Raw genomic sequence first — 288,358 nt, forward strand, 5'->3', positions numbered from 1 at the left:
CCCTTCTTTAGGATTGGAAAAGAAGTGGGGTGCCAGAATAAGAGGTTGGGGGAGGGGAAGGAGGATAGCCAGAAAAGTGATACGTGGACCCAGATGGGTTGGTAAGGTAAAGGGCTGGAAAAGAAGGAATCAGATAAGAGAGGGGAGTGGTCATGGAAGGAAGGGAAGGAGGAGGGGAGCTGGGGGAAGAGATAGGCAGGTGAGAAGATGTTAAAGATCAGAGTGGGGAATAGAAGAGGAAAGGAAGAGGGAGAGGAAAGCTTTTTTTTAAATCAGAAGGAGAAATCATTATTCAAACCATCAGGTTAAAGGCTACCAGACGGAATATAAGGTGCTGCTCCTCCAATCTGAGGGTAGCCTCATTTTGGCACAAGAGGAGGCTGTGGACCACCATGTCGGAACAGGAAATGGGAATTGGAATCAAAATACTTGGCCACTGGCAAGTTCCACTGTTGGTGGAAGGAGCGGAGGTGCTTGACGAAGCGGTCCCTCCGTTTACCGGCGGAGAGCAGGACACATGGGGAGCACCGGACACAGTCAATGACCTCAGCGGGTTCACAGGTGAGGTGTTGCAACACCTGGAAGGACTGTCTGGTGCCCTGAACAGAGGGGAGGGGGAAAGTGAATAGGCAGGTGTAGCACTTAGACTGCTCGAAGGGAGGGAGATTAGTGCAGAGGGATGATTGGACGAAGGAAACATCAAAGAGCGATCGATCCCTGCAGTAAGCAGAGCTGGGGGAGGTTCAAAGTTCAAAGCTCAGAAGTTCTGGGTAAACTTTTATATATCATCACATACAACCATGAGATTTTTTTTCTGTGGCCATACTTAGCAAATCTAGAGAACAAGAACTGTAAACATAAGAAACCTGTAAACAATCTGTGCAAATGCAGATATAAACAAATAGCAATAAATAATGAGCATGAAATAACAATATAACTTCCTTCAACGTGGGCAAACGTAAGCATATGTGGATCCCGAATCAGCCTCTACTGTCACCTGAGGACCCACCAATAGACATCCTCTTAAGGGATTATAATAATTAACTTGATTTTTTGCACTATAATTACTCAGGAACAACATGGATGTGTTTGGTTAGAGGAACTATTGGCATGACCTGTTGGGCATCTGAGAAAACATCACCTATCAAGGACACAAGGAAATAAATTTAGGTGGTGCTCTATTTTATCTGCGCTTGTCTTTGGTTTCACTGCAACACATCTTTGCATCTGTCTATCTGCCTTTCTATTTGTATTCCGTTGTTTCATAGGTTTTGCTAACGTACCCAGAACCAATGTCTCGCAAGAAACTGCCGGCATTCCACACCTAACAGGGCTCACACAAGCAGCATTTTAGGTTATCTTCCAATTCATGCTTTAAATGCATTTTCAGGAGAAGACGAGTAAATAACCATGGGGGGAGAATTTAGACTGAAGCCAGTAAAAATGCCTTCAAGTTTCTGGGAGTCAACAACTCAGGGGATCTGTCCAGGGCCCACCATACCAATGCAATCACAAAGAAGGCAGGCCAGCAGCTATACATCGTTCAGAGTTTGAGGAGATTTGGAATGTCACCACAGACTCTAGCAAATTTCTACAGATATCCCTACGCATATGTCAACAAGCTTGTCAACTTGAAAAGGGCTTGATGCTATTCCACTCCTGGCTTGAAACTATTCCAAATAAAACGTACTCAAACTGTTCAAAGCAGCAGCAGGAAGGAAGGACCAAGGAAAAAAAATAAATTCTCAGGGTCAGCATAAACTAATTATAAACCAAGTTCGTGGCTTCTATGTCTGCAAATGCACATGGAAGCCCTGATTATTGATGTTGTGTGGTAAATACTGCCGGTACCATTCTGAACCATCAGTATTAGTCTGCAGAATCTGGCCTGCCAATTCTGTTTCTTTAACATACCAGATACTTCTACCATTTTCTGAATTACTTCATGACTTACAGAATACACAGTATGTTTTTCTTGAGCTTACAACGGTGCCAATTGAGCAATGATGAGATAGGGATCTATGTAATAATAATATGTAATATTATTATTATAAGATTTATGTAATAATAATAGACAGGCCACTAAACTTAAATGAAAATACAATCCAGCAAAAGGAAGAAATTATCACTCCAGAAGAGAAAAATAACCAATAGAAGAGCATTACCCTCCATGGAAGACATCCCCACAATCAAAGAAGAATAGATGTTGACAAGGAAGTGAACAACTGGCTCAGTGTTGGAGACCTTATCCTCAGAAACAGAGGGCTTCCTTGTGGCAATACAGTACAAGGTGGTTATCACAACAAATTATTAAAAATGCATAATAAAAGGCCATGTCAGGAACAGGGGCAGGATTGGACCCAAATGCAGGACGCAGACACTGAAGTACTAGGGGTAGGACAGGATGGGGATGCCATGGCATGTGAGGGGTAAGGCAGGTGGGGCTGGATCCCAGAGGTGGACGAGGCAGGAGGGTCCCAGAGCTCCGACGAGGCGGGCGAGGAGGGAGAGTCCCACATGGCAGGCCACATGGATCCTGGGTAGGGCCGCCTCCCAGGCAGAAAACACGGAGGCCTGGGCCAGTTGCAGACACCTGGGCAGGTGCGGGGCACAACACTTAGGGAGCAATAGGTGGAAAGGGCAGAAACCTCCCATCGACCAGCGGCAATCCAGCCAGACCTGCCTGACGGAGGTAACAGATAGGAAGGGGCTGAACCCCCACCAGGCAGCAGCAGTCCGGCCGGACCTGCCCGACAGAGGCTTCGGGTAGGAAGGGGTAGAATCCCCATCGGGCAGCGGCAGTCTGGCCAGATCTGCCCAACATAGGTAAGGGATCAGAAGGAACCTGGGTCCAGGGTGAGCAGTAGGACTACCGTGATACTCCAGTAAATTGGGAAAGGCAACTGACAGCATGGCAGCGCGAGCAAGAAGAATAAGGCAGAACAGCAGGACCAGCACACAGGAGAGAAGCAGGGGAACAAGACCAACCAGACAGAGCATATACAGAACAGGCCAGCAACCGGGGCAGAGCAGGATACAGACAGGATTCAGAGACAGCAGTCCAGGTACAGAATGGGTTAAACCAGCTTCAGAGCAGGACAACCCCACAACCAGGCTCAGTCCCTGAGCCCCTTATAAACACCTGCCCCCTAATAGGCAACAGGTGTACCTCCTTAAGCCAAGATGATCCAATGGCGCCATGTGACAGGAGGGCTGGCTGCAAGGCCCGGAGTCCGGAGTCCACGGAACGGAGCAAGACCCAGAAAGTGGGCTCCAGACCAGACCCAGAAAGTGGGCTCCAGACCAGACCCTAACAAATTCAAGGCGATAAATGCAGAAAATGCCAAGAGAAACCAGAAGCAATTCAACACATTACAGGATCCTTCAACAGTTTAACTCGATCTGATTACTTACATAGGCACATTCAAGTGGCAAACACCGTTTACCAAAATCTTCCTTTAAAGTACAAACGCATAAAAACACCATACCTTGCTATAAATACAAGCCTGATCCAGTTTTAGAGTTAGAGTTCCACAAATCATATTGTGACTAATCCATTATTGCAGATAGGACAATCATAATAACCGTCCGGATATAATATTGCAGGATAAGCAAACAAGTGCAACTTACTTAATAACATTCCAGACACACATAAAATACAGGAATCAATAAGTGAAAAACACCAGAAATGTGCTGAATTAAAAGAGGAAATTGAAAGACTATGGAATATGATAGTGTCGACAACTAATAATATCGACAATGGGTATCATCATGAAGTCACTACACAATAGCATTAAACAACTGTAGTTGTAAAAGTAAAAAAGTAAAATTGGATAGGTATATGGACAGGAAAGGAATGGAGGGTTATGGGCTGGGTGCGGGCCAGTGGGACTAGGTGAGAGTAAGCGTTCAGCACGGACTAAAAGGGCCAAGATGGCCTGTTTCCGTGCTGTAATTGTTATATGGTTATAACTAGGCTCCTAACAATTGAGAAATGAGTGTGAGTAACAATGCCCGTAGCTCAAGTTTTACCGGCTGGAACTGAAAAAAAACCAACAATAATATTAGCTTTATTTGTCACATGTACATAGAGTGAAATGTGTCATTTGCATCAAATCAAATCAGCGAGGATTGTGCTTGGCAGCCCACCAGTGTTGTCATGCTTCTGGTACCAATATAGAATGCCCACAACTCACAAACCTTAAGTGCCTTTCTTTGGAATGTGGGAGGGAAGTGAAGCACCCAGAGGAAATCAACACAGGCACAAATAGAATGAGCAAACTTATAGGCAGTGGCAGGAGTTGAACCCGGATCGGTGATCACTGGCCATGTAAAATGATGTGCTAACCACTGCACTACTGTACCACTTACATGTGGAGTAACTAGAGGCTGTAGATACCCTAATGAGTTGGAGACAGTTCCTTGTGGACTTTACGTGTCATGTTTCAAAAGTGACTGGAGCCTGATAGAACTTGTCAACTGAGCGGAAGATAGTGGAGTGAGTTGAAAATGTACAATCAACATTTCGGGCAGAGATCCTTCAGCAGGACCCTTCTGTCGTACTTTTTTCCATAGACGCCGCCTGGCCTGCTGAGTAACTCCAGCATTTTGCGTTTTGCTCGGATTTCCAGCAACTGAAGATTTTCTCTTTTCTCTCCTTGTGACTTTTTTAGTCCTCAATCTCCCTTGATGGAATGGCAGAGCTGGACTGAACGACTTAATTCTGTTTTTATGTCTTATAGCCTTTTGGTTCAAGGTTCAAGGTAAAATATTTTTATCAGAGTGCATACATGTCACCACATACAACCCACAGATTCTTTTTTCTGTGGAAATACTTAGCAAATCTACAGAACAGTAACTGTAAACAGGATCAATGAACAGCAAACTGCACAAAAGCAAATACAAATAAATAGAAATAAATAACGAGAGCATGAAATAATGAGATAAAGAGTCCTTGAAGTGAAATGATCAGTTGTGGAACATCAGAAGTAGAATGAGAGTAGTTACCCCTTTCATTCAAAAGCCTGATGGCTGAGGGGTAATAACTGTTGAACCTGGTGGTGTGAGTCCTGAGGCACTTGTACCTTCTACCTGACGGCAGCAGTGAGAAAAGAGCATGACATGAGTACTGGAGATCTTTGATGATGGATGCTGCTTTTCTATGGCAATGTTTCATGTAGATGTGCTCAATGGTTTGGAGGGTTTTACCCATGACGCACTGGGCCGAATCCACTACCTTTTTTATGATTTTCTGCTTAAAGGATTTTCCCATACCAGGCCAAAGTGCAGTCAGTCAGTACGCTTTCCACCACACATCTGTTGAAGCTTGCCAAGGTTTTGATGACATGCCAAATCTCCACAAACTCCTGAGGATGTAGAGGTGCTGTCATACTTCCTTTACAATTATATTTATTTGATGGGTCCGGGACAGGTCCTCTGAGATAGTGACGCCCAGGAATTACTGACCCACTCCACCTCTGCTCCTCTGATGAGTACTGACTGGCTCATGGACCTGTGGTTTCTGAAGTTCCTTGGTCTTATTGACATTGAGTGAGAGGTTGTCATTGTTACATCACTCAGCCAAATTTTTTCAATCTCCCTCCTCACTGCTGATTCATCACCACTTTTAATATGGCCCATAACAGTGGTGTTATCAGCAAACTTGTATATAGTATTGTACACAGTTGCAGGTGTAAAGTGAGTAGAACAGGGGGCTAAGTACACATCTCTGTGGTGTTCCTGTGCTGATGTTGATTATGGAGGACGTCTGATCAAAAGCAAGATCTGTGGAAGCAGGAGGGGTGTATCAGCATTTTGGGTCAAGACTCTGTGTTAGGACTGAGGGGAAAGGGTGAAAAAAGATGAGACGGTGTATCCTTTGATCATTTCTGGCAGTTTCTTCTTACTGACTTGTTGGACCGGGCACAGAATTCTACAAGAGCAAAAGACTAAAAGCAGTTCTGAATGCCTCTTTTTCACTAGAGCGATGTCCCTAACCTATTTGAAGGCTCAGGGAGAAGAGAGAGAAGATTGCTGTAAAATCAGCAGAGCACTTCATCTGCCCCAGCTAACAATGCCCTGGAGGAATGCTGGAAACTCCAGCCAAGCAAAAATACTGTGAGGTAATAGAATTACACTTGAGGTGTGATAACATCTGTCTTTCTTGTTTCCTCATGAGTTTATCATTCTCTTGCAAATTCCAACACATTACAGAAACTCCCTAAAGAAATACCATCCTAAGAAAATGGATTGGGATTTTATACAGAGCAAGGCAATGCAATTTCACACCTTGTCGTGGTAAGTACACTGTGTAGATAAGACATGCTAATAGACTAGTTTTGTAAAAAGTAGCTGTCATTTTTATGCTAAGCTTTCTAACAAGTCTTTTATTACATGGGGCAATTTTTTGTATCTATGCTTATGTTCTCAGTTTGATTTTTATTTACACTGTTTTATCTTCTTTCGAACATTGTTTGTTCTTTGAGTGGTCATTGTTCATTGCACGATCAGTCCTTATGTATAGCTTTTCATAAAATCCTTAATTTCTTTTCTCCCTTCCAAGAAAACGAATCTCAAAGAAGCATGAGGTATCATACGTGTACTTTGATAATAAATTTCCTTTAAACGTTGGACTTAGTATGTCTCAGAGGATTGTCCCAGAGATGTGATAGTCTTATATTTACTTTTCAATTGGAAAAAAATGTACATCTAACTCCTCCTCACTGGCAACACACAAAATTTTCCAGTGGTTCCTTGCTGGTTGAGACCTGTATTAATCCGCTCAGCACTGAGCAGGCTGCATGTATTTCCAGAGGAGGAGAGAAAGTGAGTGTTTTAAGCCCAGCCTTTAGCACATTTTGGCAAAAATCTGGTTGGATTTATTATTTTTCCTCTAATTTTCCTGCAGTGCTCCTTTACAGTGAGTTAGTAAATCAAATTGAGTAATTTTCTTCAGGTCATCATACCTTTTACTTAACTTGGACTCTATCTAAATACCTACTATTTGTTTGGAAGTTTTGGAAAGAAACCAAGAGAATTCTTAGAAGCTTGGTTCTCAGTGGAAGACTGTTAACAAGTATATTGAACTGGATGCAGTTCATGAACCTGTGGATCTGTGCGACTGGGGTTGAGGGTGAGCAGCAGACCTTTGAGCAACCAACGCTCACAACAACCGATAACCAAGGATACGGGTCAAAGGTGATCACTCAGCTATTTGATTGGCTGGGCCCCAGTGGAGTCTAGTGGCCGGTCTATCAAGCAATATGTCAGACCAATAGAAATGCAAGCACTCGGCAGGAACAATACCTAATTGCTCACTGATGATGGCTCCTCAACTAGTGATAAAACTCCCCAAATTCTCCATTCTGAAGTTCACAATCAGTCCCTTCGTTGTACTGAATGTAAAATTGCTATTGTGACACCACTTAGCCAGCTGACCTATCTCGCTCCTGTACACCTTCTCATCACCATCTGAGATTCTACCAACAGCATTAGAGTTATTACTGAATTTATAGTTGGTGTTTGAATTGAATTGAATTGATTTTATTTCTTACATCCTTCACATACATGAGGAGTAAAAATCTTTACGTCTCCATCTAAATGTGCAATGTGCAATCATAGTAATCTATAATAAATAGAACAGTCAATGTAATGTAGAGTACACTCAAATCAGTGTGAGTTCATCCGTCTGATGGCCTGATGGAAGCAGCTGTCCCGGAGTCTGTTGGTCCTGGCTTTTATGCTGCGGTACTGTTTCCCGGAGGGTAGCAGCTGGAACGGTTTGTGGTTGGGGTGACTTGGGTCCCCAATGATCCTATGGGCACTTTTTACACATCTGTCCTTGTAAATGTCCTGAATCATGGGAAGTTCCCAACTACAGATGTGCTTGGCTGTCCACACTGCAGAGTCCTGCGATGGAGGGAAGTACAGTTCCCATACCAGGCAGTGATGCAGCCATTCAGGATGCTCTCAATTGTGCCCTTGTAGAAAGGATTTGGGTGCCCATACCAAACTTCCTCAACCATCTGAGGTGAAAGAGGCACTGTCTCCATTCCTCCTGTAATCCACAAACAGCTCCTTTATTTTTGCGACATTGAGGGAGAGGTTGTTTTCTTGACACCACTGTGTCAGAGAGATGACTTCTTCCCTGTAGGCCACCTCGGTATTGTTTCAGACAAGGCCAATCAATGTAGAGTTGTTGGCAAATTTAATTAGCAGATTGGAGCTGTAGGTGGTGACAGTCATGGGTAAACAGAGAGTAAAGGAGGGGGCTCAGTACATAGCCGTGAGGGGCTCCTGTATTGAGAGCCAGAGGGTTGAAGCTGAGGGAGCCCACTCTTACAACCTGCTGGTGATCTGACAGGAAGTCCAGGATCCAACTGCACAAGGCAGGGTCAAGGCCGAGGTCTCTGAAATTCTTGTTGAGCCTGGATGGAACTATGAGCTGTGGTTGACCATGTAGTCATGAGTGTAGAGAAGAGAAGTGGTCTAAGCTCACAGTCTTGAGGTGCACCTGTGCTGTTAGTCAGTGAGGAGGAGATGTATTCACCGATCTGTACTGACTGTGGACTTTAAGTGAGGAAGTGAAGATCCAGTAGTGGAGAGCAGAACAGGGGCCCAGGTTCTGAAGTTTAGTTACTGGCACTGAAAGAATGATAGTATTGAATGCCACAATGTAATCATTAAACAGCAGATTGATGTATATCTTGCGGTTGTCTAGGTGGTCCAAAGAGAGTGGCGAGCCAGTAAAATTGCCACTGGGATAGGCCTATTATGGTGGTGGACAACCTGCAGAACGACCTAGTCGTTGTTCAGGCAGGAACTAATTCTAGAAACAATCAACTTCTCAAAGCACTTCTTCATTTAAGTAGATGAAAGCCCTTCCAGGTGATAGTCTTTGAGGCAGCTCAGCCTGCTCTTCTTGGGCACTGGAATGCTTGCTGCCCTTTTTGAAGTCAGTGGGAACCTCAGAGTGCAATAGTGAGAGGGTGAAGATGTCCTTGAGCCTCTGGCAGGCCATCTCTTCCGAGACCTGGATGAAAATCTAGGAGCTAAAGCCAAATGATCACATGGACACGCCCTCTATTTTACTTTTAGTTTCTCCTTCTAGATTGAATAACTACTATTCTAGTAGGATAGAAGATGCCCTTATTTGTAATAGGTACATTTGAATCAGCTTCATGTATTTTCTGCAACTATTGGTTTCTCCTCTTTGAAGCAGAGCTGATAAACTCTGTAATAAATCTCAGCACCATGCAAAACCCTTGCTCTTCAACTTCCACTGCACTATCTTCTTTGTCCAAATGGTTACCTCTAGAGAGAATGTGGTGGTTCACTTATTTTCAAGAGCCTTAATCTGCCAAAAATCTCGATTCTTCAGTTAGCCTTTGCCTCCTTGATGGTTTTCTTATAACCAGAGCAGTCCAATTTTTTTTTGTATCTCTAAAGTTCAAAAGGTTCAAAATTCAAAGTAAATCTTATTATCAACATACATATATATCAACACGTTCAACCCTGAGATTCATTTTCCTGCGGGCATACTCAGCAAATCTATAGAACAGTAACTATAACGGGATCAAAGAAAGATCAAATTCAGCGCAGCAGACAACAAACTGTGTAAAATGCAAATATAAATAAATAGTAATAAATAACGAGAACCTTGGGACCAGTTTGAAGTGTCCCACGAAGAGAAACTGAGTTTTAAGACATAAAAAGAAAAACAAAATTACCCCCACGGTTTTATGGTTCTGAAGACAAAGACAAAACCTAATTTGCGTGAGAGTCAGTCACTAATTTCACTATAAAAGTACTATAAACTATACATGCAAGTCTTACAGCTGTGTTCAGCTGACAAAGAAACCATTCATACATTGTTTGTAATGACATCCAGGAGCAATAACAGAATGAAAACCATATAAGTTAGCTTCCATTTATCACCATAAACACAGGAGATTTATGCATTAATTCTATTTCTACAGAAGCATGGCTTCCTTGCGGAATCATTGATGAGTGCCATATTTGAATCTGTGGAAGTGAATTAATTTGGTCTCTGTTTTTCCTTCCATTTCATGCTCTTTGTCACCTAACAGAACATCTTTTCAAGGCTTCAAACACACCTATTAGAGCCACTACAACACAAAACCTGAGACTCAAGTTCAGCCTGACCTCAGGTCTATCTGTATAGAGTTTGCATGTCATCCCTGTGATGACATGGTCTCCTCTGGCTGGTCTGGCTTCCCACCACATCTCATTGACATTATTTCATTCTCCTTCACACATGTACCGGATCTTGAGTCATTGCAAATTAGTCGGTAAACTGGCCTCTAAGTTGTTGAGGAGTGTCAGGTTCTGTGGAAGTTGATTTAACGTGAGGAGAATTGTTTAAAATGGCATTAATGCGGATGACTATGAAGGGGTCAATAACACAGTTGGCTGGAAGAACTCAGCAGCTCAAGCAGCATCAGCAGGAGGGAAGAAGAAGTCCACATTTCGGGTAGAAAACAGATTGAGAGTAGAAAGAGGGTCGGGAGCGGTAAAAAAAGGATTGCAAAGTGATTGGTGTAAGCTGATGGGCAGGCAGTGCCAAGTAGATATAAATGGGTGATTGTTGGCCTGTGTAGATGTGGTAGTTCGAAGAGCTGTGTTCTTGCCGAACCTGTCCATGATTCTATGACTCCTACAAAATGGATTGAGAAAGCTTATATTCTGTTTGGGTCTTTTTAAAAATTTGAATAAATCAAGGAACAAAGGGGTACTTACGGCTACGTAGGGGTATGGAGGGATATGGTGCATGGGACAAGGCGGAATAACAGTTTGGCTCAGGCTAGAAGGGCTGAAGGGCTTATTCCTGTGCTGTAGTGCCCCATGATTCTATAACTCAATGACTCTAAGACACAATGGATCAGGAATTGTGTCAAAGAAATTCTACAAACATGGCATATACAATGATAAAATAATTTATATTTCTTTAGCACTTTAATGATCTGACATATCAAAACATCCAAGGTGCCCGTATACCTGATCATTAATGCAAATAATCAACAAAGAGACTATGGCAGATGGACAAATACCTCCTAAAGAGGTATACTTTAAGGGATATCTTAGAAGAAAAAGAAGTGGGTAGAGCAAAGGAATTCCAAAACAATGGGTCTTAGCAGGTAAAGACAGAAGTAAGATTGTTAAATTCAAGGATAATCAAGAGGCCATGACTGAGATCTCAGATAGAGGAGAATAGGGAAGGGAAAGACAAGGCCATTGAAGTTTATCAAGAAAGGCATGAGAAATTTTTAAAATGAGATGCTGCTCAACAAATTGCCAGTGCAAATGGGATCACAGATATAAGTTGAGGTTATAAACCAATCAGCCATAATCTTACTAAATGGTGAAGCAGGCATGAGGAATCGAGTGACCTGATCCTGCTCTTAAATCATTTCATTGTAAGCCAGAAAACCCAGGGTGAGTAAAGAATGACATGAAACAGGCAGCCGGATTCAGACAAACTGAAGTTTACCATCAATAGAATGAGGGAGTCCGGGCAAGAATGTTGTAGAACAGTCAAATCAAGATGGGGACTTTAGTGGAACAGTCGCTGTAGTCATGGCAGCAGTCAGTGGTGTTGTTCAGAGGTAGAAGGATTTGTTCCTTGATCCTGCCATGGATATATGGAACAAAGCCTACGGTATGCTCATAAGGCTATAAAACCATAAGATATAGGAGCAGAATTAGGCCATTTGGCCCATCGAATATGCTCCGCCATTTCATTATGGCTGACCAATTTTCCCTCTCAGCCCCAATCTCCTACCTTCTCCCTATATCCTTTTCTGCCCTGACTAATCAAGAAACAATCAGCCTGAGCCTTAAGTATATCAATGGCAACCTGTGGCAATGAATTCCACAGATTTACCACTCTTTGGCTAAAGAAATTCCTCCTCTTCACCGTTCTAAAAGGACTTCCATCTTTTCCGAGCCTGGGGCCTCTGGTCTTAGACTCCCCCACAACAGGAAACATCCTCTCCACATCCACTCTATTGAGATCTTTCAACATTCAATGGGTTTCAATGAAGTCACCCCTCATATTTTTGAATTCCAGTGAGTGCAGACCCAGAGCCATCCAACACTCTTCTTATGATAAGCCTTTCAATCTTGGAATCATTTTCATGAAGCTGATTTGAACCCTCTCCAATGTCAGCACAACTTTTCTTAGATAAGGGGCCCAAAACTGCTCACAGTACTCCAAGTCAAGCCTCAGCAGTGCTTTATAAATTCTCAACTTTACATCCTTGATTTTATATTCTAGTCCTCTTGAAATGAATGCTACCATTGGTTGCCTTAATCAACACAAACTCAACCTGCGTATGACATCAAGTTTGAGAACAAGCCATTCTGTTTCAGACAGTAGCCAGCAAAAGAGACAAAGTCAGTGACTAAAGACTGCCCGCGAATAAAGTCTTCTTTCATCCAAATGCTTTGCTGGAAGAAACTTTGGAGTATGTGATACTGGATTTCAGACAAGCAATCTGACAACATAGAAAGAGCGGAGGTGTTGAGAGAATTGCATGTCAACAGAGTACAGATGGAAATCAACAACTGTTCTGGATGCCACTGCACAGCACAGTATAAGGGAGTGTAGAGCCAATGAGAACCACTGGATGACATCATAGGAATCTAATGTGAATTTCTAAAACAACATGTTCTTCTTGCTGAACACATTGTTCAATTTAAACTAAAGTGAACTGTACCAAACTAAACATCGTACTTTCATCTAAAATAATATGGACATTTTCCACAGGCCTGGTGAACTGATCTTTCAGAGAAACAACAGAAAAGGTGTAATTTTTTTTTGCTTACACTCAGAATGGGGAGTTGAGGTCAATAGGTTTGAGTGTGGATATTCTCCATGCATGAAACTCAGTGGCCACTTTATTAGGGACTCCTTGATTGTCAATGCAAAAATCTAATCAGCCAATTATGTGGCAGCAAATCAATGCATCAAAGCATGCAGACATGGTCAAGAGTTTAGTTGTTGTTCAGACGAAATATCAGAATGGGGAAGAAATGTGACATTGGCTGTAGAATGATTGTTGGTTCCATACAGGGTGATTTGAATATCTCAGAAAATGCTGATCTCCTGGGATTTTCACACACAACAGTCCCTAGAGTTTACAGAAGATACTGCGAAAACCAAAACATCTCTAGCATTGCAGCTGTTCTGTGGGCAAAACCCCTTTTTAATGAGAGAAGTCATCCCTTTTAAATGAGATTCAGCTGACAGGAATGCGACCACTCAGGTTGAGGAGTAGGGTAATAACTGATGCTGAACCTGGTATTTGGGACCTAAAGCTCCTGTACCTCCTGCTCGATAGTAGGAGCCAGAAGAGGGCATGGACTTGATTGCAGGATCTTTGATGATGGCTGCCATTTTCTTTTGGCTCAAAATCAATGTGCTCATTGGTGGGGAGGACTTTGCCTGTGATGGACTAGGCTGCTTTCTGTAGTTTTTCCATTCTTGGGTATTCACGTTTCCATGATGCAACCAGTTAGGATACTCTACACAGTGCTTCTACAGCATGCCAAATTTATTTTATTTATTTAGAGATACAGTACGTAATAGGCCCTTGGAGTCCAATGAACCACTCCACCCAACAACACACCCAAATGTCTTTGGTTTTTAACCATAGCTCTTTGGTTTTGCTGACAGTGAGCAAGATTAATCACAGGACATTTACAAGAACCAATTAACCTACAACCCGGAGGAAACCCTTCGTGTGCATGGGGAGGTACGTTCAGACACCTGACAGATGGCATTGGAATTGAACTCCAAACTCCAACGCCACAAACTGCAACAGCATTGTGTAAACCGTTACAATACCATGGTGCCCTAGAATCTATATAAAGTTCGAAGCAGAGGCACTCTCATGTGATCTTTGTGATGATGCTTATGTGCTCTTCCCAGCGCATATCTTTTGTTATGTTAACGCCAAGGAATTGAAAGCTTCAGGGCCCTCTCCTCCCCCATTCCTCTAAAGACCTCCAGCTTCTTCCTCTTGTAGTCAATAATCAGCTCTTCGGTTTTGCTGACATTGAGCAAGAGGTTGTTGTGGCATCACTCAGCCAGATTGCAATATGTCAAAACTGCAATACTGATTAAAAAGAGATATTTATGGTCATCATCACCATTATGTGCCGTGTCATATGACATGGGTGATCATGGTCTTTCCATGATTATTTTTGGCAATTTTTTCTACAAAGCGATTTACCATTACCTTCTTCTGGGCAGTGTCCTTACAAGACGGGTGATCCCAGCCATTATCAATACTCTTCTGACATTGTCTGCCTGGCTTCAATGGTCGCATAACTAGAACATGTGAGATGCACCAGCTGCCCATGTGGCCCATATCGGGAAGTCAAGCAGGTGCTACACCTTGCCCAACGGTAACCTGAAGGCTAGCAGAGGGAAGGAGCACCTAACACCTCCTTTAGTAGAGACATATCTCTAACCCACCACCCTATATTTATGGTACTGGATTAAAAATAATGATAGATTTTTGCTTCTGTACCAGTTTGCTGGCTGGAAATCCTTAAAGCATATCTTTCATGTGATGTATAGTTGTGATGAACTCTGCAAATCCAACTCTACCTTACTTTCGATCGTCTTATCATTGAGGATGTTTCAGGTGTAAACCAACTTAAGCTGATGTACAAAATATCTTGATGCATTGTTACCAGCTAACTTCCATACTCATCATGTTCTAGGGAACTTCCCATAAATGCTAAAATTTCTCCTGGTATCAAATACAAAAGAGGTGAAGATTTAGTGTAACAGGTCTACTGTACAACTCATTCTGCCTGATGCTCTAGAAATAAGTTCCACTAACAAAGGAGGGAAAGCACGAACATCATGTTTTTGCCTATTTTCAATACCTCTTTGCAATTTCAGTATAATTTCTCACACTCAGATTTTATGCATGTTTTTCATGAGTAAGCATCTCTTTAGCATCTGATCAAAATTCAGAAAGCATGAAAATAAAATAAAACATTTTGTTTCAACCTCCCATGTTTATCTACCTCTGATAATCTACTTTTCCATAAAAAGGTACTGTAGCGGTGTGCTACAAACAGCGCTAAAATTACGACACGGAGTCGGTAACTGCAGTCGAAGGAAAAACTTTATTCGAAAACTTCAGCCTCACTTTTAAGCCTCTGTCAACCGGCCCCCCATGGCGAAGAGGCTCCAAAGCTCTGTGCTCGCAAACCCCCGTAGGCTATCTAATTGTGAGTCGGTTCGCATACGCTAGGAAATGAGCCGCCACATAACCCCCCCCCAGAACCGGCGATACACCCCCCAATGTCCACAGCCTGGGCCAGAACCTGCTTGGGAGGTCGGCCTCTGCGCCGAGGCGCCGGAAACTCGGCCGGTTGCGCCAGGTCCACATGGGCCGGCTTGAGGCGGTCCACCGTGAAAACCTCCTCCTTCCCCCCAACGTCCAGCACGAACGTGGACCCGTTGTTCCGGAGCACCGTAAACGGCCCCTCGTATGGCCGCTGCAGCGGTGGCCGATGCCCGCCCCTTCGTACAAACACAAACTTACAGTTCCGTAGGTCTTTGGGTACGCAGGTCGGGTGCCGCCCATGCTGTGAAGTGGGTATGGGGGCCAGGTTACCGAGCTTCTCGCGAAGTCTGCCCAGGACTGCAGCGGGTTCTTCCTCTTGCCCCCTCGGGGCTGGTAGGAACTCCCCGGGGACGGCCAGGGGCGCGCCGTATACCAACTCGGCCGACGAGGCGTGCAGGTCGTCCTTGGGCGCTGTGCGGATGCCGAGAAGGACCCAGGGAAGCTCGTCCGCCCAGTTGGCTCCTCGCAGGCGGGCCATGAGGGCCGACTTCAGGTGACGGTGGAAACGCTCCACTAGCCCGTTCGACTGTGGGTGGTAGGCAGTGGTGTGGTGCAGCTGAGTCCCCAAAAGGCTGGCCATAGCTGACCACAGGCTGGAGGTGAACTGGGCGCCTCTGTCGGAGGTAATGTGGGCTGGTACACCAAAGCGGGATATCCAGGTGGCGATCAGGGCTCGGGCGCAAGATTCGGAGGTGGTGTCGGTGAGCGGGACCGCCTCTGGCCATCTTGTGAACCGGTCCACGATAGTCAGGAGGTAACGCGCTCCGCGCGACACTGGCAGGGGGCCCACGATATCCACATGAATGTGGTCGAAACGCCGGTGGGTGGGATGGAACTGCTGCGGTGGGGCTTTGGTGTGCCGCTGAACCTTGGCCGTCTGGCAGTGCATGCACGTCCTGGCCCATTCACTGACCTGTTTGCGGAGTCCGTGCCAAACGAACCTGCTGGAAACCATCCGGACAGTTGTCCGGATGGAGGGATGCGCCAAGTTATGAATGGAGTCGAAAACACGTCGCCGCCAGGCTGCGGGGACGACCGGACGGGGCTGGTTGGTGGCGACGTCACAGAGTAGGGTCCTCTCACCTGGGCCCACGGGGAGGTCCTGGAGCTGCAAACCAGAGACTGCAGTCCTGTAACTCGGAATCTCCTCATCTACCTGCTGTGCCTCTGCCAGTGCCTCAAAGTCAACCCCTTGGGAAAGGGCATGAACGGTAGGGCGAGAGAGCGCATCCGCCACGACATTGTCCTTACCCGAGACGTGCCGGACATCCGTTGTGTATTCAGAGATGTAGGACAGGTGGCGTTGCTGGCGGGATGACCAGGGGTCGGATGCTTTCGTAAACGCAAAGGTAAGCGGTTTGTGGTCCGTGAACGCGGTGAAGGGCCGGCCTTCTAGGAAGTACCTGAAATGCCGGATTGCCAGGTAGAGCGCCAACAGTTCCCGGTCAAAAGCACTGTACTTGAGCTCGGGTGGCCGCAGGTGTTTGCTGAAAAACGCCAGGGGTTGCCAGCGACCTGCGATGAGCTGCTCCAGCACCCCACCGACTGCCGTGTTTGATGCGTCCACTGTGAGGGCGGTAGGGGTGTCCATTCTGGGATGTACTAGCATTGCGGCGTCAGCCAAAGCTTCCTTCGTTTGAACGAAAGCGGCGGCGGACTCCTCGTCCCAGGTAATGTCCTTGCTCGGACCCGACATCAGGGCGAACAGGGGGCGCATGATCCGGGCAGCTGAAGGGAGGAAGCGGCGGTAGAAATTGACCATACCTACGAATTCCTGAAGGCCTTTGACCGTGGTGGGTCGGGGGAAGTGGCGGACCGCATCTACCTTAGCGGGCAGAGGGGTTGCCCCGTCTTTAGTAATCCTGTGGCCCAGGAAGTCAATGGTATCAAGTCCGAACTGGCATTTGGCAGGGTTGATTGTAAGACCGTACTCACTCAGTCGGGCGCAGAGTTGACGGAGGTGGGACAGATGCGCCTGACGACTGCCGCTGGCTATGAGGATGTCATCCAAATAGATGAACGCGAAGTCCAGGTCCCGTCCCACCGCGTCCATTAACCGCTGGAACGTCTGTGCGGCATTCTTCAGGCCGAACGGCATGCGGAGGAACTCGAAGAGGCCAAACGGGGTGATGAGAGCCGTCTTGGGGACGTCGTCAGGATGCATCGGGATTTGATGGTACCCTCGGACAAGGTCGACCTTGGAGAAGATCCGGGCGCCGTGCAGGTTTGCCGCAAAGTCCTGAATGTGCGGCACAGGGTAGCGGTCCGGTGTGGTAGCCTCGTTCAGCCTGCGGTAGTCGCCGCACGGTCTCCAGCCCCCCGTCGCTTTGGGCACCATGTGCAGGGGGGAAGCCCAGGGGCTGTCGGACCGCCGGATGATCCCCAATTCCTCCATTCTCTGGAACTCCTCCTTCGCCAGTCGGAGCTTGTCCGGGGGAAGCCGCCGAGCACGGGCATGGAGGGGTGGTCCCTGTGTCGGGATGTGGTGCTGTACGCCGTGCCTGGGCATGGCTGCTGTGAACTGCGGTGCCAGAACCGATGGGAACTCCGCCAGGACCCTGGTGAAGTCGTTGTCGGACAGCGTGATGGAGCCGAGGTGAGGGGCTGGCAACTGGGCCGCGCCCAGGGAGAACGTCTGAAAGGTCTCGGCGTGTACCAGTCTCTTCCTGGGCAGGTCAACCAGCAGGCTGTGAGCTCGCAAAAAATCCGCACCCAGAAGCGGTTGGGCTACGGTGGCCAGTGTGAAGTCCCACGTGAACTGGCTGGGGCCGAACTGTAGCTGCACCTGACGGGTGCCATAGGTCCTTACTGTGCTGCCATTCACGGCCCTCAGGGGGGGACCCGGTGCCCTGCTGCGAGTGTCGTAACTTGTCGGAGGTAAAACGCTGACCTCAGCCCCAGTATCGACCAAAAAGCGGCGTCCCGACCTGCTATCCCACACATACAGGAGGCTATCCCGATGGCCAGCCGCCGTAGCCATCAGCGGCGGCTGGCCCTGGCGTTTCCCGGGAACTTGCAGGGCGGGCGACAACGGCGGGCTTCTGCGCCCCACCGCTGGTGGTAGAAGCACCAGTGGTCATTGGGCCGGGGGTTGGCGGGCTCTGCGGCCGGGCCTGGACTGGTTTGCTGCTGGGACCGTGGCTGGGAGATCTGTGCGATGGACGCCCCGCTCACCTTTTTGGCGTTCCACAGCAAGTCCGCCCGGGCTGCCACCTTCCGGGGGTCACTGAAATCCGCGTCGGACAGCAGCAGGCGTATGTCCTCGGGCAGCTGTGTCCTGGTCGAGGGAGCCCACCACGTAGTAGTAGCGGGTGTCTTCTGAGGTGATCCGGCGAACGTGGAATTGGGCTTCGGCTTGCTGGAACCATAGGTCCGGGCGCTGTGTCCAGAAACCCGGCAGTGTCAACGAAACCGCATGAACAGAGGCGGCGTCGGTCATTTCTGGTCCAAAAATCGTTTGGACCGTCGGGGTCACCAATTGTAGCGGTGTGCTACAAACAGCGCTAAAATTACGACACGGAGTCGGTAACTGCAGTCGAAGGAAAAACTTTATTCGAAAACTTCAGCCTCACTTTTAAGCCTCTGTCAACCGGCCCCCCATGGCGAAGAGGCTCCAAAGCTCTGTGCTCGCAAACCCCCGTAGGCTATCTAATTGTGAGTCGGTTCGCATACGCTAGGAAATGAGCCGCCACAGTACTACATATAATGAACATAGTGTACAAGATAATGAGAGGCATTGATTGATTGTGTGGATAGTCTGAGGCTTTTTCCCAGGGCTGAAATGGGTAGCATAAGAGGGCATAGTTTTAAGGTGTTTGGAACTAGGTAAAGAGGTGATGTCAGGGGTAAGTTTTTTACACAGAGAGTGGTGAGTGCGTGGAATGGGCTGCTGGCAATGGTGATGGAAACAATAGGATCTTTTAAGAGACTCCTGGATGGCTATGTGGAGCTTAGAAAAACAGAGTGCTGAGGGTAAAGCCTAGGTAGTTCTAAGTTAGGGACATGTTCGGTACAGCTTTGTGGGCCGAAGGGCCTGTATTGTGCTGTATGTTTTCTATGTTTTCTATGTTTCTATGAAAATTATAATTCAGTAACTGACATCACATGTTTTGTTTCAGTAAATGTTACACTTTTTTCTCCATCTCTATGATGATTTTGAGGCACTGGTTAGAAGAATTTTATTTTAATGATTGGAGTATAAAGATGTAGTAAAACACATAATGTTTATTACCAGAATCACAAAAGAAGTCTATTAAAGTAGATGAAATTTGTCAGTTAGCAATTCAGGCCAAAAGTGATGATATAATTTATTTAGGCTTATTATGCTGATAGCCACAGTCAGAATCAGAATCAGGTTTGTTATCACCGGCATGTGATGTGAAATTTATTCCCTATATTTTCTCTTGTTAATATTGAAGGGAGAAAGAATTAGGTAACAAAGTTACTACAATTTATTTTAGTCGACAAATAATGGAAATTGTTATATGTATGTTCAATGAATTAAGAAAGTAACATGAAAATTAATTACCTAATATTAATAGGAACTACAGACAAAATAAAATCTGCTAGATTGTGCTGCTCTACTGGGGTTGAGTAGCCAAGTATGCGCTTGGGTCCAATGCTAGCAACCTTTGCAGAAAATGAGTTATAGGCGTCTTCAAGGAGACAAGTCTGATTGTGAAACCTCCCTGTTTTCTTGCATGGAGAAAAGCATCATGATCCTCCTCTGTGTACTCGAATTATAATGTAGATCCCATCCATCTGGAGTTACGCTGTGAAATAAATCCTAGATAAATCAAAACCAGACCCAACCACTGTACATGACATTTTTCAACCTGCTTAAGAGAACTGGCATACTCTAAATCAATATGATTTAAAGGTTGAATCAGCAGTGCCCATCCCATTGCAGCCCAGTTAAATAGAACAACAAATATTAGGAATGAACTCTTCTCGGGCTTCCAGCCAGGTACAGGTATCAATTATAACCAATGTTTTGATGACAAACTCTGCCATCTTCATCAGGGATGATGCCTGGGAGTGTCTAGTTGGGTGGTATTTATACCCCCATAGTCCATCCTTCCCGATAAGTTTAATTCTTATCCAATTGGGTTTCCATTCTCCCATCTTCTTTATAATCGAAGTTCAGTTCTTACTTAAAATGAGACCTTCGTCTTTGTTAAAATTCTTTTCCCTAGTGTTATTTCAATGGCTTCCTTAACCAGGTAGCCCCAAAAGCCACTGGGGTGGCACAATATTTTTGTGCCATCTAAGTCAATCCTATGGACATTGAGAATGCAGTTTTCTGCTCCTGCTGATTTCTCCAGGTAACCCAAACAGGGACACCTCCTGTGTTCCTTGATGCAGGTCCCACCTGTCCAATATACACTGCCCCACATTCATCGGAAGTCCTGTAAACACCAGCTGACCTGAGTCCCAAGCCATCTTTGATATGAACTTCCTTAAAAGTTTGTGGATGGTTTCAATCCAGTGTTTCTTTAAGATCCTGTCAATCCTTCCAAAAATGGAGATATAGTGAAGACAGGCAGTTTGTGATGGGTTCCTCCTCATTGTTAGTTCCCTGGTTTTTCCGTCGGCCCTTTTAAGGCCCAATTGATTTCCTCCAACTTGTGTAGCCATGCTGTAGGAACATTGTGCATAATCATTTTATTTCCTCAGAAGGACTCTCCGGGTCCAAAATAGTTTTTCATGGTTAATCAAATTAGAAAGAACTGCTCTGCATTAGGAGATGGGATGGTGGCTGTTATTGTTGAGGTATAAGGCCATATGAGTGGGTTTCAGATAGAGGAATATTAGATTAAAATGCTCCCAAGACCTCAGGATTAAAAATGAACATCACAAACCCACTTTGCCTCGAGGTATGCCTTGACGATCTGAATTAGGGTTTTAATTCTTTTCCAACTTTATAAAATATATTCAAAAAGGAATCTACTCGAGCTAATGAAACAAAATATATGTGTATGAGTTCAGATCATAGATGACAAATAGTTTCCTGTTATAACCCATTTGGGATTCGTTCTGTTGCTGGCAGATGTCTTTCGAGCTGCAATGTTCATTTGAGGAAATGTAATTCCAACAACATAAATTTGTGAACTCAACACTGCCATGGGAGTAATCTTAGGGATTGTAGCTCATAAATTATTGACAAGGAATGGCCAACGTCAGGAAAAGCTGTTGCAAAAGTGAATATGTGTAAGGATGTGTAACGAAAGTAGTTCAATATAAAACAAGGAATTTAGAATTGATAAGGTGTCAATTTGGATTTCCTTATATTTTAAGTATTGCTGCTAAAAATTGAGACAAGCAATGTTCCCTCTAATGTGTGTGTGTGTGTGTGTGTGTGTGTGTGTGTGTGTGTAGCCGTGCACTCATCTTTTGCTACCAGCACACAAAGGAATTTAAACTGGCCTCAAAAGGTTGTCACCCTCTACCTCGTTGGCATGTTAAGTATATTTCACAATCGTACACAATCACATTTCCAGTCTCTGATGCAAACAGCATTGACAATGTGGAGTTTGCGATGATTTGTCCGCAGATTTTAGAACTGGCTTATTTACACTGTTCTTATTAAAGAAATTATTGATCCACTATGTCGAATTCCAAACAAGCAAAGGGTGGGACACACAAAAGAACTGCTTGTTCATTTAAAGTGCAATGGCTTATTATCCTTAGAATAGCTTCAGGTTTACTTCCACTTCAAAAAATCAGAGCACACATGATGTCACAGAGCAAATAAATTGCACAGCCTAAGATTTTTGTACAAATTAGAGGGAACATTGCAGACAAGGGCCACTCTTTAATACCAAGCTGGGACTTTGTCATTTGGAAGAGTGTGCAGTTTGAGAATCATAGGAATAGATTGTTTTCCCAAAGTCAAATATTCTAGGTACATAGATAACAGGAACACAAAAACGGAATTGGGAAATTGCTGTACAGTACCTCAGTACAAAATAACTCCAGACTTTCTGCAAAGTTGGTATTTTTCCCCGATGGCCTCAAACCAGTTTGTAAGAGGAAAGCAGTTCCCTTCTCATAATTAGACCCATGAGATTTCCTGCTCCCCAACTGAGGAAAAAACCTTCCATGCAGAAATTTCTTCCTGATCATTCCTCCCATTCTTACCTGCTACTTCCCACTTGTATTGTTCCTATATCTCACAAAGTATGACAAGCAGACTGTCTATCTTCACACTGATGTTCATCCTCATGAGAATTGCAGGTCTCTAGCTGTGCTCTATAGGTTACAGGTATAGACATGGATGCAAGCAAAAGAGAATGCAGGCAGGTACTCTGATATCACCAAGAATCCAATAAAGTGATGAATTATATTTAGAAAGCAGTTTCTGCTTTCAGGACACCCCTAAGCTTAAAACAGCCACTTTCACTTTCTTGAAAGTGTGAATATTATACAGGATGCAGTTTACACACAGTGCAGTCCCACAAACAGCAATGTCAGAATTACCAGGTAATCTGTTTTACTGATAGTGATTGAAGGAGAATGGATGCTGGGAATAACTTATTTGCTTTACTTGGAAATAGTGTTTTGTAACCTCTCACACCTCTTTTGAGAAGACTAAATGATCTCCCTTTCCTTTTGATCAAGGTCAATTCTATCTTTGTCATAGGCATCCATGCAAAGAGTGAAAAACCATACAGGGTGTAAGAGTCTCAGGACTTGCACGAAAAGATCAGTTATTACCCCTCAACCATCAGGGGAACCAAAGGGGACTCCTCCCCAGATAGGATGCCAGTTCAACCCTCAGCATTTTGCCCATACATTTTCAGATGGATGGACTGGAGCAGTGTGTGTTTAAGTGCCTTGCGCAAGGACACAACACACTGCCTTGGCTGGGGCTCGAACTCAGAACCTTCAGATCACTAGTCCAACACCTTAACCAATTGGCCACGTGTCACATGCGCCTCTGAACTTCACTCAACTTCATTCCCCTCATCTTTGAAATGTTCCTACAACCTGTAGACTGACTTTCCAGGACTCTTCATCTCATGTTCTTGATATTCGTTGCTTGTTTATTTATTATTAATATTTCTTCTTTGTCTACTTGCACAGTTTGCTATCTTCTACACTCTGGTGGAAAGCCCTAGTTAGGCAGTTTTTCACTGATTCTGTTAGCTTATTATTCTATAGATTTATTGAGTATGCCCAGAAGAAAATGAATCTCAGGGTTATGTTTGGTGACATACATGAATTTTGATAATAAAATTTACTTTGAACTTTAAATTTTGAAATTTAGATTTTGCTGCAGCAATACAGTATATAACAAGAGGAGGACCAAAATAGGTCAACATGGTATTTAAAATTATGAGGGGAATAGATAGAGTTGACGTGGATAGGCTTTTTCTGTTGAGAGTAGGGGAGATTCAAAGAAGAGGACGTGAGTTGAGAGTTAGGGGGCAAAAGTTTAGGGGTAACACAAGGGGGAACTTCTTTACTCAGAGAGTGGTAGCTGTGTGGAACAAGCTTCCAGTAGAAGTGGTAGAGGCAGGTTTGATATTGCCATTTAAAGTAAAGTTGGATAGGTATATGGACAGGAAAGGAATGGAGGGTTATGGGCTGAGTGCAGGTCGGTGAGACTAGGTGAGAGTAGGCATTCGACACAGACTAGAAGGGCCGAGATGGCCTGTTTCTGTGCTGTAATTGATATATGGTTATATTGAACTTAAACTAATGTAACTTATACATAACTTATATAATTTAACATAGTGTGTTTGCAAAAAAAGACAAAATAAGTCTAGTGCATTATTGAGAGGGAGAAAAATAATATAGTCTGAAGTTTCAAGAACCTGACTGTCTTGAGGATGCAGCTTGATGTGCATGAAGTCTGTTTGTTCATTGTGTTTTGATGCAGATGAGAATTACAAAGTTCAGTCGTTTAGTTAACAGGAAGTACATGTGAGTGGCTGCTTTGATAACTGAAAATGACCACAAATGATGCACTTAGAGTTGAGAAGTGGGGAGGCTCATCAAACAATGAAAGGGTTTATCATTCTGAGGAGCCACATGAATAGCAATGGTCGCATGGGGCTATGATGTTGTAGCTAAAAAAATCTGTTGGCCTTATTGATCAAGTGACACACAGAATCTAAAGAGCTTTGCACTGTATTTTTTCTTACATATTCTCTTATGAATTAAGTTTATTTTTGAAATAAAAATTAGGTGGAAAGCAGCAATAAAGTGGTATGAAGATGTGAAGATGCCAGACCTGTATGTTTGATGTGATGAGAACAAAGTGCTATGGGGTGTTACAGCAAGAGAGTGAAAGGCTGTGAAAAGAGAGTAGTGTTAATGTATGGTGTGATGAAACAAAAGAAGAGGCAAATGAAATGATAAAGGGAGGTGCTGCACATCAAAGGTGACAGAAGTGTTGTCAACAGCAATGGTAAAATGAAGAGATGAATTCATTCCTGCCATTTGAGGTGTTGAATCACTTTTGAATCTAAACTCAAGTCCTCATGATAATCTGGAGCCATCTCACTCCAGGCCTGTGTCGGTGATGTGAGGCTAGTCCTGTGGCTACTGGAGTACAGTACCTTCCTCCTTGGCTTGATCTTCTTGTTCAAGACTTCTGGGGAAACATCAGAAATAATAGGGAACTTCCCACCTTCCAGCAGGGTGAACAATGAATTCTGACCCCAGAGAATGTAACCTCATTATAAAACATGCCTCCTGCTTTAAATTGAACATAAAATACACAACAGAACGGGCCTTTTGGCCCACAATATCTTTGCCAGCCATGATTCCAATCTAAACTAATCTCATTTGCCTGCACACAGTCGATATCCCTTCATTTCCTACTTATTAATATGTCTGTTTAAATGCCTCTTAACCTCCACTGGCAGAATCTTCCAGGTACCTAGAAGGCTTGGTGTAAAAAAACCTCCACTCACAAATGTCATTAAAACTTTCCCCTTCTTACGTTAAAGCTATGCCCTCTACTATTTGACATCTTCACCCGGAGGAAAAAGACTCTGTGACTGTTTACTCTATCTTTGCCTTTCATAATTTCATGTACTTGGCAGATTGCTCCTCAGCCTCCAACCCTCAGCGAAAACAATTAAGTTTAACCAATCTCTATTTTTAGCTAATATACATTCCAATACAGGAAACATCCTCGTGAGACTCTTCTCCAAACCTTGCACATCCTTCTTATAATGTGGTAATCAGGTTGCTCATAATATCTCAAAAGCAATCTAACCAAAGTTTCATACAGTTTCAATAGGACCTTCCAACTTTTTGACGAAGCCAAGAGTACACCATCTTTACCATTCTATCTGCTTGCATTGCCACTTTCAGAGAGCTATGAACTTGCACCAGAAGATTCCTCTGAACAGCACTCTCCTAAGAGTTTTGCCATTTACTGTATACAGATATTTTCCTGTTGCATTTGACTGCGCAAAGTACATCACCTTGCTCTGATCTAGATTAACCACCATCCGCCGTTTCTCCACCCAAATTTCCAACTGATCTGAACCCTGCTGTATCCTTTGACATCCTTTCTCACTAGCTCTACCAATCATCTGGTGAAAGAGGGCAAGCAATTTATTTATTTAGCGATACAGCATGAAGTAGGACCTTACAGCTCTTCAATCCACTCCTTCCCAGAAAACCCCGACAAACCTGATTAACCTTAAATTGATCACGGTACAATTTACAAAGACCATCCCGGTACGTCTTTGGACTATGGACCCGGGAAAAACCCACGCATTCCATGGGGAGGACATACAGCAACTCCTTACAAAACAGCACTGGAATTGAACTACAAGCTCCGGGACACCCTGAGCTGTAATAATGTCGCACTACCCACTACACTACCGTGGTACACAATTTAGTGGATAGCTCAATTAAATTCAACGTTTATGAATATGCACTGGTTAAACAGGTGTGGGGATTGATATGATGTGGGAGGGGGGGGTAAGAGGTTGTAAATCCAAATTATCTTGACCTGTGACCAAAATCTAGGTGAAGGAAGGTAGAATTTTACAATAACAGTTGAGGACATGCACAACTACCTCCCCCACAACAACTTTCCTCAGAAGAATCTCTGAAATAGGCACATAAAAATAAATCAATAAAAGCTTATTGCAACCTAATATTCTAGTAATGTGAATAATTTCCTTTAACTTCCATTAAAGCTTCTTCAATTTTTTAAATAATATCTCCTTTCTCATGAGCCCAATAAAGAAAAAAATAAAGAAGTCAGTAGCAAATTGTTCAGAAATTATTATCATTTAACTCAAATCTCAAGAGGCCAGTGACAGAGGTAACGACTTCTGTATTCCAGACATGAGCTGAAAGATATCAGTGGCTCTTCAAAATTAATAGCAACACACACAAAATGCTGGAGGAACTCAACAGGCCAGGCAGCATCTAGGGAAAGAGTACAGTTGATGTTTTAGGCCAAAACCCTTCAGCAGGACTGGAGAAAAAAAGCAGAGGAGTAGAGTTAAAAGGAGAGGAAAGAGAAACACAAGGTGATGGGTGAAACCTGGAGGGGGAAGGATGAAGTGAAGAGCTGGTAAGTTGATTGGCAAAAGAGACAGAAGACCCATGGAAGAAAGAAAAGGGGGGGGGGGAGGAGCTCCAGAAGGAGGCAATGGGCGGGCAAGAAGATAAGGTGAGAGTGGGAAATGGTGAAGGGGAGGGGGCATTACCGAAAGCTCGAGAAATCGATGTTCATGCCATCAGGTTGGAGGCTACCCAAACAGAATATAAAGTGTTGCTCCTCCAACCTAAGAGCAGCTTCATCACGATAGTGGAAGAGAGCATGAATGGACATATCAGAATGGGAATGGGAAGTGGAATTAAAATGAGTGGCCACTGGGATATCCAGCTTTATCTGGCGGTGCTCGGCAAAGCGGTCTCCCAATCTACGTCGGGTCTCACCGATATACAGGAGGCCACATCCGGAGCACCGAACAGAGTATAAGACCCCCACAGAATAACAGGTGAAGTATCGACTCACCTAGAAGGACTGTTTAGGACCCTGAATGGTAGTGAGGGAGGAGGTGCAGGGGCATGTGTAGCACTTGTTCCACTTGTAAGGGTAAGTGCTAGGAGGGAGATCAGTAGGAAGGATTCGAATGGACAAAGGAGTCACATAAGGAGCAACCCCTACAGAAAACAGAAAGAGGGGGGAGGGAAAGAGGTGTTTGGTGGTGGAAGTTTTGGAGAATTATGTACTGGATGCGGAGCTTGGTAGGGTGGTAGGTGAGGACAAGGGGAACCCTATCTCTGGTAGTGTGGCGGGAGGATGGGGTAAGAGCAGATGTGTGTGAAATGGAAAAGATGCGGTTGAGGGCAGTGTTCATGGTGGAGAAAGGAAGCTCCTTTCATTGAAAAAGGAGGACATCTCCTTTGTTCTAAAATGAAAAGCCTCATCCTGAGGGCAGATGTGGCAGAGACGGAGGAATTGAGAGAAGGAGATGGCATTTTTACAAGTAACAGGCTGGGAGGATGTATAGTCCAGGTAGCTGTGAGAGTCTGTGGGTTTATAATAGACGTCGGTGGATAACCTGTCACTGGAGATGGAGACAGTGAGATCGAGAAAGGGGAGGGAGATGTCAGAAATAGTTGGCCTACCTTCAAAATTAATAGACTCCTTTCAAATGATTTCAATCAAATCATCAGGATATATTCCACCAAGAAAACCAAAACTGTTTTTCAAAGAAATGGAAACTAACCCCAAATAAAACTGTGTAGATTGGGAAATGAAAAGTAAATCTCATGGTGTTATTTTGTTCCTTGCCCTAGAATGTATATACATGTACCTAAGACAGTAATTGCTACAATTTGAAGAGACAAGTGCATCAGGTGGGACACCTCTGCAATATTATTGAAGGAGAAAGAAATATTACTAATATTGGAAAACTAACATCCTCTTCTCCCTACAACACTGGCAGCCTTGAGCCAGGTGAAAAATCGCCCAGGTAGGATTTTTTCAATGCAATCTTGCTAATTACTACCCTATCAGTCAGTCAACTATCAGCAAAGTGATGGAAGATGCCATGAACGATGCTATGAAGTGGGACCTACATGCCAAGAACCCTCTTAGTCATAGAGTAATACAGCATAGAAACAGGCCATTTTCAACCAAACTTCTCTTGTATTGCAAACAAACCTATATCCACCACTTCTGTTGAAAGCTTGTTCCATACCCACACCAGCTTCTGAGTGAAGAAGTTCCCCTCAGCTATCCCTTTTCAAACTTCACTTTTCACTCTTAACCTATCACCTCTATTTCCAGTCTCACCGAACCTCTAGAAAAAACCTGCTTGCACTTACCCTATCTATATCCCTCATAATTCCATATCTCTCTATCAAATCTCTCCTCATTCTCACATCCTGATGCTCTGTGGAGTTTTGCCCAAACCACCTAGACCCAACCCTCACCAAAGCATTGATCTAGAGAAGGACTAAAAACGATTTCCCTTGTCAAAAAGGCAACACTTGACTGCTTGTGGCATCATGGAGATTGGTAAAAATGATGTAAGTGGGCATTAAGCTGAAAGATCTGTGCTTGGAGTCTTACCTCACACAAAAGGAAGATAGCTATAACCATTGCAGATTTATTACCCAAGCCTTAACACATCACTGCAGGAGCTCCTCAGGGCAATGTCCTGGACCATTCTATCTACAGCTCCTTCCTCATTGCCCTTCCTACCATCACTGGGTCGGAAGTGGAAATGCTTGCTAATGATCGCATTATGTTCAATTTCACTCGAAGCTCCAAGTAAATTAAACAGTCCATGTCTGTGTGCAGCAAGATGTGAACACAATTGCTGGTTTATGACCAATTCCAACATTACAGAGTATGACTACCAACACTTGGCATTACATTTCATTTCAGGTAGAGTACCCCTTATCTGGAATGCTTGAAGCTGGAAGTGTTTTGGATTTCAGATTATTTTGGATTTTGGGGATAACTTGAGATTGCCATCATTTCTGGCTTTCCGATACCGGGAAGCAATCTTTGGCTCTTAGCTCTTCATTATAAGCATGTACTGATGTAGACATTGAATGTATTAGATTTTCATCAGTGATTATGTTGGCAAGCTCATCAATCAATTTCTCTGCTGCTTTGTGATCAGCAAATGCTTTATCACCACAAAGCGTGAAAAATTTAATGCCATGCCTTCTCTAAAATTTCTGCAACCAGGCTGCTGAATATTCCCAATTTCCTTCAATTTTCAATTTGTCGTGATAGATCTTTGTTTGTTTCATGATCAGCATACTGTTAAGTGGCGTATGTTTACTCCAACACTGACAAATCCACTCTTTCAATACATGATCAAGATCTTCATTTTTCACTTTATGCAGTGGTTTTCTATTTGTCATTAACTTCTGTTCATTACTTCTGTGAGGTCACTTCTCAGAACTATCTGTGGTGCACAGAGACCTGCCAAATTTTCCACTTGTGACGTCATGTCCACGCTCAAAAACATTTCAGAACTCTGAGGCTTCCAGATTTTGGAATTCCAGATAAGCGGTATTCAACCTGTACTATAACTGAATCCCTAATGGTCAGCACCTTTGTGATTATTATTGATCAGAAACTCAGTTGAATGAGGAACATTAATAATGCAACTCCAACAGCAGAGATTGGGTTTTCTTCGGCAAATGATGTAGCTACTGACACTCCTTTCTCCCATCTAAAAGGCACGTCAGGAATGTGAAGTATTCCCCACTTGCCTGGGTGAGTGCAGTTGCAACCAAGTTCAACACTATCTAGGACAAAGCAGTCCTTTTGATTGAAGCCCCATCCACCACCTTAAATAATTATTCCCTTCACTGCTGCCACACAGTGGCTGCCATGGGTAGCAACTGCAAAATTCAGCCTAGCCTCTGACATCTCCAAACCCATATTGTCCAACACCAAAAGGACAAGCACAGCAGGTGCTTGGGAACACCAGCACCTGCAGTACAAAGTGGAAAATGAGAGAAGCACTCAGTAAGTCACACAGCATGTGTGGAAAGGAACCAAAGTTAATTTTCAAGATGCTGGAGGCTCCGCAAGTTCTCTTCATCACACAGATTCCTGACTTGATAAAAATATGCCAATCCTAAGTTAATGCTGTACATCCCTGGATTTCAATGTCGCATGGTTCAAGCATTCCATTTAATATCACAGAATGTATACAGTACACAACCTGAGATTCTTACTCTTCACAGACATCTATGACACAGACAAAAACCCTAAGAATGAATGGTAGAAAGAACGTTAGAGCCCCAAATCCTCCCCCCCAACACACAAACAGCAGCAAAGCATCAACCCTCCCCCCCATTTGTTCCCGCAGGAAGCATCACCCACCAAGCATGCAACAGCAAAGCTCCCAAAGAGGCCAGGATCTGCAGTCCAACAATTCAACATGCTGCAGGTTCTCCCTCTCTCACTAACAAAGGACAGAAAGGTGTCCTTTCATATCAAGAGGGGGGACCAAGGAAACAACTCACTGTTTTGATGTTACAGTCTGTAACTTTGTTTTTTATTCTGAGTTTCTCAGACTCAAGAATCAGCAGCAACCTCCTGCTCACCATTGAGAGAGAGAGAGAGAGAGAAGTGATTGCCCAAGGGCAGAGGCCTCCAACAGCTTCACCCACTGTCTTGATGTTTCAGTCTCCCGCAACACCTCAGTTGCCAAAACCAGTGAGTAATCGAGTCCACAGGGCCATGCTAGGCCACACCCAAAGGCACTTGTCTTCCAAGCCGTTCCTGGAGATATTGAAAATGGCTAGTCAGCAGCTCCAGGAATGGGAACCTACCACTGTAAGAACTGCAATTTGAGCGCAGCGCAGATCACGGACACCAACAAAACCCCATGGTATTGTGGGAGTATCTGCACTGGAAGTCTGCTGTGGTTTAAGAAGGCAGCTCAGCAGCATCTTAGTAACACAAAGTGCAGGAGGAGCTCAGCCGGTCTGGCAGCATCTATGGAAAGGAATAAAGAGCTGACATTTCAGGCCAAGTTACTTCATCGGGACTCACTGTCAACAATACACAGATTCCAAAAACAAATATAAAAAAGGAATATGGCTTTGAGAAATGGGGAAATATAACAGTGAGCCCGACATCTTTTCTAGGGCAAAATACTGGAATCCATCATTAAGGATACAGAAACAGGGCGCTTAGAAAATCAAAATCATAATTAAGATTAGACAAAATTATTATTATTTCATAAAGTGAAATCTACATTTGCCCAGTTTAATTTTTTAAGGTGGTGACACAAATAAGGTAGAATCAGCAAATGTATTTCTAAGAGCAGAAATGAACTGTTTGTTTTTAGATTGGCAAGCAGTTTTTAGTGGAACTAATTTTGCAGATTTTGGCTTATCGCTATTTATCTTAAAGATTTACACACTTTATGACATATGTCTTGTTCATAGTCTTCTGCTGCTTGAGCCCATCCACCTCAAAATTCAACATGTATGTTGAAAGAGATTCTCTTCTGCACATCATTGTTGTAACAGGTTACTGTCATCTTCCTGTCAGCCTGACCCAGTCTCCTAGACCTCTCTTGTTAACAAGTTGCTTTCACCCACAGGACAGCCGCTCACTGATGTTTTATTTTGTTTTTCGCACCACTCCCCGTAAACTCTTGAGACTGCTGCTCATGAAAATCCCAGGAGATCTGCAGATTCGGTGATTCTCAAACAACACTGTCTGGCTTCAACAATCCTTTCACAATCAAAATCACTTAGACCACATTGCTTCCCTATTCTGATGTTTGGTCTGAACAAACCCCGAACCTCTTGGCCACGTCTGTGTGCTTTTATGCATTGAGCTGCTGCCACATGATTGGCAGATTAAATATTTCTATTAATGAGCAGGTGTACGAGTGTACCTAATAAAGTGGCCACTGAGTGTAGACAATAAAACAAATTGTAAAGTATTTGAATTTACTGATGGTACAAAGATGGAAGGGTGTAACTTTGGGAGCAGACAGACTTTCAAGACAAAATAATGGGTTAAGTCTGCAAGGCAGAAAATGGCAAATTGGGAGGTTAGCCATTTAATTGCAAAAACAGATTATTTTTAATGGTAAATGCTGCTGTACAGGAGAATGAGGTGTGCTGGCTAATGAGACACAGAAAACTAACATACTTCTACAGCAAGTAATTAGGGAAGAAATGACATGCTAGCATATTTTATAAGGCACAGAAGGAAATCTTCCTGTGATTGTACAGCATGGCGGTGATAGCTTAGTTGGAGATTTGCATGCAGTTTTGGTCTGTGTAATCCACGAAGTGTATATTAAGCAAATTAATTAATGAAATGAGGCATTCCCCTACAAGGAGGGTTTGAGTAAACTGCATCTAGAAGTGCAGGAATTCAGGAGAGTGAGATGTTATTGCTCCCTGTACAAGATCTAAAAAGGATCAAAAGGATAGATGCCAGGAGGGTGTTTCCATCATCTGGAGGGTCTACCATGAGGGGCAAAACCTCAAGATAAAAGCTATGTAATACAGAACTAAAATGCAGAAGTATCCTTCAAATGATCTACCCTGTGGCTTATCAGTGCTTCAGTACATTCAAGTCTACAGTTCACCATTGGACTCAATCAGAGGAGATGGGAAAGTGGACAAAGCACTGTTCACTCAGAAGCATTGAACATAGCAACTGTAAACTTATATGCTAGGGTGGTATATTTTTAAAATGTATTTTTAAAGCTGCAGGTACAGGAAATTTGAAATAAAGGAAGAAATACTAGTGCACTTAACAGATCAGACAGCACCCACACACAGAGAAGAATAGAAATACTCGCCCAGGGATATGTTCTAAACTACTGCTGCACAGGGGCAATTTGTTTTTATTTTTATGGGTTGAACCTAGCAAAGCTTCATGGATGTAAGAGTGCAATTCACCTTCTTATCTCCAGTTGTGCAGTTCATAACAAGACATGGTAGGTAACAAGTGCTTAGTTTACCAGACGAGCAGCTAGCAAGAGAGTTCATTTCCCACCATAGAGTAAGGGAACTTTAATTCAAACAACGAAATGAATCTGAGCTTTCTAAAAAAAACTTAGCCTCAGTAGCATTAACCATGAAATTACTGGAATGTCATTAAAAGCCTATCTAATTCACATGCATGTTTGAAGGTAAGAAATCTGCTGTTCATATCCTGTCTAGTTTATACATGGCTCCAAACCGATTAATGGGATTGACTTTTAATGGCCTCCACAGTTTAAGTGCAATTAGGGATGGACAATAAATTTCCAGTGTTTTCTATATCTGATGAATAAATAAATAAGCATATGCAGAGGAAGACATTCTGCTGAGATCTCCCTGAACCTACTAGTAGATATTCTTTATTCTCAAGGTTAGGCTAGAATGGTGACTCCTGCTCATGTGTCTCTGGAAATCAAGCTACACTAATAACTTCACTCACTACTGCAGTCCAGTGGGGCAACACAAATTTCTTCATATTTTCCAGATCTCATGGTGGGAAATCTGTACACTTAATTGTGGCAAGCTTGAAGCAGTGCACAAATGATAGAAGTTGGCCCGCAAGGAAAACATGGGTGGGACTTTTATTAAATTTATTTTTAAGTGTATATATGCTTTCAGCCATTTATTAACCTGTTAAATAATTTTAATTTCACGTTTGCTCCCAAACAGTTTCTGAGTAATTTTGAATGCTTAATTGAACATTCAATAACAGAGCTTTAGGTTGTCAGTGTGCAAAATGTGGATATTTTACCAGCTGCTAAAGCCATTATGTCAGTGCATTCAGTCTACTGCACTGGGACAGACCTTGAATTACTATAAGTTTTGCTGGCCTTACAATGCGCCAGTGACCCACACAAAGTGAAACACGCTGGGGCAAGGGCAGGTAGCCATTGATCGCAGGGTCAGTGGGAGGTCTGCTCTGTGATCTCCAGAGACATGCACAATATTCTAAACCACCACCATGGTGATGAGGCTAATGCTCTTAAAGTGGTAGTACTCAATTGTATCCCGTGCTGGAATTCATTGGATTATGTGAGATGAGTTAACTGGAATATGTTGAGATGGGTATGGGACCATAGGGATCATTGTGACAAAGGGATCTGGAACGTAGATCAGCAGGCACAGGGATGCCCCCAAATATAAGTGCTGCCTTGGAGAGACGCAACAGGCTGTAGATGCTGCAGTCTGGAGCAACACAGAATCTGCTGGAGAAACTCATGGGTTGAGTTGTTTCTGTAGGGGAGAGCTTGGGGTAGGAATTCAGGTTCTTCTCTCACCGCCTCTCTCTGCTTCACCATCCCATCACCTCCCTCTGGTTCCCTGCTCCTCCCCTTTCTCCTATTGTCCACTGTCTTCTCCTGTCGTTTCAGAGGTACGTGGAGCACAGAAAAATAGAGGGCTATGCAGCAGAGAAATTCCAGGCAATTTCTAGAGTAGGTGACATGGTTGGCACAACACTGTGGGCAGGTCTGTCATGTGCTCTGGATTTCTATCTTCTACATTCTAGCAGATTCTTTCTGCTTCTGCTCTTCCATCTATCCCAACTTCGAGTCCATCTCCTTTCCAGCACCCCACCCCTCACTTTCTACCTCACCTCATCTCACCTATCACCTGCCAGTTTGTTCTCCTTTCCCTACCCCATCTTCCTAATCCGGCTTCTTCCCCCTTCTATTCCAGTCCCGATGAAAGGTCCTGGCCTGAAACATCGACTGTTTAATCACATCCATTTTAACAAATGTCTCAACTAAGATCTAAATAATGGTTTATCACTTTACATCTCAAACAACCAGCACTACTGCCTACTGCTTGGACTTCATTTTTGTGCCCTTTGTCACAGTTGTCTGGGACAAAGTGGCAGTCGCAGTTTCCAATATGAACACCTCAGCCTAAAACATCAACTATCTGTTTGCCTCCAGAGATGCTGCTTGATCTACTGAGTTCTTCAGGCAGTTTGATTTTGGCACTGACCCTGCGATCAATGGCTACCTGCCCTTTAAAATGTTTGGCTTCTCAACCGAGGAGGAGACTGCAGCGCCAACTCCAAATACAGTCCTCCAGACTGAATGAGGTAAAGTTGGTAAAGTTCCTGCATCTGTGTTTCTTGAGTGTTCAAGTGTGATATGGGGATTGAGGTCAGCACTGTGATCCCCATTGGCTCTCGGGAAAGTCGTAACTGGTTGACTGCTGCGCCATCAATTCTGTTCTTCAGTTTCTCATAATGGAAGAGAGAAAAAAAAAGTCTTCCCTGTATGATCAAAGCATATTGTGCAGTCTTCATGACCTCACCTGAGATCATGTAACCTCAGAGTCGGCTAGCGCTCCCTGTAAAATTTATTACAGCTGCGCACACCAACCACTGCTCTGAGCGGGAAATTTTTACAGGGCCTGAAAACTGCGAGGCACTTTTTTTGGTAACATGCTTACTTTGAATATTTAGAATGAAAATTTGAAATTGAGTTTATTTATTAATTAAAGGGTATAATGGAATACAGTACAACAAAGAAAATCCTTCATGTTTCGTTAAATTTATCTCCTCTGTCTTTATTCCAGTTGTGTGGCAACAAAGTCTATGAGCGCGGTAGCATTTCAGCTACTCTGCAGTAGCCCAGAGGGAACAGTGGGTGCCATCATCAATTCCTCAATTTGATGAACAAAATGTGTTATACCATTTACTATTGTTTTGAATTCTAATGAAACATCATTTCCTTGAAACATTAGCATGATTTATCCCTCCCTCCAGATGTGACTGACCCGCTGTTATTTTTGTCAAACACGGGAGATTTTACAGAAGCTGGAAATCCAGAGCAGCACCACGAAATGCTGGAGGATCTCAGCAGATCTGGCAGCATCTACGGAAAAGAGTGGACAGTGGCATTTCAGGTCGCCACCGTTCTTCAGGACCAGGAAGCCTTGCCCCTTCCTTTCCGATGCTGGTGAACCGTCTCGGCCTGACCGCGTCAACTGTTTATTCCCCCTCCGCAGATGCTGCCTGACTTGGTGAGTTACTCCAGCATTTTTGTGTGCGCTGCTGTTTTTCATAATATTTCTATACCATATAAAATTGTCAGGTCCCAACAGAATCGTAATAGGTAGACTTGTGGCATTGTCACTTCCATTTCTTAAAATGAAGAGTAAAAACGTCTTCCTTGTACTCGGGAGGCAAAGGGCATCAAAGTCTATATTGCTCTTAATTTCATAACTCTACTAAAAATCAGCATATAGGACTCCAAGGCGACAATAGCTACACAGGCTTCATAAGCGTTCTGCAAGCCATATAAACCGTTCATTCATTACATGATTAACAGGCAATTTAAGTGATTGCGGACTGCTGGACAGTATTTGTTCAGCTGTTTGGTATTGTTTCGCTATTACTGCCAACAATTTCCTGTTTCACGAATCCCGATGCATCAAAAAGTTCTACCAGGTGCCCCATCAACAGGTCAATATTAAAATTTTGGAGAAAAAAAAGTACGCAACGAAAATATTTCCTCTAAAGTGCACTTTTAATGCTGGTGGGAAAATGTGTATTGAATGCACAGCCTCAATACTGACTGAATTGATAATATTTCTTCATTAATTCATTCTTGCTACTTTACTACAGATTCCTTTGCATGGGGCGAGGTTCCTCTTCCTTCTCAATCTGGTCCCCATCAATTGGAGAGAGAGCTGGTGAAGGTGGAATGTTCTGTTAGCTGTCTGACGCTCATGAAATACTAGCTAACACTCTCTTAAATGTATGAAACGACCACCATAAGGCAGGATTCCTATTAACAGACTACCAAGTATGAATGCGTGCGGTATTAGGAGAGTTAATGAAATCAGCGCAGAATTTAATCAGCAGAAGGGGCGAGGCCAGTCGATATTTACTGAAAAAAAGACAAATATAGTAGACAGAGCCTTATCCTGGCTAGTGGAGGTTCATTGCGCTAGCTCACGTCATATGATCTGCCGGCTCCTCTTCCCCTCAGTCATATCGCCCTCAAGAGTGCGAAGTACGACAGCGCTGTTCCGAGAGACATCTCAGCGCTCAACTGCAATACACGCTTCACACTCACTCTCACTGAACGAAAGCGGCAGCAACTCCGCAAATAACCCGCAGATGTCCAGCGATTTAGACGCGATGACTGGTGTGGATCCGGAGACGATTGGAGCGGCACCGTGAAGCATTATCGAGAACCTCTGGCACAGGAGGACTTCGCAATTCCCGTTTTACTGGAAAGGGCTTGGATTGGCTTATGCAGCGTGGGGAAAGTCTGAAGACATTTTCCATTGCTTATTTCTTTTAAAGTGTTAAGGGGAAATGGCACAAAACCAAATCTGATAAAAAAAACTGAAAGGCCTGTTTAGTTAAAAAATGGTTCTGTTCTTTCAGTTAGACTGCTGATCTAATATTTTTTTCTCTGATTTAAGGATCTGGATGAACTGCAATCAGATATCTAGAACATTATTCCAGAAAGGCTTACCCAAGTTTTGAAAAAAAAATTGGCATTTGTTCAGACTGCTGAAAACTGGATAGCTGTGAAGGTGTTAAATTTGACAGTTTTTAAGGGGTGTCGGCAGAGCAGATGTTGACGGGACCTGGTCTGGGGCTGTCCAAAGCGTTTCTTTTTAAAGAGGTGAGACCCCGGCACTCCGAGATCTATGAAGAGGGTTCCAAAACACTTGGCTGCAAGATGTTACATACAACTCGGGCCAGTGATTCCGGGGCCCTCCATCAGATCTGTCTACAAGTCATAGCATTATAGATTCGACTCTTTTTGCTCGCATCTGCATCAATAACTAGTGCCTGTCTGCGCGGCCGAAGATATCCTGGATTTTTTCCCTGCTAGTGTGCTCCGACTTACTGCAGTAGTTGCTTTCAGGAGCCATCACCCGCAGGTTACTATGCAATTTCAACTGATTTCTGTGGTTCTAATTTTATTAAACTGCATTGGCAGCCAAAACGCCTCCAGAGGAAGGCGCCACAGACGAAGTAAGTTTGATTTTTTTTTATTACTGCTACACCTGTTTGTTTCCTGATACGTTTATTTTCTTTATTCCCCCCAACCCTGTTCTGTATTCTGATTCTCTTTCAAATGTTGTATTAAAATTCTTCGAGGAACTTCAATTAACTTTTCTGTCGGTGGACACCTCAATACAATGGATGTAATAATCAATAAGCGGCGTGTAATATTTAAAAGATACCCTTTTCAAACAATCTGTGCGCAATTTGTGTCCATTTGCCGCTCTCCGATCTTCCATTACGTTGAAACGAAAAAAAAGTTAGTGCAAAAAGGGGTTTTAATAATTAAAACTTTCTGTACTAAGTTTGTACAATTTACCTTTCCTTCTAAAAGGCGGGATTCCTATCACAACGAGGTCCTTGTCAATTACAGATCAGTTTCAACGCAGCGAACCAATGAGTCTGGGTGGATGTGAAACCAGCAATTCGCTAATTAAATAACCATATATAAACAACAAATTTGCGATAAAAATTGGCAGATATGCATAACAATCAAGGGGACGATGGGCTGTTATTTTGTTAGAAATGTTTAATTAAATAAAAAGTAGCTGCGTGTTGCGAATCCCTGTGTTCTTCTCCGGAAGGTTTGATGGGGTGTGAATTGCCCCAACAATCGAGACCTTGAGTACCTGAGAAGGGGAAATGTTCCCAGTCCATAGGAAAACACACATTGCCACCATCCAAATGCTAAAAGCATCCTTTCTCGTCCGATAATAGTGCGCTTTTTTAAAACAAAACTTGCAGATCAAAGGTACGGGTAATCAGTTCACCAAATTCGGACCAATAAGCGTGTACTCCTTCATCAGATGGAGGTCTGCGGCTGAGAGAGTTCTGTACTTGACACTTCGCTTATCGCCATGAGATCGCGGAGCTAATGGGCTCCAGCCTGACTGCAGAGTATTTCTGTGGTCAACGACATGTAATCTGAGACTTAGTGACAGACACTCCTCGCAGCTGGACTTCTACTAGTGCAGTGTAGAAACTGAAATAGAACATGTCTCGAACACGTTTCCATAAGATTAACATTTTTAGTCGCGATGTCAGTTTTCTTTTAGATAAAAACTAATATCAATGTTAATATGCTAAAAGATTTGACTGGACGCAATTCATTGCATTGAGGAAGATTCACAAGAAACTATTTTACATGTTTAGCAGGGTATACAAAGCATGCAATATTAATTCTTTTTAAATAAAATGGCTATAGAGATGGACGATTTTAGCTCGTCTCCACGCATGGCCAACCGAGGAATGATTGTTGTTACAGAGTTTACTAACGCTAGGAAGAAAGGGATCCTTAATGATGAAATCAGTGATTAAAATTTTCCTCACTCTTTGAGCTTCCCAGTTTTGGGGTGCAATCTTTTACGATCACATGGCCCACTTGGACACATAAACTGAGCCCCTTTCTCGTGTTGCGAATATGACACGAGAAACACCATTGTAAAATGAGCAGGCTTTAAAATATGCGTCCACTCGCGTTCACCCTCCCCCAGAGCACATATTGTTTTGTAAAAGACAGCCCATTTGGTGTGTGCACGTTATCCTAGATGTTTTCATTTTCTTTTACGTATCTTTGATCCGAGTATCTCGGAATCACGTAACTTACTCGAACGTACCTAGTTCCACGAAAGAAACAGTCCAGCATGCAATTAACAGCAAACCAGTTCCACCAGGTAATGTTTTGGGACACCTCCATCGGGCTCAGATAAGCCTCTGTGTTTAACATCAGCTAATAAATACCCTTATGTTAAAGGCCAACACTGGCAACAGTGTTATTTCTGAGAACAACCGGGCGAAAGCATAGCCAAGAGAGGCGAAGAGCTAGACCACAGAGCGTTGAATACTCAGTCCAACACTGGCGTATATAAGTAGAGATAACAAGAGGAAAGCAGGTCAAAATACAACTTTACAATTGGTTACTCAAAGTGGGAGACGGTGAACGTTTGATTCTTGATTTCAGAGGGCAGTGAATGGGGAGCACCATGAACTGACCTTGATTTCAGCGGGCAGCTATCGGAGGAAGAGAAGTTCACTGACCAAGAGAACAATAGTGAATGAAGCGAAGAGATGACATTGGACTCAATCAGTCCATCCAGAAAGAACTAGTGGGCGATGAGACTATACGCTTAAATGTGACATATGGACCAATAATCCCAGCTACACTTCAGCTGCCGTGACTCTGGCAACGTCATTCGTATTTCTATGCCATATATCCCCCAAAATAAGGCTTAGTTATGAGCACTGATCTGGAAGGGCATTACCAATCCTGTTAAAACGTTACACAAGCGAAACTATAACTCATCCCTTTACTATTGTTGCATCAGTGAACGGGACCGGTCGCTGGGGTCCTGTTTCACATTCACCGCTCGGTGTCCTGCCCACGGGCTTAGCCCAGCAGCGGCGAGTCTCGGGGGAAATTCCCTCAGAGCGAGAGCGCCTGTTGCTGCGAGTCGTCCCCGCGTACTGGCTTCGCCGGCAAACGCTGCTGGAAGGCCTGTCCTCAGCTCGTTTTCAAACATGAAACCAACACCTACTGCGACATCTTGTGTTCTAAAATGTTATTTCTAAACGTGCTTCCGCGACTGCCGAGGGGAGAGCCCTCTGTCTGGAGCATGTACAATTACCACATTATTAGCCACTCCCTGAGAAAAAACTATCCGTTCATATGGAAACCCGAAATCCCTTTAAAGCTTGTAAGAGGCGTTTTTTTAAAAATCTACTGTATCTAATTTGTCAATATAATCACAGCTCTCAGACCATTGCGATTTCGGCGAGGAAAACTTTATTTTCTCACATCTAATAGAGATTTATCTGTTATAACGGAATTTGCAGGTAATTTTAACCTTTGTATAGATAGTAGTCATTATTTAGGATCATTTTCTTGCTAGACTAGCGGGATCAAGTGAAAGACGCAACCATCACTTAACAAATAAGAAAATAAATGCGTTAAAACAATAAAAAGTCAGACAATGGGTAAACTCCTCATTCTTGTTCTGAGTAGATTAATTCCTTCGAGGTTCGACCACATTGTATCTAATTTTAGCGGAGCAGAGTAAAACAAACGTTGTATTTTATAATTTAAAGTTCAGAACACACACACACACACAGATGCTAGTTTTAAAACCTGTCCTTTATCTGCGTAGGTCATCTCACTGAAGGAAAAACTCGTAGGCACTTCTTTTCCTTTACTTGAACTAATTTTCGAAACCAAATCAAAACAAGTTTTTGAAATGCAATAGATATTTTGACCGCAAGTAGCTTCGGGCACCTTTCCTCTTTGTTATACCTGCGATTGAAGCGGGCGAGGGATACCCTCCTTAGAAACCGCTCTCCCAATACAGCTCTCATCTAATCTTGTGGGAGTTTACTGGCGGGCGGTCGTTCAGCGGTCTTCTGGTGCTTCGATTGGAGAACGCTGCAGGTTTACTAGTTCCTTTGATTAAAAACACAATCTTTAAAAATTCAGCAAAACAAGCGGAAAGGACTGGGTATTTACCGAAGTTTAGATGTAAGCATTGCCGTTTAATGGTTTCAGCAGTGATTAATTGGACGAGGATACCCTCCAGTCCATTAAGTGTTTAGTGACTATATGGCGGTACTTGGTCGATGTAAATATAATGAGTCTGCGAGCGTTTGAACGTTGACACACAGCAGCAAGAGATTAGCTTGGGTTTAAAAAAAGTCATTCCCAAATGGCTGAAGTACTTGATGAGGAAATTGTCTCCAATCCCATTGGATGTGCCTGACACTGAGCCGACGGGAAGATACTTGAACATCACAGCTGAGATTCAATTGTCTTCAAAAAGCACCAGGAATTGCACTGGAAACCCAACGTGTTGAGGCGTGGGAAAACGGGAACTTGGTGCCCGTCTTCTGACGCTCAGAGGCCACTTTATTACCGAATAAAGTGGCCTGTGAGTGTGCGTTCGTGGTGTTCTGCCGCTGTAGCCCATCCACTTCAAGTTGGATGTGTGCGTTCAGAGATGATCTTCTGCACGCCGCTGTTGTAAAGCCTGGTACACCACCTCACTATGTTTTAAATTTAGTTCTGTTTTTGCACTACGTATTTTAACTTAAATATTTAATATACGTACACATACTTCCTGTAGTTCATTTCTTTCTATATTTATCACGTAGTGCATTGTACTGCTGCCGCAAGATTAGCAAATTTCACGACAAAATGCCGGTGATATTAAACCTGAGTTCTTTTGAGTTACTGTCGTCTTCCTGTCAGATTGTGCCAGTCTGGACATTTTCATCTGACCTCCCTCCACAAGGCTTCCTCGCCCACAGAACTACCGCTCACTGGACGTGTTCATGCTTCTCGCACCATTCTCTGTCGAGACCCAGGACATCCGCAGTTTCTGAGATTCTCCCCGTCCCGTGCGGCACCAACATTCAGTTCACGGTCAAAGCCACTTGGATCATATTTCTTCCCCCATTCTGATGTTTGGTCATTCTTTTATGCATTGAGTTGCCGTCACAAGATTGACTGATTGCTATCTGCATTAAAGAGTGTAGGTGTACCTAATCAAGTGACCACCATACATATCAGGGACGGTCAAAAATCGTGTTTCGACTGCATGGAAAGCTAGTCGTGTGAAGTAGGCGGTTTACCTAACCTGCCATTTAGGGAGCCAACACCTTGTCCCTCCATTCAAGCTTTTAATCTGTTTCTCTATTTGAAATAGTATATTTACATTGACGCCATGTTGAGGGTGGCTGAGTAAACTTTCTTGGCTAAGGACTTCCGCGTCTGAGTGAGTGGCGTTAGACCTGCGGGCGCTCTTCACTGTAGAGTGTCCATGAAGTTTTTCCTCTGCAAGGGATGCTGTGATGGTTAGCGCCTGACAAACCCAGCACTTAGGTGTTGTCGGTATCAGAGACGGGTGTTTGAAAAATATTCCAAGATAATGCCCATCTTCTTTCGGCAAGATAGCGCACATTTTCTGGTTATCTAAATAGGGCGCTTTGGCCTAATAACGTTTAGTATCATCGATATGACTGTATGTCGTGAATTTTTTTGCTTTGTGCAAAACACAAAAAAAATACATAAAAAATAAACAAGTAATGCAAAAAGAGCAAAAAAAAATAGCGAGGCAGTGTTCAGGCGTTGATTAATTGTCCGTTCAGAAATTTGATAGCTGGAGGGGGTCCTGAAACACTTGAGTGTGTGTTTTCTGGCTCCTGTACCTGCTCCTTGGTAGTAATCAGAACACGTCCTGGGAGATGGGGCCCTTAGTGATAGATGCCGCCTAGTTGAGGCATCGCCTTTTAAAACTGTTCTCATCTTCAAAGCAATGATGTAGAGATAAGCAGCCTCGGGGTGGCACCCCACCTGCACCAGCCCGGAATCTTACTTCAGCCTTCCATCCCCGTACATTTAGCAACAAGAAGCTCGTTTTTGGTTCGAGTGCGGGGCCTAATTCAGATGCGTTCATTTACAAACATGTGTAAACAGGAATGAAAGGCCGATTAATGAAAAGGCACATTCTCATGTCACAGGGGGAAAAAAAATCTAAGGAGCCGAACTCTATACCCACAGCTGGTTTGGTTGTTTAGAAGGAAACGTTTAACGCGTTTTGTTTTTATTTTCTTACAACTAACTTTCGGTGACATATTTGATAACTAACTTTCGGTGACATATTTGATAACTAACTTTCGGTGACATATTTGATAACTAACTTTGTTCAGATGCTATTAGTAATCCGCCCTGCAGAAGCACGGATTATTTAATGAGTGTAAAATTCCATATTGATCTACCCCCCCCCCCCCACTCACTATCCACAAGAACTTTCCCCGTGGGAAAGCCATTTTCAGCCTTTTCAAAACACAACAGTTGTAATACATTGTCGTATTTCTTCGTTATGTTGCGTTTTGATCCGCTTATTGCCTCCTCTGACATTTTGGACGATAAAAGTGATTCATAGCGTTCCTCCTCGAGCCCTGGGATGGTGGGGTCCAAACACAACAACAGTTCTTATTACAATAACAACATTGATTTTTTTTTACGCACAAGCTGGACAGACAATCTCTGTGGTCCTCTGGGCGACGTGCAGGATTTATATCGATAAACAAGCCTGCAATATTAACAACATGGTTTTATTCGCTCAAAAATGGGCTTTGGTTTAGATAAATTAATGTTGAAAGAGCGAGTAAAGCACACAACATCCTGAGCAGAACTAGTATGAAGGAGAACATGTCTATTCATTGGTAACACAAATAAATTTGGTGAATCCCACTGCGGCCTGCACCATCTAACGTCCTGGGCCGAAGAATGTGTGTTTCAATTTGAACCCTGCTTACAAGCTTTCTCTCACAGGCTTCTTCCAAAGGGATAGCCACATGGAGTTCCTATTGGGTTAGAAAAGGTGATCCTGACTCAGATGCCGTAACTTTGGCATTGTTACCACATTATCGATATCATTTTCGCCTATGAGGTAATTTTAGTGCCAATGTGCACTTCAACCAACAACGTAAAGGTATATAAACACAAGATGCTATAAATTCAGAGTAACGCACAGAAAAGTGCTGGAGGAACCAAGCAGGTCAGTCAGCATCCATGGCGGGGAATAAACAGGCGACGTTATGGGAAGAAAGGGGGAAGCAGCCAGAACCAGAAGGTGAGAGAGGGGTAAAGTATGTGTGTGGGGGACGGGGACGGGTTGTCAAGTGAGAAGCTCCGACGTGATGAGTGGCTGAGGAAGCAAGAATCTGATAGGAGGGAAGAGTGGACGATGGGAGAAAGCCAAGGCGGGAGGGATGATCAGTCTTCTCCTGTTAATGTAAATTTATCGACGGGTCAAAATTGAGACAGCAAGCACAGTGTTTAAACTGTTATTGTTGTGCTTACATTGCTCTCAGTAATAAATACACGTGAATCGCACCATTTTGCAAACAGTGTTGGTGCTTTAAACAACGTCTGCTCTCTGTTGGAACTCGGCAATATAAATATGATGGGTCCGCAGAGACCTGGACCCACAAACCGTTTGCTCACTCTGCGCGTTCACTTCCAGATATTCTCCGACGCGTCGCATGAAATACCCAGAACAATCGGCCTATTTAAGTATGTCTAAGGTTATCCTGAAAAAGGGATTTTGGCTGTATACGCCAAGTAACTCCTACCGCAGGGGAACGGGAGAGCCTCGCGACAGGGAAAATGATGGACATTTAATACCAATTTATCTCAAGAAATCGGTTGTCACTGTGCAATTAAGCGTGGGTAGAGATGGTCGCAAACGGCAGTGAATTTGAGACTGTGCATAAAGAACACCACCTAAATGCGCCTGATCAACTGCCTCCAGTTTAAACCTGAACGAAAATCAATACAAGCTTCCAGATTTGCTAAGATATAACTTGTCATTTTTTTTACGCCGAGACGAACTGGGAAATACGGGTCTGAAACCTTTTACAGAGTTCACTCAAGTGAGCGGCGTGAGACCCCTGCAGGAAGCCAGTGAAAGTTGCTTGAGGTTAGAGCCGAGGAACCCCGGTGTGTAGTAATAAGGTCCTGAAGACACGTTGGCTCTGGATTTGAGGCGTAATGAATTTACGCCTGGGTTTTTTCTGGTCAAGAATATTGTAACAAGTGCCGAATTCTCCGTGGAGCTTTCTCTGCCATTCAATAGGACCATCTCGGCTTCAGCTCCGATTTCTGGGCTGTTCCCCATAACCCTTGACCCCCAATAAACTATCCTTGAATACATTCAATGATTTGGCATCCATAACTCTGAGATAGAGAATTGCAAAGATTCAGGACACTGCAAGAAGTAGTTCCTCCTCATCTCCAGTTTAAATGGACCAACACCTTATTCTGCCCCTAGTTTTAAATTTTACCACTAGAGGAAACATCCTCCCAGCAGCCTTTCAAAGTCTGGGCAAACCCATATCTAAGCCTGTGGTATGTAAGCATAATGAAAGAATTTATTTCTCTATAAGCACTGTGTGAGATAGTTCCTACTGGCCTTGGGCAAAGTGAAAGTTTAATTTTCCTGGTGTTTTATCACATCCTCTGTTTCCTGAACTACAGATCTTGCATGACAGGACAAGAGGCTATTTACAAACTCCATAATTATTCCAGTGGAAATTTATGACCAGCCATTTAAAATGATATGGAGTGCCAGCTTTAAGATTCTCCTTCAGCAGGTTATCTTGGCCCCTCTCTTTGTAGACCACCAAAAGCTGTAAAATTATACTCAGTGGCCGCTTTATTATCAAATCTCAGGAGATCAGCAATTTCTGAGACACTCAAGCCACCCCATCTGCACCAACTATCAATGCAAGATCAAAGTCGCTGAGATCACATTTCTTCCCTGTTCTGATGTTTGGTCTGAACAGCAATTGAACTTCTTGAACATGTCTGCACGCTTTTATGCCTTGAGTTGATACCACCCAATTGGCTGATATTTTCATTAACCAGCAGTGTGCAAGTGTACTTAATAAAGTTGTATGTCATGAAATGTTGTTTTGTGATAGTGGTACCATTTAATACATAAAATATACTATGAATTATAATGAGAAATGAGCAGTGCAAAAAGAGCTGAAATAGTGTGGTAGTGTTCATGGCTTCATTGTCTGTTCAGAAATCTGATAGTGGAGGGGAAGAAGCTGTTCCTAAAATGTTGAGTGTGTGGCTTCAGCCTCCTGTACTCACTCTCTGATGGTAGTAATGAGAAGAGGCTATGTTCTGGATGATAGGGGTACTTAATGATGAGTGCTGCCCTTTTGAGGCAATGCCTTTTGAAGATGATTGGCTGAGCAGGCGCACAGCTGTACCCAATAAAGTGGCCACTTAGTCCGTGTGCCAAGGTCCAACAAGGCTGCATTACAAAAATGTTGAATATCCGTTTGTTATTCAATATTGAAAATTTGTCTCTTTGCATTGTATTTCCTGAGGTGCTACATTATATTTAACTGAATTTTTTATTTGGAAGTTGATGATCCCAGGAGCCAGTTCTAAAAAAACAAACTGAACCAACAGGCCAATGAGATTCATTGCATTGAGTTTCTGAACCAAAAGTTTTATTTTGGCTTTAATTTCCATTTCATTCTTGGGTCAATCTCTGAATTATCCAAAGGATTCAGGGTTCAAAGTACATTTACTATCAAGGTATGTATGCAGTGTACAACCCTACAAATAGTCACAAAACAAAGAAGAAACATGGAACCAACCTGTTCAAAGGAAAGCATCAAACATGAACCCCCCTGCCGCCACGCACAAAAGTAGTGCAAACAGCATCAAAAAATGAGCAAAAACGCAGAACATAAAACTCAAAATCAAAAGGCATATTTCAGTACAGTTCATGTAATTCAAAATAAATTTCAAATGAATAGACCAGATAATTATCTTGAAATAATTATAAATATAAAGGAAAACCAGAAAGATTGCAAACTTCAAAATATTTTACATCTTAAATTCTGCATGTATTTTCACTACAGAAAAATCTGATAACATCTTAAGATACGGTTTGGAGCTACTGGTGTGAAGAATGACTGTAACCATTGAAGTGTTTTCCTCTCGTTTTCTGTTCATTTCTATTTCATCAAAACCCCAAATGCCACACTCAGCCAATGGCTCCCTTGAGGTCAACAGCAGTCACAAATCACAATTCTGATGTGTTGATATCTGTAATTGACTGATCCTGCTGAAGCCCAATGTGCACCATGAGCAAATTACTGAAAAGTGAATTCATCTTGATAGCATTGCCAAAACACTCATTGGGGATAATTGTATGGTAATTATTTGGATTTGCCCAGTCCTTTGTGAAACTTCAGCAGTTTCCACATTACAGCAAGAAACAGATTCTTCAGGCCACGATGTTAGAAACATCAAAACATAGAAAACCTACAGTACAATACAGGCCCTTCGGCCCACAAAGCTGTGCCAAACTTTTCCCTACCCTAGAAATTACTAAAGTTACCCATAACCCTCTATTTTTATTGTGTTAAGCTACTCAAGCTCATAGTCATATGCCTAACTAAACTTATGCCCTTATATTCCCTTATGCCAACACAGGGTAAATATCCCCCCATTCTCTGCATATTCATGTGTCTTTCTATTCTTACAATACCTCTATTGTGTTTGCCTCCACTACCGCTCCTGACAGTGCATTCCAGGCGCCTACCACTCCTCCGCACATCTCCTTTAAGCTTACACTTTCTGTCCTTTAAATACATACATATAATGCATACATTTAAATGTATTAGACATTTTGATGCTGGGGAAAAATACCTATTTCATCTGTGCCTCTCCTTAATCTCAAATTTTATCAGGTCTCCACAGCCTCTGCCACTCAAATTTTCCAACCTCTCCTTACAGCATATGCCCTCTAATCCTGGTAGCATTCTGTAACCCTCTGCACCTGCTCCAAACCTTTCACATGCTTTCCAGGACTAAGTGCAATATTCTACGTGCAGCCTAATCAGAGTTTTGTAAGATGTGAAATAGATGCCAGCGTTGTGAATTGTGGACTGCAAGTCCCTTAAAAATTGCAGCCGAAATGCCTGATTTAAAGATTATTGAAAATGTTGCTCTATGGTCATTCAGTAAATATTTATGACAGAGATAAGACATTTTCATACACAGTTCTTGTTTTGTGTTAGAGTAACAACAGTAATTCTGTTGGATATTTTGAAGCCCATCTTGCCAAAGTGGGGGAATGATTAAATGGATGTATTAGAGGAAACATCAGCAGATAACTAACTATTGTTTGTTTTAATGATTTGTGTAACTTTTCTATGTAATCTAATTAGGATATTTGCAACCCCATCTCCTTTATGTCACCAAGATTACCTAGCTCTGTGTCCATAACTTCAACTGTCTCTACCCATCTTCCATTCATCTGCTGCTGACGACTCTAGTTTTAATTGCACCCAAGCTCAATGGGCTGTGATGTGAATTAACTATTTTTGAAAACATAAATAACCTCTAGACTCATAAGAACAACAAAGTTTGGGCTAGAAATGTCCTTATCACTTCACTAAGATCACGTAGAGTCATAGAGCCCTGCAGCACAGATACAGGCCCTTCAGCCCATGTAGTCCATTCTAAACTGTTATTCTGCCTCATCCCATTGACTTGCACCTGGACCATAGCCTTCCATACCCCCATGTACTTATTCAAACATCGAACCTGCATCCACCACTTCCTCCGATACCCACACCAGCTTTTATTTCACCTTTCACCCTTTTATGACTTATAGTTCTACTTTCATCCAGCCTCCATGGGGAAAAAACTGTTTACATTAGCCCTGTCTATACCCCTCACCCTTCAAAGATCACATCTAATCCTTGACTTTATATATGCTTCCACCCAGTTTTTAAACTCCACGCTTGCCTGTGCATCCTTTATTCAATCTCAACATTGAATGTACGCAAGCATTAAGGCCTCACAGGCAAAATACTCGAAGAATTCACAACCATCTGAGTGAATCCATTTCCTCCTCTGGTCTTTAATGGCTAACCACCGATCTTCAGACTTTGCCCCTGGTTCTAGACTTTCCAGCCAGGGGCGCCAACTTTGCAATGATGGCCATGCCAACTTTCTTGGGGATCTTCAGTTAAATTCTTTTCATCTCTAAAAGGGCCATAATAATACGTCCTCAAAAGCAACCCCATTCATTTCTGGAATGAAGCTTCATGGTATGAAGGCAAATGCATTTCTTTCAGTAGGTAGGGTGAACTGCAGTTGTTTACACCAAATGTGGTCTTACCAAAGATTATACAATTGCAGCAAAACGACCTTATTCATTAATCACACCTTTTGTAATAAAGACTAAAATAATATTTACATTCAAAATTGCTCATTGTATCTACATGTTAATTATGTTTGTGTACTAAATCCTTTTGAGAACCATATTTCGTTCTGTTTCTATTTAAATAAGAACCTCACATTTACACTGTGCTATAATTGCCTCCATTACTTAATATCTTACATTGGATCTCAGCCCAATATCAGGTTAGTTTTAGAACTCACACTCCTGCTTTCAGATTAAAGCATGGCCTAATTATTCCTAACCCTATCCAGCCTTATAAACTTGCAAGATCTTTGTAATCCCGCCATGGTAGTAGTTGGTAATTGGTTCATTACTGTCACATGAGGTACAGTGAAGAACTTTGTCTTGCATGCCTTCCATACAGATTATTTCATGAAATCAGTACATCAAGGCAGAATAAGGGAAAACGGTAATAGAAAGCAATTTGCTGTGTTACAGTTACAGAGGAAGTGCAGTGCAAAGAGACAATAAGCTACAAACTCATGTCAGAGTACATTGCAAGGCCAAGGGTCCAGTTGATCATACAAGAAGTCTGTTCAACAGTTTTATAACAGAAGGTTAGAAACTGTCCTGAGCCTGGTGGTACATGATTTCAGGCTTTTGTATCCTCTACCCAGTGGGAGGGAGGAGACAAGAGAATGTCTGGGGTTTTATGTTGGTTGCATTACCAAGGCAACAAGAAGTGAAGACAGAGTCCATGGAGGAGTGGCTAATTTTCTAGATGTATGGAGTTGTCTTCACCACTCTTTGCAGTTATGTTGATCTTGGGGCAGAGCAATTGCCATGCCAAGCAATGATGTATCTGGATAGGATGCTATATCTATGGTGCACCTATAAAAATTGGTCATTGGGGACATGCGAAATTTCTGTTAGCTTCCTAAGGAAGTAGAAACACAGGTGTGCTTTCTTGGCCCTATTTCCTCTATGGCACTTACCTTGTTACACTTGGGCATTGACATATCCTTAATTGTCATTAATCTAGAATTTCAGATAGTTCCTTTTATTCCTAAGCCCTAGCTCTGGAAGTCCTCTCAATATGATTCTCTTTTTAAAACATGCTAATTATAATCTCTCACGCAGTTTTTGATCATCATTGCTCAATGCCAATGTTTCTTTCTTGGTGATACTCTTGTTAAACACATTGACATGGTACTAACAAAGGTTCAATGTAGGTGTTTTCTTATTCATTCACTCATGCTGATAGACCAACAAATTCTTCCCCTATAATTAAATGCCCCTTAAGCTGAGTGGCTTTTGAGGACATGGGAACTTATTTGGTCTGGAATCACAAATAGTCCAGAATTGTAAAGTTGTTAGAGAATCTTCTCCAAATAACATAAGAAGTTTTTACAACAATGTGTTAGCTTCAAGGTCTCCAGTATTGATTTTAGTTATTAATTCAATATTTATTTAATTATTTGAACTTCAATTCTCCTTCTAACCACCCACCATTGTGGAAGTTGAACTCTTGCCTCAGAGTTAACAGTTATGCTTTTGGACATTAGTCTAGTAACTTATTTAGCATCTTACTATTCTGAAAATTGTATGGTTTGTCACTCAACGGCAATAATAGTTGAGTGCAATTGTATGCAGTGCTATATTGAATGTATTTTTGCACAGTGAAAGCAAAGCTTAGCAGCATTAGTACTCAGTGAAGAATATTTCAATAAAAAAAATAAAGGTGAAGGTGACCTACGACTTTTAAAGTTAATTAATGCTAAGCATAATTAACTAATGAAGAGCAAAAGCCAATTAAACCAACAGATAAGTTCCATAGCAAACTCATTAGAATGCAAGTCATGGTAATATTGTTCAATGCTCAGCTTGAGAATAATATTCATTTCTGGTTAGCAAGACAACGGGGAAATATTCCAGGAAAAATTAAAAATATCTGTCTCATCAGGATATTCACATGCTGGAGACAATCGTAGGAAGCGACATAAACAGATCCCTAGAGTTAAATAGCTGTTACGAAGATGAAAGGCCAGGATAGTCTGGACTTCCTAGCACAGTAAGGATAAAATGAAGAGCTAATCTTACAATATGATCATTCAAATGCAAAATATTCAAATAACTTGTAAGCACATATTCAAGACAGACATCAGATAATTTTTTTTCCATGAAGAATGATTAAGATATAGAATGACATAGTCCAAGTAGTGGAAGTGAGTACAGTGGAATAGTAACACAGACACCATGATGTAAAATATAAAGAACTTCAGACAGGTATATGACATTCTGTTGGTCTACTTCAGCCATAGTTGCAAACTAAACAGCAGAATAGACCAGTTCACAGGGGGTGTTTACAGGACTGGAGGGAATGAGATAACTTTCACACAGAAGATGGAGGGTATATGGAATGAACTACCAAAGGAAGGTGTAGAGGTGGGTACAGTTACAACGTTTAAAAGATATTTGAGCTGGTACGTGGATAGAAAAGCTCAAGTGGGGCATGCTCAAACACAGGCATATGGGATGAGCTCAGATAGATACATTGGTCAGCATACACATGCTGGGCTATTTCCACGTTGTATAACTTTATATATTAATGTTTTAGGACTACCAATCTACCACTACGTAGTTATTAATAGCTATTCATCACATTCGCAAAGAATGATAACTAATAAACTGATAAAGGTTGATTATAAATTATAATAAGTTAAACATTTTGACGGTGTTAGTAGCCAGTAAGATAATTATTGTTATTTCTTTCCAGTGAATACAGGTGTGAGCCAAAATTGCCCAAAAGGGTGCGACCAATGTTCTGATTTTAATGGATGTCTGTCATGTAAACCCAGACTTTTCTTTTCTCTGGAGAGAAATGGGATGAAGCAGACTGGAGTTTGTCTCTCTTCTTGTCCAAGTGGATATTATGGAGTCCGAACACCAGAAATGAACACATGTGCACGTAAGTGTAAAGAAAATGAATACCAGGAATGACCATTGTGTCATTTACCTCAACTGCTCTTTCCCCAGAACCAAAAAAATTATCCATGCAATGAGATGGCATTTGGATTACACTAACAGATGAGTTTTGAGAAAGTGGACTGCAGATGCTTTGTCTATCTATACAAGTGATAACTGTTATAGATGAAAAGATTTTAACTGCATTTCAGCTCCCTTCATGCATTGTTAAAGTGTCAGCAAAACACTTAATCCTGGATTAAGAGTTCAGAGGATTGACAGGGTGCAAAGGAGATGGCATTTACCCATACCTTCTACTTTCTGAGAATTTCTGCAAAGTAATTACTAAAAATGTAAACCTTTCAAATTCAGCAGCATCACTGCCCACTGTGACAATGCTGAAAAAAAACCTTCAGAAGAATAGAGTCTGCATTTCAAAGCACAGAGGGTTGATTTATCAGCACCCAGTTTAGAAATACTTCACTTACTTTTAACAAAGCCACTTTAGTTAAATTTTGTTTTTATTCTATTAGTCTGACCATTCTTGTTACAGAAACAGAAACTGGGAGATATTCAGCAGGTCGGACAGCATTTATGGAGATAGAAATGCGAACTGTTTCTCTATTCTCAACATCTAGCTTACCTGCTGAATATCTTTAGCATTTTCTCTTCCTTGGGTTTCAGATATATCAGCATTTGCAGCTTTTAGCATTTCAGTGGCCATTTTCTATGTCTAGAGCAGCACCATGAACGATGGAAGCAATGAAACCCAGCCCAGCACAGATATTCCCAATGGATCAAATTAAATCTCTGTAGACCTGATCATGAGTAATAATGGACAATTAAATAGTTAACAAGAGGTGGATACTCTGAGAAATCTTCAAACTCAACAACAGTGCGGCCCAGAATGTATGTGCAAAGGAAAATACTGAAGCATTTGCAACTATCCGGCCTATCAGGTGAATGACCCATCACAGCTACATCCTGAAATCCCTGTCACTAGAGAAACCATTCTCCAACCAAACTGATTCATTCTGTGCAGTGAGAGTGGGAGAACATTTAGGCATGGACTGATAAATGCCAATTAACATACTCCAACAGGAGATAACCCAACCACCTATCCTTGGATTTGGTGGTATGACAACTGTTGTGTCACCACTGGTGAGAAATTCAACTAGATATCTACATAAATACAAAGGATGCAAAAGCGCATTTGGTTTTCAGTTGATAAAGAGCTAGTTGGGGTTTTACTTCCCAACTTTCCACACCACACTCTAATGCAGTGTAAGGTGGTAATGCACCTTAAGTTGGACTGCCGGTTGCCACTAAAAGTCAGAAGAAGAAGAAGAAGAGGATGGGTATCTTGTTAATGAGCAACTCACCTCCTGACAGCCTCAGGTTTTCCACCGTCTACCAGGCACAAAATCAGAGATATGATAGAATATTCTCCACTTGTGAGTTGTATCTCTTGCCCTCAGAACTACCAGTAGTGGCATCTTAAACGAGAAATATGACTAAAAACATTTTATGAGCTAAGTTGTGGTATACTATTACCACAAACAATGAAGAAGCGAGCGGAGGCAAAGCTGATCTGAAGGATCGGCCAAGCCGGTGTTTTGCAAAGTCAGGGTGCAACGCGCTCGAGGCCATTTCAGGGACAGAGATGGAGTTGGAGCGAGCAATTTGAAGAAGAGTCAAGCCGCAGAAGTTTTGGTGCACCTAAACTGGGTGTGAGGTTGGATCACTGAAAGTGCCGAGCCAATTTGCAGAAGTCAAGATCAGCTTCAAGTTGGACGATGAGGTCTTAGGACATGGGGCACAACCCGCTGTTCAAACAATTTAAACGATAGATAGGCTGGATTCCACAGATAGGCTGGAAAGGCAGGGTGCCGGGACCGGAGACTGATTTTCCTCTCTCTCCCACAATGTTCACTCTTTCTGCGGTGCTAAGGCCGCGAGTCTGCTCCTGCTGCTGTGCGCTTCGCGGTGGCTTGCCCCGCTGTATGACGAACTGTATGACGCTGAGGCTTTGGGCCGACTCTGGCTGCTCCGGGGATGCGGGTGTCTGGACTCAACTTTGTTTGGAATGCTGTTGTTTGCGTGACTTGTGGGGTTTTTTCCTCTTTTGGTTGTGCATTGGGTGTTGGCCTTTCTTTTTTTCGTAATTGATTTCTTTCAGGTTTCTTGACTTTGTGGCTGTTTGAAAGCAGTCAAGAATTTCAAGGTTGCGTAATTTATACATGCTCTGTACCTTGAATCCTTTGACTGTGACTCCAAAAAGAACTCAAGCAGCTCAGTACAATCCAGAGCGAAGCAGCCCTCTTGATTGGTACACGTTGAATCCATCTAGACTAGTGGTCACCAATCTTTTTAAGCCCAAGATCCCCTACCTTGGCCTTAGTGAAAGGCAAGATCGACTCCAAATCGATTAGTTACACGCATGCGCACCGGGGCAGAAAAGACTGGAAGTAAAACCCCGCAACCCGGACGTAGAAGTAAGGTATGAACACCAGGGGTCACCACCCGTTTTTTTGCACCACGGACCGGTTTAATATTGACAATATTCTTATGGACCAGCCGATGGTGGGGGGTGTTAAATGCGACCAGAATACAGCGATACTTGAAGCAGGACCCTTATGTCCAGTCTATTCCGCAAATTAGTTTATGTTGCTCTCAGCTGCTGTCCAGCTTGCTCACGTTTTTTCTGCTGGAAAAATACTCAACGGGTTTGTCTTTAAGTGCAGGGTGCTTGGACTCAGGGTACTGAAGCAGTTTTGAGGGCTTCATTGCCTCATTAGACAGCCTCCGGGCCCAAGCTCCAGCCTTCCGCCCGCCCGCCGCCAGCCACCTTGGCCAGGTGCAGCTGTTCCAGTGCCGGGGCCACGGTGGTCACAGTCTGGAGAGAGCAACCGACTGAGCGAGGAGTGTGACAGGGCGCACGTCCGCTCCCCCTTGTTGGATTAATCGGCCGACAAAAGTTTGTTTCACTAGATCGCAGCGAGGTAGCTGCTCCGCTACTTATGAAACCCTGAGCCTGAATTAGGTCGACTGTGAATATTTTAGCACCGGGTTCCCCACGAACATTCGGTGTGCTAAACAGGTTCAGAGGCCGCGCCCATCTGTCCGTGCTCCAGGCCAGTAGTAATGGCACTTCTCACCGGCCACTTCGTGCGGCCAGTTACCCGAGACTAACCAGAGATCCCTGACGCGCTTGGGTAATGACCTCACGTGTATTCAAGTTCAACAGTGGCCGTGACAGGGAATGAGGAAAGGTGCAGCTGACTCATATCATTTCCTCGCAGCCTGGTGGCTGGGGACCACTGAAGTACACTGTGTAGTGCGGGGGGAGCTACACATGTGCGCACTGGGCAGAAAGAACGGAACTAAAATCCCACAACCCGGAAACAATCTGTCAACAGTTTTTTTTTGTATTTATTTTTCTTTCTTTTTCGGGATCTACTGGGAAAGTCTCATAGATTGACGGGTTGGCGACCACTAATCTAGACTTTCATAGGGGGTGGCACAGTAGCCTAGTAGTTAGTGCACCATCAACGATAGGGATTCAACTCTCTGCCCGCACTGTAAGAAGTTTGTATACACTCCAGTGACAGCGTGGGTGTGCCCCACCCATGAGCTGTCCATACCTGCAATGTCAAGGGTAGGGAGTTCCAGGATTTTGTCATAGCAGTGAAGGAGGAACACTAATATATTTCTATGTATTGTGTGTGAGCTGGAGATGAACTTGATATTCCCATGCTTACACACAACACTTAAAAGTGCATTGGTGTTCATCCATCATTGCTGTGGCTAAATCCTGGAGCTCCCTCCCCAAGAGCAATGTGGGAGATGCTTCATCAGAAGGGCTGCAGTGATTAAGAAGGTACCACCACCTTCTCAAGAATGTACAAGTGGGACAAGAAGTGCTGGTATTGCTGATGATGCCCTGATCCCCAAAATGAAGCAAAAAACACGACTTTTTCAATCAGTCTTCAATCATCACTTTCTCCGTTATAGTCCACCAGCTCTTTAGTTGGTGAGCCCATAATCCAGAGCACCTAGATGATTCAGCCTGTGGATGCAGAAACACCTCCATGGTTGTGTTCCTCCTGCTCTTGCAAGAGAGATGGAAGTGATCAAAGCAGGAAGACCCATGTGTATGATGTGCCTGCAATGATTGAATAGCTGGAAATGCGTTTAAAGAGTAATACGCGTGATCTGTATTGTGAATGTTGAAATAAGAGGATGAGTGTAGCAAAGTAGCTCTTAATGGAACTTCAGGGTTTGTTTCCACTGACATTTGACCAAGTCCTTGGAGCATTGGCAGGCATATTGGTCACCTCAACCTTTCATCGCATGGTGTCCTTCTGGACCCCAAACATGCAGCATATTTGTCAATGTGATGATCAGAAGATCTACGTACGACAATGTTATCGAGTGCTAGTTCCAGGGTCTGCACTTGTCAAAGCTTCTCCAAATCACCAATGCCTCTTAGTAGTCTTAGAATTCACCGCTCATCTTGCCTTTGAAAGGTATAGGCCTGACATACACAGATTAGTTTTAGATGTGTCACAAGTCAACTAAAATTAATTGTGCTTCATGGGAAAGTCTTTATACAAGCTGCGCACATGAAAATAACAGAATATCACTGCTGGAATAAGTTGGCTCAGATCTTTAATACAATGGATAAATCAAAGAATGCATAAGTTATGCAACCTCAAAATTTGTTTGCTTACAGGCAGTCACAAAGCAAGGACCCAATTAAAACATTATGTTCAACCCCCAGTGGCCACAGAGAAAGAAAAAAAAGCACAAAACAAATCATGCAAACAATAGAAGTGAGCAGCAACAGCAAAATTCCGAACCAAATTGAGTCCTTGGATCCAAGTCCCCGGAGTAGGCCCAAAGCCTCTGTATTCAATTCATCATATTAGCAGGGCAAATCACCGCAATGTTTGCAGTCACGAAGTACAGCAGCTGGGGGCAGTCTGACCGGCCTTAGTGTCATGAAGAGAGGAGCCCCCAGACTATCTGGGCCAGCGTCTAAATGGTCCGAACCTTGCACTAGGAACTGGGCCCCACAACAGCAAATTGCTCAAGGCCTAGATTTTGCTGCAGGAGAAGCCTTAAGTGTTAATACATTAGTATTATCCGGTAGGAATCTTAAATATTGTGCAATGCCACAGAATATTCTAGCCTGTATGTGATTTTTCAATGTTTTTAATACATAATTCAATGTACAGGAATGTGAATTCACACTGTAATGTGCTAGTAAAAATACAGATGGCCATTTCTATTATAAACAGTGACATACATTTTAACATACCTCTGCCAGCTTTGAAGTGCTGTTAATGTGCCCAGCACTTTTCTTTACAGATTTAAGTTGGCAGTTCTATTAAATAACTGGGGAATAACTGGGGACAATGGCAAGCAGTCATCTGAAGTTTAAGTGTGAGTTTCGGGAGTAGGCGATAAGTAAATAATTTATATTGCTAGATTAGATTACAACATTGAATTTAGATCTTGGTATATTTTAAACAAGAGATTAACGCTATGTGCCTATTGAGATCTCAAAGATATTAAAATGCGAACAACTGAGAAGTCTTTTCCTGATGGTTTCAATAGAGGTTTAAAGAAATTATCAACAAGATAAAACCTGCTTTTAGTGATCAGGACTTTCTTTCGACAGTGCAGTTAAACTGTAAACTTTTTTAAAACTTCACGTTATGTGATGATGTCGAAAAATGGAAGTTTTCTTATTATTCACCAAAGTAATCTTATCCCTTAAAATTCATTGTATTCTGTCTACTTGCATGTCATTTTTTGAAGCTCCTGAATTCACAGCAGTGAGTTGAGGCAGATGTTAAGTTATGAATTAATTATGCAATTTCAGAAAACTCACTCCAGTTTCTAGCCAGTGAAATCCTACAAAAATGCATTGGTATTAAATTCTCTTTGAATGTTTGTTTGAATCCAGATTCCTGGCAGCCAAAGAGAGCTATAAATAAGAAGCAAAAGGACTTAATCCCTTCCACAACCTCAGGGCATCCCAAGTACTTTACAGAAAATTATTTGTTTTTGTTTAGAGTGTGGTCAGGATTGTCATGTTGTAAAGTACAAATCGTATAATACAGTGATCTGAAATATAAACACAAAGTATTGGAAACACTGGGAAATATTGCAGCATCTGAGAAAAGAGAAGCAAAGGTTAAAAGTTTAGTGTTAATGACCTCTCACCAAACCTGAAAAAAGTTCAAATGAAAAGTCCTTAACTGGAAATACATTCAGTGGCCACTTTATAAGGTACACCTGTACAACTGCTCATTAGTGCAAATATCTAATCAGCCAATCATAAGGCATCAATTCAATGCATAAAAGTATGCAGACATGGCCAAGAGTTTCAGCTTAGACCAAACAACAGAATGGGGAAGAAATGTGATCAAAGTGACTTTGACCGTGTAATGATTGTTGTTGCCAAGCGGTGTGGTTTGAGTATCTCAGAAACTATTGATCTCCTGGGGTTTTCATGCACAACAGTCTCTAAATTTAAAAAAAAACATCCAGTTCTGGGGGTAAAAACATCTTGTTAATAAGAGAGGTCAGAAGAGAATGGCCAGACTGGTTCAAACTGACAGGAAAGTGTCATTGACTCTATTAACCACACATTACAACAACAGTGTGCAGAAGAGCATCCTTGAACGCACAACTTGTGAACTACAGAAGCAGAGGACCACAAACGTATCAGACATGCAATCAGGGGCCACTTTTATTAGACACGTCCTGTACCTGATTAAAGTGGACACTGCGTGTACAAGCTCTGTTCCAACATATATGCAGCATTTCCTTTTTGTTTTATTTCATAGTACAGCCACTTTAAAATAGAAAAATTAACCCAAGGAATTTCACAGAAACTACATAAAAATGACATCGGTCCTTTCAGAGACACCAGGACAAGGGACCAAAATATTGCTAGAAGAGGGAGTTTTTAAGGAAAATTGTAAAGCGCTGGGAGTGAAAATATTTAGGGATCCAATGTACAGTATTGAGAGTTGAAGGCATCCAGTGAAGACATCTGGAGATGTGCAGGAAGTCAGATTTGGAGGAGAGTTTAGATCTCAGGGGGATTTAGGAATGAGGGAGCCCATACAGATATAGATTGGAGAAGCCACAAAGGAATTTGAAAAAAATCAATTAGAATATTAAAATCATGCCTCAGTATGGTGTCCTCCTGTACCATGTCAGGCCCATGGGATTCTTCCTTTTTCCTTCCATAGTGAGCCCTGTTGTCTAGTTCCTTACACACATGATCACCACTTAACTGATGCATAATTTCCAGAGACAAAATTATCTCCAAATCTAATTCCTGTGGGAAAACTTATGACAGGGCTTTCCACTGTACCTGTCCCAGACATGCTTTGGCAACTTGTTGAAGAATTTGGATTATTTGTGAGTGTCCAAACCTGGAAGCAAATTCAAAAACTACTGATAAAGTAATCATACTTCTGTAATATTATCAGAAAAAATCAGTATTTTGAACATCATTGTTCTGCCAAAAATTAGATCATGAAGAACAATAAGAATTAAGTAGGTGGCTGTTTTCAGAGGAAGTCGAATCTCAGGGTTGTATACTGCATGCATACTTTAATAATAAATGTACTTTGAATCTTTGAATCTGAAAAGGCTGACAGGGCAGTAAAAATAAAAACAAATGCTGGAAAACTTACCAGATTAATTAGTATCCATGGAGATAGGAACAGAGCTTACATTTCAGGCAGGGTCCTCTGCATTACTTAGTTTATGTCTGAATTAACTTTCATCCATTCCCACATAATCCTGGCAAGATGTTACTCATATATCGCAGTAGATTCCTAACAGAGGAAAGTTTTATTCAATATCCAAAGCTATTTACATTGTGGGTCTTTCGGTTCATTTATGAAACTTCAATGTTTAAAGTGCTGTGTCAATTGTATATTTATGATCTGCAGGTTTTGTGAAACATTAGACCAAAATGGTCTCTTAAAATGTATTGCTATGAATATGCCTCATGCCATAAGAGAGATAATTCATGATAGCTTTTTCTTTATTTGTTCACCGAGTGTGGGCCTTATCAGCAAGGCCAAACCTTTCATTATTTCTGATTTTCCTGAATCAAGTAGTTTGGTGGACTGTTTTTGAGCTAATTACATTACTATGGTTGTGAGAGACCAGTCAAATATCTTTCCAGTTGCATTCATAATAAGTTTCATGGATACCAATACTGATGTTACTTTTTCTTATTCCAGAATACTTACTCCAGAAAATTGCCATTGTATAATTCTGGTATATTCCAGATCATTATTTAAATTTTCTGCAGTACTTCTAGCTACTGTAGACCAAGTACAGCATCTCTGTAAAAATATCTATTGTAAAATTCTGTCTTTATATTAATGCATGTCATGATGATTTTTCTAGGCCTACAGTTTATGTTAAATCGCCCAATCTAAAGTTATGCAGTAGTTAGTACTGCTGGCTTACAGCTCCAGGCACCGCTGTCTATGTGGAGTCTGCCCATTCTTCCCACAGCCATATAGATTTTCTCCAGTTTTCTCCCACATCTTAATATGTGCTAGTTGGTTAATTGGCCAGTGTAAATTGATTCAGCACAAGGACTGTAGATTAATTGGTTCATAAATTAATACATTTTGAATTGGTTACCATTTAAGCTGCTGAAGAATCAAAAGGGCAAAGAAGAAAGACTAAATGTTAGAGCCATGAGGAAATAGAGAAAGGGGAAGGAAATGAGACTGATGGGACTACTCCACCTAGACTGGCATGGACTCTGGGCCAAATGGCCTCAGCCTGCATTGTAATATATAGGTAAAGTTTATTAGACTTGCATGAGATCATAACTGAAAACCTAGTGCTGTCTCTCATGTTTAAATGGTTGTTTTTCAGAATGTACAGCTGACAACTGTGATACCTGCTTCAACAAAAATTTCTGCACAAAATGCAAACCAGCATTCTACTTGCATAAAGGAAAATGTTTTGATATCTGCCCTGAAGGGTTTGCCCCAAATAATCAGACAATGGAATGCACTACCACTGGTAAGCAAACAGCTACTTAATATACAAAGAAAAAGAATGACTGATGTTGTATATCAGACATAGAACAGTTACTTTCCCCAAGCAGTAAGGCTGATCAACAGCACCACCCACTACACCCCCACCACCACCACTTTATAATTTCCTGTCTGTCACCTTATATAGCCTAATATCACTTTATGGACATACAATCAATCTATGTATATAAGCTATCTTATGTATTTACATTTATTGTAGTTTTTTTTAATTATTGTCTTCTTTATCTTATCGGGTTTTTTTGTGCTGTGTCAGATCCGGAGTAGCAATTATTTTGTTTCCCTTTATACTGTGTACTGGAAGTGACATTAAGCAATCTTAAATCTTGAAAAGGTGGATGAAAAAAAATGCTCATTTGGTTTCCTGTTTTACCATCCAAGTGATAAAATGTAAAATGGCATTCATACAATCAAACGCTGTTTAACAGCTTACATCAGAGCAGAAAGAAAATATCATAGTTAATATATCATCAAACACTGAGGTCCCAAAATGAAGCTATTTGATCCTTTGTGTTTTCACTATCCAATTCATTCTATCTTTTAGCGCTAGTACTGTAGCCTTGCAGATTAATTGCCTTCAATTCCACATTCAATTTCTGTTTAAATGCAATATGTTCTGCAGCCAATGAGTTCCAGACCCCTTTAACCATTTAGCTGAAAACTATTTTCTCAGCTCCCCTTTAGTCCATAACACCAGAAGACAAGCAGAATTAGGCCATTCGGCCCTTTGAGTCTGCTCTGCCATTCCATCATGCCTGATTTATTATCCCTCACAACCCCATTCTCCTTCCTTCTCCTCATAACGTGTGACTCCCTGATTAATCAAGAAACTTTATAACCAACTTATATATACCAAACGACTCGGCCTGTACAGCCATCTGTGGCAATGAATTCCACAAATTCATCACCCTCTGGTTAAAGAATTTTTTCCTCATCTCTGTTCTAAATGGACATCCCTCAGTTCTGATACCGTGCCTTCTGGTCCTAGACTGCCCCACTATAGGGAACATCCTGTCCACCTCCACTTTATCCAGACCTTTCAATATAAGATTCACTCCTCATTGCGAGTACAGGCCCAGAGCTATCAAATGCTCCTCATATGTGAACCCTTTCAATCCTGAGATAGTTCTTGTGAACCCCCTCTGGACTCTATCCAATGCTAGCACATCTTTTCTTAGATAAAGGGCTCAGAACTACACACAGTACTCCAAGTGTGGTCTGACCAATGCCTTATAAAGCCTCAACATTACATCCTTGCTTTTATGTTCTAAAAATGAATGCTAGCACCACCAACTCAACCTGCAACTTACTTATATTAAGGGAATCTTCCACAAGGATTCCCAAGGCTCTCTGCACCTCTGATTTTTGAATTTTCTTCCCATTTAGAAAATAGTCCATGCCTTTATTCCTTCTGCCAAAGTGCACTTCCCTGAATTATATTCCATCTGCCACTTGTTTGCCCATCCCCCCATTCTGTCTAAGCTCTTCTGCGAACACTTCCTCAGCACTACCCTCTCCTCAACATTACTTTGGTGTCTTTGGCAAACCTGGCCACAAAGCTACCAATTCTTTCATTGTGAAAAGAAGCAATCCCAACACCAACCCGTGTGGTACTGGCAGCCAACCAGAAAAGTCAGATAATCCTATGCTTGCTAGCACCTTTTCTGTAATACCATGAGCTCTCAGCTGGTTGAGCAGCGTCATGTGTGACACCTTGTCAAGGGCCTTCTGAAAATATAAATTAACCACATCCACTGACTGTCTATCCTGCCTGATAGTTCCTCAAATAATTCCAATAGATTTATCAGGCAAGATTTTCCCTTAAGGAAAGTATGCTGACTTCGGCCTTCTAAGTACCCTAAAACCTCTTCCTTAATAATGGACTCCAACATCTACCCAACCACTGAAGTCAGGCTAACTGGTCTGTAATTTCCTTTCTTCTGCCTCCATTCCTTCTTAAAGAGTGGAGTGACTTTGCAATTTTCCAGTCCTCAGGAACCATTCCAGAATCTAATAATTCTTGAAAGATCCTTACTGATGCCTCTGCAATCTCTTCAGCTGCCTCTTAAGGATCCCTGGGGTGTACACCATCTGGTCCAGGAGATTTATCTGCCTTCATGCTTTGCAGCTTCCCAAGCACCTTCTCCTTAGCAATAACAATAACAGTCACTTCAGCTCCCTGGCACTCTCATATTTCTGGCATTCTGCTAGTGTCTTCCACAGTGAAAATAGATGCAAAATATTTATTAAGTTCATCCATTTCTTTGTCCCCCATTACAATCTATCTAGTGTTATTTTTCCGTGGTCCAGTATCCGCTCTCATCTCTCTTTTACTCTTTATATATCTGAAAAAAACTTTCTGTATACTCTTTTTATTTTATTGGCTAGCTTACCTTCAGATTTCATTTTTTTTCTCTTTATGGCTTTTTTTGTTAGTTGCCTTTTGTTGGTTTTAAAAAGCTTCCCAATCCTTCCTTCCCAATAATTTTTGCTATGGTATATGCCCTCTCTTTATCATTTATCCTATCTTTGACTTCCCATGTCAGGCAAGGTTGCACTTTGGTCAGCTTTTCTCACATACTTCTGTAATTCACTTTAATTCCATGTAATACTGATACATTTGATTTTATCTTCTTCTAAAACTGCAAGGTGAATTCTATCATATTATGATCTCTGGCTCCTACTGGTTCCTTTTCCTTATGCTTCCTGATCAAATCTGGGTCATTATACAACACCCAATCCAAAATTGCCCTTTCCCTACTGGGCTCAACCATAAGCTGCTCTAAAAAGGCACTCCACAAATTCCCTCTCTTTGGACAAGCACCATACCTTTCCCAATCTGTAATATATTGAAATCCCCCATGATTATCACAACATTGCCCTTTTTACATGCATTTTCTATCTCCTGTTGTGATTTGTAGCCTACATCCTTGCTACTCTTTGGAGGCTGATATATAACTCCCATCAGGGTCTTTTTACCCTTGCAGTTTCTTAACTCTACACATAAGAATTCTACACCTTCTAATCCTTTATCAGCTTTCCAAGAATTTGCTTTCATTTTTGCCAATAGAGCCACCCCACCCCCTCTGCCTACCGGTCTGTCCTTTCAATACAATAAGCTCCCAACTATGAACATCTTTCAGGCATGACTCAAAGATACCCACAATGTCATGCCTGCAAAACCCTAACTTGCACCACAAGATCATTACCTTATTCTGTACAGTGCGTGCATTAAACATAACACTTTTAGTCCCGTATTCATCAATCTTCTTGATTTTGACCCCTTGTTACACTTTAACTCATTCCACTGACTAAAATTTTGCCCTCTCATTTGTCAGTCCTTCCTCACTGCATATAGGATTGGAGGGTAGCTAATGTTATCCCACTTTTTAAGAAAGGAGGGAGAGAGAAAACAAGGGAATTATAGACCGGTTAGCCTGACGTCAGTGGTGGGGAAGATGCTAGAGTCAATTATAAAAGATGAAATAGTGGCACGTTGGATAGCAGTAACAGGATCAGTCTGAGTCAGCATGGATTTACGAGGGGGAAATCATGCTTGACTAATCTGGAATTTTTTGAGGATGTAACTATGAAAATGGACAAGGGAGAGCAAGTGGATGTAGTGTACCTGGACTTTCAGAAAGCCTTTGATAAGGTCCCACATAGGAGATTAGTGGGCAAAATTAGAGCACATGGTGTTGGGGGTACAGTACTAACATGGATAGAAAATTGGTTGGCAGACAGGAAACAAAGAGTAGGGATTAACAGGTCCTTTTCAGAATGGCAGGTAGTGACTAGTGGGGTACTGCAAGGCTCGGTGCTGGGACCGCAGCTATTTACAACATACATTAATGATTTAGATGAAGGGATTAAAAGTAACATTAGCAAATTTGCAGATGACACAAAGCTGGGTGGCAGTGTGAAATATCAGGAGGATGTTAGGAGAATGTATGGTGACTTGGATAAGTTGGGTGAGTGGGCAGATGCAGTTTAATGTGGGTAAATGTGAGGTGCCACTTTGGTGGCAAGAACAGGAAGGCAGATTACTATCTGAATGGTCTGAAGTTAGGAAAAGGGGAAGTACAATGAGATCTAGGTGTTCAGTCTTTCAGTCACTGAAAGTAAGCATGCAGGTACAGCAGGCAATGAAGAAAGCTAATGGCATGTTGACCTTCATAACAAGGGAAGTTGAGTATAGGAGCAAAGAGGTCCTTCTGCAGTTGTACAGGGCTCTGGTGAGACCACACCTGGTGTATTGTGTTCAGTTTTGTTCTCCAAATTTGAGGAAGGACATTCTTGCTATTGAGGGAGTGCAGGTTCATGAAGTTAACTCCCGGGATGGTGGGACTGTCATATGTTGAAAGATTGGAACAACTGGGCTTGTATACACTGGAATTTAGAAGGATGAGAAGGGATCTGATTGAACCATATAAGATTATTAAGGGATTGGACACGTTAGAGGCAGGAAACATGTTCCCGATGTTGGGAGTCCAGAACCAGAGGCCACAGTTTAAGAATAAGGGGTAGACCATTTAGAATGGAGTTCAGGAAAAACTTTTTCACCCAGCAAGTTGTGGATCTATGGAATGCTCAGCCTCAGAAGCCAGTGGAGGCCAATTCTCTGGATGCTTTCAAGATAGAGCTCTTAAAGATAGTGGAGTCAAGGGATATGGGGAGAAGGCAGGAACGGGGTACTGATTGTGTATGATCAGCCATGATCACATTGAATGGTGGTCCTGGCTCGAAGGGTCGAATGGCCTACTCCTGCACCTATTGTTTATTGTTCATTGTGTATAGCTGTACACCAACGGCCCCATCCTCAGCCCTATCACTCCAGCTCCCAACCCTCCCCAACAGCTCTAGAAAACCTGACCACAAGGATATTGGTCCCTCGTGGGTTCAGGTAAAACCCATCATTTTTGTACAGGTCATACCTTCCTCAGAAGCGATCCAGAATCCTCCAGAATTCTCCAGGAACCAGAGATTCTCTGCTTCCATTCCTCAGCCATGTATTCATCTGCCAAATTGTCCTATTCTTACCTCACTGGCAAATGGCACAGTTAGAAATCCAGAAGTTACTACCCTGAAGGTCCTGCTTTTCAGCTTGCTGCCTAATGTCCTATCTTCTCTTCTCAGGACCTCCTTCCTTCTCCTACTGTATATGTACCACGACTTATGACCATTCACCCTTCTCTTTTAAAATACAATGGACCTGATTCAAGACATCCACCCAGGTGTCAATTTCACATCCACAGAGTCTGCTTTCTACTCCTCTAATTATGTAATCCCCAATCACTACTGCACTCCCCTTCTCCCCACTTCCCTTCTGAGCCACATAGCCTGACCTCCTTGCTGCGGCTTTGGTAGGAACCCCCTCACCCCCACCCCGTCAACAAAGTGGCATATTTACTCAGGGGAACGGCCAAAGGGTATTCTGTACTGGCTGCCTATTGCCATTCCCTCTCTCTAGCAGTCACCTAGGTAGCTGTCTCCTGCAACTTAGGGGTGATTACCTCCTTGGAGCTCCTGTCTATCACCTCATTTTCCTGTATGAGCTAAAGGTCATCCATCTGCAGCTCCAGTTCCTTAAAATGTTCTCCTGAGGAGCTGCATATTAATGCACTTTGTGCAGATATACAGTAGTTACCAGGGAGATGGGAGGTCTCCCAGAGTTCTCACATCTCACACAAGGAACATACCACTAACTCTGGACCTTTCTTAGTGCACTATGTATTGATGGAGACAAAAACAAACTTAATAGCAAATTACTTAGAATCTCTGACTCTGCTTGCCCAAACCTATTGAGCCAGACCTCTTTAACAAAGTTCAGAGTTCAAAATTTTGAAGTAAATTTATCAAAAGTAATTGGAAGTCTCCCAGATTTCCAACATCTCACAAAAGAAACATACCACTACTTCTGGATCCATTCTCAGTGCACTAGCTATATACTAAAGAAAAGAAAAAACTAGAAACTTTCTAATTTACTATTCTTACTTAAAACCTCTGCCTGTGCTTGCCCAAACCTGTTGAACTAAAGCCGGACCACTCTAACACTGGCCCACTCATACAATGGCCATTCCAGCAATGGCCGCTCCACTTACACCTTTCCTTTTATTGGCCTTGCAATGATTTCAGCCTGTCTTCTAGTCCATTCCTTTAAATCCATGCCATCTGGCTTTTGACTCTCCTGGTGAGGGATTATATCAATCTAACTTATTCTTTCTTGAACACCCCATAGTTTTATGCACTACAATTGTGTCCCCTTGCCTGTCAATCATCTTTACTTTTTTCATGTTTCCTATATGGCCCTGCAAAGCCTTGCTGACATTTGTGTAAGCTACATCAAGTGTGCTGCCCTTATTAACCCTCCTTGTTACCTCACCAAATAACATAATATAGTTAGTTAGGCACAATCCCCTCTTAATGTTCTAAACAAAGGTTAATGCTGTCCTTCAAAATGGACTTAAATTAACTGGCCTATTTTAAAAAATATGACACTGTTACCTTTCCATTTCCTTGGCAGTACTCATATAGACAGGGGTAATTGAAAAATTGTAGCCAGATCCTTTGAGATTTCTTCCTTCGCTTCTGTTTACAGCCTGGGATGTACATTATCCGGTCCTGACAATTTATTCATTTTCCTCTTTTACTAAAGTAGGCAGTTTTAGCTGTTAACTTTGTACTGAACTGTGTGGTGAGGTGAGGGCCTCCGTTGGTCAGAGTTGACCATGGATATTGCATCCTAGCTGTCTAGATATGCAAGCCTGGGCAGTATGACGTGGACAGCAAGCTGTTGCCCAAGTAGCAAACTCCCCGTCTCCACGCAACTGATGAACCCAAAGGAACGGCAGAGACCGACACAGTTTGGTACCAGCAGCACCGCAGGAGTTGCCAGTCAGCATTGAACTCAATGTAGAACTGACTCAGGGACTCCAGCTCCGGATTTTTCCCTCGGGGTTTACTCCCGAAGCCTTCCGCCTGAGTAGGTATAGCCACAAGGCAGCAGAGGTTTGTGATCAGAGTTTTCCTTCTCTTTGATAGGCTGCCAACCACAGCCAATGAGCCCCATCTACCCAAAGCGACCGGTTTTAACCTGCCCCTGCACCTTCTCCTGTCAGTAGAAAATAGGAGCTGGACTTGGTTGTCAGAGGCTATTTGAGGCACACATCATTAGGAGCATTTAATAGGTAGTGGGAGCTTGTCCCCATTACCACCCCCGGCTATAACAACCTTAAGAAACCACAGAACTGTACAGACGGAAAATACATAATCCTTGGTTGGCTGCATTTATCTCATTGTGAATTGGTAACTGTGACATTATTATTAAAGTCAATGTAGTACTGCAGATTGTACTACATGTGTGAGATGTTGGAAATTGTCTCAGACTCTTCACTTGCAACCTTGTCTGGTGGGGCGACAGATGACTTGGCAGCTGTGTGGCCTTGATTGTGGCGAGGACGCGGCCTTAAGCCTACACATGGCGTCTGAGCTGGGTTGGGGTGTGGCCTCTCCCATAGGTGCTGCCCTCTCCTGTTTGCGTGTTGGAATGACAGGCTGGACTGCGTGCGTCTGGAGGACTGTACCATCAACTACCAGACATTGTTGCCCAGAGACTTGGACTATATATATGTTCTTTCTTCTGAGTGAATATGCTTCTTTCCTCACTATTTTGATTATGTTACTCGCTGTTTTTGAATGTTTGCTTGCTATTTTGAATGTTTTGCACCTTGGCCCCAGAGGAACACTGTCTCATTCATTAGTATCTATTTATGGCTTGAATGATAATTAAACTTGATTTCATTTGATTTGATTTGAATTTCTATTCCTTGTCATCATTCAATGACCCATTGTAAAAAAATAACTCTGATGTGAAATATCAGCAATAGATTTTAGTTGAACAATCTATTCAATGCCCTACCTTACATTCTGGTAGAGGCATTGTGTCCATACATTGAAACGACACAGAAAAGAGGCCATATCCATAGCATCATCAAATATCCATTTCCACTCATCCTACTGTCATCCCATTTTTATTCTCAGAACATTCCCATCCATTGTACATGAAGCTGCTAACCCAGTGATGATGAGCAGATTTAGCAATCCAAGGAAGTTGAGGGAGGGGAGGATGTTGGTGGTAAGGTAAATTTGACTGAGAATGAATAAATAAATAGGATATAGAACAACTGGGGTGGCACAGTAGCACAGTGGTTAGCACAATGCTTCACAGTATCAGCGACCCACGTTCAATTCCTCACCTTGCCTGTCAGGAGCTTACACATTATACATGACTGTGTGAGTTTCTTCTGGTTTCCTTTCCGGTAGGTAGGTTAATTGGTCATTGTAAATTGCCTAGGGTTAAGTCAGGGGTTGCTGGGCTGGAAGGACTGGAGGGGCCTATTTCACGCTGTATCTCAATAATGTTCACAGTGCATTGTGAAGTGAGTGAGTGGAACGCATGGGGTCCATGTACAAAGCGAGGGAAGACGTGTGGTTTTCGCAAGGGCACTGAGACGAGGAGTCGGGACATTCTGCAGAAACCATCAGCACATGGCAACCTCTGTCCAAAGACCACCGAGAGAAGGAAGTGCACAGTGCAGAAAAAGCGTTGCCCGCCAGGACAGAAAGGTAAGACGACTTCTGTGAGACCTAACCATGCATCATCTCTGTAACCAACTCCATCATTCTAAAATATTACAACCATATATGCCTCAAGTAACTGAATATCACTACCACTACCAGTGATTATTACCAGAATAATTATTATCAAGATTGCATGCCGTGTTAATTTTTAGTCAGTTAGGAAAGTAGCCATTTACTTTTTCATGTGAATATCTAGTAAACTATTACTCTTTCAATATTTAACTGTAATATTCTTTTACTGATGAAAGACCACATAATCTCAGGCTTATGGCAAACATATGTCAAGTGGTTATGCAAAGTAGGAATCCTGTTGAAGTGGCATCAGAAACATCTGAAGTGACTTAATAAACAAATTGCTGACTTTGAACAATCAATAACATATGGTATATTTATTCAGTATACAAGCCCTTTGTGGAAAGCAGACAATTAGCATCATGCTTCTCTGAATGATCATAAACACTTTACTGTCCGTGTTCAGAAAATCCAAAATTGTTCAGCTGCGTTACTGTGCTGTGAAAAAAAAGGCCAGGAATAGCTTTGAAAAGAATTGTGATCTTCCTGGCAATAGCAGCCAAGAAGCGTGTTTTGTGATCCGCCACACCAGAATACAGGAAAGCAGGATGCAATCAGGCCAACCTTGAATCTGAGGGACATTTTAAGAAGAGCACTGAAGCTTCCCTGTTACATGAAGTTTTAATTCAAATGAATTGTACCCAGGGCTCTGTTAACGGAATTGCACCTGGGATTCAGTTAATGGACTTGCAGCCAGGGTTCTGAAAACAGAATTGTACCCGGGGTTCGGTTAACAGAATTGCACCAGGGATTCTTTTATAGTACACCCGTGAATCTTCTGCAGAGTCACTCCCCCTAATTGTTCACTGGGCCTGCCATCGATGTTTGTGGCCAGCCCTATGGGTCCTGTGACAATCAAGTCACCGTTCACGTTGCTTTTGAACTTGAGCTACTCACATAGGACAGTCTGTCACTGATCCCAGATTTAGACTGTCTTCCTCTCTGAACTAACTGCTACATATCTCTGGAAATGTCATGGTTGACTCTGCAGGCTATCCCAGTAATCTCTCACATCATGAAAACCACTGGGGACTGAACTCCTGGAGTGCAGACTTGACTGGTAAAATAGTTCAAAATTAATATAGATTTTTTATTACTAACATTCATTTGTAAAAATCAACAAGCGTATTCACTTTTAGGGAGATAATAAACATAAGCTTTAGTTGTTAGAACATAATATACCTACTAAATAATGGCCATCTCCTGTTGAGAGGCAGATTTTGTCCTTCCTTGACTATCATTTATCATTCTTCAGTAGGGATTGAGGAAGGAAAGGGGACAACTGATGCTGAGAGCTTGAAAGGTGGGGAAGGAGAGTACTGTTTCATTCACTCTCAGACCACACTGACCCTGTTCACACAGCTGCCCTCTACCAATGGACTGAGCTAACTTCCCTGGACCTCTGCAGGCAATTCATTCATTGGTAAAGGGCAGTTGTGTGGCCTTCCCCATTTTCCCCATTCTCTGACTTCAGCACTATCCTCACAGTAGTTCCCCATGCTGTATATCTCTACCCCCCTCTCTCTCTCACACTCTCTTTCTCTCTCACACTCACTCTCTCCCTCTCCTTCTCCCTCTCCCCCTCTTTTTTCTTCCCCTCTCTCTCTCCACCAGCAAACAGTAAAAATGAATATTACTGTGTGAGAGAGAGTGTTTGTGTGTGTGTGTGTGTGTGTGTGTGTGTGTGTGTGTGTGTGTGTGTGTGTGTGTGTGTGTGTGTGAGAGAGAGAGAGAGAGAGAGACCCTGAGAGTCTGTGTGTCAGAGGGAGAGGAGAGAGTCTGAGTGTGACAAAAAGTCAATATCTTTGAAAAGAGAATTGGTGGATTTCTGTCTGTGTACTAATGTGTGCAAGGCAGTGAGTTAGTGTGAGAATCATGTGAAAGAAAATCAGAGAGAGACCACATCAATGTGAGAGAGAGAGGCATGCCAATGCTGGGGGTGGGGGAGGAGAGAGTGTGTGTCAGTGCATGGAAGTTGGTAGTGTGCATGAGTGCATGCAAGAGTGTCCATGTGTGTGCAATGAGTCAAGTATTTTGAGAAAGTCAAGAGAGTGTGCATAAGAGAGTAAGTCTGTGTACAAAGGAATCAGTGTGTGTGCAAGAGGGAGTCGGTGTTTGTGAGGGAGTCAATATAGTGAGGGAGAATGTGTGTGTGTGTGTGTGTGTGTGTGTGTGCGCAAGAGTCGGTGCTTATGGGTGTGTGTCAGGTTATTGAGACTCAACACCGACGGCCCAATACTATGCATTGCATCCTTCATACCAGGTCAGAATGCTGTTCCCAGCAAATCTGTAGAAATTTGCTGGAGTCTTGGGCAACACAGCAAATCTCGTCAAACTCCTAATGAATTAAAGACACTGCCACATCTGTGATTTACAACCCGCTCCACTCTCATGGCAGCTTCCCTTCAGGAGAGAGTGGCCTGTATCCTTTCCACTCTCAATACAAGTTACACTTCCATCTCATGGGTGGCAAGAATCAAATCCCTGTTTGTCCATACAGCCTTTTATCCTTGTGAGTCTGTCTGATAGCTGAAAGACTTCTCTATCCCTTCCAAGCCCATCTAACCATTGTTTATCAAGTGCAATAGAGTCCTGGACTAAAACATACTTAAAGTTGCTTCCTTCAGACCACAAAACATAGGAGCAGAATTAGGCCATTCAGCCCATTGGATCAACTCCACCATTCCATCATGGCTGATTTATTATCCCTCTCAACCCCATTCTCCTGCCTTGCTCCTGTAACCTTTAATGCCCTGTTTAATCACGAAAATATCAACCTCCCCCTTAAATATACCCAATGATCTGGCCTGCAAAGCAGTCTGTGGCAATGAATTCCACATACACACCACCCACTGGCTAAAGGAATTTTTCCGCATCTCTGTTCTAAATGTAGTGAGGTAGTGTTCATGGGTTCAGTGTCCATTTAGAAATCAGATGGCAGAGGGGAAGAAGCTGTTCCTGAATTGCTGAGTGTGTGTCTTTGGGCTTCAGTACCTTGTTCCTGATGGTAACAATGAGAAGAGGGTATGTCCTGGATAATGGGATCCTTAATGATGGACACTGCCTTCCAGAGGCACCACACCTTGAAGGTGTCTTGGATACTACAGAGCCTGGTACCCATGATGGAGCTGACTAAGTATACAACTTTCTGCAACTTACTTCCTGTGCAATACCCTCCCATACCAGCCGGTGATGCAGCCTGTCAGAATGCTCTCCACAGTATATCTCTAGAAGTTTTCGAGTGGTTTAGGTGACAAAGCAAATCTGCTCAAACTCCTAATGAAATATAGCCACTGTCTTGCCTTCTTTATAGCTGCATCAATATGTTGCGACCAGGTTAGCTCCTCAGAGATATTAACACACAGGCAGCTGAGATTGCTCACTCTCTCCACTCCTGATCCCTCTATGAGAACTGGTTTATGTTCCCTAGTCTTACCCTTTCTGAAGTTCACAATTAGCTCTTCGGTCTTACTAACGTTAAGTGCAAGGCTGTTGCTGTGACACCACTCAACTAGCTGGTATATCTTGCTCCTGTACACCCTCTTGTCACCATCTGAGATTCTGCCAACAATGGTTGTATCATCAGCAAATTTATAGATGGCATTTGAGCTATGCCTATCCACACAGTCATGGGTGTTGAGAGAGCAGAGCAGTGGGCTAAGCACACACCCCTGAGGTGCACCAGTGTTGACTGTCAGTGAGGTGGAGATGTTGTTACCAATCTGCACAGATTGTGGTCTTCCGGTTAGGAAGTCGAAGATCCAGTTGCAGAGGGAGGTACAGAGGCCCAGGTTCTGTAGCTCTTCACTCAGGACTGTGGGAATGATGGTGTTAAATGGTGAGCTATGTAGTCAATGAACACAATGAACACAAGCGTTTGTATAGTCCAGGTGTTCTAAGGCCATGCAGAGAGCCATTTGGATCATGTCTGCCATTGACCTATTGTCGCAATAGGCAAATTGCAGTGGGTCCGGGCCCTTACTGAGACAGTTGATTCATGCTATGACCAACCTCTCAAAGCACTTCATCACCATAGATACGAGTGCTAATGGATGATAGTCGTTAAGGCAGCTCACGCTACTCTCCTTGGGACATTGTGATGTGGTTGTTTCCCCTTTGAAGCAGGTGGGAACTTCCAACCATACCAATGAGAGATTGAAAATGTCTTTGAATGCCCCCACCAGTTGATTGGCACAAGTTTTCAGAGCCTTACCAGGTACTCCACCTGGCGAGGGTTCATCCTCCTGAAAGACAGCCTGGCGTCGGTGTCCGAGACAGAGATCACAAGGTCACCGGGTGCTGCAGGGACCTTTATAGCTGTAGTTTTATTCTCCCTTTCAAAGCGTGTATGAAAGGTGTTGAGCTCGTCTGGTAGTGAAGCATCGCTGCCATTCATAATGTTGGGTTTTGCTTTGTAGGAAGTAATGGCCTGCAAACCCTGCCAGGGCTGATGTGCATCTGACGTCACCTCTAACCTCTCGCAGAATTGATTCTTAGCTCTTGAAGTAGTCCTCTGCAACTCTACCTAGTTCTCTTGTACAGACCTGGGTCGCCAGACTTAAAGGCCGCAGATCTAGCCCTCAGCCCGACAAACCTCCTGGTTCATCCACGACTTTTGGTTGGGAGTGTACAGCAAGTTTTCATAGGTACTCACTTATCCACACACGTTTTAATGAAGTCAATGACAAATGCAACATATTCATTCAAACGAAGGTGAAACCCTGAATACGGTCCAATCCGCCAATTCAAAGCAGTTCTGTAGGTGCTCCTGTGCTTCCCTTGTCCATCCCTTCTTGTCCTCACTACTGTTGCTGCAGTCTTCAGTTTCTGCCTGTACAGCCAGGTGATCACAGGTGATCAGGCTTTCCAAAGTGAGGGCGTAGAATAGCACGGTAGGCATTCTTCATCTCAGTGTAACAGTAGTCCAGTGCGTTGTTTCCTCTGGTGCTACAAGTTATTTGTTGATAACTTAGTGACTTTATCAAGCTGGCCTAGTTAAAATCCCCCAAAATGATGGAGGGATTTAGGCAGTTACCCTGAACTAAACAGTCATGTCTGGTGTAATAACATATAAAAGTCATACCAGATGTACACACTCATACATTGCCCCATTCATTCAGCAAGCCAGTCACCATATTCCCAATGACCTTAGAGATTCTGTAAACAAAAGTCCATCCAAAGGCCACCATGTGCCTTTGAGAAAATTCTGAGAAATAAACAAAAACCAGTACAACTGTATTCTTTTTTTTTGGCAGTTCCACTGGTTCCTTCAATAGTTCACATAAAAAATCTTACAGCTTTCTAAGAAATTTAGCAATGTTCATTGGCATTCATTTTCTCCCATGGAGCACTGAAGAATTGTTGCATTGTTGGGAATATTACACATGCAATGCTAAAGCAGGGTCATGTCTACAGTCTCTACTTCAAATAAATCTCATCACAGTGTTTCAAAGCAGACAGGGGAGTTCAACTTGGTGAACATCTCTCAGTCAACAATGCCGTCACATATTTAAGCGACAGAGTGAACTAGAAGTCATGGTCCATAGAGGTGCCAACAACATGGGTAGGACAAGTGCTGAGCTTCTGCATGGGGAGTTCAGGGAGATGATGCTAAATTAAAGGGTTATGACCTCAAGATTGCTACCCATCCCACATGCTAGTAAGACTAGAACAAGGAAGATTATACTGTATAGTTTAATACATGCTGATGAGTTGGTGTAGGAGAAAGGGCATAAGATTTTTGGATCATTGGGCTCTCTTCTAGGGAAGGTGGGACCTGTACAGAGGGGACAGTTTGCACCTGAACTGGAGGGGGACTAATATCCTAGTGGGGAGGTTTGTTAATACTGCACAGTGGGGTTTAAACTAGAATTAAGGGGATAGGAAACAATGTCAGAACAGTTAGTCGAGAGGTTGTGGAGGCAGATGTTGATATGACCTTAAACAAAGTTAGGATTCAAAAGTTTGAGCAGGGTACGACAAACTTGAAAAGGATGAATACGGGTGTTGTATCTGAATGCGCACAGTATACAGAACACGGTAGATGAACCTGGAGCAGTGTTGCAGATTAGCAGGTATAACATAGGCAGGCATTCTGAATCATGGCTGAAAGGTTATAGCTGGGAGCTTCATGTCCAAGGATACACATTGTTTTGAAAGAATAGGCAGGAAGGCAGAGGGAGCAGCATTGATCTCTTGATAAAAAATGAAACCAAATCATTAGAAACAGATGTCATAGTGTTGGAAGGTGTTGAATCATTGTGGATAGAAAACTGCAAGGGCAAAAAGACCCTGATGGGAGTTGGATACAGACCCCCGAAGTAGTAAGGATGTGGCCAACAGATTACAATGAAAGATAGAAAACATATGCCAATGAGTTAATTCCTGTTTTACTCACCACACTAAACTGGGCTCTAAAAAAGGCACAAATGCCACCCAGTTGGAAGGAAGCAATAATCTCAGCTGTACCGAAAGAAGGCAAGGATAAAATGGAATGCGGGTCACTTAGACCAATATCCGTTCTTAATGTAGATTATAGATTATTTACCTCCATCATGACCAAATGATTAGAGGAGTTTCTACCCATACTGATACGTAATGATCAGACAGGTTTTATACGACAATGCCAGACACAAGACAATATATGAAGGACGCTTCACATTATGGATCATATACAAAAAAATAAAATCAAAGCAATAGTGATAAGCTGAAAAAACATTTGATTTGGTTAATTGGAATTTTCTTTACAGAGTTTTACATAGATTTGGTTTCCAAGACACAATTATTAAAACTGTACAGACACTATATGACAATCCTGTTAGGAATGAAATCAATGGATATTTATCAAATAGTCTTACCCTAGAAAGGGGCACAAGACAGGGTTGTGCATGATCACCACTACTCTTCGCGTTATATCTGGAACCATTAGCTCAATGCATCAGACAAAATGAAGATATCAGGGGAATTACTATTAAAGGGACAGAGCATAAATTGGCTTGTTATGTGGATGGCATTTTGATCTATCTAGGGCAACCAACATACTCTTTGCCTAAATTGATGCAATACTTTGAACAATATGGTCAATTATCAGGATACAAGATCAACATAGATAAAACCCAATTAGTTTCATATTACTATAGCCCACCAAGAGAAATTGAAAGTCGATACCCTTGGGCATGGCCAACAGAGTCTTTCAAATATTTGGGCATCATTATGCCAAAAGATTTGGCAAAATTATCAGCCTTTATATAAAAAAATTAAGGAAGATGTGGCAAGATAGAACCTGATTCCTTTTTTCAGTCTCAGTTCAAGGATTGAGTCTACAAAATGAATATCCTGCCCAGACTGTTATATCTCTTTCAGACCCTACCAATAGAGATGATTCAAAATCAATTCAATGAATGGAACAAGATGCTATCAAGGTATATTTGGCAGGGTAAAAGGCCTAGAGTTCGTCTCAAAACTTTGCAATTAGCAAAGGAAAAGGGGGGATGGGGCCTACCTTCTCTTAGAGATTATTATTTTGCAGCACAGTTGAGAGCTGTGATATGTTGGTGCAACCCATCATATGACGCTCAATGGAAAAACATTGAGGAGCGGGTACTTCCCATCCCCATACAAGCAATTTTGGCTGATAACAACCTACAAAGGTACATAAATACTATTGATAACCCATGGGTGAAATTGACTCTTAAAATATGGAAAACTACTATAAAAGAATATAATCTAGAGGGAGAAATTGCAATTCTTAAATGGTGTGCATATGACTTGGATTTTACACCAAATAAATTGGATGCTAGATTTAAGGACTGGACAGCTAAAGCAATAACAGTTCTTTGCAACATAATGAAAGAAGGAACACTGTTCAGTTTTGAAATGCTTAAAGGGAAACACTTATTAGAAAAACAAGATTTTTATTGGTATTTACAGACGCGACAATATGTTAATAAGACGCTTAAAAATGTAACCAAGGCAAATACATGCTTGATAGAGCTCTTTAGAAAAGCATATAATTCAGATAATGGTAGTAGAATCATTTTCAAGCATGTATAAGGGGTTGTCAAATCTTAAAACACATTCGACTTCATTCATTAAAACAAAATGGGAGAAGGAAGGAGGAATAATTATATCTGAGGAAGAATGGACAACAATATGGAGATATCAATGGAAGTGTACCAGTTCACAGAAATGGAGGGAGTTTGGATGGAAAAACTTGATAAAATATTTTATTACACCCTCTCAGAAATCCCATTGTTAGTAACCTCCCTGTTTTGCTGGAGAAATTGTGGAAATCAAAATGCAAATCATTATCATATTTTTTGGGACTGCCCTGTTATCAAAAACCATTGGAGGGGCATGCACAATGCCCTACAAGACATCTTTAAATGTGAAATACCCTTAGAGAATAAGACCATATATTTTGGATGTATACCTCAAGAATGGTGAAAGAGATAAATATTTAATGAATATACTGTTGGTGGCTGGTAAAAAGACTCTTACTAGGAAATGGTTATCACAGGAGAGCCCAACTTTAAGTACATGGATGGAAATTACAATGAACATTTACAAAATGGAGAAGATAACAGCATCTGTAAATCATAAGCTGGAACAATTTGATACATACTGGGAAAAATGGTTTAACTACATAATGTCTCATAGGCCTGATTTTATTCTCACAAATCAATGAACCTGTTGTAAAAAAAAAATCACTCCCTACTTGTACATAGTTCTTTCCTCTTGCTTGTTTTTTCTTTTCAACTTTTTTCTATAAGTGTATACCTCAGATAAATACTTTGTGGAGGTCTGTGATATATATGATATATATGTACAATTTCTGAAATACATCTTATGGAAATGTTTGTTCAATGAACTTCAATAAAAAATAAATTACAAAAAAAAGAAAACATACGCCAAAAGGGCAATGTTACAATAGTCATGGGGGACTTCAGTATGCAGGTAGATTGGGAAATCAGGTTGGTGCCGGACTACAGGAGGAGGAATTTCTATAGTGCCGATGAGATGGCTTTTTAGGGCAGCTTATGGTTGAGCCCACAAGAAGATCAGCTATTCTCAATTGGGTGTTGTGCGATGAACTGGAATTGATTAGAGAGCTTAAAGGAAAAGATCTCTTAGGGGTAAATAATCACAATGTGATCGAATTCACCCTGAAACTTGAGAAGGAAAAGCTAAAGTCAGATGTATCAGTATTACAGTGGAGTGAAGGAAATTACAAAAACATGAGAGAGGAGTTGGCCAGAATTGATTAGAAAAGAACACTGGCAGGGATGACGGCAGAGCAGCAATGGCTGGAATTCCTGGGAGCAATTTGGAAGGCCCAGGATATATATATATATATATATATATATATATGTATCCCAAAGAGGAAGAATATTCTAAATGAAAGATGACATAGCCGTAGCTAACGTCTCTTCAGTTCATTTCCCAAACCCCCAGCAATTCTAGTTTAAACTCTCCCCAATAGCCTTAGCAAACCTCCCTGCCAGGATATTGGTCCCCCTCAGATTCAAGTGCAACCCGTCCTTTTTGTACAGGTTACACCCACCCCAAAAGAGGTCTCAATGATCCAGAAATCTGAATCCCTGCCCCCTGCTCCAATCCCTCAGCCATGCATTTATCTTCCACCTCACTCTATCCCTATACTCACTGTCACATGGCATAAACAGTAATCCCAAGATTATTACCTTTGAGGTCCTGCCACAATCTCTGGGTGTTCTCCTTCCCACTTCAGGATATCGTGGACATGATCAGAAACATCCTGGCCCCTGGCAACTGGGAGGCAAACTACCATCCGTGTTTCTTTCTTGCATCCCCAGAATCGCCTGTCTGACCTTCTATCTATAGAGTCCCCTATCACTGCTGCCATCCTCTTCCTTTCCCTAACCTTCTGAGCCACAGGGCCAGATTCTATGCCAGAGGCACAACCACTGTTTCTGCCCCCAGGTAGGTCCCTCCCCCACAAAAGAACAGAAAGAACTCTGACAGAAGTACTAATTGTTAAGGGGGACAGCCACAGGGGTACTCTCTGTACCCTAAGGAGCTGCAGCTCAATGCACCTGGCGCAGATGTGGCCATCCAGGAGGCTGGGAGTCTCCCGGACATCCCACATCTGACACCCAGTACAGAACACTGGCCTCACAGACACACCTTCTGTCCCTATTCTTCACAAGTACCTTACCTTGCCTCAACCCATTATTGCCGAAGCCCTGCTGAGCCAAAGCCCTCCTACTCTGACTCCCTTCACTCCGTCACCCGCTTCTCTGTCGCCTGCTCCTTAAAGCTGTCTTCTTTTTAAATTCTTCCAGCCGGTCTAACTCACTGACGTCCACACACCTGCGCAGTCGTGCCTCAAAATGAAAACATAGACTCTTTTCTAATTGGAGAAAAAATACAAAAAACTGAGATGCAGAATTTGCAGGCTGAGACTGTGGTGAGGAAGGCAAATGCAATGCTGGCGTTCCTTTCAAAAGGACTAGAATATAAAAGCAAGGATGTAATGTTGAGACTTTATAAAACACTGGTGAGGCCTCACTTGGAGTATTGTGAGCAGGTTTGGGCCCCTTATCTTAGAAAGGATGTGGTGAAACTGGAGAGGATTCAAAGCAGATTCACGAAAATGATTCCAGGATTGAATGGTTTGTCTTATAAAGAGCGTCTGATGGCTCTGGGCCTGTTTTCACTAGATTTCAGAAGAACGAGGGCTGACCTCATTAAAAACCTTTCGAATGGTGAAAGTCCTTGATAGAGTGGAGGTGGAGAGGATGATTCCTATAGTAGGAGAGTCTAAGACCAGAGGACACAGCCTCAGAATCGAGGGGTGTCCTTTTAGAATGGAGATGAGGAGGAATCCTTCATCCAGACGGCGGAGAATCTGTCTAATTCCTTGCCACAGGCAACTGTGGAGGACATCTTTATGTATATTTAAGGCAGAGCTTGATATATTCTTGATTGGGGAGAAGTCAGGCGACTGGGGCTGAGAGGGAAAATGGATCAGCCATGATGAAATGGCGGAGCAGACTCGATGGGTCAATTGGCCTAATTCTGCTCCTATATCTTATGGTGTGTATAGGATTATGCTTTGTGCAATTCAGTTGTTGCTTTTCCTGAATTAAATTTCAATAATTGTTAAAAACACAAAATGCTGGCAGAACTCAGGAGGCCAGACAGCATCTATGGGAGAAGGTAGTGACGACGTTTCAGGAAGAAACACTTCATCAATAATTGTTAATTGGATATAAAGCTCTTTGCCACATCCTATTATTATTTATATTTGGAGTTAAGTAACGAGAGTCGACATAGTCCTGGTTTAGCACTGCATCTCTAACATTCCCAACAGTACAACCATTACTCAGTGCTCCAAGCAAGCACATGAACGTCAACAATCAATGTCTAAATTTCTTAGAAAACGCTAAGACTTTTCATATGAACTAGTGAGAGGACCAGTGAAAATGCTGAAAAAATAGAAGCATCTAGTTGTGCTGGTTCATGGAATTTCCACAATGCATTTTGATGAAAGCTATATGAATGTAAATCTTTTTCTTTTACCATACACCTTATCTTTTAGTTGCTTAGTTCTTATTGAAACTGGAATCAAATTTAATTAGGAAGAAGTGGGTGAAAAGTAAAGAACCTCTGTACTAACATCTCCTTTCTCTCAACAACTAGCCTGTGTATGCTAGATGTGATGATAAGATCTTAATTAGTGGGAAGGATTAGCATGGAGGAATGATCAGGTTGTTGCACAAATGGAAATAGACTGTGACAAAGCTACAACAGGATAGGATTTTTAGGTGTTTCATAACTATTCTGTAAGCAGAATAACTGTTTCAAAATGTCTTCACCTTATAGAAGCACAATTAATTGTATTGATTTAAAATTAATGACATTGCCTGAGAAGCTAATATTGCTCAACCCAGTTAACTCTTAACCATGAATGACAATGCATCATAAAACTTCACAAATGTAAACTCACAAACATCTTAAGTTTAGCCTAATTGAAAGAATATATTTGGCACTTGTGTAGAAAGTAAGTCTCAGAAATGTAAATCCCATTTACTGAATTCCCCGTTTGCCATTCAAAAGCTTTTTTTTAGAACAGCTCTGGGATGTTGTTATGTTCCCCTCTGGAAACTCAGTGCTACTAATCTGCAGCAACTCTAGTTCAGAGCAATCTCAGCATAATTTACTTTCTCCATTTGGGATTGTCTCTGAGGTTTCGAGCTGACATCCGCTGAAGTTATTTCAAATCCAGTACATGTAGGTCATTCAGGTAACAGTAATTTGCCCACGCAGCATTCAAAAAATCACTACTCCAAATTGTTAGAAATGGAACGAAATTCAATCTCACAGAGTTTATGTGAAAAAATGTAAATAAATATTTTTCAACTCCCATTTTTAAACAAGCACATATGTCACAGCACATTATGTAAAATCATAATATGAATCATTTTCTAGCAATGCAGCTGCCCCCCCCCCCAACTTATACAAGACAACAAACATACAATCTTATTGGAACTTTAGAGTTTTGACCAAATTATTTAGGCAATTAGCAAAAATGAAGAATTATGTTCTGAAGCCTTCTGGGGCAGTTTTAATTGAATTCATTAGCAAATTTAGAAATACACTAAATTCAAAAAGGCTTCATATAAATATGGCTGATGCAATTAATTTCTTCCTGCGCAATCCGTGTTCTAACTTACCAAAGAAATAAAAAGAACAGGAACTTGCCTGGTCGTCTTAGTAATCTAATACGTTTTGATAAAGAGTGTAGATTACTTTTTGCCTCAATAAGATTTGACAAATGGGTCCCTGGCTTATATTCCTAGTACTGTGTCAAATATTGCTGGATGAGCCAGGGAAGCTGGCCAAGAGCTCTCAAACCTCAGAAGTCATACATTAAGGTAGATCCTATTCAATCAAAAAAAAAGTGTGTAATATAAGGCTGCAGCCTACAAAATCATAACAGTAAGAAATTGCAGTTTGATTGTGCAAGTTTGAAATATAATGAATTAAATAAAAACAGCCACTGGCAGAGTTGAACTGAGTTATTTCCCAAAGGTGGAAAAGAAAGTTAATAAATCTTGCAGCTGCAATGCCCAGTGTTGAACTTTTTATGGTGTAATTGGCAATGAATTGTAAAAATACTAAAGGGTGTTTTATGTCTGTAATTTAACCTTATTGCAGAGCAGCTCTTGTCTTAAATTTCTCCTCAGCATAAAAGAAAAACATTTGAATTCCCAGCCGAGACCCTGGTCCAGTCAGATTATGATTAGGTCAGAGTGCTTACAGACTGGAACTGGGCTGTATTGGTAGCACAGATCAGTATGGCAGCTGTGGGCATAGGAAATGGACACCAATGTAGCTAATGACCTTTCTCTCATGATTATCCAGCAGGCTGCAGCCTTTTAAAATTAACTCAAAACTAATTACTGTATCCTTTGGGCTGTAGTGTTTATATTTCACATACGCGGAAGGGTCAAGGCTTGAACTCACCAAAAGTGAACTGCACACAATTTAAACTCAGCATGTCCTCAGGGTTCTGCTGTTTACCTCTTATTATTTTTGTCCCAAATATGCTTTATTAATTTTGGCCTGGTTTAAGTTTTGAATCTAATTATCTGAAAAGTCACTTACCCGGAACAGATCTCAGTGACGTCCTTCTGATGGGGCTAAAAAGGGGTCAGCGTGCTGATTCTTTTTCTCTTCAAATTGTCCTTGGAGTTATCCATTACATGGTGAGATGGATCTTGACAAACCATGTAAAATCAAAGTTAAGCATCCAAACTTTTAAAATTTCCTCTCCTGTCATTTAGACTATATGTCCAGGTATCCCAAAAAAAGAGATAAAATATACATAATTTTTTTTTGTCTTGAAAAGATTATTGCAAAAATTCATCCAAAAAAAATCCAAGGCAAAATATCATGGTTTGGAAAGCTGAAGGATCCATTCTTGGTAATTGGTGGGAGTGTGGAATGAGCTCCCAGTGGAAGTGATGGATGCAGGTTTGCTTTCAACATTTAAGAGAAGTTTAGATAACTACAGTACATAGATGGGAGGAGAATAGACAGCTATGGTCCAGGTGCCAGTCAATAGGAATAGATAGAATAATAGTTTGGCACAGACTAGATGGGCCAAAGGGCTTGTTTCTAGCTGTAGTGCTCTATGACTCTAATTATTTATACCAGGCATTGTTAACAGCCAGGTACGTCTACCCCAGAGCTTTCTGGATAACTGTGTTTAGGAACAGGAAATAAATGTTTATTTTTATTATTTTAAATAAAGAAGGAAAACACTTTGATCATGTCACTGGTTTCTGTAAGAATTACAAACAGAGAACACATTCAATGAATAGGAACTAGTATGGTTTGAGTTACAGCAACAAATAGACCACAAAGTGTTCACCAACCATGAAGCACACATTTACATCAATCCAATTTATTCATCCCACCCACTACGCCTCCCAGGCTTACCACTCATGCACACACTAGGGACAGTTTGTAGCAGCCAATTAACCCATCACCCAACATATCTTTGGAAAGGGGTAGGAAACCCATGAGGTCACAGGGGGATAGTGCACACCCTACTTTGTCAGTACCAATGGTCAGTATTGAACCCTGTCCACTGGACCTGTGAGGCAGCAACATTAACTGCTGTGCCACTGTGTCAAGCTTCAATGAGAAGATACTTCAAGTTATGGGTGAAGCTCTGTTGTATAATAGCAAAAAGTTCAGAGTCCAAAGTAAATTCATTATCAAATTACATACGTCACCTCATATTAACCTGAGATTTATTTCCTTGTCGGCATTAACAGTTAATACAAAGAAAAACTGAGGAAATAAATAAATATTGAGAACATGAGTTGTAGAGTCCTTGAAAGTGAGTCCAGAGGATGAGGAATCAGTTCAGTAAATATTGAGAACATGAGTTGTAGAGTCCTTGAAAGTGAGTCCAGAGGATGAGGAATCAGTTCAGTGTTGGGGTGAGTGAAGTTGTCCACTCTAGTTCAGGAGTCTGATAGTTGAGGGGTAATAACTGTTCCCGAACCTGGTGGTGTGTGACCTAAGGCTCATTTTGCACATGGCAGCAGTGAGAAGAGAGCATGGTAGGGGGTCCTTGATGATGGATGCCGCTTTATTGCACCAGCGCTCCTTAAAGATGTGCTCAGTGGTGGGGAGGGCTTTATCTGAGATAGACTGGGCTCTATTCAATACCTTTCGTAGGCCTTTCTGTTTGAGGGCATTGGTGTCTCCATACCAGACCATGATGTAGCTAGTCAGTCTACTCTCATCTATGCATCTACAGAAGTTTATCAAAGTTGTACATGGCATGCTAAATCTTTGCAAACTTCTAAGAAAGTGAAGGTGCTGCTGTGACTTCTTTGTAACATACTGGATACTGGACAGATCCTCTGAAATGATAACACCGAAAAATTTAAAACTTACTAACTTTACCCACTGTACAAAGAGAATCAAGCACGTAATGTAACCTGAGAATGCTGGAAACACTCAGCAGTGCAGGCAGCAGCCATGGAAAGGGACAGAGTTAATGAAAAAGGCTCTAGTTAATGTTTCACATCAAAGACACTTAATCAGAACCGTGTGAGTGGTTAATTGTTAGTTCATCCAATAAGCTATGAATTTGACCCCGATGCACTTTACATACTTACCATAATAAAACGTGTTCGACCTTGTGCATTATGAAAGAATGAAAAATATAATGTAATTGAACTATTTTATACTAATACTTTGCAAAACAAGTATATATGTGATGTTTTATGTGCTCAAATTCAACCTTTCTGCCCACTAACTCCTTAAGACCATAAGATATAGGAGCAGAAATGGGCCACTCAATCACGGCTGATTTATTTTCCCTCTCAACCCTATTTTCCTGCTTTCTCCCTGTACCTTTTGACACTTAACTAATCAAGAACCTATCAATCGCTGCTTTGAATATACGCAATGACTTGGCCTCCACAACCTCTTGTGACAATAAATTCCACAGATTCACCACCCTCTGGATAAAGAAATTCCTCCTCATCTCTATTCTAAAGGGATGTCCGTCTATTCCAAGGCTGAGCCCTCTGGTCCTAGACTCTCTCACTAGTTGAAACATCTTCTCCATGTCCACTTAACCCTTTCAAAATTTAGTTAGTTTCAGTGAGATCCACCCTTATTCTTCTGAACTCCAGCGAGGTACAAGTTACTAAATACTCCTCCCTTTCATTCCTGGGATCATTCTTATAAACCCCCTGTTGTTTAAACAACAAACAAGAGAAAATCTGCAGATGCTGGAAATCCAAGCAAAACAAACAAGATGCTGGAGGAACTCAGGCCAGGCAGCGTTTATGGAAAAGAGTACAGTCAACATTTCGGGCCAAGACCCTTCATCAGGACTGGAAAAAAAGATGAGGAGTCAGAATAAGAAGCTGATGAAAGGTCTCGGCCCGAAATGTCGACTACTCTTTTCCATAGGTGCTGCCTGGCCCGCTCAGTTCCTCCAGCATTCTGTATGTCTTTGTTGTTTAATCAAATATTATTTGTTGTTTACATAATACATTGTGTGTTTTATGTAAAAGTACATGAATGGCATACATTATCATGCTACCACATCACGGCATACATGTTTTCCCGGTCGACCGTGTTTTTCTTACGATTAGTTTTATGATTTGGAGTTACAAAACATAACACCCCCTCAGGATCTTCTCCATTGCCAGTTCATCCTTTCTTAGATATGTTCCTAAAATTGCTCACAACTACATTGTGTTGTCCGGCAACTATATCCTTCCTGATGTGACAGTGGAGAATGGATCCATTGCTAACTGAAAAGTAGAGAATGATATTAAAGATGAGTAAATGTAATAAATTAAGTTGGGCTTGTCACTCAAAGGCACTGGTGTTCCCATACCAGGCCTGTTTCTGGCCTTATAAATTGATTGGGTTGTTAAGAAGACATATGGTGTGTTGACCATCATAAGTTGGGGGATTCAGCTCAAGAGCTGCAAAATAATTTTATACAACCCTGGTTCAATCACACTTGCAACATAGTGTTCGGTTCTGGTCACCTCAATATCGGCAGGGTACGGAAGCCTTAGCGAGGGTGTAGAGGAGATTTACCAGGTGCTGCCTGGATTGGAGAGCATGTCTTACGAAGACAGGTTGAGTAAGCGAGGGCTTTTCTCTACGGAGCAAAGGAGACCGATAGAGGTGTGCAAAATGATAGGCCATTTTAGGCAACATCTAAATGTTCTTCAATAGAAATGCTAAAACCTCCCCTCATGATCTCATGTAACAATCTTTGAAAGGTTTCCAACCACCTGTGGCTGTTCATTTCACTTCCATTCCCTCCAGGAATATATTGTTTAAGACATATATGCCAATTTTAACAGATTTTCTTAAAAGCATTACACTGCAGTTAAATAATATACAAATACATTTCATACAAATACAAGATCCTGAAGGAATTCAGTAGGTCAGGGAGTATAAACAGTCAATGTTTCAGGCCAAGACGCTTCATCAGGACTGGAAAAGAAGGGGGAAGAAACCAGTATTCTGATGAAGGATCTCAGCCTGAAATGTCCAGAGATGCTGCCTGGCCTGCTGAGTTCCTCCAGCGTTTTGTGTCTGTTGCTCTGGATTTCCTGTATCTGCTGAATTCTCTTTTTGTGTTTATACATTTCATCAAAATTCTTTAAGCAACATAATATTATGGAATTTTAAGTGCTTGGAATTTGGACCTGAGAGACATTGCTAAGAATATTCATGAGAGGTGTCCCCAGTCTACTTTCTGAATGAGCCATTCAACCTTCAAAGCGGATGTCAAAGATTACACTACTACAGAGAAACAAAACAAGGACATTCCTCTAGTTTCCTGGCCTTGTATTTTAACCTAATTCATCTGTTCATTTATCACATTGTAACAGTGTGTAAATTGGGTGCTATGGTTCCAAGATCAGGGATATAAATATTCGTCAATAGTACATTATGGGCCGCAAAGAGCTTTGGAATGTTTTGAAACAAAAGGTTTATAAAATGCAAGCTTGTCTTTCCTTCTTGATTTGTTTAACTACGGTTTAAAAATCTCTTAGTGCATCATTCCAGGGATCCCTGCTGACCAATTTACTTAATTGATTACCTCACAATTGTAGGAATTATATTTTCATTTGTTCCAGTTAAGTTGGATGGCCTTTTGGCACAGGTGACAGAGTCACTCTCAGTTCCATCCCGACTTTGGGTGCTGTGTGCGGTCTGCACGTTCTCCCAGTGACCACGTGGTTTTCTTCTTGGTGCTCAGGTCTCCTCCCACCTCCCAAAGACATACAGGTCGGCAGGTTAACTGGTGTGAGTGGTAGAACTTTGGTTTAGTTGATGTGTGGAAAAGAAAACAGGATGAATGTAGGATGAGTGTGATTGACGATCAGCGCAGACTTGCTGTGCAGAATGGTCTGTTTCCATGCTGTTTCTCTATGAATCATATAAATAAGAAATAGGAGCAGATGGAGGCCACCTGGCCCATCGAGCTTGCTCTGTCATTCAATAAGATCATGGCTGGGAGGTGGCCATGGACTCCACCTACGTACTTTTTCCCCATAACCCTTAACCCTTCTAGTTAATTCTCCTAAATCATATAAATTTAGACTATAAGACCATCTTATATAGGAGCACCACAGCTGATTCAATTTCCCTCTCAACCCCAGTCTCCTGCCTTCTCCCTATATCCCTTCATGCCCTGACTAATCAAGAATCTGTCAACTTTTGCATTAAATAGATATAAATACTTGGGCCTCCACAGCCACCTGAGGCAACAGATCCACAGATTCACCACTCTAATGGAAATTCTTCCTCATTTCCATTCTAAAAGGACACCCTTCTATTCTGAGGCTGTGTCCTCTAGTCTTAGAACCATTGAACACTACAGCATAGTACAGACCTTTCAGCCCTCCATGTTGTGCTGACCCATATAATCCTTAAAAAAAGTACTAAACCCACACTACCCCATAACCCTCCATTTTTCTTTCATCCATGTGCCTGTCCAAGAGGCTCTTAAATACCCCTAATGTTTTAGCCTCAACCACCATCCCTGGCAAGTCATTCCAGGTACTCACAACCCTCTGTGTAGAAAAACTTACCCCTGATGTCTCCCCTAAACTTCCCTCCCTTAATTTTGTACATATGCCCTCTGGTGTTTGCTATTGGTACCCTGGGAAACAGGTACTGACTATCCACCCTATCTATGCCTCTCATAATCTTGTAGACCTCTATCAAGTCCCCTCTCATTCTTCTACACTCCAGAGAGAAAAATCCCAGCTCTGCTAACCTTGCTTCATATGACTTGTTCTCCAAACCAGGCAACATCCTGGTAAACCCTCTCCATTGCTTCCACATCCCTCCTATAATGAGGTGACCAGAACTGAACACAATACTCTAAGTGCGGTCTCACCAGAGATTTGTAGAGTTGCAACATGACCTCTCTACTCTTGAACTCAATCCCCCTGTTAATGAAGCCTAGCATCCCATAGGCCTTCTTAACTACCCCATCAACCCTATGACACCTGTTAGTCTCACTCATCAGAGGAAGCTTCCTCTCCACATCTTCTCTTTTGAGGCCTTTCACCATTTGATAGGTTTCAATGGGGTCCTTCCTCATTCTTCTGAATTCCAGCGAAGAGAGGTCCAGAGCCATCAAACACCCTTCATCTGACTAGCCGTTCAATCCTGGAATCAGTTTCGTGACCCTCCTTTGAATCCTCTCCAGTTTCAACACATCCTTACTAATGGCTCCACAATCTTTCCAGACACCTCTTTCAGAACCCTAGGGTATACACCATCCAGTCCAAGTGACTTATCTACCTTCAGACCTTTCAATTTCCCAAGAACCTTCTCCCTGGTAATGGCAACCTCACATACTTCTGACCCCTGACATTCTTGAACTTCCAGCATACTGCTAGTGGCTTCCACAGTGAAGACTAATGCAAAATATTTATTCAGTTCATCTATCATTTCCTTGTTTTCCATTACTACTTTTCCAGTAGCCTGATATCTACTCTTACCTCTCTGTTATACTTTATATATCTGAGGAAACTTTTGGTATCCTCTTTAATCGTATTGGCTAGCTTAATGTTATTGGCCTTTTTCTTCTTTGTGACTATGTCTTGCCGTGAAATGTCGACTATTTACTCTTTTCCATAGGTGCTGCCTGACCTGCTGAGTTCCTCCACATTTTGTGTGCGTTACATCTCTAGCATCTGCAGATTTTCTCATATTACTTGCTTCCTGTTGGTTTTTAAAAGTTTCCCAATATTAACTTCCGACTAAGTTTTGCTTTATTATATGCCCCTTCCTTTGACTTTTATGTTGGCTTTGACTTCTCGTCAGCCACAGTTGCATCCTCCTGCCTTTAGGACACTTCTTTTTGAGATTTGTATATCTTGTACCTTTTGAATTGTTCCCAGAAATTCCAGCTATTGGTTCTCTGCAATCATCCCTGCCAGTGTTCCTTTCTAATCGATTTTGTCAGCACCGTTCTCAAGCCTCTGTAATTCCCTGTACTCCACTTTAATACTGATCCAGCTGACTTTAGCTTCTCAAAATGCAGGGTGAATTCTATCATATTATGATCACTGGCCCCTTTGGCATCCTTTGCCTTAAGCAATCAATTCCAGTTCATTGCTCAATGCCCAGTCCTTTGATTCCTTTGTGGGCTCTACCATGAGGCTCTCAAAAAAACCATCTCAGAGGCATTCTAGAAATTCCACCTCCTGGGATCCAGCACCAGCCTGATTTCCCTAATGCTACCTGCATATTTATATCCCCCGTAACTATTATAACATTGCCCTTTTGAAATGTATTTTCTATCTCCCATTGTAATTTATAGACCACAACTTTAGTACTGTTTGAGGATCTGTATGTAACTCCCATCAAGGTCTTTTTACCCTAGCAGTTCCTTAGCTCCACCCACAATGATTCTACTGCTTCCAATTCTAGATCACTTTTCTAATGATTTGATTTCATTTTTACCAACAGAGCCATCTCATCCCTCTGTCTGTCTACCTGCCTGTCCTTTCAAAGCAAAGTGTTTCCTTGGATGTTAAGCTCCTAGCTACAATCTTCTTTCAGTGTCATACAGTATATGCCAATCTGTAACTGTGCCACAAGTTTATCTATCTTTTTCTGTATACTGTGTGCATTCAAGTATAACAGCTTCATTGCCCTTTTCAATTTTGTCCACCTTTTACATTGCAACTCATCCCTTTGACTGCAATTTTGCCCTATCATAAGCTTCTCCTTGCTAGCAGTCTCACTACACAGTTTCTGCTTGTAAACCTATTACCTCATCCTCAGCATTATCACTCCAGTTCTCATTCCCCTGCCAAAATTAGTCTAAAACCTGCACACACGAATATTGGTCCCCCTCAGGCTCAGGTGTAACTTGTCCTTTTTGTACAGGTCGTACCTTCCCCTGGAGAGATCCCAATGATCCATAAAACTGAAACCCTGCCTCCTGCACCAATTCCTCAGCCACAGACTCATCTGACTAATCATCCTATTCTTGCTCTCACTGGGCAGAGATCAATCCAGAGATTACTGTGCTGGAGGTCCTGTTTTTCAGCTTTCTACCTGGCTCCCTGAAACCTTCGTCAGGAACTCATCACCTTTCCTAACTATGTCATTGATGTCAATATGAGTCAAGACTTCTGCCTGCTCATCCTCCACTTTAGAATGCCATAGACTCGATCCAAAACATCACTGACCTTGGCACAAAGCTGCTCATCAGAAGTGCGGAAGCATGAAATGATCCCTTACAAGGGTATTTTCTCACAGAGATTGCAATTCTCATTTGCATTTATTTCCAAAGTTTTGTATGAGTTTATACTTGTCAGAAAAACTTGTCGATCAGTTTGTTTTTGCTTCAAGTGTAAGTTAGATTCCTTGTGATTTTCTTCCATGTGTAAATTAAAGTTTTCAATTTTGTGGTAACTAAAACCTGTGTCATTTCAAGCATGACCACAGGGAATTGAACTACCTCCATCCATCTGCTACAGTAAACAAATTAGGGAGCACCTATGGAAAGGGAAATAGAGTTAATGTTTCAGGTCTTCCACAGATGCTGCCTGACCTACTGTGTTTCCAGTATCTTCTGTTGTTATTAGTGAAGCATCTAGTTCTGTGCTGGATCTTTTAAATTTAATGGCTGAGATTATCTTGTTGGCAATGAGATGTTTCAGCTGATCTCTGCCACATCCCACACTTAAGTTGGGGCGATCAATGAAAATCACGCAGAAGAGATCCCATCTCGCTGCTTCTTCAGCTCACAGGAGCCACCAGAATGGGCACAGGCTTTATGGCCTTCCGTGTGGTGGAGATATTCATAAGCACTGCAAGTCAGGCAGCATCTGTGGAGGAAAACTGAGTGTTGACGTTTCAAATCAAGAGCCTTCATCCTGCCCTGCTCTCATTTGTTGTTCTGGATACCAGCATCTATAGTCTGTAGTGTCTCCACTTGTAATTATTCATGTCTTCTTTGAGATCTTTCTGGCAACCTGCTGCTGGGAAGACACTCCCTATAAGAAGTATTTACCCCCCTTGGAAGTTTTCATGTTTTATTGTTTTACAACATTGAATCACAATAATTCAACATTGATGCTGATCAACAGAAAAAGTTTCTTTCACGTCAAAGTGAAAACAGATCCCTACAAAGTCATCTAAATGAAATACAAATATACGAGGGGTGATTGATAAGTCCGTGGCCTAAGGTAGAAAGAGTCAATTTTAGGAAACCTAGCACATTTATTTTCCACCCTTCCCTAGTGTTGCCACCATGTTCTCATGGACCTCCTTGGGTGATAAGCCCTTGAAACCAAGGTAACAGATGACTGTACAAAGGCCGATGTCCATTTTCTCAGACAGTGCTTACTTGCAATTTTCAATTATCTGAAACAAATACTACAGAAGTTATTAAATTCAAACTTTCTGCATAATCACTCAAAGAGTTGAACTGCACGTGCATGTAACGAGAGCTATATAACTCATCTCCTTCTACAGGCCACAAACTTATCAATCATCCCTGCTGTGGACCACTTTCTGGCAATCCAAATGCAGAATACTACAAAGAAAGGATCCGTATGCTCCACGACCGCTGGACCAAGTGTGTAAATGTTGGAGGGGACTATGTTGAAAAATAAATGTGCTAGGTTTTCTAAAATTGACTCCTTCTACCCGAGGCCACGAAATTACCAATCACCCCTCATAAAACACAAAATAGTAAGTATTCACCCCCCTTTAATATAACACACCAAATCATCACTGGTGCAACTAATTGGTTCTAGATATCACATAATTAGTTAAATGGAGATCTGTTTTTGGAGACCGCTGAACAGTCAAGGCATTTCAAACTAATTGTAGTAAAAATACACCTGTATCCGGAAGGTCCAACTGCTGGTAAGTCAGTATCCTGGCATAAACTACACCGTGAAAACAAAAGAACACTCCAAGCAACTCTGCGAAAAGGTTATTGAAAAGCACAAGTCGGGAGATGGACACGAGAAAATTTCCAAGTCACAGAATATCTTTTGGAGTACAGTTAAGTCAATCATCAAGAAATGGAATGAATATGGCACAGCTGTAAATCTGCCTAGAGCAGGCCATCCTCAAAAACTGAGCGATCATGCATGAAGAGGATTAGTGAGGGAGGCCACTAAGAGACCTATGACAAATCTACAGGAGCTCCAATCTTCAGTGGCTGAAATGGGAGAGATTGCACATACAACTGTTGCCCTGGAGCTTAATGGGAGAGTGGCAAAGAGAAAGCCTCTGTTGAAAAATACTGCTAGAGTTTGCCAGAACGCATGTGGGAGACTCTGAAGACAGCTGGAAGAAGGTTTTATAATCTGATGAAACCAAAATTGAGCTTTTTGGCCATCAGACAAAATGCAATGTTTGATGCAAGCCAAACACCACACATCATCAAAAGCACACCATCCCTACCATGAAACATGGTGGTGGATGTATCATGCTGTGGGGAAGCTTTACAGTAGCAGGCCCTGGAAGGCTTGTGAAGGTAGAGGGTAAAATGAATGCAGCAAAATACAGGGAAATCCTGGAGGAAAACCTGATGCAGTCTGCAAAAGAACTGCCACTTGGGAGAAGATTTGTTTTCCAGCAAGACAATGACCCCCCCCCCCCCCCCCCACCCAAGCATAAAGCCAAAACTACACAGGAATGGCTTAAAAACAACAATGTTAATGTCCTGAAATGGTCAAGTCAGAGTCCAGCCCTCAATCCAATTGAAAATTTGTGGCTGGACTTGAAAAGGGCTGTTCACTCACAATCCCCATGCAATCTGATAGAGCTTGAGCAGTTTTGTAAAGAAGAATGGGGAAAAACTGTAGTGTCTGGATGTACAAAGTTGATAGAGACCTATCCACACCGACTCAATGCTGTAATTGCTGCCAAAGGTACATCTACTAAATACTGATTTGAAGGGGGTTGCTACCTATGCAATCAATTACTTTGTATTTAATACATGTAATTAATTTAGATCACTTTGTAGAGATCTGTTTTCACTTTGACAGGAAAGAGTATTTTTCTGTTGATCAGTGTCAAAAAAAGCCAAATTAAATCCACTGGGATTCAATGTTATAAAACAATAAAACATGAAAACTTCCAAGGGGAGTGAATACTTTCTATAGACACTGTACTTAAGTGTTGTTCTAGAATGTCTCTGTGGTCCCCCTTCACAAACATAGAGGTGGTTCTACACACACCTGTCCAGATGCCCTTGGAGGAGGCACAGTCCCACCTCTTCCCATCAATGCACATCCATTCATTCAGCAGCAACACTTTAGTTGAAGTTTGATGCTTGTATTGTTTCAGCTGGCTGTAAAGATTGCACCTGAGAAAGCACAGCATATTCATAGGGCATGCCATGCTGAAGCCAGAAAAATAACGTCTATTTCAGGAAAGCCTTCCAATTCTATTCTGTGATCCTTGCAAATGAAGTTCCCTCTTTCACAAACACTATTATGCCTACTTGAAATGCTGTTTTAACAAAGGATTTAACACAATTTACAAGGATGTTGCTGGGTCTGGAAGACCTGAGTTATAAGACTGAATAGTTTAGGACTGTGTTCCTTTGCATGTAGAAGATTGAGAGTAAAGGAATACAAAATCATGAGGGGTATAAATAGGGTTAATGCAAGCAAGCTTATTCCACTGAGGATGGGTGGTACTACAACCACAGCTCTTGGGTTAAGGGTGAAAGGTGAAAAGTTTAAGGGGAACACAAGAGAAACCTTTTTCACTCAGAGAATTGTGAAGTGTGGAATGAGCTGCCAGCACAGGTGGTGCATGTGAGCTCGATTTCAACATTTAAGAGAAGTTTGGATTGGTACATGGATGACAGGGGTATGGAGGGAAGTTTGATGGGAGTAGGCAGTTCAAACATTTTCAACATGGACTAGATGGGCCTGTTTGCACTGTACTTCTCGATGACTCTATAACACAAAACAGTGCCATTTTTAGGCTAACAATCCTGTGCCAAATAGAGCTGAGCAGGTATCCTGCAATTAAATGATGAGGAATTATTTTGGGTACCAGTGCTGGACTCTGTGCAGAAACCAAAGTTAGTTAGAATGCAATTAGACAAATGCTAGCAAATACATGCCAAAAAAGTTTGGGACTTCCTGGTTGAGTTCATTTTCATAGGAGTCCCAACCTATATTTCATCTCAAAAATTGGGCCAGTGTCACCTAAATGTGCCAGCAGGGACTATGTACCCAAAGTCTTTGCAGTGGGGCTTGAACCTTCAGCTCCCTTATTTAGAGGCAAGAATGCTATAACTGAGCCAATACATTTTGAACCTTAGCAAGTTAAATAATTTTGACTGGAATTTGTGATAAAATTCAGACACCCTAATCCTTATTATGCAAGAATACTGCTGGTATGATAAACAGGGTTGCAGAAATAAGTTAGCAAGTTAGCTGGTAAGTTATCAATCTATCTATCTAGTTATTTATTTATTTATTTATTTAAAGATACAGTCCCTACTGGACCCCCTGAGCCTTTGCCACCCAGTTATACCAATTTGAGAAACTGACCTACCAACCCATTCATCTTTGGAGTGTGGGAAAGAACCACAGCATTCACTGGAAATAATCTGAGATTCACTTGTATGTGGAGATTTAATACTGCAGCCAATTAAATATCCATACTTCTATACTCTTTATATTAAAAATATCAAATATTTGCTTGGGTAATCTACCTTTTTCACAATATAACCAGAAATACACATTTGTGGTGGAGATAGCCATGTGAGTACTGGATGCTTTAGTGACTTTCCTCATCCAGTGGAAGCTTTTTACCTCCACTGCCATCAGTAATTCTTACTGTGTGACAAGGTTAATTTAGCTATTTCTACTCGAAATGCCCACGGAAGAAATTATAATAGAAATAGAAAAATGAGGATGGAATGTATTTCTTTAAATTGATCTATATTCTTAGGACAATTATACTATTTCTACAATTTGGCTTTGTGCAAAGCCAGCACTAGGTCCAGACTCTCTTTGTTCAAAGAATTAAATTGGTCAGAATAAAAATATTCTCGATCAAAATGACTAGTTTGGAAAGCAGTATTCATATATTTCACCTTTGGGAATGTATTTTGCCTTGAAAGTTTAGTCTATTAAAGACTAATGGAGTATTTATAGAAACATAGAAAATAGGTGCAGGAGTAGGCCATTCGGCCCTTCAAACCTGCACCGCCATTCAGTATGATCATGGCTGATCATCCAACTCAAAACCCTGTACCTGCTTTCTCTCCATACCCCCGATCCCATTAGCCACAAGGGCCATATCTAACCTCCTCTTAAATATAGCCAATGAACCGGCCTCAACTGTTTCCTGTGGCAGAGAATTCCACAGATTCACCACTGTCTGTGTGAAGGAGTTTTTCCTCATCTCAGTCCTAAAAGGCTTCCCCTTTATCCTTAAACTGTGACCCCCCCCATTCTGGACTTCCCCAACATCGGAAACAATCTTCCTGCATCTAGCCTGTCCAATCCCTTTATATTTTTATACGTTTTTATACGATCCCCCCTCAATCTTCTAAATTCCACCGAGTATAAGCCTAGTCGATCCAATCTTTCTTCATAAGAAAGTCCTGCCATCCCAGAAATCAATCTGGTGAACCTTCTCTGTACTCCCTCTATGGCAAGAATGTCTTTCCTCAAATTAGGGGACCAAAACTGCACACAATATTCTAGGTGCGGTCTCACCAAGGCCTTGTACAACTGCAGTAGAACCTCCCTGCTCCTGTACTCAAATCCTTTAGCTATGAATGCCAACATACCATTTGCCTTTTTCACCACCTGCTGTACCTGCATGCCCACCTTCAATGACTGGTGTACAATGACACCCAGGTCTCATAGCATCTCCCCTTTTCCTAATCGGCCACCATTCAGATAATAATCTGTTTTCCCATTCTTGCAACCAAAGTGGATAATCTCACATTTATCCACATTAAGTTGCATCTGCCATGAATTTGCCCACTCGCCTAACCTATCCAAGTCACCCTGCATCCTCTTAGCATCCTCCTCACAGCTAACACTGCCGCCCAGCTTCGTGTCATCTGCAAACTTAGAGATGCTGCATTTAATTCCCTCTTCTAAATCATTAATATATATTGTAAACAACTGGGGTCCCAGCACTGAGCCTTGCGGTACCCCACTAGTCACTGCCTGCCATTCTGAAAAGGTCCTGTTTACTCCCACTCTTTGCTTCCTGTCTGCCAACCAATTCTCTATCCACATCAATACCATACCCCCAATACCATGTGCTTTAAGTTTATGACTCTATGACAATCATAGGTTGTCAGTCTGTGGTTAAGTTAATGTTGCAGTTATTCAGATTTTGGATTATGTCCCTGCAAAGCTAATTTTAGAGCCAAAAATTCCTAAAGCTAGACATAATCATGGGCTATAATCAATCTGATGTGGGCCATGTGCTTCACTGGATCTTTGAAACTAAACTGAGAATCCAATTGGGATTAAAAGGCAACGTGCCCAGATGTCATGATTAAAAGTGTGGCAAGATCACTTTGAACGATGGACAGGACGTTTCAACAGACTGTGAATCTGCACATGTTAACTTCTCTTCAAATTGTTCTACGGCTTATACTAACTGTCTTGGACTCTGTTCATATCCTTTAGTAGTACTTGTGTTGCAAGGAAGATGGATAGCAAATAAATCACAAGGTTATCCAAGCATTTCAATATTTTGTTCCAATTCCTAAAGGATTTTATATTATTTTTGCATTTGATATACTCCTGTACCCACAGAAAAACCTAGATTTCCCAATAGCTCATTTAATTTAAATAACTGTCATTAAAATAACACTGAGAGGAAAGTTGACCATAGATGTTGGTCTGTCTTTGTTCAGTCAGTATGCAAACTGGTACACAAACCAGGGCAGTATGATGTGAAAAGCAAGCTGTTGCCCTTGTAGCAGCCAACCCCTCACCATGCAGCTGATAAATACAAAGGAATGGCAGAGACTGATACAGTTTGGCACCAGCGGCTTCACAGGAGTCACCAGTCAGCATTGAATTCAATGTTGGACAGCCTTAGGGTTTCCAGCTCTGAATTTTTCCTTGGGGTTTATGCCTCCCCATGAGTGGGTATAGTTGTAAAGCAGCAGAGGTTTGAGTTCAGCTGCCAACCACGGCTGGAAAGTCCCATCTGCCCAAAGCAACTGGTTTTAAGGCACCAGTAAACTTCCTTTGCTCCTTCTCCTGCCAGTAGAAACCGTTTAAGCCACATGTGACTTGATTGTCAGATACTATTTGAGATTCAGACCATTGGGAGCATTTAATCTGTGGTGGGAGCCTATATCCACCCCCACCCCAGCTACAACAATCTTAAGGAACCAAAAATAACACAAATTTGAAGAAAAAAGACTATTTAAATTGTCCAATTTCTGTGCAGTAGTATAGCCTTGCTAAGTTGAGAACTCCACAGAAGGAACATTTTTCACTATTCAGGGTATTACACTGAAATCTGCTAAATCTACACTAATTTTCTTTTTGCTTCCCTGTTCTCTTTAATTTTGGTTTTGGATCATCAATGTAGCCAAAATATTAATAACATGTCATGGCCAGGATCAATCTTTGCTTGTAACACAGCAAAATATACTTTATAAAGGAAGTTCCACAGAGTGGTTTAAAGTGGAATTTATTTCCCTCAACAGACAAGAGACACTTATTACCTCCTGACTAAACAGAGATAAGCTAATTTGGTATCTATCAGGTTCTGTTCCTGAGCATTGCAGTCAACTAATTTCTCCATAATTCACAAATGCCACTTTCTCTGGCTGCCAATATCATATGTTCTACAAATCCCTGTTTTTATTCTCTCATTTCATCATAATCTTTTGAACATTATCTGTAATTAAATAGATGGAACATATACAGTATTCAGCCATTAATGAATACCATGATTATCATTATATAATATATAATTGTATTAAAATTATATATAATAATATATAATCATATTATATATTCTAATATATTAAAAATTATATAATATATAATGATAATAATAATTATTATTACAAGCTTAAAAATACTTTAAAATTGTTTGGGAGAAGTTAGGTCTGAGGAATCCCAGTACAGGCAAAGATACTTCCATGAAAATAGCTCTTCATGCATAATTGGATGCTTGTATTTTGATAAAGTGTCATCTGGAATATTATCTAAACCATTAGGGCACCTATCTCCTCACAAGAACTTTCTAGTGTTGACAAGTTAAGGAAATGCAAACTGTTTAAGGGTTTAAACTCTCCATTAAATTGGACATTGGTCAGCAAAGCAATGTCCTACAAATCATTGAGCATCTACCAAATCTTTGTTGTGTCTCCAACGGCAAGAGATAACCAAGGGCTGAAGACTTTTACACATTTCATCTCACATTCAGATTTTCACTAACATTTGGAAAGAAGTTGTTGACAATTCAAAATTAAAGATTGTTCTACGTACAGATGTATTGTAAGTAGAGTATATCAGAAGATTTTCCTGGGTGTTGCTGGAAAAGTTATCTTTGCAAGACTCTACATAAATGTAGAAAGCTCAGTCAGCAGTTTGCTGGCTGAGCACTTCCAATGCACTCTGCAGGGAGCCTAACAACATAGCAGCAGTTTGCTGAGATACCCCAGCATTTGTGAGTATTTGGTCCATTTGTATGATCCTCCAGGTTCAGTGTTTCAGCTCAGAGCCAACAACCATGACTGATCAAAAGACATTTGTTCTGGAAGCAGCAATGAAAAATGCTTCTATACAGACAGAGATGGAGGGCAGTGGCGTAATGGGCAGTATGTAAGGCTGTTTGTGGGGAGTTCTTACATTTGTGAAGAAGAAAGGTAAAAATAAGAATTTGTGTTTGCACCACACACAAAATGCTGGAGGAATTCAACAGGCCAGGCAGCATCTTGGAAAAGAGCACAGTCAACGTTTCGAGCCAAAACCCTGTCCACCCTGTCCTGCTGAAGGCTTGCGGCCTGAAATGTCCACTACTCTTTTTCTAGATGCTCTCTGGCCTGCTGAGTTCCTCCAGCATTTTGTGTGTGTTGCTCAGATTTTCTCTAATTTGTGTTTGCAGTAATTTTTAATCATTTAATCATATTTTTCACTTATTAGAATAATTTTCCAAATTACTTATTTCATTTTAATAGGTTTTAATTGTTTCTAAATGCCAGGAATATTTAAAGGCATTGGAAAAACCTTGATCAGTATGATAGCAAGTAGTGCTATGGGGTGGGGAGGGTGCCTCTGTGTTTCCAGCGGAGTTTCGAGTCTGGGTTATGTTCAGGCTCAACCACATTACTCGAGCCCAAATACTACGTAGTGCCTTGTCACCCACTTCCAGGAAAGTCTTGGTTGGTAAGGTTACCTTTCCAAGTAACAAGTAATCTGGACACAAAAGTCATACAATATTGAGATAATTCAGAAAAAAGTGCAGTGCTGGGCCTGACTCAGCCTGTTAATTCACACACCAAAAGCACATCTAATGAAATCTTGCCCAGACTGGCTTCTTCCAACATGAAGCCAGGAATATTTTAATTCAAATTAGTATCGGGAAATGCTCCCAGTGTATTAAACATTTTATGCTCATTCCTGATTATTTGTATTAGAGATTAAAAATATAGCCCTTTGAATATTTCATAAATAAAACCTCTGAATCTGCATTATACTCATAAATATATAAACACTTTAAATCCTGATGCATCCCAGCTGCCTGTTTGGAAATTATTATGCATAAACTTTATTTAAATTATGCCTCTTTATGTCATGTTACAGCTGTTCACTGCCCTACTGACATTTAATTTAAATAAATAATGACAGATATCAGGTTTTTCACCATAATGCTGTCTCCAATATAAGGCATTGTTTACGATGATCTTCTATTTAAAACATTGTAAAATATTTGCTTAGGCCAGTTGTATGAAAGTTAGTAAGAATTCTAGGTGGAAAAAATTATGTTTGTTTTCAATCAAGTTTTCATTGTAGCGGAATCATCCTAGTGTGAAGACCATTTTGCTTAGATGTCTTGTCACTAACACATTCAATTATTTTGTAGTGGTGTCTATGCTTTGGTGTACAAATCTGAAATAATTTACAAGTAACAAATCACAGACTACTTCACTTTCTCAATGATCAATTGCAGAAATGAAAAAATAAACAATTTCCATCAGTAGTTATAATCTGGTCTTTGACTTCAGGACTTTGCTCCAGTAATGGAAGTCTCCATCAGAACAGAGATGTCAAATATAAGGGGGCATTTTCTTTTGTTTCTTCTGTTAGACAGAAGTAAAATTGCATGGACTAAAATTTGTTTGTGGATATATTTGCAACAGCTTTGTCCAACCCTATAGAAAGAAAATTATCTTGATTCATGATGATTCCGCACGTGACCGCAAGAAATTGTGAAGAGTTGTGGACACCTGCTCATCACCTCACAAGAGATCAGTCTCATCTCTAGACACTGTCTATACTACTTGCTGCCTCAGTAAAATCAAAGACTCCACTCTAACTGAACATTCTTTCTTGATCCCTCTTCCATTGGGTAGGACACCAGGCTCAAGAACAGATTCTACCCACTATTATAAGACTATAAGATTATAAGACCTGTTGTAATATGACAGCTATAATATTAAATTAATAGAATGATATATGGACTTTAGACTTAACAACTTACCTCATTATGATCTTGCACTTCATTGTTTTAGCTGAACAGCATTTTCTAGCTGTTTTACCTTATTCTGCATTATTGTTTTGCCTTGTCCACCCCAGTGTGCTATGTAACCATATAACCGTATATGATTTGATATGTATGAACAATATGGAAGGCAAACTTTTCACAGTATCTTTGTACTTGTGTGAATAACAAACCACAATTCCAAGTTAGGCATTGGAGATATTTTTGGTCTTGTGGATAAAGCAGGATGGGACAGGGCAAATCTGACATCCGCCCTGAAGGCCAAGCCCACAAGATTTTCAAGATAAGTATTACAGTGGAGTAAAGGGAATTACAGAGGTATGAGAGAGGAGCTGGCCAAAGTTGATTGGAAAGGGAGACTAGTGGGGATGATACTAGAACAATGAGTTCCTGAGGACAATTCGAATTCGGAAGTTGCAGCATAGATGCCTCCCAAAGTTAAAGGAATATTCTAAAGGGAGGATGAGGTAACAGTGGCTGACAAGGGATGTCAAAGCCAACATAAAAGCAAAGGAAAGGGCATATATTGGAGCAAAAACTAGTGGAGATTGAGGATTGGGAAGCTTCAACAAACTGAAGGCAACTAAAAAAGCCATAATGAGAGGAAAGATGAAATATGCAGGGAAGCTAGCCAATAATATAAAAGAGGATACCAAAAGTTTTCAAATATATAAAAAGTAAAAGAAGGCAAAAGTGGACATTGGGCCGCTGGAAAATTATGCTGGGGAGGTTGTAATGGGGAACAGAGAAATGGCGGAGGAACCCAAGTATTTTGTATCCATCTTCACAATGACACAGAAGACACTACCAGTATGCTAGAAACTCTCGTGTCAGGGGGCTGAAGTGACTACTATTGCTATTACTAAGGAGAAGATGCTTAGGAAGATGAACAATCTGAAGGTAGATAAGTCACCTGGATCAGATGGACTACACCCCAAGGTTCTGAAAGAGGTGGCCGAAGAGATTGTCGGGGCATTAGTAATGATCTTTGAAGAACCACTAGATTTTGGAATGGTTCCAAAGGACTGGAAATCTACAAGTGTTACGAAACTCTTCAAGAAGGGAGGGGGGCAGAAGAAAGGAACTCATAGGACAGTTAGCCTGTCATCAGTGGTCGGGAAGATGCTGCAGTCCTTGGTTAAGGATGAGGTTTCAGTGCACTTGGAGACACATGATAAAATAGGCCAACAGGAAAATCTTGCCTGACAAATCTGTTGGAATTCTTTGAGGAAATAATGGGCAAGATAGAGAAAGAGAGCCAGTGATGTTGTTTACTTGACTTTTCAGAAGGCCTCTGACAAGGTGCCACCCATAAGGCTGCTCAACAAGATAGGAACCCATGGTATTACAGGAAAAGATACTGGCTTGAATAGAAGATTGGCTGACAGGCAGGAGTGGGAATAAACTGGGTGTTTTCTGGTTGGCTGTCAGTGACTCATGGTGTTTTGCAGGGGTTAGTATTGGGACTGCTTGTTTTCACGTTACATATGAATGATTTGAATGACAGAATTGATGGCTTTGAGGCCAAGTTTGTAAACGATACAAAAATAGGTAGAGGGGCAAGTATTGTTGAGGAAGTAGGGAGTCTATATTGGAGAACGGGCAAATAAATGACAGATGCAATATAGTGTAGGGAAGTGCATGGCCATGCATTTTGGTAGAAGGAATAATGGCATAGACTATTTACCAAATGGGGAGAAAGTTCAAAAATCAGAGGTGCAAAGAAACTTGGGAATCCTTGTGAAGGATTTCCTGAAGGGTAATTTGCATGTTGAGTGGTTGGTAAGGAAGGAAATACAAGGCTCGCGCTCATTTCAAGAGGACTAAAATACAAGAGCAAAGCTGTAATGCTGAGGCTTTATAAGACATCACAAACAAGAGAAAATCTGCATGTAACGTTCTCCTTAGCGTGTCACGAAACGCCGAATTTAACGTCGAGATAAACCACAGTTAATAAGAACCAGATCGCAGTAAGATTAACCATTTACTGTTCACTCTTCACATTAACATATGGTGAAAACTGTTGATAAAACAATACAAGATTGATACAGTATTTGTTCCTTCCTTAATATCACATTTCAAGTGTAAATACTTGCAAAGGTGACTATAACTACATTACACTAAGGTGCAGTATACAGGGAGAATTTACCTGCTCCATTGACTACTTTAAATACACTTCCATGCAAACTATCTGCGACTCTTTAACTAACGAAAGCATAAGCATTATCTACCGTCGTTACTTCTAACAGGATCGGCATTAACATCTTAGTTCAATATATCGATTATCTATTAACTTACAGCGTTGCTCTCACTGTGATTTCTCATGCCTGCAAAACAACTTCTGCTCAGGTGAGCCTCGTGGTAAGCCCCCACCCTCGCGCTAATTTCAAACCGGTATTTTCCCACAAGACGCGGCGAAACCGGATGTGACGTCATCGCATGCCAGTATATTTTACATGCAATGAATATACTTTAAACACTTCTAATTCTAACTAGAAAATACTATTGAATGAATTACTAAGCGAAAATATTATAAACTAAATAACTGTCGTAAAGACAGCACACTGCAGATGCTGGAAATCAAAGCAACACACACAAAATGCTAGAGGAACTCATCAGGCCAGGCGGCTTCTATGCAAAAAAAATACAGTTGACGTTTCGGGCCGAGACTCTTCAGCAGGACTGGAGAATAAAGATGAGGATTTAAAAGTGGGGGGGGTGGAGAAGAGAGAAACACAAGGTGATAGGTGAAGCCGGGAGGGGGAGGGGTGAAGTAAAGAGCTGCAAGTTGATTGGTGAAAGAGATACAGGACAGGAGAAGGGAGAATCTGATAGGAGAGAACAGAAGGCCGTGGAAGAAAGAAGGGGGGGGAGGGCACCAGAGGGAGACGATGGGCAGGCAAAGAGATAAGGAGAAAGAGGGAAAGGGGGATGGGGAATGGTGAAGGCGGAGAGCGGCATTAGTGGAAGTTTGAGAAATCAATGTTATTGCCTTCAGCTTGGAGGCTATCCAAATGGAATTTAAGGTGTTGTTCCTCCAACGTGAGTGTGGCTTCATCACGACAGTAGAGGAGGTGACAATTTACCTGCTGAAGTCTCATGAAGCAACACTTTGCCTGGGAGACTGTTGGGATCGTATATTGTGTCCGGTGCTCCCAGTGTGGCCTCCTGTATATCGATGAGACCCAACATAGAATGGGAGACCGCTGCACCGAGCACCTACACTCCAACCGCCAGAAAAAGCAGGATAGCCATCCATTTTAATTCTACTTCCCAATCCCATTCCAATATATCCATCCATGGCCTCCACTACTGTTGGAATGAGGCCACATTCAGGTTGGAGGAGCAACACCTTATATTCTATCTGGGTAGTCTTCAATCTGATGGCATGAACATTGATTTCTCAGACTTCCAGTGATGCCTCCACCCCGCCTTCACCATTCCCCATCCCCTTTTCCCTCTCTCACCTTATCTCCTTGCCTGCCCATCATCTCCCTCTGGTGCTCTTCCCCCCTTTTCTTTCTTCCATGGCTTTCTGTCCTCTCCTATCAGACTCTACTTTCTCCAGCCCTGTATCTCTTTCACAAGAATACAAGAGCAGGGATGTGATGCTGAGGTAAGACACTGGTGAGACCTCACCTTGATCATTGTGAACAGTTTTGGGCTCCTCATTTAAGAAAAGATGTGCTGGCATTGGAGAGAGTTCAGAAGAGGTTTACAAAGATGATTCTGGAATGTAAGGGTTATCATATGTTTAGTGGCTCTGGGTCTGTACTCAGTCGAATTTAGAAGCATGAAGGGGTCCTCACTGAAGCCTTTCAAATGTTGAAAAGCCTAGACAGAGTAGATATGGAAAGGATGTTTCCCCTGGTGGGGGAATCTAGGACAAGGGGGCACAGCCTCAGTTTAGAGGGGTGTCCATTTAAAACAGAGATGCAAAGTAATTTCTTTAACCAGAATGTAGTGAACTTATGGCATTTGTTACCACAGGCAGCTGTAGAGGCCAGGTCATAGGGTGTACTTAAGGCAGGGATTGATATATTCTTGATTGGACATGGCATCAAAGGTTACAGGGAGAAGGACAGGGAGTGGGGCTGAGGAGGGGGGAAGGTTCAGCCATGATTGAATGGCAGCACAGACTCGATGGGCCAATGGCCTAATTCTGCTACTATGTCTTATGGTCTTAGACAAAGTTAAGGTATCAAAAGGTTGAGCATGGTGCAAATAGAGTCCTGAGCTGCCTATATCTCAAAGCCAGAAGTATCGTAGGAAAGGGCTGAAGATGAGCTAATGTGTGGCGAGAAGAGGCTGTTGATAGGGCAAAATTGCAACATGAGTTGCATGAGGATGAGTTGCAACATGGAAGATGGACAAGATCGAAAAAGGAGAATACAGGACTGAAGGTGTTATATTTGAATGTGTGCAGTATATGGAATAAGGTTAATGAACTTGCAGCACAGTTGCAAACTGGCAGGTATGAAGTTATAGACATCACTAAATTGTGGCTAAAAAATTATAGTTGTGAGTTTAATGTCCAAGGATACACATTTTATTGAAAGGATAGGCAGGAAGGCAGAGGAGGCGGCATTGCTTTGCTGATAAAATATGAAATCAAATCATTAGAAAGAGGTGACATAGGGACAGAAGATGGAAAATGCATGCCAAATGGGCAATATTACAATAGTCATGGAGGACTTCAATATGCAGGTAGATTGGGAAAATCAGGTTGGTGCTGGATTACAGAAGGGGGAATTTCTAGACTGCCTATGAGATGGTTTTTTAGAGCATCTCATGGTTGAGCCCTCTAGAAGATCAGCTATTCTCAACTGGTGTTGTGCAATGAACCAAAATTGATTAGACAGCTTAAGATAAAAGAATCCTTTGGGGCAAGTGATCATAATATGATCCAATTCACCCTGAAATTTGAGAAGGAGAAGCTAAATTCAGATGTATGGATTACAGTGAAGTAAAGGGAATTACAGAGACATGAGAGATGAGTTGGTAGGAGTTGATTGGAAAAGAACACTGGCAGGGATGATGGTGGATAGCAATGGCTGGAATTTCTGGAAGCAATTCAGAAGGCACCGGATATATACATCCCAAAGAGGAAGAAATATTCTAAAGGAAAGATAACACAGCCGTGGCTGACGAGAGGTCAAAGCCATCATAAAAGCCAACATAAAAGCCAAAGACAGGGCATATAATAGAGCAAAAATTAGTGAGCATTAGAGGATTAGGAAACCTTTAAAAGCACAATGTGAAATTTGATCTTACAGTCTTTGATCTAGGTTCTTAAAATGTTGGCTATTCTTTTCACACCACAGATGCTGCTTCGACAGTCGAGTCCCTCCAGTGGCTTGCTTTTTGCTCAAAATAAACCTGTCATTCTTAAGTGTATAGAGTGTGCCAGGTGCATTCACCCATGCACAATTTGGTGAAATTCTGCTCCTATGTCTTATGACCTTAGAGTCTTACATGGCAATTTGCTGGCAACATTGGCAAAATAATTGGAGAGTCAGTTCTAACTAATGGCTAAGAATGGCTAAATATCTGAATCCCTTGATCCCTGAGATGGGTACAAGGACGCTTTATCCTTCAAGAATGATTGCCATAAAGGGAGATCTCCAAATCTGTGTCATGTTCACTTTTGACTGGCCTATGCTGTGGCAAATCCTCAGTCAACTTTGTTCTTTTATTGTTTATCAACATTGATGAGCTGTGGGAAAAGTCTCACGAATGAATATAGACTCCATATATTGCAGCTGAGGAAGGGGCAGAATGTCAGTGATGAGGTGGAGATCAAGATACTCCAAGTGACACAGATCTATGGCAAAGTTACCCAGTCCTATAGGTCTAACCAGCATTTCCACACACTACTCTCCACTGCATGTTATATTTCCAGTATTACCATACGAGAGGTGATTGATTAGTTCGTGGCCTAAGGTAGAAGGAGATGAGTTATACAGCTCTTGTTACATGCACATGCAGGTCAACTCTTGAGTGATTATGCAGAAAGTTTGAAGTTAATAACTCATCTCCTTCTACCTTAGGCCATGAACTTATCAATCACCCCGATGAGTTATTAACTGATGAGTGTTTAACTTCAAACTTTCTGCATAATCACTCAGTTGAACTGCACGTGCATGTAACGAGAGCTGTATAACTCATCTCCTTCTACCTTAGGCCACAAACTTATCAAACACCCCTGCTGCGGCACTTTCTGGAGGTCCAAGATCCGTATGCTCCACGACTGCTGGACTAAGTGTGTAAATGTAGGAGGGGACTATGTTGAAAAATAAATGTGCTAGGTTTTCTAAAATTGACTCCTTCTACCGTAGGCCACGAACTTATCAATCACCCCTCGTAAGCTTCATTTATCTCCTTCCATTTACACTGTCCCAGACACATCAGCAATGATTAATAAGCAGTGGTTAATAAGCTACAAACACAATCAAGGCACTTCCAATGCCTAATAGATACAATTACCTGTTGGATGATGCTTGTGACTGGTACAATAAACACAGTGAGAGGAAACTGAAAAGTGACCACGTCATGCAAGCTCTCCAACTCTCATCTAACATCTAGCCAAATAAAGTTTCTACTGCAAGTGGTGAAGGTGAGATGGATTGTTGTACTTGTAGATCAACGGATCGGCCGCCTTGGTCTTCAATAAGCATTCCTGGAGATACGAGCTAGATTCAAAACAGATGCAAGTTCAGCACATCAATAGAGTTTCATGTAAGGCTGTCACTCATAGGAGCAGAATTAGGCCATTTGGCCCATTCAATCATGGTTGATTTATTTTCCATCTCAACCCCATTCTCCTGCCTTCTCCCCATAACCTTTGACACCTTTGCTAATCAAGAACCTATCAACTTTCACTTTAAATATACCCAATGTCTTGGCCTCCACAGCCTTCTGTAGCAACGAACTCCACAGATTCATCAACCTCTAGCTAAAGAAATTCCTTATCTTCTTTTCTGAAATTGTGCCTCTGGTCCTATGTTCTGCTGTCATTGGAAACATACTCTCCAGATTCTCTCTTGTCTGAAACTTTCAATATTTGGTAGGTTTCAATGAGGTCCTCCTGTATAGGCAGCACTCAGAGAGGAGATCCTTTTGGACAAAAGACAATGAGCATTGATCTTCAGCAAACACCAAGCCGTAGACACCATGAACTTTGCTGTCACACCACTTGGAAAGCTGTCACAGAGCTAAATCTCAGCCCAGTAAAAACTCATTTGTGCCAGCAGGTCTCTGCTGCTACTGTCGTGGTTTCTCGTGCCCCACAAATGATTAGGAGACGCAGAAGATTCTTCAAGAAGGGTTAAACTTTAATTTGCAAAAGCTGAGACAGTCATTGAGCTAGTCGCTGATTGCCCACCGATCTTCGGACACAGCATTTTTTATAGCAATCTCCTGGTCCAGTTTCACACGTACCACACGTACATCTTGTCACTATTGTTTTTACCCATTGACTTAACCATGTTCTAATCTACATCTCTTTAGCTACCTTTTCTTCTACATTCTTAATATTTCATTCTCCTGCTAAATTAGGTACATGCAGAGCAAATAGCAAGCTCAGAACTGAGCAAAATTTATACTCCAATATATCCCCCTTTGAGACTCAGAGGGTCTTACATAGAGAAAGAAGACTAAGAGTCCGTGCACAAAAGCCCCAATAAACTCAAGCATTTATTCCCAAATCTCAGGTTAAACTATAATTTTCTGTGCCAAGACCTCAAAGTATTCTCTCCCTGTTACCCTGGGCCGCTGAGCCAAAAACCTGTCCCTCTGTACCTGAGACATGGAAAAAAACTCAGACGCCCTTACAATCTACTCCCACACTGTCGTTTTGCTCTTGTTCATCCTGCAGGTGTTGTAGGCTGTAACGATACATTTTCGGTGTTTCTTTCTCCACTAAGCTTGCTTCAGTAATTGCCACAAGCATCAGAAATTGTTTGGTTGCAGCACGCGCTACAAGAGATTTGAGACAAGGAAGAAAACAGCACAGCACAAGCACACAGCTCAACAATACAATACTGACAGTTACTGCTATTTTAGTCAGCCATGCTCCCCATCCTCTGAGTCTATTTTCCAACCGATCAAAGAACTGATGTTCAAATCCTGCATTCTGTTTGACCTCCGTCCGCAGATTCTTTAATTTATTCATTGCTCTGGTGAAAGACCCTTCTGGGCTAGTATTGTTCAGTTTGAAAGTGCAGCACTGTTCTCCAAACATTACACACACACCCCCTTTTTCTGCCAAAAGCCAATCCAGTACCTGTCTGTTTTGCCACGCCATCCTGCTAGTTGCATCCAGCTGTTGCCCTAAGGCCTCCAGCGCATCAACAGTGTAGTTGATGAATCTCTGTTGATTGTAGTATATATAGTTTATCCATTCAACATTTTTGCTTACCCTTATCACAGGTATGATAGCTTCCCAGTGAGCATCTCATGTGGTGTCAGGCATGTTATTCGATTAATTTGCATGCGGTAACTCATCAATGCTAACGGTAAAGCATGGACCCAATTAAGTTTAGTGTCTGCACAAATTTTGTTTAGTTTGGCTTTCAGGGTTCCAATAATTCTGTCTACCATGCCCTGCGACTGAGGGTGGTATACACATCCAAATCTTTGCTTTATCCTCAGCGCCTGTAGTACCAGTTTGACCACTTTCTGGATAAAAGCTGAACCATTGTCTGAACTAACTTCTGTAGGTATTCCAAATCTTGGGATCACTTCATTCGTCAGAAATTTTACCACTGTCTTTGCCCCTTGCTCTCTTGAAGGTACCGCCTCCACCCATCTGCTAAATCGATCAATTACTATCAGCATGTATCTTTTCCCTCTCACTGTCTTTATCATGCCTACGTAATCGATCACTAGATGTTTAAATGGTCCTTCAGGTACAGGAATGTGGCCTATTGGGGTTGTAATTCCCTTTCGAACATTATTCTGTGTGCATACCTCGCACTGTGACAAGACAAAGTCCACTGAAGCCTGTAAATAAGGTGACCAAAAACCATCCTTCTTTATTTTCTTTATCACTTCCCCCCTTGCACAATGGTCCATCCCATGCGCTTCTGAAATCAGAATCGTCAGTAGAGGGGTGGGCGCTACCAACAAACCATCTTCCGTGCTCCACAAGCCTTCCGGGTTCTGCTTGGCCCCCCTTTTTCTCCACAATGTCTGTTCTGCCAAAGTTGCCTTACCCTGTATTTCAATTAGGTCCTCTACCTCAGGTTCTGGAGTTAGGCTTACCTGGGGGGCAATGACAGCTGACATACACCCAGACGCTTTTCTGGCTGCCTCATCCGCAGCTTGATTTCCCTTTATTATTACATCATTTCCCTTTTTATGTGCCTGGCATTTTACTATAGCCAATGCTTTAGGTTTCATTATGGCTTTTATTAAGTCTAGAATTTGTTGACAATGTTGTATGGAATCTCCATTACTTTTTTAAAAACCTCTCTGCTTCCACACTCCCCCGAACAAATAGCATACTCCATGGGCATATGCCGAATCAGCATAGATGTCTACTTTCTCACCTTCCATCATTTCACACGCAGCTGTCAGGGCTTTGATTTCCGCTAGTTGGACGGAACACGGTTGGGGACAGGACTCCATCCTAATAATCTTATAGCTCAACTGATCCTGCTGCACTACTGAGAACCCTGCATGATTTCCATCATAGTCCCAATAACAAGAGCCATCTACGAACAGAACCTTTTTATCTGCATCCTCTAGTGATTCTGACCGTAAATCTGCTCTCAATTTGGCAAATGCCATCGTCTTCCCTACACGATCATGGGGTTCTCCTTCATAGTCCAAAGAGACAAAATCAGCTATATTACTGGTAGTGCATCTCTGTATAGTTATGTCAGGAAATGTCAATAGCATCTGATACGCTGCTATCCTGGCTGGCGTCAACACAAATTTCCCTCTTTCCAGCAATTCTGCTGCTTTGTGGTGTGTGTACAGAGTCACAGGATTACAGGGTTACAGATGATGCCTTTTCATATGCATAGTACAGCGCCGCCAATCACTGATAACAGGGTGGATACCCCTGAGCCACCTCATCTAGTTTCGTACTGTAGTATGCTATGGGCTGCTTTGCTTTTCCTGTGCCTGTCTCTTGTGTTAGAACCGCTGTGACATAACCCTCCTGTCGGTTAGATACATACAAATGAAAAACCTTCTCGTAGTCAGGCAAAGCTAATGCTGGTGCTGACTGCAATTCCTGCTTAATAGTATTGAAAGCTATCTCCGCCTCTCCATTCCACTGTAAGCCATTCTTCAAATTTGTATGTCCTGCTTCTTTCATTATCTTTCTCAAAGGTGCCACAATCTCAGCATATTCTCCTATCCAATCTGAGCTGTACCCTGCCATTCCCAAAAACATCATCATCTGCCCTACTGTCTGGGGTTTTGGGGCCTTAGTTATTGCCTCAATCTGATCTGGTGCTATCGCCTTCACTCCCTTGGATATTACCCTGCCCAAGTATTCCACTTGCTGCGTGCAAAATTGCAGTTTCTTTTTGGATACTTTATGTCCTCCGTGCACCAGATTCTCTAACAGAGTTATAGTGTCCTGCTCATACTGTTCCTTACTGTGGGAGCAAATGAACAGGTCATCCACATACAGTAACAATGTACTTTCCAATGGCATGCCCTCTAGGTCTGCCTTCAATACCTGATTAAAAACGTGTGCTGAATGTTTAAATCCTTGCGGCATTCTGGTATAGGTATACTGAGCACCTCTGTAAGTAAATGCAAACAAATACTGACACTGATCGGCTAGAGCAGGGGTCGGCAACGTTTACCACTGAAAGAGCCAATATGGACCCAATTCCCACAGAAAAGAAAACACTGGGAGCCACAAAACCTGTTTGACATTTAAAATGAAATAACACTGCATACAATGGTTTTTTTTTGCCTTTATGCTATGTATAAACAAACTATAATGTGTTGCATGTATGAAATTGATGAACTCCTGCAGAGAAAAAGAAATTACATTTCTGCATGCAACAAAAACATTTTGAACTCCGAAAAAAAGACGTTGGGTTGAAGGTTACTCCATAGTTATCCTACCTTGGATCGAAGAATTAAAAGAAAGCGCGCACTGGCGGGTGTCAGGCATTGGCAGTGGTGATGTATATTAATAGCGATAAAAAACACGTTGTAGCGGTGTAGCGCTACACGCAGCACTAAAATAAAGACACTGCAGTCAAAGGTAACTTTATTCGAACTAAACAGCCTTGATTTAAAGCCTCCCTCAACCCATCCCCGTGGGCGCGGATGCTCCAAAAGACACGTACTCACAAACCCCCGTATCCCCTTAGCCGGAACGGTGGCTAATTGTGAGCCGGTTCAGATGTGCCAGGAAATGGGGTCTCCACAACGTTTTTAGATTGTACAAGATCACCATAATCTTCAAATTTCGAATTACATTTCAAAAACTAACAAACCACGGGGAGCCGCAGCACAGAGATCAACGAGCCGCGGGTTGCCGACCCCTGGGCTAGAGGAATGCTGAAGAAAGCCGAACACAAATCAATCACTGAAAAGAAACTTGCTTCTGGTGGAACATTAGTCAAAAGCGTGTGTGGGTTGGGGACTACCGCTGGCCAGTCCTCTACCACATCATTTACCGTTCACAAATCATGCACCAATCTCCACTTAGATTTATCTGCTTTCAAGACCGGCAGCAACGTGGTATTGCATGGACTGTTTGTGCTTTTAAGCACTCCTATTTCAAGCAACCCCTGCACTGTCAATGCTATTCTCTCTTCTGCTTCTGGTCTTAGAGGGTATTGTGGTCTCTTGGGTGGAATTGCTCCCCTTTTCAGCCTTATTTCCACTGGACTAGCTGTTTTTATTTTCCCTACGTCCGTGTCATGCTGTGACCACAGAATAGACCGCAACTCATCTAACCTTCTATCTTTCTGATGGCCTCTTTCCTTTCCCAGCAAGGGCAGGTGTGGTTGGGGAGTTATTTCAACCTCTCTCACTGTCCCTACCATATCTACACTTACCATTATTTTAATGCAATTGTTATCTTCTGATATCCACACCTCTGGCGTGATTTTCCTCCACACTGTTACGGTTTCAACACTCTTAACTAAGGGTCCTAAGTCTTTAGACTGATATCCCTCATTTATCAACAATGTTACGTGGGGCGCAGCCTCCGGTATCCTGTACCATTTTTCTAAAAAGGTGTTCCACTTAACTTGTAAAGCTGCCCCTTGCTTTCCAATTATCACAGCCTCCCCTTCCAGGTGCTGTTGGGTACATACCTCCAGGAGCCATCTCTCCTCTAATTCCCTGTTCTGAGTCTCGTCAAAAATCACTGTTCAATGTAGCTCAGATTTGGGCATTACAGCCCTGGGTAATATAGCCTGCACGCCCTTTTTCCATTTTTCCCAGGTTCCCTGAATCTGATCTGTGATGTCTCCTATCCAAAAGACATTAGCCTTCTTGTCTTCTCGCTCTATCAATTGAGCCCCAGCTCTTTCCACACTCGGCCCATTTCTGGTGCATTCTAATTTTAATTCCAGTTTCATTAAGGCATCTCTGCCTAACAAATTAATCGGAGTTCCTTTAAATACTAGCACCAGCAAAACAATTCCTTTATTTCCCATTCTCAACTGCACTGGAGCCGTGCACTGTCAACTATGTTTTCTCCGAGAACCCTACCTTCTTAATAGACTTTCCTGACATGGGAAGGTGAAGGCATACTGTGGCTGAACACAAGTGTACATGGCTCCAGTATCTATCATCATTGGTGTCAGTTGCCCTTCTAACATAACCTGAACAATGGGTTTCTCGTCTGCCTCCCTTGTTATCATTGGGTAATGTCCCTTCCCACTCAAGTTCTCGAGGCACCCCTAATACCTCGCATAGGGGTTCACAGGTCTGCTTGGGCCTGTGGGGGCTGGTCCTTGGCTAAACTTTAGTTCCCTTCTTATCGGTTCCTGCTGGTGTGTGTCAGGCCATGGTGTAAACAGACAATCTTTTCTCATGTGACCTGGCTGATTACATCCCCAGCACAATCTCTCTACCTCTCTTTCCCCCTGTCTCCTCACTGGTCCCCTCTGTCCATAGCTCCACTGTCCCCCTCCTTGGGACTTCCAGTCCTGTCTGGGCTGTTTGAATTTAGTCTGTTCCTGATAGGGCATTTGTGGGATTGCTCCTCCATATAGCAGTGCTTTGTCCAGTTCGATGGCTGTACTCGGACCGGTGGTTGCTGGCAGCATCTTTTTGTTTTTCTCTTTTTCCTTCTTTTTGAGCTCTTCGAGCTGCATTTGTATTAACTTTCTTTGCACCTCTTCCTGCTGCTCAGCCAACCTTTGTTTGTCTTTCTGGTATTTCTCAACCGTATGGACTGCGTGGTCTCTATATTCTTGTGGGGTCATTGACGTCAGCCCAACCACTTCCTCCAGTTTGGATTTTATTTGCGGAGGCATTGCATCCAAAATGCTATGTCAGAACAATGTGGTGATAAATAAACTATTTTCCACCTCTTGCTCAGTCTCCAGTCTCCACCTTTTCAATTGGTTTTCTACGTAGGCTGCTGGGTTTTCAGTGTCTCCCAGTGGATCCCCTTTTAAGGCTTTGGGGTCCACTTTGGGTGGATAAAGCTTCCTGAGGGCCTGCCATACCCTCTGCCTCACTCTGTCAAACCCGTCTCCATCAGTTCTTGGGTCGTTCAAGTTTACTATGCCAGCCATTTCCATTAGTTTGTTAAATTTGGAGGTTCCCATCAACCTTATCAATAGTGCCTTCAAATCTCCCATAGCCAATAATCGTCCCGCCGTTTCTTCTTCAAAGGCTCTAATCCATTTCCCTGCTCCTTCATGTAGATTGGGCAGAGTGTTTTTCAGCCCTTCTAGGTCCTGGGATCCCCAAGGGATATACCGCACTTGTCCTGATCCTTTAACTAACAACGGCATCATTCTTCCTCCTTCTTCCCACCTGCCCTGGCTCTCCTCCTCACCTGACTCCCCATCTGTCTCAGGGTATGTCTTTACTGCCTCCCACACAAACGTCTCTGGGGTTCTCTTCTTCCCTCGGTCTCCTTGTGGAATCCTTCCTTTCTGTCTTGATTCAATACTTGGTTGCCCTCTGGAGTATTTTTCGCATCTCTTCTGGCAATCCCCTCTCAGTAACTTATCTGGCTCTCTCTCTACTTCTGCAAGTCACTCCCCTACTGCCTCCTTCTGCTCTTCTAGGCTTCTGCCTCCTACCTCTTCCCCACAAATTCTCACATCCGCTCTCTCTCTCCACTTAACTCTTGCTCCTCCAATGAGTCATCTTCTTTTCTAGTCTGTTTATTTCTATGGTATAACCGATACTCCTCATGCTCCTTTTCCTCTCTCAAGTATTTCATCCGTTCAATCCCTATTTGCATTTCTCTCTGTCTTTTTTTTCTTCATTATCCCAAACTTGTACTTCTCCCTGCATGTTTACTGTTCCTGTCAGCAGGGGCACTGCTTAGGGGTTCTTTCTTCATTATAGGGAGGGGGCTTTTCTGTTTCTTTCGCATCCGGGTACGGAGCTGAAGCCAGCTTCTCACAGTACCCTCCTCTCTCTCTAACAGGCTGTTTTTCCAGCACCTTAGTGTCTTCAATATTCTACCTGTCCTCCTCAGCCTTTCTCCCTCCGTTCTGAAGAGTTTTAGCACTTCCATTTTTCATTCTCTTTTTTGCCCTCTCTTAGATTTATCTTTTGGTTTGTAATTTTTAATCAGTCCCTCCATTTCTGCGCACAAACTTACATCAAACGTTCCTTCTCTTGGCCACTTTGTGACCAGGTTATTGGTTCTTTTTTCCCAATTTTTCTGAAGTTTTTGTGATCTCATATTTAATTAACGGGAGTTTTTTGCTCAGAATCTCTACTGCCATGTTATTCTCTCTTTTTAAGGTATTTCAGAGATTCGCAGTTTGTTTACTGGATAATATTTACTCTAATTCTATGCCTAGTCTATCGTCTATCTACCAGCGCTTTAAACTATATATTGGACTGTCCTTGTTTCCTATTCTGTTCTGCCCGTGCAGACCTCTATTCAGAGCGGTATCCACAGAACTTGCTCTTTGCACCTTGTCCGTTCAGACCCTTATCTCTCAAGGCGGTATCCACGAGGATTTTCTACTCTAATTCTATTCTATTTTCCTTTCCCTGCCCGTTCAGCCCTTCGTTTCATACGAAGCGGTACCCACAGGGATTTACCAACACCACATGGACTTTTTCTTAACTTAACTTCTTATTAATTTATTTGTACTTACCCTCACTGCAGTGTTCTTGATCAATCCTCAGCCTCCTCCTGTTAACCCCCAATTCTGCCAGATTCTTTGGACCAGAGAGACCCTTCGGCAGTGGTCCCACACTTCTGAGACTCCCAAGACCTCCCCAAAGCCAACAGAATTCTTAGTCCAAATTGTCGCAAAAAGCGCTTACCTTTTATTTGGGTGCACCCTTTATTCTGTTAGCCTTGTGGGGGACCCTAGAGGACTGGGAAGCATCCCCAATCTGCCGTTTCCTTTCCGTGGGTCTCTTTCCGGTCTTTCCACGGTCGCCAATTTTGTCGTGGTTTCTCATGCCCCACAAATGATTAGGAGAAGCAGAAGATTCTTCAAGAAGGGTTAAACTTTAATTTGCAAATCAAAGCTGAGACAGTCATTGAGCTCATTGCTGATTGCCCACCGATCCTTGGACACAGCATTTTTTATAGCAATCTCCTGGTCCAGTTTCACACGTTCCACACGTACATCTTGTCACTATTGTTTTTACCCATTGACTTAATCATGTCCTAATCTACATCTCTTTAGCTACCTTTTCTTCTACATTCTTAATATTTCATTCTCCTGCTAAATTGGGTACATGCATAGCAAATAGCAAACTCAGATTACATAATTTACACCATTGTCTTCTACATTCTTAGTATACATGCATAGCAAATAGCAAGCTCAGAACTGAGCAAAATTTATACTCCAATACTACCAGCTCTTTAACTGGAGCTGAACTTTTGATTCCCCTACCCTTTTCCTGCAACCATATCTGTTTTTATTAAATGTATGTTATAAATTTTAAATTATGTTATAGTTCCCATAACCATTTGCAAGGAATCAGTCCTCATTCTAATGATGTAAACAGTTCCAGTCATGATAATCCCATGTCTCTTGCCTTTGCTTTAAATAGGATAAAGTTTAAATGCAATTACTATAAGTTTAAAACTCCATAGTTTGTTGGTATCATATATAAATAACAATTTGAAATTATTCTCACTAATAGCAGAAACAAAGCAATCCAAGGGATACTTTATCAGGTAGAGGAGTGGAGCCTGGTGCAGTCTGCTGCTGTATCCCATCTGCTTCAAGGTTTGACATGTTGTGCATTCAGAGATGCTCTTCTGCACACTATTGTTCGAATGCATGGTTATTTAAGTTACTGTCACTTTCCTGCAGGCTTGAACCAGTCTGGTCATTCTCCTCTGACCTCTCTCATTAACACATTGTTTTCGCCTACAGAACTACCATACACTACACGCTACTTTTTATTTTCGCACTATTCTCTAGAGATTGCTGTGAGTGACGATCCCAGGAGATCAGCAGATTCTGAAATACAGGTGTGTCCCCCTTTACAAAGGTGGAGCGTTCCTATGAAACCCTTCTTAAGCCAAAATGGCGTAAAGCGAAGAATGATTAATTTGTATGAGAAAAATCCTCTTTGTAATGCGAAAACAGGTTACTAATGTAGGTCTTTTGTAAAAGCGAAGTAGCGTGAAGCAAACATTTGTAAAGCGGGGGACACCAGTACTCAAACCACCTGCAATCATTCTATGGTGAAAGTCATTTAGTCTGATGCTTGATCTGAACAACAACTGAACCTCTTGCCCATGTCTGCATGCTTTTATGCATTGATTTGCTGCTGCATGATTGGACAAGCACGTGTATGCATAGCTAATAAAGTGGCCTCTGAGTGTATATCGAATTAAGGCTTAGTGGAATTTCTTTCAAACTGATTTATATTCCATTTGCAAGAGATGTTCAATGTGATGTTCAGGAAATTTATATTAGTGATTATTAATACATGAAGTTACCAACTTCCTGTTGTAAAGTTTGAAACTGCAAAAGTTTTGCAGCTAATGCAATAGGCTGCCCAGAAATAGAGTGCATCAACACTACCAACAGAGTGCCTGGATCAAGCCAGTTTGGACAAAGAATGGTCCAATCCTCAATTGTTAATCCTTCTCAATTTACAGTTCAGTTTCTTGTGAGGTATTCCCTCCTGTTGTTTTAACCTGATTGTTTTGTTAATTCTTTACTACAACGCAAATAGTAAAGTTCAGCATAATTTGCTCTGATGTATGTTCAAATTCATCTTTCATTTCCATCGAAGAGTGAGCTCGCCACGGGAAAAATATGTTCATGAATAATTAAGTGGTTCAAGGCAACAAGTGCCCCTGAGAGTGGCTAGACATAGGCTGCTGGAGGGCTGAACTGGCAACCATCCAGTCAAAATATGTAACAACTTGATGGTTGTCCAAACAGAAATGTTTGATCATATTCTGACAATGGGCAAGGAGAAGCGGTTTCTTGTGTTACAAGTACGCTATCTAGTGGAGCAGCAAGAAATTGAGATAACAAATTAATATTCTATTGCAACCAAACGTTTTCTGAAATTTTGTAAATGCCATTGATTGTTAAAATACACAAATAAGACATTGTGGCAACCCACTTTCTGTGCAGGCGAACCGGCTCACAAATAGCCAGCGCGCGGGGAGAGACTTTGGTAATGCACCTCTGACGTCATTTCCGCCCGTAGACGGCGGGCGCTAGGGATTAAATGCCAGCGCCGCGAAGTTTGAATAAACTAGTCTCGAAACGACTTACCGACTGCGTGTCGTTATTTCAGCGCTGTGTGTAGCACATCGCTACAACATACAGGTAGATAACATTCTGAGTTTTTCCCCTTTCTTTCTAGTTCTGATGAAGAGAGTTGGCCTAAAACGTCAACTCTTTATTCCTCTCCATAGAATGCTGCCTGACCTGCTGAGTTCCTCCAGCATTTTGCATGTGTTACAGTAGATAGCATAACATGTGTTAGATAAAAGGACATCTTGGTGTTTGCTGCACAAAGAGGTGAAAAAGGATCAGAGTACAACACAGCAGGGAGATGGGCTGGTGTAGATGTGGGGATGTGTTGCAACTTCCTGGATGGAAGAACTCATGAGGGCTTGGATTGGTAGCAAAAGAAAATATCCAAAATCCTGTATTCAATATTCAAACGCCATGGACTCCAGATTTGATTTATATATACAGAACTGTGCAAAAGTCTTAGGCATATATATATATATATATATATATAGCTATGGTGCCCAGGACTTTACATAGTACTGTATTTGACAACATTGAGTGGAGTGAGTTTGTAAGTCTGGTGGAAGCAAAGGATGTTGGGAATGATGAGGGTGGAGTGCCATGAGAGGGGTATGGGCAGGTGGCAGGGAAGAACTGCCAGGAGTGGGATGTAGACCGGGTGTCAACACACCCAGCCTTGAGACATCAAGTAAGGCAATCTGATTCCAAACAATTGGTTTATTGATCATTACAGAATGTCTTTCTGCAGCTTCCCACTCCTCCATTCTGACTTCCCCTTTTTCCAGGCATAATTCCCCTTTCCCTGTCCCTTTCCCACTCTCAGTCCATAGACCCATATCAGAATCAGGTTTATCATCACTCACATATGTCATAAAATTTGCTCTTTTCGTAGCAACAGTACAGTGGAATATATAAAATTTCTACTGTACTGTGCAAAAGTCTTAAGCACTGTGGCTATATATATATATATATATGTGCCCAAGACTTTTGCACAGTGTTGTACATTTCTATTTAAATGAATTTTTCATTTCTATTTTGTGTCATATTCTGTGTATTGTAGCTAATACATATTTTTAAAGATAAAGGTTAAAAAGATTAGCTTTATTTGTCACATATACAATGAAACATCAAAACACACAGCGTCATTTGCGTGATGTTTGCGATATGCTAGGGGCAGCCCACAAGTGTTGCCATGCTTCCATGCCAGCATAGTTTGCCCACAACTTACTAACCCTAACCAGCACGCCTTTGCAATGTGAGTGGAAATTGGAGCACCCAGTGGAAACCCACGCAGCCATAGGGAGAACGTACAAACTCCTTACTGACTGCAGTGGGAATTTGAGCCCCAGACTTCCGCTGTAAAGCGCTACGCTATGTTATCATGTCACGGGTGAAGTACATTGTAAGGAATCTTCTGACTGATTGGCAGCTCAGAAGGAGTATGCACAAACTGAATATTGAGCAGGTTGCCCGAATCAAGCTGTCTGATTACAGAGCAGATTCATTGTCATCATTGAGTAAAGGGGGGAGGGGGAGGGGATAAGCATGAAAGAACTGTAGAGATAAAGAAGCAGGAAGTTGAAAGGGCAGAGAGGGACCTGGGATAGGGGAAGGGGAAGGGAATTACCAGAAATTGGAGAAGTCAGTGTTCATACCACCAGGCTGGAGGCTACCCAGACAGTAGATGAGGTGTTGCTCCGTAGTTTCATCCACCTATCACCGATGAGCAAATCCTTCTTCGGGTAACTAGCTCTACTCTGTTGCAATATCGAGCAACCGGCTGGAGAAACTGACCAGCTGGAAGCAGGGCTGGATGGGATCACAGAGAGTATGGCCTGGGTCCACAGTGGTCTAATTTGTTCATGTGCAGACAAGAGAAACAGCGAGTCAGTTTACAAACTCAGTGCACTTTGCACAAAGTCAGTTCAAGTTTAATTGTCATTCAACCACAAATATGAATGCAGCCAAACAAAACAGCATTCCTCCAAGGCCAAGCTGCAAGACATGGTACCCACAGTCACACAGAGCACATATAGTTAAGATAGCAGAAAGCAGACAGTCACAATATACTATATAAATTTAGCCCAAGCCTCTGAGTGTCCTGGCCTGTGACTGATGGTGCTGTAGTCCTCACTCTTCATCGTGCCTTAGTGCAGCCACAGATGAATGCGGAGGAAAAGAGGCCAACATCCAATCAGCTTAATGGCCTGAATAAAAATGACCGCAGGGATTGACCTAGTGCAAATACCACAGTGTGAACGCAAGGGACAGCAGATGCTGGACTGCAGAACAACAAATGAGATGCTGGAAGAACTCCACGTCACTTTAAAAACTGCAGCATTCTGCTCAGGGTAAGTGAGAACTAGAAGAGTTAGCACAGTGGCAAAAGAACCTGCTGGAGGAACTCAGCGGGTTAGGCAGCAACGAGGGAGGGAAATGGACAGCCGACAGTTCAGATCCAGATGAAGACCCGAAACAACGATGGTCGGTTTCCCTCCACAGATGCAGCTCAACCCTCCAGCATCTTATTTTAACCACAATGTTAACTCTTGTTGGCTCTGAGTAGAAATTTGTAGTTTTTAAAGTGATACAGGGAAAGACCATATACATTGATGAAGGTCCCATTGAAGATTAAGTGAGCACAGAAGTGTTAAAACAGAACACAGCCTGAGAAAGTGTGATGGAAGAGAAAGCAAAAAAGGACGTGGCAGGATAGTAAGTAGTGAAAAGGAGGGGAGAGAATGCAGCTTCAAAGTACATTTATTATCAAAGTTTGTATACAACCCCGTGGAAATTCATCTTCTGCACGGACAGCCACAAAACAAAGAAAACCATGGCACCCATTCAAATAAAACCTTCAACCCCCCCCCCCCCCCCACACTCCCCCGTGCAAAAAAACAATTGAACAAACGGCAACAAAAACATTAAGGGTTATGGTGAAAAGGCAGGTTGGTGGAGATGAGTCCATGGCCAGATCAGCCATGATCTTATTGAATGGCAGAGCAGGCTCGATGGGCCAGATGGCCTACTCCTGTTCCTATTTCTTATGTTCTTATGTTGTCCCTACGTGCAAAAAAACATATCGTATAAATGGCAATAAGAACATCAAAAATATAAATCACGCAAACAACAACAAGAACATCAAAACCCCCCATGCGCAAAAAAATCACGCAAAAGTCAAAACATCAAATTCACACCGTGCAAAAAACAAGTTGCACAAACAACAAAAAGAAAAGAAATGAGCAAAAATACGGAATAAAAAACATAAAATCAAAAGAGTCCATATTCTTTCCAGCTCAGTGTTCATCATCTGCAGCCTGCACAGACTCAAAGTCACCCAAAATAACAAAACAGCAACTGAGAAAGGAGCAATCAGGAACTACAGCCCATTTATGTCCTCTGATCTTTGTTAGTAAGATGATATTTAGATAATTTAATTTATTAGTCAAAGCATGGATTATTTGGAAGTCTTGCTAGAACGTGTTGGACCTCAGGTAGAGTGAATCATCACTATAGAAAGTACATGAAAGCACAAGTGGGAATACAGAGATTTACAAAGATGTTGTCAAGCAGAAAATTATAGTTAAGATCAAAGTCTATGTAGACTGGGATTGTTGTCTTTGGAACAGCAATGAAAATTAATTGAGATGTATAAAATTAGAAGAAGCATAGGGAGGGATAAAGGTCAATTTCCCTTAGCAGGGATGATAGATTTATTTAATTGGTAAGAGCTTCACAGGGTTTTGAAAAAGAAATATTTCATTCATTAAGTAACACAGAAAATTCTGCAGATGCTGGAAACACAAATCAACACACACAAAATGCTTGTTTGTAAGGCTGCTCACCGAGCCTGGAGACATTTCATCACCAGCCGAGGATACGTCATCAGTTCGCGATCGAGTGTTGTTTCTGCCATGTGTTCGCATTTATATTGATGCAACTTGGTGTCCTGATTGGTTGGCTTTTGAGCTGGCCACTAGTCTCTAATGGGTCCCGGTCAACTGGCTAGCTGAGTGATCTCCGCTGGCCCGTATCCCTGGTTATGAGTCATTGTGAGCGTTGGTTCCTCAGGTAACCGTGGCTATTGTGTATTTTGGGCGCATTTCATTCATTAAGTGTTGGGGGCCTGGAACTCACTGTCTGAAAAGAAAACATCATTACATTTAAAATAGTACCGAGATGAATAGTTGAAGAGCAATAATGTGCAGTTTCATGAACCAAGAGCATTCATTCTGTTCACTAATAGTCATGACGGATCGAATGGCTTCTTTTCATGCTATAAATTGTTACGCTTCAACAAATAAGATAAATAAATAGGTCAGCAGTTTAACGACATTGGTTGGCGGAACCTTGATAGGCCAAATGGCTTAATTCTGCTCCTCTATCTTCTCAGTCATAATCAAACATATTGTCACAGAGCTAAGCCTGGCTTTTATCTCTGGATGTCGGTTCTGATTTCTCTGAATTGCTTTCTCTTTCCATTATCATCCCCAGAACTGCAGCAAATTTCCTACAGCTATAATGTTCCTTCTTCTGTGTTCTCGATCTACAACTCTTCTTACGGTTAACGTACCACCTGACAGCGCCAGTGATCGGAAGATCCGGATTTAGTTGCTGCCACTGTCTGTAAGGAACTTGCACATTTTCCTGTGATTGCTTTGGGTTTCATCTGGGTCCTTCAGTTTCCTCCCACATTCCAGATTCATACAGGTTAGGGGCATGCTATGTGGTCACCAGAAGCATGGAGACACTTGCTGCTGCCCCAGCACATCCATGGACTGGACATAGATGTAAACAACACATTTCAATGTTTCAATGTACATGTGACAAATAAAGCTCATCTGTCATCTTTCATTTTTCTCTCTCTCTAACTGTTCTTATTAAACTTTCAACTGAGTGAGTTCATCTACAGCTTATCCCCATGGCAATCTTTACCTTGGCCTATCAGAGATATGCCTCCTCCAGCAACTTAAAACTTCATTTCACTCTTTTCCAATTCTAAAAAGTGTCCTCAACCTTAAGCCTTATCTCTGTTTCTTTTTACCGTGGATGTCACCTGACCTGCTGAGTGTTTCCAGCATTTTCTGTTTTAAACACACGAAATTCTGCGTGTACTGGAAATCCAGAGCAACATACACCAAATGTTGGAGGAACACAGCAGGCTAGGCAGCATCTGTGGAAAGGAATAAGACATCCATGTTTTCAGTCGAGACTCTTCATCGGAACTGGAAAAGAAGGGAGAAGAAGCCAGGAATAGGTGGTGGTGGGAGGGGAGGGGATGTAGCACAAGCTGGCCAGTGATAAGTGAAGGAGGGTGATGAAATGAGAAATTGGGCGGTGACAGGTAGAAGAGGTAAAGGGCCAAAGAAAGAATCAGATGGGGAAAAGAGGTAGGACGATGGGAGAGAGTGAAGGAAGAGGGACATCAAAGGGAGGCAGTGGGCAGGTGATAAGAGATTCTGTTTTGATTTCAGATTTTCAACAACTGCAGCTTTTCAAATTTATCTTCATGGTAAGAACAGGAGGGGCTGCGAATCCAGTATGTAAAAATAACCACAATGAAAGGAACAGGGTAAAAAGCCTCTCAATAGTCGAGAAAAACAGTTAGAAAGTGTTTCAAACTACAGACAAGATAAGATTGAAAGAGTACAGAGAAAATTTACAAGGATGTTGCCAGGAATTGAGGACCTGAGTTATAAGGAAAGTTTGAACAGGTTAGGACTTTATTCCCCCAAGTGTAGAAAATTGAGGGGAGATTTAATAGTGGTATACAAAATTATGAAGAGTATAGATAGGATAAATGCAAGCAGGCGTTTTCCACTGAGGTTCGGTGAGACCAGAACAAGTGGTCATGGGTTAAGGGTCAAAGGTGAAATGTTTAAGGAGAACATGAGGGGGAACTTATTCATTCAGGGAATAGTGAGAGGGCGGAACGAGCTGCCGGTGGAAGTGGTAGATATGGGTTTGACTGTAACACTTAGAAGAAATTTGGACAAGTACATGGATAGGAAGGAGGGGATGGAGGGATATGTTCCAGGTGCAGGTAGATGGGACCTGGCAGATAAACAGTTCAACATGGACTAGATAGGCTGAAAGTTCTGTTTCAGTGCTATATGACTATTATGATTCAATGACATTGCAAGTTTTGGAGATGGTCATTTAAAACTGAAATATGTGTAGTTATCTTCACAGAGATAGTGAAATTCTGGAATCCTAAAAGTTTACGGATGTGCCATCCTTGGGATATTTGATAACGTAGCAGTTATAATTTTGAAAGATTGGGTAATTGAGGGCTGTGGGGAATTTTCACAATGAGGATGATGTGTGGAGCAGATCAACCATGATCATATTGAATGGTAGGGCAGGTACGAGGGGCCGAGTGGCCTACTCCTTATCCTATTTTCTTACGTCCTTATGCTGCAATTGACTCGAGGCTAGGGCGTAGAAATCACTATTCTGAAAATCCATTGAAATTCAGAGCAGTAGCTGCTCTGGAGAAGGAAACTGGGAACTAGAAATTCTACCACATAGCTTAAAGATTTTATCTACCAAGTCATGGAATTTTATCTCAAGACTTATCTGTAAATGCGGTTCAATCACACATTTCCATGCATATGACCCACTGATGCTAAAAAAGCCATAGAGCGTGTTTTAAAATATCAATCAACACACATAATAAAGGTAAAGAGCAAAAAATCTACAGATGCTGAAAATCTGAAATAAACCAGAAAGTGCAAGAAACACTCTGCAGTTCAGGCAACACCTGCAGAAAAAGAAACAGAATTAAAGTGTCTTCATCAGAATTGATCAGTTGTGTTAAATTTTCCTCATGAGTATTTTCTGAACTGCTGAATATTTTGATTACTCCTACACTCTGCTTAATTAAAGTCAATACCATGAAATTCTACCAAATGTTACATGATGAAACCCCACCCAGAGTTGTTTCAATACTTCACATTTATCTGATGCAAAGGATCTTGAATTAGGCAGAGAATTGAGCCTTCAATCAGCAGCTCTTAGCAAGACTTTTAGCCATCCTATACGGGATTTACCTGGCACCATTTTCTTTCCACAGATGTCATCACCTCTGATGTCATCAAGAAGCACATGATGTCAATGAGATGCCATTTAAGGTCAAATATCATAGAGTCATAGGAGTACTACAGCCCAGAAACTGGCCCTTTGGCCCATCTAGTCCATGCCGGTTTGCTTTTCTAACTAGTCCCATCAACCTGCATCTGGACCATAGCCCTCCATAATCCTCCCATCCATGTACTTCTCCAAACTTCTCTTAAATGCTGCAGTCGAACCTGCATCCACCACTTGGCCGCTTGTTCCACACTTGCACCACTCACCTAGTAAAGAAGTTCCCCCTAAGGTTCTCCTTAAATATTTCACCTTTGAGTTTTAACCTATGATCACTAGTCCTAGTCTCACCTAACCTCTGTGGAAAAAGCCTATTTATATTTACCGTATCTACCGCACCACCCCGAAGAGGAATACCAGAAGAAATGATGGTTCATATCTTCCTTTTTAAAGGTCTTTACCATGATGGGAGATTAGGCAAAAAAGGTTGCTGTCAAAGCAGATAATGTGGAAGTTGACCTCTGAAGACCTGGGATTCATGTGCAAATTAGAATATCACTCCCCGTCTCGGCACATCAGACTGCAACCAGTCCACCTCATAACACAATGTTCACACATCGAAGAACTTCCCCCTCAAAGTGAGTGAGTTATTAAACTGGAGTCACTTGTGCCTGAAGGAAAAGGGAATGCTGCCAAGTTATTTTACATGCTAAAACTGGTGCGCACTTCATAACCTGGCAGAGCTGCTGACACGGATGAATGCATGGTCAGAAGCACAGACAGAAAGAAGATCTGAACACAGTGGAATGACCCAAACCCAGTAGGTGTGAAGTACTGGCATACACCAACTCCAGCTTGACACAAATAGGCCAAAGTTGATTTAGAAGCAAGTCTGCGTACAGCTGGGCTCAATTATCATAACATCAGGCAAACAGAAAAATTACAGCCATCAAAATTACAAACCTCTAGTGACAAAGAAAGTTAGAGCTATGATGCTCGCAGAACCAGTATTGATAAAGGTGGCTGTACACTATTTTATTCACTTTTTTATTTAAAGTGTAATAGCCATAGCTTCGTACAGACTTCCTACTCGAAGCTAGGAAAGCAGGAGGCTTGGGTCAAAGGAGTGAGTGTGCTCTGACTGCCTAATGATTAGGTGGGAGTCACTAAGGCACCAGGAAGTGCCAGAGTACTCTAATTTTGTCATGAACTTCCACTGTGTTATTTCTGGCGCCTGCCTGAAGTGGGCCCCAGTAATGTAAATCTGTGAAGAAGTATCTCAGAGACCTCTGCACCCACACTTCCCGCAACAACGTCAGCTAAAGAGGAAAGGCTTAGCATGCTGATTCCAGGGCAGCTGTTTCAATGCTATTAGCCTTAGAAGATGGGTTGTTTGCCAGGGAAGATCTATTTTTACAGTTTGGGATAAAAATCTGCTCCCTTTGCACAAACTGAAGGAGACTGTGTCTTGCACAGTGTCACGCTTCCTCTGGTTTTTGATTGCAGTGTATTTTGAGACTGATCAGGGGAAGTAACAGTCACCCCTTTCATGGATACCAGAAATATTGTTCCCAGTCAATTGAGAGACACATTTATCTATTTCTTTACCATGCAGTACAGTCTTTCTCACCATTATATCAAGGTCAGTCCAGTTATCCTCCTCCAGCAGCTCCTTCACACCTAAATCTGTTTTCCTTCTTCCTCTCTCAAATTCTTGGCACTATAGCATTAACGTCTTAAACCAACATCCTTCGAAGCAGATTACAGGTGATCTGGACCCCTGCTTGGGGGGTACTTGCCGCACTAACCACTGCACAGCAGCACTGACTGATACAAGGGAGGTGTGACAATGACACGCGCTTTGCACATCCATTCGGTGGAATCTCTAGAGGTTACAGAATGGTGTGGAAAACAAAAAAACAAATCCAGGTAGCAGCAGTTCTGGGGGTGAAAATATCTTGTTAATGAGAGAGGTCAGAGGAGAATGGTTAGACTGATTCAAGCTGAACAGGAAGGCGACAGTAACTCAACTAACCACATGTTACAACAGTGGTGTGCAGAAAAGTATCTCTTAATGCACAACACATCGAACCTTGAAGTGGATGGGCTACAGCAGCAGAGGAAGACGACACCAGGTTGAAAGGTGTTAAAGTGGCCATTGAGTGTATATTCATTTAAAGATTCATCATTCATCTTTCAGACTTGTGGTCCCACCACAATATATTGATATAAATCTTCTGGTATTTTCTAGGCCTTTAGTTATGGCTCCCACTCTAATGGCTTGAAAATTGTTAAAGACCTGGAAGGTGGCTTAGGAAAATCAGTTATTTTGTAACGGTGTGCTACATGCAGCGCTAAAGTTACGACACGGAGTCGGTAACTGCAGTCGAAGGAAAAACTTCATTCGAAATCCTCAGCCTCACTTTTAAGCCTCCCTCAACCTGCCTCAACGTGGCGCAGAGGCTCCAAAGCTCTGTGCTCGCAAACCCCCATAGGCTATCTAATTGTGAGCCGGTTCGGATGTGCCAGGAAATGGGTCGCCACATAACCCCTCCCCCCCCCCAAGAACCGGCAATACACCCCACAATGTCCACAGTCTGGGCCAGAACCTGCTTGGGAGGTCGGCCTCTGCGCCGAGGTGCCGGAAACTCAGCCGGTTGCGCCAGGTCCACATGGGCCGGTTTGAGGCGGTCCACCGTGAAAACCTCCTCTTTCCCCCCAACGTCCAGCACGAACGTGGACCCGTTGTTCCGGAGCACCATAAACGGCCCCTCATATGGCCGCTGCAGCGGTGGCCGATGCCCGCCCCTTCGTACAAACACAAACTTACAGTTCTGCAGGTCTTTGGGTACGCAGGTCGGGTTCCGCCCGTGCTGTGAAGTGGGTATGGGGGCCAGGTTACCGAGCTTCTCGCGTAGTCTGTCCAGGACTGCTGCGGGATCTTCCTCTTGCCCCCGTGGGGCAGGAAGGAACTCCCCGGGGACGACCAGGGGCGTGCCATATACCAACTTGGCCGACGAGGCGTGCAGGTCGTCCTTGGGTGCTGTGCGGATGCCGAGTAGGACCCAGGGAAGCTTGTCCGCCCAGTTGGCTCCTCGCAGGCGGGCCATGAGGGCCGACTTCAGGGGACGGTGGAAACGCTCCACTAGCCCGTTCGACTGTGGGTGGTAGGCAGTTGTGGGGTGCAGCTGAGTCCCCAAAAGGCTGGCCATAGCTGACCACAGGCTGGAGGTGAACTGGGCGCCTCTGTCGGAGGTAAGGTGGGCCGGTACACCAAAGCGAGATATCCAGGTGGTGATCAGGGCTCGGGCGCAAGATTCGGAGGTGGTGTCGGTGAGCAGGACCGCCTCTGGCCATCTTGTGAACCGGTCCACGATAGTCAGGAGGCCCATGATATCCACATGAATGTGGTCGAAACGCCAGTGGGCGGGATGGAACTGCTGCGGTGGGGCTTTGGTGTGCCGCTGCACCTTGGCCGTCTGGCAGTGCATGCATGTTTTGGCCCATTCACTGACCTGATGGCGGAGTCCGTGCCAAACGAACCTGCTGGAAACCATCCGGACAGTCGTCCAGATGGAGGGATGCGCCAAGTTATGAATGGAGTCGAAAACACGGCGCCGCCAGGCTGTCGGGACGACGGGATGGGGCTGGCCGGTGGCGACGTCACAGAGTATGGTCCTCTCACCCGGGCCTACGGGGAGGTCCTGGAGCTGCAAACCAGAGACTGCGGTTCTGTAACTCGGAATCTCCTCATCTGCCTGCTGTGCCTCTGCCAGTGCCTCAAAGTCTACCCCTTGGGAAAGGGCATGAACGGTAGGGCGAGAGAGTGCATCCGCCACGACATTGTCCTTACCCGAGACGTGCCGGACATCCGTCGTGTATTCAGAGATGTAGGACAGGTGGCGTTGCTGGCGGGACGACCAGGGGTCAGACGCTTTCGTAAACGCAAAGGTAAGCGGTTTGTGGTCCGTGAACGCGGTGAAGGGCCGACCTTCTAGGAAGTACCTGAAATGCCGGATTGCCAGGCAGAGCACCAACAGTTTCCTGTCGAAAGCTCTGTACTTGAGCTCGGGTGGCCTCAGGTGTTTGCTGAAAAACGCCAGGGGTTGCCAGCAACCTGCAATGAGTTGCTCCAGCACCCCACCGACTGCCGTGTTAGATTCGTCCACTGTGAGGGCGATAGGGGCGTCCATTCTGGGATGTACTAGCATTGCGGCGTTCGCCAAAGCTTCCTTCGTTTGAACGAAAGTGGCGGCGGACTCCTTGTCCCAGGTAATGTCCTTGCTCGGACCCGACATCAGGACGAACAGGGGGTGCATGATCCGGGCAGCTGAAGAGAGGAAGCGGTGGTAGAAATTGACCATACCTACGAATTCCTGAAGGCCTTTGATAGTGGTGGGTTGGGGGAAGTGGCAGACCGCATCTACCTTAGCGGGCAGAGGGGTTGCCCCGTCTTTAGTAATCCTGTGGCCCAGGAAGTCAATGGTATCGAGTCCGAACTGGCATTTGGCGGGGTTGATTGTAAGACCGTACTCACTCAGTCGGGTGCAGAGTTGATGGAGGTGGGACAGATGCTCCTGACGACTGCTGCTGGCTATGAGGATGTCGTCCAAATAGATGAACGCGGAGTCCAGGTCCCGTCCCACCGCGTCCATTAACCGCTGGAACGTCTGTGCGGCATTCTTCAGGCCGAACGGCATGCGGTGGAACTCGAAAAGGCCAAACCGGGTGATGAGAGCCGTTTTGGGGACGTCGTCAGGATGCATTGGGATTTGATGGTACCCTCGGACGAGGTCTACCTTGGAGAAGATCCGTGCGCCGTGCAGGTTTGCTGCAAAGTCCTGAATGTGCGGCACAGGGTAGCGGTCCGGTGTGGTAGCCTCGTTCAGCCTGCGGTAGTCGCCGCACGGTCTCCAGCCTCCCGTCGCTTTGGACACCATGTGCAGGGGGGAGGCCCATGGGCTGTTGGACCTCCGGATGATCCCCAATTCCTCCATCCTCTGGAACTCCTCCTTCGCCAGTCGGAGCTTGTCCGGGGGAAGCTGCCGAGCACGGGCGAGGAGGGGTGGTCTCTGGGTCGGGATGTGGTGCTGTACGCCGTGTCGGGGCATGGCCGCTGTGAACTGCAGTGCCAGAACCGATGGGAACTCCGCCAGGACCCTGGTGAAGTCGTTGTCGGACAGCGTGATGGAGCCGAGGTGAGGGGCTGGCAACTGGGCTGCACCCAGGGAGAACGTCTGAAAGGTCTCGGCGTGTACCAGTCTCTTCCTGGGCAGGTCGACCAGCAGGCTGTGAGCCCGCAAAAAATCCGCACCCTGAAGCGGTTGGGCTACGGCGGCCAGTGTAAAGTCCCACGTGAACTGGCTGGAGCCGAACTGTAGCTGCACCTGACGGTGCTGCCATTCACGGCCCTCAGGGGGGGCCCCGGTGCCCTGCTGCGGGTGTCGTAACTCGTCAGAGGTAAAACGTTGATCTCGGCACCAGTGTCGACCAAAAACCGGCGTCCCGACCTTCTGTCCCACACATACAGGAGGCTATCCCGATGGCCAGCTGCCGTAGCCATCAGCGGCGGTTGGCCCTGGCATTTCCCGGGAACTTGCAGGGTGGGCGACAAAGGCGGGCTTCTGTGCCCCACCACTGGTGGTCGAAGCACCAGTGTTCATTGGGCCAGGGGTTGGCGGGCTCTGCGGCCGGGCCCGGACTGGTTTGCTGCTGGGAGCGTGGCTGGGAGATCTGTGCGATGGACGCCCCGCTCACCTTTTTGGCGTTCCACAGCAAGTCCGCCCGGGCTGCCACCTTCCGGGGGTCACTGAAATCTGCGTCGGACAGCAGCAGGCGTATGTCCTCGGGCAGCTGCTCCAGGAATGCCTGCTCAAACATGAGGCAGGGTGTGTGTCCGTCGGCTAGAGACAACATCTCATTCATTAAAGCCGATGGAGGTCTGTCGCCCAAGCCATCCAGGTGCAGTAAACGGGCAGCCCGCTTGCGCCATGAGAGTCCGAAAGTCCTGAGGAGCAGGGCTTTGAATTCCGTGTACTTGCCGTCTGCCGGGGGCGACTGTACGAACTCCACAACCTGGGCCGCTGTGTCCTGGTCGAGGGAACTCACCACGTAGTAGTAGCGGGTGTCTTCTGAGGTGATCTGGCAAACGTGGAATTGGGCTTCGGCTTGCTGGAACCATAAGTTCGGGCGCTGTGTCCAGAAACCCGGCAGTTTCAATGAAACTGCATGAACAGAGGCGGCGTCGGTCATTTCTGGTCCAAAAATCGTTTGGACCTTCGGGGTCACCAATTGTAGCGGTGTGCTACATGCAGCGCTAAAATTACGACACGGAGTCGGTAACTGCAGTTGAAGGAAAAACTTTATTTGAAATTCTCAGCCTCACTTTTAAGCCTCCCTCAACCTGCCCCCCGTGGCGCAGAGGCTCCAAAGCTCTGTGCTCGCAAACCCCCGTAGGCTATCTCCCATAGCCGGAAAGCCGGCTAATTGTGAGCCGATTTGGATGTGCCAGGAAATGGGTCGCCACAATTTATTACTTGAGGCTTTATGACATGGAGATTAGGTCAGGGGACATAACATCTTGGCCTTGTGATATGGAGTATAGGCTTCTAATTATGCCTGGACAATATCAGGAAAAGGCCAGATCTGTATTGTGAAGAATTTGCATGAACTCCACTTTAAAATAATGCATTCCTTATTTGCGATAAAAAATATGAAAGGATAAGTAAGATACCGAGAAAGATAGTAAAGATAGATTAGAACAAATACGGCACAGATGAGGAAAAGGATTTTTCTTTAATTGCAGATTTTTAACTGTTTGCTAGATTATTAGAATCATTAAATCATAGATGCTATTAAGAAAATTTAGGAGCACTTTTTTGCTTGAATGTCAGAAATCCATGTGGTGAAAGTAGACATCCAGAATGTTGTCAGGGTATATTTAAGTGGGATTTTGATGTAATTGCATTCCCATGCACCTAGCCAGTCAGATGATTGGAGGAAAATTGTGTTGGAGCAATAGCAGGAAATTCTATGTGATGTATATTCACTGTCTTTGGCTCTGGGGGTGTAAGGGCTTATTGCCAAGCTCAGCTTTCTAACTCAGCAGCTAACTCTTCCTGGGGCCGAAGAGTTGTTTTGGAGTGAGTTAATGTTCTTTGCTCAGCCTCTTGTTGTAAACAAGTAAACTACAGGGCCCATTATTCAATAGAAAACAATGGGGTCCACCTTCAGCTGAATTAAACAATGCATTGACAAATATAACTGAAAAATACATCACATGTGTGTGATGTCACCAAATAGCAAAAAAACAGTACAAATATTAGAGAGCAGTGTTGTTAGGAATGGTCAAGAAATGACAAGAAGGCTGACAAAAAGACAGGATAACTAGAATCCATTCTTTTACCTTCAATTTGTGACGGACAACTCATTCATCTGCAACTCATTGGTATGTCTTTTTAGATTACAGGAATTGTACCTGTGGTTTGGAAATCCTTGTGTGACACGTGGCCAAGTGGTTAAGGCGTTGGACTAGTGATCTGAAGGTTGTGAGTTCAAGCCCCAGCCGAGGCAGTGTGTTGTGTCCTTGAGCAAGGCACCAGCTGAAAATGTGTACCGGCAAAATGCTGGGGAATAACCTCGCGATAGACTGGTGTCCTATCCGGGTGGGGGTAATCTCGTAGTCTCAGTCGCTCCACGCCATGGAAACCAGCATAAGTACTGGGCTGTGCCAGAGGGGATGGTCGGAGGCTCGATGGACTCAGTCGGGGCGCTTTCCGACAGAGCTTTTATTGTGTGCTGTGTCTGCGAGGTTGAGTCCGGCAGCGCCTTGGAAGTCCATAGCGGGGGTATTCCCTTCTGCCGTGGGATGACGAGTCTATCAGGACTCTGAGGACTTGTGGAAACTGTGTGGTGGTTTCTTTCGAACTTATAGTCTTTTAACATCTTTGGTCTATTTTTACTGTGCCCATGGTCTGTTTTTTTTTATCAATTATGGTATTGTCTGCAGTGTTGTAACTATATGTTAACTATAACTATATGTAACTATGTGGTTTTGTGTAGGTCTTGGAGCTTTAGTTTTTGGTTTGTTGGGTGGTAGAGTTTATCTGACTTGGTGTGTCCGGGTAGTCTTGTTTTGTCTGATGGGTTTGGAGCTCCTTTCTGGGGAATGCTCTAAGATGGTAGCGTGATATTAATACGCAGCAGCCTCTCTGGACTCTGGATTTGGGAATTGCCAAACATTATGTGAATTTTCTGGTGTATTCTGTTTTGTGGTGTGCTTTTGTGATATCATTCTGGAGGAATATTGTCTCTTTTTTTTAACTGCATTACATTTGTGGCTTCTAAATGACAATAAACTGAAACTGAACTGAACTGAACTGATGAGCCTATAAGGCTCAGGACAGTCTTTATCTTTTAGAGATCCTCTGTGAGCTTCAAGAGTGTTTTAAGAATTTTACCTAAATTTAAGCATGTCTCTACAAATAAATGAACTACGTTTAAGCTACTTTGTTAGCAAGAAGTATCACCTCCTTGATAGGAAGGGGGTGCCTAATGCTCAAACAGTGGGAATTAGCAGCTAAACTCACCATTGGGGATAAACAGGGAAGTGATCTAGCATTTGAAAAGTTGGTGGGTCTCTTGAGGGTATCCTTAGCTATCTATATTAGATAGTGCTTAAGACCTTCATCTGAGTTCTGAACTTCACCAAAAGCAAGCCCAATACCATCATAGCTGGGCATGGTAGTGCTTTCTAATGACTGCTGAAGAAGCCTCAGCAAATATTTGCAGTGTGCTCTGTAAAATGCAATCACTCCACAGTGAGTTTGCTGATAGGTGAAGGAGTCAATGACTACGAGGAGGATAGATGCCAGTCAAGCATATTACTTTAACTAGATGATATTGAACTTGTTGACTGTAGTTTAGAACTGGAGAGTGTTTTATTACAATCAGGGTAGATTTATTATCAAAATATGTATGTCACCACAGCAACATACACAAAATGTTGGAGGAACTCAGAAGGCCAGGCAGCATCTATAGAAAGGAATAAAGAGTCTCATTTCAGGCCAAGACCTTTCATCAGGTACATTTTCCTGCAAAGAGATACAACAGAATCAATGAAAAACTAACAAAGACTGACAACCAATGTGGACGGATGGGTTAGTAGGTTTGCTGATGACACAAAGGGAGGAGGTGTTGTGGATAGTGTGGAGGGCTGTCAAAGGTTACAGAGGGACATCAATAGGATGCAAAACTGGGCTGAGAAGTGGCAGATGGAGTTCAACCCAGATAAGTGTGAAGTGGTTCATTTTGGTAGGTCAAATATGATGGCAGAATATAGTATTAATAGTAAGACTCTTGGCAATGTGGAGGATCGGAGGGATCTTGGGGTCCGAGTCCATAGGACGTTCAAAGCTGCTGCGCAGGTTGACTCTGTGGTTAAGAAGGCATACGGTGTATTGGCCTTCATCAATCATGGAATTGAATTTAGGAGCTGAGAGGTAATGTTGCACCTCTCATTTCTCAGGACCCTGTTCAGACACCACTTGGATTACAGGTTTCCCCTGCTATTCGAAGGTAGAGCGTTCCTATGAAATGGTTCGTAAGCTGGAATGTCGTAAAATGAAGAAGCAATTACCATTTATTTATATGGGAAAAATTTGTTAAATGTTTGCAGACCCAAATAACCTACCAAATCATGCCAAATAACACATAAAGCCTAAAATAATAGTTATAGTAAAAGCAGGAATGATCTGATAAATACACAGCCTATATAAAGTAGGAATACTTCTCTGCAATGATTGCAGCACTGTCCACCGTAAAGAAAATCTCATACAAGCACTCTCGGCAGCACTCATGGCAAAAACACTCAGCGCAAGCACTCTTGGCAGAAACGCTCTTTCCAGTAACCTTTAAGCTATGAAGCTGCCAAATCATACCAAATAACACATAAAAATACACAGCCTATATAAAGTCTTGATTTGACCACAGCATCTGCAGTGTACTTTGTGTTTACTATATAAAGTAGTAATGTACGTCCAGCATAGTATCACTTACCGGAATTGGGAAGATAGCAAGCACACTGATGATGGTGTGATAGGCTGAGTTGGAGGTTGGGGTGGTGGGAGGTAGAGGAGACTCGGGTGTCATCTCATCATCGTCTGTTTCCATCAGGGTAGGCAGGTCACCTTCTTCTATGTCTGCCTGCCTCGATGTCAAAGGTCGAGGTTCATCGTCTGCTGTGGCTGATGTGGAAGGCTTGAAAAATGACAGTATGCTTGACCGCTTAGCCTCGTGCATTTTTCTACCATACAGCTCTTTGTAAGCACTCAAACCATCCTGCAAATAAGCCCTAAACCCATGTACCTTTTCAAAATTAAAGTCATACTTTTCTGCAATCATTGCAGTGCTGTCAATCGCAGCGAAAATCTCACGCAATTGCTACATGTTCAGTTCCTGGACCACTACTTTCAGTAGTGACTTCACGTTCACTACTGCATTCGGTTTCAATTGTTATCCTTTCCTTTTCATCAGCTGTTCATCCATCAGTTCTTGGTCATGGGATGCCAAAACCTCTTCAACATCATCTTCATCAGCTTCCACAAACCCTTAGCCAAACTCACTTTATCCTTACTTTGTTCACCACGATCGAAACTCTTAATTATGTCTAGTTTTACGCTAAGTGTAACACCCCTACACACACTTTTTGGCTTTTCTGATACCTTAGAACTCATCTTGCTAATGGATGCACAAAATAAATTGACATAAAGCACAGATGCTCAGAGGCACGTGTTTAAGCAATGCCAGCTAGAATGCAGTTCCGGGGCAGGAGCCTGGCCGCTCGGGGTGCGCGCTGCCTTTTTTTGCACGCTGTCTTTTCTCGTAACAGTGAAACCACCTTCTGTTAACGAAAACAGGTAACTAAGGTAACTAATGTAGGTCTTTCGTAACAGCGAGGTGTCGTAAAGCGAACGTTCAAAAAACAGGGGACAGCTGTACTGTGCTCAGTTCTGGTCGCCTCACTACAGGAAGGATGTGGAAGCCATAGAAAGGGTGCAGAGGAGATTTACAAGGATGTTGCCTGGATTGGGGAGCATGCCTTATGAGAACAGGTTGAGTTAACTTGGACTTTTCTCCTTGGAGCAAAGGAGGATAAGAGGTGACCTGATAGAGGTGTACAAGATGATGAGAAGCATTGATCGTGTGGATAGTCAGAGGCTTTTTCCCAGGGCTGAGATGGTTGCAACAAGATGACAAAGATTTAAGGTGCTGGGGAATAGGTACAGAGGAGATGTCAGGGTTAAGGATAAGTTTTTTACTCGGAGAGTAGTGTGTGTGTGTGTGTGTGTGGAATGGGCAGCTGGCAACAGTGATGGAGGTGGATACGATAGGGTCATTTAAGAGACTTTTGGATTGGTACATGGAGCTTAGTAAAATAGAGGGTATAGGTAAGCCTAATTTCTAAGGTAGGAACATGTTCGGCACAAATTTGTGGGCCAAAGGGCCTGTATTGCGCTGAAAGTTTTCTATGTTTTTATGTTTCTAAAACAAGACAAACTGTGCTAGATAGATAGGTGGAAAGGTAAAAAGATGGATGAATGAATGGAAAGTCAGGCAATAAGCCACACACTACTGGCCTATCCAGGTAGGTGGTGATATGAATTTATAATATGCTGCTCCAGCCGAGCTTTCGATCATATGGAAACCACCAGAATATTGAAGGTGATGAAGCTAGTAACAGCAGGCAATCAATTAGCAAAGAGAGAGGGTAAAATGCACATTGTTGAAGATGATTTGAATAACACTGACTCCATCACCTATGGACTCATTTTCAAGGAATCTACTAAGCATTTTTCTTAACATTATTCACTCAGTTTTTATATTATTTCCACAATTTGTTTTCTTTTGCATGTCGTTTGTTTGGCAATCTTCTGTTATGTATAGTTTTTCATAAATTCTATTTATCTTTATTTTCCTGTGGTGCCTGCAAGAAAATTGAATCTCAGGATAATATATGGTGACAAGCAGCTACTTTGATAATAAATTTACTTTGAACTTGCCATTTACCATCTGGGTGTTGTTCAAATCTTGTTGCTTATTACCTATGGAATTTTTAATGGAGCTCTATTATGTCGCCTTTAACCTTCTGATCTTATGATGGAGAGAAGAACTTGGATGAAAATTGTTGTCTTTTGAACAATGCCTTGAGAAATTCCTTCTGCAATGTCTTGGGCTGAGATGGTTGAGCCTCCATTCAATACAGCCATGATTTTCTGTGTACCCAGCCAATGATGCCTTGATATATCAAGGACAATTGCTTCTGGCTCATGTCTGGTGTGTAAAGGAAGGAAGATTAGAGGTATATTGAAGTTGGGTTGAAAGAGATGAGGCCAGGCATTGCAGAACAAATGAAGTAGGTGAGGAAATGCAAGGAGAAAGGGAAAAAAAGACAGGGATTGGAAACATGAGAAAATCAGCAGAAGCTGGAAATCCTGGCAACACACATAAAATACTGGAGGCAGCATCTATGTAAAAGAGTACAGTCAATGTTTCAGGCTGAAACCCTTCAGCAGAACTGGAGAAAAAAAGATGAAGAGCAGATTTTAAAGGTGGGGAGAAGGGAGGGAGAAACACAAGGTGTTAAGTGAAACTGGGAGGGGGAGAGGTGACATAAAGAGCTGGGAAGTTGATTGGTGAAAGAGATACAGGGCTCCTCCCCTTTTTCTTTCTTCCATGGCTCTCTGTCCTCTCCTATTAGATTCCCCCTTCTTCAGCCCTGTATCTCTTTCTCCAATCAACTTCCCAGCTCTTTACTTCACCCCTCCTGCCCCCCTATTTTCACTTATTACCTTGTGCTTCTCCATCCCCTCCTCCCACCTTTTAAATCTATTCCTCATCTTTTGTTTGGTCCAGCCCTGCTGAGGGGTTTTGGCCCAAATCATCGACTGTGCTCTTTTCCATAGGTGCTGCTTGGCCTGCTGAGATCCTCCAGCATGTTGTGTGTTACAGGGATTGCAGATAGGATATGGAAAAGGATAATCATACAAATCATAGAAAGGATGAACAATGAGGAAAGAGTGCAATAAACTGAAAATGACATTTAAATAAGTGAAAATGTTAATTACAATGTTGTAGAATTAATAGATACTATCAAACCAATCTCTGTACTCTGAGCATGGGAGGATTTCAGATGCCAATAAGCACCTGACCATTAATACGATGACTGAAGTTACTGGCGTCTGGCAACTTCTGATCATAATAGAGGGTTTTTGAAATAATTCAATGAAGACAAAGGAGGAGAGGGCAAATGTCCACCGAGTCTGCTCCAGTAAATTACAATAACTGAACAGACTGAAAAGAGAATTTAGACAAAGTGCTATCCTCTTGAGCAAGAAATTTGGCTGATTTCCCTCAACTCTAGCCCAGAAACATTGTGGCCAAGTCTAATGTCACTACATACATAATCAGAAATTCCCTCTTGCTATGACTAATGACAAAAAGTTGCAAGGATTACCAAACCAAAGTAAATCATGCTGTAATTAAATACCAGAATATTACTGAAGGTCAGAATGGCCGACTCCCATTTCTTCATTTCACATTTAAGATGAAATGAGATACTTTCATCAGCTCTCTGATTTCAGTAATACCAGCTTTCCTTCTGTGTGATCGAATAGACTCACACTTGAAAATTAGATCTCCATGAGAAATAACAGAGAGAGCACGTCATGAGGAACACATGATCTCATTGAAACCTATTGAATATTGAAAGGCCTGAAGAGAGTGGATGTGGAGAGGACGTTTTCCATAATGGACGAGCCTATGACCAGGCGACACTGCCTCAGAATAGAAGGATGTCCCCTTAGCATAGAAATGAGGAATTTCTTTAGGGTGGTGAATCTGTGGAATTCATTGCCACAGACAGCTGTGGTGGCCAAGTCATTGGGTATATTTACCCAACGAATTGGCCAATAAGTTCTTGACTAATAAAGGCATCAAGGTTACAGGGAGAAGGCAGGAGATTGGAGTTGAGAGGGATAATAAAACAGTCATGATGGAATGGCAGACCAGACTTGATGGGCTGAATGGCCTAATTTTGCTCCTATATCTCGTGGTCCTATGGAGAAGAACACTGAAATGGTGGGAGGCTGGTTATTGGGCATCTGACTCCAAACACACATGCGCTTTTCTTGTGCAAACTGCAGCCTTCAGTTGGTTATGCTCTTGGTGCTTCTTGGAGCATTTCCGAGACAGTTTATTCACCGGTACAGCTGTGCAAAAATAAGCTTTGAGCCATAGAATGGAAGCAGTATTGAAATGTTGCTGGAATTTGTAGCTGTTTCACAATAACTCCGATGGAGAAATAGTTTGAGGAGACAGAATGGAAATGGAATGGAAGAAAGGAAAAAGGAAGCTGCTGATAAGATTCAAATGGAGGACAAAGACATATCGGCTATGACTATAAACCTTCCCCTTTATCTTGACTGTTCTAAATAGTTTGCAGTATGCTAAAAGTCAGAAGTGCAATGATCTCCGGGTCCTTTTATCATTAATGACTAAGAAATGCCAAATCCCACCCGAGGGCCTCAGGATGCGCCACTCATTGTGTTTGGCATTTCTTCCCCTTTTTCTGTCGTGCAGCTGTGAAATGTAATATCATCATTATACAAAAATGTCAAACAATAACTAGCTATGTCTGAGTTTCCTTCATTGTTGAGTAATTATCAAGGTATATTGGTTTCTTTACCGTGGGACGTGGATTAAAATTCATATTTTTTTATTAAAAATGACCAGACAGCTGCTAATTTGCACAACATATGAATTACATTTGCAAACAATTGTCTTACAACACAAAAAAAAGTTTCATTTCAGCAGAAAGTGTGAATATTTATTGTTAATTATTCTCTTGCATATCTCCCATCCTTGAAGAAGCATAAGCATTAGCTTATTAGAAATGGACTAAAGCCATTTCTGTTGCAGTTCTTGATCCAACCACCAGAAGACTACAATCAATAATAATTGTAGACCAGGGAAAATGTAACATGTTACTTACTTAGGATGTTCAAAATAATGTTAAATTGCCCATTTGTTAATATACTTTCTAATTAGTTATGTTGTTCAGTGGCTGAGCCCATTCAATACTTGAATTGTGTGAAGGTGATTTCACTTCCCCCCCCACCCCCAAAAAGCCTCATTTAAATGGCATCTCCTTAATCCATTTGACTCAATAACTGTCTCTGAACCCAAACAAATACATTTATCACATTAAACCTGGTTAGTTTTGAGATGAAATAGTCTTCCTCCACTGAAAGGATTGTGAATCTTCAGCAACACACACAAAATGCTGGAGGAACTCAGCAGGTCAGGCAGCATCTATAGAGATGAATAAACAGCTGACAAAGAAGGAGAATCTTAGCCCGAAACATAGACTATCTATTCATTTCTATAGTTGCTGCCTGACCCGCTGAGTCCTCCAGCAGTTTGTGCATGTTACTGTGTGGATTTCCAGAACCTGCAGACATCTGCATTTGTGAATCTTTTGATGTCTCTTAAGTTTTCAAGCTAGAGAATTGATAAGACTTTTTATTTAATATGAATGGAATGAGAAGAGTTGGAGATAGTGTGGGAAGGTGAAACAGAGGTAGAATGTAAAGCCAGAATCTCTTTGACATCACAAAATTGTATAGAAGCCCTGTACCACTTCAATTTATTATGTGTTCATGTAAAATTTCATGCTCTCTAAATGCATTCTTTCTTCATGATGTTAATAGAGCAGTTTCTTAATGGTTTGATAACAGAATGTATGGATCATGAATCCCCTCTTTCAATACTAATCCATGCACTTTTATTTTAGGAAATAAGGGTAAAGAGCTAAAGAAACCAGAGAAAGAAATGACACAAGACAAACAAGGCAAAGGTAGCAGAAGAGGCAAAGAAAATAAAAGAAATAAAGAAGGACGAGTAAGGAAAGAAAGACCTGAAAACAAAAGGAGGAGGGGGCCGAATAAGAAACAGGTCCACACAACCATGAGCACTGTTCCATAAACCTCACCTGGTTACTGAGAGATTTCTGATGCTGCTATGTATTAACAAGCTAACCTATAGAGGTGCACTGTATTATGGATCCATCGCTGGACTCCTATTTCTAATCCATATTCCCGGTCTTTGTGGACATGGCTAATCATTTCAAGGACTACAGTTGAAGCTGAAAGTGTAGATATACTTAAGTTTATACAATATTATCCATAATTAACCTCTGCCCTGCGAAATAAATTAGAACTCCAGATGATTAGCACAACAAATATCATGACTAGCCCTTTAAGGGTTAAAAAAACAGCCAATTATGCTGAGAAAAACTATTACATTTAAAAGAGATAATCTTTAGCTTCTGCGCCGGAGGCTCCTCATCAAATGTGATATGCAGATGTGCATGTACTGGTTTCTGTATAAAATGACAACAGGATACTGGTTTTTTTTCTTTTAATTATTAACAGATTGCTGCCTTGTAATATAGAGGAATGTAATAAATGTCATTTGAAGCCCAGAAAACCAACTGTTACTTTTCTTTTAAAATATTGTTTTTAAGTTTCTGTTTATGACCTCTGTAAGAAACAGTGGACACACCTAAGCAAGTGTCATTGTTGTCAACAGATGCCACTAAACTGCTTAAAAGCACCTGTATTTCAAATAAAAAAATATATTTCCTGTACTGAGTCCTCAGAGTATATGTTCATTATGTGGAATACTTTCTATATGTAGCATTGCAGCATATATTTTGGGGATTTATTATTTATTTACTAGTTTATTGCATGTGCTTTGGGAACATGTAGATGAACAAGTGTTCATCATGCTGATCTAACTACAGTGGATTCCAGTTAATTGGGACACATCAGGACCAAATTTGGCCCAATTAAGCAGCTGCCCCAATTAGCCAAAGTTTCATGAAAAGACCTAATAAGGTATAAAAAGACAAATTACTGTTTAACTGAGTTAAAAAATGTCTAACTGAAATACAGAACAAATTAGAACACTACAAATACTACTGCAGTACTACAAAATTATGCATTAGTTTGTAATAGTTATCGACGGAGGAATTCAACTACTGTATGCTGCCAGGTTCTTTTGTTTGCTGTAAGTTAAAATAAATCATAGCAGGTAACTAGGGTAATTTTTTTTTGGCTAATGCCAAATCTTTTCAGAGTGACCTGGCAAGGATGTGAAGATTTTTTGAAGTCAAAAAGAAAATTTTTAAAATTCCCTGCTTCTCGAATGGGTGTTCATAAGCCCAAATAGATAACATAACCCAAGCACACACAATTAAGCTGTTTACAAACTGTTTACTCTAAGGACGGTGTAGCATCTAATGGCCAGCACAAGAACATGTGACTGACGTGCACTGTCTCCTGTCCCAATTAGGCAACATAGTACCCAAATAAACAAAGGGAATCCCAGCTAGTTTCTCAATTAGTTTTTGATCTAATTGTCCCAAGTAAGTGGCTGCCCCAATTAACCAATCATCTAATTAATCAGAATCCACTGTAACGATTCCCAGTGAGGATTTTTAAAAGCCAAGTAGAATGCACGTATATGCCAATATTGTTTTGTTTGTGTATTTCAGCCTTTTCCCAATTGGCATTTTGTTTTTAACTGAAAAAATAATAGAAAAACACAAATCAAAATTATAAAGGAAAATAATCAATGTTTTCAAATAATCCATGACAATTAACTGCAGATGTTTATTTCTCAGTTGAAAACGCATTGTATTAATATTGATAACATTGCTGTTTTAATATGAAATTTTGAGATGCTGCTTTAAATGAAAGCATTTTAAATATCAACAGAATCATTTTATATCAACTAATGAATCATTTATCACTAATACAGCAATGTACCATGTCATTCTCATGAATATATATCTCACTTTTACAGTTTCCATTGGAGTACGGGGAAAAGACAGCATTCTATGTACAGCTAAAACATTGATGGGGAACAAAATTACCAAACGATAATCAATGTGTTTTTTAAATTCTTGTTTTACAAAAAAAAGAGAACTAAGACTTGGAGATGCTGGTTGATCCCATCCACTGAATTTAATGGAAAAACTGCCAACACCTTAACATTGCTAAAAAGAAGCAAACCATAGACTTTCACCATGAAATAAGAGAGATGGCCAATTTTCTCCATTCATTCCTTCTATATATATTTTTATTACAAGAAATAAATACAGATTATTTTAATTCAATAAAATAGATGTTTCTTAATCCAGAAGTTATTTGCTGAAGTATACTGCACAGTGGTGAAGAAATTCTTTTGGATTTTAGTTTTTTCACTTCAAACACAAACATCAGTATGATTACATCAGCTCCCTAATATCTCATCTTCAAGGGACAAGTCTTCACTTATGCACGAGTGACTCTATCCGAAACAAAATCTAGTCCGACATCAATTTTGTTCAAAACATATATAGATCTCTGTCTCTCACATGTAAATCTCAAACAACCATATAGACAGGCAGGTGCACTCAGCCACAAACACATGTCCATACAAAGGAGCATTAACTGTCCTACTAAAGTTAAAGAATAAACGTACTATAAAGTATATGGTCACATATACCTGGGTCCCTAACCAGCTTTCAGCTAGATCAGATCAGAATTATTAGATTTTGAGAACTTAATTTACCAAGTATCACCACTGATTTAAACATTGAGTTTTCCACAAAATGTAGGATTACTGTCTCATTTAAACTTGTTTTATTTTTATCATTATCTCCCATGCTTCCTTTTTATCTAGAAAAAGTGTGCCTTTAATATTTTATTATTTTATTTTAAACATTTAAATCTACTTTTATCATTTACCTTAAATCTATTTTAGGACACTTATTTTGCGCCATTCACAATTCATATGTTTATATAACCGTGACTTCCATTAAAAGTTTCCATGAAGATTTCTTGTGGAGCAGGTCAGAAAAGAATGTTATTTTCATCCTTCTAGTATGTAGCTGAATTGATACATTTGTATGTTTGATGCAGATTTTGTTATTTACTGCAATCTGTGCTTAAGAATAAAGGAAGAAAGAAATCCAAACAATGTTTCAAGAAACCTCTATAAAATAAAATTTACAATTTGTTTCTTTCTTCTTACTTGGCAATTACCTCATTTTGTTACCAAACAAATAATAATGTGGCAGCCTACAGAGAAGAAGTCTTCACCCTGACACAGTGGTATCAAGGAAACAACCTCTCCCTCAAAGTGGCAAAAACAAAGGAGCTGGTTCTGGACTACAGGAGGAATGGAGACAGCCAACCCCAATTGACATCAATAGATTTGGGGTTGAGAGAGTAAACAACTTTAAGTTCCTCAGCACACGCATCACCAAGGATCCCACATGGTCTGTTGTGTGGTGAAAAAGCACAACAGTGCCTCTTTCACATCAGACAGTTGAAAAAGTTAGGTATGAGCTCCCAATTCCTAAAAATTTTCTACAGGGGCATGATTGAGAGCCTCCTGACTGGCTGCATCACTACCTGGTATGGGAACTGTACTTCCTTCAATCACAGGACTCTTCAGAGAGTGGTGCAAGCAGCCCAGCACATCTGTAGATGTGAACTTCCCACTATTCAGGACATTTACAAAGGTGTGTAAAAAGGACCCAGAGGATCATTGGAGACTCGAGTCACCCCAACCACAAACTGTTCCAGCTGCTACCATCCGGGAAACAGTACCGCAGCATAAAAGCCAGGACTAACAGGCTCTGGGACAGGTTCTTATTTCCATGTTATATTGACTGTCCTATTGTACATACTATTTACTGTGTTATAAATTACTATAATTGTACATTGCACATTTAGACAGAGACCTAACATAAAGCTTTTTACTCTCATGTATATGAAGGATGTAAGTAATAAAGTCAGTTCCATTCATATTGAAAAATCTCTCATTTTCTGATCTTTTACCTACAATAACTAATTTAATTTTATTTTGATTTAGTCAAATCTTGACATGCTTTTAATGTTTCTCCCCACCACCACCAAATTTGAGTAAAGTTTCTTATCTAACCTTTAATATAACATTCTAAATCCAATCCTAAATTAGTTCCACCATGTTATCTGCCTCTATAAAAAAAAATGCATTCTCCATTAATGCCCTTAGTGTTTGTTAAATTTTACTATTGAAGTTTCATACTTAATAATTTCAGAGTATACAATGGAGGCTAGCTAGCCCATGTTGTGCTCCTTCTACTGTTTCAGTGAATATAGTTCCATTTTCATCTGTTGCCCTTCCCCATATCATCTGCTCATTATTCATTTGCATTATAAATGGTGTTATAATCTCAGCTTCAATAACCCTATGTAAAAAAGTGACATATGCTTACAACACTTTAAAAAATTACTTCCATTTATTATTAATGAAAATTATTAACATGCAGCATGCATCTATCCTATAAAGTTTTTTAAAAATATTTTGCAGCATGGGATAACTCAGGTGTCACAGCAGACCTGAGCACAAATATTTGGTGTGAGTTTTGGCTGCATTGCTGAGGTAGTGCTGGATTAACATAGATACCATTTGATCTGTGACCTATGCTTTGTCTATTATGTGCATAAACACATAATACCTTGAACGTTATCTTGCTATCTTGGATGTTAGCATGGTAGCTATCCCCAATGTCCTGATTAGCATTGCAAAAACAGAATATCTTCACATTTTTGATTTGCTGCCCAAGGGAGCCTGATCATGTGAATTGACTGTTTCATTTCTTACATTACAATAGTAGTTAAAATTCTTTAGCACTTTATATGCTCTATAGTGTTTAAGCAAATATTTTAAAATACATTGAACATGTTGCTTTACATTGTCTTAAAATGGTGCTTTGCATTCAGAGCAGATCTCAAATAGTACCCAAGGCAATTCTCCTAATGATGCAATGGAAATAGAGTTATAATGCCCAAATATACAGTATGTGAATTCAAGACAGTTATCTAAAATTTAGCATAGAAATTTGGCACCAATCCTGGAAATTTGAAAAACCACAGAGGAAGGAAGGATTTTATGAAATTGATATCAACATCACCAACATTTAATGCCCACCATAATTTCCATTGAGAGTGTGGTAGTGAATACTGCAGTCTTTCAGGCAAAGACAATCCCAAAATGTTATCAGGAGGGTGTTCCAGGATTCAGAAACAGCACCAATAAAGGATCAGTGAAATAACTGCATTCAGATAAGATGGTGCCATTCGGATGGGAACCTGTAGGAGGCGATGTTACCTTGCACTTGTTGCCTTTGTATTTGTAATGGAAAAAATTGTGGATTTGGTACAGTATGTGCTTTCAGCATCGGCTGGTGGTGCAGTGGCAATTAATGAAAATTACTGGGGATATACCATATAAAGAAAGAACAAGAATCAGAATCATGTTTAATATCACCGACACACGTCATGAAATTTGTTAACTTAGTGGCAGCAGTACAATGGAATACATGATATAGAAAAAGCTGTGAATTAGTCAATGTACATTAAATTGTTAAATAAGTAGTGCAAAAGCAAATATTAAAAAGAGCAATGAGGTAGTGTTCATGGGTTCAATATCCATTTAGAAATCGGATGGCAGAGGGAAGAAGCTGGTCCTGAATCACTGAGTGGGCCTTCAGGCTTCTGTATCTCCTTCCTGACGGTAACAATGAGAAGACGACATGCCCTGGGTGGTGGGGGTCCTTAATGATGAACACATTTCTGAGGCACGGCTCCCTAAACAGGTCTTGGATATGGTGGCAGCTCATACCCATGATGGAGCTGACTAATTTTACAATGCAGCAGCTTACTTTGATCCCGTGCAGTAGTCCCCCTCACATCAGACAGCGATGCAGTCAGAATGCTCTCCACAGAACATCTGTAGAAAATTTCCAATGCAACCTAATCTTAAATTGCTAAATTCACACAAAAAAAGGCATTAGAGAACAGAATTAAATAATAACAACAAAATAGAGAGAGTACAGAGAAGATTTACCAGAATGTTACTTGGGTTTCAGCACCTAAGTTACAGGGAAAGGTCGAACAAGTTAGGTCTTTATTCTTTGGAGCGCAGAAGGTTGAGGGGGGACTTGATAGAGGTATTTAAAGTTATGAGGGGGATAGATAGAGTTGACGTGGATAGGCTTTTTCCATTGAGAGTAGGGGAGATTCAAACAAGAGGACATGAGTTGAGAGTTAGGGGGCAGAAGTTTAGGGGTAACACAAGGGGGAATTTCTTTACTCAGAGAGTGGTAACTGTGTGGAATGAGCTTCCAGTAAAAGTGGTAGAGGCAGGTTCGGTATTGTCATTTAAAGTAAAATTGGATAGGTATATGGACAGGAAAGGAATGGAGGGTTATGGGCTGAGTGTGGGCCAGTGGGACTAGGCGAGAGTAAGTGTTTGGCACAGACTAGAAGGGCCAAGGTGGCCTGTTTCTGTGCTGTTATTGTAATATGGTTAATACTGAAAAGGATCAATCTACTTTTCAAAATATTTTAGAATTAAATCCTTAACAAATCTACAAATATTAATTTCATTTTAGAAGGGCAGACACCATGAAATGCTTTGGGAAATGCATCTCAAATACTTACTGTAAGTGAATTGAGTCAAAGAAGTCATTCACATGTGACTAGAAAAGAATACCTGAAGTTTCTTCTACAGATTAGGAACTGGTTAATTTATAAGACTTGGTTCCATCTCCCTAACTTAATGCAACAAATCTGCAGTAAAAGATATTGCAAAAAAAACCCGAAAACTTGCTTTATGGTGGCACAACACTGTGTGGCTTTTTCAGACTCATGCTTGCAAATGCTAAGTCACCAACCTTCCTCTGCAACTGGATCCTTGACTTCCTCATCAGAAGACCACAGTCAGAGTGGAGTTCCCACCATCAAGGTCATCTTCAAAAGGTGATGTCTCCAAAAGGCACCAAGGACCCCTACCACAGCACCTCTTCTCATTACTACCGTCAGAGCGAAGGGACAGGGCTCTGAAGACACACACCCAACATTTTAGGAACAGCTTCTTCCTCTTTGCCTTCTAAACAATCAACCCATGAATGCTATTTTTGCTCTCTATTTAATTTCTTATTATATTTTATGTAAGAAACTGTACCACTGTCACAAAACAACATTTCATGACATACATCCAGTGACAACAGGCTCTAGAGTTTGCAGAGAATACTGTGGGGGGAAAAAAACACCTGGTGAGCTGCAGTTCTGTGAGCAAAAACACCTGGTTAATGAGAGAGGTCAGAGGAGAACAGCCAGGCTGGTTCAAGCTGACAGGAAGGCGACAGTAGGTAAAATAACCACGCAATACTAATGTGGTGTGCAGAAGAGCTTATCTGAAAGCACAGCACGTCAAACTTTGAAGTGGGTGGGCTCGGCTACAGCAGCAGCAGACCATGAGCATTAGGTACAGGAGGTGCCCAATAAAGTGGGCTTTGAATGCATGTCAGTGATAGTAAAACTGATTCCGATTCTTCCAGCGTTGTGTACGTATTCTTTGATCCACAGCATCTGCAGCTGTATTTTTATGTTTTAATTCCGATTCTGGTCTGTGCTCCAATGATGGTCATCCTCTTTAGGACTGAATACTGTAAGGCAGCACTGCCACCAGGTGTCAGCATTGCAACTTAAAGTGCATGATAAGCTGTAGGCTCATACCTGGTATTGCACATGTCCTAGCAGTACACTCAGCAATAACCATGGTTTCTTCAAAGAATCATCTTGTGATATTTTAGTGACTTTCCAGGCACAGCAGAATCAGATGGACTATGAATGCTGAAGGATTCAGCAGTAGCTATAAAGAAGGCTGTACTTTATTAGGAGATTGAAGAGATTTGACATGTCAACAAATACAATCAAAAACGTCTATAGTTGTACTGTGGAGAGCATTCTGACAGGCTGCATCATTGTCTAGTATGGAGGGGCTACTGCACAGGACTGAAAGAAACTGCAGAAGGTTGTGAATCTAGTCAGCTCAATCTTGGGTACTATCGTACAAAGTAAAGGTATTTATTCCTCATGTATGTGAAGGATGTCAGAAATAAAGTCAATTTAATTCAGAGTACCCAGGACATCTTTAGGGAGTGGTGTCTCAGAAAGGCAGCTTCCATTAAGGACCCCCAGCACCCAGGGCATGCCCTTTTCTCACTGTTACCATCAGGGAGGAGGTACAGAAGCCTGAAGGCACACACTCAGCAATACAGGAACAGCTTCTTCCCCTCTGCCATCTCATTCCTAAACAGACATTGAATCTTTGGACACTACTTCCTACATAAAGCCATCACAATTAAATAGGGCCAGACTCCTAGTCAGATGGTGAAATTTTATTATATAATCAGTTGTCTTGGTTTTTCCTCTGCTTACATGATAAATATGGCAGCAATGCAATATCTACATCAGGCTGCTGTTTACTGATTACAGCTCAGCATTCAACACCATCATAAGATCAGTAGTAATCAACAAGCTCCAATACCTGATCCTCTGTGCCTCCCTCTGCAACTGGATCTTTGACCTCATCAGGAGACCATATTCAGTGCAAATCAGAAATAACATCTCCTAGTTGACAATCAACACTGATGCACCTCAAGGATGTCTGCTTAGCCCACTGCGCTGCTCTCTCTACACCCATGGCAGTGTGTGGCTAGACACAGCTCAAACATCTATAAATTTGCTGATGACATACTTCTGTTGGCAGAGTTTCAGGTGGTGAAGTGGAGGCAGTGAGATAGATCAGCTGGGCAAGTGGTGTTGCAACAACAACCTTGCACTCAATGTAAGTAAGACCAAGGAATTGATTGTGGACTTCAGGACGGGGAAAAGACAGCACTCCTCATCGAGGGAACAGCAATAGAAAAGGTGAGCAGTTTTTAAGTTCCTGGATGTCAACATCTCTGAAGATCAATCCAACTTATTCGTTGCAATTACAAAGAAGCAGAAACTTTCATTGGGAGGTTGAGGAGACCTGGTATGTCACCAAATACTCTTACAAACTTCTACAAATGCATCGTAGAGCATTCCAACTGGTTGCATTGCTGTGTGGTATGGGGGGCCACCGCACAGGATCAGAGAAGCCTGCAGAAACATTGTAAACTCAGCCAGCTTCATCACTAGCACTAGCTTCCTCAGCAATGAGGACATCTTTAGAAGGTGATGCTTCAAAAAAAACAGTACAGAAGCCTGAAAGAACACACTCATTGATTCAGGAACAGCTTTTCCCTTCCATCAGATCTCTGAATGAATTGACCCATGTACACCACCTCACTAATTGTTTGCTCTCCTTTTACACTAATTATTAAAAAATATTTAAAATTTTTATTATGTATTGCAATGTACCTCTGCTGCACAACAACAAAACTACAGCTGCCAATGATATTAAATCTGTTTCTGACACTGAGGGCCAGTGCCTGATCTTGACTTGAAATGTCTTCTCGTTATAGATGCTGCCTGACGCAGTGAGTTCCTCCAGCATCTTGCGTGTTTTTTTCCAGATATGGATTAATGAGAGTTGAGAGTTACTGTAAATACTCCATGTTTTTCATGGAGCTGCAACTTCATTCCATCTAGCCAGCCATTTATTGTTGTGGGGTACTACATGAAAAAAAATTAACTAATTAAAAATAAAACAGAGGAGATGCTTCGTTTCAGTAGGTCGAAACAGGTTTCAGGTCTCAATTTTTTTTTTGATCAGAAGCAGAAAAGGTTTAGATATTTAACAGTTCAGAGGAAAATACAGAACACAGAAGGGACAAAAGGGGTAAGACACAATGCATGTCTTTGAAAGTCTGGACATCAGAAGTTAATTACCTATTTATTGAGTTACAAGGCCCCTTTCAGCCCTGAGCTGCACCTCCCAGCAACCCCCAATTTAATCCTCATCTAATCGCAGGACAACTTACAATGACATATTAACCTACCAACCAGTACATCTTTGGACTGACGGGGAAACCGGAACACCCAGAAGAAACGCGTGCAATTATACAGTCTCCTCACAGGCAGCAGTGGGTATTGAACCTGGTTCACCTGTACTGCAAAGTGTTGTGCTAACCACTACGCTACTGTGCTGCCCCCAAATAATCAAAACCAAATTTTAAAAAAGATCATGGACATGATTGATTAATTCCTGAGTTTATTAAGTCTGGCCAGCACATAGTAGCAGGTGACCAAGCTTGAAATCTCTCTAGTATTCTATAATACTTGCACTTCCAGTGGCCAGGTATGTCCTGGAAGATGTTGCTGATTACCTTTCACAGTCTCTCAGTACAGAAACAGAACCATCAGCCTACCAGGTCCGTGCTGTGGATAAAACAATGAATGGACACTTACTGATCTATAATTCCTCTTTCTGATCCAGTCTCATTGCAAAGCACATCAAACAACTGCCTCTATGCAATCATGATATAGTCTTTCTTTGTAATTAAATACATTTTCATCTTGAGTTTCATCTTCAGTAGTTCCCTTATTAGTACCATTTTAAACATATTACTTGATTCAGAAAAATATAATTAAAATACAGGAGTTGCTCAATGCATTCATGGCCATTTATTAAATTTAAAATTATCATTATAATAGCAGGGCACTGTCATCTACCTGACACTAAATGAGCTTATTTTATGAAACTGAAAGTAATGCACACACAAAATCAGTGATTATGTGTTTTACTTTTATGAGATCCTTGTTGAATTATGCAAGCTGCTTTTGTTAAAAGTGTGGATCAATTTTGGAGGGTATACAGTATATTATTATTATAGTAAATTGTATTATAAAACTTATCAATTCTCAATTGCTCTTTTTGTTTCAGAGATGAATCAAAAGCAATGTTACAAATTACTCTTAACTATCCAAGCAATAGAATTTAATCATGTATGAGAGCATAGTTCATGTAAAAACTGTAACGGTGCCTAAAATGAAATATTGTAAACAATATGGTGCATTCATTATGCTGTTTTAAAGTAGAAATGTCTCCTCTCTTAAACAAAATCCTGTCAATTCAAATAATAGGCACTACTACTTTCATCTTGTCTGAGTTAGATCAGTAATTGTTACAAGATTTTAACATTAAATAACTTGAAACATTTTTCACCTCAGAAGCTGTAGCCTTCAAAGCAGAGCTGTTTGCTTGTTTTGCAACAACTTTTCCTCATCCCACTTCTGAAAATGTGAGAACTTGCTACAATTGTGACCTGATAACATGTATAAGATGAGGGGTATTGACCCTCTGGACAGCCAGGGGCTTTTTTCCCGGGCTGAAATGGCTATCACGAGGGGGCTTAGTTTTAAGGTGCTTGGAAGTAGATACAAAGGGAATGTCAGGGGTAAGTTTTTCCACACAGAGAGTGGTGGGTGCATGGAATTCATTGCCAGCGATGTGGTAAAGGCAGTCTTTTAAGAGACTCCCAGATAGGTACACGGAGCATAGAAAAATATAGGGCTATGCAGTAGCGAAATTTTAGGTAGTTTCTAGATTAAGTTACATGGTCAGCACAAAATTGTGGGCCAAAGGGCCTGTAATGTGCTGTAGATTTCTATGTTCTAATGCATTGTACAAAGGCTCATACATAGGTCTTAGTTATGAGGCAAAATGCAATTTGAGTTACACAGGGATTCACAGGTGTAGAACAAAAACTGTACAGACTAGAAAATGAGACTAAAACCAGTCCTCTAGCTTTGTGCTCAATGTTTCTGTTATTTTTCCACTGACAAAACAACAGATTGTATTTTTCTTCTTTTGTGCTAATGGCAGCTGACATGCAGCAGAAAGGTGCATTACTGCCACCTGCTGTAATGGAGTATGAAGGAAGCCGTGATGGGGATCAGATCCTACCTCCCAAACTGTTTTAATCAAAGAGTTCACCGAGACCCTACACGACTTAACCACCCCTGCCTCAGGTGCCAGAATATCCTGCAAACTAGGCATCACAGATCTACCCAATAACATTCCCAAACATCTTCCCATGTTCCAACAAATATCTATAGCACACCATGATCCACCATCTCTGGGACCTTACAAAAATGACATCACCCATTCCCATTCGTACCAAGAAGTGCCAAAGTGGACTGCAAACCCCTACATCCAAACTTCAGTCTCACCAACCACAAAACTTCCCTCCTATTCTTTCCCAAGAGGCACCCCACTGGGTCAATGGAAATAAATTGTAATACCAACTCCCTGTCCGACAATTTCAGCCATTTCCCAGTTGCAGCCAACCTAATACAAGGTTTGGCTTCATACTTTCCTATACTGACTATAATATCTACTTCACTTAGATAGTGCCCGTGTTGCTATAGCATCTGCACGTTCATTATCTGATACTGTACACCCACATGTAGAGGTACCCAACAAAACTGTTCTACTATTCCCACCCTCTCCAGAACATACAGATTATAGCACACTTCCATCAACAGATCAGGTCTCCTCAAAGGCTTCAATTCCAACCTGTGCAGTACTGAGGCAAAGTCCAAGCAGATCACGACTCTGAATGACTTAACTTGTTCAATCCATCACAGGATGATGATAATGGCCATAAATTCTGCTGTACAGATGGACAACCCACTGGTCAGACTTTTCCCTTCCTCAACATTAAACCAGGGAATAAATATCCCTGAGGTCACCCGGTTCCCAACTGGGTCATTAGAACCATCTGTAAAGATAGGCAGAAAGGAAAACAATCCTGCTGTCATGAATGGCCAGACACCCTCACACCACCCACAAGACCCTGGACATCTTCCAATAACATTATACCTTTTCCTACAACTGGAGACTTTCACATTGGAACACCTGGACAGGTTACAGTTGGGCTAATTCACAAATTCCCAAGACCAGACTCACACACATACAGTATTCTCTAATTACTCCCCCATAACATTTACCAACACTGTTAAGCATATTCCCAACAGTCCATTAAAACAGAATATGTCAAATGGAACACCCCGCACCCTACTAAAAAAGTCTAGAATACAAGGCTCAATTTTTCTGTCCACGGGTTGAGAGGCATTTCAACTAGTTCAACCTCCAATGCATCTCTAGGTTTGGACTACAATACTCCACTACTGATTCTAAGTGCACTGGCCTGTAGAGCATCTAACCTACATAAAACTGAATGAGCTGCCTCTCCATAAATCATACAACCATAATCCAGACAAGAGCACATTAAAGCACAATAAATTGTCAATACAACATCCCTAGAAGTATCCCAGTCATACACAACTACACAGTGCAACAGATTGAATTTCTGCATACCTTTCCAATATCAAGGGAACACATCAGTAATTGTTCTTACAATCCACTGAGAGTTTAGCCCTTAAGCCCTTCCTGGGCCACAGAGTAACTGCTACAAGTGACAGCTGGCATAAATTTCACTAATAGCTCTAATTAGATCCCAGAACATTTACTAAAACTCATTAGGCAGCAGACTAGAGATAATTGTTTGAGCTGGTACATAGTCATTGGCCACTTTAATTGATACACCTGTACACCTGCTTTTTCATGCTAATCTAATTAGCCAATCATGTGGCAGCAACTCACTGCATAAAAGCATGCAGACAAGGTCAAGAGGAAGGGCCTAGTCTCTACTGTATCTCAAAAAAATTAATGGTAGATGTGGGTGGAAATAGGGAATAAAGGTCACATCACATGTGATTTCAATGCTTATAGTATGATGTGTATTTGCAACAACACAAATGTGAATGGGATGGTGGTAAAAAGCTTTCTGGAAGAAGTGTTTGGTGGGGTTGAATGATTGTTGGAGTACAAGGATAAATCTGTTCAACAACACTATTTCTGCTATAGACCTTACACTGGTATCTAAAGATATAGCAAGTGTGAGTGTAACTGGGAAATGTACAATGATATAACAGTGGGGAGTGATCATTTCTCCATCATCTGTACAATGAGGATAGATGTGTATCTGATTAAAAATATCTCCTATCCTCAAATGAAATTATCAAAAGGCAAATTGAAATGTATTTGAAGATTTATATGAAGATTTCCTGATCATTTGGTTTAGGAGGATATTGAGTTCAGTAATAATACCTTGTGCCAACAGCAAAGGAAATAATTCCCAGATTGTTGGGAGATAATAAAAAAAAGCTGTTCCCTGATGGATGGATGAATGTGAGAGAACTGTGGAGGAGTGGAATTCACCTTTCATGCAATATGAAAGAGCTCAAATATTGTTAGAAAAATGTTTGTAGACTGAAAGGTGACTTCTTACTTCCTTAATTAGCAAAATTAGTGATTGTTATCCCTATATTGAAACATGGTAAGGATCAATCCGATCCTTCCTGTCATAAACCTATTTTGTTAACTTGACATGTATGTTAGATAATGGAATGAACGGTTATAGCAAGGTTTCCTTGTTTTGTGGAAAGTAATGGAAAATTAGCTGTAAAGTCCAGTCTGTATTTCTTAAAGGGAGAATGACCATGGACTCGGTATTAAGTTTGCAGGGATAAATGCAGGAAGGGAGATCTGTGGGGAGGGACAAATGGATAGTTCCTATATGGACTGAATGAATACAATGGTTAGTTCATTAGTTGTCTGCAGGAATCAGTCTTGAGCCCTCAATATTTATTTTAAAGGGTCCTGATTGGTCCTGAAAAAGGGTCTTGGCCCGAACCATCGACTGTTTATTCATTCCCATAGATGCTACCTCACCTGCTGAGTTCCTCCAGCATTTGGTGTGTTTGGATTTCCAGCATCTGCAGATTCTCTCTGAGGTGAATATTTCTGCTATTAGTACATTGTTAAATATGTATTAGCACAAAGATGAGAAAATCTGCAGATACTGGAAATCCAAGCAAAAGTGTATACCTGCCACTTAGTGCCCAATTCAGGAGAGATGCTTTTTGTCACGAAACCTTCTGGTTATTTGTATATTCATAGAGCCATCCTTCAGCACTAATAAGAGAGGAACACCCCAAAATGGAAGTGTTTGACCAACCAAGGAGATTTATTTTGCATGTCAAAAACAAGAAAATCTGCAGACACTGGAAATCCAAGCAACACACACAAAATGCTACATACACAACGCTGGAAGAACTCAGCAGGTCAGGCAGCATCTGTGAGAAAAGAGTAGCCAACGTTTTGGGCCGAGACCCTTCATCAGGAATGTGGTGGGGGGGGGGGGAAGAGGGCTGAAGTCCAGTAATAGAGATAGGGGATGGGGTAGGGCCTAGAAGCACCAGGTGGAAAACCAATCAGAGGAAAGATAAAGTGGGGAGGGGATAAGCATGAAAGAACAAGAAAGAGATAAAGAAGCAGAAAGTTGAAAGGGGAGAGAGGCAGAGAGGGACCTGGGGAAGGGGGAGGGAATTAACAGAAATTGGAGAATTCAATGTTCATACCACCAGGCTAGAGGCTACCCAGACAGTAGATGGTGATGAAGAGACATATAGGAGCAAGGTAGATCAGCTGGTTGACCATAAGACCAAAAGATATAGGAGCAGAAGTACACCATTCAGCCCATCGAGTCTGCTCCCCCATTCAATCATGGGTGTTCAATTGCTCTGCCATTCAATCATGATTCTTCCAGTCATCCCCACTCCCCTGCCTTTTCCCCATACCCTTTGACACCCTGGCTAATCAAGAACCTATCTATCTCTGCTTTAAATACATGCAATGACATGGCCTCCAAAGCTGCTTGTGGCAACAAATTCCACAGATTTACCACCCTCTGACTAAAGTAATTTCTCCATATCTTTGTTCTAAATGGAAGTCCCTCAATGGTTGAGTGGTGACGTAGCAACAATCTTGTACTCTATGGCAGTAAGACCAAGGAATTGATTGCAAATTTCAGAAAGGGTAAGTTGAGGAAACACACACTAGTCCTCATTGAGTATTCAGAAGTGGAAAGAGTGAGCAGTTGCAAGTTCCTGAGTGTCAACATCTTTGAAGATCTATTCTGGGCCCAATATATTGATGTAATTACAAAGAAGGCACCACAGCAATTATACTTCATTAGGAGTTTGAGGAGAATTGATATGTCGCAAATTTCTAGAAATGGAGAGCATTCCAACTGGTTGCAAAACCGTCTGGTATGGAGGGACCTCCGCACAGGATCAGGAAAAAGTTGGTTTTTTTCCTTTCTGTTTACACTACTTATTTAATTTAGATATACATATTTATTGTAATTTACAGTTTTTATTATTATTACATATTGCAATGTACTGCGGCCACTAAACAACAAATTTCATGACATATGCCAGTGATTAAACCGGATTCTGTTTTTCATTCTGGTGACTCATTACTACCTTACTTTAAGGGCATAAATGTGCTGAAAGCAATTTAGAGATTTACTAGACTAATAACTAGAATAGAATGGTTGTCTCATGAAGGGAAATTAGATAAGTTAAGCTTGCACCTACAGGAGTTTCGAAAAGTGATATGTGACTTTGAATGAAATAAGATCCATGACAGGGTGAACATAGAGAATATATAGAGACATATCTTTACCTTCCCCCACCTCCAGCTTTCTGCAGGGATCGATCATTGTCCATTTGCCCCTCCCCACTACTCTCCCTCCTGGCACTTATCCCTGCAGGCAACCAAAGTACTACTCCTGCCTGTTCACCTGCAAATCTGCTGGGGTTTTCTACTGATTTCAGTGCTCTTGATGTGCAAACAAGCTGGATGAACTCAGCAGGTCGGGCAGCATCCGTTGAAAGGTGCAGTCAACATTTCAGGCCGAGACCGTCAGGACTCATTGGAGAGACCCATCATAGGCTGGAGGACTGTTTCGTTGAACACCTCTGCTCTATCCACCAAAAGCAAAACATCTCGGTGGTACAACGTTTTAGTTCCAATTCCCATTTCAACATGTCGGTCCATGGCCTCGGGCCAGAATGAGGCCACTCTCAGGATGGAGGAGAAACACCTTGTATTCCATCTGGGTAGCCTCCAACCTGATGTTATGAATATTGATTTCTCCTTCCAGTTAAAAAACATTTCCCTCCCTCTCCCATCTTCCTTATTCCCCATTCTGACCTCTTACCACCTCTCCCCTGCCTGTCCCCTCACCCACTGTCCCGCCCTTTTCCCTGTAGTCCACACCCTCCTCTCCGATCAGATTCCTTCCTCTCCAGCCCTTTATCTTTCCCACCTGGCTTCACCAATCACCTGCTAGTTAATTCCCCTTCCCATCCACCCACCTTTTTTATTCTGTGATCTTCCCCTTCTTTGCCAGTCCTGAAGAAGAGTCTTGGCCCAAAACGTCAATAGTTTATTCATTTCCATAGATGCTGCCTGACTTGCTGAGTTCCTCCAGCATTTTGTGTGTGTTGCTTCAGATTTCCAACATCAGCAGACTTTCTCATGTTTATGAATACAAAGGAGATGTTACCTCTTGCTGGACAATGGTCTTTGCTCCGGTAAGATGGCGGCGTGCTCGGATGCAGTGGTTTCTCTGGTGTTATTGTCTTTTTTTAACAATCACAAAACTCTGCTGGATATTAAGAACTTAAAGTACTTCAGGTCTACCCCATCAGCAAGTTGCTCATTGGCAGAGAAACTGAAGGATCTGGACTTGGTGTGGACCACGATGCTGCCTGTGACAGACGTACGTCAATGCACAAAGAAAGAGTTCAGTCCTAGTCGCTCTACTTGTAATTGCAAGACCCGGTTGAACATTGGTGTTGTGGAATGTTGCGGGACCAATTCACTGGTTTATTGACGAATGGTGGAGGCGGACAGTACCTTGTTCGTAGCAAGGACTAAGCCTCATGCCACGGTTTTGCCTAGGGAGAAGAGACAGAGTCAGACACTCCACTGGAATACCAGAGGCAGTGTTCTCACGGCAGAAAAACAAGATGCATTGTGTTCAACTGGAAACTGCTGCAAAATTGATGGAGACGAGACGGCATACAGGAGTGAGATGTACCAGCTAGTTGAGTAGTGTAGCAGCAACAATCTTGCACTCAACGTAAGACCAAAGAGCTGATTGTGTACTTCAGAGGGTAGAATGAGGGAACCCGAGCCAATCCTCATAGAGGGGTCAGAAGTGGGGAGTGAGCAGTTTCAAGTTCCTGGCTGTCAAGATCTTTGAGGACCGAACCTGATCCCAACCTTATCTCAAGTTGGATAAGTCACCGGGACCAGACCGCAGGTACCCCAGGCTACTGTGGGAAGCGAGGGAGGAGATTGCTGAGCCTCTGGCAATGATCTTTGCATCATTAATGAGGCCAGGAGATGTTCTGGAGGGTTGTGGATGTTGTTCCTTTATTCAAGAAAGGGAGTAGGGATAACCCAGGAAATTATAGAGAAGTGAGTCTTACCTCAGTGGTAAGTTGATGGAGATGATCCTGAGAGGCAGGATTTATGAACATTTGGAGAGGCATAGTATGATTAGGAATACGTAGTCAGCATGGCTTTGTCAAAGGCAGGTTGTGCCTTACGAGCCTGATTGAATTTTTTGAGGATGTGACTAAGCACATTGATGAAGGTAGAGCAGTAGATATACTGTATATGGATTTTAGTAAGGCATTTGATAAGGTACCCCATGCAAGGCTTATTGAGAAAGTTAGGAAGCATGGGGATCAAAGAGACCTTGCTTTGTGGATCCAGAACTGGCTTGCCCACAGAAGGCAAAGAGTGGTTGTAGACGGGTCATATTCTGCATAGAGGGCGGTGACCAGTGGTGTGCCTCAGTGATCTGTTCTGGGACTCCTACTCTTTGTGATTTTTATAAATGACCTGGATGAGGAACTGGAGGGATGGGTTAGTAAATCTGCTGATGACACAAAGATTGGGGGTGTTGTGAATAGTGTGGAGGGCTGTCAGAGGTTACAACGGGACATTGATAGTATGCAAAACTGGGCTGAGAAGTGGTAGATGGAGTTCAACCCAGATAAGTGTGGTTCATCTTAGTAGGTCAAATATGATGGCAGAATTTAGCATTAATGGTAAGATTCTTGGCAGCGTGGAGGATCAGAGTGATCTTGGGATCCGATTCCATAGCAGGTTGATTCTGTGGTTAAGAAGGCATATGGTGCATTGGCCTTCATCAATCGTGGGATTGAGTTTAAGAGCCGAGAAGTAATGTTGCAGCTATATAGGACCCTGGTCAGACTCCACTTGGAGTACTGTGCTCAGTTCTGGTCGCCTCACTACAGGAAGGAACGTGGAAACCATAGAAAGGGTGCAGAGGAGATTTACAAGGATGTTGCCTAGCTTGGGGAGCATGCCTTATGAAAATAGGTTGAGTGAACTCGGCCTTTTCTCCCTGGAGCGATGGAGGAAGAGTGGTGACCTGATAGAGGTATATAAGATGATGAGAGGCATTTATCATGTGGATAGTCAGAAGCTTTTTCCCAGGGCTGAAATGGTTGCCACAAGGGGTCACAGGTTTACAGTGCTGGGGAGTAGGTACAGAGGAGATGTCAGGGGTAAGTTTTTTTACTCAGTGGTGAGTGTATGGAAAGGGCTGCCAGCAACGGTGGTGGAGGCAGATATGATAGAGTCTTTCAGGAGACTCCTGGATGGCTACATGGAGCTTAGAAAAATAGAGGGATGTGGATATAGCCTAGGTAGTTCTAAGGTAGGCACATGTTCAGCACAGCTTTCTAGGTTTTCTATGTTTCTATGATTCTATATCAATGCAGCTATAAACAAGGCAAGACAGCAGCTGTATTTCATTAGGAGTGTGAGGAGATTTGATTTGTCACCCAAGACACTTGAAAGCTTCAACTGTGGAGATCATTCTGACAGGCTACATCTCTGTCTGGTATGGAGGGGGGGGGGGTTACTGCACAGGATTGAAAGAAGCTACAAAAAGCTGTAAAATTAGTCAATTCCATCATGGGCATCATGGGTACTAGCTTCCGTAGTATCCAAGACATCTTCAAGAAGCAGTGCCTCAGAAAGGCAGTGTCCATCATTAAGGACATCCGTCACCCACGCCATGCCTTGCTCTCATTGTTACTGCCAGGACGGAGGTACAGAAACCTGAAGGCATACACTCAGCGATTCAGAAACAGTTTCTTCCCCTCTGCCTTACGAGTCCAAAATGGACATTGAACACCTGTACACTACTTCACTTATTATTTCTGATTTTGCACTATTTTTAATTTAACTATTTAATATACAAATGTGTACATATGCTTACTATAGTTGATTTACTTATCTTCTTTCTATATTATCATGCATTGCATTGAACTGCTGCTGCTAAGTCAACAAATTTCACAACACATGCCAGTGATATTAAACCTGATTCTGATACCTTCATTAACTCAGGGAGTTGGACTATTTTTTTGTGTGTGACTACTTTACAGCTGCTGTATCTTGTACGTATGTGCTTGTATGCACCTTGTGCTGTGCATGACAGTTTTGCACCTTGGCCCCAGAGTAATACTGCTTCATTTGGCTGTATTCATGTACGGTTGAATGACATTTAAATTTGAACTTGGATTTAAAGGCCTTTTTAAAACAGCGATGAATCATTTCCCCTGAGAGTGCATCTTTGGAATCATCTTCCTCAAAAGACAGCAGTTGAAGAATAAATATTTCAAATGTAAAAATATTGAGATACTGAAAATCCCATTGACCATAAGATACCATTGAGCACATCTACAAAGAGAGCTGCCACAAGAAATGCCCACCAGCTAGGCTTTGCTCTCTTCTCCCTGCTACCACCAGGGAGGTACAGGAGCCGTTGGTGCAGGAATAGTTATCACCATTCAAATATCAGCTTCCTGAACCAGCCTGGACAACTTCACTCAATAACATTGAACTGACCACTGAACTCACTTTCAAGGACTCTACAACTCATGTTCTCAATATGATTTATTTATATTTGCACAGATTGTCTTTTGACACATTGCTTGCTTGTCAGTCCGTGTGTGGTTTTTCCACAAATTCTACTGTCAATACTTGCAAGAAAATGAATCTCAGGTTAGTATTTGGTGACATATACTTTAAGTACTTTGATAACAAATTTACTTTGACATCAGAGCAGAATTAGGCCATTCGGCCCATTAACTGTTTTGTCATCAAATTATGGCAGATATATTATTTCCTCTCACCCCCATCCTTTGACCAAGAATCAAGAACCTATGCCTTAAATACACCCAATGACTTGGACGCCACAACGCCGACCCCATCGATGCTGCCTGGCCTGTTGAGTTCCTCCAGCATTTTGTGTGTGCAGGCTAATGCAAAAGATGTTGAGCAACATACGCAAAATGCTAAACTCTGACGATCGTCTATTTCCCCCGACCTGGTGCGTTCCTCCCAGCGTTTCGTGGGCGTGTCGACGGTCGGGAACAGCTCCACTTACCGACCCGTGACGTGCGCCGAGACCCGGCCTCCACAGCCTATCGCGCCGCGACCTGGTGCCGCTCGGCCGCCGGAGTTCCCGCGGCGGGGCGCACGCTTTGCGGAGCTGACGTGCGGACATCGCGACAACGCCGCAAAGTGCGCGGCGGCGGCAGCGGAGTTAGGCCGGCGACAGGCGGGCGTTTAGTTTGGCTTGGTGTGATAGAGCGGGCACCGTGGCGGAGCGGCCCTGGGTAAGTGATCCATCGGCCAGCGGGTCCTCTCATTGTTTAGCTCATAAAGAAGCAACACTCCCCATCGCCCGCCTGCCGGCGACGACGGCGCACTGGGAGTCCGCGTTCCAGTGCAACACGCTGACACTGTCCGGGAGTTCCAGTGCAACACGCTGACACTGTCCGGGAGTTCCAGTGCAACACGCTGGCACTGTCCGGGAGTTCCAGTGCAACACGCTGACACTGGCCGGGAGTTCCAGTGCAACACGCTGACACTGTCCGGGAGTTCCAGTCGGACGCGGCCTGGAGTCTCTTCACCGCGTATCCGACAGGCGGCTGGATTCAGCAGCATTGCAGGAACTTCTTCCGTCTTTCTCTCCCTCCCTCTCTCTCTCGATTGTTTGGGAGTCTTTCCTAACCCAGGTTAGCGTCCACCTCCCGATATTTACGTTGCTCCAAACGGGGCTAACGGGTTCATTTGTCGCCGGAACCTTTCCCTTTAACAAATCTCCGACCGAAAACAACCAAACACGTTCGCCGGCCGCATAAACTGGGGGGCCTGGACCCACCGTTAAGTGCTGTAAATGTTCCGTCACTGTTTTCTTGTACTCCATTTCGATTATTGGTTATCAATTAAAAGTTCACGGATTCCCTTAAAAACCTTGTTTACACTATCTCCCATCTCGATTCCCGTAAGATATTTTCTCCGAGTGGCGCAGCCTCATCTGTTTTGGCGATATGAACTTCCGGGCAGGTGGTTTTGATATGTTTTCTTTTTCATCAATGTGAGGCCATGATTACAGTACATTTCTTATTGGCCTTTTCATGTACAGCGCTTCCGTTTTAAACTCTTACTCCTCTCCTCCCCGCCCCCAAAAAACTAGGAAACATACGCATTCCAGTCACCAGTTTTACGCATTTGATGGATCCTACTGTATATTATTTTTGCCACGGTGTATCAAACGATCTGCCCCTGCCCCTTTCAACAACGAAGTGAAGATTCTATGATATTCTAATTTGCCTCTCAGTCACCCCTGCTTTCTTGTGTTGTATTTCTAGTATGTTGCAGTTGCCACAATTCAGGATGTTGCAGACAAACAAAATTTTTTTTTCATAATTCTTTCGAGATGCAACATTATAACCGATGTTTTGAGTATTCTTTTGAAAATCAGCTAATTTTCATTATTCTGTCATCCCCTCGCCCAACGTTGTTCCTTTTACATTGTGATCCTTTGTGCATTGGTCTTTTGTTTTAAACTCTTGGAACTTGCATCCTATTGTAAGCCTTGCCTTTTGCTCTTTCCCTGTGTTACTCAACTTCCCTTCTTTCTCTGCCTATCAACTCAAATCTGTTGCATTTCTAACTTTTCTCACATTTTGATGAAAGACAGTACTGTGAAACAAATAACTGTTTCTCTGTAGATGCTGTGTGATCTGCTGAGTGTTTCCACCATTTCTGTTTCAGCTTCTTGTACACGTCAGCTGTTAAGCCTATTGGGTGCTGGAGGTGGGAAGATATTTAGATATTTTGTATTGTAATAATTTCAAACGAATCCTCAAAATCCTGTCTTAAAGCTGTACTTTCTTTGTAACACACAAAATTCTGGAAGAACTCAGCAAGCCAGGCAGCATCTATAGGGGGGAGAAAAAAGTAGTTGACATTTTGGGCATTGCTTTGTTTTTGTGTTTTTTATTTTGCCGCTGGGATGCAGGAGCCTGAGGTTTGGTAAATCTCGAATTTTAAAATTTGAGTTGCTTTCACTCCCAGTCAGAATAGAAAAATAAAAAGTACAATAAATATATATACAATTTGGTTTTTAGTGTATTGCACTGTACTGCTGAGGCAAAACAACAAACTTCACCACATATGCCAGTGATATTAAACCTGATTCTGAGTGGGAGTGATAGCAAGAGGTAGATAAAGTGGTAGAGGCACACAAGCAAAAGATTCAAAGTACATTTATTTTCAAAATATGTACACAATATACAACCATAAAATTTGTCTTCCCACAGACACCCACGAAACAAAGAAACACCATGGAACTGTTTAGAGAAAACATCAAACACCCAACGCGCAAAAAAAAAGAACTAATTGCGCAAATGGCAAAAAAAGAGCGAAAAACGCAGAATATAAAACATCAAAAAGGCAGATATCCAACTCAAATTTTAAAAATCTACGGATTCACCTAACCTCTGGCTCTTTGCTTAAGTTTGGACTTAAGTGTATCCACAGCCACTATTCTATGATAAGCCTTGTAATAGGTTTTGGAGGAAGAATTCGTGGGTGAATGTAAAATCAAGGTATTGTTTACACACTGCCTTTCATTTTCTTTAGAGGGTTTGGAATAAAAACAACCAGGGATCTATTCTGTGGACATGTATTAGAAAATAATTACTGTGAGGAATAGAATACTGTCTCTTAAAATTGGCATGTATGGGAGGTTTGATAGAGGTATACACAATTATGAGGGGTATAGATGGGTAAATGCAAGCAAGCTTTTTCCAGTAAGACTGGATGGGACTACAACTAGAGATCATGGGTTAAGGCTGAAATGTTTAAGGAGAACATGAGGGGAAACTTTTTCACTCAGGGTGGTGAGAGTGTGGAACGAGCTGCCAGCGCAAGTGGTGAGTGTGGGTTGGATTTCAACGTTTTAAGAGATGTTTGGATAGGCACATGATGGGAAGGCTATGTTATAGTGTAGGTCGAGGGACTAGGCAGTAAATGGTTCGCCATAGACTGGATAGGCCAAAGGGCCTCTTTCTATGCTGTTGTTTCCTGTGTCTATGAAGAAGCATCAGAATGCTTTGAAATTAAATATGAGATAAGGTCATTAGAATGCTTGATTGGTTTTGGTTGTTCATTTGTGGAATTAAATAGAACTTCTTAAAGTACTGATATTTAATGCTTAATCCAGCCCTATTTCTGCCTGTTCATATCATTCCCAGTTAAACAGCTCAATTTTTTAGAGGAGGTGCAGGCTTTTCTATTTATGTAAATACATCTGCAACCTGTCTTCCCCCTGACCCTATCCTCTTTTTTTTCTTTTCCCTTGTCGTTTTACATTCTTGCACCCCATGCTACCATAGTGATCCCAGGATGCCACAGTGTAGTTGGACCAAGGCCCTGTGGTGTGCCAGAGGTGAGATCCCAGCCAACACGGAAGCTGGTGTTAGTAAGCTTTTCTGAATTACCGAGTGAAATTTGTGCTAGGATCGTGGCTAAGGTATTAACACTAAATCTGTTCTCATATGAACAATATAGATCATTTTATACATTGCATTCCATACTCTTTGAATCACAAGACCCTATCAATGTTAATAAAAATTGCTGCTATATGTTACATTTTGCATAGCATAGCTGAAGCAATACTCCTACATATCAAAATAAAATAAGATCTTGTAGCTCTTCTAGGGTTTCTACATTTTTGTTTAGTTTAATGGTAGCTCTGAGAGACATATTTATTGCTTTTGTAGTGGAAGGAACCCGTAATTTGGACAGAGGGTAAGAGAAGCTGTTCAGTTTATTTTCTTTACAAGCTGACAGTGGTTTCCCAGCCACCTCATATGTTGACATTTGAAGTTGTCACTGCAAAGAGGTGTTTTACCCTATCTTCATAAAAATATTTTCATTGCTTCAACTCTGCCTCATTTGATCTTTCTGTCAGATTCCTATGTTCAATTATGCATGCAAACCACTCTTTTGTAAATTTGGTGTTCCATCTCTTTGCCTCTTCCTTTCCTTCTCATTCCTTGGAAAATGTTACATTCCAACTGATTTCCAGCATCAAAATCAGAAACAAATTTAGTTTCGCTGATAGGTCACAAAATTTGTTTTGTGTCAGCAGTATAGTGCAATACATGTACTTAATGTAAGTTGCAACAAGAAATTTAAAGATAAACAGAGCTAAATAGTGTTCATGGGTCATTTATAAATATATATGATGGCAGAGGGGAGACCTGTTCTTAAAATGTTGAATGTTTGTCTTCAGCCTCCTGTACTTTCTCCCTGATGGTAGTAATGAGACGAAGAAACCAATCACTTTCAGTTACATTTCCACCTTTTTCATGGTAGTGCAGTGATTACTTGCAACATTAATCTTTCCTCACCCATCTTGAGCTATCAGCAGTCTTTGACGTGACCCAGTTCCACTCCCGAGTAAGACTGCCACTCCAATTCGCCTACTGGCACAACAGATGCCACTTCATTGGCTCTTCACTCAACCCTGGAACATCTAGATTACAAGGATGCTCCTTATCGACGACAGCTCAGCATTCAACACTTTTCATCCCCTTGAAGCTAATCAATAAGCTTCAAGATCTTAGCCTCAATATCTCCTTATGCAGTTTGGATCCTTGATTTCTAGACTTACAAACCCCAGTCAAGTTGGAGCTGGTAACAGCATCTCACCTACTATCTCCATCAGCACAGGTGCACCACAAGGCTCTGTGCTTAGCCCCCTGCTCTATTCTCTTCATATTTATGACTTAAGCACAGCAGCAATGCCATATTTAAGTTTGCTGATGACGCCACTGTCGTTGGCCAAACCAAACTTGGTGACAAATCAGAAACAGTTACTACTCCTCAACCACCAAGCTCTTGAACCAGTGGGGATAACTTCACTCAACCTCACTCATCCCATCACTGAACTGTTCCCAAAACCTATGGACATACTTTCAAGGACTCTTCATCTCTTGTTCTTGATATTTATTGCTTAATTATTAATTATATCTTTTCTTTTGTATTTGCACTATTTGTTGTCCTTTGCACACTGGTTGCTTGTCTATCCTGTTGGGTGCGGTCTTTCATTAATTCTATTTTGTTTCTTGGGTTTGCCCGCAAGAAAACTAATCTGGCAGTTGTATATGATTCATATGTCTATTGTAATAATAAATTTACTTTTAACTTAGAGATTGAACAGGCCTAGTTCCCTGTTACCATCTAAAAAGCCACAGTTGGATAATCACCACCAGTAACTTGACTATTATCTCCATTATCTTCTTAGCTTCTCTTTGCTTGTTACCAAGAGAAACTGAAGTAATATCAATTTTCACAAGGACATTGTCATCTTTAGTAGAGCCAACAGCAGACATTAAAACCTGTTCTGTAGATAGTTCAAACTAAAATGCTAGAATGGAACAAGAAGTTACACGTTGGAACTGATAAAACTTGAAATTTAGAACTGACATCAAAATGCTCATTGAGTAATAAACTCATTGACTAAGTCTTCAAAATATTGATAAAGGTGAGAAGCACAGGAGGTGGGATGAAGGTAAATTGGTTTTAAATTTTATTCAATTTATCATGGATCTTTGAATTTAATATTTACTATTGAATGCATTCTGTTGATTAACATTTGGACTTAAGTTACTTGCTATATATTGGAAAGCAAACGACTTTTATTAAAAAGTGATGTAATAAGCGGTGAAATCCATGTGTCCTCACACATATGTTCTTTCAATTGAGAGCCGTGGTGTGAACTCCAATTGGAATTGGTATATCAATGTCACATGTGCTGAAATACAGTCCAGTACTCCTAATGTTGCCTGCTCTACGTTGGTGAGACTCGTCATAAATTGGGGGAACCACTTCAATGAGCACCTCCATTCCATCCACCAAAAGGCAGAACTTCCCAGTGATCAAATTTTAATTCTGATTCCTATTTCCGTTCTAATGTGTCAGTCCGTGGTCTCCTCTGTGGTCCGTGGCCACCCTCAGGATGGAGGAGCAATACCTTGTACTTCGTCTGGGTTGCTTCCAACCTGTTGGCATGAATATCAATTTCTCTTTCCAGTTTAAAAAAAAATTCCATCTCCCTCCCCTCTTCTATTCCCACTCAGGCCTCTTACCACTTCTCACCTGCCTATCACCAGCCCCTGGGGCCCGTCTTCCTTCCCTTTCTCCTATGGTCCACTGGGCTCTCCTACCAGATTCCTTCCTCTCCAGCTCTTTACCTTTCCCATTCACCTGGCTTCATCAATCACCTAGCTATCCTCCTTCCCCTCCCCATTTTATTCGGGCTTCCTTTCCAGTCATGAAGAAGGGTCGAAATGTCAACTGTTAATTGAATTCCATAGATGCTGCCTGACCTGCTGAGTTCCTCCAGTATTTTGTGTGTGTTATAGTAAAATGATTTTGTTTGCATGCCATCCAGTCAGGTCATGCCATAGATAAGTACAGGGTACCAACAAGTTAAATTTACCTTGCATTGTGTTGGAATTTAGAGCCAGAATTAACTTTGCCATTCAACAAATAACTTAAATCTTATCACAGCAGCTATTCTATTTTTGAAAAACCTGAAGTAATTTAATTACTGTGATATATCATTTTACATTCATCATAGCAGTATAGAAATGTAACCTTTTGCCAGCAATACTGCAGTGCGCAGCAAACTTGATGGGGCAAATGGCTTGTTTCTGTTCCTGTGTCCTTATGCCAGTGTCAATCTTTTGCCCATCGGTGTTCATTCCAGTTGCCCACACTTGATCCATATCCTTCTCTGCCCTATCTGTTTAAAGGCTTGTCTAAATATCTCCTAAACCTTGGGAATGTATCTGACTACACCACCACATCCTCTGATGGTGAGTTTCAGATATCAATTTCCCTCAAATCATCTTTAAAACTTCTTCCTCTCTTGTTTTTGCTATCACTACCATGTGGGGGGGGGGGTAGTGGGAATGATTCTGGCTACGATATACTTCTATCAGGTTTGCTCTCAGCCTCCTACACTCCAGGGAAAACTACTCAGTTTCTCCCTTAACTAAATTACTCCAGTCTGGGCAACAGACTGGTGAATCTCCTCTGCACCCTGTCCAGTACAAACACATGTATAGAATGGTGATTAGAACTGCCCATGGTTACATAAGTACAGTCAAATCACATTTTGTAAAGTGGCAACATAATGTCCCAACTTTCATATTCTAGCTCTGACCTCTGAAGACAAGCATGGCATATATGTGTTCTTCACTCTAGGACCAGAGAGCCCAGCCTCAGAGGGGCGTCCATTAGAACAGATGAGGAAAAATGTCTTCAACCTGAGGTTAGTGAATGTGTGGAATTAATTACCACAGACAGTTGTGGAGACCAAGTCATTGAGCATATCTAAAGCAGAGGTTAATGGTTCTTGATTAGTCTGGATGTCAAGGAGAAAGCATGAGAATGGGGTTCAGAGGGATAATAGATCAGCCATTACGGAATGGCTTAACTCTGCTCCTATGTGTTCCAGTCCTTGTGGAACTACAGACTTCCATGCAAGGCACCTTTGTTCATCAGCATTCTTTACTGTCCCACCATTTTAGTGTGCATGTCCTACTCTACCCCTTGTTTGACATCCCTATTTTATTGCATTGTTACCTACTTCTGGAACTCTCATTTCACATTGACATCTGTAAATGTTTTGAAAACTGACAGAAAACCAGATCCAGAGTCAAATGTGATATTAGAAAAATTCATCAACAACTTATTCAGAGATTGTGTTTTAACGAACTATTAGAGGAAATAGTTCAGACCATAAGTCAGAAGCAGAATTAGGCCATTTGGTCCAATGTCTGCTCTGCCATTCTATCATGGCTGATTTATTTTCCCACTCAACCCCATTCTCCTGCCTTTTCCTCATAACCTATCATGCCATTACTAATCAAAAATTTGTCTATCTCTATTTCAAATATACCCAAATCACTTGCCCATGCAACCGTCTGTGGCAATGAATTCCACAGATTCCGCACTGTGGCTAAAAAAAATCCTTTTCACCTCTGTTCAAAAAGGACGTGCTTCTATTCTGAGGCTGTGCTCTCTGGTCGTAGACTCTCCCACTATTCAAAACATCCTCTCTGTGTCCACTCTTGCTAGACATTTCAGTGTTCATTAAATTTTAATGAGGTTCTCTCACCCCCCCCCCCCCCCCACCCCATTCTTCTAAACTCCAGCAAGTATTGCTCCATATTTGATAGATTTTAATGAGATTCCCCTCATTCTTCTAAACTCCAGTGATTACAGACCCGGGGCCATCAAACACTCCTCTAATGTTAATCCTTTCATTCAATAGACAATAGGTGCAGGAGTAGGCCATTCGGCCGTTCTAGCCAGCACTGCCATTCACTGTGATCATGGCTGATCATACACAATCAGTACCTCGTTCCTGCCCTCTCCCCATATCCCTTGACCTCGCTATCTATAAGAGCTCTATCTAACTCTCTCTTGAATGCATCCAGAGACTTGGCCTCCACTGCCTTCTGGGGCAGAGCATTCCACATATCCACCACTCTCTGGATGAAAAAGTTTTTCCACATCTCAGTTCTAAATGGCCTACCCCTTATTCTTAAACTGTGGCCTCTAGTTCTGGACTCACCCATCAGCGGGAACATGCTTCCTGCCTCAAGCATGTCCAATCCCTTAATAATCATATGTCTCAATCAGATCCCCTCTCATCCTTCTAAATTCCAGCGTATACAAGCCCAGTCACTTCAATCTTTCAACATATGACAGTCCCGCCATTCCGGGAATTAACCTTGTGAACCTACGCTGCACTCCCTCAATAGCAAGAATGTCCTTCCTCAAATTTGAAGACCAAAACTGCACACAATATTCCAGGTGGGGTCTCACCAGGGCCCTGTACAGCTGCAGAAGGACCTCTTTACTCCTATACTCAATTCCTCTTGTTATAAAGGCCAGCATGCCATTAGCTTTCTTCACTGCCTGCTGTACCTGCATGCTTGCTTTCATTGACTGATGTACAAGAACACCTACAAGAATTCCTGTGATCATTTTTGAAAGCCACCTGCAGACCCTCTCCAATGCTAGCATATCTTTTAAATAAGGGGCCCAAAGCTGTTCACAAATGTAGCCTGACAAATACCTTATAAAGCCTCAACATTACATCCTTGCTCTTGTGTTTTAACCATTGCATTTGCCTTCCTTATTACAGACCAGGCCTGCGATTTAACCTATAGGGAATCCTGCACTGTGACTCCAAAGTCCCTTGCACCTGCAAACTCTGAATTCGCTCCTCATTTAGAAATAGCTTATACTTTTATTCCTTCTATGAAAGTGCAAGACCGTACACTGAGTTCCATCTGCTACTTCTTTGCTCAGTCTCCTGATTTGCCCAAGTCTTTTTGCAGACTCCCTGCTTCCTTGACACCTTCTGCCTTTATACCTATCTTTTTATCATCTCAAACTTGGCCACAAAGCCATCAATTCTGTTATTGAGATCATTAATGTATAACTTGAGAAGGAGCAGCTCTGACATTGACTCCTGTGGAACACCCATAGTCACTGGCAGCCAACCAGAAAATTCCCACTCTCTACCTTCTGCCAACAACACACACAAAATGCTGGTAGAACACAGCAGGCCAGGCAGCATGGATAGGGAGAAGTGCTGTCGACGTTTCGGGCCGAGACCCTTCGTCTCAAACCGTCTTTCCTTTCGGTTAGTCCTGACGAAGGGTCTCAGCCTGAAATGTCGACAGCGCTTCTCCCTATCGGTGCTGCCTGGCCTGCTGTGTTCTACCAGCATTTTGTGTGTGTCAATGTTTGAATTTCCAGCATCTGCAGATTTCCTCGTGTTTACTCTACCTTCTGCCAGTAGCCGTTCTTCTGTTCATTCTATTATGTTTCCTGTAATACCATGGGCTCTTGTTTAACAGCTGTACCTTGTCAAAGGTTTTCTGAAAATCCAAGTAAGCAACATCCAGTAACTCTCCTTTGTCTATTCTGCCTGTAATTTCGTCAAGAAATTTCAACAAGTTTGTCCGGCAAGACTTGCTCTCAAGGAAATCTGACTTCAGCCTGTTTTATCATGCGCCTCCAAGTATCCTGATAGCTCATTTTTAATAATGAACTGGATAAAGTTTTGCATGTTTACAGATGAAATTCCAGAGTGAGAGGGAAATAGCAAAGGTAGAATTGCAAGCAATGACAAAGGATAAGCAAGCAGATGAAATAGGTTGTCCACAGGTGGGCAAGTTTGGAGAGCTTGTTGCAGGTATGAAGGAGTTGATTGATATTGGCTAGATTTGAAGGAAGTTAAACAGTGATAACTTGAAATTTTATATGCTGGACTATTTCTCAGTTGTATTTGTAATCTTTCTGACCAGTTTCACTGGCTAGGTCAGATTGACTGGAGAGATTATTGATGGTGGAAGCCATTGTAGGTTGCCCAGGGCAGGGACAGCAGGTACCTGGAACATAGTGCAGTGCTGAACTTTAAACCTACTCCAAGATCAATCTAAGTACTATATGGAATACCACAGTAAAATTTCTAATAAAGTTAATCTTTATGGCTTGATTCTCTTACAGTTTAGTTTTTTTGAGTGAGTTCAAACATGACAGAGAACTACAAATATGTGTGACATCTGTAGGAAAAAAATCTCCATATAATGTCAAATCATTTTCTTGAAGCAAATCATTGACTTGCTCCTAATGAAAGCCTTACCCAGCAAGAATATCCTGGAAATTCAGGAGGTTTCAATTGACCATTTTAGTCTGTTTAGAAAGTGAGAAGAAGTTTAGAAGCTTAATTCTCTAAAAAGAGCAGGCTGGTATATTGTGGGCTTGCCTTTCATAAAACCTTTTGGGAGAGAAAGTAATGTGGATATACATGTGAGTTGGTAGTAGTACTTCATCTATGAAATAATCTAGAGCTTTACAACCTGACCCCTCAGTTAATGGTAAGGGACCATGGCATTAAAAAGGTTGGGAATCCCTGAAGTAACCCCTGCTTGACTTCCATGAAAAATAAATTTGATATTAAAGAATGTTCTGCAGTTTCTGTGCTTTGCTGTTCCAAGGAGTCTTGCATTCCTTCAAGGAGTAGTTCAGCATTTGAAACTTCTGGTCACTGTCCTCCAACAGCCCCACTATTTCATATCCCCTAAAATCTCAAATTGTAAGCATTAGTTGTTAAGTTTGGTTAAAAAATTTTCATAGTCCTCAAAGATCATGGCTTCACCTCATTGCCTCGGGACGGCCATTGGGAACCTTTATACTTCCATATGTCATGTTGGAAAGCAAATTACTGCTTTTGCCTGTGGAACTGCAGCCCAGTTGAGGGCCACAGTAAACAGTAAAGAAACCAAGCAATCAAAAGTTGTGCGTGATTTGAAAATTATATGGGACCAGCATAAAATCAAAAGTGCTATGATGTAGAAACAAAAATTCATAATTCCTGATGATACTGTTGGTGGGCAAGTGCTTAAACAGATAGTCTTTTGACATATATTTACATAAAATTTGTAATAATACATTTCCCCTTTCATAAAAATAAGTGTACATTCAAGATTACTTAATATCATTTCCAATATACAGGTCTAAAAGAGAAAAAAATAATTGTTATTCCAGATCTAATACAGTGCAGTCACAAGAAGATAAAGAACATAATTAAAAAACGCAATAAATATAAATACGTAAGATATACATTGGAATTACAGTACTGTACAAACAATTTACTGCTTGCAATTCATTTTACATTAAGAACTAAAGACTGGTTCTTGCTTGAAATAATGTCTACTATATTCACTTAATGGGGTGGAGGTAATCGACCAAAGGAGGTGTAAAGTATTTCTTCCCTTTGCTAGCTTGGAGGCCACCCTTGGGTAAGATGTAGCACTTGCTTAGCTCCCGGATCAGGGTCACGTGAAGTCACAGGAGCAGGTGGTGGATGGTCGTATGAGCAGCTGGTGCACATCATAAGTCCAGGTTAAGCAACCACTGACGCCAGGCAAACAATCTCTGAAGAGTACTGATAATGGCTGGGGTCACCTGTCTTGCAAAGACTGCCGAGAAGAAGGCAATGACAAACCATTTCTGTGGTTGCTCATACGACCATCCATCACCTGCTCCCATGGCTTCACATGACCCTGATCGTGACCTAATTGGGTGCTTCATTTTGCCCAAGGGTGATCTGCAGGCTAGCAGAGGGAAGGAGCACTCTGCACCTCCTTTGGTTGAGGTGTATCTCTATACTGCCACCCAAAAGCATAGCTCCTCTAAAATATAGCACCCAGATGCTTATTTTCTTCTGCAGCAGGGTCATCAGTTTATATGCAAGAATCCTATGTCTTTTAAATATTCCAGTCCAATGTCAAAGCAGAATAGAAGCTTCCTATTGATTTTTATAAGATTGATTGGGGGAAAAAAATGAAATATTATTTCAAATTGAGCCAGTATTTTTGCATGCTACTTTTGGCAATTGGAGTATGAGGCTGCATTTTTATATCTACATTGACATAAGCTATACGCGAGAAGTCACTGGGCATTAATGAATTTAGTTTCCCTTTAAAATCATGTACATCTCAAAACAGTCTTCTGAAAATGCTTTCCTGGGAGATGAGAGAAATCTTAGGAACTATGAAATATCATGAGGTGCAAAACACTGTTTTTACTTAATTACTTCCATCTAACTTAATTCTCTCCAGAAATTAGCCCACCAGAATTCATTTAATTCCTGATATTTCTTGCCCCCCCTGTGGGTGCCACGATGGCGTAGGGGTTATTGCAATGCTATTACAGCTCCGGGCATCAGAGTTTGGAATTCAATCCTGGCGTCCTCTGTAAGGAATTTGTACGTCCTCCCCATGGAGTGCGTGGGTTTTCCCTGGGTGCCTCACTTTCCTCCCACAGTCCAAAGGACCTACCGGGTAGGTTAATTGGTCATTGTAAATTGTCCCGTGATTAGATTAGGGTTAAATCGGGATTTTCGGGGGTTTCTCAAAGGGCCGGAAGAGGGCCAATTCCATGCTGTATCTCTAAATAAATAACAATATTTATCCTGCTGGTAGAAATGTGTAGCCAGCCATTATACTACTGATGTTCCAATTTCTAACTTGTGCCATTGAAGATTTTGCTGCAGTGGGTTATTTGATTATTTTTTAAAAAAAATTTATTTAGAGATACAACATGGTAACAGGCTCTTCTGGCCCAACAAGCGCTCACCACCTAATTACATCCATGTGACCAATTAACCTGCTAACCCATACATCTTTCAATTATGGGAGGAAACCCATGTGCACAGGGAAAATGTGCAAACTCCTTACTGCAGTGGGAATTGAACATGTGTCACTGGTATTGTACAGGGTTGAGCTTACCTTATCAAAAATGCTTGGGACCAGAAGTGTTCTGGATTTTGGAAATAACTTGGGAATGGGTCCCAAATCTAAACGCAAGATCCATTTACGTGACTTATCTAGCTGGTGTGAAGTTCACAAAGTGAATAGTTCACATTCTGATGTAATGGAGCTGAGTCCTCCTCAGACGGTTGGAGTTGAAGACTGCCCCCGACGGTGTCTATTTCCGGGTTCCAGCGCTGCAGTTGGCTTCATGTCCGCCAAAGGTTTCAAACAGCCACCCATTCCACAGCAACTATGACGGGGGGTATTTTGCTATAATATTTTTAATAATTTTGTGCATGAAATAATTACCTTCAATTTTCACTTCATCATGATAGATCTTTGCTTGTTTCATGATCAGCATATTGTTAAGCAGCAGATGTTTACTCCACTCTTTCAATACACGATTGCTATCTTCATTTTTCACTTTATGCGGTGTTTCTCTATTTTTCATTAACGTCTGTTCAGTTCACGTGCGAGGTCACTTCTCAGAACTGTCTGTGATGTGCATCACCTGGGAACCTTCCCAGTGCCTTGTGGAATTTTCCATCTGTGACGCCATGTCAGTGCTCAAAAAAAATTCAGACCAGAGGTTTTGGGATTTTGTATAAGGCGTACTGAACCTGTAATAGCGTTATGCTACTGTGCCGCCCCAGTACTTGTCTGAATTAGATGTGTATTGTCTTTATAACTTCAAATTGCATTTATTTTACTTTTGAAAAGACTGATCTCCCTCTAGGAAGAAAGCAGACCTGAATTTCATGTGATGTGTGCAATTTAATTGAGTGGTCATACAAAGAGAAAATAGTTCTCCTTTTTTCTTTTTAATCAAGTTAACATTTCTGATACAAAATCTCTGTTTTGATTTATTTTATTAGGATGGCTAGCTGCGGGAACATTGATCACGCATCAAACATGCTTCCAGGAGGACGGAAGTTAAGTGACTCCTGCACAAGCACAACACCAACCCTGACTGTACCAGAATGTGCTATTTGCCTGCAGACTTGTGTTCACCCTGTGAAACTGCCATGCAAACATATCTTCTGTTTCCTGTGTGTGAAAGGAGCATCGTGGCAGAGCAGGCGGTGTGCCCTTTGTCGGCAGGAAATCCCCGAAGACTTCCTAGACAAACCTGCTTTGCTGTCCCCTGAAGAGCTGAAGGCAGCGAGCCGGGGCAATGGCGAGTACGCCTGGTACTACGAAGGCACGAATGGCTGGTGGCAGTACGACGAACGCACAAGCACGGAGCTGGAGGATGCTCATATAAAAGGCAAGAAGACGATCGAGATGCTGATCGCTGGGTATTTGTATGTGGCAGACTTGGAGAACATGATTCAGTTCCGGCGTAATGAGCACGGCCGGCGCAGAAAGATGAAACGAGATGTCGCAGATATTCCCAAGAAGGGAGTAGCAGGTCTCCGGTTAGACTGTGATTCCAGTTCGCTGAGTTCAGAAAGGGAGAATTCTGCCGATGGAGCAGATAGTACCGCCGGTGTCGGTTCTGCGCCAGCGTCAACGCAGCCTTCAGCCAGACAGGCACCCTCCCTAGCTGACCAGCCAGAGAGCCCACTCACACCTTCCCCGGATGTCAATGTGCAGCTTGTGAACTCACTCGCTCAACTGCAGCTCAGTAGCCACAGGATGAGTCGGAATCACAGAGGTGAGGGGGAGGAGCACAGTGCGGCCAGGGTGTCGTATGATAACACAGAGTCGGCCACAAGCACTGACGCAGAGGACGAGAATGCCGGCCTGCTCCAGGAATCCACAGCCATTGCCCTCAGTGGGCAAATACTTGTTTCTCCAACCAATGAGCGGGAGAATGAGATACCAGGAGGTGAGCCATCCCCAGAAGGAGCAACAAGCAATGGTCTCAGAGCCAGGGAGCAGCACCCTGATGGACAGTGCACTGTGACAGAAGTCTAGACATTTTCAACTTCAATTCTTTAAAGAACTTAAGGGCAAATGAGGAATGTAGAATTTCTCAGCCAGAATTGCACTCGTTTAAAATCAGAACTAATTTTTAATTTCCATCATTTGGGCAAGATAGCCTTTTTCTTTTTTGCAATTTGTAGGTTTCTTTATGTAGAAGTTGCACGTGATTGTGGTAACATTAAATTTACTTTTATGTTTTAATATTTGTGTTGAATTTCAAAATGACTCACTCCCTTTGCATGTGGTGTGTTAAATGTGACATCTGAGCTCATCGCAAGCACCAGTTGTGCTGGAGGCCTTTCATTCTCCTTTGTAAAACGCCTCTTGTGAATAAAAGTCATTTTCCTGTGAGAATTAACTGGTTCTAATCAGACAAAGGAATTTGGGTTTTATCTCATTATGTAGCCAAAGCTAGAATCATTGTTTTCCCTCTTGTTTTGTTTAATTTAGTTAGAAGATACATGACTACAATTCCCTTAAAATATAATTGTAATTGAGGCTGGTAATAGATGTACAAATAATACTGTGTACATGGTTGATATTCAAGTGAAGTGTTAGACAAGTAGAAACAAGTAGTTGAATTCAAGTTTACATGATTCTGACTACAATAACAGTCAAATAAAGCTGAAGGTTTTTCTTAGTCATTGTCTTCACCCAGTGTTCTGCTTTCCTACACAGACTTAAGCCAAAAATGCGTTATAACCATGTCCTCTGCTCAAAACTCTGCTGTGACTTGTTTTGATTTCAGCTTTTCTCACTAAATACTCTTTGCTCTTTGGTTTTGATATGAAGGTTTTAAATGATTTATTGCAAGGTCGATAAACTAAAATTCATGGTTTTAACAAACATAAGAGATAGTGGATATCGAGAGCAGCACATACAAGATGCTGGAGGAACTCAACATATCAGACAGCATCTTTTGTAGAGGAATAAACAGTTGATGTTTATTCCTGGTGAAGGGTCTCAGCCCAAAGCGTTGACTGTTTTTCCTTGCCATAGATGCTGTCTGACCTGCCGAGTTCCTCCAGCATTTTTTGAGTTGTTAATGGTTTTAGTGGTATTTTTCCCATGTTGGTAATCTTGAGTAACAAAATGCTGGAGGAATGTAGCAAATCAGGCAGCATCTTGGAGGGAAATAAACAATTGATGTTTCTGGGTAAAACGTTTCTGTAGCTGGATAGGAAAGGTGCAGAAGCCAGAATAAGGAGTGGGGTGGAAGGGGAGGATTACTAGGTGGCAGGTTACTAGCTGTGAGACAAGGTGAGGGGGAAGGTGGTAGGTGGGGCAAGGGGAATGAAGAAGCTGGGAGGTGATTGGTGGAGGAGATAAAGGGCCAAAGAAGGAATATAACATGAAAGGACAGTGGGGGGGGGGGGGGAAACAGGAGGGAGGTAATGGGCAGAAAGGACAATGGAAGAAGAGACACTAACTAGGACAGGGAATGGAAAAAGGGAAGGTGGAGAAAGGGGGGAAGAAATTACCTCCAACCTGATGGCATGATAATTGACTTCTCCAACATTTGGTAATTATCCCCCTAACCCCTTCTGTCTCTTTCCATACCTCAGTCTGGTTATCCTCACACCCCATATCTTCTCATGAGCCTAACTCCTCCCTCTATTCCCCTTCTTCCATAATCAACTTCCATAATTCCTTCAGCCCTTTATTTCTTCCAGATGCTGCCAGGCTTGCTGAGTTCTTTCAGCATTTTGTATGTTTTTGCAGCATTTGTAGGTGACTTCAGCTCTAAATCAGTATCCAAGTATTAAAGTGAAGAGATTTCCTACCTTCTGACAATCTTAACAGAAACTAACTGGCATGGTTTTCTTGCTTCTTACTAAGAACTTCTTAGTCGCTAAACAATTAATATGCTGTTAGACTGCAGAATGTTGGATTTAGTGTCTGGTCTATCTTGATTTAGTAAGTCTTGGGAAGGTTGATAAAAGTTGAATGATTTTTGAAGAAAAAGAATTCAAATCAGCTGGACTTAAAGATTTAGAATTAATTTGGCTGTCTCAGAGATGGGGCATATCCCCTGTAGGTATAAAGTTACTGTGTCCAGCCCAGATGGACCAAATCGCGTAATTCTGCTTCTATGTCTTAATGGTTTTATCCATGGGCTGTCCCTGTCACCATAGAGGTAAGTATAGTTCCCAACTTTTAATGACCACAAGACAACTGAAATTACATTAGATTAGCATTGCAATTAAGAAAGCCGAGAGAATCATAAGAATGCAGTATGTATTAGGGAAAACTAACAGGGTAAAGCCCAACTGCGCTTTTTTTAGTTTGTTGCCTAGGGGAAACTCGATCAACATTATCATTGTTAACTTTGAAAAAGTTTCTGCTCAAGGTTCTTCTCAGCAAAAATGCAACTCTATATCATTGGGAGCATTTTGAGTTAGATTAACAAGTGACTGGAAAGAGACCAATCAGGGAATAGTTAGATATTTGGATAGGTTATCAGTTGTGTATGGGCAGGGATTGCTAGGAAGACCATTGCTCTTCACTATTCTTAATCTGGATATTGGTGGCAAATTTACAGAAATGCCAAGGTAATATTTAACTGCTTAGGCGACTTTAAAGTTGGAAGATTGCCCTGCTGAGTGGTAAGTGTAGTATTTTGGAAGTGGTCTGGACAATTAAATTGGTAGCATCACCGGTCACCATTTCAACTTCCCACTATGCCAGAGGTTATCTCTTACTCGTTGTCAGCAAGACCAAGGAACTCATTTGACTTCAGGAGGAGAAATCCATGAGCCAGCTTTATCAGAGGATCATAGGTGGAGAGGGTTACATTCCTCAGTGTTATTATTTCATTGGACCTCTCCTGGGTCCTACATGTAGGTGAAATTACGAATGAAGCATAGCAGCATCTCTGCTTCCTTAGGAGTTTGCGAATATTTGACATGATATCTAGAACTTTAACAAACTTCTACAGATGTATGGTGGAGAGTACAGTATATTGAAACCTACATTCCAGCCCGGTACAGAAACAGCAATGCCCTTGAATGGAAAATCCTGAAAAAAGTAGTGGATACAGCCCAGTTCATCATGGGTTAAGTCCTTCCCACCATTGAGCACATCCACACAGAGTGTTGTTGCTGTAAAGCAGCTTCCATCATTGAAGACCCCCACCACCCAGGCCGTGCTCTCTTCTCACTGCTGCCATGAGGAAGAAGGTGCAGAAGCCTCAAGGCCCACACCACCAGGTTCACTGCACTGTTCCTTCTAAGCTGTGTGCACACACCTTTTCAACCAGCGCGCTAAGGAAATTAATGTGCGCACAATAGGTTAGTTACCTAAATAATTATACTTACTGAAAAGAATCTTTTAGCTAAATGTTTCTGTTAACTAGTTAACAAGAGTATGTATGTTACTGTTATTCTGTGCAGTTTTATGTCAAATATTTTGTAAACCTATATAAACTACCATGTGCTCATTCAGTCCGCACATACTTTTGTCACAGGAAAAAAAATTGCACAGTATCAAGATTTTTGCGCACACTACTAAAAATTAGAGGGAACATTGAGGTTCAGGAACAGTTATTACCCCTCAACCATCAGGCTCTTGAACCAGAGGGTGAATGTCACTCAATTTCACTCAGCCTATCACTGAACTGTTGCCATAACCAATGATGGACTCCCTTTCGAAGACTCTTTATCTCATGTTCTTGATATTTATTGATGTCATTATTATACCTTTCTTTTTGTATTTCCAGTTAGTTGTCTTTTTCACACTGGTTCTCCGCCCTGTTGGTGCAGTCTTTCATTGATTCTATTATGGTTAGTAGATTTACTGAATAGACCAGCAATAAAATGAATTTCAGAGTTGTGTATGGTGACATATATGTACTTAGATAATAAATTTACTTCAAACTTTTATCTTTGAAGTAACTTTCCCAGACAGTAGGGGATCAGACCATCATCTTTTGCAGTAGATCCACACCTGCTGACTTTCTTCATGCAAGATTTAAACCTGTTTTCTAATAGTACCAGCTGTTACCTCTTCGAAAAATGGGGACGTCCAGTGTCAGGATGGCTTAACCACACATCTGAACTACCAGGTGATTGAAATTAGTTATTCACCAGTAACATTAACTTTTTTTTCTCTCCCTCAGTAGCCACTACCCAACTTGCTGAAAATCTTCAGCTATTACTGGTGTTCCTTTTCACCTTGATTTCTTCAGCTCACAGAGGTTTAAATTGAATGAAGAGTATCACAATTTACCTACCTGCCATTCTTTGTATAAAAATCATAGAAAAATTTAGCTTAATGTCTGTTCTCTTGACCAGTGTGCATTATCTATATTTATGTGATAACTGCATTTTGTTGATTTCTCAATGCTCTCTTCTAAATAGCTGCAATCATCCCCACTCCGATTTGGAAACATCCACAAATTTAGGAATTATGATTTTCCTTACAGTCTGAACAGCAGTGATTCCAGCATTGGTCTTGCAGAACCTCCATCGACTGTAAATAGTTGTTCATCATCATCGCTCTACTTTCCACAATGAAGTGAGCTCGTAATCAATCTGTTGATTATTCCCTGACTCCATGTTCTCCAACCTTTTTCTTTGGTCAATCATGAGGGTTTTATTTTTTGCCCTTTTTAAAATTTAGATAAATTATGTCTACGGCATTTCTGCTGACCAAGGCTTTATTGATGGCACTTCCCAAATGCATAACCTCTATCTAGGATAAGGGCAGCACGTTTATGCAACTGTCACTTTTAAAACTCCCTCCAAGTTTAACAGCTTTCCAAAAAGCTGTTGTGTTGATGTTCTTGAACCTGCTGATGCAGCAGTGGTGTCATTAACAAGACTGCATTAGTTGAAGTTGTGGTTTCTTAGTTTTTTTTAAAGATATGGAAGAAATGAGAATACATGCTAGCCTTATCTGTATTACCAATATATATCAAATTAAAGAATAAACAAATTAGCCAGGAAAAAAAACATGCTTATTGCTATGATGAAGCTGCTCTTAACTTGGAGGAGTAATATCTGACTGGGTAGCTTCCAATCTGATGACATAAACATTGATTTCTCCAACTATAATTAATTTCTCCCTCTGCTCCATTCTCTCTTTTTTTCCATTCCCCATTCTGGATCCCCTCTTACCCCTTTCCTTCTAATCTATGCACCATCTCCCTCTGGTGCCCCTCTCCTTTTTCTCCCAGTGTCCACTCTTCCCTCCCATCAGATCCTTTCTTCTTCAGCTCTTTACATTTTCCATCCATCAACTCCCAGTTTCTCCCTTCACCCCACCTTCCTTCTCACCTACTGGTTTGTACCCCTTCAACTCCCCCAACCTTCCTATTCTGGCTTCTTTTCCAGTCCTGATGAAGGATATATCAACCATTTTTTCCTCTCCATTGATTTGCTGTTTCCAGCCTATTTTATGCCATGTACCAATGCCATTAAGTAAGTGTTGGGAACCCCTGCTGTAGATGCTGCCTGATCTGCTGAGTTCTTCCAGTTTTTTTGTTGCTGTAGTAGGGTTGATGGTATTGGAAAAAGTGCAATCTCCTGATTTTAATTCACTTCCACTGCAAACATCAGATTGAAGCTTTGGCCTGGAAATGGCAAATCCCATTGTATTTCTTTATTTTCTCATGATAGCAGGGGCATTTGGCTTATTGCCTCTGTGCCAGATGCTGGCTGGTGGCGTAGTGACATCAGCGCCAGACTTAGGAGAGAAGGCTCCCAAGTTTGAATCCAGCCAGCTCCCTTGCACGCTTTCCATCTGCACTGGGTTGAGTTTCAGGCTAGCAATTCAGCCTCGTAAAAATAAGAAAGCCTGCTAAAACACCATCATGATGGCGTCCCGATGACTCCACTCAGAGTTAAGGGCCTTCTTCTTCTCTGTGCCAGATGCCAGCACTGAGAATGATCCTACCAATCCCATTCCCTGAGTTTTCCCCTCATTTTCCTATGACCTTTTACAGATGCCCATCAGCTCTTGAATTTCCCTACCACCCATCTACTCTATGGATTGTGGAGGCATTAGTAATGATCTTTCAAGAAACAAGATTTGGAATGGTTCCAGAAGACTGGAAAAGTGAAAATGTCACTCCCCTCCTCAAGAAGGGAGGGAGGCAGAGAAAAGGAAATTGTAGGCCAGTTAGCCTGACCTCAGTGGTTGAGAAGACATTGAAGTCCATTGTTAAGGATGAGGTTTTGGGTTATTTAGAGGCCCATGATAAAGTTGGCCAAAGACATTACTATTTTCTTAAAGGAACTTCTCGCCTGACAAATTTATGAGAATTCTTTGAGGAAATGTTAACAAGCAGGTTGGACAAAGGGGAGTCTGTGGATGTTGTTTACTTGGATTTTCAGAAGGCCTTTAACGAGGTGCCATACATGATGCTGTTTTACAAGGTAACCACCCCATGGTATTATAGGAAAGATACCAGCATGGATTGAAGATTGACTGACTGGCAGTAGCCAAGGAGAGGGAATAAAGGGGGCCTTTTCTGGTTGGCTGCCAGTGACTTGTGGTGTTCTACATGGGTCAATATTGGCACTGCTTCTTTTCATATTAGATGTCAATGATTTGGATGGCAGAATTTAAAGTTCAGAGTAAATTTATTACCAAAATATATATGTCACTGTATACAACTGAGATTTGTTTTCACACAGTAAATCCAAAAAACACAGAATCAGTGAAACACCACCCAGCAGGATGGACAATGTGCAAAAGACAAGAAGCTGTACAACTACAAAAAAAAACAAACATCAATAACATGAGATGAAGAATCCATGAAAGTGAGTCCATAGGTTATGGGAACAGTTTAGTGATGGGGTGAGTGAAATTGAGTGTTATTGTCCCCTCCAGTTCAAGAGTTGGTTGAGGGGTAATAACTGTTCCTGAACCTGGTGGTGAGAGACCTGAGGCTCTTGTACCTTCTTTCCAATGGCAGCAATGAGAAAAGGTGGTGGGGGTCCTAGATGATGGATGCTGCTTTCCTGCAACAGACCTCGATGTATATTTGCTCAATGATGGGAAAGGCTTTACCTGGGATGGACCGGGCCATATCCACTACTTCTTGTAGGGTTTTCCATTTAGAGCCATTGTTGTTTCCATACCAAGCTGTGGTGCAACTAGTCGATATACTTATCATACATCCATAGATGTTTGTCAAAGTTTTAGATGTCTTGCTGAATATTTGCAAACTTCAAATTAAAGGTGCTGCCATGCTTTTTTCGTTATGGCACTTAAAGTGTGGGCCAAGGACAGTTCTTGGGAATTGTGGCCACTTTTTCAGTTAATATGAAGATAGGTGGAGGGGCAGGTCACGTTAAGGAAGCAGAGAGTCTGCAGAAGGACTTAAGAAATATTGGGAGAATGAACAAAGAAGTGGCAGATGGAACATAGTGTATGGACGTGCATGGTCAAGCATTTTGGTGGAAGGAATAAAGGCGTGGATTATTTTCTAAACTGAGAGAAAATTCAAAAATCAGATGCAATGGAACTTGATTCCTCATGCAGGATTCCCTAAAGGTTAGCTTGTGGGTTGAGTCGGTGGTAAGGAAGGCATATGCAATGTTAACAATAAAGTGCTAAGTTCATCCAGAAGGCATCCGAAGGTCAAGATCAAACCTGGAGTTCCAGGAGCTGTGAATCTGCAGCGTTATGTAAACCAGAAATTGATATCTTACCATTCTTAGATGCCATCAAATAACATAAGCACACTGCATATGAAAAGGACTATCATTTTCACTGCAGAATCAGAATTAAAGATTTTTTTAAAACCTAATGCTAGAACATCAGTACCAATTTATTTTCTGTTGACTGTTGACCTGTTCAATTTAATCGGAGAGGTGTATGCTGAGGTCTTGCTGAATGCTTAACTTTCCAAATAAATCAGGAATGACAACTGCTGGTGTGGTAACCATTCATTTGACAGTCCATGGTTATCTAAGACTTTGCTTGCAATTCTAGTCAGTAGGACATTAAATTAGAAAAAAAAACAAATCAGGACTGTAATGCAAAATCCAGGAGACCACAGCTTTGAAATGTTAAATCTAGTTTAGCTGTGATTAAGGTTTAATTCCCTTCTGAAGATAATTGCTTTCCCATTGTAAAAGTATTCATTAATCAGTGCAGTGTGCTGATGATTTGGAATTGTTAGGGTACATAACTCTCAGCAGTCTATTATTCAACAAAAATGTTTACTACTCACTGTGAAGGTTACATCAGTAAGTGTGTAGACAACGGACACATACCTCAAGAATGGTCAGCACACGGCCCAACCAGAAACCCTGGCTGAATGCAGAGGTATACTCCCCATTGAGAGCCCGGGATGCTGCCTTCAAGTCTGGTGGCCTTCTCAGTGGCTTTCAGAACAGCCAACAGAAACCTCATCTTGGGCAAAGACAAAAAAAATCCAGCAACACCTGTCCAATGACAATCCCCAGCATATGTGGCTGGCTGTCAAGGACTCTGCTGACTATGCAAGGAAAAATAGTATTGACTGTACCAGAGACACCTCCTTCCCCTCTTCTGGGGCTACATTCATGCCAAGGTGTCCTTAGAGAGGGAGCATGTAACCATAATGGGTTTGGTGAGCCTCCCAGGGATTAAGTACATTATAGACGCTAAAATTTTGATTTGAATTCAGTAATCGTATTGTAACCCCTATCTTGTCTCTCTTTTGTATTTGAATAAAGTTTTGTACGTTTGTTTAAAAGAAAGAGACACCTCCCTCCCTGATCTCGAAACAATTTTTATGCACACTGGCCACGAAAGCTACCCCCTCCAAAGAGAGCAGCCACTGTCCACAACAACAACAACAGACATGAGAAGAAGCTGCAGAGTCAACCCCAGTCAGCTGGCTGGACCAGACATTATTTCAGGCCGAGTACACAGGGAGTGTGCACACCAGCTCACAGACATCTTCACAGGTATCTTCATCCAGGCTAATGGACCCACGTACTTCAAATCAGCCACCATCAAAGAATTCTACACCTTCAGAACTAAAAGACTACCATCCAGGGGCACTGACTATCATGGAATACTCTGAACAGCTGATAGTGGCATGCATCACAAACTCCATTCCTGCCACACTTACTCTACGACAGATGCCACAACATCTGTCATTCACAAGGCCCTAACATACCTAGAAGACAAAGACACTTCAGTCAGAATGCCATTTCTGGATTTTTGGTTTAAATACACAACTGTGAAATTAGGTGTTTGACTTCTTAACCAATAGAACTCAGATTATTAGGATGCATAACAGCTCCTTCCTCCTCATCATCCTCAACATGGGTGCCCTCCAGGGCTGAATGCTGAGCCCTCTGGTGTACACTCTACTCACACCTGACTGCCTGGCCAAACAACCGAGAAATCACATTGTCAAGTTCACTGATCGGCACCCAGTGACGGAGCTCATCACCAACAACACTGAGATGGCCTACAGGAAGAAGATGGAAGAGCTTGAGGCCTGGTGCCGGGCTAATAACCTCAAAGCCAACAAGACAAAGGAGATGGTTATTGACCTCAGGAAAACTCTCACCACTCACACGCCTCTTTACATTGGCAGCATAGCAGGGGAATATGCAAGCAGTTCCAAACTCCAGGGAGTCCACATCTTGCCCGATCTCTCATGGGTTCACATCACATTCTACACAATCAGGAAATCTCACCAACTTTCTGAGGAGGATGAAGAAAGCTGGATTATGCACAACCAGGCTCATGTCCTTCTACAGATGCACAATAGAGAGCATTCCAACAAAATGTAACACTACATGGTCTGGAAACTACACTGCGACAGACAGAAAGGCTCTACAATTGAGTAGTCAAAATTGCCCAACGCATCACCAACAACAGTCTACTTAAAATCAAGGATATTTATTTACAGAAATGTGTTGGAAAAGGGCCAGTAATATCTTGAAAGATCATTTCCACCCTGCTTATGGATGGTTTGTCCCACTCCCAACTGTGGCGAGACTGTGTAGCATCCACACCAGGTATACTAGACTCAAAATCGGTTACTTTCTGCAAGCAGTAAGGCTGATCAACACCTCCATTCACTAACACCCTCCTCCACACCCTTCCATCACCACTAACCTATCATTCAGTCACCTTATGTACAGATACTCCTATGCCTAGAACCACTTTATGGATACACCATCAGTCTATGGATATAAGCTATCTACTGTATTGCTATTTCATGTGTTTATAATTATTATTGTGCTCTTTATCCATTTTTTTTGTGCTGCATTGGAGCCAGATTAACAATTATTTTGTTCTACTTTACACTTCTTTACTGATGATGATATTAAACCATCTTGAATCTTGAAGAGATGCCAGCAACGTTCCTAATCAAAACATAACAATCCAAACAAGAGTTGGAAATGTAGAATGTTTGCATAAATTGTGTGAACAAAATCAGTCTTTTTCACTGCCATTAAACTTAGTCAGCAGAAATACTGTAGATATAATTTATCTAGATTTAAAAAAGACCAAAGATGTCCTCACAATTGGCCAGTGAAAAAGGTCAGAGAATGTCGAGTAAAGGAACAAGCAGCAGAATTGATTATAAGCTGACTTCATTCCGAAAAGCAGAGTGAAGATGAAGGACAGCCATTCTCAGCGGAAGCAATCGAGCAACATCAATCACTGTAGTTCAGCATTAATATTAACGATTCAGACGGGAAGGAAAAGCTCAATTTCTAAATGTGTGGATGGCTCCAAATTGGAGTAGACACGGCCATTATTAGAGATGATTGTAGGCATTTAGAGGAGAGCCTTGATAACTGGACAAAATGAAGTTAACACAGATAAATGAGATATACTTTTTGGCCAGATGAATGAAGAGAATGCATCCCTCTGCTAACAAGTGCGCAAGATGAGTTAATAAGATAGGGGGCGTAACATCAAATAAAGTCAATTTGTTCAGGAAACAGTTTAAAGAAAGCAACATTTCTAATAAAAAATATCATTGTGGCTATCCCTCGAGGTCGAGGATGATGGTCTTCATTCCATTGATCTATCACAGAGTGAAGACGCCTGTGCATATATTTGTTTAATGTATACTTGATGTTGCACTCCAAGAAGCACACGATACTTCACAAATCAACCAACTGATTCTGCTGGCATGGAAACCACAACGATTGGAACTGTTGGATTTGTTGCGGCCTTCATCCGCCTTCACAGCCGTTGAGTTAGAAGTAATTTAATTTGCCTGTTCCACTATTGAGGTCTTGGTTGAATTGTTCTTTTTCAAGGACCTCACCTTTGACCTTACCGCCGTGGGTGACCCTACCAGGAGCATAGCTCCAGATGGCATCGCTCTCGGGACCTCAGGACCACACAAGCTTCTCCATCACGACAAGGTGACAATCCACGGAGAAGAAAAAAATATAATACACATAATTGCATTGAAGGATAGCCACATAACTTAAAAAGTCAAAATTGTCTTTTCCATTATCACTGTCTGGAAGTGAGTTCTGAGAAAACAATTTAAAAAGGAAGTTATGCCAAACCTGTTTGAATTATATTTTATTTATTTATTGAGATACAATGTGGAATAGGCCCTTCCAGTCCTTTGAACTGTGCCACCCAGCAATCCCCCCATTTTATTCCGATCCTAATCGTGGGACAATTTACAATGACCAATTAACCTACCAACCAGCAGTCTTTGAAATGTAGGAGGAAAGCGGAGCACCTGGAGGAAACCCACAGTCAGAAGGAGAACATACAAACTCTTTGCAGACTGTGGCAGGAATTGAACTCGGGTTGCCTGTGCTTTTAAGCATTGTGCTAACCACTACATGACCAAGCTGCCATTCCTGTCACCAGATCTACTTGCTATTCTATAACAAGATTGAAAAGAGACTGCAGCACTGAAAAGGTTTAAAAGTGAAACCATAAATGCAGGAGTACCACAGTTTATTTGGGAAATGATAGCCCGAGGGTGACATAAAGGAGCTCTTTAGAATTTGTAAAGGATTTAAGAGATGGATATACTTGTAGGGAAGGGAACCGCTGCAAGAGAATCATCCAAGAAATTCATAGACAGAAGAGATTTTGCTGATGCCAGAATTCTTGAGCAACACACAGTATGCAGAAGGAACTCAGCAAGTCTGGCAGCATCTATGAAGGGGAATAAACAGTTGCCATTTCGGTCTGAGAACTTTTGTGTTCTTCATTAAGAAATCCAGTAAGGAATTTACTATTTTTTTTAAAAATTGAGAATGATAAGAATGTGGAAGCTGTGACAGAAGAGCATGGTTAAGGTTGAGTTAAGAGAAGGCTGGACAAACATTCAAAGATATGGGGAAAAGTTGGATATGACAAAACTGGGGTGGAACAAACACTGGCATGAATTAGATGGATCAGATAGACAGTTCCTATGCCATGTTTTATGTACTCAATGTTCACTGTACAGAGATCCTGCTTACCTGTTACACCATTATCACACATTCTGTTCTTAGTTAATAGTCAATTTCCATGCAAACTGATGTCAAATTTATTCATTATTGCATTACCTTTTAGCTCATTTTGCTAATTTCCTTAGATATTTATGCATAGATAATATATTAATTTTCTAACCATGTTGAGGATTTCTAACATTAATTTTTCTTGTGCTCCTCACATTCTTACCAGTCACAGTGAAGAGATATTCCTTTGTAACACTGACAGCTTTGTTCAATTACTTTTGTGGAAATCTTTGTTGCAACACTACAGTAGTTAAGTTGTTGAGTCACTGGAACCAACTCCCACATCTTACTCTGCCAACAGAACCTTTTACATTCCTCTGTCAGGCTAAATTTACTTCCCTTAATTTTTATTTTATGCCTTTTGCCTCAAGTAATACATATTCCACATACATGTAACAGTGCTGAAGATGGAGCAGAGGAGATTCACGAGCGTGTGGCCTGGGCGGGAACATTTTATTTTCTCTCCAATGGCTCCGAGCTGTGATGCCTGTCAATGCTCAGACAGTTTATTATCAAAGTACATATATGTCACCATATACAACCCTGAGATTCATTTTCTTGCAGACGTACACAATAAATCCAAAATACACAATAGAATCAATGAAAGACCACTCCAAACAGGATGAACAAACAACCAATGTCCAAATACAAGTGAAATAAAAATTAATAAAAAATAAGCAGTATATATCGAGAGCATGAGATGAAGAGACCTTGAAAGTGAGTCTGCAGGTTATGGGAACAGTCAGTGATGGGCCAAGTGAAGTTATCCTCATTGGTTGAGGAGCCTGGTGGTTGAGGGGTAATACCGATTCCTGAACCTTGTGTCATGGAATGACCATGATCCCTCACATGGTACATAATGAACAAATGAACAAACGTGGTGTCTGAGTCCTGAAGCTCCTGTACCTTCTTCCTGATGGCAGCAGTGAGAAGAGAGCATGACCTAGGTGGTGGGGGTCCCTGATGATGGATGCTGCTTTCCTGTGCCAGAGCTCTGTTTAGTTGCGCTCAATGCTCAGGAGGCTTTACCTGTAATGGACTGGGCAGTATCCACTACTTTATGTACGGTTTTCCATTCAAGGACATTGGTGGTTCCATACCAGGTTGTGACACACCAGTCAATATACTGCACCAGCCACCACACATCTACAGAAGTTTTCTAAGTTTTAGATGCCATGCCAAATCTTTGCAAACTTCTAAGGAAGTAGAGACACTGTCATGCTTTCCTCATAATTGCACTAACAAATCCTCTGAAATGGTAACATCAAGAAATTTTGAAGTTTTTGACCCACTCCAGCTTTGATCCTTCAATAATCAGCTCCTTGGGCTTGCTGATATTGAGTGAGTTGTTGTTGGTCATCCAGATTTTCAATCTCGCTCCTATATACTGATTCAATACCACCTTTGATTTGGCCTATGACAATCATGTCTTCATGTCTTCAGCAACTTTAAGCACGGCATTAGAGTTGTGTTTAGCCTCAGTCATAAGAGTAAAGCATGTAGAGCAGGGGGATAAGCACAATGACTTGTGGTGCACCTATGCTGAGGGAGATCATGGAGGAGATGTTGTTGCCACTCCAAACTGACCAGGTCTGCAAGCAAGGAAATCCAAGGATCCAATTGCACAAGGAGATATTATGGCCAAGGCCTTGAAGATTATCAATTAGTTTTTTTTTGGGTATGATAGTGTTGAATGCCAAGCAGTAGTTGATAAAGATTCATACATCAGGATGCTCTTTATTGTCCAGATGTTCCAGGGTTGAGTGACGAGTCTATGAAATGGCATCTGCTGTGGACCTGTTGTGCTGATAAGCAAATTGGAGTGGATCCAAGTTACTTCTCAGGAAGGAGTTAAGTGTTTCATCACCATCCTCTCAAAGCACTTCACAATGGATGCAAGTACTACTAGTCAACAGTCATTGAGGCAGATTAGTACATTAAGTGAAAAAGGTTAAGTCAGAATATGATTAATGTATACAAAATTACAAATGATATGAAGGGAGGCTTCCTGCAGTCCAACTGATCAGATAAAGATAAAATTAGACAGATTTAGGGCAAGGAGCAAGAGATTTAGAAGATATCTGAAGGAGAGCCGTTACCCCACCTTGATTGTGGTGAGTACCTGGAATGTACTGCCTCAGACGGTGATGGAAATATTCTTACTGACAGAATTTAAGAAGTGCTAGACGAGGACTTGTATCACCAAGGATACAGAAATTGTGTTAGAAGAAATAACTAAAATGACTAAGTTCCCAATATTCAGTATAGACATGATGAACCCTAAGGTTTGTTTCCATGTCGAATGGCTCCACAATTTTTGCGCCATTCTTGAGAAAATGCTGGAGGCACTCAGCATGACAGACAGCATCCACAGAAAAAGGAATAGTTAACATTTCAAATCAATAACCAATCTATTTTGAGGAAAGAATTTTAAAAGCAATGAAATTACACTAAACTTATACCGATAACTGGCTGCTACATTATAACAAATCTCTTGGACTCTATATTTGATTTCTATATTTACAGTCAACTTTGTTTAGTCTTCCCCGCGTGGAAACTATTTTCCTACATCTCCTGGCAAGACATTTTTTCCACAACCTCAAGTTATTGAGTCTTTCCTGATCAGCATATTGTAATCAAGGGGAAGGAAATGGTAAAATAGGCTATGTGCAAGAGGGGGATGACAGAAGGGGGAGAAGGAAGAACAAATACAGAACAGGAGCCAGCTGGAACACATCAGCATTTTTGCAACCATTTTAAATCAGGCATTAGTAGGTTGTGAATGAATAAAGCAGACAAACAAAGAACTTGCTGTCCTTTGAACAGGCACATAACAAGCTAGGGTCTGCAAGGACAATCAAGGCCAGCTTTGTACACTCTTGCAAATCACATTTTGCTTGTTTAAAGACTTAGTAGAAGCTCAATGTGGTTGGAGCACTTGCAGCAAGCAAAGCATCCATGCCAGTAAAGTAACTTAGAACTGTGGCTGGTAGGCTGATAATTTATATTGTTTTCGTGTGCAATGAACTTCTACCACCATGATGCTAGGGATCAATGAATCTTAATTCTATCCTGTTACAAAACATTCTTTTGGAGTACCTATTTCTATCCCCACATCACACAATTGCCTTTGCTCTCACCATGTGCCATTCTCCAAAATCTCTCCCTCTTCTGATTTACAACTCTCAGTGAAGTCCTTTACCTCAACTTCAGTCTAAAGTGGCCAAACCTTTATCCTATGACTTGACGATCAATACGATTGAAAGAGTGCAGAAAGAAATTTACAAGGATGCTGTCAAGACTTTAGGACTTGTAGTGAAAGGTTGAACAGATTAGAACTTTGCTTCTTGGAGCATATGAAAATGAGGGGAGACTTGATAGAGATATGTAAAATTATGAGGGGTATAGATAGGGAAAAAGTCTGCTTGCATTTACCACCAAGGCTGAGTGAGACTAGAACTAGAGGTCATGCAGACTTCTTCACTTCAGAGGGTAGTGAGAGTGTGGAATGAGCTGCCAGTGGAAGTGGAGGATGTGGGTTCAATTTCAACATTTTAGAGAGACTTGTATATGTACATACACGGTTCGAGAGCTATGAAGGGCTATGATCTGAGTGCAGGACAATGGGACTAGGCAAAATAGTACTTCAGCATGGACTATATGGGTGGAAGGGCCTGTTTCTGTGACTTTATTCTAAGTAGGGAAACAGACCATCAGAATCTAAAGTAGGAAGCACTTAAAAAAAACTTTAAAAAAGTCTCAGAGCTACCTGGACTATTCCTCATTCCACCCTGTCTCTTGCAAAAAGGCTATCCCCTTCTCACAATTCCTCTGTCTCTGCCGCATCTGCTCTCAGGATGAGGCTTTTCATTCCAGGATGAAGGAAAGGTCTTCCTTTTTTAAAATAAGGGGCTTCCCTTCTTCCACCATCAACTCTGCTCTCAAATGCATCTCTCCCATTTCCCGTACATCTGCCCTCACCCCATCCGCCCGCCACCCCACTCGGGATAGGGTTCCCCTTGTCCTCACCTATCATTCCACCAGCCTCCAGGTCCAACGTATAATTCTCTGTAACTTCTGCCACCTCCAATGGGATCCCACTACCAAACATATCTTTCCCTCCCCCTCTTTCTGCTTTCCACAGGGATCGCTCCCTATGCAACTCCCTTGTCCACTCATCCCCCCCATCCCTTCCCACCGATCTCCCTCCTGGCACTTATCCTTGTAAGCGGAACAAATGCTACACCTGCCCTTACACTTCCTCCCTCACCACCATTCAGGGCCACAGACAGTCCTTCCGGGTGAGGCTTCACTTCACATGTGAGTCGGCTGGTGTGGTATACTGCATCCAGTGCTCCTGGTGTGGCCTTTTATATATTGGTGAGACCTGATGCAGACTGGGAGACCGTTTCGCTAAACACCTACGCTCTGTCTGCCAGAGAAAGCAGGATCTCCCAGTGGCCACACATTTTAATTCCACGTCCCATTCCCATTCTGATATGTCTATCCATGGCCTGCTCTACAGTCAAGATGAAGCCACACTCAGGCTGGAGGAACAATACCTTATATACCAGCTGGGTAGCCTCCAACCTGATGGCATGGACATTGATTTCTCTAACTTCCGTTAATGCCCCTCCCCTTCTTACCCCATCCCTGATATACTTAGTTTTTTTTCTCTCTACCCATCACGTTGCCTGTTCTCCATCTCCCTCTGGTGCTCCCCTCCCCCGTTCTTTCTCCTTAGGCCTCCCGTCCTATGATCCTTTCCCTTCTCTAGCTCTGTATCCCTCTTGCCAATCACCTGTCTGGCTCCCAGCTTCACCCCACCTGCTCCGGTCTTCTATCATTTCGCATTTTCCCCTCCCCCTCCTACTTTCAAATCTCTTACTATCTGTCCTTTCAGTTAGTCTTGACGAAGGGTCTTGGCCCGAAACGTCGACTGTGCTTCTGCCTATAGACGCTGCCTGGCCTGCTGCGTTCCACCAGCATTTTGTGTGCGTTGCTTGAATTTCCAGCATCTGCAGATTTCCTCGTGTTTGCCTTAAAAAAAGCTTCAGACTTTAGTAATCTGAAATGAAATCAGAAGGTGTGGAAAATACTTCTCCAGAATAGAAAGAAAGAAACAAGTTATCATTTCAGCTTAATAATTTTTTTTGGTCAGTGGTGGCAATGCTTGCATTTTGCCATTCTCAAAGAAGCAAAACACTCTTTGCACTATTGCAAAGTATTTTCCTAGCATGTGTGTAATGGAATGCGGTATAGCTATGCATATCCTTTTTAAAATTCAAAACAGATGAGCTGTGCTTCAAGTTCAAGAGCAGTAAACAACATCACAAATGATACCAATATTGGTTTATTATTATCAAAACTGAGTAATAAAGGGACCAAGTTAACACTGTAGGACTATTCACCAACAAGAAATGTATTATGGAATTATTCTATGATTACTGTACATTTTAGATTGAGAGACAGAATAAATAACTTCCATTTGTACAGTGTCTTAGACATCTTCAGAAGACCCAAGAGCATTTTGTAAGCAATTGGTTGTTAAATTGCAGTTAGCTTTCATTGCAAATTGGATTATTGGTTGTACCAGATAGAGCAAGTAGTGTATTTAAAAACTAAAATGCTATTTACTATCCTAACCAGTACTAAGTTCCGTTCATGCGTCACCTACATTAGCTCCCAGTTAAATAACCAACCACTTCTTTGCACATTAATGATTCTGATAAAGTGGCATCAAGGACTGCCTAAGTATTCCTCTGGGAAGGTCATATGCCTTGACATCTATGCATGTGGCCGAGTTATATTTTCAGAACCAGAATCAAAATTAGGTTCATTATGATTGCATGTAGTGAAATTTGTTTTGTGGCAACAGTATGATGCAAGACATTAAAACATTTAATAACATTCTTGGATTGTTTCACAATGTTAAAGACACTATACAAACGGCAGTTGCTGAGAAAAATTGTAAACGTTGTACCATTCAGCACTTGATAATGCAACACAGCAATACACTGCAAACTAACTCTACTCGACAGATGGGCTGATGCATTCCGAACAGTTTAATTCATCTGCACTACTTATGTTTGATTCTTTCAGCCAAAGCTTTCAGATTTACAGGGGAGCCCCAGAGAGTACCAAATATAATCTTCTCATTTCTCAGTGATTCTTCTTGCGACAGTTCCCTCCCTGAAACTACAACATTTTTAATGGCTCTAACAACTTGTGAAGATCCCCTGACGTATTCATTCAGCCAATTGTGAGCCTCCTTAAAGGAACTCTCCTCATCCGGGGATTCTAAAATTTCATCAACCAACCCAATATTCTGTGCCGTTTCAGGATCCACATGCTGGGCACTGCTCAACAGTTTAAGAGCATTCCGATATCCAATCAGTTTAATCAGCCTAGTAGCTCCGCCCCATCCTGGCACCAATCCCATGAGCTTGTGAACAAAGCGAATCTCACTTCCTGGTGTCATGAGCCTGTTAAAACACAACAAGCAAATGTAAACATGAGTCAATCAGCTCCTAGCAGAGCACCTGCTGGTTACAAAGAGCATAAAGCATAAAAGAAACATTCAATCTAGTTTTAAATTTCAGAGCCATCTTCTCACTAAAGGGAATACAGGTGGCCCGTTTTTCGAACATTCACTTCACGACAGCTTGCTGTTACGAAAGACCTACATTAGTACCTGTTTTCGCTAACCGAAAGGATTTTTGCTTTTACCAAAAAAAGATGCCTGCTTTATCCGTGTGTTTACCCCGAAAAAGACTACCATGAGTGTGAAGCCTTGTGCCTGCAGTTGTGTGTGCATGCATGTACGTGCCTATACGTGTACGTGCATATGCATGCAAGTGCCAATTTTTTTCTCCAGATCTATTTTGGCTCACTATCTTCCCAATTTTGATAAGTGAAACTACACTGTACGTACAATATTTCTACTTTATATAGGCTGTATATTTATCATTTCATTCCTTTTACTATGTGTTATTTTAGGTTTTGTCTTACTTGGTATGATTTGGTAGGTTATTTTTTTGTGTCTGGGAATGCTCAAAAAATTTTCCCATATAAATAATGGTAATCGCTTCTTCGCTGTATGACATTGCGGCTTACAAACGGTTTCATAGGAATGCTCTACCTTTGGATAGCAGGGGAATCCTGTAACAAAATTTTTCTAAATGGAACAGAGCTGTAAGCCATACACCACTGATGAAAGAACAAATGTAATAAACTATTCATTTAGCAGAAGTATTACTTTTAAGAAAGCTAATCGACCCCTCATGACAGTGCTGGTAAATAATTCTGTGCATCAGTAATGTAGGATCATTATGTGCCGAGTCGTATGACATAGACGATCATGGCCCCATGACCATGACTGCACTTGGCAAATTTTTTTCTACCAAAGAGGTTTACCATTGCCTTCTTCTGGGAAGTGTCTTTACAAGACGGGTTACCCCAGGCATCATCAACTCTCTTCATAGAAACATAGAAAATAGGTGCAGGAGTAGGCCATTTGGCCCTTTAAGCCTGCACCGCCATTCAGTATGATCATGGCTGATCATCCAACTCAGAACCCTGTACCTGCTTTCTCTCCATACCCCCTGATCCCTTTAGCCACAAGGGCAATATCTAACTTTCTCTTAAATATAGCCAATGAACCGGCCTCAACTCTTTCCTGTGGCAGAGAATTCCACAGATTCACCACACTCTGTGTGAAGAAGTTTTTCCTCATCTCGGCCCTAAAAGGCTTCCCTTTTATCCTTAAACTGTGACCCCTCGTTCTGGACTTCCTCAACATCGGAAACAATCTTCCTGCATCTAGCCTGTCCAATCCCTTTAGAATTTTATACGTTTCAATAAGATCCCCCCTCAATCTTCTAAATTCCAGTGAGTATAAGCCTAGTCGATCCAGTCTTTCTTCATATGAAAGTCCTGCCATCCCAGGAATCAATCTGGTGAACCTTCTCTGTACTCCCTCTATGGCAAGAATGTCTTTCCTCAGATTAGGGGACCAAAACTGCACACAATATTCTAGGTGTGGTCTCATCAAGGCCTTGTACAACTGCAGTAGAACCTCCCTGCTCCTGTACTTAAATCCTTTAGCTATGAATGCCAACATACCATTTGCCTTTTTCACCACCTGCTGTACCTGCATGCCCACCTTCAATGACTGGTGTACAATGAGACCCAAGTCTCGTTGCATCTCCCCTTTACCTAATCGGCCACCATTCAGATAATAATCTGTTTTCCTGTTCTTGCAACCAAAGTGGATAACCTCACATTTATCCACATTAAATTGCATCTGCCATGAATTTGCCCACTCACCTAACCTATCCAAGTCACCCTGCATCCTCCTCACAGCTAACACCACCGCCCAGCTTCGTGTCATCCGCAAACTTGGAGATGCTGCATTTAATTCCCTCATCTAAATCATTAATATATATTGTAAACAACTGGGGTCCCAGCACTGAGCCTTGCGGTACCCCACTAGTCACTGCCTGCCATTCTGAAAAGGTCCCGTTTACTCCCACTCTTTGCTTCCTGTCTGCCAACCAATTCACTATCCACATCAATACCATACCCCCAATACCGTGTGTTTTAAGTTTGCACACTAATCTCCTGTGTGGGACCTTGTCAAAAGCCTTTTGAAAATCTCAATATACCACATCCACTGGCTCTCTCCTATCCACTCTACTAGTTACATCTTCAAAAAATTCTATAAGATTCGTCAGACATGATTTTCCTTTCCATGCTGACTTTGTCCGATGATTTCACCTCTTTTCAAATGTGCTGTTATCACATCTTTGATAACCGACTCTAGCATTTTCCCCACCACCAATGTCTGACTAACCAGTCTATAATTCCCTGGTTTCTCTCTCCCTCCTTTTTTAAAAAGTGGGGTTACATTAGCCACCCTCCAATCCTCAGGAACTAATCCAGAATCTAAGGAGTTTTGAAAAATTACCACTAATGCATCCACTATTTCTTGGGGTACTTCCTTAAGCACTCTGGGATGCAGACCATCTGGCCCTGGGGATTTATCTGCCTTTAATCCCTTCAATTTACCTAACACCACTTCCCTACTAACATGTATTTCCCTCAGTTCCTCCATCTCACTAGACCCTTGGTCCCTTACTATTTCCGAAAGATTATTTATGTCCTCCTTAGTGAAGACAGAACCAAAGTAGTTACTCAATTGGTCTGCCTTGTCTTTGTTCCCTATGATCAATTCACCTGTTTCTGACTGTAAAGGACCTACATTTGTCTTGACCAATCTTCTTCTTTACACATATCTATAAAAGCTTTTACAGTCAGTTTTTATGTTCCTTGCCAGCTTTCTCTCATAAATGAGATGGTCTGTCTGGCACAAGCCACTGCGTAACTAGGATTTGTGATATGCGCCACCTGCTCCAAAGTCTTCACGTGACCCTGATCAGGGGAACAAGCAGGTGCTACACCTTGTCCAAGGGTGACCTGCAGGCTAGCAGAGGGAAGAAACGCCTTCCGCCTCCTTTTGCAGAGATTTATCTCCACCCCACCACCCTGAGTAATACCGCAAGGAGCAGACAAGGATAACAACTTTCCTGTTCTTTGAAATAATGGATGAAAGTCAGGACCTAAGTCCTTTGTTTCAGGATGCATCTGAAAGACAGTGCAGCATTCCTCTCCTATCACATCAGAGTCCCAGCTTTTATACTACAGTCTTTGGCTTCATCCTGTGGCGGCTCATTTCCTAGCGTATGCGAACCGACTCACAATTAGATAGCCTACGGGGGTTTGCGAGCACAGAGCTTTGGAGCCTCTTCGCCATGGGGGGCCGGTTGACAGAGGCTTAAAAGTGAGGCTGAAGTTTTCGAATAAAGTTTTTCCTTCGACTGCAGTTACCGACTCCGTGTCGTAATTTTAGCGCTGTCTGTAGCACACCGCTACAATTGGTGACCCCGACGGTCCAAACGATTTTTGGACCAGAAATGACCGACGCCGCCTCTGTTCATGCGGTTTCGTTGACACTGCCGGGTTTCTGGACACAGCGCCCGGACCTATGGTTCCAGCAAGCCGAAGCCCAATTCCACGTTCGCCGGATCACCTCAGAAGACACCCGCTACTACTACGTGGTGGGCTCCCTCGACCAGGACACAGCTGCCCAGGTCGCGGAGTTCGTACAGTCGCCCCCGGCAGACGGCAAGTACACGGAATTCAAAGCCCTGCTCCTCAGGACTTTCGGACTCTCACGGCGCGAGCGGGCTGCCCGTTTACTGCACCTGGATGGCTTGGGCGACAGACCTCCATCGGCTTTAATGAACGAGATGTTGTCTCTGGCCGAGGGACACACAGGCCTCATGTTTGAGCAGGCATTCCTGGAGCAGCTGCCCGAGGACATACGCCTGCTGCTGTCCGACGCGGATTTCAGTGACCCCCGGAAGGTGGCAGCCCGGGCGGACTTGCTGTGGAACGCCAAAAAGGTGAGCGGGGCGTCCATCGCACAGATCTCCCAGCCACGCTCCCGGCAGCAAACCAGTCCAGGCCTGGCCGCAGAGCCCACTAACCCCCGGCCCAATGACCACTGGTGCTTCTACCACCAGCGGTGGGGCGCAGAAGCCCGCCGTTGCCGCCCGCCCTGCAAGTTCCCGGGAAACGCCAGGGCCAGCCGCCGCTGATGGCTACGGCGGCTGGCCATCGGGATAGCCTCCTGTATGTGTGGGATAGCAGGTCGGGACGCCGCTTTTTGGTCGATACTGGGGCTGAGGTCAGCGTTTTACCTCCGACAAGTTACGACACTCGCAGCAGGGCACCGGGTCCCCCCCTGAGGGCCGTGAATGGCAGCACAGTAAGGACCTATGGCACCCGTCAGGTGCAGCTACAGTTCGGCCCCAGCCAGTTCACGTGGGACTTCACACTGGCCGCCGTAGCCCAACCGCTTCTGGGTGCGGATTTTTTGCGGGCTCACAGCCTGCTGGTTGACCTGCCCAGGAAGAGACTGGTACACGCCGAGACCTTTCAGACGTTCTCCCTGGGCGCGGCCCAGTTGCCAGCCCCTCACCTCGGCTCCATCACGCTGTCCGACAACGACTTCACCAGGGTCCTGGCGGAGTTCCCATCGGTTCTGGCACCGCAGTTCACAGCAGCCATGCCCAGGCACGGCGTACAGCACCACATCCCGACACAGGGACCACCCCTCCATGCCCGTGCTCGGCGGCTTCCCCCGGACAAGCTCCGACTGGCGAAGGAGGAGTTCCAGAGAATGGAGGAATTGGGGATCATCCGGCGGTCCGACAGCCCCTGGGCTTCCCCCCTGCACATGGTGCCCAAAGCGACGGGGGGCTGGAGACCGTGCGGCGACTACCGCAGGCTGAACGAGGCTACCACACCGGACCGCTACCCTGTGCCGCACATTCAGGACTTTGCGGCAAACCTGCACGGCGCCCGGATCTTCTCCAAGGTCGACCTTGTCCGAGGGTACCATCAAATCCCGATGCATCCTGACGACGTCCCCAAGACGGCTCTCATCACCCCGTTTGGCCTCTTTGAGTTCCTCCGCATGCCGTTCGGCCTGAAGAATGCCGCACAGACGTTCCAGCGGTTAATGGATGCGGTGGGACGGGACCTGGACTTCGCGTTCATCTATTTGGATGACATCCTCATAGCCAGCGGCAGTCGTCAGGAGCATCTGTCCCACCTCCGTCAACTCTGCGCCCGACTGAGTGAGTACGGTCTTACAATCAACCCTGCCAAATGCCAGTTCGGACTTGATACCATTGACTTCCTGGGCCACAGGATTACTAAAGACGGGGCAACCCCTCTGCCCGCTAAGGTAGATGCGGTCCGCCACTTCCCCCGACCCACCACGGTCAAAGGCCTTCAGGAATTCGTAGGTATGGTCAATTTCTACCGCCGCTTCCTCCCTTCAGCTGCCCGGATCATGCGCCCCCTGTTCGCCCTGATGTCGGGTCCGAGCAAGGACATTACCTGGGACGAGGAGTCCGCCGCCGCTTTCGTTCAAACGAAAGAAGCTTTGGCTGACGCCGCAATGCTAGTACATCCCAGAATGGACACCCCTACCGCCCTCACAGTGGACGCATCAAACACGGCAGTCGGTGGGGTGCTGGAGCAGCTCATCGCAGGTCGCTGGCAACCCCTGGCGTTTTTCAGCAAACACCTGCGGCCACCCGAGCTCAAGTACAGTGCTTTTGACCGGGAACTGTTGGCGCTCTACCTGGCAATCCGGCATTTCAGGTACTTCCTAGAAGGTCGGCCCTTCACCGCGTTCACGGACCACAAACCGCTTACCTTTGCGTTTACGAAAGCATCCGACCCCTGGTCATCCCGCCAGCAACGCCACCTGTCCTACATCTCTGAATACACAACGGATGTCCGGCACGTCTCGGGTAAGGACAATGTCGTGGCGGATGCGCTCTCTCGCCCTACCGTTCATGCCCTTTCCCAAGGGGTAGACTTTGAGGCACTGGCAGAGGCACAGCAGGTAGATGAGGAGATTCCGAGTTACAGGACTGCAGTCTCTGGTTTGCAGCTCCAGGACCTCCCCGTGGGCCCAGGTGAGAGGACCCTGCTCTGTGACGTCGCCACCAACCAGCCCCGTCCGGTCGTCCCCGCAGCCTGGCGGCGACGTGTTTTCGACTCCATTCATAACTTGGCGCATCCCTCCATCCGGACAACTGTCCGGATGGTTTCCAGCAGGTTCGTTTGGCACGGACTCCGCAAACAGGTCAGTGAATGGGCCCGGACGTGCATGCACTGCCAGACGGCCAAGGTGCAGCGGCACACCAAAGCCCCACCGCAGCAGTTCCATCCCGCCCACCGGCGTTTCGACCACATTCATGTGGATATCGTGGGCCCCCTGCCAGTGTCGCGCGGAGCGCGTTACCTCCTGACTATCGTGGACCGGTTCACAAGATGGCCAGAGGCGGTCCCGCTCACCGACACCACCTCCGAATCTTGCGCCCGAGCCCTGATCGCCACCTGGATATCCCGCTTTGGTGTACCAGCCCACATTACCTCCGACAGAGGCGCCCAGTTCACCTCCAGCCTGTGGTCAGCTATGGCCAGCCTTTTGGGGACTCAGCTGCACCACACCACTGCCTACCACCCACAGTCGAACGGGCTAGTGGAGCGTTTCCACCGTCACCTGAAGTCGGCCCTCATGGCCCGCCTGCGAGGAGCCAACTGGGCGGACGAGCTTCCCTGGGTCCTTCTCGGCATCCGCACAGCGCCCAAGGACGACCTGCACGCCTCGTCGGCCGAGTTGGTATACGGCGCGCCCCTGGCCGTCCCCGGGGAGTTCCTACCAGCCCCGAGGGGGCAAGAGGAAGAACCCGCTGCAGTCCTGGGCAGACTTCGCGAGAAGCTCGGTAACCTGGCCCCCATACCCACTTCACAGCATGGGCGGCACCCGACCTGCGTACCCAAAGACCTACGGAACTGTAAGTTTGTGTTTGTACGAAGGGGCGGGCATCGGCCACCGCTGCAGCGGCCATACGAGGGGCCGTTTACGGTGCTCCGGAACAACGGGTCCACGTTCGTGCTGGACGTTGGGGGGAAGGAGGAGGTTTTCACGGTGGACCGCCTCAAGCCGGCCCATGTGGACCTGGCGCAACCGGCCGAGTTTCCGGCGCCTCGGCGCAGAGGCCGACCTCCCAAGCAGGTTCTGGCCCAGGCTGTGGACATTGGGGGGTGTATCGCCGGTTCTGGGGGGGGGTTATGTGGCGGCTCATTTCCTAGCGTATGCGAACCGACTCACAATTAGATAGCCTACGGGGGTTTGCGAGCACAGAGCTTTGGAGCCTCTTCGCCATGGGGGGCCGGTTGACAGAGGCTTAAAAGTGAGGCTGAAGTTTTCGAATAAAGTTTTTCCTTCGACTGCAGTTACCGACTCCGTGTCGTAATTTTAGCGCTGTCTGTAGCACACCGCTACAATCCCACAATTTTCTGACTGAAATCTGTAAATGCCATGTACTTAGCCACAGCTGTAAGCAGAGTTGAATCTGGGGCACCTTTTTAAAAAAAAATGCAATTGATTGCATTCTCTCTCTGAAATAGACACACACATACCCCCTTACAGAAATAGGCTCAGCCTATCAAGTCTGCTCTGCCATCAATCTGCCCTCAACCCCATTCTCCCGCCTTCTCCTTGTAACTTTTGATGCCTTTACTAATCAAGAACCTATCAACCTCCACTTTAAATATACCCAATAACTTGGCATCCAAATTCACCTGTAGCAATGAATTCCAGATTCACCACAATCTGGCTAAAGAAATCCACCAAATTTCTATTCTTTCTACTTGTGGCTGCACCCTCTGGCTCTAGGGTCTCCCACTAGTGGAAACATCCTCTTCCATATACTCTACCTAGGCCTTTCAATATTTGGTAGGTTTCAATGAGATCCCCTTTCATTCTTCTGAACTCCAGTGAGTACAGGCTGAGAGCCATCAAATGCTCCTCATACATTAATTCCCTGGATTGTTCTTGTAAACCTTGTTCTGGACCTTCTCCAATGTTAGCACATCATTTTTTCAATGCAAGATCCAAAAAGTTAGTTCTAATCATAAAAAATATCAAATTAAGTAACAATAATGCATCTGTTTTTCCAAACTGCTAGATAATCAACAATATACACATTCAACTCTCTCCTAAGTTTGGAAAGCTGGTCTCTATATCTGCACTGAGCTATTAAGATAGATCACAGAATTATTATTGTGCAGTATTTTTGTTTACAATAATGTTAGTCCCACACGTTTTATAATGTTATTGCAATTTTAGTGTCAAAACTCATGACATTCTTCTAAGCAGTCTTTTCCAGTGGCAATGACTTTAATGGAAGATCAATTTTGCTTTTTATTAACTGAATTTACTTAACCATGGTGCAAGTGTAACCAAATTCACTGCTACATTTACCTTGCTACAAATCAATAAGACTTTTATGTAATAAGCTACTCACTGTTTTGCATGCACAACTGTCCACCTTAATGGTGAACCTTTTTACTGACTGGTGATAAACACTGAAAATTTACAAACCAGTGAAATTTTCCACTGGTCAGTTTTTGTCTCCTCCTTAGAAACATAGAAAATCTACGGCACAATACGGGCTCTTTGGCCCACAAAGCTGTGCCAAACATCTACTTCCTTTAGAAACTACCTAGGGTTTCCTATAGCCCTCTATTTTTCTAAGCTCCATGCACCTATCCAGGAGACTCTTAAAAGACCCTATTGTTTCTGCCTCCACCACCACTGCCAGCAGCCCATTCCACACACTCACCACTCTCTGCGTAAAAAAACTTATCCCTGACATCTCCCCGTACCTACTTCCAAGCACCTTAAAACCATGCCCTCTCATGTTATTCTTGCCACCAAAAAACAACTATCTGGGTAACCCAAGACAAGAAAAAGAAAACATTTTAAATTCATATTTACATAAATTTTATTGTTATGCATTTCCCAACCAATTCTACCCAATATTCATCCTTTTTGTAAAACCATTAACAATTCCCATTAACTTAATAGCTGAACACGTTTATGATGAGTGGGGAATGTCTAAAGAGCTGAGAGGCAACTTTTCCCCCCTGCCTCCACAACACAGGGTAGTTAGTTAATGGTACAAGTAGTCAGAGGATGTGACCACAGTGTTTAAAAAGGTGAACAGGGAAAGAACATAGCCCGATTCTGTGCTGTATAACTTTATGGCCTTCTAAGATACAGTTATGTAACATCTTCCAGCAGGCCATTAAAACACATCACAATCAATGAAGGTCTTCTTTTTATCACTGTGATCTTTGATGTCGACCTTTAGAAAACAGTCTTGGTTTAATGTTTCATCCAGATACTGAGATCTGGGACACTGCAGCATATTCTCAGAACTGCAATGATGACTCAGCCCAAATTTACTTCTGCTCAAATTTCAGAAGCAGAACCTGAAATGCATCATTCAGAGTCAGGCAAAGGTTTAACTAACCAAATCAGTAACCTACACAAGAAACCGTTGTGCAGTCATCTGCATCCAGTTCACGTTGGGTATACAGAGAGAATAGGGATTTGCTCTATTTGTCCCATGTGCATTGGAACATCGAAACATACCGCAAAATGTGTCATTTCATCAATAACCAACAAGTATGAATATCCGCTGGGGGCAGCCTGCAAGAATTGCTGTGCTTGTGGCACCAACATAGTATGCCCAAAACTCACTAATCCTAATCTGTACGTCTTTGGAATGTGGGAAGGCAATACAATTCCCTTACAGGCAGTGCCCGGAATTGAACCCTAATCGCTGGCACCATAATAACGCTACACTAACCACTATGTTACCATCCTGCGCTAACCACTATGTTACTGTGCCACCCCTGACCTGATGTAGTTTAGGTCAAATAAATGAAAATTAAAAAAACATTGAATAGTTTGTGCCCAAAGTTAATACAAAAAACTATTTCAGCATGTTTTCCTCTTGACCTCATCACAAAATTTCTACCCGACTCTTCCCAAAGTAGCAACAAGGTAGCATGGCCAGAGGAGCACATACAGAAGTTGCTGACCAGGTAGATCACAACAGAAAAGACAAAAGCCATGATTTTATCCTTAAGCTAACTGCACTATATAACAATGATGGCGCATCGTATTCCATTTCCAAAATAAATACCAAATACAATGTTCAATAAACAGCCTCTATTTTGGTACACACTCATCAAGATCCAAAATCTACACAATAGTAAACCCAAGAGCTTCTGCAGATGCTGGAAATCCAGAGCAACAGACACAAAATGCTAAAACTCAGCAAGTCAGGCAGCATCTACAGAGATAACTAAACCTTCAATGTTTTGGGCAGAGATGCAAAGAAAAGGGGAAGAAGCCAGATTAAGGTGGGGAGAGGGGAAGGAGTGGAAGCTAGAAGGTGATAGGCAAAGCCAGGAGGGTGGAGGAAGGCAGATTAAATAAGAAGCTTGGTGATAGGTGGAAAAGTTAAAGAACTGGAGAGAAAGCAATGTGATAGGAGGGGAACATGGACCATAGGAGAAAGGAAAGGAGGACCACTGGGGGAGGTGATAGACAGGTGAGAAAAAGCAGCATGAGTGGGCAATTGAAGGATAGGGAAGGGGGGGGGGACATTGTATATTCATCCCTCCCCACTAATCTCACTCCTGGGACTTAACCCTGCAAGTAGAAGAAATGCTACATGTCCATTCAGAGCCCCAAACAGTCCTTCCAGGCAAGGCAACACTTCACCTATGAATCTGTTGGGGTTTTCTACTACATCCAGTGCTCCTAATGCAACCTTGAGACCCAGCATAGTGTAGTCTTTGTCAAGCACCTTTACTCCATCAACAAAAGCCGGATTTCCCAGTGGCCAACCATTTTAATACCAATCCCCATTCCATGGCTTCCTCTACTGCCATGAGGAGGCTACTCTCAGGTTGGAGGAGCAATGCATCATATTCCTTCCGAGTAGTTTCCAATCTGATGGCATGAACATCAACTTATCCATCTTATGATAATTTCTTCCCCTCCCTCTCCCTTAGACCACAAGATAAAGGAACAGAATTAGATCATTTAGCTCATCGAGTCTGCTCCACCATTTCATCATGGCTGATCCAATTTTCCACCCAGCCTCAATTTCCTGCCTTCTTCCCATAAACCTCTCTGCCCTGACCAATCAAGAATCTATCAACTTTTGCCTTAAATGGGTAATCAATAGACAATAGGTGCAGAAGTAGACCATTCGGCCCCTCGAGTCTGCACCGCCATTCTGAGATCATGGCTGATCATTCACTATCAATACCCAGTTCCTGCCTTGTCCCCATATCCCTTGATTCCCCTATCCATTAGATATCTATCCAGCTCCTTCTTGAAAGCATCCAGAGAATTGGCCTCCACCGTCTTCCGAGGCAGTGCATTCCACACCTCCACAACTCTCTGGGAGAAGAAGCTCTTCCTCAACTCTGTTTTAAATAACTGACCTCTTATTCTCAATCCATGCCCTCTGGTACTGGACTCTCCCAACATCTGGAACATATTTCCTGCCTCAATCCTATCAAATCCTTTAATTATCTTAAACGTTTCAATCAGATCCCCTCTCAATCTCCTCAATTCCAGCGTGTACAAGCCCAATCTCTCCAATCTCTCTGCGTAAGACAGCCCTGCCATCCCAGGAATCAACCTAGTGAACCTACGCTGCACTTCCTCAATTGCCAGAATGTCCTTCCTTAAACCTGAAGACCAAAACTGTACACAATATTCCAGGTGTGGTCTCACCAGGGCCCTGTACAAATGCAAAAGAACATCCTTGCTCTTGTATTCAATTCCCCTTGTAACAAAGGCCAACATTCCATTTGCCCTCTTCACTGCCTGTTGCACTTGCTCATTCACTTTCATTGACTGGTGAACTAGGACTCCTAGGTCTCTTTGCATTTCTCCCTTACCTAACTCGACACCGTTCAGACAATACTCTGCCCTCTTGTTCCAGCTTCCAAATTGGATAACTCCACATTTATTCACATTGAATGACATCTGCCAAGTATCTGCCCACTCACTCAGCCTATCCAAGTCTCCCTGTATTCTCCTAACGTCCTCTTCGCATGTCACACTGATGGGAAAAATCATGGGAGATTTTAACATGCAAGTCGAATGGGAAAATTCAGGTTATAAATGGATCTCAAGAGAGTGAGCCTGTTGAATGCCTAAGAGATAGCTTTTTAGAGCAGTTTGTTGTTGACCCTACTAGGGATCAGCAATACTGAGGTGATTAGGGAGCTTAAGGTAAAAGAACCCTTAGGAACCAGTGATCACAATATGATTGAGTTCAACTTGAAATTTGATAGGGAGAAAGTAAAGTCTGATGTAGCAGTATTTCAGTGGAGTAAGGGAAATAACAGTGGGATGACAGAGGAGTTGGCCAAAGTAAATTGGAAGGAGCTGCTGGCAGGGATGTCAGCAGAGCAGCAATGGCATGCATTTCTGGGAAAAATGAGGAAGGTGCAGGACATTTGTATTCGAAAAATGAAGAAATATTCAAATGGTAAATTAGTACAACCATGGCTGACAAGGAAAGTCAAAGCCATTGAAAAAGCAAAAGAAATGTCATACAACAAAGCAAAAATTAGTGGGAAGATAGAGCATTGGGAAGTTTTTAAAACCTACAGAGAGCAACTAAATAAAAATCATTAGAAGGAAAAAGATTAAATATGAAAGCAAACTAGCAAATAATATCAAAGTGGATAGTACAAGTTTTTTTCTATTAAGTTAATAATGAAGGAAAAATGAGAGTGGATATAGGACTGCTAGAAAATGAGGCAGGAGAAATAATAACTGGGGACAAGGAGATGGCTAATGAATTAACTAAGTATTTTGCATCAGTCTTCACTGTGGAAGACACTAGCAGTATGTCTGATGTTGTAATGTGTGAAGGCAGAGAAGTGGTTGCAGTTACATTAGAAGAGAGAAGGTGCTCAAAAAGCTGAAAGATCTAAAGGTACATAAGTCACCCAGACCAGAGGAACTGCATCCTAGGATTCTGAAAGAGGTAGTGTTAGAGATTGTGGTGGCATTCGAAACAACCTTTCAAAAATCACTGGACTCTGGCATGATGCCAGAGAATTGGAAAATTGTAAATGTTACTCCACTATTTTGAGGAAGACAGCAGAAAGGAAATTATAGACCAGTTAGCCTGACCTCAGTGGTTGGGAAGATGTTAGAGTCAATTGCTAAGAATGAAGTGATGGAGTACTTGGTGAAACAGGACAAGATAGGACAAAGTCAGCATGGTTTTCTTAAGGAAAAATCCTGCCTGACGAATCTATTGGAATTCTGAGGAGATTACAAGTAGGATAGATAAAGGGGATGCAGTGGATGTTGTAAATTTGGACTTTCAGAAGACCTTTGACAAGGTGCCACACGAGGCTGCTTACAAAGTTAAGAGCCCATGGTATTACAGGAAAATTACTAACATGGTTAGAGCATTGGCTGATTGGTAGGAGGCAGCAAGTGGGAATGAAAGGATTATTTTCTGGTTGGCTGTCAGTGACTAGTGGTATTCCACAGGGATTGGTGTTGGGACCACTTCTTTTTATGCTGTATATAAATGATCTAGATGATGGAATAGATGGTTTTATTGCCAAGTTTGCAGATGATATGAAGATGGGTGGAAGGACAGGTAGTGTTGAGGAAACAGGTAGGATGTAGAAGGACTTAGACAAATTATGAAAATGGGCAAGAAAGTGGCAAATGAAATACAATGTTGGAAAATGCACAGTCATGCACTTCGTTAGTACAAACAAATGTATGGACTATTTTCTTAATGGGGAGAAAATCCAGGAATCTGAGATGCAGAGGACTTGTGAGTCCTTGTGCAGAACATCCTGAAGGTTGAGTCGGTGGGGAGGAAGGCAAATGCCATGTTAACCATTTCAAGAGGTCTAGAATACAAGATTAAGGATGTGAAGCAGAGGCTTTATAAGGCACTGGTGAGACCTCACCTTGAGAATTGTGAACAGTTTTGGGCTCCTCATCTTAGAAAAGATGTGCTGGCATTGGTGAGGTCCAGAGGTTCACAAGGATGATTCCAGGAATGAAAGGGGTATCATATGAGGAACATTTGATGGATCTGGGTCCGTACTTGCTGGAATTCAGAAGGATGAGGGGAAGATCTCATTGAAACCTTTTGAATGTTCCAAGTCCCAGACAGAGTAGAGATGGAAAGGATGTTTCCCATGATGGAGAGTCTAGGACAAGAGGGCACAGCCTCACTGTAGAGGGGCACCCTTTCAAAATAGAGATGTGGAAAAATTTCTTTAGCCGAAGTGTGGTGAATTCGTGGAATACGTTGCCACATGCAGCTGTGGAGGCCAGGTCGTTGGGTGTACTTAAAGCAGAGATTGATAGGTTCTTGAATGGACATAGCATCAAAGGTTATGGGGAGAAGGCTGGGAATTGGGGTCAAGGAGGAGTTAAAAAAAAGTATCAGCCATGATTGAATGGTAGAGCAGACTCGATGGGCCAGATGGCCTAATTCTGCTCCTATGTGTTATGATCTTATCATCTAAATATACATAAATACTTGGCCTCCACGGCTGCCTGTGGCAGAGATTTCCATAGATTCACCACTCTCTAGCTAAAAAAATTCCTCATCTCAGTTCTGAAAGGACCGCTCTATTCTGAGGGTGTGTCTTCTGGTCTTCAGACTCTTCCACCATAAGAAACATCCTTTCCACTTCCACTCTATCAAGACCTTTCATCACTCAATAGGGTTTCAATGAGAGCACCCCTTAGTCTTCTGACATCTAGTGAATACATGCCTAGAGCCATCAAAACCCTCTTCATATGTCAAGCCATTCAAGCCTGGAATGTTTTTCACAAACCTCCTTTGACCCTTTCCAGTTTTGCCACATCCTTTCTAAGATAAGCAGTCCGAAACGGCTCATAATACAGAGGCCTCACCAATGTTTCTCCAATTTCCTAGCCTGGCTATCCTCTTTTTGCTATTTTCTATCTTTTTCTATTTACCTCACCTGCCTATCACACCCATAACAAGAAGGTGCCCTTTCTCTTTGTTCTCCCACAGACATTCTCCTCTCCAATCAGATTCTTTCTCCTTCAGCCCTTTAACTTTTCCACCTTCTCACTTCATTCCCCTCCGCCCCCCATGCACCTGGCTTCACCTTATCTTCCCACCACCTTCTTATTCTGGTATCTTTCCCCTTCCTTTCTAGTCCTGGTGAAGGGTTTCAGCCCGAAAACATCAATGGTTTATACAGTTCCATAGATGTTGCCTGACCTGCTGAGTTCCTCTTGCATTTTATGTATCTCTGGATTTCTAGAATCTGCATAATCTCTTCTGTCTACCCACTAGTAGTCTTTTTGACCAATATCCCTCATTTAATGTTCCTATTAAAACCTCTATGTTGTTACTCTTTATGATGCTATTCTTTCTGTTGTTTAATTTTCTTCCACTCCTACAGTCCTTAGAACCCTATACTTCAAGGGATTTGAGCGCATGCGCACACTCATTCCCTGCACCACATAATGGACCCCAAACTCTGAAGTGTCACCTTCCACAATACCTGTCATTTTGATCTACACAAAAAGTTTGCACAATTGGTAAACAGGACGGCAAAACTTTTTACAGTAGATCTCCATATTTTAATTTCAAAGTATTCTGTCAACGCAGCTTCTTTTACAAGATCTCTGCATAAAATAAGCTCACCTAAATTGTCTAGCTGCTGGATCTCAAAAATATATTTTACTTTTTTGAAAATAATTGCTATAGGCCGTCAGCAATTGACAATATGACATCGCCTTCCACTTGCTTCAATTACAAAACCAGCAAAGTTATAAAAACAAACACAGAAATCTTATGGCATAGGAGCCTTTCAGCTTCTTGTGCTAGCTTCCTATCAGCTTTCTCTCACAACTGCCAAAATAGGCAATATAATAGAAAAATATCTCCAAGATGAACAATTCCAGCTTGTCAATTTAAACTGGAATCTGGGGAATCATGAAAGAATTCATCAAACATTTCTACAAAATAGTATGGTATTAGTATCTTAGTTCAAGAGTAAAAAGCCCAAAAGGATTTTTGAAATTTGCTTTTACAATTAAAAGTATTGGAGCAGTAATTCAGTTAGCCAATGTAGTTGATGCTTCATACTACCAAGTTAGAAAATGTACAAGTTGCTTTTCACTTTTACTTCCTGAGGGCACTATTGAATACCCCTTCCCCCCCCCCTCCACTTACCTGAAATCACAGGCTGTAGCTACTTCTGCTCCTCCTCCTAGTGCCTTCCCTTGAACTAAAGCGACACTGATCAGAGGTAGTCTGCACTGGGAATGTTAGAAAGGTTAATAGACTTCTGAGCCATCAGCGTCCAAAATCAACTGAGCATAAAAATATAACTTTCCAGAGTGCAATAATTTTGTTTTATACCCTGTTTAAGACTAGCAGGATAAAGAATTACTGAAATACAAGGCCACAAAAATTAAATTTAAAGTTTATTCACAATTAAAGTAAGTTTTTAGTAAACACAAAGTACACTGCAGATGCTGTGGTCAAATAAACACGTACAAAAGCTGGATGAACTCAGCAGGTTGGGCCAGTGTCCAGGTCCCTCCACCCTCACACCCCCACCTTCTTTATGGGGCCCCTGCCCCCTCTTTCTTCAGTCCTGACGAAGGGTCTCAGCCCGAAACGTTGACTGCTCATTTCAACAGATGCTGCCCGACCTGCTGAGTTCATCCAGCTTGCTTGTATGGGTTAAAGCAAGCTTTTGTTGTACACAATTTTACATATCAGAGTCCTTGCTCTCATCTAAAAAGAAAAAAATTAGGAAGTCAAGAGAATAGTTACTGTATTACATATGGATAACTGGGGAGACAGGCAATTAAATTAGGTGAGAAGCCGATGAGACAGGGAGTCAAGGAATCCGAAAACCAAGGGATTTCACATTTGAGTTCTACATGCACATACAGAAAACCTAGTTACAGAAACAGAAGAAAATTTGACATTTGAAAAATGCACTCTTTAGAACTTCCAATGAACTTGTTCAAGAACCTTTGGCTCAAGTTGTCTGTCTATCTGGAGATATAGTGCAAGAGAGACTGTACTAGCAGTGCTGACCTGTAATCCAACTGTTTAACTCTAATCACAGGACAATTTACAATGACCGATTAACAAAACAACCAGTACACCTTTGGACTGTGGGAAGAAATCAGCGTGTCCAGTGGAAACCCACATGCACACAGGAATAAAGTACCAATATTTTTTTTTAAACAAAAGATGGGGAAATTGAACTCCGAACTCCAAACCTTGAGCTGTAAAAGTATCATGCTAACTGCTACGCTACTCCAGCAACAGAATAAACTAAACCAAGTGGAGTTCCAAGACTGGCTGGTTTAATTAAAAAGCTTCAAGATTTCAATTTCATACAACTTCAAATAAAACCTATAACTCAGAATTGCAAAAGTCAACAAAACTATCAACTGTGTTATTTTTAATAATTTCAGTACCTCAGAAGTCTTGTCAAAGTGTTCTGCATGAACATGCACATTTTCAACCCGTCCTGGAAGAAAATAGCAAATGCTTTCATTTCTGACTAATACGAGTCAGAATTTGGTAAATTTTATTGCCACTTACTTTGTACCGTTCATTTATAAACTCACTAAACTACTCACAAAATTAGTATGACTGAAGTATGCAAGGCAATATCCATCACTGATTTTTCTAAAGTAAATGTTGACCAGAAATAGCAGAACCATATGTTTTAAATATTTTAACCCAAATTTTCCATTCATTGCATTAAGCATTATCAAAAATTACGTAAGTGATGGGCGAGCATTTTTGTCTACAAATATCAAGACTGTTCAAAAAGCAATTATTTTTGAAAATACTTATCCAATACTTGTAATAAAATAAAATCAATACTTAATAAAAATGTTAACTAGTTCTTATATTACACCATATTTTTGTATTAGCGACTTTCAGCAGAATAATGACACATACAGGCAGCCCCCGGGTTACGAACAAGTTCCATTCCTGAGTCCATCTAAGTCAGATTTGTACGCAAGTCGAAACATCTGGTATTATTTAGCGTCAGTTAGTCAAATGTTTATATTTTACCTTTCTATGCATATAAAACACTTAAGAAACATATGTATTCCAATAATTAAACCACTGCATTGCTTAGTAATAACTGTAGCTTTCATCGGGGGAGGGCGTTTCATGTGCTCCATTATTCTCACTTTATCCTTTAAAATTGTTCCGATCGTTGACGGACTGTAGCCTAACGCTTTGCCAATGACGTTTCACCTCTTTCCAAACGCTTTATGTCCACTTTATTTTCAATTGCAAACACTTCCCATCAATGGAACAGAAACACTGTGGGCGGCAGGTCCCAACCTCCGCCGGCTCCTTAGGACCACAGCACTGAATTCCCTAGGTCCTAAAGTCCACCGCACTGAGACAGGTTAAATGGGACAAGTGGGGGTTGTGCTGCATTTGGGTACCGTATTTGATCCTCCACAATATTCCTTGAGGGAATTTAAACTAAAGGTGGCAGTGTTTTTGTTTTATGAAGTCGAGTTGTGAGCTCGACATCAACCCAACACGGATGGTACAGGAGTCACTGGATCGACATCAACACAGCACAGGAGCTGTCTGTCACTGGATCAAACTCCGGAACCTCTGTTCTTGAGCCCGGTGCTAAACTCACTGTGCCACCGGCTGACCGGAACAGGGTAGAGGGGGGCCAGGGTCAGGGTGAATCTTGCTAAGAAAAATTTAAGCCAAATACAAAGTTACACACTCAACACAGTGTCAACGGCAATGACTTAAAATGGCGGACGGCATTCTCCTTCCTTGGTTCGTAAGTACGAGTTGTCTGTCAGTCGAATGTTTGTAACTCAGGGACTACCTGTAATTCAGAGGGTAACTATTCTTCATGGTGTTATACTTAGAAATATCAAATTTAAACATAGTAAGGTAATAAGCAAATACACTGAATATAGCAAATGCAGTTTTAACATAAGCAGATGTTATGTCACACATTTTGAAAAAAAGGGTTTGAAACATATCCTGAAGCTTTAAATTCTCCAGACAGCCAAGAATGAGGCAATTCTGGATGCAAGGATGGGAAAAACACTCTTTACAATCTCTTTCTTCTCACTCCCACACAAGTAATTGGAAGCAAACAAATAATGAATCTTTAAATGGCCATTCACTTACCTCAGGGTTTAATATTGATTTTACTGCTCTCAAATCAGAGCCAGAGCAAAATGTATTATTTGCACCTCGTAAAATAAGACCTTTCCCGTTAGTCCAATGCTCCAATTCTTCTACTCTATCTCGGAATTCCAACATCATTGTCCCTAATAAAAGAAAACAACTTTCTCAGAACATTAAAATTATGTCAAAAATATGACTGAGGATTATAAGACTGTTAGAGCAATGAATGCTTTCAAACTTCCCTGCCAATTCTACCACTTTGTAATTAACTTTACAACAAGACAATCCAAGCTACTAGGATGGTGGGATTTATCAGGTATCAACCGTACCAACTTCTCTGGTATTGTTTTGACTAATCTTTAGTTCTTCATTTCCCCATTCTCACCATTGCCTCGATTCCCTAATATACTTGGCAGCTATTGTGCGTCTTTTTCAATGAAGATAAATGCAAAATATTGCACCTTTATTCCCAACAGGGTGGACAAACAGTGTGCAAAACCTAACAAACTGGAAATAAAAGAATTAATAATCATAATAATATGAACAGCCTATCCATTTCCCCCAGTATTATCTACAACCGGTATCACCCCAAAATCGATACACAACAGCATTAAACAATTACCTACACAGCAATATATATGTAAATCTTCATAAAGCCACAGTATTAAACACAAACAGTCTAGATGTTCCTAGCAATTGGGAGATATGCCTGTACTTCAGGTTTTACCAGCTAGAGCCGAGAAAAAAAATAAAAAAAATAAAAATAAACAATAAAAATCAAGAACATTAGATGAAGAGTCCTTGAAAGTGAGTTCACAGGTTGTGGGAAGAGTTCAGTGGTGGGGCAAGTGAAATTATTAATTTCTAACAAAATTGAGCTTACATTTTTTGATTCAACTTACAGGCTTACATGGGTTTGTAGGCTTATACGGCTAAGGTTAGTATTTTGTAAAAGCATGGTAACACTGTCAAACCAACTGCTTTCCCCTCTATCTAAATGAAAATATCATCAACCTGAAATGTAAATTGTTTCTCTCTTCACAAAACTGAGTACTCACAGAAGTTTCTGTATTGTGTTATGAAAAATCTAATTGGCATGCATGATTAAAAAAGACAGCTGCATCAAATTAGATATGAATATTGCAAATTATAATTAAGTCAATTGCCTTCAGCATTATACTGACAATTTGCAAATATGCAACACAATTTTGCATATCACATTAATATGTGTCCATGCGAGCTACTTACACAAATCAGCATTTTCAAAGTTTTTAGTTAACTTTGTGGCATGAAGCACAAATGCTGGAAATAAATCAGTAATATTTCTTGAGAGATACAGAGCTCTCTTTTACTCCACTTTCCAAAATCTATGCTGTTTATACTAATTGGCTTGAGTTTTCAAATTGTTGCCAAATTTAATTCTAAAAGAGATTATTCTGAACCTCTGACACTGCTCTCACTGCAGTGACATCAATAACTTTTCTGACAATGATCTTAAAAGCTCATTAATGAATTAAGTGGAGAATGCCACAGTGTGCAGACTGCTCCAAGAGTCTGGGGTTGTACATTTACCTATGCAGAGTCAGAAAATTAAAAGGAAGTATGTAGCGAATTTACCTGTCAGTTGGCTTATACACTACCCACACTCATCCAAAATCTGCATCACACGATGAAACACTTCCTCCTCACTTCCCTTTCCCCAAGGGTATACCAACATTTTATGGCTCAGCTGGACTGAACGATCAAAGGCCACAAGGCAGAACAGACCAGATCACAAGAGACACACAGGCTGTTAAGTTATTTTTAATTCACTCTTCTGATCTAAAACAATTCACATAGATTTAACTAAAATAAATTTAAACACTTTAGATTACTTGAAATAAAATAAACAAAGCTCTAACCTTTGAAAACAACTGGAAATCCCATTCAAGTGAATGGGATTCTGCTACAGTGCCTTGAAAAAGTATTCATGGGGTGATTGATAAGTTCATGGCCTAAAGGAGGAGGCGTCAATTTCAGAAAACCTAGCTATTAAAAATAACCTAGTTATTTTTCAACATAGTCCCCTCCTACATTTACACACTTAGTCCAGCAGTCTTGGACTATTGGAGTATAAAAAGTTGCATTGTTTGCTGTGTAACCAAAACTATGTAGTCAGCTTTGAACTTGCTATTTGCTATGCATGTGTCCAATTTAGTAGGAGAATGAAATCTTAAGAATGTAGAAGATAATGGGGTGTTAATGAGAGGTAGCTAAGAGATGTAGACTAGAACATGATTAAGGCAATGGGTAAAAACAATAATGGCAGATGTACCTGTGATACGCAACTGTAGATATGCTAATGCAACTAAACCAGGAGATTGTAGCGGTGTGCTACACGCAGCTCTAAAATTACGACACGGAGTCGGTAACTGCAGTCGAAGGAAAAAACTTTATTCGAAATTCTCAGCCTCACTTTTAAGCCTCCCTCAACCTGCCCCCCGTGGCAAAGCTCTGTGCTCGCAAACCCTCGTAGGCTATCTAATTGTGAGCCGGTTCGGATGTGCCAGGAAATGGGTCGCCACAAGATTGCAATAAAAAATACTGTGTACAAGGACTGGGGGGGGGGGGGGCAATCAGCGACTAGCTCAATGACTGTCTCAGCTTTGATTTGCAAATTAAAGTTTAACCCTTCTTGAAGAATCTTCTGCATCTCCTGGTCGTTTGTGGGGCACGAGAAACCACAACAAAATTGGCGACCGCGGCAGGACCGGAAAGAGACCCGCGGAAAGGAAACAGCAGATTGGGGACACTTCCCAGTCCTCTAGGGACACCCACAAGGCTAACAGAATTAAGGGTGCACCCAAACAAAAGGTAAGCGCTTTTTGCGACAATTTGGGCTAAGAATTCTGTTGGTTTTGGGGAGGTCTTGGAGTATCAGAAGTGTAGAACCACTGCCGAAGGGTCTCTCCAGTCCAAAGAATCTGGCAGAATTGGGGGTTAACAGGAGGCTCAGAGGATTGATCAGGAACACTGCAGTGAGGGAGTTAAGTGAAGAAAAATTCCACGTGGTGTTGGTAAGTCCCTGTGGATACCGCTTCGTATGAAACGAAGGTCTGAACGGGCAGGGAAAGAAAATAGAGAAAATCCCTGTGGATACCACTTTCTATGAAATGAAGGTCTGAACGGGCAGGGAAAGGGAAAATAGAGAAAATCCTCATGCATACCGCCTTAAGAGATAAGGGTCTGAAAAGACGAGGTGCAAAGAGAAAGTTCTGTGGATACCTCTCTAAATAGAGGTCTGTACGGGCAGAACAGAATAGGAAACAAGGACAGTCCAATATATAGTTTAAAGCGCTGGTAGATAGACGATAGACTAGGCATAGAATTAGAGTAAATAATATTATCCAGTAAACAAACTGTGAATCTCTGAAATACCTTAAAAAGAGAGAACAACATGACAGGTAAAGGAACGGCAGTAGAGATTCTGAGCAAAAAAATCCCGGTAAATAAATATGAGATCACAAAAACTTCAGAAAAATGGGAAAAGAGAACCAAAAACCTGGTCACAAAATGGCCAAGAGAAGGAACGTTTGATGTAAGCTTGTGTGAAGAATTGGAGGCACTAATTAATGTAACTCCCTGGGTCGCCTCAGGCTCGCTCAGCTCGTTCTTGTCTAGGGGGAGCAGCCTTCAGCCCTGCCAAACTGGGTAATCAGCTGGTGTGGATGCTGTGTGATGTCCCCGCCTCGCCCAAAAACAGACAGTACACCATATGCGATTAAATGAGTACAATTTATAAAGGTTACTATAACTAAGTGATTAATAACGATACAGTATATATGAAGAGAAAACTAAAGAAAAGGCGCCAAACTTATCAAAGTCCAAACCACTTCGTGCACAACCGTTGGAGCTCAATTTCTGAAGTCTTCTGGCCACCATTCGATCCCCTCCGAACTCCTCGACTCTCCAAACAGCTCAGGACCCTCCGAGTGGTCAACCAAGCACATCTAGCTTCATCCCCCCCCCCCCAGAGAATCTCCCGGCCTCGGAACCCCCTTTGGGGTCCGATCCTCGCCCAGCTTAGAGCATTGCGACCTCTCTCTCGACCCCCTCGCACCGATCTGCCCAGATCTGCCCAAAAGCCCGTCAACAAAAGCTTACAGACTCAGAAGAAAGAACATTAATCCCCATTTGGTTTACAAAGGAATACCATTCTCATTATCAGTAAATTAGCATTCCTGCTAGTTAACAAAAGGAAACCCTTTCCCAAGTAACAAAGAGAAAAAAGAAACCCCCTTTACATTAAAAATTACAAACCAAAAACGTAAGAAAAGAGGGCAAAAAAGAGAACGAGAAATGGAAGTGCTAAACGGAGGGAGAAAGGCTGAGGAGGACAGGTAGAATATTGATTACAAGCGAGGAAGACACTAAGGTGCTGGAGAAACAGCCTGTCAGAGGGAGGTACAGTGAGAAGCTGGCCTCAGCTCCGTACCTGGATGCGAAAGAAACAGAAAAGCCTCCTCCCTATAATGAGGAAGGAACCCCTAAGCAGTGCCCCCTGCTGACGGGAACAGTAAACATGCGGGGAGATGTACAAGTTTGGGATAATGAGGAGGAAAAATGACAATACGAGAAGGAAAAAGGGCCGATATGGAAGGAGATACAGGCAGAAAGGATAAAGGTGGAACAGGCAAAGAGAGAAATGAAAGAAGAGATTGAACGGATGAAATACTTGAGAGAGGAAAAGGAGTTTAAGGAGTATCGGTTATACCATAGTAATAAACAGACTAGAAAAGAAAGTGGCTCATCAGGGCAGGAAGAGATGAGGCATTCAAGAGGAAGTGGAAAAAGATAGATGAGAGTCTTGGAGAAACACAAGAGAGAAGGGAATCAAGCTCAAGCAAGGATCATGAGGAGTCCTTGCCACAGGTATACAGACACGGACAGGAAGAAAGAGAAGGTGACTCATTGGAGGAGCAAGAGTTAAGTGGAGAGAGAGAGGATGTGAGAATTTGTGGGGAAGAGGTAGGAGGCAGAAGCCTAGAAGAGCAGAAGGCGGCGAAAGGGGAGCGACTTGCGGAAGTAGAGAGAGAGCCAGATAAGTTACTGAGAGGGGATTGCCAGAAGAGATGCGAAAAATACTCCAGGGGGCAACCAAGTATTGAATCAAGACCGAAAGGAAGGACTCCACAGGGAGACCGAGGGAAGAAGAGGACCCCGGAGAAATTTGTGTGGGAGGCAGTAAAGACATACCCTGAGACAGATGGGGAGTCAGGCGAGGAGGAGAGCCAGGGCAGGTGGGAAGAAGGAGGAAGAATGATGCCGTTGTTAATTAAAGGATCAGGACAAGTGCAGTACATTCCTTGGGGATCCCAGGACCTAGAAGGGCTGAAAAACACTCTGCCTAATCTACATGAAGGAGCAGGGAAATGGATTAAAGCCTTTGAAGAAGACATGGCATGATGATTATTGGCTATGGGAGATTTGAAGGCACTATTGATATGGTTGATGGGAAGCTCCAAATTTAACGAACTAATGGAAATGGCTGGCATAGTAAACTTGAACGACCCAAGAACTGATGGAGACGGGTTTGACAGAGTGAGGCAGAGGGTATGGCAGGCCCTCAGGAAGCTTTATCCACCCAAAGTGGACCCCAAAGCCTTAAAGGAGGATCCACTGGGAGACACTGAAAACCCAGCAGCCTACGTAGAAAACCAGTTGAAAAGGTGGAGACTGGAGACTGAGCAAGAGGTGGAAAATAGTTTATTTATCACCACATTGTTCCGACATAGCATTTTGGATGCAATCCCTCCGCAAATAAAATCCAAACTGGAGGAAGTGGTTGGGCTGACGTCAATGACCCCACAAGAATTTAGAGATGACGTAGTCCATGCAGTTAAGAAATACCGGAAAGACAAACGAAGGTTGGCTGAGCAGCAGGAAGAGGTGCAAAGAAAGTTAATACAAATGCAGCTCAAAGAACTCAAAAAGAAGGAAAAAGAGAAAAGCAAAAAAGATGCTTCCAGCAACCACCGGTCCGAGTACAGCCATCGAACTGGATGAAGCACCACTATATGGAGGAACCGATCATACTGTAAGACAAGGGCCGGAAAACCCCATGCCAATAATCAACATCTTTGGAGGAGCATTCCCACAAATGCCCTATCAGGAACAGACGAAATTCAAACAGCCCAAACAGGACTGGAAGTCCCAAGGAGGGGGACAGAGGAGCTATGGGCAGAGGGGATCAGTGAGGAAACAAGGAGAAAGAGGTAGGTAGAGAGATTGTGCTGGGGATGTAATCAGCCAGGTCACATGAGAAGAGATTGTCCGTTTACACCATGGCCTGACACACACCAGCAGGAACCGATAAGAAGGGAACTAAAGTTTAACCAAGGACCAGCCCCCACAGGCCCAAGCGGACCTGTGAACCCCTATGCGAGGTATTAGGGGTGCCCCGAGAACTTGAGTGGGAAGGGACATTACCCAATGATAACAAGGGAGGCAGACGAGGAACCCATTGTTCAGGTTATGTTAGAAGGGCAACTGACACCAATGATGATAGATACTGGAGCCACGTACACTTGGATACAGCCACAGTATGCCCTTCATCTTCCCATGTCACAAAAGTTTATTAAGACGGTAGGGCTCTCGGGGAAAACATAGTTGACACAGTGCACGGCTCCAGTGCAGTTGAGAATGGGAAATAAAGGAATTATTTTGCCGGTGCTAGTATTTAAAGGAACTCCGATTAATTTGTTAGGCAGAGATGCCTTATTGAAACTGGAATTAAAATTAGAATGCACCAGAAATGGGCTGAGTGTGGAAAGAGCAGGGGCTCGATTGATAGTGCGAGAAGACAAGAAGGCTAATGTCTTTTGGATAGGAGACATCGCAGATCAGATTCAGGGAACCTGGGAAAAATGGAAAAGGGGCGTGCAGGCTATATTACCCAGGGGTGTAATGCCCAAATCTGAGCTACATTGTACAGTGATTTTTGACGAGACTCAGAACAGGGAATTAGAGGAGAGATGGCACCTGAGATGGCACCTGGAGGTATGTACCCAACAGCATCTGGAAGGGGAGGCTGTGATAATTGGAAAGCAAGGGGCAGCTTTACAAGTTAAGTAGAACACCTTCTTAGAAAAATGGTACAGGATACCGGAGGCTGCGCCCCACGTAACGTTGTTGGTAAATAAGGGATATCAGTCTAAAGACTTAGGACCCTTAGTTAAGAGTGCTGAAACCGTAACAGTCTGGAGGAAAATCATGCCAGAGGTGTGGATATCAGAAGACAACAGTTGGATTAAAATAATGGTCAGTGTAGATATGGTAGGGACAGTGAGAGAGGTCAAAATAACTCCCCAACCACACATGCCATTGCTGGGAAAGGAAAGAGGCCATCAGAAAGATAGAAGGTTAGATGAGTTGTGGTCTATTTTGTGGTCACAGCATCACAGGGACGTAGGGAAAATAAAAACAGCTAGTCGGGTGGAAATAAGGCTGAAAAAAGGAGCAATTCCACCCAGGAGACCACAATACCCTCTAAGACCAGAAACAGAAGAGGGAATAGCATCGGCAGTGCAGGGGTTGCTTGAAATAGGAGTGCTTAAAAGAACGAACAGTCCATGCAATACCACGTTGCTACCGGTTTTAAAAGCAGATAAATCTAAGTGGAGATTGGTGCATGATTTGCAAGCGGTAAATGATGTGGTAGAGGACTGGCCAGCGGTAGTCCCCAACCCACACACGCTTTTGACTAATGTTCCACCAGAAGCAAGTTACTTTTCAGTGATTGATTTGTGTTCGGCTTTCTTCAGCATTCCTCTAGCCCGGGGGTCGGCAACCTGCGGCTCCCGAGCCATTTGTGGCTCTTTCACCTCTGTGCTGCGGCTCCCTGTGGCTTTGGGAAATAATTGGTCAGTATTTAATTAAAATGTATTTTATGTTAGTTTGTTAGCTTTTGAAATGTAATTCTAAATTTGAAGATTATGGTGATCTTGTACAATCTAAGTGTGGCGACATCCGAAACGGCTCACAATTAGCCAGCATTCCGGCTAAGGGAGATAGCCTACGGGGGTTTGTGAGTACGCGTCTTTTGCAGCATCTGCGTCCATGGGGGCTGGGTTGAGAGAGGCTTAAAAGCAAGGCTGTTTAGCTCGAATAAAGCTATCTTTGACTGCAGTTTACTGACACCGCTACAACGTGTTTTTATCGCTGGCTGTCCAGACGGAAGGTGCTGAAACGCTTTGTCGCGTGTCTGGAAGAAGTGAAAACTTTCCTGGGCAGCAAAGGGCTCACCTTTCCTGAGCTGGAACAGCCAGAGTGGCTGGAAAAGCTACACTTCATGGTAGACATGACAGCGCACCTGAACACGCTGAACACAGCTCTTCAGGGGTAAGGACGTACAGCCCTGCACATGTTGGAGGATGTTTTGGCATTCGAGCGCAAGTTGACAGTGCTTGCCAGAGATTTACAGAAAGGCACTTTGTCTCACTTCCCCAATTTGAGAGAGTTCAAACAAGGTCACGACATGATAATTTCGGAGTATTTACATTCTGCAATCATCGCAATGCAAACATCGTTTGGGAAACGCTTCTGTGAGTTCAGAGAGGAAAAAAAACACATTATCCTTCCCGGTCACTCCCTTAAGCATCGATCCTTCCCTACTGAATACGACTGCATTGGCAGGTGTGAGTCAACCTGATCTTGAGATGGAACTGGCCGACATAGCCGACAAAGACATATGGGTGTCCAAGTTTAGACGCTTGACAGCAGACCTTGAAGATGTTGCCCGTTCTTGCTCAGAAACACAAATGGAGTGATATTGAAAACCTTCCAAAACCGGACAAACTTGTGTTCGAAACATTTATGTAAACATTAAAAAGTATGCGCTTTGAGTCCTGTCGATCTTTGGATCCACATATGTAAGTGAGCAGGTGTTCTCCAACATGAACTTTATTAAAAACAAACATCGCGCATGCCTCACAGATGACAGCTTGCGATCCTGTGTAAAGATGAAGGTGACGTCATACAGCCCTGATGTGCAGACGCTGTGCGCTGAGGTCCAGGAGCAGAAATCCCATTAACCAAGTATGATAAATATTTTAATTGCCTATTATTTTATGTGTATTCATATTTTTTCATTGTTCAGTGAAATAGTCCTTTTATTTTTCAGGCTGACAGCTGGCTGATGTTATTTTTGGTTTGCTGCTGGCGGAAAATTTAAGTTCGGCGTTTTTCATAAATACAAGAAGGACTCAAATAGACATTGAGTATTTTACTTTAAAGTAACTTTCAACCCAACGTCTTTTTTTCGGAGTTCAAAATGTTTTTGTTGCATGCAGAAATGTAATTTCGTTTTCTCTGCAGGAGTTCATCAATTTCATAAATGCAACACATTATAGTTTGTTTATACATAGCATAAAGGCAAAAAAAATGTTGTATGCAGTGTTATTTCATTTTAAATGTCAAACGGGTTTTGCGGCTCCCAGTGTTTTCTTTTCTGTGGGAAACGGGTCCAAGTGGCTCTTTCAGTGGTAAAGGTTGCTGACCCCTGCTCTAGCCGACCAGTGTCAGTATCTGTTTGCATTTACTTACAGAGGTGCTCAGTACACCTATACCAGAATGCCGCAAGGATTTAAACATTCACCACACGTTTTTAATCAGGTGTTGAAGGCAGACCTAGAGGGCATGCCATTGGAAAGTACATTGTTACAGTATGTGGATGACCTGTTGATTTGCTCCCACAATAAGGAACAGTGTGAGCAGGACACTATAACTCTGTTAGAGAAGCTGGCGCACGGAGGACATAAAGTATCCAAAAAGAAACTGCAATTTTGCACACAACAAGTGGAATACTTAAGCAGGGTAATATCCAAGGGAGTAAAGGCGATAGCACCAGATGATGACGTTTTTGGGAATGGCAGGGTACAGCTCAGGTTGGATAGGAGAATATGCTGAGATTGTGGCACCTTTGAGAAAGATAATGAAAGCAGGACATACAAATTTGAAGAACAGCTTACAGTGGAATGGAGAGGCGGTGATAGCTTTCAATACTATTAAGCAGGAATTGCAGTCAGCACCAGCATTAGCTTTGCCTGACTACGAGAAGGTTTTTCATTTGTATGTATCCAACCGACAGGAGGGTTATGTCACAGCGGTTCTAACACAAAAGACAGGCACAGGAAAAGCAAAGCAGCCAATAGCATACTACAGTACGAGACTAGATGAGGTAACTCAGGGGTATCCACCCTGTTATCAGGGATTGGCGGCGCTGTACTATGCATATGAAAAGGCATCATCTGTAACCCTGGGCTATCCTGTGACTCTGTACACACACCACAAAGTAGCAGAATTGCTGGAAAGAGGGAAATTTGTGCTGACGCCAGCCAGGATAGCAGTATCAGATGCTATTGACATTTCCTGACATAACTATACAGAGATGCACTACCAGTAACATAGACGATTTTGTCCCTTTGGGCTATGAAGGAGAACCCCATGATTGTGTAGGGAAGACGATGGCATTTGCCAAATTAAGAGCAGATTTGCGGTCGGAACCGCTAGAGGATGCAGATAAAAAGGTTCTGTTCATAGGTGGCTCTTTTTATAGGGATTGTGATGGAAATCATGCAGGGTTCTCAGTAGTGCAGCAGTATCAGTCAAGCTATAAGATTATTAGGACGGAGTCCTGTCCCCAATCGTGTTCCGCCCAACTAGCGGAAATCAAAGTCCTGACAGCTGTGTATGAAATGATGGAAGGTGAGAAAGTAGACATCTATACTGATTCGGCATATGCTCATGGAGAATGCCATTTGTTCGGGGCAGTGTGGAAACAGAGGTTTTTAAAAAAGCAGTGGAGATCCCATACAACATTGTCAGCAAATTCTAGACTTAATAAAAGCCATGATGAAACTTAAAGCATTGCCTATAGTAAAACGCCAGGCACATAAAAAGGGAAATGATGTAATAACAAAGGGAAATCAAGCTGCGGATGAGGCAGCCAGAAAAGCGTCTGGGTGTACATCAGCTGTCATTGCCCCCCAGGTAAGCCTAGTTCCGGAACCTGTGGTAGAGGACCTAATTGAAATACAAGGTAAGGCAACTTTGGCAGAACAGACAATGTGGAGAGGAAGGGGGGCCAAGCAGAACCTGGAAGGCTTGTGGAGCATGGAAGACGGTTTGTTTTTAGCGCCCACCCCTCTACTGACGATTCTGATTTCAGAAGCGCATGGGATTGACCATTGTGCAAGGGAAGTGATAAAGGAAATGAAGAAGGATGGTTTTTGGTCACCTTGTTTACAGGCTTCAGTGGACTTTGTCTTGTCACAGTGCGAGGTATGCGCACAGAATAATGTTCAGAAAATAGTGCTGTACTTTTATACCAAATAACAGTAGTCCAGAAGGATCGTTTACTAAGGCAATGTATAAGTTGAAAAATATAAGAAAGGAAGTTAAACAGAATGCAGGGTCCAGACATCAGTTATTTGACTGGTTAGAAAGTAGACTCGGAGGATGGGGAGCATGGCTTACTAAAATGGCAATAACTGTCAGCATTGTATTGCTGAGCTGTGCACTTGTGCTGTGCTGTTTTCTTCCTTGTCTCAAGTCTCTTGTAGCGCGTGCTGCAACCAAACAATTTCTGATGCTTGTGGCAATTACTGAAGCAAGCTTAGTGGAGAAAGAAACACCGAAAATGTATCGTTACAGCCTACAACACCTGCAGGATGAACAAGAGCAAAACGACAGTGTGGGAGTAGATTGTAAGGGCTTCTGAGTTTTTTTCCCTGTCTCAGGTACAGAGGGACAGGTTTTTGGCTCAGCAGCCCAGGGTAACAGGGAGAAAATACTTTGAGGTCTTGGCACAGGAAATTATAGTTTAACCCGAGATTGGGCATAAGTGCTTGAGTTTATATTGGGGCTTCTGTGCGTGGACTCTTAGTCTTCTTTCTCTGTGTGAGAAAGGGGGGTTATATTGGAGTATAAAAGCTGCATTGTTTGCTGTGTAACCAAAACTATGTAGTCAGCTTTGAACTTGCTATTTGCTATGCATGTATCCAATTTAGTAGAATGAAATCTTAAGAATGTAGAAGACAATGGAGTGTTAATGAGAGGCTAGCTAAGAGATGTAGATTATGTAGTCACCTTTGAGTTTGCTATTTGCTACGCATGTATCCAATTTAGTAGGAGAATGAAATCTTAAGAATGTAGAAGATAATGGAGTGTTAATGAGAGGTAGCTAAGAGATGTAGACTAGATCATGATTAATTCAATGGGTAGAAACAATAGTGGCAGATGTACTTGTGATATGCAACTGTAGACTGATTGGATATGCTAATGCAACTAAACCAGGAGATTGCAATAAAAAATACTGTGTACAAGGACTGGGGGGGGGGGGTGCGGTCAGCGACTAGCTCAATGACTGTCTCAGCTTTGATTTGCAAATTAAAGTTTAACCCTTCTTGAAGAATCTTCTGCGTCTCCTGGTCGTTTGTGGGGCACGAGAAACCACAAAAGGACCTCCAGAAATTGTCCATAGCAGGAGTGATTGATAAGCTTGTGGCATAAGGTAGATGGAGATGGGTTATACAGCTTACATTACATGCACATGCAGTTCAACTCTGAGTGAAAGTCTGAAGTTAATAGCTCATCGGGGTGATTGATAAATTCGTGGCCTAAGGTAGACAGAGACAAGAGCAGTATAATGGAGATAGCGTCATGCTATGGAGATGCTTTTCAGCAGCAGATACTGGAAATCTGGTCAGGAATGATGAGAAGATGAACTCTGCTAAATACAGAAAGATCCTGGGTAAAAACCTGCCAGAAAGCTTAAACTGGGGAGGAAGCCAGTCTTTCAGCTCGACAAGAACCCGAAGCAGACTGCCAGGGCAACCATGGAGTGGCTTCAAATGAAGAAAAGTGAATGGTCCAGTCAGTCATGACCTTAACCTCATCAAACATCTCTGGCAAGACCTCCCTGAACTACCAACCAGTGGTACGTTTTGGTCCATTAATATTCAAGGCAAACAATTCTATAAACAGACATGTAGACCTTCATCCTATTTAAGAGCCAATGCCACGATACCAATCAACAATAAGATTTCTTCCCTATATCACAATTGAGTTTCCATGATGACCAATCAGCTGATTGATACGTATATAAGAGCCTAGCATTGGAGAACATACCACAATTAACAACGCACTGATGATGTCTCCTCAAATGGCGAGGAAACAACTCAACCCAACCAATATCTACCTCATTAAGCTACAGAACTTGCATTTCCCATTGTATTTAATTCTATTCAATAGAACACTGGACTGTTTTTTTACATGTTGATATAATACTTCACTTGGAAGAACTGAGGTGCTAACCTACCTTATTTATCTAAAAAAACAATATTCTGATAAATAGCCTGTGCTCATCACCTGAAAATAAAAATAGCATACCTGAAAATGCATTCATTCGATCAGGGTGATTTATGATCATGGTGGCAATCCCATTTTGATCTTTCTGCAGATCAACAGATCCACCACGGAGCTGCTCGAGTTTTCCCTTGATATCATCTTCATTTACTCTGTAGACAGAGGTATATGTGGACAAGCTCCTCTGTAGCAGTATTTGGTTCCTCAGGCTGCACAATGCACACTTATAGATGCACAGCAAAGCCATTTCACCTCAATGCTGAAATAAGTAAATAACAAATATCAGTTCCTTTCACAAGATTGTTCACGTATTCCCCCTCCATTTTACAGTCCCCAAACAACAAATTACAGCTTTAAAAAAAAATCACTTTATTTGGGGCAACATACAAGATGTTTCAATGTTCCAGCCCAAGACCCTTCTTCAGGACTGGACTATTTCCTTGGGACAAGCATTTGTATCTAATTCTACATGGAATACTTGGGTCATATATATTTTCAACCAAATATTCAGGAATAATTGGCATATAGGATTTTCTGCAGAATATTACCTGATGGATATTAAATATATATTAAAATTGCAGTGCCTATTCCCTGAATAACTTGGAACAAGTTAAACTATACAGATCATACACCCTTTTGTATCTGTAATGCAAAGCATTGAACCTTAAAAGAAATGAGTTGGGGGGTGGGGGAGAAGAGAGAGAGAGAAATAAATAAAATCACAACATTGAGTGATATTCGACCCAACTCTGATATTCAAACTAAACACAGAAAATCTTAGTTGAAGAGTACCACTCAATTTAGCATGTAATGGATTACAAAAACATTGCACCAACACGCTGTACAGCAGACTATCTATAACCAGCATCACATGCAGAAATGCTGCCATGAGCCATTTTAAACTCCAGGTCAAAGGACACCTGACTACTGAATGCCTGTCAGTTTCATGCTGCCCAAAATAGGATTAGCAGAAAGCCTCTGCAATCTGAACAGGAATGAAGCTAGCTGCAATAGTCTGAAAAATGTTCACCAACCAGGATTCAATCTTTTTTTGCTGTACTTCACTAAGCAAAAATCATAGAATTCCATAAAACCTTATCAAATGACAATACATATGCATTGTGGAACTGAAACATTCCTCCCATTCATTTCTTTTCAGGTTAAAGGTTTTGCAATACAGATACAAAAAGGTGTATGATCTGTATAATCTAATCTGTTCCGAGTTATTCAGGGAATAGGCACTGCAATTTCTCTGGAATCCCCAAAAGAGAATTCTTACTGTTGCTTGCTTTTAAGAATCTCCATTTTAAAAAAAACAAGGTTCCACATCAAGTAAGGATATTTTTCAAAAAGCCAAATAAAATGTATCAGCTGAAAAATTGAAAAACAAGAAGTTAGAAGTACTCAGAAGGGTGGCTTCTGTGAAGAGAAATAAAAAGGGTTAATATCATCAGTGAAAGTGAAAGAACAAGACACTGAGAATCTGCAACAGAGCATACCAGAAGTACACAGTAGGTCAGTCAGCATTAATTAATGTCACACTTTGAGGAGTGTTTGATGGTCCTGAGCCTCTACTCCCAGGAATTTAGAAGGAAAGGGGACCTCACTGAAGCCCATCGAATATTGAAGAGCCTAGATAGAGTGGATGTGGAGAGAATGTTTCCTATCGTGGGTGGAATTTAGGACCAGGCAGCCCAACTTCAGAATAGTGGGCCGTCCATTTAGAACAGATGAGGAGAAATTTCTTTAGAGTGATGAATCTGCAGAATTTGTTACACCCAGGTCATTGGGTGTATTTAAGATGGAGGTTGATAGGTTCTTGATTAGTCAGGGCATGAAAGGTTAAATAGAGAAGGCAGGGGAATGTATTTGAGTGGGAAATTGAATCAGCCGGATCAATCAGCGTGTGATTGTCAAGCTGAGATCAGACTGTGAGTTGGATGGAGCATTAAAGTGTCAGGTGAGGAGAAGCTCAGAGTTACTCTTGGGGACTGAACAGGGATGTTCTGCAAAGCAGTTAACAAATCAGCATTTGTGTTCCCTGTTTTAGTCCACGTTGAATACTGAATGCAAATCAGTAAACTGGGGGAAAAGAAACTGCAAGTGAATTGCTACTTCAGCAGAAAGAACCATGCGGGACCCATGCAGGAAGGGAAAAGGTAAAAGGGCAGGTGGTTCAAGTAAAGAGGGAAGAGGTTGGTGGAGATGTAAGAGCAATTCAGGGGGAGCTTTGAAATGCTGGAAGGGAAGAGAGGGGAAGATGTAACAGGTAACTAAATCGTGGAAGAGTGCAGAAATCACAGGAAAATGATCCACTGAATGTGGAGGCTGCAGTGAGGGTAAAGGAAATCCTAACTGCTCCAACTGGGGTATAAAAGCTCAAGTGAGAACATAAGTGCCAGAAATACATAAGGGGTTCAAAAGAGGTGAGAGTGGTTATTGGACCACTGGAAAATGATGCTGGAGAGGTAGTAATGGTGGAGAATGAAATAACAGACCAACTGAATAAGTATTTTGCAACATTCTTCTCTGTGGAAGACACTAGCAGTATTGTGGAAGTTCCAGGTTTCGGGGGTATTGAAGTGTGTGAAGTTACCATAACTAGTGAGAAGGCTCTAGGGAAACAGAAAGGTCTGAAGGTAGATAATTCAGCTGGAACACATGGTGTGCACCCCAGAGTTCTGAAAGAGGTGGCTAAAAAGATTGTGGAGGCATTAGTAAATGATCCTTCAAGAATCACTAGGTTCTAGAATGGTTCCAGAAGACTGGAAAATTGCAAATATCAATCCACTCTTCAAGAAGGGAGAGAGGCAGAAGAAAGAAAACCACAGAAATAGAAATCTACAGCACATTACAGGCTCTTCGGCCCACAAAGTTGTGCCGATCATGTAACCTACTCTAGAAACTACCTAAAATTTCCCTAGCATATAGCCCTCTATTTTTCTAAGCTCTGTGTACCTATCTAAGAGGCCCTTAAAGGACCCTATTGTATCTGCTTCCACCATCGCCGGCAAAATATTCCACTCACCCACCACTGTGTGAAAAACTTACCAGACGTTCCCTCGGTATCCGTTTCCAAGCACCTTAAAACTATGTGCCCTCGTGTTAGCCATTTGAGCTGTGGGGAAAAAACCTCTGGCTATCCAAATGACTGATGTCACTCATCATCTTATACACCTCTATTAGGTCACTTCTCATTCTCCGTCACACCAAGGAGAAAACGCCAAGTTCACTCAATCTATTCTCATAAGGTACACCCTCCAATCCAGGCAACATCCTTGTAAATCTCCTCTGCACTCTCTCTATATATTATCTGCATCCTTCCTGTAGTGAAGTGACCAGAACTGAACACAGTACTCCAAGTGGGGTCTGACCAAGGTCTTGTATAACTCTAACATTACCTCTCAGCTCTTGAGCTCAATCCCATGGTTGATGAATGCCAACACACCATACGCCTTCTTAACAACACTGTCAACCTGTACAGCAGCTTTGAGAGTCCTATGTACACAGACCCCAAGATCTCTCTGATCCTCCACACTGCCAAGAGTCTTACCATTAATATTATATTCTGTCTTCAAATTTGACCTACCAAAATGAACCACCTCACACTTACCTGGGTTGAACGCCATCTCCCACTTCTCAACCAAGTTCTGCATCCTATCAATGTCCCCGATAACCCTCCAGACTATACACAACACCCCCAACCCTTTGTGTCACCAACACTTACTAACCCATCCCTCCACTTCCTCATTCAGGTCATTTTTTTAAATATATATAAAAATTCACAAAGAGAAGGGGTCCCAGAGCAGATCCCTGCGGAACACCACTGGTCACTGACCTCTATGCAGAATACAAACCATTTACAACCACCCTTTGCCTTCGTGGGCAAGTCAATTCCGGATCCACAAAGCAAGGTCTCTTTGGACTCCATGTCTCCTTGCTTTCTGAAGGAGCTTTGCTTAGGCCTCAGTGGTTGGGAAGATGGTGAAGTCCATGATTAAGGATAAGGCACATGATGAAGTAGATCAAAGATAGTACTGTTTCCTTAAAGGAAAATCTTGCCTGACAAATTTGTTAGCATTTTTTTGGGCAAATAGCAGGCAGGTTAGACAAAGGGGAGTCAGTAGTTGTTTACTTGGATTTTCACAAGGCCTTTGGCAAGGTGCTGTACATGAGGCTGCTTAACAAGTTACGAGCACATGCTATTACAGGAAAGATACTGGCATTGATAAAGCAGTGGCTGATTTGCAGGAGGCAAAGAGCATGAATAAAAGAACCTTTACTGGTTGGCTGCTGGTAACTAGTGGTGTTCCACAGAGGTCTGTGTTGGGACCAATTCTTTTTATGTTATACGTCAAAGATTTGGAAGATGGAATTGATGGCTTTGTTGCAAAGTTTGCAGATGAGATGAAAATAGGGACAGGTAGCTTTGAGGAAGTAGAGAGTCTACAGAAAGATTTAGACACATTAGGAGAATGGGCAAAGAAATGGCAGATGGAATATATTGTCAGCAAGGGTATGGTCATGCATTTTGGTAGAAGAAATGAAAGGGATGACTATTTTCTAAATAGAGAGAAAATTCAAAAATCTGAATTGCAAAGTGACTTGGGAGACCTCATGCAGGAGTACCTAGAGGTTAATTTGCAGGTTGAGTCTGTGGTGAGGAACGCAAATGCGATGTTAGCATTCACTTCAAGAGGACTAGAATATAAAAGCAAGGATGTGATGATAAAGCACTGGTGAGTACTGTGAGCAGGTTTGGGCTCCTCATCTTAGAAAGGATATGCTGACACTGGAGAGGGTTCAAAGGAGGTTCACAAAAATGAAACCAGGATTGAATGGCTTGTCATATGAATAGCATCTTATGCCTTTGAGCCTGCATTCACTAGAATTCATAAGAATGAGGGTGACCTCATTGAAACCTATCGAATGTTGAAAGCCCTTGATAGAGTGGATGTGGAAAGGATGTTTCCTAAAGTGGGAGAGTCTTAAGACCAGAGCCCCAGCCCCAGAATACAAGGACATCTTTTTAGAATGGAGATGAGGAGAAATTTCTTTAGCCAGAGAGTGGTGAACCTGTGGAATTTTTTGCCACAGGCAATTGTGAAGGCCAATTCTTTATGTATATTTAAGGCAGAGGTTGACAGATTCTTGATTAGTCAGGGCATGAAGAGATACGGGGAGAAGGCAGAAGACTGGGTCTGAGAGGAACATTGAATAAACCATGATGAAATGGTGGAGCAAACTCAATGGGCCAAATGGCTGAGTTCTGAGATATAGATCTTATGGTCTCAAATAGAGATGTTCTTGAGAATCCTGTCAACTATAGCAGTAGGGATGGCACCATTCATTAGCATAGCAGACAGGACAGAGGAAAAGGATGGCAGAGGATGAGGGCTTAAAAAGGATGACAGCAGAGGATGAGGGCTTAAAAAGGATTGAAATGAGTATTAGTAACACACACAAAATGCTGAAGAAACTCAGCAGGCCAGGCAGCATTATGGAAAAAGAATAAACAGTTGACATTTCAGACCAGGGCCCTTTATCAGAACTGGAAAGGAAGGGGGGAAAAAAATATCAGATCACGAAGGTGGGGGTGGGGCAGGAAGAAATACAATGTCGTAGGTGATAGGTCTGAAACATCAATGGTTTACTCTTTTCCATAAATGCTGCCTGACCTGCTGAGTTCCTCCAGCATTTTGTGTGTTTTACCTTGATTTCTGCAGATTTTTTCTTGCAAGTATTTGTGAATTAAGTTCACATATCTCACAAAAATGCATGCTGGCTTTAACCCTCCATGGTCTGCATCACTATACCAATAATTCTGTAACTATGCCCAACATTTAGAGCAGAGGTTCCCAACCTGGGGTCCATGGCTCAGAAAAGTTTGGAATGCCTGGATTTTGAGGAAATTAGTGGTTTCTGTGTGTGTCTGTGTGCCTCTTTCAATGTTTAATGTTTAAACCCTGCATCAAGACCCAGAATAGTGGGGAACATAGTTAACCACTTCATGCTGGCCATGTTCCCTCTCCAACCTTAATCATGATGCAAGGTTTCAAGCCAAAACAAGAAACATTCCTCACCAGCCCCACCCACAACAGATGCTACTCAACCCACTGAGTGAGTTATTGCCTAAAGTAGCAATTCCATCAACACCAGAGCAAAGATGCAAAAGTCCTTCACACCATCCAAATGTGGACGGAGATTATTTGAGGTCGCTACAATTCCCTCAAACTAATTCAAAATTAGAAAGTGCAGAAAATACTAAAATAATATAAGAATTAGGAGCAGGAGTAGGCTATCCGGCCCATCGAGCCTGCCCTGCCATTCAATAAGATCATGGCTGATCTGTCCATAAACTCAGTTCCATCTACCTGCCTTTTCCCCATAACCCTTAATTCCCTTACTATGTAAAAACCAATCTAACTGTTTCTTAAATATATTTAGTGAAGAAGCCTCAACTGCTTCCCTGGGCAGAGAATTCCACAGATTCCCCACTCTCTGGGAAAAAAGTTTCTCCTCATCTCCGTCCTAAATCTTCTCCCCTAAATCTTGAGGCAATGTCCCCTAGTTCTAGTCTCACATACCAATGGAAACAACTTTCCTACTTCCACCTTAAAACATAGAAAATCTACAGCACAATACAGGCCATTCGGCCCACAAAGTTGTGCTGAACATGTCCCTACCTTAGAAATTACTAGGCTTACCTATAGCCTTCTATTTTATTAAGCTCCATGTACCTATCCAAAAGTCTCTTAAAAGACCCTATCGCATCCGCCTCCACCACTATCGCTGGCAGCCCATTCCAGGCACTCACCGAGTAAAAAACTAACCCCTGACATCTCTGTACCTACTCCCCAGCACCTTAAACTATTTTCTCTTGTGGCAACCATTTCAGCCCTGGGAAAAGGCCTCTGACTATCCACAGAATCAATGCCTCTCATCATCTTATACATCTTTATCAGGTCACCTCTCATCCCCCTTCACTCCAAGGAGAAAAGGACCAAGTTCAGTCAACCTATTCTCATAAGGCATGCTTCCCAACCCAGGCAACATCCTTGTAAATCTCTTCTGCACTCCTTCTATAGCTTCCACATCCTTCCTGTAATGAGGTGACCAGAACTGAGCACAGTACTCTGTGGGGTCTGACCAGTGTCCTATATAGCTACAACATTACCTCTCGGCTCCTAAATTCAATTCCACGATTGATGAAGGCCAAAACACCGTACGCCTTCTTAACAGGGTCAACCTGCGCAGCTGCTTTGAGAGTCCTATGGACTCGGACCCCAAGATCCCTCTGATCCTCCACACTGCCAAGAGTCTTACCATTAATACTATATTCTGCCATCACGTTTGACCCACCAAAATGAACTACTTCACACTTATCAGGGTTGAACTCCATCTGCCACTTCTCAGCCCAGTTTTGCATCCTATCAATGTCCCGCTGTAACCTCCGACAGCCTTCTCCACAATACCTCCAACTTTTGTGTCATCAGCAAACTTACTAACCCATCCCTCCACTTCCTCATCCAGGTCATTTATAAAAACCACAAAGAGTAAGGGTCCCAGAACAGATCCCTGAGGCACTCCATTGGTGACCGACCTTCATGCAACCACTCTTTGCCTTCTGTGGGCAAGCCAATTCCGGATGCACAAAGCAATGTACCCTTGGATCCCATGCCTCCTTACTTTCTCAATAAGCCTTACTTGGGGTACCTTATCAAATGCCTTATCTATCCCTTTCAAAATTTGTATGTTCCTATAAGATCCCCTCTCATTCTTCTGAACTCCAGAGAGTATAGTTCCCGGCAACTCAATCTCTCCTCAAAGGTTAACCCCTCCATCCCTGGAATCAACCTGGTGAACCTCCTCTCTACTGCCTCCAAAGCCAGTATATCCTTCCTCAAGTATGGAGACCAGAACTGCGCACAGTACTCTAGGTACTCCAGTACCCTGTATAGTTGCAGCATGAGCTCCCTGCTCTTGAATTCAATCCCTCTAGCAATGAAGGCCAACATTCTGTTTGCCTTCTTAATAACCTGTTGTACCTGCAAGCCAGCTTTTTGCGATTCACGAACAAGCACTCCCAAGACCCTCTGCACAACAGCATGTTGCAATCTTTCATCATTTAAATGATCATCTGCTTTTCTATTATTCCTTCCAAAGTGGATGATCTCACATTTACCAGCATTGTATTCCATCTGCCAGACCTTAACCCACTCATTTAACCTATCTATATCCCTCTGCAGACTCTCCACATCCTCTGTACAATTTGCTTTTCCACTCAGTTTAGTGTCATCAGCTAATTTTGCTACACTAGACTCAGACCCCTCTTCGAAATCATCAATGTAAATGGTAAACAGCTGTGGGCCCAGCACCAACCCCTGTGGCACCCCACTCACCACTGACTGCCAACTGGAGAAACACCCATTTATACCAACTCTCTGCCCTCTATTGGTTAACCAATCCACTATCCATGCCAATACACTTCCTCCGACTCCATGCATCCGTATCTTATTTATAAGTCTCTTATTGAACACCTTCTGGAAATTAAAGTATACGACATCCACCCGTTCCCCTCTATCCACTGCACTCATTATGTCCTCAAAGAACTCCAGTAAAATAAGTACTAAGTTATTCAATTTCTTTAATCTCTTATTAAATAACAATTTCTTTAAAGGTTGCATTTAAACAACTTTAGCATGATTATAATTTCGGATAAAGTGCTAGAACACAACGCTGGTTGATTTCCAGTATTGTGCAGAGAGGCCGTGCATTAAATATTCTCTGGTGATATTTATTATATAATACCAACTGAATACCCAATGTCGAACGGAGTGCTTTCCTTGTCATATGCATTCTTAAAAATATTCAAAATGTAATCATTGGGCGAGAAGCTACACACTCGAACAGTTACAGAACTCGTTCTTGGCTACAGTAATGCAAGCAAACAAAACAGAATGATCGGAAGCGAAGCTGTACCAAATCCAATTAGGCCTTGAATCCGCGTTTTTTCAACCTCCACATATATATATATAAAATCAATGAAGTGTTTTACGAACTCTTACCGGGTCGTTTTTTTTACCAATTACACCAGACACAAAGGCATGCAAGGTGATCGCTCTCCACAGGCACCCGGATCCGGTGTACGAAATGCCGGAGTACAGCTAAGGATTTAAACTCTTCCTTCAAACACAGCGAAGTTTAAATGCCGCCTTCTTGGACGGAACGCCGGATTTCACGCAAGCCCCAGTGGCTGACACGACAACGCCGCTCTGGTGCGCCCTGCCTGCGGACGGTCAGTGAAGGCCGTCCGGAGCCAGCGGGGAATTCGGAAATTCTCCGGACCCGGCGGACTCTTTACGTGACCCCGCCTCCGTGTCTGCATGTGATTCCCCTCCAGCCGGCTGCTCGACCCGGAGACGAGGCAAAGATAATTTAAGCACTTTAATTGTCTTCTTTTTGCTGCCCCCGATGACTGTTTTCAGAGGGCGGGTAAGCGTATGATTCTGACATTATAAGTTAGTATTAGACACAGGAGATTCTGTAGGTGCTGGAAATATGAGCAACACACGCAAAATGTGGAGGAACTGAGCAGGTCAGGTAACATCTTTGGAGTGGAATAAACAATCAACGTTTTAGGCCAGGACTGGAAAGGGGAGGGGCAGAAGCCAGAGGAGTACAAGCTGGCAGTTGATAGGTGAGGGCAACACGGGGGGAACTCAGCAGGTCGGGCGGCATCCATGGAAACGAGCAGTCAACGTTTCGGGCCTTCGTCAGGTGTTAGGTGAGTCCGGGTGGGTGAGGGAATGGTGAGACTTTAGGAGGTGGTAGGTAAAAGAGGAGAAGGACTTAAGAAAAAAGGCAAACATAAAAAGGAATCTGATAAGAGAGGACAATGGACCATGGAATAAAGGGAAGAAGGTGAAGAACCAGAGGGAGGTGATAGGCAGGTGATGAGGTTGGGGGAGAGCAAGAGAATGAATAGAGTACCACCAAAATGGGTGAATAAAAGGCAGTGGTGGGGGGAGGTGGGAACAGAGGGAAATGATAAGCAGACGTGAGAGAAATTGATGTTCATGCCATCAGGTTGGTATGCAAATTTCTTTCCCCAATAAGCATCAGCAAACTAGGCTTTTCATGAAATGAATGGCGGGTGGCTGCCTGTTGATGCTTTTCTGGGAAGGGGAAAATTGAGAAGAAAATCCATGGATTGTGAGAAAGGCTCAGTGATGCTATCCACTCTGGTTCAGTATATTAATATCCTGATATTTATTTCTGATCCATATCTCTTCAATCAATTGAGTATTTAGTAGATATCAATGATGCCTTCTCCTTTTTGGTGTGATATAAGAATACAGAACACTACAGTCCAGTATAGACCCTTCGACCTACAATACTGTGCAGATCTTTTAACCAACTTTAAGATCAGTCTAACCTTTTACACCACAGGGTCCTCCAGAATCAGGTTTAATATCACCTGCAAATGTTGTGAAATTTGTTGTCTTTGCGGTAGCGGTATAATGCAATACATGAAAAATATAGAGAAAAAACTAATTGCAGTAAGTATATATTCAAATTCTCCTTCGTGTATAAAATTGCTAAGTAGTGCAAAAGCAGAATTTTTTTTTTAAAAGTAGTGAGTTAGTGTTCAAGGGTTCAATGTCCATTTAGAAATTGTATGGTGGTGGGAAGAAGCTGTTTCTGATTCATTGAGTATGTGCCTTCAGGCTCTGTACCTCCTTCCTGATGGTAACGATAAGAAGAGAGCATGTCCTGGGTTGTGGGGATCCCTAATGATGGAAGCCCCTTTGCTGAGGTCCTTGAAGATGTCTTGGAGACTACGAAGGTTAGTCATGATGGAACTGACTAATTTGACAACTCTCAGCCAGCTTACTGCGATCTTCTGCAGTAGCCTCCCCATACTAGACGGTGATTCAGACGGTCGGAATGCTCTCCAAAGTTCATCTGTAGAAGTTTTTGATGACAAAACAAATTTCCTCAAGCTCCTAATGAAACACAGCCACTGTCTTGCCTTATTTGTAGCCATTTTCTATTTATTCATGTGCCTATTTAAGAAACTCTTAAATATCCCTAATGTATCTACCACCACACCTGGCAGCGTATTCCATGTGCCCACTACTCTATGTGTAACAAACATATCTCTTAACATCCCCACTACACTTTCTTCCAATCATTTTAATATTAGAAACTAGGATGTTTGTTTCACTAAAGCAAGGTGAAATGCAGGCCAAAGTCAGTGACTCCTGTTCTATAATCCAAGCTCTATTATCTCTGATACGATGCTTTGTAAGACCGCTAATCCAGTTTAATATTAATACTTTCGGCTCTTCATTATGACCACCTTACCCTCAGTCTTCTCTAGAACGTGTTATTGCCTTTCAGATCTATCCCTATCTTCCCCTCAATTCTACGTTTTGATCTGCGCAGTACCGTACTGGCTAAGTTGGAAATAAAAACCTGTCTCCATAATTATCGTGTCATGTGTCCTCTCATTCTTCTCAACCATTCGGTATCTTTTAATATTCATAAGAAGGTGCTGATATTGTGATCAGCAGTGTCAGGTTCCACAAGCGTGCTGAGAACAGCAAGTAAACACTGTTGTGAACACCAGTGTGTTAAGGAAAACTGAAACCAAAGTCAGCTCCTACTGGAACCTCCTTTCTCAAGTCACCAAGTCTTTTTCTTTTGTGGGCTACTCTTTCTACCTGTATTCTCAACTCCAACTTAACTTTACATCTCATGTTTACATACCAATTCCCATACCCAGCACACTGCCTGCTGTGGGTATTTTCATCTTGAATTGCCAACAAGACATTAACTGTCTTGACTTCAGTATTCCTCTCTCCTCCCCCATTGCCACTCTCCTCCGTCTATCAGAACTAGTCCTTACCCTGAACAATTTTTCCATCGGCACCTCTCACTTTACTGCCTTACTGCACCTTACACCCTACACCTTACTGCCCTATTGTCTTGTTTATTATTTATTGTAATGCCTGCACTGTTTTGTGCACTTTATGCAGTCCTGGGTAGGTCTGTAGTCTAGTTTTTTTTCTGTGTTGTTTTTTACGTAGTTCAGTCTAATTTTTGTACTGTGTCATGTAACACCATGGTCCTGAAAAAACATTGTCTCATTTTTACTATGTACTGTACCAGCAGTTATGGTTGAAATAACAATGAAAGTGACTTGACTTTCTCCAAACTCAAGGGGTAGCCATGGGCACTCGTATGGGCCCCAGCTATGGCTGCCTTCTTCATTAGCTACGTAGGACAGGCAACATTCAAAGCCTTCCCCAGTTATATTCTCCAATGGTCCTCTGCTACATTGATGACTGTTTTGGAACTGCTGAGCTCCTCAATCTTATTGGCCTCTATATACCACCGTGCCCTTAAATTCACTTGGTCCAGCTCTGACACCTCCCTCCCCTTTCTCGATCTCTCTGTCCCCATCTCTGGAAACAAGCTGTCAACCAACTTCTTTTATAAACTGACTGATTCCCATGGATTTCTTGACTTGGTCTCTTCCCACTCTGCCTCCTGTAAAAATGCTGTTCCCTTTTCTCAGTTTCTTTGCCTCTGCCAAATCAGTTCCCAGGACGTGGCTTTCTGTCCCCTCCTCCTTTACAGAGCAGGGTTTCTCATCCCCCACTATTGAAGCTGCTATTACCCGCATCTCCTCCATTTTCCAAACAATTGCACTCACCCCATCTCCCCGCTGTCATAGAAGTGATGGAGTTCCTCTTGTCCTTACCTACCACCCCATCAGCCTCTGCATCCAACACATTATCCTCTGCAACTTCTGCCATCTCCAGAGGGATCCTACCACTAAGCATATCTTTAAATCCTTGCCCCAACCTCCTAGTCCCTCCTCACTAATCCCCCTCCCAGCACTTACCCCTGCAAGCAGCCTAAGTACTTCACCTGTCCCTACACCTCCTCCCTCACCTCCATTCAGGGCTCAAACAGTCCTTCCAGGTGAGGGTATACTTGACCCGCAAATCTGCTGTGGTTGTGTCTGGTGCTCCCAATGTGGCCTCCTCTACATTGGTGAGACCCATTGTAAATTGGGGAACCTCTTCATTGAATGGCTTGGCATACAAAGAGCATTGATGGCTGTGGGATAGAGGGGCATCCTTTTAGAACAGAGATGAGGAGGAATTTCCTCAGCCAGAGAGCGGCAAATCTGTGGAACTCTTTGCCACAGGCAGCTGCTGAGGCCAAGTCATTATGTATATCTAAGGCAGAGATTAATAGATTCTTAATTGGTCAGGGCATGAAGGGATATGGGGAGAAGGCATGACAATGGGTCTGAGAGGAATATTGGATCAGTCATGATGAAATGGTGGAGCAGACTCGATTGGCCAAATGGCCTAATTCTGCTCATATATCTTATGTTGGTCTATGGCCTCCTTTTGCTCCAAGATGATGACACCCGCAGGGTGGAGGAGCAACACCTTATGTTCCGTCTGGGTAGCCTCCAAATTGATGGCATGAATATCGATTACTCCTTCCAGTGAACAAATTTACCCCCTTCCTCTATTCCACACTCTGACCTTTTACCTCTTTTCACTTGCCTATTACTTCCCCCTAGGCCCATTCCCATTTTCCTATGGTCCACTCTACTCTCCTGTCAGATTCCTTTTTCTCCATCCCTTGACCTCCTCTATCCACCTGGCTTCACCTGTCACCTTCCAGCTAGCCTCTTTCCCCTCCGCCCACCTTTTTACTCTGGCATCTTCCCCCTTCATTCTCAGTCCTGAAGAACTGTCTCAGCCCAAAACATCGTCTATTTATTCATTTCCATAGGTGCTGTCTGACCTACTGAGATCCTCCAGCATTTTGTGTGTTTTGCTAGCAATTTCTCCCTATCTCCACTTTGGAAGCTAAGAACCTTGTTCATTCACTGCTAATTTCAGGCAATTACTCTACTGGTTTTCTAACCATTCTATCATCATCTTTTACCATAAACTTCAGCTACAGTGAGACACTTCCATCCAATCCTAACTCATATTAAGAGCTATTCATAGAGCCTGGTGCCTCCTGCTCTATGTTCACTTTGCTCTACCTATACCTTAAAATTGAAGTTATGATTCTTATATTGAAACATATCCCTAAACCATAGAGTCATAGTTATAGAAAAGTACAGTGCAGAAGTAGGCCTTTAAGCCCAACTAGTCTGTGCCAAACTATTTAAACTGCCTACTCCATCAACCTGTATCGGGACCTTAGCCCTCTGTACCCCTACCATCCATGAACCCATACGAGCTTCATTTGTATCGACGGCTCATTCCACACTCTCTTGACCTTTTGAATAAAGAAGTTTCCCCGTGTGTTCCCTTAAACTTTACAGCTTTCACCCTTAATCCATGACTTCCAGTTGAAGTCCCACCCAAGCTCGGTGGAAAAAGCCTGCTTGCATTGATCCTATTTATTCCTTCGTAATTTTGTATAGACCTCACCAATATCTTGTGCAATTTCAACATAACATCCCATCTGTACTCAATAGTTTGATTTATGAATGTCAATGTGCCAAAAGCTTTCTTTAGAACCCTATCGACATGTGACACCACATAGAATGAATTATGGTCCTGTATTTCTATGTTCCATGTACCCCAGATCCCTTTGTTCTACCACACTCTAACGTTCACTGTGTAAGACCTAACCTGATTGGTCCTACCAAAGTGCAACACCTCACACTTGCCTGCATTAAATTCCATCTGCCATTTTTCAGCCCATTTTTCCAGCTGGTCCAAATCCCATTGCAAGCCATGTTAGTCTTCCTCGCTGTCCACCGATCTTGGTGACATCTATACATTTTCTGATCCAGTTAACCAAATTATCATCCAAATCATCGATATAGATGACAAACAACAATGGAAACAGACACAGCACAGATCCCTGTGGATCCCATTAGTCACAGGCCTCTAGTCAAAGAGGCAACCATCCACTATCACTCTCATGCTTCTCCCACAAAGCCAATGTCGAATCCAATTTACTGGTACTACCTCATCCTGAATGCCAAGCAACTAAACCTTCTTGACCAGCCTTCTCTGTGGGACGTTGTCAAATGCCTTGCTAAAGTCCATGTAGACAACATCCAGTGCCTTGCCTCAACTGTTTTCCTGGTAACTTCCTCAAAAGACTATTATTAAAAGCTACCTATGTTACCAATTTTCCAAATTTATTTTCCTGTAAAATACCTAAAAATAATTAAATTTATTGTTCTAGACTGTTTTTAGGGATGCAAGAGTAAAAAGGAAATACTAAATTTATGTTTCAATCCACACGTTAGTATGATTAGAATACTTATTTGCATAGGAGAGAGATGAAGATCTTATATGCACAAAATTTGAAACCTTGCAGGATTATAATTGCAGGTTGCATAAATCTCTGAGTTGGACTCACCAGAACCCCTTTTATTTTCAGACTTTTCATGGGATATGGGTATTAGTGGAAGGCCAACATTTAATTCCCAAATCTAGTTACCCCTGAACTCAATGACCATTATTTCTTTATACTGTGTCTGACAAATGACCATTATTTGTCGGTTTTGTACCCTGAATGTTATTTGTCACTTAACAACCTGAATTATACTTTTGCTTTCAGCCACACACACAGTACTAGAGGAACTCATCAAGTCAGGCATCATCTATGGAGAGGAATATACAGTCGATGCTTTAGGCCACGACTCAGTCCTGATGAATGGTCTCAGCCCAAGTTAAGGTTGACTGATTGTTTCCTTCCATAGATGCTACCTGACCTGCTGAGTTACTCCAGCATTTTGTGTGTGCTGCTGAAGGAGATGGGCCTAGTACCCTTGGGACGTTCAGCAGTGATGTTCTAAGGCTTGAATAAGTGATCACCAGCAATCACAACCATCTTCCTTTGTGCACGCTAGGGCTCCAACTATCGAAATATTTCGCCCTTGATGCCCATTAACTTCAGTTTTACCAGCTGCACTTGATCGATTGATAACGGCACCAAATGGTCATGGACTCGCACAGCCCTGCCAATGGCAGGTCCTACTTGATAAATTCTTAATTCTTCCCATCACTTTGTTGATGATTGAGAGTAAACTAGTTGGGTAGTTTTTAAAAATAGTTTAGTGTTGGTTTACTTTGAACATGGCATCCCTGGGCAATTTTCCACATTGTCAAATACATGTCAAAGTTGTGACTATGCTGGAACATCTTGGCTAAAGTCCTGATGAAGGGTCTCAGCCCAAACACTGAATGACCTGACCTGCTGAGTTCCTGCAGCATTTTTGTGTATTGTTCTGGTTTTCCTGCATCTGCAGAATCTCTTGCGTTTTTGATTGGCTAAAGGCACAGCTTGTCCTGCCGCACAAGTCTACAGTACTGCAGCTTGAAATGTTGAATATAAGATTATGAGGGACATAGATAACGTGAATGGTCACAGTCTTTTTTCCAGAGCGGGGAGTCAAAAACTAGAGAGGAAAATTTAAAAGGGGCCTGCAGGTCAACTTTTTCCCACAGAGAAGTGGCTATGTGGAAGGAACTGCTAGGAGAAGTAATAAAGGCAGGTACGGTTATAAACAGGAGAAAGTCCACACATGCTGGAAACCCAAAGCAACGCGCACAAAATGCTGGAGAAACTCAGTAGGTCAGGCATGAAAATGAAAAGATAATCGACGTGTCGGGCCAAAAGCCTTCTTCAGGACTGAGAAGGAAGGGGAAAGGTGTCTGTGGTAAAGACCGGTACGGTTATATTGCCTGAAAGATGTTTAGATAGGTACATGGATTGAAACGGTTTGGAGGGATACAGTAGGGACAAGCTGAGGTTGGCAACTTCATCGGTGTGGATGAACTGCTCTGAAGGACCTGTTTCCATGCTGGGTAGCTCTGTAACCAGATGTAACGTGACTCAGTCTGGTGCTCGTGTCATTACTTACTTTGCTCGGTTTACTCTTTGCTGTTTTATTTTGACTTAATAGGTATGAAGTCATCCTTTGCAGCTTCATTAGTTTGGCTCCTCAGTTTTATGTGCACTGGACTGAAGCAGGCCTGACCTTCACTGCAAGGTTTGTTGCAGTCAGTGTGGTCTGTGCTATATTTAGATTGTGTGTGGTGTGTGGCCTCCGTCGGTTGCGGTCGACCATGGGTACTGCAACTCTGGTAGTCACTGGTTTATCGAGCAGCGTCGACTGTGGCTGTTGGGGCCAATCCTGGAACAGTAGGCTCTGCCACAGTTGCAGCATGTGTAGGGCATCGTGGAATTGTCCGCTGTTCACCGTGCTCTCCGTTTAGCTCTCTGCTCCTCAAACTGACTCAGGATCACTCTTTCACCTTTCTCCAGGTGTTGCTGAAGAGTACCTCGCCATTTGTTGTGGTCGTCTGCCGTATCCTCCCAGCACTCTGTGTTGATTTTTAAGGGTTTCATGTCGCGTTTGCAGAGGTCCTTGAAGCGAAGCTGGGGTCTACCAACATTCCTCTTGCCTGTTGCTAGTTCTCTGTAGAGGATGTCCTTTGGCAGTCTACTATCCTTCATGTGACAGACGTGGCCCAGCCAGCGCAGTCTGCATTGTCTTGGCGAGTAGGGTAAAGGAAAACCCCAAGGCATTCTTCAATTATGTGAAGAACAAAAGGATGACAGGAGTGAAGGTAGGACCGATTAGAGATAAAAATGGAAAGATGTGCCTGGAGGCTGTGGAAGTGAGCAAGGTCCTCAATGAATACTTCTCTTCGATATTCACCACTGAGAGGGAACTTCATGATGGTGAGGACAATATGAGTGAGGTTGATGTTCTGGAGCATGTTGATATAAGGGAGAGGAGGAGTTGGAGTTGTTAAAATACATTAGGATGGATAAGTCCCTGGGGCCTGACAGAATATTCACCAGGCTACTCCACGAGGCAAGGGAAGAAATTGCTGAACCTCTGGCTAGGATCTTTATGTCCTCGTTGTCCATGGGAATGGTACCGGAGGGAGACGAATGTTATCCCCTTGTTCAAAAAAGGTAGTAGGGATAGTCCAGGTAGTTATAGACCAGTGAGCCTTGCGTCTGTGGTGGGAAAGCTGTTGGAAAAGATTCTTAGAGATAGGATCTATGGGCATTTACAGAATCATGGTCTGATCAGGGACAGTCAGCATGGCTTTGTGAAGGGCAGATCGTGCCTACAAGCCTGATAGAGTTCTTTGAGGAGGTGACCAGGCATATAGATGAAGCTAGTGCAGTAGATGGGATCTACATGGATTTTAGTAAGGCATTTGACAAGGTTCCACACGGTAGGCTTATTCAGGAAGTCAGAAGGCATGGGATCCAGGGAAGTTTGGCCAGGTGGATTCAGAATTGGCTTGCCTGCAGAAGACAGTGGATCGTGGTGGAGGGAGTACATTCAGTTTGGAGGGTTGTGACTAGTGGTGTCCCACGAGGATCTGTTCTCGGACCTCTACTTTTTGTGATTTTTATTAACAACCTGGATGTGGGGGTAGAAGGGTGGGCTGGCAAGTTTGCAGACGACACAAAGGTTGGTGGTGTTGTAGATAATGTAGAGGATTGTTGAAGATTGCAGAGAGACATTGATAGGATGCAGAGGTGGGCTGAGAAGTGGCAGATAGAGTTCAACCCAGAGAAGTGTGAGGTGGTACACTTTGGAAAGACAAACTCCAAGGCAGAATATAAAGTAAATAGCAGGATACTTGGTAGTGTGGAGGAGCAGAGGGATCTGGGGGTACATGTCCACATATCCCTGAAAGTTGCCTCACAGGTAGATAGGGCAGTTAAGAAAGCTTATGGGGTTTTAGCTTTCAGAGGGATAGAGCTTAAGAGACACAATGTAATGATGCAGCTCAATAAAACTCTAGTTAGGCCAGACTTGGAGTACTGTGTCCAGTTCTGGTTGCCTCAGTATAGGAAGGATGTGGAAGCATTGGAAAGGGTACAGAGGAGATTTACCAGGATGCTGCCTGGTTTAGAGAGTATGGATTATGATCAGAGATTAAGGGAGCTAGGGCTTTACTCTTTGGAGAGAAGGAGGATGAGAGGAGACATGGTAGAAGTGTACAAGATATTAAGAGGAATGGACAGAGTGGACAGCCAGCGCCTCTTCCCCAGGGCACCACTGCTCAGTACAAGAGGACATGGCTTTAAGGTAAGGGGTGGAAAGTTCAAGGGGAATATTAGAGGAAGGTTTTTCACTCAGAGAGTGGTTGGTGTGTGGAATGCACTGCCTGAGTCAGTGATGGAGGCAGATATACTAGTGAAGTTTAAGAGACTACCAGACAGGTACATGGAGGAATTTAAGGTGGGGGGTTATATGGGAGGCAGGGTTTGAGTGTCGCCACAACATTGTGGGAAGTCCAGCACGGGAGAGGACCTCAGAGTTTGGGACTTTGTCTGTCTGGGTGATGCCGAGGATGCGCGGAAGGCTGTGCAAGTGAAAACTATTGAGCTCCCTCTCCTGCTTGGAGTAGATGGTCCAAACAGGAGAGTTTTTAGTACAGTATTTCGATTACAAGCACATTAAATGCTTTGAGAACTCAGAGCTGTTATATGTTGATCAGCAAAGATTCTGTAATGCTTTCAGTGATCTTCCTGCCTATCAAATTCTACTACGTTGTTCACAAGTTGTACAACCCCACATTCTCACCCACAGCCTCTAAGTTCCATGTGATTTTTGTGATTAATTTCATATCTGTTTCATATTTCTGCATAGCTTCTACCTGAGTAACTGTCTGTAATCTTCTCCTTCTACAGTATCCTTGTTCACCATTACTAACTGCTTATTCTGTTGTTAAATTTATTGTCCTCTTCCTAGTTTGTTTTGCCTTATTGTTTGCCTCCTCCTCCTCAAGGGCATTAAAATCTTCTGTGTGTGTCTTTGGCTGCAATTTCAATGCCCATTTTTAGTTTTCTCTATTTCCTTCATTTTCTTCTCAGGGTCCGTAGCTCACAGTGGAGGGTAGGCCAGTGACGACTTCCCATCTCCATCATCTTCTGTTCTGAGCCAGTTTCTCAATGGTAATGTTTGGAGTTAATCAATGTTTCTGTAATCCACAGTACAGGGGATTGGCCTATACAGTGACACCAGAGCCCTGTTGGCTGACCTTATTTATTTCCACCTCTCATGACAGGTTGGACTTTGAGATGCCTGTTTTCCTTGCTGCTTAAATCCTACCCTGCAATTTTAATGCACGATTCTTTGAGGTGAATCATATTTCCTTTAATCCATATCTGTGTTTGCTCTACATATCCTGGAAATATAAAAATAAGGCATTTTGAGTTTGTATGTAATCTTTGTATGTCTTTGCACGTTTGTTGGTTTATTGGTGTGAAACATTGTTATCTGAGGACATTACCAGTATCTTTCTTTTGCTGAACTTTGAAACACCGTGCTATACATTTAAAAAAAAGTTTTTCACTCCCTCTGGGATACAAAATGAAGACCAAGTCATGTTCAACTGATTTTGAATATAAACGAAGGAACTTGTATTTTAGTAGAATTAAGTATGAACACTAGAGGGAGTAATTCACAAACACAACTCTGTTCCCGAGCGTATTTTTTTCAAAATGGCCTATTAAGAGATATTTGCATTCCCATTTGCTCAAAGTTTGGCAAAATCAGTATCAGCAAACGTACAGGGGGACGGATTCCCCAGTTCACAGCTGCGCACTCAGAATACTTTGTAAGGAACATGATACCAAAACGAGTACAAATTCTTTCAGATAACAAATTTACATTAAAATGTGTTTGTCTCTTCAGTTGTTATCTTTATGCTCGCTAGATTTTACCCCCATGGATTCCTCTCCAGTCAGCTTCAGCACATTGATTTCTGTCCATCACTGAAGATCAGTTCTGTTGATATTTCCTCCTCCCATAAATACATTAAATTAAAAGTTCCTGCCTCAAGCATGCATGGCAGCTTGTAATACCATTTTTGCAAATAACTGGGGACTGTTGGATGAAGCGCAAAGTGATCCATTAGCAAAACTGTAAGAGTAACCCTACAGAATCCACCTAACAACAAACTAGGTATAATTGACCTAACCTTTCTTTCCTTTCTCCATAGATACTGGCTAAACTATAAAGCATCTCGATACCTTCAACCTTAATTTGATTTAGCTGCCTGGCCTCTCTAGATGTGTGCCACATCTGTCATGTTTTCCCAGCTAGTCTCAAGTACTTTGCCTCTGGGGAAAATGAACATTGTTTATCTTCTTACCCATCTTCTCTCTTGTTTCACTGTCGCCGCTCTCACATCTATCTGAGAATGAATGAAGATGAGGAAAATCTGATGCTCAGTGGGAAGATTTTCACACTCTGCCTGCCTGAGCCAGCTGCCATACTGTTGCTACTACGGTCTTGAGAATTGTCATTAGTTTCCAGCTCTATGGGCAATTTACACTCTGGATACCAGCTCAGTTCCTTTCCATCACTGCCGCTTAGCTACCTGAAAATCCTTCAGCTCAGTCTTGCTCCTGAGTCAGAAAGTTTGTGTTCTAATATTCATCCCAAAGCTTTAAGCACAATATTCTTGGCTGACACTCCATTGCCAAATTGGATGGAAGTGGGGTCTTGTCTTCTCTCCCTGGTAAACACGATAGGTTCTATGGGACTACACCAAAGAAAAGAGTTGGCATTCTTCTTTGATTCCTGGCCAGAATTTCCTGTCACCTAGCATCACTGAAACATATTTGTTTTTTTAACTCATTGTAATCTGTCAGAGCTCGTTCACAAACTGATTGCTGCATTGTTGGAATGGGAAGCTTTAAAATGTATTTAAATGGTGGTGAATGAATGTGGCAATATGGTTCTGGGATAAGTATCCCCCTTTCTCTGGTGAACTGCACTTCCTATCCCCGTGGACACAATCTAGTTTGGAACTCCAGAAGAAGTGGAAGATGGCTTGGGTGGCAGTCATGGTGCATGACCGTAGGACCAAGTGTACTTTGTCAAATTTCCTTTGGAGCTCCCCTGATGCAATGCTTAACTAGTAATTGTTGTGACTGGCTGAAACTGAGCCACACAAGCTGTAAAAGGGAACTATAAAAGTCTTTATTCACACAGTAAACCTCCTGGAGAGAGAGTCAAGGAGAATTCAAAAGATTCTTGCAATCCTGTCATGATCTATTCAACACATAAAAACAACTAACTACATTTTCAATTGCTATAATTACCTACTTTAACACTTTGAATATAGTCAGGTAAATTTGTGGAATTACATGTTTATAATGGTAGAATATCCCAACTGACAGAACCCCTTTGAATGTCCAATGCTGGTGTCCTTTTGTTAGTGCGCTCCATGAATATACAACTAAACAGAAGGGTACACAACAAAAACAGATCTGTCCTGCACTGTGCATTAAATGGCAGGGATACATCTTTAACAATGTGCTAATAGCATTAACATAATCTTTCCCTTGTACAGTAGTTTCAATGGGACATCATCCCAATGATACTTTGTGGCTTCACTAGCCACAAAGTATCTGTTGGAAGTTAAATTGTGTACAGATTTTATTTCTTGAAGACTGGAACTCTTTTTAGTTGATCCATAATTTTATGAACCCAGAATGATCCCAAACTGTAATCATAACAGAAAATGTAGGAAATTCTCATCAGGATAATCATCATCTTTGGAAAGACAAACACAGTTAACATTTAAGTATTTTTAAACTTGTTTTCCCACTTTCCCAATTCTGGTGGAAGGCCTTATGCCTGAAACTGTTCAGTCTGTTGATGCCTCAATAGATGCTCTCTGAACTGTGCTTTACAAATTGTTCTGTTTTTATTTCAGTTTATAGTTTTTGTTTACAATAGCTGCAAAAGTGTTTTAAATATTCAACAGTTTTCCTATTTTTGAACTTTTTGTTTACACGTATAAACCATTGGAGTTTTCCACTAAAATCACTGGAAAATAAAGTCAAGTGAAATATATCTATTTATCTATCTGTCTAAATATATGTATGTGTGTATGAAGTCTCCCTTATTAGGGAGAAAGAGAACCTGTGGTATGTAGAATACTGGATGAAACGTGAAGTCTTTGGGGTAGCTGCAGTCTGGGACTTTGCTGTTGCTTTGCTCTCGCTTGAGTGCTCGGTGGTGGCATCAGTGTTTTTTTTTGCCGGTAGGGGGAGTGGGATTGTTGCTTGTTGCTGCTTGCGTGTGGGAGGGAAAGGAGCTGGGGGGGCTGCTTTGGGGTTCTAACATTTAACTGCCATTCATTCTTTGGGGCACTCCTCTGTTTTCGTAGATGGTTGCGAAGAAAAAGCATTTCAGGGTGTATATTGTATGCATTTCACTGACATTAGATGTACCTTTGAAACCTTTGAATTCTGGATCATTCGGGAGGCAGATAGAGGAGGTAGTTACACCCGAGGTGCAGGACACAGGAGACTGGGTGGCAGTCAGGAAGGGGAAAGGAGTTAAAGAGCCAGTGCAGAGTACCCCTGTGACCATCACCCTCAACAACACTTTGGATAATGTTGGGGGGTGGGTGGGTTGATCTTGCAGAGGAAAGTCAGAGTGGGCAAGTCTGTGGCTTTGCGACTCAGAAGAGGCACATTGTGGTGATAGAGGATTCATTAGATAGGGAAGTGGACAGAAGTTTCTGTGGGTGAGAACTAGATTCCGGGATGGTATGTTGCCTCCCGGGTGCTAGGGTCCTCACCATCTCAGATCCTCAGCATTCTTAATGGGGAGAGTGAACAGCCAGCAGTCGTGGTCCATGTAAGTACCAGTGACATAGGTAGGATGATTGACGAGGTTCTACAAAGGGGGTTCAGGATGTTTGGTGCTAAGTCAAAGGGAAGGACCTCCAGGGCTGTGATCTCAGGATTGCTACCCGTGCCACATGCTAGTGAGAGCAGAACAAGGAAGATTATTCAGTTTAATACATGGCTAAGGCATTAGTGTAAGAGGGAGGGCATAAGACTTTTTGATCATTAGGCTCTCTTCCAGGAAAGGTGGGACCTGTACAGAAGGGACAGTTTGCACCTGAACTGGAGGTGGACTAATATGCTAGTGGGAAGATTTATTAAATCTGCACAGTGGGGTTAAAACTAGAATTGCAAGGAGATGGGAACCAGAGTGCCAGAACAGCAGAGAGGTTGTGGAGATATGTGTTGGTAAAACCTCAGACAAAGTTAAGAATTAAAAGGTTGAGCATGGTGTGACTAGTGTCCTGAGCTGCGTATATTTCAATACAAACAGTATTGTAAGAAAGGCAGATGGTAGTGCTGAAGATGAGGTAGCTGGTTTATAAGCAGAGGCAATATGTAGCGAGGAGAGGCTGCTGATAGGGTACAATTGCAGTCAATGGGATGAATTGCAACATGAAAGGCAGGCAAAATCGAAAAGAGGGAATACAGGGCTGAAGGTGTTATATTTGAATGTGTGCATTATGTGGAATAAGGTAGATGAACTTATAGCACATTTGCAGACTGTCACATATGATGTAGGCATCACTGAATTGTGGCTGAAAGATTATAACTGGGAGCTTAATGTCCAAGGATACATGTATTGAAAGGACAGGCAGGAAAACAGAGGGGGCAGCAATGCTCTGTTAGTAAAAAAAATGAAATCAAATCATTAGAGAAAGGTGACATAGGGCTGGAAGGTGTTGAATCACTGTGGATAGAGCTAAGCAATTGCAAGGGTTAAAAAGCACCTTATAGGAGTTGTATACAGACCCCCAAACAGTAGCAAGTATGTGGTCTACAAATTATAATGGGAGATAGAAAATGCATGCTAAAAGGGCAATCTTACAATAGTCATAGGGGATTTAAATATGCAGGTAGATTGGGAAAATCAGGTTGGTGTTGGATTACAGGAGGGGGAATTTCTAGAGTGCCCATGAAATGGCTTTGCAGAGCAGCTCATGGTTGAGCCCACTAGGGGATCAGCTATTCTGGATTTGTGTTGTGCAATGTACTGGAATTGGATTACAGAGCTTAAGATAAAATAACCCTTGGGAAAGTGATCATAAGATGATTGAATTCACCCTGAAATTTGAGAAGGAGAAGCTAAAGTCAGATGTATTAGTATTACAGTGGAGTAAAGGAAAGTACAGAGGCATGAGAGAGGAGTTGGCCAGAACTGCTAGGAAAAGAACACTGGGATGACGGCAGAGCAGCAATGGCTGGAGTTTCTGGAAGCAATTTGGAAGGCACAGGATTTATACATCCCAAAGAGGAAGAAGTTTCCTAAAGGAAATATGACACAATTGTGGCTAACAAGAGAAGTCAAAACCAACATAAAAGCCAAAGAGAGGGCATATAATACACAAAAATTAGTGGGAAGTTAGAGGATTTGGAAGCTTTTAAGAATCAACAGAAGGCAACAAAAAACTCATTAAGAATATAAACATGGAATATGAAAATAAGCCAGCCAATAATAATAGGGGGCAATACCAAAAGTTTCTTCAGATTAATGAAGTATAAATGAGAGGCAAGAGTGGATATTGGACTGCTGGAAAACAATGCAGGAGGGGTAGTAATGGGGAACAAGGAAATGTCAGACAAGCTGAAGTATTTTGCATCAGTCTTCACTGTGAAAGACACTAGCAGTATGGTGGAAGTTCAGGGTGTCAGGGGTCATGAAGTGTGTGAAGTTACCACAACTAGAGAGAAGGTTCTTGGGAAATTGAAAGGTCTGAAGGTAGATGAGTCACCTGGACCAGGGTTCTCAGAGAGGTGGCTGAAGAGACTGTGGAGGCAGGAGTAAAGCGCTTTCAAGAATCACTAGATTCTGGAATGGTTCTGGAAGACTGGAGAATTGCAGATGTCAGTCCACTCTTCAAGAAGTGAGAGAGGCAGAAGAAAGGAAACTATAGGCCAGTTAGTCTGACCCCAGTGTTGGGAAGATGTTGGATTCAATAATTAAGAATGAGGTCTCAGGGCACTTAGAGGCATGTGATAAAATAGGCCATAGTCAGCATGGTTTCCTCAAGGGTAAATTGTGCATGACAAATCTGTTGAAATTCTTTAAAGAAATAACAAGCAGGATAGACAAAGTAGAATCAGTTGATGTTGTGTACTTGGATTTTCAGAAGAATTTTGACAAGCTGCCACTCATGAGGCTGCTTAACAAGCTATGAGCTCATGGTATTATGGCAAGATTCTAGCATGGATAAAGCAGTGTCTGATTAGCGGGAGGCAAGAGTGGGAATAAAGGGAGCCTTTTCTGGTTGGCTGCCAGTGATGTTCCACATGGGTCTGTGTTGGAAACGTTCTTTTTACATTATATGTCAATGATTACGATGATGGAATTCATGGTTTTGTTGCAAGCTTTGCAGATGATATGAAAATGGATGGAGGGGTAAGTAGTTTTGAGAAAGTAGAAGGTCTTAGACAGATTAGAAGAATGGGCAAAGAAGTGACAAATAGAATACAGTAGGGAAGTGTATGGTCACGCACTTTGATAGAAGAAATGAAAAAGTAGACTATTTTCTAAATGGACAGAAAATACCAAAAAATGAGATGCAAGGGGACTTCAGAGTCCTTGTGCAGGATTCTCCGAAGGTTAATTTGCAGTTTGAGTCTCTGGTGAGGAAGGCAAATGTGATGTTAGCATTCATTTCAAGAAGACTAGAATATGAAAACAAGGGATGTAATGTTGAAACTCTTAAAGTACTAGTGAATCCTCATTTGGAATATTATGAGCAGTTTTGGGCCCCTTATTTTTAAAAAGATGTGCTGAAACTAGAGGAGGTTAAAGGAGGTTCATGAAAAATGATTCCAGGATTGAATGGCTTGACATATGAGGAGTGTTTGATGGCTGTGGGCAAGTATTCACTAGACGTCAGAAGAATGAGGGGTAACCTCTTTGAATCCTATTGAATGGTGAAAGCCCTGATAGAGTGGACGTGGAGAGGATGCTTCCTATGGAGGGAAAGTCTAAGACCAGAGGACACAGCCTCAGAATAGAGGGCGTTCTTTTAGAATGGAGATGAGGAGGAATTTCTTTAGCCAGACTGTGGTGAATCTGTGGAATTCTTTGCCACAGGTAGCTGTGGAGGCTAAGTCTTTATGTATATTTAAGGCAGAGATTGATAAATTCCTGATTGGTCAGGACATGAAGGGATATGGGGAGAAGGAGAAGATTGGGGCTGAGAAGGAAAATGGATCCGCCATGATGAAACGGCAGAGTAGATACAATGGGCCTAATGGCCTAACTCTGCTCCCATATCTTATGGCCTAATGGTCTTGTATCGGCCAGGCAATCAGTCCTGTACCTTCAGGTTACTGGTTTCAGTGATAGTTTCCCTAGTTATTGTCCTACAGTGAGGTTAAAATATCACTCTGTTCCAGGAGTTCCCAAACTTTTTAATGCCCTAGACCAGGGGTCAGCAACCTTTACCACTGAAAGAGCCACTTGGACCCGTTTCCCACAGAAAAGAAAACACTGGGAGCCGCAAAACCTGTTTGACATTTAAAATGAAATAACACTGCATACAACTTTTTGTTTTGCCTTTATGCTATGTATAAACAAACTATAATGTGTTGCATTTATGAAATTGATGAACTCCTGCAGAGAAAACGAAATTACATTTCTGCATGCAACAAAAACATTTTGAACTCCGAAAAAAAGACGTTGGGTTGAAGGTTACTTTTAAGTAAAATACTCAACGTCTATTTGAGTCCTTCTTGTATTTATGAAAAACGCCAAACTTAAATTTGCCGCCAGCAGCAAACCAAAAATAACGTCAGCCAGCTGTCAACCTGAAAAATAAAAGGACTATTTCACTGAACAATGAAAACATATGAATATACATAAAATAATAGGCAATTAAAATATTTATCATACTTGGTCAGGTTGACTCACACCTGACAATGCAGTCGTATTCAGTAGGGATGGATCGATGCTTAAGGGGAGTGACCGGGAAGGATAATGTGTTTTTTTCCTCTCTGAACTCACAGAAGCGTTTCCCAAATGATGTTTGCCTTGCGATGATTGCAGAATGTAAATATTCCGAATTTATCATGTCGTGACCTTGTTTGAACTCTCTCAAATTGGGGAAGTGAGACAATGTGCCTTTCTGTAAATCTCTGGCAAGCAACGTCAACTTGCGCTCGAATGCCAAAACATCCTCCAACATGTGCAGGGCTGTACGTCCTTACCCCTGAAGAGCTGTGTTCAGCGTGTTCAGGTGCGCTGTCATGTCTACCATGAAGTGTAGCTTTTCCAGCCACTCTGGCTGTTCTAGCTCAGGAAAGGTGGGCCCTTTGCTGCCCAGGAAAGTTTTCACTTCTTCCAGACATGCAACAAAGCGTTTCAGCACCTTCCCTCTGGACAGCCAGCAATAAAAACACGTTGTAGCGGTGTGCTACACGCAGTCAGTAAACTGCAGTCAAAGATAGCTTTATTCGAACTAAACAGCCTTGCTTTTAAGCCTCCCTCAACCCGCCCCCCATGGGCGCGGATGCTGCAAAAGACACGTACTCACAAACCCCCGTAGGCTATCTCCCTTATTCTGAACGCTGGCTAATTGTGAGCCGGTTCGGATGTGTCAGGAAATGGGTCGCCACAACGTCTTAATTAGATTGTACAAGATCACCATAATCTTCAAATTTAGAATTACATTTCAAAAACTAACAAACTAACATAAAATACATTTTAATTAAATACTGACCAATTATTTCCCAAAGCAACAGGGAGCCGCAGCACAGACGTAAAAGAGCCACATGTGGCTCCGGAGCCGCGGGTTGCCGACCCCCGCCCTACACCAATACCATTAAGGAAGGGGTTCTTGGACCCCAGGTTTGGAATCCCTGCTGTCAGTTACAATTCTTCAGTTCTTCTTGTATTCATTTTCTGTTGTTTTTGTCTTTATTGCACATCCCAAATTGCCTTTGAATAGGTGATGGCAGGTCACCTCCCTGAACTCGATGAAAGTATTCCCAGCATGCTGGCTGGGAGGGTGCTCCAGGATTTAAATCCTGCAAGCTTGAAGGATGTAATATTTCCAAGCTAGGGTGGTGTGTGACTTGGAGAGAAACCTGCAGCTAGCGATCTTCCTGTACACCTTCAGTCCCTCTTCTTAGTGGTGGAATTTTCAAGTTTGGAAGTTGTTGACAAAGTAGTGTAGTCGAGTAATTGGTAGTGTGTCTTGTAGACAGTACACATGACAGTTACAGTGAGCTGGTGAGAGAGGTAGTGAATATCCTGTAGTTAATTAGATGCTGATCGAACGGGCTCTTTTGCCCTGGATGATGGTGAGCTTCTTTAAAGCTGTTGAGTTATATTCCCCTATTACCTACAACTTTGTACCTCTTCCTCCCCTCCCATCACGTTCTTACTCTGACCTCATCTTTTCTCTCCAGTCCTGATGAAGGGGCTCCGCCCAAAGCATTGACTGTTTACTCTTTTCCATAGACGCAGCCTAGCCTGCTGAGTTCTCCCCGCATTTTGTGGGTGTTGCTTGAGTTATATTGCTGTGTGGTACTTGGGATGTTCTAGAATTGTAGGTACTCAATAATTAATGTTGCTGTTGCAATTTATTTTATGTTGTTAACATAGAAATTAATAGATAGATGAGGTGATAATGTGATGAGGTTAAGTTCAGTGCATGTGTAATTTAATTTTACAGAACAGTCCCCCACACCTTTTTATTTTGACGTCTTCCCTCTTCCTTTTCAGTTCTGTAGGAGCATCTCGGCCCGAAACATAGGCTGTTTATTTATTTCCATAGGTGCTGTCTGGTCTGTTGAGTTCCTTCACCATTTTGTGTATGTCGCTTTTGGGAAAATGGGACAATATGTAAACAGTAGTCAGCTTTCCCTTGGTTAATGAAGGAGAATCTAAAGCTGAAGAGATAACCTCTTTTTGAATGCTCTTAATTTTACAGATCCCAGTCTGGTTTTTAGTAAAAATACATCAATGGAACAAAATTTGTGAAATTTATGAAATTTACCCATGAATAAAAAAGTATCAAAATATAGCAAATGTAATTCTGAGTTCTGCTTGTTCTCCTCTGATACTGCAAAAGTAATTTGTTATTGAACCCAACAGCATCTTTCCAAAAGTGACAGCATTATTCCCCAAGGACATTTTGTTCTACAATAAAGGACACTTTGTTTCAGAATTGTTTTTCCAAAAGAGAAGCTGTGCTGGTTTGAAGTGGATCAATTACTTCTTTCTTCTAATTATATTAAATGTTACCACTTCCTTCTGAGAAATAGTGCTGCATTAAATGGATTGGCATTTCACGGAGAGACAATTTTTATGGTGTTTACTTGTGGGCTTGTGTATAAATCTTACCTGTTCAATTCTGTCTTCATCTGCTCTAAATCTTGTGCAGAAAGGATATGAACGAGCATGGTTGTTAAATTTCAGAGCAAGTAATTCAGAGGCTCACTGCTAATGATCTGGTGATGCGAATTCAAATCCCACTATGACAGCTGGGAAATGTTAATAAAGGTCAAAAGTAATAAAGGAAATCTGTTTTTATGCAGTCTGGTCAAGAGCGAGTCTTGATCTATAAAAATGGCCAATTTCAAGAAGACTAAAGATAACCTTTCAAGGCTTGTCTTGTCAATGATAGCCATAAGTGTATTTTTTTTGTTTTAAAAATTAAAAGTTTGGTAAATAGGGCATTGCTCAATTTATCATTTTCAAAAATACATAGTGAATTTTTGCAGCAAAATTTACATTTTTAAATTTAAGATGGGCAGATTTAATTTTCAATATAATTAACCACCGAAGAAGATTATGCATCTTATTTTATTATATATCTAAAATTAGCTATCAGTTGACAAGGAATGGGTTTAATATAAAATCTGTAACAAGTAATACATTATAAATGTTGCATCTTCAAAATATATCAGTAACTTCCATTAGTTGTCAGAATAATTTCTACAACCTTGCATTTTCTGTCTGATGAATAACAAATTTTGCCTTCCATGTTCTCATCTCTGTTTTGCTGATCACATCTGGTATGAGCAGATGTAAATTTTCTGGACCTTGTTTGGGGAATCATTATGGCACTGAATGCTGATGGTGGATTTTCAGCATTTTCCTACATTATACTCCATCTTCCACTTTCTTTCCCATGCACTAAGCCTGTCTTGTGTCTGTTTGCTGACTCTGTGACTTGAATTATGAAACATGAGCAAATTTGGTTAGAGTACATTCAGTCACTTCCATCATACCTTAAAAAATAGGCAATAAATACCCAGGTGATGAAAACACTCTGGCAAAGAACTTCATGTGCCAGAGACATTGCTACAGAGCTTCAGAACCTGGAAACACTCCAGGACAGAGTTGTGCATGTGAGGGACTATCAGGTACAGTATATAGTCAGGCACTCAGCATGGAGTGAGATCACCCTGGCACAGAACGAGAACATACAGATCAGTATGTACTGAGAACATCCCAGCACAGAGAAGTTCTTTGAATATTGTTGCATAGAGATTCAGTTGCTGGCTGTTTGTGACTGTGAGCAAAGTCTCTGGAGAGACAATGAAGCTGGTGGGTGCAGCAGAGGGATCATTTGGGATACACTCTTGGAAGAAGGGGGCTGCTTGACCCAGTGTTGGGTGATCTCTTTATTTGCTAAAGATCAATGGTAACAGCCAGACAATGTGTCCTCAATGCTTCCTTTGAATTAAATATTATTTTCAAGCCTCACACCTACACTCCAGACACCCCAAATGAATGTTCATCCCCTTCGACTCTGGGCCAGATTTATGCATATGCAGGCACCTGAAGTCAAATGAGGTGTTTCTTTGTTTGCAATCATCCCCAAAATGCAGCTTTAGGGACTCCATTGTTGTGGGTGCATTTTAAACTCAATCTACAAACCACGTTCAGGTCTGAAGACTGGTTGCTGTTTTAAGTTAGTATTTGATATTGACCATAACTCCAGAATGAACCCTAGCACTCTAGCACTGACCATAATTTAGGAGCTGAGAGGTAATGTTGCAGCTGTATAGGACCCTGGTCAGACCCCACTTGGGAGTACTGTGCTCAGTTCTGGTCGCCTCACTACAGGAAGGATGTGGAAGCCATTGAAAAGGTGCAGAGGAGATTTACAAGGATGTTGCCTGGATTGGGGAGCATGCCTTATGAGAATAGGTTGAGTGAACTCGGCCTTCTTTCCTTGGGGCAACGGAGGATGAGAGGTATTGATTGTGTGGATAGTCAAGGCTTTTTCCGAGGTGCAGAATTGGTTGCCACAAGAGGACACAGATTGAAGGTTCTGGGGAGTAGGTACAGAGGAGATGTCAGGGGTAAGTTTTTTTATTAAGCTCTGTGCCAGTCTGCTCTCAACACAAATACAGGTTTATCTTTAGTGGAGGCACTAGTATGGTACATTATGTACTGAGAACCAAGCTTTAGTTTCTGTACACACACAAAATGCTGGAGGAACTCAGCAGTTCAGGCAGCATCTATGGAAAGGAATAATGAATTGACATTTCGGGCTGAGACCATTCATCAGGACTTTAGCATTCTGTAAAATTGATTCACTTAGCAGCAAATGATCTGCTGGAGGAACTCGGCATCAGTGGGAGGAATCAACATTTCGGTTCAAAACCCTGCTTCGGAAATGGCAACACGTTCCTCCCACAGATGCTGCTAGGTCCGTTGAGTCCCTCCAGCAGATAGTTTGTTGCTCCAAATTCCAGCATCGGCAGTTTCTTGTGTCTTCAAAAATGTGCTGAGAACACTTTGCACAAAGCTCTGTGTTCTGGGAGGATGCATTCGCATATTCAAAACGCTGACACACAATTTGAGAATCTAGGCAGATGTGCAGTTGGTGGACTTGATTTTTAACAGTTACACAGCTTGGTTAGAGGATGTCAAAGACAAAGCCATCCCCAGATTTCGCCTTACCAGCTGTGTGATGCATTTCCTCTGTTTTCTTATGTGTATTGTGGTAGTTAATAGTGGAGTTCCGATGCCACTCAGTTGGTCAGTTCCACATGGGAAGAGTTCAAATGCTGTACAAGCAGCGTTATCAATAAAGTTCAGTTGAATATCCTGCAGGCTGGCCTCCTGGTGTGTCCTTTGCACTATCCCTCATATTGAACACAACATGCTGTCAGAAATGAGTGGTCATTGATGAATTCAGGCTACAGACCAAAGGAGATACCAAACAAGCAAGAGTTTACAGTGGTGGTACATTCGTTGGTCTCGAGAGACCATGGATCTGCGCCTGGAGTTTCCAGGGTGCAGGCTTGGGAAGGGTTGTATGGGAGACCGGCGTGAAATGCCACCAATTTTGCCATTACAAAGCCAGTGTCACTCAAAAACAGTTCTTTCGGAGTTCAAAAAAAGGCCATGATTAAGACAAAGAGAAAGCTTTCCGTTGAGCTCTAGATTCAAATAGACAAGGCTGGTGTACTCGGTTCAGTTGCAAAATGAGGCAGTAACGTGCAAAATGAACACAGGAAGAGATGTCACCGCCATCCCCAAATGTCTGTTCACAAAACTGGCGAAGAAAACAGGCATTACGCTAAACCCAATAAAGAAAGTGCTCACGGGACTAGGGAAACAAGCTCAGTGTGAAAGGAAAGTTTACTACTTCCATCCACAAAAATGAGAATCAGCTAAAAGAGGACATCTAATGTTGTTCAGAATCTCTTCTTCCAACAACAGGAACAAAATGCCAACAAGAAGCTCATGGCCAGGCTGGGTAAACAGTGTTCTGTGGCAGAAATATCGAGAGTTGTTCACAGGCCTGAAAGAAGAATGCCTTGTTCGACCGAGGCCAGGAGTGATGCCCTAATCTCTGACCTCAGCAAGGCATATACAAGTCCCACTGATGAGCAAAGTTAAAGCTGAACTTGAGAGAAGGGAGGTGCTTGACATCATAACCAGAGGGAATAGACCCACTGACTGGTGTGCGGTCATTGTTCTTGTTCCCAAGCCAGATGGCACAGTGAGGATCTGTGTGAGGTGGAACAATTTTATTCTGCCTTCTGTTGGGTATGTGGGGTGGAGCAAAGTTCTTCACCAAAATAGATGCAAACTCAGGGTTCTGGCAAATCTGTTTAGCTCCTGAATTACAGAAGTTTATAGCCTTATCACACTATATGGACGCTATGCCCTCAAAAGGCTCCTGAACTCTTTCAGATGAGGATGAATCAAATTTTGGAGGGACTAGAAGAAGTAGTCTGCCACATGGACAATATACTTACAGTATCTTCAGAGGCTCAAGTGAGGATCACTACAAAAGAGTGGAAGCTGCCTTGGAGAAACTGAAACGAGTTGGAATCACCCTAAAATGCAAATTTGCAAAGTTGGAGGTGAAGTTCTTGGGCCTCCAACTGTCCTCCGAGGAAGTGCAACCAGATTCCGACAAACCAGCAGGAGTTTGGAACATGGAACAACCTATGAATGTATCAGAGATCCACAGTTTCCTTGGCATAGTAAACCAGCTAGGAGAGTTCATTCCAGAATTGACAGAAAAAAACGAAACCACAATATGACTTCCTCTTTCAGCAAAATATTTGCACCTGGGACACACCACAGCAGAAGTCATTTTCATCACTTAAAGCAGAGCTTATCTCTCCACCAACATTGGTGTCCTTGGATCTGAACCAAGCAACTAAGGTCTTAGCAGACGCCTCTTTCTTTGGCCGAGGAGGAGTGCACATGCAAGACTACACTGGTGTATAGAAACCGTTGGCATATGCTTCAAGATTTTGATTCATCCTCATCTGAAAGAGTTCAGGAGCCTTTTGAGGGCATAGCGTCCATATAGTGTGATTATTGACTCCTACTGAACAGGGTTTCGGACCAATTTCCTAAAGGAACAATAGTTCAGAAGCATGCAACATGATTGTTTGTGATCAGGACATCACAAGGTGGTGAGATCAGGCAGAACAAGCATTAACTTGTGTGCCTTCAATGTCCACGAAAGGTAGAGGAAGAAATAGAGTGGCCTGTTCCTTATGACAAGGACTACTTACCTGAGATGGACGCATCTGTCCAAGAAGCTCCATTCATTCCAATACTTCTAAGACCCTATACCAGATATGGCCATTCATCTGTCCCACCACAAACATATACTCCATAGCCCAATAGCTTAGGGTAAGTGATTAAAGAGGCAGGATGATCCTCTCACTTCGATGGAGTGTTCAGGTTGTCTACCCTAACCTCCATTAGATTTAGTGTTTTTTTTTTAAAGTGTTCTACTGTTGAAAACATTTCACAAAATTAGTCTGTTCTTATAGGAAAAAAAGAATTGGTTGGTAAAAAGGGAAACAGAGAGCGAGACCATTAAAAACAAAGAGAAGGACAGTTATAATGTTGGCAATTTAATGTTGCATGCTGCGGGTAAAGTGAACTATAGACAAGTAGTACGTACCTATTTTTTTCTTTCTTTTTCCTGGAAGAGGATATGTTGTGGTAGTCAGTAGTGGTATTCCTAAGTCATTCAGTTATCCACTCCCCCATGGGAAGAGTTCATGAATTGTATAAGCAGTGTTATCAATAAAGTTCAGTTGAATATCCTGCAGGTTGGCCTCCTGGTGTGCTCTGCACTCCCCCTCATATTGAACACAACAACTGGTATATCATTTGTTCTGGTTTTCTTTTTTCTTTCTTCTTCCTTCTTCATTTTCTTTCTCCCTTATTTGAGTGGAGTTACCTAAATCTATTAAAAATCCACTTTTATAAAAGCTTCCAGTAAAAACAACAGTTATTAAAATATCAATTAAAATATGTTCTGAAGCTCTGCTTTGTTCTATTGGACGTGGAAACATTGGAAAGGGTACAGAAGAGATTTACCAGGATGCTGCCTGGTTTAGAGAGTATGCATTATGATCAGAGATTAAGGGAGCTAGTGCTTTACTCTTTGGAGAGAAGGAGGATGAGAGGAGACATGGTAGAAGTATACAAGATATTAAGAGGAATAGATAGAGTGGACAGCCAGCGCTTCTTTCCCAGGGCACCACTGCTCAATACAAGAGGACATGGCTTTAAGGTAAGGGGTGGAAAGTTCAAGGGGGATATTAGAGGAAGGTTTTTCACTCAGAGAGTGGTTGGTGCATGGAATACACTGCCTGAGTCAGTGGTGGAGGCAGATACACTAGTGAAATTTAAGAGACTATTAGTAGACAGGTATATGGAGGAATTTAAGGTGGGGGGTTATATGGGGACAGGGTTTAAGGGTTGGCACAACATTGTGGGCCAAAGGGCCTGTACTGTGCTGTATTCTTCTGTGTTCTATATCCTATTGTCCATTCTTTTAAGCTCTGTTTTACCAAACAGACTGATTTCAGTATAAGGCAGAAGGCCGCGACTGTGAAATGTAATCTCTGGGTACCAGCTGGTTTGAGTAGTATGGTAATAATAATATAGTATCCTTCATTAAATCTTTAATATCTCCCATGACAGAGTGCCTGAAGGTTTTCTGTTGATGCTTTTCAGTAATACTGTTCTATTAATATGTTTAATACAAAATTGTCTACGTAGGAATATTGATAACTTACCAGTAAAAGAAATGGACAATTACTTTATTTACAGAGCCAATAATACATTTTTTCTCAACTATTTAATTTTGGTTTTATTTTCTTGTATTATTTATTCAGTGAGAGCCCTTCCTGGCCTTTGAGCCAGCTGTGCAGCAACCTGCCATTCAACCGTCGCCTAATTGCAGGATCATTCACAATGTCCAATTAACCTACCAACTGGTATGTCTTTGGACTGTGGGAGGAAACTAGAGCACCAGGAGTAAACCCATGTAGTCACGGGGAGAATGTACAAACTCTGTATAGACAGCGCTGCGAATTGAACCCAGGTCTCTGATACTGTAAAGTGGTAGTGCTTACCACTATGCTACCATGCTTCTCTATTGTAAAGAAGAATTATTAGAGGTAACCTAAGGGTTGGAATCAGCCTTGATGTCTCTTAGATTCTATCCTTCTCTTCAAAGAGTAATGAAGGTCTCTGTGAGATTTTAACGTTCATAAAGACTTATGTTTGATTTTGTAATGGGTGTAAATCTTGTGCATTTCATTAGAGTTATAAAGTGATAGACTAATACAGGCATGTCCAAGAAGTGGCCATCTATAGTAATCTCATTCACTAGCACTTGATTTGAAGTTTTCTATGTCTTGGCAATTCAAGTGCTTGTCCACAGATGCTTCACACTTCAAGTTAAATTCCATCTGCCATTACCTGTGCTCCTTACCACAGTGCATCACCTCATCTTCCATCTGGGTGTATGGGAGCCTTCTGGATTTAACATTAAATTTTACAACCTCATATAACTTGATTCTCTCTTTCTGTCACTTGTTTGTCTTCACCCACACACTTCTTTCTCTTATTTCCCTCTGGGAATGGAGTCTTTCTGCTCTGCATTAAGACCATAAAAAGTTGGAGCAGAAATAGGCCATTCAGTCCATCAAGTCTGTTCCACCATTCCATCATAGCTCATTTATTATCCCTCTCAACCCCATTCTCCTGCCTTCTTCCTGTATCCTTTGACATGCTGACTAATCAAGAATGTGTCAACCTCCGCTTTAAATATACCCAATAACTTGGTCTCCACAGCCGTCTGTGGCAATGAATTCCACAGATTCACTACACTCTGGCTAAAGATATTCCTCCTCATCTCTGTTCTGTTCTGAGGCTGTGCCCTCTGGTCCGAGACTCCCCCACTATAGAAAACATTCTCTCCACATCTACTTTATGTAGGCCTTTCAATATTTGGTAGATTTCAATGAGATCCCCCCTCATTCTTCTGGTGTCCAGCAAATATAGACCCAGAGCCATTCCCCTCCCCCCAATTCCCTGAAATTTAGCAACTTTTCTTCACTCTTTCTAGTTGTATCGCAGGGTTTCAGACCTGAAGCGTTAACTGTTTCCCTTCCCACAGACTCACCCTGACCTGAATCGTTAACTCTGTTGTCCTTCCCATAGACTCAGCCTAACCTGCTCAGCATTTCCAGTATCTGCAATTCTTTTTTGATTTTACTGATCAATATCTTTCTATGCTTTAGTCCAGGGTTTCCCAAATTGGGGCCTTGGACCCCTTGCTTAATAGTACTGGTCCAAAGGATCGAAAAAAGGGTCGGGAACTTCTTTAGACTATTCCCCTCACTGTCAATAACACCACTGATTTCTGTTCTCTCTGTAGATTTCATCACACTCCTACATTCATATTCATAAAGATGTAACAAACATTAAGGGACCCAGCACCTACCTTCTCAAATCAAGCTTCCAATCACAAAACACCCCTTCACTATCACCCTATGACTTCAATTCCTGTGCCAGTTTTGGATTCTATGGCTTCTAACTGTTCGGACTAGTTTCCCATGGGATACCTTGACAAAGGGTCTTACCAAAGCCCTCATCAATATATTTTGTCACTTCTTTTTTAAAAAAAAAACATCAATCAATTTGCTCAGAAGGATCTCCCATAATAAATTGATGCTGACTATTTTTGATTAATCCCAGTCTCTTCCAGTTGCTCAGAACTGATCCCATTTATTTCCCTGGCACTGACAGTGGACTCACTGGTATGTAATTACCTGACGTGTCTGAGCTGTCCTTCTTGGGGAGAAAGGTGCCAGTTTGCTATCTTCTAGTGTATCACATGAGGTCAGCAAAAAGTTACAGTGTTCTCTACGGGGGTCAGTAATTTTCTCTCTTGCCTCTCATTTCAATCTGAAATGTGTTTTATCATCTCCCAGCATTCGTCCATCTTTAATCTTACCATGCCACCTTATACCTCCTTTCTAATAACACATCCTGAAATTTAACCTTCTACCAGTATTCTCCAACTACAATATCATTCTCCTTAGCGAACACAGATGACAAGTATTACTTTAAGACCTCATCCACATCCCCTGGTCCCTCTCACAGACTGCCTCTGGAGTCATAACGGATTCTGTTCCTTCCCTTGCTATTCTCTTGCCTTTAACATTCTTTTCAGAAAACCCAATGACTTATTATTAATTGTTGGTGCTTCACCTGCAAAATGAACTTCACCACTTCCTCGCATCGCACCTCACTCACTGTCTCATATACTGTACATGGAGAATAATATTCTGGCAGGATTTTCACTGTGGATTCGACTTTACTGACAGCATTGAAGCAACAGTGCTGAGTGCAAGCCTCAACAAAAGCTTCCCAAAGAGAGCTACCAACCCATTCTGAGAACTTTCCACCACCATGTTCCCCTCACGAAAACTTGCTGCTGTGAAATGAAGCAGCAATTTAAAAGGCTTTCTGGTGTCCACTGATTGAGATGTGCTTAAGTTGGCTAAACAGTAAATCAGCATCAATCAGTAACACAGAGCATAACTTTTAATTAGTAATTTAAAGATCATGCAGAGAGCTGAAGTAGGTTTTAGAATACATATGTGATTGAGATATAACCTGAATATATCATAAATCAGAGTGCTGAAACATTGCTGTGGTAGTGTCTGCACGGCCATGATGGGCCAAATGGCTTCCTCCTTTGTTGTAACTGTTCTATGATCTTCAGGCTGATTTAAAGATTAAAGATCATATTTATTTGTCGCGTGGATATGAAAAGGTACAGTGAACTACGTAATTTGCGTCAAATCAAATCGGTAAGGATTGTGCTGGGCGGCTCACGAGTGTCGTCATGCTTCTGGCACCAGTGTAGCATGCCCACAACTCATTAACCCTAACCGATAGGGTTTCTGAAATGTGGGAGGAAGCCCATGCGGTCACGGGGAGAATATGCAAACAAAAGCAGCCTGAATCGAACCCCGAACTTATATAAAGCGATGTGCTAACCACTATGGCTACTGAGCCACTCCTTGTTGCCGGTGGTTCTATGTGCAAAATACACTGATATGTAGAGGTTAGTGGCATTGCTGATTTCGCTGTCTTGTAATGGCTGCAAAACATTGACCAAGATGAAGACCTGCTTGGGTAGGAAATTAAAGTCCAACTAAACCAACTGTACCTGGATGTTCAAAAGGCATTTGACAAGGTGTTACGACACAAATGAGGCTGCTCAGTAAGATAACAGTACATGGTATTACAGGAAAGATACTAGCATGGATAGAGCACTGGCTGTTTAGAACCAGGCAGTGTAGGAATAAAGGGAGCCCCTTCTGATTGGCTGCAGGGTTCGGTGTTGAGACCAGTTCTTTTTACATTATATAGCAATGATTTAAATGATGGAATTGATGGCTTGGTGGACAAGTTTGAGATGATATGAAGATAGGTGGATGAGTAGGTAGCGTTCAGGAAGCAAGATGTCTGTAGAAGGACCTAGACAGGTTAGGAACATGGGCCAAGTAGTGGCAGGTGGAATACAATGTCAGAAAATGTATGGTCATGAACTTTGGTAGAAGGAATAAAAGCATAGACTATTTTCTAAACGGGGAAAAAATCAAAAAATCTGAGGTGTGAAGGGACTTGGGAGTCTTAGTGCAGGATTTCCTAATGGTTAACTTGCAGATTGAGTTGGTGGTGAGGAAGGCAAATGCAATGTTAGCATTCATTTCAAGAGGATTAGAATAGACTGTAAAAACAAGGATGTATTGTTGAGAATTTATAAATCACTGATGAGGCTTCACTTGAGAATATTGTCAGCAGTTTAGGGCCCCTTATCTAAGAAAGGATGTGCTTATATTGGAGAAGGTTCAAAGGAGGTTCACACAATGATTTTGGGGGTGAAAGGATTATCATATGATGTGTTGATGGCTCTGGGCATGTACTTATTGGAATTTAGAAGAACGAGGTGGGGATCTTATCAAAACCTATCAAATATCGAAAGGCCTAGATAGAGAGGATTGGGAAGGATGTTTCCTGTAGTGGTAAAGTCAGGGGGCACAACCTCAAAATAGAGATGAAGAGGAATTTCTTTAGCCAGAGGGTGGTGAATCTGTGGAATTTGTTGCCGCAGGCGGCTGTGGAGACCAGGTCATTGGGTGTATTTAAGGCGGAGGCTGTAGATGGCATACAGAGTTGGGAAATGTATGATGATGCATTTTGCTAAAAGGAACGATAGTGCAGACTGTTATCTAGATGGGGAGAAAATTCATACATCAGAGGTGCAGAGGGACTCAGGAGACCTGGAAGGATAATTCACAGGTTGAGTCTGTGCTAAAAGAAGGCAAATGCAATGTTGGCATTTACTTTGAGGGAATAGACTGCAAAAACAAGGAGATAATTCACTATTATAAGACACTAGTCAGGCTGCATTTGGAGTACTGTAACAGTTTTGGACCCCTTATCTCAAAAAGGATGTATTGTCGTTAGAGAAGGTCCATAGGAGGTTCATGAGGATGATTCCAGGAATTAAGGGATTAACATATGAGAGCGTTTGGCAGCTTTGGGCCTGTACTCACTGAAATTTTGAAGAATGCACGGGGATTTCATTGAAACCTACCAAATGTTGGAAGGACTAGATAACATGGATATGGAGAGGATGTTCCCTCTGGTGGAGGTATCCAGAACTAGAGGGCATAGCCTCAAAACTGAGAGGCGATTTTTATTTTTTAGAACAAAAGTAAGGAGTAAGTAAGAAGTAAGGAGTGGTGAATCTGCGGAATGCTCTGCCAAGGAGACCTGTGGTGGAAGTGAAGTCCATAAGTATGTTTAAAGTGGAAGTTGGTAGATTCCTGATTGGTAGGGCTATCAAGGGATATGGTCAGAGGCAGGTGTATGGGGTTGAGTGGGATCAGGAATCAGCCATGATGGAATGGTGGAGCAGACTCGATGGGCTGAATGGCCTAATTATGCTCCAGTGTTTTATGGTCTTCTGGACACACTTCAAATCATAGTTGGGAACTCAACCAGGTTTGTTTGGAGAAAACTGCCCAATTACCATTAACATACGACCTGTTGCACCAGATGTCGCAACACACTAGACCACTGTTAAACTAAGATAAGAAATGCCTATCATTCCATGCCCAGACTGCATTTTGATATATCAGATCACCTGGCTATCTTTCTACCTGCACAGGCAGAAGCTAAAGAGCAAAGCTCCAATGATTAGGGCAACAAAGACATGGTAGCAAGTGGAAGAGGGGTAGCTATGGGATTGCTTCAAGAAAGTCGACTAGGCTGTGTTCGAGACTGAATGAATATGCTATGATTGTCATGGACTTTGTTAAAGCAGTTGTAGATAAGTGTGTCTCTACAAAGTCATTCTGGGTTTCCTTCCCCAACCAGAATCCCTGGATGAACCAGGAAATCCGCAATCTATTGACAGCCAGATCCGAGGCATTCAAATCTGGTGACCTAGAAAGTAACAAGAGATCCAGGTACAATCTCCAGAAGCCACCTCATGGGTGAAGTAGCAATTCCGGACTAAACGAGTCAATGAAGGGTGCTTGACAGTTGTGGCAGGGCTTGATTAATATCACAACTTATAAAATAAAATCAAGCAACATAGCCAACAGCAGGGCTTCACTTCCAGATGAGCTCGACCATCAAAGCATGAAGAAGCAATCATGGACTCCCACAACCCCCCAAAGGTGCTGTGATTTCAGTTTCTGAGGCCACGTACAAGCAAGCTTCAGGAGGGTGAATTCACAAACTGCTTTCATCTCAGACATGGTACCTTACCAAGTATTAAAGACCTGTGCTGATCAACTGGCTGGAGAGTTCACTGCTGCTCCTGCTTCACTCCTGCTTCAGCAGTCTGAGGTACCCACCTGCTTCAAGCAGACTTCAATGTACAACGCCCAAAGAGAATGTGGTAACCTGTCTCACCACATACAGTCAGCCAGTCATAGAGAAATATAGCACAGAAACAGGCCCTTGGGTTATCTAGTCCATGACAAAACCCTTTACACTGCCTACTCCAATCAACCTGCACTGGCCCTCCATACCCCTACTATCCATGTACTTATCCAAACTTCTCTTAAACATTGAAATCGAGCTTGCATGCACCACTTCTGCTGGCAGCTCATTCCAACTCTCACAAATCTCTGAGTGAAGAAGTTTCCCTTCATGTTTTCTTTAAACCCCTCACCTTTCACCCTTAACCCATGACCTCTAGTTGTATTCCCACCCAACCTCAGTGGAAAAAGCCTGCTTACATTTACACTATCCATGCCCCTCATAATATTGTATACCTCTATCAAATTTCCTCTTCATCTTCTATGTCCTTACATTTTCTAAAGATGTAAAATACAGAAGCGTGAACTGGCATGAAAATGTAAGGCAGGGTGAATTATATATGTCTAGTTGATTAATAATCTATTCACAACATACAAATTGAAAAATTAGTTTACTTTTCCAGAAGCTTGAACATACTTTTTCGCTTCTGTTACACCATTTGTTACACCTCCCCAATGAAGTCTGAACATTTTAATTAATGCTATACAAAGCCACAGCATATTGGAGGAAGTGAATCACTGCAATATGATTTGACTAAACTGGGCAACACTGTACAGAACTAACATTTTCCACAGCTCATGGAACCTGCAAACATGAAAAAAAATATTTAAATATCAATAAATTGACCCTGGCTGGCAACTTCACCAGAAAATAAAAGTCACTCTGCTAATGCAATCTTTAAGAACCAAAGCATGCAAAGAAAACTCTGCGTCAATTCTCTGCAACATCTCTGCAGACGACCCAGACAGCAACAGAGAATGAGAATCAGGATTAATATCACTGACTTATGTTGTGAAATTTGTTGTTTCCTGGCAGAACAGTGCAATACATCAGGAATGAATTACAATAAGAAATATATTTTACAAATTAAATTAAATACTTTGTGCAAAAGAGAACAAAACTGGTCCAGTAGCACTTATATTCAGATTGATGAAGTGCGTTGAGACGTTAGTGATGAAACATATCAACTCCTGCCTGAGAAGCAACTTAGATCCACTCCAATTTACCTACCAGAGCAACAGGTCTGCAGCAGATGCCATCTCATTCACTCTTCATTCAACTCTGGAACATCTACACAGCAAAGATGTATATATCAGGATGCTCTTTATCGACTACAGCTCATCGTTCAATGCCATCATTCCTCAGGACTAATCAATAAACTCCTAGACGTTGGTGTCAATACCTCCTTGTGCAATTAGATTCTCTATTTCCTCACTTGCAGACCCCAGTCAGTTTGGATTAGCAGCAACATCACCTCCATGATCTCCATCAGCACTGGTGCACCACAAGGCTGTGTGTTTCGCCCCCCCCCACCCTCCGCTCTACTCACTTTATACTTATAACTGTATGGCTAAGCTCAGCTCTAACGCCATATTTGAGTTTGCTGATGACACTGTTGTCATAGGCCAAATCAAAGGTAGTGATGAATCAGCATATAGGTGGGTGACTGAAAATCTGGCTGAGTGGTGCCATAATAGCAACCTCCTACTCACTGTCAGCAAGAACAATGAGCTGATTATTGATCTCAAAAGGAGGAAACTAGAGTTCCATGAGTCAGTCCTCATTGGAGGATCAGAGGTGGAGAGGGTCAGCAACTTTAGATTCCGAAGTGTTATTATTTCAGAGGATCTGTCTGGGGCCCAGCATGTAAAGTGTAGTTACAGAGAAAGCACGGCAGTGCCTCTACTTCCTTATAAGTTTGCAAAGATTCAGCATGACATCTAAAATTTTGACAAACTTCTACATATGTGTAGTGGAGAGTATATAAGACCTTAAGACATAGGAGCAGACTTAGGCCATTCAGCCCATCAAGTCCACTCGGCCATTTCATCATGGCTGATCCCAGATCCCATTCAACCCCATACATCTGCCCTCTCACCAATTGAATTTTCTCCCCATTTAGATAATAGTCTGCACCATTTTCCTTTTACCAAAATGCATTATCATACATTTTCTAACACTGTATTGCAGTTGCCATGTTTGTGCCCACTCTTCCAATTTGGCTAAGTCCTGTTGTAATTGCATTAGTTCAGCACGGCCTACCCCTCCACCTATCTTCGTATCATCTGCAAACTTTGCCACAAAGCTATCAATTCCATTATCTAAATTATTGGCAAACAATGTAAAAGGTGGTGGTCTCAATATTGACCCCTGAGGAACACCACTAGTCACTGGCAACCAACCTGAAAAACCCGTTTTATTCCCACTCACTGCTTCCTGCCTGTCAGCCATTCTGTTATCCATGCCAGTATCTTTCCTGTAACAACGAAGGATTTTATCTTGTTAAGCAGCCTCATCTGTGGGACCTTATCAAATGCCTTCTGAAAATCCAAGTAAATGACATCCACTGCCTTTGTCCAGCCAGTTTGTTACTTCGCTTATATTGTCTGGCTGCATTCACAGCTAGTATGGAAACACCAATGCCCACAAACGGAAAATCCTACAAAAGTAGTGGATACGGCCCAGTCCATCACAGACCTCTGAAGGGTTTCAGCCTGAAACGTTGTCTGTACTTTTTTCCGTAGATGCTGCCTGACCTGCTGAGTTCCTCCAGCATTTTGTGTGTTTTGCTCAGATTTCCAGCATCTGCAGATTTTCTCTTGTTACAAGTAAAATCCTCCCCACCATTGAGCGCAGCTACATGAAACACTGTTGCAGGAGAGCAGCATCCATTATCAGGACCCTGACCACCTAGGGCATGCTGCTGCCGTCAGGAAGAAAGTGCAGGTGCCTCAGGACCCACACCACCAGGTACGGGAACAGTTATTACCCCTCAACCATCATGCTCTGAACCAATAGTGATAACTTCACTCAGCTTCTCACACCACGTCATTAAATGTTCCCACAACCTATGGACTCACTTTCAAGGACTGTTCATCTCATGTTCTCGATACTTATTACTTGTTTTTTTACTATTATTATTTCTATATTTTTGGTATTTGCAGAGTTTGTCATCTTTTGCACACTATTTGAACACCCACGTTGTTGCAGTGATTCAGTTAAGGTTATTATTCTATGGATTTATTGAGTATGCCTGCAAGAAAATGAATCTCAGCATTGTATATGGTGATATATATGTACTTTGATAATAAATTTACTTTGAACTTTAGAATGAGTTGATCTCATCTACAGCAGCTCATGCTATAACAGCAAAGAGCTGCAGAACTAAACAGATGCCTTGGAAATCTGCTTTGTGCTTTAAACATAATTTGTACACTGTGCAGGTGCTCGATTAGATCTGTCCTTAACAATTTGGGAAAGTGAATAAGGATGCATTGCAGACAGTGCTGCTGTTGTTTGTGTATAGATTTGTGGACTAAAGCAGGATGTATATGGTTCCTGTCAGGAGCCGCTTGTCAGATTCCCAGCTACTACGTCATTGCTATGCCTCTGGTGCATTTAATATCTCTGTAATATTGTAAATATATTGTTTGATTAAGCATTCTTGTTTGTTTAAATAATTTATATTGGGTTATATGTAAAAATATGTGAACTGCATACATCATGACGCTTCCACATGATACATGCATGCCTCATTTAAAGTAAAGAACGAGGACAGATTCATATCTCTCGGCTCCCTGGTTTCTCTTTGAAATAGTTTGAAGTTTTGGACTTGCAAAACATAACAGTTCCATTTTGGCACTGATCGCTCCAAAGAGTGATCTTAAAATGGTCAGCAACAGAAAAGTTGTAAAGGAGGCTCCCATGAAAATGAAGGGAAATGGGTCATCGGAAGGCGAGGACAAGGTCAGGTCCTGGTCCTTGACTGAGTTACGAATGGTGGTCAAAATTCTTAAGAGGATCACTTGCAAAAACATTAGTCATAGGAGAGAGTCTGCATGAAGGAATTTCTGAGCAGCACTAGATGTACTGTAGGAAGGAATGGGCGATCAAGGAGAGGGTGGCAATAAATATGAAGGCAGAATGATCAGTAATTTGAGATGTTGGAGAGAGAGATAGACAGAGTAAATATTAAAATATGAATCAGAATCATTATTATCACTGAAATATTTAGGGGAATGTTCTTGTTTTGTGGCAGTAGTACAGTGAAATACATAAAAACTATAAACTGCAGTAAGAATATATAAAAAATAAATAAAGAACAGAAAAAGAGAGCAAATAGTGAGGCAGTGTTCATGAATTCATGGACCATTCAGAAATCTGATGATTGCGTGAAAGCAGCTGTTCCTAAAATGTGGTGTGTGCTTCTTTTAGCTCCTGTACCTCCTTCCCGCTTGCCCTTTCTTGGCCAGGACTCATTTCAAGGGCCGGTGTTTGATAGAAAGCCCGTAATTGTTACAAGAGGACACTAAGTCCATGTTTCTCCTCATTCCCACCTAACAGTTGGCCAGGAACCTCCAAAAAGGGGACAACAACTCCCACTATTTACCATAGAAACATAACCGCTGAAAATAAGACCATAAAATACATTCAGCCTATCAAGTCTGCCCTGCTATTCAATCACGACTGTGCTTTTTCCACAACCATATTCTCCCTCCTTTTTCCCATAACCTTTAACCACTTGCTAATTGAGAACCTATTAATTCTTGCCTTAAATACAGCCAATGGGCTTCCACTGCCTTCCATGGCAACAAATGTCACAGATTCACCACCGTCTAGCAGAGCTGAAGAAATTCCTGTTCATCTCACATCTAAACGGTGAATAACCCTTGCCAAGCGTCTGTGCTCTCAGATTCTCCTACTAATGGAAACATCCTCTTCTCAAACATTAAACCTTTTATTCCCCGTTTTATTCTTCTGAACTTCCTCTGGATCATCTCCAAGCCCAGCATGTAACTGTAGTTAAACATGAACACAAGAGATTCTGCAGATGCTTAAAATCCAGAGCAACACACACAAAATGCTGGAGGAACTCAGCAGGTCGGGCACCACCTAAGGAGAGGAATAAGCAGTCGGCCCTTCAGGCCAAGATGATGGATGTATCAGTCCTGATGAAACATCTTGTCAACAGTTTATTTGACTCCCTAGACACTGCCTGACTTGCTAAGTTCCTTCAGCATTTTGTGTGCTTAACTTTAGCTGAAATTGTTTATAGTTTGAATCAGCTAAATGACTCATGTGAGCAAAAGTGGCTCATAACATAGACATTCATTTAATATTATAGCAAAATATGTTCAGAAGAATTGGTGGTGGTGGGGGGGGGGGGATCTGATTGAAACCTATCAATTGTTGAAGGACCTCAAGAGAGTGGATGTGGAGAGGATGTTTCCTATCTTGGGGGAGTCTAAGACCAGAGGACACAGAGTAGAGGGGCATCCATTTGGAATAGAGATGAGGAGGGATTTCTTTAGCCAGGGAATTGTAAATATGTGGAATTTGATGCCATAGGCAGCTGTGGAGGCCAAATTATTGGGTATACTTAAGGCTAAAGTTGATAGATTCTTGATTAGTCAGGGTGTGAAAGGATACAGGGAGAACGCAGGAGATTGGGGTGAGAGGAAAATGGATCAGACATGATGAAATGCCAGAGCAGCCAAATTCTGAACCTATATTCTATAAGAGCATAAGAAATCAGAGCAGGAGTTGGCCATCCAGCCCATCGAGCCTGCTCTACCATTCAATAAGATCATGACTGATTTGGGCATGGACTCAAGTCCATCTACCTACCTTTTCTCCATAACCTTTAATTCCCCTACTATGCAAAAATCAATCCAACCTTGTCTTAAATGTATTTACTGAGGTAGAGTCCACTGCTTCATTGGGCAGAGAATTCCACAGATTCACCACTCTCTGGGAAAAGCAGTTCCTCCTCACTCCATCCTAAATCCTAAATCTCCTCCCCAGAACCTTGAGGCTATGTCCCCTAGTTACCTAGTCACCAACCAGTGGAAACAACTTCCTTGCCTCTATCTTACAGTTTTATGGTTACTGGAACCAGCCAAATAAAAAGGCATAAAGCAAAGCATTATAACTTATGCAAAGTACCATAAAAGAGTATGGATGGACTTTTCCCTTTAAAGAGTGAATGTGTGATGGTCTGTAGATGTCACTAATCAGTCTGCACTATATCATTTTGTTTAGATTAGTCAATGTTCCATTCTTGTAACTTGTGCCTAATGGAAATGCCTTTAAATAGCAATATGAATACAGCAGAGAGGAGCAGGCATTCTGCCAACCTAGAGTACCAGACTTTGAAACAAATTACGAAATAGATTTGATTAGGATTTAGTGCACCAAAGATTTTCACTTCATCATGACTCATAATGGCTTTTAGTACATCTTGAATTTTTAAATTGATTCTGCAGCATTATTAATAACCAACATACAAAAACTCAATTGTAAATAAAGATGATGCTACCTCTGCTGCCTCTAACAAAAAAATAACAATCAGTCCAAAATTTAGAAGGGACATATATCCTGTAAAGGTGTTATTAATATGGTAATTTTGTAAAGACTATTAAGGGTACATTTGCTTGGAAAGCAGCATTATTTTGTTAAAATTTTGATGTCCTTGGGATCAGGAAATATAGTAAGATATTCCTACATTATATTTATACTGAATTTTAGAAATAAGCTTATCAATGAAGGAGCCACAGTGTAATACAGCATGGAAGAAGGGCCTTCAGACCAACTAATAAATGCCCTGTCAGAGTTGACAGCTTGTTTATCCAGTTTCCCTAAATTGCATTTAGGTAAATCCTTCGGGCATAATCTAGTGTATTCTTGGACCTTGTGAGAAGCTAGAGGAGAAATGTGGAGTCCCTTGCAGAGATTTTTGCTTCATCTCTTGCCACAGATGAGGTTTTGGAGGACTTGAGAGTAGCAAATGTACCATTGTTTAAAAAGGGGAAAGAAAAGCCAGGAAACCACAGGCTGGTGAGCCCGAGCACCTATACTCTGTACCCTAACTGATGAAGACCAGCATGACAAATGCCTTCTTCACCACTTTGTCTTTCTGTGAATCTGCTTTCCACAAACTCTGTACTTGTTCTCCTATGTCCCTCTGTCCCACAACATTCCCCAGGGCCCAACCATTCACTATATGAGTCCTACCCGGGCGTGACTTCCCAAAATGCAACACTTCACACTTAACTGAATTGAAAGCCATTTGTTAACCCTCAGCTCCCTTACCCAGCTGATCAAGATCTCCCGGTAATTTTTCACAACATTCTTCACTATCTATGATCCCATGATCATCATCATTCTGTGCCATATCGTATAATGTGGGCAATCATTTTCTTCCACAGGTCTTTATTGCCTGGGGGGAAGAACCCCTCCATGATGTTCTTATTCTTTTGTCTTTCCATGACCACGATTGTCCTTGGCAAATTTTTCTGCAGAAGTGGTTATCCATTGCCGCCTTCTGGGCAGTGCCTTTACAAGGTGGGTGACTCCAACCATTATCAATACTCTTCAGGGAGTGTCTGCCTGGCATCAGTGCTTGCATAACCAGGGCTTGTGATGTGCACCAGAAGCTCATACCAGGTGCTCATATGCTCCCATGGCTTCACGTGACCTTGATCAGTGGGGGTGGGGGCTAAGCAGGTGCTACACCTTGCCCAAAGGTGACCGACAGGCTTGTGGAGGGAAGGAGTGCATTGCACTCATACGGTAGAGACATTTCTCCACCCAGCCACCCAATAGATGATACCACCTATTTTGGTATCATTCTCAAACTTACTCCATTCACTTTGTATATTCACATCCAAATTGCTTATATAAATAGTGAACAACAAAGGTCCCAGCCCTGACCACTGGAACACACCACTAAGCATAGGCCTCCTCTCCGAGAAATAATTTTCAACCATCCATTCTCTGCTTTCTGCTGTTGAGCCAGTTATAAATCCAATTAGCTAGCTCTTCTTGGATCATGAGAATCCTTCCATGCTATCCTTCCAGACTAGACTGCCATGCTGGACTTTGTCAAAGGTCTTGCTAAAGTCTGCACTGACAATGTCCACTACCCTCAATCTGTTCTTTTGGTTACTTCATAATTAAAACCCTAGGTGGTTTGTCAGATATGACTTCTCAATCACAAAGCTGTGCTGACCGTCCCCAACTAGACGTTGTTTTTCTAAACATTGATAGATCCTGCCCCTCAGAATCATCCTCCATGTGCCACCACTGATGGCAGAGTCTTTGCTGCCTTTTTAAATAATGGTACAGCATTATCCACCCTCCACTCCTCTGGAAATTCACCTGCATCTAAAGATGAAGGAAATAACTCAGCAAGGGTCTCCAAACAGCTCTCATTTCCCACAAGGTGCAAGGATACCCTTGATCAGGTCCTGGTGATTTATCCACCATAAAGTGTTTTCAGGCCTCCTCCCTGGTAGTGCACAAATAGTCCAAAACATCACTTTCCTCTTTCTTTACTGTGCTGCTAGCTATCCCAACTACGAAACTTGTACTCATTGGCTTCAGTATTTCCCCCCACTTCTCCTTGGGTTCTCTGCTGCTCAGGGTCTCACTCCCCTGCCTCTCTATTATAAACCCTTCTGAGCAATATTAACAATTTTTCCTGCCAGGATATTGGTTCTTCACCAGTTTGGATGCAACCCATCCTTCTTGTAGAGGTCCACTCTGTGAGGCAGAAATTCTCATTGCATTTGAACATACTTAGATGTGTACTTAAAAAGGGCAATATTGCAATAATCATAGGGGGATTTCAGTGTGCAAGTAGATTGGGAAAATCAGGTTGGATCCCAAGAGAAGGGAATTTGTATAATGCCAACAAGATGGCTTTTTAGAGTAGCATGTGACTAAGTCCACTTGGGGAATGGCAAATCTGGATTGGATTTTAAGTAATAATCCAGATTTGATTTGGGAACTTAAGTTAAAGAAACCATTAGAAGGCAGTAATCATAATATGATGGAATTCAGCCCGCAGTTTGAGAATGAGAAGCTAATGTATCAGTGTTGCAATGGAGTAAAGAGAACTGCAAAGACATGAGAAAGGAGCTGGCCAATGGTGATTGGAAGGGGACAGTAACAGGGATGATGGCAGACCAACTGGGGGAAATTCAGAAGGCACAGGAAAGATACATCCCCAACATGAAGTATTCTAAAGGGAGGATGAGGCAACCATGGTTGACAAGGGAAATCAAAGGCAGCATGAAAGCAAAAGAGAGGGCACATAATATTGCAAAACCTAGATGGAATATAGAGGATTGTGAAGCTTAAAGCCAACAGAAGGCAACTTAAAAATGTCAAAAGAAAGAAAAGATGGAAGGTAAGTTATCCAATACTGTAAAAGTTTTTTCAGATATATAAAAAGAGAGGCAAGTGTGGATGTCAGACCAGCGGAAAAATGACATTGGAGAGATAGTAATGGGGGACAAAGGAATGGCGGATGAATTTAGTAAATACTTTGTGTCATTCTCCACTGTGGCAGACTCCAGCAGTATGCTAGAAATGCATGAGTGCCAGGGGCAGAAATGAGTGTTGTTACTATTACTAGGGAGAAGGTACCTGGAAACTGAAAAGGCTGAAGATAAATAAGTCACCTGGACCAGATGGACTACACACCAGGGTTTTGAAAGAGGTGGCTAAAGAAATTGTAGCAGCATTAGTAATGATCTTCCAAGAATCACCAGATTCTGGAATGGGTCCAGAGAACTGGAAGATTGCAAATGTCACTCACTGTTTAAGATGAGAGCCAGGCAGAAAAAAGGAAATTATAGGCCAGTTAGCCTGACTTCAGTGGTCGGAAAGATGTTGGAGTCCATTATGAGGTTTCAGGATACTTGGAGGCACATAAGACCATAGGAACAGAATTAGGCCACCTGGCCCATTGAGCCTGCTCCGCCATTCAATCATGGCTGATCCTTTTGTGTTCTGTTCCACAACCCCAGTTCCCGGCCTTCTCCCCATAATCTTTGATGCCACGTCCAGTCAAGAACCTATCAAACTCTGCCTTAAAAACACCCAATGACCTGGCCTCCACAGCTGCATGTGGCAACAATTTACACAAATTCACCACCCTCTGACTAAAGAAATTTCTCCACATCTCTGTTTTGAATGGAAGCTCCTCTATCCTGAGGCTGTGCCCTCTTGTCCTAGGCTCTCCCACCTTGGGAAACATCCTTTCCACATCTACTCTGTCTAGGCCTTTCAACATTCGAAAGGTTCAATGAGATCCCTCCTCATCCTTCTGAATTCCAGCAATTACAGACCCAGAGCCATCAAACATTCCTTGTATCATAACCCTTTCGTTCCTGGAATCATCCTTGTGAACCTCCTCTGGACCCTCACCAATGCCGGCACATCTTCTCTAAGATGAGGATAGAATGATAAAGGAAGCATAAAGGAAAATCTTGCCTGACAAATCTGTTGAAATTCTTTGAGAAAATAACAAGCAGGATAGAAAAGGAGAGTCAGTAGATCTTGTTTATTTGGATTGTTACGTATCCCGTAACTGGGTGTCTAACCAGCAGAGAAAGAATAATCCATTGGAGTTTGGTGGTACTATATTCAAAAGTGTTTATTAGTAAAATAAGCAAATCAATACCAATAATGCAAATATATAGATAACACAAGTTAGCAATAATAAACCTAAAAGTGTAGGAATAATAATAAACAACAATAAACAAGCTCTATCGATGTCTAGGGGTAAATGAATTGTCATAGAAAAGTATAAAGTTCAGTTCAGTTCATGCGTGCTGAGATAGATATGGTTGTTGTGTTGTAATCGTTGGAGAGTGAGAGCGAGCGAGATGTAACAGCAACTGCAGCCAAACCTTCCTTTGCTTTCTTAATCCATCGTATCTTTGTGGTCATTCAGTTATGACCCCTCTGTCGTTCAGCTAGACTGTTCTTCTGTGGTGGACTCGTCACTCTGGCATGAGTGGACACACACACAAGTCCCCACCGGCCCTGCTTTAACACTGTGAGTTTTATTGACCGATCTTCTTGTTCGGTCTCCTATGCCCCCACCGTTCCTGTGGGTTCCAACACTCAATCAGTGCTCACTAGTGTGTCTCCTGGTGCGTCTGAAGGGTGTCTCTCCAGACCTGACTTTTATCCCTACTCACGGGGTCTCAGCTATCAATCAATTTTGAATGACTGTGTCCATCAAACTAACCCACTCTGACAGTCCACTGAGGAATTTTAATCGGCAAAAGGGTAGAAGATAAATAACACTCGCAGAAGATATAATATAGTAAATCAACAAGTCTCTCTCCCCTCTCTTATCTGGAACAGATGTTCTTGCATGTTTTCTTTTCATCTCTCTCTCTCATGAGCAGCATAGCAACAGTAATGGTTCGTGATTCTCAAGGGGGAGGAATCTGGGCAACTCTGCACCCCATTGTCCATCAAAATGGTTCATCCTTCATAACAGGATTTTCAGAAGTACTTTGATGAGGTGCTGTACGTGAAGCTGCTTAACAAGATAAGAACCTGTGGTGTTACAGGAAAGATAGTAGTATGGTTAAAAGATTGTCTGACTGGTAGGAAGCAAAGAGTAGGAATAAAGTGGGCCTTTTCTGGTTGGTTGCCAGTGACTAATGGTGTTCCGCAGGGTTGGTGTTGGGACTACCTTTTGTGTTATATGTCAATAATATAGCTGAAGGCATTGATGGCTTTGTGGCCAATTTTGTGGATGATATAAAGAAAGATGGAGGGGCAGGTAGTGTTCAGAAAAGAGGGTATCTCTGTAGAAGGACTTAGATTGGAGAATGGGAAAAGAAGTGGCAAATGGTAAATAGAGTAAGGAAGTATATGCTATGTACTTTGGAAGAAGGAATAAAGGCATAGACTGCTTTCTAAATAGGGAGAAAAAGGGACTTGGGAGTTCTCATGTAGGATTCCCTGAAGGTTAAGTTGCTAGTTGAGTCAGTGATAAGGAAGCAAGTCCAACGTTAGCATTCATTTTGAGAGGACTAGAATCCAAAAGCTAATTATGTAATGCTGGTACTCTATATGGCATTGGTGAGAGCGCATTTGGAGTAATGTGAGTGGATTTGAGCCTCTTATTTAAGATAAAATGTGCTGACACTGGGGAGAAATTGGAGAGATTTCAATAGTGGGGGAGTCTAGGACCAGAGGCCACTGCCTCAGAACATCCATTCAGAACAGAGATGAGGAAAAATAGCTTTAATCAGAGGGTGGTGAATCTGTGAGTTCATCGCCAGAGACAGTTGTGCAGACCAAGTCATTGTGTATACATGAGGTGGAGGTAGATAAGTTCTTGATTAATCAGAATGTCAAAGGTTATGAGGAGAAGAAAGGAGAATGGGGTTGAGAAGGATAATAAATCAGCCATGATTGAATGGCAGAGCAGAGTTAATAGGCCAAATGGCCTATTTCTGCTCCTATGTCTTATGGTCTTAAGGAATCATGATCTACAGGGTTACTGGCTAGGTAATGAAAGTAGGCTTAGGTTAGGTTGCTCTTTCTCAGCTGACAGAGGCACATTAGACTAAATGTCCTCCTTCAGTAAAGTACTATTTTAATTTATTTGATTCTATGAAATGCCAATAACATATAACTTTTTGTTCCTTTCCAATGTTGATTGCTTTTTGAGTTTCATAGAACATGTACAGAACAGTACAGTACATGCCCTTCGCCCACAATATTTTGCCGATTTACTCTAAGATCAATCTAATCATTCACATAGCCCTGCTTTTTTATTTTATCCATGTGCCTATCTAGGACTCTCTTAAATGTCGATAATGTATCTGCCTCTACCATCATCTTGGCAGTGTATTCCATGCATTTACAATCTGTGTAAAACACCTACCTCCGGCATCCCCCTTCAACTTGCTTCTGAACACATTCTGCCACTTTTATTAGCAAACACAAGGAAATCTGCAGATGCTGGAAATTCGAACAACACACACAAAATGCTGGTGGTGGAACACAGCAGGCCAGGCAGCATCTCTAGGGAGAAGCGCTGTCGACGTTTCTGAAACTTGAGTCCTGACGAAGGGTCTGGGCCCGAAACGTCGACAGCTCTTCTCCCTATAAGCCATTTCAGCCAATTCCGCTGTTTCATTTTGTATATCAGCATTTTAATTCTATTTGAACTTCTGTGTTTCCCTTTGTCACTTAAAGGAAATAAATATTGGCACTTGAAGGTTATAAATACCTTAAGCATTAAATCCTTTCTCTGTTGTAATCCTCCTATATGCTTTATCATTATCAATAATCCACAGAGAAAGATATCAGATCCCCAAAAAAGGATGACATACATGGATAAAATACACTTTGTTTTTTTTTGTATTTATTTTATTGACTTCAATCAATAAATACACTGTAAGTGGAACCATTAAAATTGGAAGAACTGGGTGAATGAATGTTTGAAATATCAATTAACTTCCAAACAAAATTACTAAATTTACAATAGCTGATTTAAGTTTCAGCAGTTTGGAATCGTCCCCTATATTGGGGAGCAAAAATCAAAGTGGGTGGAGGATCTCAGGT

At 42.3% G+C, this 288,358-nt stretch overlaps 3 protein-coding genes and 1 long non-coding RNA gene across 10 annotated transcripts; 2 read left to right on the forward strand and 2 right to left on the reverse strand.

Annotated features, from left to right (window-relative positions):
* The first annotated feature begins 37,294 nt into the window (after positions 1 to 37,294).
* Positions 37,295 to 145,699, forward strand: rspo3 (R-spondin 3). 2 transcript variants are annotated; one of them, XM_059981519.1, is made up of 5 exons: positions 37,295 to 38,340; positions 52,861 to 53,052; positions 61,980 to 62,129; positions 70,589 to 70,786; positions 119,447 to 120,440. In XM_059981519.1, exons 1-5 carry the CDS (start codon positions 38,253 to 38,255, stop codon positions 119,482 to 119,484), a joined length of 666 nt encoding a protein of 221 aa, XP_059837502.1. In that variant the 5' UTR covers positions 37,295 to 38,252; the 3' UTR covers positions 119,485 to 120,440. The 2 variants fall into 2 exon arrangements, with proteins under 2 accessions (XP_059837502.1, XP_059837501.1); XM_059981518.1 differs by lacking the exon at positions 119,447 to 120,440 and adding an exon at positions 143,969 to 145,699 and having other exon boundaries at positions 37,298 to 38,340.
* LOC132400508 (uncharacterized) lies at positions 122,920 to 165,536 on the reverse strand. 3 transcript variants are annotated; one of them, XR_009514273.1, is made up of 4 exons: positions 165,401 to 165,516; positions 161,471 to 161,864; positions 124,878 to 125,172; positions 122,920 to 124,095 (listed from the first exon to the last, which is right to left on the reverse strand). It is a non-coding gene; the product is annotated as an uncharacterized LOC132400508 (long non-coding RNA). The 3 variants fall into 3 exon arrangements; XR_009514272.1 differs by having other exon boundaries at positions 165,301 to 165,437; XR_009514274.1 differs by lacking the exon at positions 161,471 to 161,864 and having other exon boundaries at positions 165,401 to 165,536.
* rnf146 (ring finger protein 146) lies at positions 165,424 to 181,287 on the forward strand. Of its 3 annotated transcripts, none has more exons than XM_059981515.1 (3): positions 165,495 to 165,632; positions 172,585 to 172,651; positions 179,594 to 181,287. In XM_059981515.1, exons 2-3 carry the CDS (start codon positions 172,626 to 172,628, stop codon positions 180,636 to 180,638), a joined length of 1,071 nt encoding a protein of 356 aa, XP_059837498.1. In that variant the 5' UTR covers positions 165,495 to 165,632; positions 172,585 to 172,625; the 3' UTR covers positions 180,639 to 181,287. The 3 variants fall into 3 exon arrangements, with proteins under 3 accessions (XP_059837500.1, XP_059837498.1, XP_059837499.1); XM_059981516.1 differs by having other exon boundaries at positions 165,511 to 165,632; positions 172,537 to 172,651; XM_059981517.1 differs by lacking the exon at positions 172,585 to 172,651 and having other exon boundaries at positions 165,424 to 165,632.
* A 17,143-nt stretch (positions 181,288 to 198,430) lies between these two features.
* On the reverse strand, positions 198,431 to 241,609 carry echdc1 (enoyl CoA hydratase domain containing 1). Of its 2 annotated transcripts, XM_059981523.1 has the most exons (6): positions 241,281 to 241,606; positions 232,237 to 232,471; positions 218,809 to 218,951; positions 217,095 to 217,147; positions 215,827 to 215,907; positions 198,431 to 199,578 (listed from the first exon to the last, which is right to left on the reverse strand). In XM_059981523.1, the coding sequence occupies exons 2-6, from the start codon at positions 232,457 to 232,459 to the stop codon at positions 199,173 to 199,175; spliced, it is 906 nt and encodes a 301-aa protein (XP_059837506.1). In that variant the 5' UTR covers positions 232,460 to 232,471; positions 241,281 to 241,606; the 3' UTR covers positions 198,431 to 199,172. The 2 variants fall into 2 exon arrangements, with proteins under 2 accessions (XP_059837506.1, XP_059837507.1); XM_059981524.1 differs by lacking the exon at positions 217,095 to 217,147 and having other exon boundaries at positions 215,827 to 215,912; positions 241,281 to 241,609.
* Positions 241,610 to 288,358: the final 46,749 nt, after the last annotated feature.

The sequence above is a fragment of the Hypanus sabinus genome, chromosome 10, assembly GCF_030144855.1.
Source record: "Hypanus sabinus isolate sHypSab1 chromosome 10, sHypSab1.hap1, whole genome shotgun sequence".
NCBI lineage: Eukaryota > Metazoa > Chordata > Chondrichthyes > Myliobatiformes > Dasyatidae > Hypanus > Hypanus sabinus.

Excerpts from the sequence above, each read along its gene's own strand:
- rspo3 (XM_059981518.1), top strand. The coding sequence starts at position 38,253 with ATGCAATTTCAACTGATTTCTGTGGTTCTAATTTTATTAAACTGCATT. Across the intron at positions 53,053-61,979 it reads AGAAATGAACACATGTGCAC|AATGTACAGCTGACAACTGT; the intron begins GTAAGTGTAAAG and ends GTTGTTTTTCAG. Across the intron at positions 70,787-143,968 it reads TTGCCCGCCAGGACAGAAAG|GAAATAAGGGTAAAGAGCTA; the intron begins GTAAGACGACTT and ends CTTTTATTTTAG.
- echdc1 (XM_059981523.1), bottom strand. The coding sequence starts at position 232,459 with ATGGCTTTGCTGTGCATCTATAAGTGTGCATTGTGCAGCCTGAGGAAC. Across the intron at positions 217,148-218,808 it reads AATCAATATTAAACCCTGAG|GACGGGTTGAAAATGTGCAT; the intron begins GTAAGTGAATGG and ends ATTTTCTTCCAG. Across the intron at positions 215,908-217,094 it reads ACTTTGACAAGACTTCTGAG|ACTACCTCTGATCAGTGTCG; the intron begins GTACTGAAATTA and ends TTCCCAGTGCAG.
- rnf146 (XM_059981515.1), top strand. The coding sequence starts at position 172,626 with ATGAGGAAAAATGTCTTCAACCTGAG. Across the intron at positions 172,652-179,593 it reads AAAAATGTCTTCAACCTGAG|GATGGCTAGCTGCGGGAACA; the intron begins GTTAGTGAATGT and ends TTATTTTATTAG.